Source organism: Ursus maritimus, unplaced genomic scaffold (genome assembly GCF_017311325.1).
Source record: "Ursus maritimus isolate PB19 unplaced genomic scaffold, ASM1731132v1 scaffold_15, whole genome shotgun sequence".
Lineage (NCBI taxonomy): Eukaryota > Metazoa > Chordata > Mammalia > Carnivora > Ursidae > Ursus > Ursus maritimus.
In genome coordinates this window covers 13,316,523-13,586,341 of record NW_024423897.1, presented here as the reverse complement: position 1 = coordinate 13,586,341, position 269,819 = coordinate 13,316,523, and the positions used below count along the sequence as shown (strand labels likewise).

Here is a 269,819-nt window from a genome sequence, read left to right as displayed (position 1 = left end):
AAAAAAAAAAAAAAAAGACGAACTAAGTCCAAAATTAATAGAAGGAAGAAATTAACAAAGATTAGAGCAGGAATGAATGAAATAGAGACTAAAAAGACAATAGAGAATATCAATGAAACTAAGTGCTTGTTGTTTGAGAAGATAAAAAAAAAAATAGACAAACTGTTAGCTAGATTCACCTAGAAAAAATGAGTGAGGACAAGTAAATAAAGTTATAAATCAAAGAAGAGCCATGACAGTTGATAGCACATATGTACAAAGGATAATAAGAGACTACTATGAACAATTATATACCAACAAATTGGATGATCTAGAAGAAATGGATGAATTTCTAGAAACACCCAACCTACCAACACTGAATTATGAGGAAAACAAAGTCTGAACAGACCAATTACTAGTAAGGACATTAAATTAGTAATCAAATCCTCCCAACGAAGAAAAGTCCAGGACCAGATGGCTTCACTAATGAATGCTACCAAACATTTAAAAAGACCTACTATCAATACTTTTCAACCTCTTCCAAAAAATGGAAGAGGAAGGAAACACTTCCAAACTAATTTATGAGATCAGTATTCCCTTGATACCAAAGCCAGACAAGGACAATACAGGGAAAAAAATTTACATGCCAATATCCCTGATGAACATGGTTACAAAAACACTCAACAAAATATTAACAAACCAAATTCAACAATACATTAAAAATATCGTCTAGCATGATCAAGTTGGATATATTCCAGGCATAAAAGGGTAGTTCAAAATCCACACATCAAGTAATGTGATATACTACGATGACAAAATAAAGGATAAAAATTATACGATCATCTCAATAGATGCAGGAAAAGCATTTGAAAAAACTTAACATTCTTTCATGATAAAAACCCTGAACAAACTAAATGTAGTGGGAGCATACTTCAACATAATAAAGGCCATGTATGAAAATGTCACAGTAAACATCTACCCAATGGTAAAATGGATGAAAGTTTTTCCTCTAAGAGCAGGAACAATACAATAATGCCAACTCTCACCACTATTAAACATAGTACTGGAAGTCATTAGGCAAGAAAAAGAATAAAAGGCACCCAAATGGAAAAGGAAGAAGTAAAATTGTCTCTATTTGCAGAAGACATGATATTATACAGAAAATTGAGACTCCATCAAAAAACTGTTAGAACAATAAACACTTTCTGCAAAGTAGCAGTATACAAAATCAGTATGCAAAAGTCAGTTTCCTACACACCAACAACAAACTATTGGAAAGAGAAAACAACCCCATTATAATAGAATAAAAAAGAATAAAATATTTAGGAATAAATTTAACCAAGAAGGGGAAAGATCTGTACACTGAAAACTATAAGACATTGATAAAAGAAATTGAAGAGAATATAAATAAACAGAAACACACTTTTTGCTCATGGATTGGAAGGATTAATATTGTAAAATGTCCACACATCCCAAAATGATCTACAGATTCTTTGCAATCCTCTTCAATATTTCAATGGCATTTTTCAAAGAAATACAAAAAATCCTTAAATTTATATGGAACCACGAAAGACCCTAAATAGCCAAAGCAATCTTGAGAAAGAAGAGCAGAGATGGAGGCATCATACTTCCTGACTTTAAACTATGTTGCAAAGCTATAATAATCAAAACAGTCTTGTATTGGCATAAAACCACATAGATCAATGGAACAGAATAGAGAGCCCAGAAATAAAGCCTCTCATTTATGGTAAATTAACTTTTGACAAAGGAGATAAGCGTGTACAATGGGGAGAGGATAGTCTTTTTATTAAATGGTGTTGGGAAACTAGTTAGCCATATGCAAAAGAATGAAACTGAACTCCTATCTTAGAAAATACATGAAAATCAACTGAAAATGAATTAAAGACTTGAATGTAAGAACTGAAACCAAAAAATTCCTAGAAGAAAACATAGGGGGTAAACTCTCTGACATTCGTCTTGGCAATCATTTTTTTGATGACATCAAAAGCAAAGACAACAAAGGCAAAAATAAACAAGGAGGACTACATCACACTAAAAAGTTTTGGTGCAGCAAAGGAAACCATCAAAAACATTAAAATACAACCTGTGAAATGGTAGAAATATTTACAAACAACATATTTAATAAGGGGCCCAAATCCAAAATATATAAAGAACTCATACAACTCAATTGCAAAAAATCAGATAACACAATTTAAAAATGTGCAAAGAATCTAAATAGACATTTTTTCACAAAGAAGGCATACAAATGGTAATAGGCACATGAAGAAGTCCTCTACATCACTAATTACCGGGGAAATAGAAGTCAAAACCAGATACCACCTCACACCTGTTAAAATGGCTGTTATCAAAAAGACAAGAGATAACAAATAGTGGTGAGAATGTGTAGAAAAGGGAACCCTTGTACTCTTGTAAACTGGCAAAACCACTATGGAAAACAGCATGAGGCTTCTTCAAGAAATTAAAAATAGAACTACCAAAGATCCAGCAATTCCACTTCTGGGTATACAGCCAAAGGAAATGAGATATCAAGGCGATATATGTATTTCCATGTTCATAGCAGCATTATTCACAAAACCATAGTATGGAAACAATCCAAATATTCATTGACATATGAACTGATAGAGAAAAATGTGCTTTAAAAAAGAAAGAAATCCTGTCATTTGTGACAACATGGATGAACCCAGAGGATATTATAAGATAAATAATGCCAGTCAGAGAAAGACAAATAGTGAATATTGCATGATATCACTTAAACATAGAATAAGAAAGAAAGAAAGAAAAAAAGAAGAAAGAAAAGTCAAACTCCTAGAAACAGAGAATATAAAAGTGGTTGACAGGGACAGGAAGTTGGGGGAAATAGGTGAAGGCTGATAAAGGTGTACAAACTTTCAATTATAAACTGAGTAAATATAATAATATAAACCGAGGATATCATGTATAACATGGTGTCCATAGATAACACTATTTATATAATTTAAATTTGTTAAGAGACTCGAACTTTAGCATGCTCACAAAAAAAGGTACAGAAATAAGTAAAATAAAAGGTGCTTTTTGAAAAAAAATGATGTTGCCAAATGTCTCCTGGGGGGTGGGGGGGAGAGGGTGAGAACCGCCCCAAATCAAGAACCACTGCTTTCAGTTTGCAAAGAATGCTTTAAATGTTTGAGGTCTCGCTCTCTCTCTCTTTAAAATAACTTGCACAATTCTTGCATAGCCCTATGAGGAGGTAGGGTGAATATGACTGTCACCATTTTATAGAAGAGGCTCTGTGAGACTAAGAGCAGATGAAGTCCAGTGACATAGGTTCATAGTTTTTCCTCAATTCAGCTTTTCCTACCACAAAGTAAAACACATAGGATGTTCTGGATCATATTAACTAACTTTAATAATCTTTAAGACATGTCTTTTTTTTTTTTTAAAGATTTTATTTATTTATTTGACAGAGATAGAGACAGCCAGCGAGAGAGGGAACACAAGCAGGGGGAGTGGGAGAGGAAGAAGCAGGCTCATAGCAGAGGAGCCTGATGTGGGGCTCGATCCCGTAACGCCGGGATCACGCCCTGAGCCGAAGGCAGGCGCTTAACCGCTGTGCCACCCAGGCGCCCCTAAGACATGTCTTTTTTCACTCCTGGATCATCCATCCAGCTCTCAAGATCTCCCATACCAGAAGTCTTCTGTAGTTATGCAAGGTAGGCATTTTATATCCACGTTACAGATGAGGAAAATGAGGCTAAATCAGAGCAAATGACTTGGCTCAAATAGGAAGTTACTTAAGGTGTTTACTCATTGAATGAGCCTCTGAATTTTAAGAAAGCAAAGACAAAAAATTTTTTTTAGTTCATCCCTATCAGTATCTAATAGGGTCTGGCATATAATAGGTACTCTATAAATAAGGAAGGAAGGAAAAGAGAGAGGGAAGGAGGACAATTGAGAGTGAAACCAAGGTCAGTCTGATTTCAAAAGTTGCTCTCTCATTCTTCATTCTGTCTTGCAATGTAAACCTCCCTGAGGATTATTGGCTAGATCTCAGTGACCTAGGAGGTCATTTCTGATTGAATGAGGTTCAAGAATGGAGGGGATGAAGGCAGGAGGAAAGAAGCTACCTGGAAGCCCTCCACTTGGCCTAGTAGCCAAGGACGTTGCACAGCCTGTTCAATGGAGGAGGTCCAACTACAGAGTGAATCATCATTTTGGTTTAGAATAAGATAAATTCCATTCAAATTGTAAATGAGATTTACGACAAATTACTGACTTCATTCCGTTGGATGGGTAGATTAAGACTTCTTTCTGGAGGACTCCATTTTAAATGCAGTGAGATACATGTAAAGGCTATGCCTTCTAGACCCTCCAACTGTTGCTTGCAAACGTATTTCTCCATCTTCTTTTCTGGTAGATTCTCACTGCTGCTGAGGCCAGCTGCTCACACAATATGCTTGTAGCAGCTTTTCTGGCAGGCTCTTTCTCAGAAAGCTGGTCTTGTTTATGGGCTTTCCAGCTGACTGCATGCTCTAAAGCTCACCCAGGCTTCAGAATTAGAGGGGTACATATGCCTGCAGGTATGCATCTTCCAGGGTCAAGTCAAAATTAGTGGGATAAAAAGCAGAGTTATGACATTCATAGTTTCGTGTTAACACAGGAATGACAACAGAAGCAGCAGCAATAATAACATCTTGGTAAATTTACTTAAAATGTTTAAAAACTGCAAACCATTGCTGAAGACCACAGAGTTAGTTGGCAGAATCAAGGGGTGTTGCAAGACACAGTAGATTCCAGGTTATTTGTAGCCCAACCTCTCTGACCAATGAAATTAGACTCCTAATTGATCAAGTCCAATCAGCTCCAGCACGGAAAAGGAATTTATTGACTCATGTAACTGAGAAGTCCTGGGCTTATGTAATAGCTAGATGTAGGTATTAACAATCTCATCAGAATTCTTTCTCTTTTTCTTTTCTCTGTTCGAAAAAGGAAAGCACTCTTTCTCAAATTGTGTATCAGTCTCCCCACAAGGACTCCACATGGCCTGTGGGTGACCTGCCTACTCTGGTACAAATCATTGAGTTTAGGGGGATTGGTTAATTGCTTCAAAAAGTCCATTCTGGAGATGGGGAATGTGGGGTGCGTTGATTGACAGTATCACCTGGACACATGAAGTAGAGCTTCTGATGGGCCCCTTCACTTGTTTATTCAAAGGAAGGAAGTGAGGAGGTTGAGTTGGATTTCATTCCTTCCTATGAATAGGATGTGCACTACAAGGCTTCCATTCAGAACCAGGGCTCCGTCTTCTTTAATTATTTTCTTCTACTTCTGTCATGCAAAGCAAGATATTTCCCTGCCCTCCCCTGTCCTTGTTACATCAAAGGTAGAAGCTTATTTCCTATTGGTTTGTATATTCCTAGAGCACACTTACTAGGGATAGAGGCTTCCTTTTATTGGAGCAACTGGCCTTATGTTCCCCAGTGAAATAAAATTTTAGTAACACAAAAATTAAGATAATTTGAGACTAAGAGCTTGTTTCTTCTCTTATCGTATTATCTGACAGAAGGAAAAATAATTGAGCTATGTTCTTGTGTGTGTGTGTGTGTGTGTGTGTGTGTGTTTAATCTCTCAGGTCAATCAAGCCATGAACAGAGCATTGAGATAGTCTCACATTAAACAAATAAAAGCTACCTGTTACAAGGCCCAGAAACTTCATGTAATGCCACATTCTTTGGCATTGGTCATAGTCAACATTTTGATAAATCATTTCCTGTCTTGGTCCTGACTAAGTGTCTACTTAATGCTAGGAACAGTTAAGTGAAGGCCCTCTTAAATAAGGGATTGTCTTTTTGTGTGTGTGTGAGACTGGGGAATACTATTCATCCAAACCTTTGGGATCATTAATAGTTAATTTGTTTCAGCATCCTGAATCTCTTACATCATTTTTCTTTTCTTTTCTCTCACTCTGCTCAAATTAATAAGTGAATTAAAATGATCAGTGCATAAAATACCACAACAAAATCTATGAGCAGCTGAAGTTGAATTTAAGTCCATCCTAATGCCTTCCACCAAAAGAAAGAGAGGCAATAATTAATTATCTTAGAGAGCAGTATGCAACAGAATAACCCCTGGGTGCTTGTTAAAAAAGGAAGATTTTTAAGGTCCCAATCACAGAGATCATGCTTTGTAGATCTGAAAGGGGATCAGCCCAGGTGATTTAGAGACAAGTGGTTTTCCAGCAGGCAACATTTTAGAAAACCTTGGTCTAGCAACTCAAAAATTAACTTGATTTCCAATGCCTCATTTCTAGACTGAAGTTTGATAATTATAATCTGTAATTGATAGGTCATATTGTAAAGGCCACAATGATAGCAGACTGGATAAAGTGCTGGGAGACCTGTGTTTTGAACCTCTCCTTGTTTTAGTTTTCTGTATTTATAAAGATTCCATGCGAACATTTTGAAAAGTTAAGACACTGTGCAAATTCAGAGATTTTCCTGAGGAGTATCAGAGATGGTGGTGTCTAGAACTGTACAGCTGCCAAAGAGGCTCTGAGCATAACTTTTATTCAACGTTGACAACAACTATGAAACTTGCAACTTTTTTCCCTCAAGGAATGATGGAATTCCGAAGCTTATATGCATTTCTTCTGAAAGAATTTTGACTGTAATTTGGTCCTGTTTCCCTACCTTTTTCCATTATTCAGAAACTCGAGAATTTTAATATCTTGAAATATATACCTGTAATATATACATAATATCATTAGAAAAAAATAAAGGACAACACTGATGGAGATAGGCTTACTGTACTCTTGGTCATTCGTTAGTAGAGAAGAAACGCAAAGGACTTATTCATAAGTAATTAATAACGAGACAAATTTTCTTACATCCTTCAGAAAAGATCATTTGGAAGTATTGGTTTCATTGTAACCTGCTTACTATTTCTCTGAGTTTAACTCTATTTAACCTGATAGCCCAGAAGTATGTCTATTTTCAAACTTGCCATTTCTAGGCAGCTCACAAAAGAAGAAAAATGGCCAATAAACATATGAAGATATTTGATCTTATTAACCATGTATGAAATGCAAAAGAAAATGGTATCTGATGGGTATTAAGGAGGGCACATATTGCATGGAGCACTGGGTGTTATATGCAAATAATGAATCATGGAACACTACATCAAAAACAAAGGATGTACTGTATGGTGACTAACATAACATAATAAAAAATTATTAATAAATAAATAAAAAGAAAACTACAAAAATAAATAAAATGTTTTAAGTTAAGCAAAATTATAACAATGTTGGAGAGAATTGGGAAAACCCTGATGATAAGAAATACGACGATGTGTATAGTTTTTGCAAATATATTCATATAGTTTCACTTAGCAGTTTCCTTTATAGAAAGCTATTGCAAATGAGGATAAGCATTAACTTGTCCAAGACTAATCTTCCAAAGGCTAAAGTGCTACCAGTTAAGGAGTTTGTCATCATGGAAAGCTCCACGGAAAGCAGTCTGTCTCAGTAGTTAAAGTAATTAGTCCTGGACAACCTCAGGCTGAACCTCAGGCCCGTGATTATTTCAAAAGGGAGAAGGAATTTCCCCAATCACAAACACTGTTGTAGCAAATTCTGTCACATCAGTTGCTGCGTTACACAGCTGCAAAATATGAAATGCTGTGATTCAACAGAAGAGGGCCTTTGATAAGAATATTATTAGTAATAATCTCCCTCTAGATGACAAGTTCCTCAAGGGCAGGGAAAAGAACTGAAGTTGTTCACTTTGCAACTTGTGGATCCTAGCAGATTATTGTTGGCAAACAATATTGGTGATGAGAATGATGATAGCATTAGTTAACATCTATTGATTATTTACCAGTGTCAGAAATTCCACATTTACTTGTTGCAGTAAAACTCTGAGACTGTTTTTTCAGTATGTTACTTTATATTTTTTTCAGAAAAATAAATTATAATGGATATAAGTCCACCCTTTCTTCTTATCCATTCCTTACTGATATCAAATCCATGCAAGGTGCTTTTAATAACATCATGACTATGGAAATAAAGTTATTCTTAAAATCAAAATTTATATTCCATAATTTCTCACCAAATCTATAAACATTTTATACTAAATCCTATTTTTGAACTGTAATATTATAGTAAGAATCAACAATATTGATGCTGAATAATGTCATTTCATTTGAACATAATCACTGAAGTTATACAATTATATTAAACATTTAAGTAAAAAAAATCTCAATTTCATTCTTTGTCTAAAGACAATTAAACTACAAATGCTCTACAGAAGATTCCACGTTCTTTCATCTACCTCTGTCTAGTTTTTTTTTAAGCTTTTATTTAAATTCCAGTTAGTTAACATACAGTGCAATTGCAGTTTCAGAGGTACAATTTAGTGATCAACACTTCCATGCAACACTGGGTGCTCATCACAGGTACAATTCTTAATCCCCATCACCTATCTATTTAACCCATCCCCCACCCACCTCCCCTCTGGTTACCATCAGTTTGTTCTCTATAGTGAAGAATCTGTTTCTTGGTTTGCTTCTCTCTCTTTTTTCCTTACCCTTGCTCATTTATTTTGTTTCTTAAATTCCACATATAACTGAGACTTTTTTAAAGGCAAAAAGTGGGCTAGTCTGTTTTAATTGAATTCTTTTTTGTTTTCACTTTAATTTGATGGCATTTATTTTGGTCTCTGTAGAGTTAGCAAATAATTGGGTAACATCCTTCTAGCGATAAACTACATCCCATAAAAAGTTAACTATGAAATTGAGCCCAAACGTTACTTCTCCAAACCAGACTACCTCACTTGATTGCTTATGACGTGATTTACACGGCTTCATCTTTTTCTTCTGGTCTTCCTTTACCATTTCCACTCCTTCCACACAATTCACAACATGCTGAATCCAACATATAACTCTTACAACAAATACAGGTCCCATTGTATATGAAACAGCCATATAGAGAGTGTTACTGCATAGTAATTTTGCACATCATTAAACATAGCCCTTTACTACATCACAATTTGAGTGATTATTTTAGCACCATGTCTCTCATGAGTAAAGGGAGGATGAACTAAAGTCAAGTTGGATACTGGGTCAAAGGGGCGAAAAGAATCTCTCCCTATTATCTATAGAAAGCACATGAATTTTCTTTCTTCTTTCTTTCTTTCTTTCTTTCTTTCTTTTTTTTGAGGCACAAAGTGGTTTATTAAAATGAACGTACACCCTCAAGGTGGGAGAGTGGGCAGGTCCAGAGGTGGCAACTGCTGAATTATCTTTTTTGACTCATGATAATTTTGGTTGGGTTTGTGTTACTCACACCTTGAAGAGTCCTAACAAATAGCGATTCTTAAAACTTTACGAAGGATGAGTAAGAAAGCAGACGGTTGGAAGAATGCGCTGTCATCGAGAGTATGTTCATGGGATTAAAAGAGAAGAGGAATGTGATCTGAACTGTAATGAAACGGTAAATAACCACGACAGTGATGGAAGTGCTAGCATGTACTTAGTGCCCATTTTGGGTGCTGAATATTCTACAGTAATTAAATCATGTGATCTTCACAAAGAAACTCATGAGATTGGTAATGTTATTTATCATTCCCTGTTTGCAGAAGGAAAAAAAAAGTGAGGAGTGATTAGGAAACTTACCAAGAAACTCATATAATCGGAGCTAGAGGCAGGCTTCCATTCTAGGGCCTGTGACACTTAACGCCCTCACTTTTAACTATGAAACTTTATTTCCATTGAGAATATTTTATATCCCTTGTCTGCCTTTGCCACTGGAGATGTGGCAATTCCACAGAGTTCCTCCAATTCCATTTGAATAGTCAAACTTTCCAAGCGTTTTAATTTTTTTTTCATTTATCTTCTAAGATGGACACCTTAAATATTTTCATGTATCTTCTGCCTTAAAATAAAAGCAAAAACAAACTTGTTCTCTCGTTCATATATTTCTCTGTTGCATACTGGCTGAGCTCTTGCACGATATAAGGCACAGTATTAGGCGCTGAGGACACACAGAGAACCAGGACCTTCTTTATTACTGCTGTAGTTACTTCTGTCAAAGGCCTTACTCTTTGGGAGAAATACATTTTCCATGAGAAAAAAAATGAAACTTGTGGGAAATTATCTCATGAGGCATGTTGGCATACCGCTTCAGGAAAAATTCTTTTCGTTCTTAATGTCTGGAAGTGAGAGATTATGAACTATTTAAGTATCTATAATAGGATGTTGAATCATTAGGTAAAAAGAAGTTGGCTAGCAGATAAAACTGCTTCTTCTGGGAAGGTCAGAGAAAACTGAAAATAGACAATGCGGGTGGGAAAAGGAGTTAAAAAGCAAGGGAAAATACTAGGACGGTGTTATAGTTTTTGTTGTTGTTGTTGGTGGTGGTGTTTTTAATGCAATAATGCAAGATGGCGAACAACTCCTAAATCTCAGTGGCAACCCTTTGTTGTTTGCTTATGGGTCTGCCTGTCTGCTTAGGTAACTCTGCAGTGATGAGTTGATTTCAGACCTACCCTTTTTTGTTCTTTTGGAGGGATCGGTGACTTCCAGGGACATCCCTTTCTCATGATGGATGGCAGGGCCACGTTCCCTCTGCAGGCTTTAGGAGAGGATCCTTCCTTTCTTCCTATCTTCTAGTGGTTACCAGTAATCCTTGGCATTCCTTAGCTTGCAGCATTATAACTCCAATCTCTGCCTCCATTTTAGCATAGCCATCTTCCTTGGTGTCTTTGTGTCTAAATTTCTTCTTATAAGGACACTGATCATTGGATCAGGGCCCATCCTAACCCAGTATGACCTCGTCTTCACTTGATTGCATTTCCAAACACAATCTTTCATTTTCTATTCACCAGACTTAATAGTTATCCAGGCTATTCCTCTTGCATGAAATACACTTCCCTTTCTCAGCTAGTCACATGCTGTCTCATACATCTGCATCCTCCATTACATTCTAAATGTATTGTGGATAGTTTTGAAGACTTGCTCACTTCCATATTTTTCTATACTACTTGGCATTTGGTGGGTTGTCAAAACAGCTTGTTGAATTTATTTTAAGTGAGAAAAACATGTTCAGTGATTTATCTGGTGTAAGATCAGATATGCTGAATCCCAATTATAAGAATTTTTCCCTCTGCCATAATGTGCAGGAAACCATGCCCTTCCCTAGGAAAACAGATTAAAGGGAGATGACATTGAAACAAAGATCTCCTATTTAGAATTCTAATAAATGATGCTATTAGGTGTGATTTTCTGAAGATATCTCTAATTGGAGTCATGCCTTATTCAGAAGTGATTAAAGGTGTCATTTAGGCAAAAAATCAACCTCTCTTTTTGATTACATCTGTAATTATAATGCATTAACAGAATAACTGTAAATACAGAAGTCTCATGGGCTTTTGACATCAAAATACAATGGTGAAAGCAATAAAAATGATTGAGATGGTGTGGCAGCCAAAGTCATGGTAATTACCTCAGAGTGTCCATACCATCAATCCAGTGTCATAATGTGTTGTAGAAATAATGTCTTATATGCTTTGTGGATGTTTTGGCAGGTGATTCAGTCCTTCTACTTTCAAATCTGGATCAGTTTCCAAAATTTCTATCGTGTACCAAGGTATGCCTGAGCTATGCTTAGAAACTCCTGGTGTTAAGAGTTTGAATTATCCAGAAATCATCTCTCCACCTTTCCCTCTTTCACTTTGTAGGAGGTGAAGCTGAGACTCAGGAATGAGTTGGCACTAGAACCCAGGATTCTTTCATTGACTGGGCCACACTATACACTTTACTTCTGACGTGAGCTAACACTCCACTCATATGCCTCCGAATGTAAATCAAACTCATTTTAATAAACACTTTTTCCTTAGTGATCTTCAGAATGTAAATGATAAAACCTCAAATCAAACTAGCATGGGCCTATCTGATTGTAGAGAGTACAGGCACAAATGATTCCACATGATCCAATGATGCCATCTAGACTTGGTCTCACTCTTTCCTTATCTTGTCTCTGTTTTCAGTTATATTGGCTCAGTTTCCAGGCAGACTCTCTTTGTGCTGGCAGGAGGGCTGCCAGCCATGCCACATGTGTGCCCCATCCTATTTTCAACTCCAGCTGAAATAAAGAGATATCCCACCTGCCACACCCAGTGTCCTAGGGTTGCACGCCATTGATTAGACCAACCTGGTAACTTATTCATCTTCCAAAAATCACTGTGGCCAAGTTGGATAGAATAAAATAACTGGTCAGGCCTGAGTCATGTGCCCACACTGGAGTCCACAGGGAATGAGCCCTAGTAAATCACAGGGATTATGAGTGGGAGAAGGTAGCTTTTCAAGTAGAGTCAGGGGTGCCTGGGTAGTGCAGTCGTTAAGCGTCTGCCTTAGGCTCAGGGCGTGATCCCGGCGTTCAGGGATTGAGTCCCACATCGGGCTCCTCCTCTGGGAGCCTGCTTCTTCCTCTCCCTCTCCCCTGCTGTGTTCCCTCTCTCTCTGGCTGTCTCTCTGTCACATAAATGACTAAAATCTTAAAAAATAATAATAATAATAAAGTAGAGTCAGAGCAACGGAAGGAGTCTGAAGGGAGGGTAGCATTTTATCTCCAACATTTTTAGTATTGTGGGCTTATGATGACGATGAAAAAAAACCAGAGTAAATTTCTGTCGATTTTATTATTATTTCAAACTCTTTTCAGACAATGTATCTCCTTATTGCCTACACCCAGGAAGAATTGCCATCATGGCTAACCCTCCCAAATTTTTGGTAAGTCACGGTCTCTAATAACATAGAGATAGGAAAATATAACAAGTTTCCATTATAAATGTAGATCAAAACATGAACGTGACTCCTTAGTAATACTCACAGTATCTGAGCACATACAGTACTTTACACTTTATAGACTGCTTTCACATTGCTATTAAAAGATTTTTCCCTTTGTGTCATAGATGGGAAAACTGAAATTTAGAGAGTTGAAATGGAGTTCCTAAGGTCACATAGCAAGTTAAGGGCTGTTTATCCAGTTTTTCTGTCTAAGTTGTGGGCTTTCCTACTTATACCCTAGATCAAACATCACAGTCTCCTTTTCATTGCTTCTAATAGGTGTCAGGGTCACGGGAAGAGAAAATCATGAGTAAAAAATAAATATGATACATGGAAAGATGAGCCTTGGGTTCAACAAGTATCAGGATAAAAGTTCCCATAATGAAAAAATCTCTATTTTCAGAGAGAAATTAGGAGAATCTATATTCTGCTAAATGCAAAAATATTTTCCCCTTAAGCCCTGCACATTCCCAAACATAACTATTATTATTATTATTATTATTATTATTATTATTTATAAAGATCAAGAACTCTTTTTTTTCTTCTGTCAGAACATTATTTAGACATGCTGAAACAAAATCTTTAGCCAGAGCCCTAATGTGGCAACTCAGAACATTTTCAGGGGCACTGACACTGTCAAACCAAACCATGACCCTGAGAATTTTTCAGCAGTATTCAAAAACTTTAGTGGTCATGATAATACCTATGTTTCTTACGAAAAATACAGGGTCACTAAGTTCTACTCCTAAATTTACTGAATTAGAATCTTTGGTTATGACCAAGGCAATATTCTTTCAATAAACTCCCCAATACTGGGCTTCATGACTGGAAAGGTATTTGGTTATTAAAGTAATTCATTTTTTCCTTTAATAAATATAAAATACATACTATGGATACTTCCCTACATTGGAATATATCAGTGAAAAATTAAAGACAGGACCCATATCCTTAAGGATATACATTCTAGCAGGAGAGACAGATGGAAAACAGCATAATAGGTAATTCAGCCATATAATATCATGGATGGAGAAAAAGTAGAGCAAGGGATGGGTTTAAGAATACCTGAGTGGGTGTAGTTAGGAGTAGAGGTCAAGTAACTACTAAAATAAATAAATTAGTAAGTATAGAACTCACTGAAAGACTTGAAGGGGGTGAGGGAATTAATCAAGTGTATTCTGAGGAGGATGGTTCTAGGCAGAGTGAATAGAGTAAAACCCTGGGAGATAGAGCAAGGAGGTAAGGGTGTTGGGAGCTCAGAGAGTCAGGGGAAGAGTAATAAGATTCAGCCTCAATTAGGCAAGTTCAGAGAACCAGGCTATGTACGAACATTCAGGACATTTTTAAAAGTTGGCTCTGATTGAATTGAGGAAGCATGCAGCATTTTGAGCAGAGGAATTCCATGATCTGACTTACCTTTCAAAGAGGTCACTCTGGGTGTGGTGTTGAATACAGTCTGTAGATTGGGAAGGGCCGCGGCAAGAAGACCAGCTGGAGGCTGTTGAAACAGGCCAGGCTGAAGACTGTGGTAGCTCAGAGAAGGGTGGTAACAGGTAGAGAGAGTGAAAAGTGACCAGCTTCTGGATATATTTTGAGGCTGTAGCCACCACAATCTTCTGATGAATTGTATGTAAGGTGAGAGAAGAAGAGGAACAAAAAAACCACTACAGGTGTCTTGGCCACAGTAGCTGAAGTTGCCAGCAATTTTGGGAGAAAGAGCAGTTTTGACTATTTTGGGTTTGAGAGGTCCATTAGACATTCAAAATATGATGCCAAGCAAGTGCCTGAGGTTTAAGAAAGAGGATAGGATGAGGATGTATATATGAGGCCTTTCAACAGGAAGATGTTGGGGTCTGATGAGAAATCAGCAAATGACTCCAAGAAGAGGCAGTCACTGAAGTAGAAGCAAAACCCAGAGAGTGCCAAGAAGGTTGGTTCCATGAGAAAAATGTCCATTATGAAATAGTTTATGCTGTCACCTAACACTACACTTAACCATTTTCAGGATTACTCTTGATTTTGCAGAACATGTGGACTTTATTCAGCTATTTAACAAATAGCTACTAAGCATATGCTATGTGCTAGGCAGGCTGCTGGGAATTAATCATCAAGCTCTCTCAGATGAAGTGATGTCTGAATTTTTACATGGAAAAGATGAATAGAAATTAATGAGGGAGAGATTTTGAGGATGAGGGAAAATGTTTCAGAAAGAAGAAACACTACGTTTCTAGAGGCAACTACTATCTCCCTGAAATTGAAAGTAATTCAGGCTGGTGAGATCCCAGATTCAAGCACTGGATGGAAGAAGCGAGGTCTAGACATGAGCAATAGACAGACCACAAAGGACCTTGAGAACCAAGATTAATTGAGGCTTTTCCTAAGGATAGAGTAGAAACTTTAAAGGTTTTAAGGAAGGGAAGTGACATGATTAATTTGTATTCTGACATTACCTTGGCTGCTTTATAGCATATGGGCTGGTGTGATGGCTAATTGTCTGTGTCAAGTAGGCCAGACCATCATACCAAATACATGGTCAATACTATTCTGGGTATTTCTGTGAGGGCTTTTAGATGAGATTGACATTTAAATCAGTGGCCTTTCCAGATTGTGAGTGGGCCTCATCCAATCAGTTGAAGGCCTGAGTAGAACAAAAGATTGACCTCCCCTGAGCAAGAAGAAATTCTGCAAGCAGATGGCCTTTGGACTTGAATCACAACTTTGGATCTTTTCGGGCCTCTAGGCTGAGGGCCCTTGGACTTGAATTGTAACATCAGCCCTTCCCTGGGAGTCCAGCCGGCTGGTCCACCCTGCAGATTTTGGACATGCTAGACTCCATACTCTCATGAGCAAATTCCTTAAAATAAATCCCTCTCTCTACATATAAACACACATCTTCTTGGCCCTGTTTCTCTGGGGAGCCCTGACTAACACAGCTGGGAAGGGGAGATTGAAAACAGGGGCCCCCCAAGTTCTGCATATGCTGTGTGATCTTGGGAAGCTCCCTGAACACTTACTTTTCCTGGCCCACTCCAGACCAAGGATTCTAAAGAGCCTGTCCCAAGTGCTTCAAGACTGGTCCTGGAACAAGAACCAGAGTCAGGAGCCAGTGTCCTTATTATCTGCCAAAGCTGAAATGGGAAAAGCTCATTTCAAGCTGGCAAGATCACCCCTGTAATTTAATTTTAAATCAAACTTCTAAAACATTTAAAAGTTTTTATTTATTAATCATCTTGTACTTTGTATGCATCAATAGTTTTGTCTTATACATACAAAAATATTCTCTAAATGTTCAAATGAATTCCTGGCAAGTGGAATGAGAAATAAGAATGAATAAATAAGGATTTGGCAAAAGCCACTTTGAAACGCTGCCAACTCGAATGGTTCTTCGATCCCTCCAAGGGGGTTTTTAAGCAAGTAAAGAAAACTAGGTGAAGAAAGGATCTTTCCATTTTTTTTCAGTCAGGCTTAGTCCATTCAGAAATGGAAGCTCTACCCAGGGCCACTTCTCTATTAATGTTCCAAGAACCCTGATGGTCCTCTGCCACAAATCTCATTCAACTTTCAGGAGCATTTCTTAGCCTGCACATCCAGAAAGTCTCTCGATCTCTTGGAAAACCAGGCTCCTCACCAGCTTTCCTCATGTCCAGTTGACCAGTTAACCGCAGAGGTGTGCTTTCTCTCTCTGTATTGCCCTAGCTATAAAGAAAGGTTCAACCATTACTTTGGGGACTTAAAAATATAACAACATCTTCCATGTTGAGAAGTATTGCTTTTACAATTCAAAATTGTTCTAAATGATGACAGAAAAAAGATAACCCTATTTAAAGAGAAAGCAAGAAAGTGGATTTTCAGAATCCTTTGGAAGATGTTACTCATTTGATTTATTTAAACAACTTTCTGTTCTCACCCAAATAAATAAAGTAAAGCATCAAAATATCTAGCATTTGACAATTCTCAGCTTCAAAAAAAAAAAAACATTGAAAAAGTGTAAAACTATAAACATAAAATAGAAGTTTAGGAGTAAACATTCCTCCCTTTTTTCTCCCCCTGAAGATTTTGGCCTTGTTTCTAACTTCACTCTTAAAAATACTGCGTCTCCAGCAGCTAACCAAAGCTATGCAGTATATTTTGTAGCAGGAAAATAAAGGGATTGGAGTTAGCTAGCTCTGGTTGCAATACCGATTGTTGCCATGTTATGACGGTCCTCTTTAACATAGGCATGGCAATGGTTTATACCTCACGCTGTTGTTTTGAGAATTAAATTCACATCACATACCAGATGGGGATGGTGTCAGGTACTGAAAACATTTTTAAAAGACTTTCCTTCCTCTCTTCATTTTTCCCTTTCCCCTCCTTCTGTCCTTCCCCAGCGGTATTATGGGTGGAACCAGGTTCTTCAACCCACCACTATGGAACTAGTGATTTTCAAACTGTTCCTTTCCATGTACAGTTCCCTTCTTTTACTACTGCTGCTTCACCTCAGAAGTTTCCAGATTAGTTCTTCACTTCAGGTTCATTTACTAAGCTCCATTCTACACAGGGTCTTTGGGGAGATGGAATTTGTAAATAGCTTCTATTGCCCATTTAATGTGTCCCAGGCCTTATCTCTGAAGTTGTTGCCATTGTCAAGAATCTAAATCCATGGCACACTCTGTAGCGATGGAGCTCCCTTGAGCTTCCACCTTTGCCCTTCCCTTTTCTCTCTCCATCTCTCTCCCCAAAGTTCCTTGCTCCTTCATAACTCTTTGGTCCTCACCAAAAGCCCTCCTTGGGTGGTTTTGTGTACTGTTCTCAGTGAAGTTCTCATCCCCTGTTGGGGGATGTAAGGGGCTTCTGAGTCAGAGAATAGGGAAAAGAGACAATGACCTTCAAAATGAATGACTTAAAAGTAGGCAATCACATGCTCTAATTGTAAAAACTTCTGTTGCAATTTTCTATACTTGTTTATACTGCAAAAACATTTCTATATCTTTTTTATTTGGAGAGAGTACAAAAAAAATCTCATTTTACCTCATTTATAAGGTGACCCTGCAGGAGAGGGAAGAAAAGTGATCTTGCCACAATTATAATGGCATAGAAGCTTGATCAATCTGCAAACACTCTCATGGAGCTTGTAACATGTTTTTTCCTGGGATTACAGATATAGAACATCAGCACGGGATTTTCGGCATAGACAAGATGAAAGTTTTGGTGTCTCTCTGACCATAACGCACCTGTCCAGAAATTAAAAGATTCAGGGTGCCTAATCAGTTATGCATCTGCCTTCAGCTCAGGGCATGATCCCAGGGTCCTGGGATTGAGTCCAGCATCAGGCTCCATACTCTGCAAGGAGCCTGCTTCTCCCTCTGCCTCTGCCTCTCTCTCTGTCTCTGCCTCTCATGAGTAAATAAAATCTTTAAAAAAAAAAAAAGAAATTAAAAGATTCAGTGCTTTGGAGGTTTCTTGCATTCTAAGATTAATCTGGCAACATTGGGCTTGCAATTTCTCAAGGTGACAATTGGATGGGACTTAATAGTGGCTGCCTTTAGATACAGCTTGTCCTCCCCAGTTACCCACAGTCCCCACCACTCCCTATTGTATTATGCCAGGTCTATATTATTTTTTTTACAATTCCTATAAAGCCCTGTATATACATTTGTGTTTCTAAAACATAGAATGTGAGATATATTCATCGTCTAGCCACATTTTGTATCTCTTGTTAGCCTTTTAACTTTCAGAACTGAAACCTATTATGCCCACTTCTTTTGTACCATCTAGTCCTAGAAATAGTATATTGCTGATCTAGCATCAAATTCATCCTGTTGTTTCTCATACCACTTTTTGGGGTTTGAGGGTGACCAAGGGCACAGTAGGTCCCAAATGGGAATGTCGTAATGAATCTAACTTCCTATATGAAGCTATTTAGGAAAAACCACATTTCTTTTCTACTGAGATGTTGCAACCTGTTTGATGTTTTCACTGTGATCACAAGACTCTGTCACTTTATAGACATGTCTGGGTCAGTGCCGGAGGCTGGCTTCCCAAGGTTCATTACACCGTTTGCCCTGAGGTCTTCCATTTCCTCAGGTCACCACCACCGAATCGTGTGCCAACCTCTACTTCCGTGTTACCAACTACCCTTCCGTCCAATATGAGAGAAATTCCCTTTCTCTCTCTTTACCCTCAAAGACACTCATTTTCCTCAGTATTTGTGGAACTCTAAGAATTGTCTCAGAGTATGTTCTTCTGTTCTTTCTAATAAAAATCTAATAAAAGTGAAAAAGTAAATATATAAATGACTGCTAATGTCCTAGCTAGCCACTTGAAACAAGATAAAGGACCAGAACATACACAAATCAATACATCGATAAGGAGACCCACCTTTCTCTGTTACCCTACTGACCATTAGCCCCAGCCTAATCATTCTGGGGTTGTCTGGAACTTATCATCCTATGATTATTCTTTGCTTCTAGAACCATGTAGTGGTTCTAGTACCATGGTGGGTAAGGTGGAAGAGAGCTGTACATTTGGCTAATGCTCTGTCACATTACACATTACATCACATGGGAATAAGAATGATTTTACATTATTTTGCTGCTGTCTGCTTGAAAAAATCAAGGATTATGGACTGATTATACCTGTTGATATCCCTGAGAAGTTTTCCTACTAACCTGGTATTATTCTAGAGGGCAGGTTTCATGGTTTAGAGGGATATTCTGCATGAAAAATGATACGTGATATTTCAGAATTAGAACAAGTCTCAGAAGACAGCCAGGATATCTGAAGGGTCTTTAGAAGAAATCGTAGTAGTTGGAATATGAGTAGGGGAATTTACCCATCATGAATGGATAAGCACTTCTGAGGGGAGATGTCTGGGGATTTTCCCTTCCCAAGGTAAGTCATAAACCATGAGCTGCACCTATAGTATCATTTCCTATTGGCTCTCTCACCATCCCCTACCTACAAGAGTTTATGTGTGTGTGCACACAACACACACACACACACCACCAGTTATTTGAACATGTTCGTGTATTTGAGCACACTTGTGTTCTCTCTGCTGGACAGAATGCTGAAACTTTGCATAAGGGGTGTCAACCGCAAATGCACATATTTTGCATTTCTAGATTTACATAATTTGCAACTTACAGCTCAAGCGGAGAAGAACTGGTTCTTCACTCATCCCATAATTGGGTCTTTTCGGTGGTGTTCATTCTTTGGTAGCAATAGCTCCTTTTAATCCTGACTTTCTTGGACAATTGTGTCCTGACAGGCTGCCTCCCTTACAGATAGTGTCTTTGGGGTGCTGCTTGGACATTCTAAAGTCACGAGAGGTGAAGATCACTAAGTTTGTCACCAAATGATTTGCTGGGTTTGGGAGAGCTCTCACACGTTTGAGAGGTGCCACATAATCTAACTGAGAGAGGGCTCTGTGTGCTCAGCCTCTATTTTTCCAGTACTAGTGCGAGATCTGCAGATGGCAGGCTCGGAGCAAACGTTTCTTGAGAAATGACCACGATGAATGAGAAGTGAATAAGCCTGGTTGCCCGTGTTTAACGATGAAGTAGAAAGAACTTACAAGGATTTGGGGATGAGGCCAGCCTGGGTAGGAATCCAAGTACTTCCACCCTCACAGGCAAGGAACTTACTCTTTCCGATCTTGACTTTCTTTTACTTGAGGAATATGTAAGGATTAAATGAGTATTAAATTTGTACAGAGCATAGCATAATGTCTCCAGCAGATATATAGTGAATGTTAAATGAATGAGCACATAACGTTTATCATGTTTCATGATTAAGGCCAATTTTTAAGTTAATTATCCTTCATATAAAATACCTAACCTAAGAGAACATTTAATAATTACTGTCAAGTTTTATATATAATAGAATTTGTGATAGATAGATATGTTGACTATTCTAGTGATGATGGTAATTAACAGAAGCGAAAACAATAGTATCTTCTGTTTGCATACCACTTACCATGTATCTCGTATGGTGCAAAGGACTTCTCGTGGGTTATTACATTTCATCTTTACAACAGCCCTATGAGGGAGGTGCAATTGTATCTTTGCTTTACAGATAAGAAAACAGAGTTAGATGGGTTAAGTAGTTCCATGGTCATATACCTAATATGGGACAAGTTTGAGCTCAAACTCAAATCTGCCCAACAGCACATCCTAAGTTCTGAAGCTTTCCATTGCTTTTCGCATACGCGAAGATTCTACAAACTAACTCATACTAATAGATTATATACGTATGTATGTATATGTATATATACATATATATATTATGAACCCAATGAAACTACACACACACATTCTTTAAAGTTTTATTTATATTTCTTAGTTCAAGAATTACACACTAGCCAACATTATTATATATTTACATGCTGAAACTGGCTGTAATAAGTTTAAATTCAAGAAAATAACTCTTATGTGCTACTCATTTATAATCCTCATTTGTTACTATCTCATGTATCCCAGAGATTTTAGTAGTCCTGTTTTTAGAAAGACATGAAAATAGATGCAATGGTATTCACTCGTGTTTTGCATTTTCTAGCCGTTGGAAAATGTGCATTATGTGCATATTAAGAAAGGCTACAAGGTAATTAGTAAGGCTGATAATCACTACATTGTGAAGAAACTAGAATATCACTTTTTATAAAAGGACAATTCAGACTGTGCAGGGACAATATTCATAACAGAACTCTTTAAACACCCATGCAAATAAAATTTTAAAAATGTTATGGAACTTGAATCATTTGCAACTATGTTTGAAATAATTATGCTTAAAATGACCATGGCTGAACTCAAATTACTGAACTGAAAAGGAAGAGATACAAGCTGATGGAACTGTCAACTTGCTCCAGGTGGTACAAGGACACACACATGGGTATCAGATTAGCAGACATTTGACAGGAGAGAGACAGTTGGTTTTGAAACTTAAAAAACATAAAGTTTTTGTTTGTCATTATTTTGGATCCTATTTGTCTTTATCACAAAAGAACTTTTCAAAGCAGATTAAAATCTGATGTTAGAATTTTGCATGTATCCACAGAAATGTTTTCTATTAATTTTCAAATAACTAACAGATTATTTTAGGGTGTTGCTGCTTTTCTTTTTCTTAAATGATTTCTTTAGGGCAGTATCTTAATTCGCGTTCTGTTGGCTCCTTACTAGTTTTTACAATGTTCCTAGTGTATTTGGAAAATATTTTTTAAACCTTTGGTGTAAAGCAGTCTTTTTTTTTTTTTATTTTCTCCCATTTTTCCTTTTTTCTTTCCTTTTTTGTTTTTTAATAATTCTGGAGTCTTTGGTTAAAAGGAATAATACTATCTAAGGACAAAATGCTATTATTTAAAAAAAAGTCTTGTGTGTATTATGTGTAATAAATTTCTGGAACAGGTATGAATAATAAGCACTTTTATTTTCTGTAGTGCCATCAGTATAAACTTTTACTCTTTTAAAATTGAGATTTAAGTTACAACCTTTGGTTTCTTGAACTCTGACATATAAAAAAACTCTACCAAATTATCAGTGATCATTTCTGCTTTTCCCATTTCCATTTCTAAGGCTATCTCTTGGTTGTTACATTTATTACATAAACACTACAGCATTTCCCATAAAGGGGATGAGAGTAGGAGCGAGTGAGAAGAAAGTGAAAGTATGTGTGTTTGAATGTGTGTGTGTGTGTGTACATGTATGTATGTGTACATGTGTGTGACTGTGTGTGTGATAGCAAATTGAAACCCTTCTGTCTGGGATCCCAAACCATTTATGCAAAAGGGTGTTTAAATTACTCTGCTGGGGCACTGCAGTAACTGTACTTAGTAAAAAATAAATAAAAATTAAGAAAAAAATTTAACAATTATTTGTATCTATTGACTATTCATTTACAGCATGTTGAATTATTTACATAATATTATAACACATGAACTTAAGCCATAAACAGAATTAGCACGTTGCCTTACCATAAAATACAAATTAGAAGTTAAAAATATTTAAGAAATCTGTTTTAATATTTACACACGCTCAGTGAAAGTTATGGTGGCTCACATTACATGGACTGTACACTTAGCAAAATGGCATGATGGCTACAGTTGAGAGTATTTGCCCTAACCAACATGGTGGGGTTTAGTTATTTTTTTTTTTTCCTCCTTCAAGGAGGAATTTTTTTTTATCGTTTTCTGTTTTCTTAAGACTTTGTTTTTAAATCACCAATAGACAATGTTATTTGTTTCCTCGAAAAAGAGAGCAAGTAGATAAGCAATGTGAGAACTAGGTAATTCCCGATGTTCTGAGGTACAGTACTATTGTCGTGTCAAACTGTGCGATGGTTCATAAGAACTGTAGGCATTGATCTGCTGATAGAGAAATGCTCAGTACCCTGTATTACTAGTTTCAATACATTGATTTGTTGGTTGCCAATTAAAAATACTCAGACACTGGTTTAACGAAGGAAATAAAACATATTAGCTTATTCCTTCTGTTTTCCAACATATGAATGCATATATATGTATGTATGTTTATACGGATCTATATATACACATATACACATGTAGATATGTTGTAAGACCTGTCGTTTGTTGATTGTTTTGCTGCTTTTGTTGTTGAGTATGAATTTAATCATAAAACTGGAACACAGTTACCTATGGAAAATGGAAATTGTTAGTTGCCAATTTAATGCAGGTCTTGCTTAAAATGAACATGATTCATTTTCCCACTGCATTCCACTGAACTTTCTCTATGTGTTGTGCTTTTTTATAAGCTGACAGACTTTTTGTGTTCCTAATGCTAGAATGTAAAGTCTTTTGGTTCATAAACCATTTTTATTATTATTATTATTTTTACTTAGCACTGCTTTTGAAGACATGGAAGAGAAAAGGTCTAGATGGCACTGCTTAAGTATTTTCCCCTGTTATTAAATTGCAGTAGAAAGAATTGTAACATTCCTTATGCAAACACATGATTATGTTGCATGAGTTTTCAATTCTGAAAATGCATTTCATACCTACTAGCAGTCATGTACAATATATATATATACAGATTGAGATCAAAGGTTTCATTTAGACTGTGCATTTTAGAGTCAGAATTTGCCTATGAATTTCACAAAGATGAAAAACACCTTAATTGCTGGCTATCTGGCTGTTTCATAATCAAAAGAAAACTATATATATAGATATATATAGATATATATATGTATAAAGTGATAGTAATACCATATCAGAATTGCCAAAACACATTTTTGTGGTCCTTAAATTTAACCACTGGATATCAAGCTGACTGGTCTTCAAAGACTTAGGAGATCTAGCACCCTCCCCGACCCACCCCCAATTTGGTGCCTATAATCCAACTCGAGTACAGTAAAAATAGAGTTAAAAATAAATTCTACATCTACTGGCAGCTCTGGGCAGGATGAGTCAGTCGTTTCTACCTACGTGGTTATCGAATCCCAATATGTGGATTTCACTCTAGGGCATCTGTTTCAAGCTCCCATGTTTCTCCTTTTTCCGGTTTCTTCGTGTCACTGTGAGCAGAAATGAATCCCTGGTCATATGCTTTTGAGGCTCATGCTGCAAAGTTTCCTTTCTCACTTTGGTCTAGATTACTATATTGACTTCCCTGGACGTCGAAATTTTGTTGTAACCATAGATGACAATATCAAGGATTTTTATGGCTTTTATGATAATTGCAAATTAGAGCCCACTTCTAGACTTGGGCTCTGAGTTGTCTCTAGAAAAACCTTCCCAGAATGGCATTTTGGAGTTGTGCACCTGAGTTATCGATATGCTCCTTCCTGATATATGCTACTCAAACTTTAGCCCCCGGCGACAAGGGACAGGCACTTTTATTAGAGTGATGCCCCAAAATGATTGCCTAGGAGAAAGTGTGTCCCTGGAGAAACTTGAGGAATTTCTACTCTGAGCCCATGGGCAGAAACTTGATTGGATTCTGCCCAAGACCATACTCAGAGGTGTTCAAGTGTATAATCAAAAAATAAAGGCCAGAGTTCCCTTTGCTGGTGAAGGAAAAAAAAAATACGTCCCATCTTAGAGCAAATTTAGAAAGCTGAATGCTAAACCCTTTCCCCCCCTCTCTGAAAGCTGGAATAGGAGGGCAGTAGGACTCCATCATATTCCAGGATGCTGAATTATCAGGGGGAAAAAACCATACATTTAATCCACAGGCAAATACTGGCCTTGGCTACTATGCACAATTAGGGATGTTACTTTGAAAAATAAGGTGTTTTTTTTTGTTTTGTTTTGTTTTTAAAATAGAAATAGCAAAGTCATCCTCCAAGAAAACATTCAATCAAATCAAACTTTAAGGAGAAATTAGCAATTCACTATTTTCTCCAAGAAAAGCAAAATATGAACCTCACATTGATAGAAATAAAATATATTAGCTTATTCTCTTTCCTGTCTCACATATGAATGCATATGTCCAATTAGTATAGAAAGAAGCACACTGACATAATTCAAAAATTGAATAAAAACAATACATCATGCCTGCCTATCAGTTATATATTTTTCATGTAATATCAACTGAGGCTCATAAAATTCATCATGTTAATGTGGCTTTGTTGTTATCCTATGATACACTACTTTTCATATTTCCTTTCATTAGGCCAATTGCAACATACACAATGAAAGCACCCTTAAAAAGTCAAACCCAACAAACCCACAAACTAACTCCGCTTGTGCACATAATCCTTTAAGTATTGTTTGCTATGAAAAATACAAAGGTGAATTTCACTGCACATAAGGAAATGTAGTTCAATCAATCTCTTCAAAGCCTTACTTTGTCTCCTAAGAATATAATCAGGATTTCAGAAACAAGAAAAGCTGGAAAGGACCATTAATCCTTTAAAGAAATGAACAAATCCTTCTTTTGAAATACCCTATTAAATTCAGAAATAAACGTACAGGGAAATGTTGTAGAGACCGCTGACATTGTCTGAGAAGATCAACCTGTTTGCTGGCTTTGTCTGTGCTCTCTGTTAGTATATTTGAATGAATCCCAATCTAACCTACATCGAAGATACTTCTAATTTTGCTAACTTTTCTATTTTGTGGTTGTCTTTTGATTAGATAAACTTAAAAACTTCTTTAGGTCTGCTATCAAAAGCTTGTGAAGTTGGGGAAAAAAAATCTCTCTCACTGGACCTTTTGCCATTCTACAAAATATGTATAAACTAGATGCTGTGTGGGGCTGATAAGGGTCATGCTGCTTTGTGTAATTTTGTTACAACAGTAACTTCTGGATTTTCCCCTCTGCTCTGGATTATTAACCCTTATTTTAACCACCTAGGAAATAGCTTTTTAGAAACATCTCTTGGCCACCATACATGATAATGTTCCGCAGTCCCCAGTTTCTAAATGTCAAAATGGAAGATGTCAGTGTTGACTTCCTATGCTCAAGCAGAGACTGGCCAAATTGGTTACCGAGCCTCTGTCTTCATTCTCCCTATCCTGTTTGAACCACATGAGAACCTTCTAGAATCCAGTGGGAATTACCTTCCCATGACACCATTATCACCTTCAAAAGACAGGCATAGACCATCTTCAGTAAGCATGTTTGCATGGCATTAGAGATAATGTTTCATAAGCACAGTGCCATCTCAACAGCATGCCAACGTTAGAAATGAAGATGGGGAGTATCTGGATATGACCACTTCTCAGCGAAATGAGTGGCAATACTACTGAGCCCTCTAAGAATATAATTCCCCTCTATATACCCCGCACACTAAGCAGGTAAAGTGGAACACTGAGACACAGTCTTACCAACACATGTACAAATCACTTGCATTTTAACTGGAAAACCACAAGGACCTTAGTGTATTCATTACTTAGCAGAAGCAACCCAAATGGTATGAAATGGACCACAGGATAGGCCAGCAACTAAGGTATTTTAGCATCCCTTTTGTCCTGGATTGATGTGTTTTCCAAGTCCTACGTCAGGCTGTACAACTGGTTTGCGGAGGAATCTAGTCCTTGCTTCCCGTGGGAGGCTATGTTTTAGTTCACATAATAAAGCCAATAGACGATGTTGAAGAAGGAAAAAACCACTGGGAAGAATATGCGGGACCACCGATCTATGGCGTTCACATCAGTCAAGTCGGGGATGGTGATTTTCAGTTGGGAGGCGCGTCTCCGCAGGCGGCTTTTCTTTTGTGCCACATGTCGTTCCAGGGCATTTCGGCCGAAACTATGCCTGGGCAAGCCGGCTTTCCGGTACTGGATGCTGGTGGCGTCGTAGGCCAGCATTGTGCTCCTGGGGTCTCCAAGTCCCATTACAGCCTCAGATGTGGCCATTTCGTTTTTTATCTCAAGAGTGCTCAGTAAGATGTTTTCATGTGGGTCCATCTGCAAGGGAGAAGAATCAGAAAAGATGATCACAACGGGAAGCCTTTGTTGGTGCTAATTATGCAAGGCACGGTGATACGTGGTTTAGGTGGTATTTATCAGAGTCGCTGAGAGTACTGGCTTTGAAGCTACATGATCTAAGAGGGATTACAAACAGATATGGCTCATCATTTGACAACCAGCATGGCCCCCAAATCAGCGTATCATTTAGAGCCGTTTGAGATCACGGAAGGTCATCAAGCTGTGCTCTGAGATGAGAATATGGTTTGGTCAAGGCTAGAGTATCACAGTTTAACTATCTCATAAATATCTTGTAATGGGTGTATTTTTTTTCCTAATGGGTATAATTTTGATGCTCAAAAATCAGAGGCACTCTCACATTCACCATTCTAATGATCTTTCAGAAAACCTAGCAATTACCAAGTTGTTTCAAAGTGGCCATTCAAGAGATGAAGAAGGAAGCGGAGCATACTGGCTGGGTGTGTGGCTTTGGGAGCCAGGTGCCTGGGTGTAAATCCTGGTTATACCACTTCCTAGCTAAATGACATTGGGTGAAGTCCTAATCTGAATGGTGACTCCATCACTATAAGCTACACAAGTTTCAGTTTCTCCATCTATTAAATGGTACGACGATGCAACCCTAGAAGATTTCTGTAATGACATCATGATATAACAGACTGTTGCTAGTACCATTTTCATTGTTTCTACTTAGGGGCATACAGAGAAATAGAAGGCATGGCACTCTATAAAGAATTTACAGTTCTGATATGAATACATACAAAATTAAGCTGTGCTAGGTATGAAATAGTATTAAGGGATTCATTACTGGACTGTGGTCACAATAACAGCCTAATAACAGATGAGTTCATGATAAAACTAGAACTAAAAACAGTAGATAACATTTGTTTAGCACTTGCTATATATGCCAGAAACATTTTCATGTAACTTCATTTGATTATGCTTCTTAACACCCACAGTTACACCACCTTAAATTTGCTATGTCAATATAAAGAAGGTAAAAGAAGAGTTTTGAACAATAGAAATTCAGGCATCATGTGACATGCCAAAAAGCAGTAACACTCAGAACAACATGAAACTTGAAAATTAACAGATGGACAAACTGTGCCTGGTAGAGGGGTGAGTGGGGTGAGGGATTGACTTGAGAGGGGAGGGAAGGAGGCAGGATTCAAGAAGAGAACCAGTCCAAAGCTGGCTATACTAAGTGGAATTCTGGGCCCAGAGAGTACAATTAAGGTGGCCTGTAGTCAGGGTGACCCTTTCCTCTCTTGGATGATTTTTTCTTGGCAAAGCTAAAAGTAAAGAATGAATACTGACATTGTGATACCTAAATATTAAATGACCATGTAATGTTTTTGTTTTGTTTTGTTTTGTTAAGAAGGAGAGACTTGTCTGTTTTATTTTTAAGAGCCCTCAATTGCTACAGATAATAAAACCTAGATGCAACACATTATTAATAACAGTACATTTATTTTGGTGGAGAATCAGGATATGCCAATTGCCAGTAAAATCTCTGAAATACAAAATAAAGAAAAAATGGTCAATAGTAGATACTGGTGATATATGGAAGCAAGGGATATAACCAAACACTTAATTGGAAGATAAAATGGTCTGAGCTTCATGAATTATGCAGAAGGCGAAAAGAAGGCTGCTAAGATTATATACTAACAATTAGCTTTCAAATGTGATTTGATGACCCTGTATTATAAATTCAAATCTCAAATCTTTTGAGAAATAGAAGCTATAAAATATGCTAGAACCTAGTAATTGACCAATTAATCTCTGCCCACTGATTAGACGTTTTGTATGTTTGGTTTATGGCAGTATTTTGCTTAGTGGACATATTAAACAAATATATTCTTAAGAATAATTTTTAAAGTTTATAAGACTTGGAAATAAGACCCACTTCTGTCAAGGAAGGGCCAGGTAATGGCTTTAGTAATGGATCCAATGGCCCCAGGGAAGAAAGCAAATATTCAAAGGCATGTACCATGCACTAGGGCTTTGTGGAAACTGTCTCGCTGAAGGCTCACAACCATCTTTTGAAAAGCAATTCTTTCCTAGGTTATCAGTGAAGGTGTTCACTCAATTTCACAAACTCACACATTTACTAGATGGTAGAGGTGGAATTCAACCCTGCTCATCAGAGTACACAGCTTGGGGGAGAGAAGTGTGACTTTACAACATTCAAGGAAAGTGAAGCTGATAGACGAGGGGAAAAGAGCACCCCTCATTATTTCAGGCTGGGTGCTTATTTTCTGTTCCACTATGTTCTGTTCTGCTCTAGGTTAATTTTTATTTTAACTACCTATAAAACAACTGATTAGCAACATTTCTTTGGCCACTATGCATGACAATAGTCAGGAGTCTCCCCCTCTCTAAGCACCGGGACATTTCCTTTTCTACTGAGCGACTGTATTGAGAACAGTTATGAATATCTATCAGACTTGGCTGAGGTAAAAATACAGGTCAATAATAACAAGCATTATAAAAATAACAGGAGCATGGCAACCCTCTTGGATCCCCTCCCTCTTCAGGAGCTTTGTACTGTCACTTTACTATCACTCAATAAAACTTGCTTTGCTGCCCACCTAAACAAACAACAAACAAACAAACAAACAAACAAGAGTAGTGGACTCTTATTACGGAAACTTGTTCTAAGTTGGATAATCCGTCTGATTTTAGTGGGCTTCTGTTTTGTTATCTATGAAATTCAAGATTTATTAGAGTATTCGTAAAGCTTTATTATTTTTTAATCAAAACTTTAAAAAATATATCTATTGAACATGAGTCTGTGTCTGGCACTGTGCCAAGTACCATAGCCATGGTGGTGAGGAAGATGGCGTTGCTGCTGGTCCCTGTGGCCATCACAGTCTCCAGAAAGAATACTGGACTTGGAGTCAAAAGATTCGAGTTCTGGCTGCTCTGTTTGTTATTTTTGACCTTGGAAAAGTCATTCATTCATTCATTCATTCATTCATTCATTCATTCATATTTTACTTATTTATTTGAGAGAGAGAGAGTCGGGGAGGAGCTGAGGGTAAGAGGGAGGGGACAAGCAGAGCCAGGCTGAGGGTGGAGCCCAGTGCGGGGCTGGATTCCAAGACCCCGAGATCACCATTTGAGTCTAAACCAAGAGTCAGATGCTTTACTGACTGGGCCACCTAGGTGGCCCAGAAAAGTGATTTAATCCCTTGGAAGCCAGTTTTCTTCAACTGTAGGAGTAGAGTTTTGAGAGATTAACTGAGACAGGTAGGTGGGAAGGACTTGGGAAACGCAAATGCTACGCAGGCTGAGTGTCATGACAGGTTACGAATGCAGGGGGATACACACGGGTGCTAGTGGGCTGGGAAAACACAGTAAATAGCTATGCCTAAAAAAAAGTATGTTGCTCTTGCAGTGTATGTGGAATAGACACAGGTGATGAGCTTTCTGTAGGTAAGCCTAATCATCTCAGCACTGCCGGAGCTCGAAGTGGGGAGTGACGGTGGTGGGTGAGGTGCACTGAACATACGCACCAGTTTCTAAGGTGCTGCTCCTCAGTGTTGTGCTACCTCAGGATACTTCAACCTCAAAATCTGACTGCCTGTATAGTCTGAAGTAAGGTCATTAACAGTCTAGGAATAAATGAACTTGAATTAAAAAACAAAACAATGCTTTTCCAGAAAACCCTTCCCCTTTACCATGGAGCTGTAAGGTGGAAAGGTATAAAGTATAACCACCTTCATTTCTAATTTATTTCCTAATTAACAGCGACATGGAGGAGTCGGCTCAAGCAGGTTGTAGTTTACCAGGCTGCACCTCAGCCTTAAGCCCTGAGACACTGCTCTGATCACCCCACCTTGTCCTTCTTTGAAAGACCAATGTTCTCACCATATTCTCATGTCCTATCTAAAGTCTTCCAGATAATGCCCACCTTTTTACTCGCCTCCTCAGAAATGAGCTGCATCCTTCCCCTGCCACCACACCATAGAATCCGTTTCCCCAACTTGCTTTGGAATCACCAGTTCTGAGGAGTTTTTTGTTTTTGTTTTGAGGTGTGCAGTCATGGCCTAATTATCACCTGGAACTGTGTCAGTTTTCTGTTAGAAGGGGGGGTTACAGTGCAGTGCTTCCAAGTTCTAATTCTGAACTCATGATCAAGGTTTTGATTCTGGAATGAGCCATTCACCAGCTTTGAGACTACCAGTCTCCTCCTGTTGTTTGAGAGGCTTAAATACGACAGCACATGCAAACCACTTAGCCCAGCTTTGTACATAGTAAGCACTCAAAAAATCATAAATGATCTTGCTTTTAAAAAGCAATAAATATTCATTAAATGAATATATTTGATCTTCCATTGCCATTTTTTTTTCAAATGCCATGGACTGTATGAACAAACCAGAGCTTTGAATTCATCACATTATTTAACTTTGCTTTGATTGGTGGCTTGTGTAAAGTGCTGAGAACAATGCTTAGTACAAAGTAAACACTAAATATGTTTTTGTTATAATACATAATACATTTATTAAATATAAGTCTAGACTGAGTTACTTCTGAACGTTGAAGTGAGATGAGCAGCAGCTGCCTTTCATTTCATAGGTAGAGAGGGAGTACAGTGTTTGTGGGTTCACGATCCACCAGCATCCTCCTGACCACCATGGAAAACAGCCCCGAGGCCAGCGTCGAAGAGGGAGAGGTCTCCATTGCTGGTGTGGCAGAGCAGGGAAAGGGCATGGCTTGTCTTCCTCACGGCCCTTCAACATTCCACCATAATGCTCACCATTATGATCATCGGTTTAATATTGGTCTGCCCCGCCAGACTACACTTCTTGGCAAAGGCAGAAACAAGGTCTGTCCTTTCACTGTCGTATCCCCAGCACTTGACATGGTGCCTGGTACATAGTATGCTCAATAAATACTGCTGCCTGGATGGAATTAATTTTGTGACCCTTCGTAACTCAATCCCTTTGTGAGTCACCAATAAGGTGGATTTTGGGGTACTCAGGTGGCTCAGTTGGTTAAGTGTCCGACTCTTGGTTTCAGCGCAGGTCATGGTCTCAGGGTCCTGAGATCAAGCCCCACCGTGGTGCTCAGCACCGATCTGCTTGAGATTCTTTCTCCCTCCTTCTCCCCACCCTTTCCCCCTGCCTCTGCTCTTCCCCCTGTTCCTGTGCATGCACGCTTTCTCTCTCATTGGCTAGGTCTTAAATAAGTAAGTAAATACACACACACACACACACACATACATACATAAATATAATCCTTTTTAAAAAGTGGACTTAATTTTGCAACACCAGTCTGAAGATTGGAAGTGCACAGAACTACCTCTTGAGTCCCTTTCCTGCTCTATAGCTTCTCCCTCTATTTATATAGGTCTCTTGCTGGGGCATCATGTTCAGGTGCCTGAAATCTGGAAGCAGATTTCCCATAGTGCCCTGGTCATTTACACGATGGATGCTTCATTCTTACCCCAGAGAAGGGAGCTTAGTGAGTAGCCACTAGAAGCCGGACTAATCATTTTACATATTGACCTCTTTCAGTTATTCCTGTGGCCCTAAGGCCCTAAGGCCAGGTACTGATCTCATGCTCAGAAAACAAAGCACAGAGAAGTTAAGAAACCTAACACATGTTTGCACGGTGAATTAGAGGAAGAATTAGAATCTGGTCTTTGTCACTGTGTCATGCTGAGGCACAGCAGAAGCCCCCAAACCCATGTGTACTCTATAGCTCATAAAAGAGGACCGGCCCTCTCAGTGCATGGTAGGGGTAAGTCATCCGAAGGCTTGCAAAATTTTCCTTAATGAGGAATGAACAAGAGTGCCTGCATTTAAATATGTCACAAAGATGACAGCTGATGTAAAAATCTTGTTAACTGCAATGCTTTCACCGAGGTAGAGTAGACATCTGTGGTTTGACTATTCACCAGCCCTACCAGGGACAATTTCTGTCTGGGAATCACCAATCGCAGTATCTCTTTGGTTTGGTGGATGGTATAGTCTGTTTCAGTGGTTTCCAGACTTGAATGTACATCAGAATTCCTCGGAAAGCCCATTAAAACATAGAGGTCTCTGGGCCCACTCCCAGAGTTCCTGAGTCAGTACGTCTGGAATAAGGCTCGACAATCTGCATTTCTAACAAGCTCGCAGGTGATGCCAGGCTGTTGGGCTGAATTCACAGTTGGAAAGCTATCAGTCTGTTGGAAGTAGCAGAAGGGCATGACTTTAAATGAAGAAGAAGCAGAGGCCTTGAGAAATGAAGAAAAAGCTGAAGTTCTGACCACAGTACACACCACTATGTTGAAAAGCAGCTTTTATATAGAGAGAACATATGTGACTTCCATTTATTATTTTCTGGAGGTAGGCATTGTATTAAAGGCTTTACACAATTGTAATATTTCACCTTGGACAATATCCCTATGAGAAAGTTATTTCTAATATTCTCATTTTGAAAATGAGGAGGTTGAGATTTTTGGATAATTAGTGATCTGACCAGAGTTGCACAGCTGGTATGGAATGTACTAGCACTTCATCTATTTGTTCCAAGGTTCCTATTTCTTTTTTTTTTTTTTTAAAGATTTTATTTATTTATTCGACAGAGATAGAGACAGCCAGCAAGAGAGGGAACACAAGCAGGGGGAGTGGGAGAGGAAGAAGCAGGCTCATAGCAGAAGAGCCTGATGTGGGGCTCCATCCCACAACGCCGGGATCACGCCCTGAGCTGAAGGCAGAAGCTTAACCGCTGTGCCACCCAGGCGCCCCTCAAGGTTCCTATTTCTAATGATCAAACAATACAATACATATCTTGAGACTTCTTCAATTAGGAGTTCTGTCTTGAAATGCCATCTCTGTATCAGGGTGTATTAGGTGCAGACATTCCAGAAAATGGAACAAATAGCAACTGTCACGTGATTTAGCTAATCTTTGAATTTGGGTCTCCACACCAACCTTTCCAGGCTTGCCCAGGTGGATTTCCTAATAGCCTTTTTCTTCACTTCAGCAGTGAGACCCAGGAGAAAACACTAAACTGTCCTTTTTCTGATTAGGAAATTAACAAGAACTAGCGTCCCTTTAACCAGAAAGATCATGTAGCAATCTCTATTGCTCTGGAAAACATAACAAAATATTTATCAAATTTTCATGTCTTGGCATTTTTACTTACTCAAGCTGTGAGAAATTTGTAGGTAGTAGTTAAAACAAGAGAGAGAAGGAAGCAAAAGCAAATGAAGGGGAAGAAAGACCAGTGAACAGACTGTTATTCTCTGCAGATAAATTGCCTTTGCAAGAGCTATGCCGAGGCCTTGCTCTAGTCCAAGCATTTACACTATTTGCTTTCTCATCTTGAACTTTAACTCCCAAGTGTCCCTTCCTGACAACAAGGGTTTTTGGAGAGGCCCTAGTAAGCAAACCAGTGTGAATAAAGTCTCTTGTTTCCCATTCAACAACCCATCTGAAAATTGTGCTTTACTGGGAGTTATTTTGCTTATCAATCAAGAAGGAAGTGCTGAAATTTTGGGAAACAGACTATTTACTCCAGCATTCCAGAGCTTCCTATGAATGATCCTCTGTGAACAAGGCAGTTTGCATACTGATTGAATCAGCCATTCTATTGGATAGAAGGTTGGACTTCTCTGCTGACTTATTTCCCAGACTGACCGGTGCGCTGATGGTTCAAACAAGGGTAAATTCATGTTAAACGTTTGGATTCAGAGGTTTTCTCTTCCTTCTTTCCGTTCCTCATCCCAACATTTTTTTTCCCCATCAAGTAACAGAACATGCTTTGGTTAACAGAGTTCCATTTTGCTTAAAATATACCACATTAAAAAATGACGAGTGGAACTTATTTTTATATAATTTGTTAATTCCAGGTCTAGTTTCACGTTTCTTGCTCCCTTTTCTGCACCTTTCCCAATGACAGGTGTGTCCGCTGGAAGAATGTCCTTGTCCCATAATCTTATACAGAAAAACAAATCACATCCCTCAGCAGCCCAGCAGCATTGCATGCTTATCTTGGGAAGTGAGAATGGGGCTATTTTAAATCTCAGTTCACCACTCATATCATCAAGAGAAGAGTGAGAAATTGCAGAACTCCAAGAAATCCTAGCTCTGCAATTTCCAATTGCTGTGACTAGTTGGGTAGGAGATCTTGTTTTATCTTCCATGAAATGACACTGTGACCTGAGTAACTTGAAATGCTAAGGCAATGAACGGTTAACCCTCTGGGAATATCCAAAGCACTCTTTCCACAGGAAAAACACTCAGAAACCACCTAACACACATTTGGTATTCTAAGAGGTGAAAGAAAGTTCACCCAACTAGAATATGAAGTGGAGATTCTAAGAAAGCAAGAAAAGGCTAATATCTTTGTCGAATCCCTCCACCAAAGTAAATGGGGAAATAGTAACCAAATATGGAGTTCAGATCTGGAACATAAATACAGGAAAATACTGCTGAACTACCCAGGAAGTTGCAGGAGGGTGGTCGTTTTAAAAAAAAAAAACTGTAGGAAAAAAAAAAAGGACTGAGATTTCTACTCTTTTTTTATTCTGTTATGCTATAGTGAAGTGTTTGAAATCTCACAACCACATTACGAGGGTAGAGTTAGTCCTATCAGCATTTTGTAAACAACCCTTCCCATCAAAATCCAGAAGTTCATAGGTAGCTTAAAGTTTATTAAATATTTAAGCAATCATTTAAATTTATGTTAGCAGATTCAAATCTTGTGCTTTCTCTACTAAATAGTTTCACATGAGGAGAAGTATTTATGGAAAGGATATGGGTAGGTCTAGTTATTCCTGTTTAGTTTTTCAATTCTTAATTTTTCATAGGTAGATCACATGAGCACATATCTCAAGGTTTGCTTAGTCAACTGATTCCCTGTTAAGGAAATCCTACTCTATAGTCATCACAAAGTGGAAAGTTTCTGCTCCAGACACACACACACACAAATCCATTGGGCCAAATGGGTGAATCAAGTGAGCTCAGTGAGGTTTTAAGCTATTACTTCAAATGATACTGCAGTTTTTAGAAGAAATAAGAAGTATACCTCGGGAACAGAAAGAGAAGAATATGATGTTTTTCTGTAAAGGACCCCAGAAGATAAGGCTTTTCTAAAAATTGTGATTAATACAGGATCACGAGTGAGAAGACCTTCAGCAAGCATGAGCTGCCAAGAGGCTTCTACTCTTTTTGGTGCTTCTCATATGCCCCTTTCATCACCCACAAGCAGACTGGAAAGAACACTGACTTCAGCAATGAGAGCCAGTTCTAATCCTGGCTTGTTCTGGGCCTCAGTGTTCTTTCTTGCTCTAGGAAGTCTAGGTGGACCTAGGATAGCCTTTGCTAACCCTCTCCACCAGGTTAAATCCTCTATTACCAACAGAGCCCTCGTTTCACCCATGATAGCAAACACGTAAGCAGAGATTGTATCTTATTGCTTATATATTCCTAATGCTGACCACTAGAGTCAATACAAAGTAAGTATTCAAAATAAAACTTGCTAGGGGCACCTGGGTGGCTCAGTCGTTAAGCGTCTGCCTTCCGCTATGGGCGTGATCCCGACGTTACGGGATCGAGCCCCACATCAGGCTCCTCTGCTAGGAGCCTGCTTCTTCCTCTCCCACTTCCCCTGCTTGTGTTCCCTCTCACTGGCGTCTCTCTCTGTCAAATAAATAAATAAAATCTTTAAAACAAAACAAAATAAAACTTGCTAAATGGAATTACTAGAGGGTTAGACTAAGTCTAGGATCACACATTCAAATCTGGCTAGGGAGATCATATAAGAATGTGAAGCAGGTGTAATGGTTGCCTTTGTAGTGAACTAGACTAAAAAATACAGGCCTGCCTGAAGGACATTTAAATCCAAATTTTTAAACATCACCATAGTGATCAAAATCACATCTAGGGGCTCAGCCCATGGGCTGCTACATCAGTCATTGTAGGTATAATTTATAAAAACTTTGCCTTTCAGTTCCATTTAATCTATAATTATGAACTGCTTTATTGCTTTTTAAAAAAATTCATAGCATAACATAGGAATAATGCATAGGGAAAATCTATCTAGCAAAAATTCTATAGTCCTGGAGCTTCCTTCAAAACTGTAGGAAATACAGTTGAACATAATTTAAAAAAAAAAAAAAGAAAAAGAAAAAGAAAAAATATATGGAAAAAACAAAACAGAACAAAAACTGTGATCTATATCCAGTGCTAATATTATATTTGTTTTCCTAACCATGTAGGATGCTGCTGTGAAAAATTCTGCAGTATCTCTCTGTTCTTGAACATTCTAAGTAGCCTCCTTAATTTTTTGTGGCTTAATCTCTTCGATGCCTTTTACTTTCACAGAATCAAATTTATCTCTCTTGGAAAATGATTCTTTTCTATATATTGTTAATTTATGTGGAATTCATTAAGAATGATATGTAAATGACAGATCATGTATTTTTAAAAATAGTATTTGGTTTGAGATTGAAGGATGCATGCTATGTTTAGGGGAAATGAGACTACATTCAAATTGCTACATTTAATAATAAAGTAAAATTAATAAAAAATATGATGAATTGACTTATTTCTTTTGGAAGGTTGACAATTCTCTCTGGGTTCCTCTTCTTAATTTAAAAGATAAAGCTACTAGTTTCAGCTAAAGCTGAAAATGAGGAGTCATTTTTATTGTATGGAAAAAATATAAAAGATAGGAATCATATTAAAATTCTCTGAAGCTGGAAAAAGTGAAGGAAACTGTATTTTCAATCTATTAATTTTAATTTACTTTGGTTCCATCCAAAGGAGGGACTTGCCTTGAATTACTATAGGTCCTCAGGATGTGTGGAATGGAGCCAAGTTTGAAATGACCTTACATAAGCCCAGAGTCTTATTTTGATAAATTTCAGAGGTAGATGTGAGAACTTGCCCACCCAATCCTGATAATTCAAAGACGTTTTACCACCTGGAAACTCATGAGGGTCCTGAGAGGTAAAGGTTTGTTCCGGTTCAATTTCCACCTGAATAATTGACTCAAGTCCCGAGCTGGAGAGAAAAAATGGATCTAATCTTTTTATTAGCTGGTTCATACAACTCAAAGCATTATGGGTGATGACTTGCTCAAGATTTTTAGACACACCATGTAACTAGTAATTCACAATTTCCCAATCCATTTTTAACTAATATCATAGAGGGCATTTGTTTTGGTTTCTTTCTGCAACGCTGGAAAAACACGAGTCAAGTGTTTCTAATGCACAGGGAGAGGGAGAGGGAGAGGGAGAAAAATGGATAAACTTCAGCAAAAGAGGAGCTACATTTTCCCTCTGGGGCTTACACATGTTGTCAAGGGTGATACCAGTGCATGTTCCTCAGGGGGAAAAGGGGTGGCTTTTCTAGCTTCCAAAGCCCAGAACAGTGAATAAAAATGTGGCAATTAATCAGGTCAAATTTCAAGACTTACTGGTAGGTTATATTTGCTTAAAGGTTGTGAGCCATGATTATCCCAGGTCATTGGGACACCCATGGTTTTCTCTTGTTACTGGGTTTTGAAACACAACCTTGTCCCATAAGCTATGAGGAGGAGTTTGGTCATACAGAGCCACCCATTGCTATTTCTTCATTTCTGTGTCAGAGGGAAATTACCATCTGCTTCTATCTGTCATCTAGAAGCAAAGAAGTCAAGTTTTAGTTTCTGTCCTCCTTAGTCAAGGCACCAATGTTTTAATGCAGTTAAAAATCTGATAGTTCCCTCCCCCTGTAAGATATTGACTCAAAAAAAGAGAATTAGTCTACTCTAACCAAACAAAAACAAACCAGCTAGCCTATAATCTGCTCCACTCTTATGTATTAGAGACACTTTCTCCTTCTACAGAACATTACCCCCTGCCTCCTATTGTTTTTCATTTCATTTGGCTAAGACGCCAGAAAGCTGATCTAATGCAGACCAGATAGGCAGGATTCCAGTGAACATGTAGCAAAAGGGTAACAGAAAGAAACATTCAGCTCCACAGAGATGCCGGGAACACAGCCAGTGACCTTTGCTTCTATGCATTTAGAGTTTAGTTTGGTTCTTAAATGGCAGGGGGCATGAAAGTGGCGCTGAAATGGGTCTCTAGAACAGAGGTGGGCTGGATGGGGAGGGTACATGGATTCATACTGGTTACCAAATCCTATGAGTAGGAGTTGAGACACATATTTAGCACTAAAGAGCAATGGATCTAGTAACTGCTTAAAAAAAATGCACTAGTGAACAGTGACTCAGCAGTAATTAAAAAGTGATGTAGTCCAAATAACTCAAAGTGTGTACTTGTAAGCGTGCACCCACTGTATACAACAAAAGCAAAATAACTGATAAGAGCAGTATGATTACAGAAAAATGTATTCATAACAAATATGAATGGCAAATATCTAATTACAACAAAAGTATTTATAAACTCCACACAGCTTCTTAGGACCATGGAATTTCTAACCTTTGTGTCATTAGATAATAGGGAGTAGGGGATCCATATTCAGCCTTCCTTACTCCTACATATTTGCATCTTTCACAGCTCAGTTCGAAATGTTCCTTCTACTGGGGAGTGTTCCTGGGTCATACCGCACTCCGTCAGGTTCTCATAGCAATGAAGACATTTCCCTCACTGCCTTTATTTTTGCTTATGTATTATTTCCATAGACATTTGTTGAAAGTGTATCCTCCCTTTAAGATGTGGTCCCTGTGAGGGCAAGGAGCACGTTGGATAGGGACTCAAGAAGTATCAATTAAATTAGCAGGTAATACTTGCAGTCAACATTTAGTGGGCTTACATGCTATATTCCAGGGAGTTATGAGCACGCTCTGTGGATTATGGCACGCATTCTTCACCACACTCCTTTATGGTAGGTTCTCTTATGAACAACTCTCATTTCTGAGATAAGCCTGCTGAGACTAAAAATTTAAGTCACTTGCAGAAAGTAACGGAGTGAGTAAATAAGGGATCTGGAATGTGAACCCAGACAGTCCCATTCAGAGTCATCACACTGAAGATCGATGGTATGCCAGGAGTTACATGTTCCCTTGAGACAGTAAAATTCCCTCTTGTTTTGAGGGGGAGACATTTAGGAATATGAGCATGCACCGTGCAGCTGAAGGAACGGTGACAAGAATGGGGCAGGGCAGTGGGCAAGTAAGAGATTATGGCCTGAGCTCGGAGCTGCCGGGGGTGGGGGTGGGGTAAATGTGGCACTGGGCCTTTATAAAGAGAGAGTCAGGCTTATCAGGCGGGAAGAGAGAGAAAGTGGGAAGGTAGGGGGACTTTGTCTACACATTATATTCAGTAAGTACCACGTTAGACAGCTTGAGGGATCTCTTTTACCTCTGGACCTTTCCTGCTAACTTTGATTTGACTTCATTTTAGGAAGAGCCACTTTGTGAAGTGAGAGGGACTCACGTTAGATTTTAAAATAAGCTAGTACAAATATCCAAACTCTTCACCTGTAGACTGTAGGCACTCTCAGGGTAAACCTATAAGCATTCACTTTCTCTTGGGTTGAGGCATCAATGGGCTCTGAAGCCACACTGCTTGGGTTAGAAGCAGACTGGGTTAAAGGAAAGGTCACAAAGCTCTGGGATCTTCGGCAGGATATTGAACCTTTCTGAGCCTCAGTTTTCTCAACTGTAAAATAGGTAGAACGGTGTCTGCCTTACTGGGTGGTCATGAGGATTAAATGAGAGAATTCATATAAAGTACCTAAAAGAGTGCCCTATATGATAAACTCACGGAACGGTAACTTTAATTAGAGAAGAGAAAGTTCTAAGTCAGGGACGGGTGAGGGAGGCAGAGGCACTGGAGAGCACATAATAAAGATAATGTGGAAGACGTCGTGAGACATTAGATAGAAATAAAGGAATTGAACTGGCGTCACATCATGGACAGGAGAGGCTGGGGACGGTAAACCAGTTTTTGAATTAAAACAGCCGTGGAAGTAGTGGCAGAGGACCACACACAGCACTTGCTCAATTACTCTTTAAAAAATGAATGAACACAGCAAGACACCTGTGCCACTCTCTGCGGCAGCCCTTGGGCAGGGAGCTTCCTGTTGGTTCGGGCTGTGCGAATCTTCTCGTTTCAGTCGTCTGGAAAGTGTCTAATGCTGAGACCTCATTATTCACAGGCCTACTAAAAGTAACTGCAAATAATATTTCTTCCTAATGCTTAATTTTGTTTAGTTCTTCATCCTTATAGTGGGCAGAGGCAAGGGGTGACTCAAAGTGTTCCATTTTGTTGTTTGCCAACAGGATCAGTAAAATTTGGGGAAGGGAGAGCTTGCACCCATCAGCAAAGCTAAAGTTTTTGGATTAATTTCTGTCTTCTCTTACTTCCCCAATTAAATGCATTTATAATGAGAGCTTCATTACAATGTAGAGATGATATGAAATTACATTTTGGAGATCATCTTTCTGCAGCACTATCTTAAATTTAAATTGTAGATAAGAACATATATATAGTTAGTTAAGGCTTGAAGGGATGAGTTTTGAAATCAGCTTTGTATTCTAGCTTCTATTCTGTGCCCTTGGTCAAGTTCCATAGCTTAGCTGAGTCTCAGGTTGCTCATCTTTAAAATAAGTTATATCACCTCATCTTTAAAATGAAAGCACACTATGTGATGGTTTGTTTTAAGCTGGGGACAAGAGACTTAAGGAACCTACCATCATGTCTGGCACACAATTAGGTGTGTAACAAAAGGTAACACTCCTACAATACTTACAACTTTAACATTGCTCAACTGGGAAAGAAAATGTAAATTCGCTGGTTTACATAGGTAGGTAAAACTAATTCTTTGTATTTCCCCATTAGCCTGTGCAGCGGATTGTGGTTGAATCTATCCCACCCGTTGTAACAATGGGAAAGAGTGATTCTCTGTGCCAGATGTGGGCCTGATTGCTATAAACCAGTCTCAGTATTCCCCCCTCCCCTTACCAGGGATTGGTTCAGGAATCGGAAGGCATACGGCAACTGAATCAATGAAAAGAAAGGGAAGGTTTATTGGAGGCTTTGGGGTTAAAAAAAAAAAAGTCCTCATCTTTCCTTCTGGATGTGAATAAAGAAACATGGAGTCTTGTTGCTGCTGGCAGCCCAGAACAAGATATCACTGACAAGATTTAAGCTGGCTTGCTTCATCTCTCTCTCTCTCTTTCTCACTTCCCATGTCTCTACGCATGCTTTGCACAGACCAGATGCATTAAAGGTGGGTAGAAAATCAAAAAGGTATCATTAGTAAAATTCAAAATAGTAATTTCAATAATTTCAGATAAAATTCAACCCATGATAATAGGAAGGTCATGTATTATTCATATATATTTTATATATGTAAGTATACATATATATATGTTTATATCTATATAAAATATAGATATATAGAAATATAGAGGCAGTTTTCCAAAAACAATAATCCTGTAAGAATAAAGTGATCCTACAGTAATTTTAATAAAATCCCCTAGATTTATTTAAGTTACTTATGTTTTATCAGATGGCTCTCATGTCTTCTATTTCATTGCCTCTACAACGTCAGAAGGAATTCGAAAGGCCTGAGAAGGCCTCATCTCACAGATTAACAAAACTAAGATACAGAGAAATTCTTTTCCCAAAGTTGCAGAACTTTTCAAAGGCTGAATTCGACTCAGTGTCTTGGCTTCTTGACTCCGAATTGCACTCTGTGGCTTGCTCTGCCAATGACAGAGCTGAGGAAAGATATTTTAAAACAGCTTCACATGCAATCTGCGATTAAATTGTGCAACTCAGAGAGAGAAGCCTAGGTTTCAGTTCCAGCTTCAGTTAGTCCCAGCTCCACCACTAACTAGCTTATATGATCCTGAGGAATTTACTGACATTTTTGGGTTTCCGTGTCTGCATATAAAAATGAGACATCACAAGAATAAAAATGTACCATGATGGATGTTAACTGAACTTATCATGACAATCATTTTGATACACACACACACACACACACACACACACACAGATATACACACACAAATAATCATGTTGCAAACCTAAAACTAATATAATGTTAGGTCAATTATACCTCAATATTTAAAAAAGGAAATAAAAAATGAAACTATAGGTAAAAGGAAGTATTAATTAAAAACAACAAAAATTTATGTTGAGGTGAAGTTTCCTATCCTTACACCTGAGAGAGGCACAAACCAGGCAAATGGACCAGCCGGTCCCCGAGTCAACTACAGAACCTTCAGTCTAGTTCTGAAGGCAGCAACCACTACTCCTTCAGGGTTGGAACTCATTTGCATTCCCTGGGCTAGCTCTTTGCTCTTGAGTGTGGTCCAGAGACCAACAGCTTTGGCATCACCAGGAAGTTTGTTAGAAGTGCAGAATCTCAGGCCCCACCCTACACCTGCAGAATAGCAACCCGCACTTGAGCAAGATATGTAGCCAGCTTTTATGCACACTAAAGATTGAGAAGTACCAGGCGACATCATCTCTTAGACCCCTTCAAGTTCTCAAAGTCACTGACTGTAGAACTAAAAAAAACAAAAGGAATTTTTTAAGGATCTAGGGTAGATCTCCAAGTCTGCTAAACCAGGTCTTCAACATCTATACGGTAAAGGGGTAGAGGAGTTCGTTGGTAATTTTTTGTTCTCCCTTTTCAGAATGCTGAATTAATCACAATCAAGGCACCAACTAAACCCCAGGGGGAGAGTGAACTGGAGAGGGAGCGATTAAATCCACTTCAATCAGGGAACCCTGTACAACGGTGGCCGACAGTCCTGTACATTTAGTCAATTACATGGTGAATTACTACTGCAGTGAGAATTTGCCAAATGCACCATCCACTCTCACAATACAACGCTTGTTGGGAGACTGCTATTAATCTGACACAGCCTTATCAAACTTCTCTCTGTTCCATTTTAACACCAAATGACCCTTGGCTCTGAGATCTGCAGATGATGGTAAACTTTACAAAATGCAGGCTATAGGTTGAATTAAGAAATGAAGAAAATTATGAATTTAGGGAGATAAGAAAGAACATCAAATCTAAGCTGATGCTTTGCCAAAGAACAAAATATCAGCTAGACTCTGTGTTAAATATTGAAAGCCCTCAGATGATGACGATGATGATAATAATCATAATCATAATAATAAAAGACCTGAGTTATAATAATAATAAAAGACCTGAATAATAATAATAATAATAATAATAATAATAATAATAATAAAAGACCTGAGTTCAAATCCCAGGTTTGCAACTTACTAAGCTGTGTGACTTAATATGTTATTTCTCTCTGGACCTCAGTTTTTGTCATCAGTAAAATTTTAGAGGACTGTAAGGGTATCTAGTAACTCAACAAGCTTCAAGCTTTCATGAGCATTAGAATCACCTGGAGAATGTGCTAAAATTTAAATTTTTGGGTCATCAGAAATTCTGATTCAGTAAATCCAGGAATGGGCTGGGGTTCTGCATTTTTTAAAGTATTGGTGATTCTGATGTTGTGGTCTGAGGATGGCCTCCTATAAAATGCTACTATGGGGCAGGGCAGTGGATGGTAAAAATTCAAATAAAGCTCTTGTAAACTCTTGGTAAATGTTAGTTTTTTAGAAATATTACTAGTAGTTCAGAAGTATTTTGTTCAATGTTACATAGGGTAGGAGCCAGGATGGAACAATTTCCAATGCACCAGAATGGTTTCCTGTTTACTAATATTTGTTAGAGTACTTTGTTGAAAAAAGCAAGGGATTGAGGAAAGGTGCAGATCAAATTATTATGTATTGTCAAGTCAAGAAGTGAAAAGCAGTGCTGCACAATGGGCAGGTTACACAGGTTATTCCGTGTAACACAGGTTACACAGAATTAGGGTCTTTGTTATTTAATTGCTGTGTGTCCGCAGACTAGTCAATCTACCTCTCTGGGTATCAGTTTCTTCATTTATAAAATGAGAAGATCAATTCACATTCTTTCAAGGGTTAAAATACCGTTGTTCTGTCATAGCCATGTATATCGGCAGGGCAGAAGGGCACTTTGCTCTTTTTTTTGCCCCTGAGACAGACTGTCCTTTTTACTCTGTGAAGCTTTTCCAGAACACGCATTTAAAGTTAACACCTCAGTAGCAAGAAACTCAGTAGCATGCATCATGTGTACTATGTACTATTCATTCTGATTCTGTCATACAATTTGAAAGAATATTATAGAGGCAGTGGACTGTTTCATCCCACTGACAGAGACAGTGCTTCATTTAGAAACAAATCTTGAGAAATGGGGAAAGTCAAGAGTTCTGCCCTTGCAATCCTTTTCATGATAGACATCAATTTTGAGGTTAGTGCTTAAGAAATGCTGGCTTTCCAAGTACTTCCTCAAATTACCTCCTGCAATCCTTAAAACTATCTTTTAAGGGTACAACAGTCATCCCCATCTTACAAACTCGGAAACTGAGGCTCAGAGAGCTTTCTCAGGCTGACATATCTAACAAGTGAGAATGACAGGGCTTAAACTCAGGACGCTCTCAAATTCGGAATCCAGTTGGTTTGATGAAGCTAGGTGTGCCTGTGCTCTGAACAGCTGTGGTACTCTCCAAGAGCAATAATTTGATAAACCTGCTGAATGATCAGCACATCTGTGATGTTTCTTCTAAATCTTGTCCCTTGTGAGAAAAGTTTAATGCTATCCTACAGCTGGCTGCCGCGACGGGAGCAAGGCGTATCCGAAAGACTCTCACAGGAATGGGGCCCATGTTGTTGGCGTCAGGGGACCAACGCTCTCAGCTGCTGAAGTGAACAACCCTGACGTGGTGAAGAAATGTGAAATGCCCCGGAAAGCAGTATTCACTGTGGAGGACTCTTACTGCAGTGCGCTCTCAGGGTGGCACCTGGGCTAGCAGGCTTGAGCTCCAGGATTCAGAGATGCTTACCCCGCTGTAGGGAGTCAGAGCAGTACCTGGGACTCAGTGGAAGAAACTGGCTATGGGGTCTTTGAAGCTGGTCCAGCTTCCAGGAATTTTCTGCAGCAGAAGCTAGCAGTAGTATTGAGAGGCAAAGAGACAGCTTGTTTATTGCTGAGGGAGACTTCAAAATTATGTCAGGTTCCATTTTCGTTATGTCTCTCTTGGTGCTCTTTGCCAAAATCAAAGAAGCATCCAGCAATTCTGTAAACCTCTTCTCAGCAGAGGCCATAAAAAATTCCTAATTTCTTTAGGAACACAAGACTTGCTGGAGGTACTTTACTTGTTTTGTTTTGCTTTTTAACAATTTAATATTAATAGAAAGATGGTTAATAAAAATTTAATGCCAGTCCTTAATTCCCAAAGCTGCCCAAGGAACACACAGTTTTCTATTTTTCAACAATTCATCTTTCCAGAGTTTTCTCAGAAATAATTGTACTCATGATACTACGACTGTTACCACATTTCCTAAAATCTGATTTTAGGAAATTTAGTAACTGCAAAATACACCATTAATTTATTGGCGGGTTTTTATAATGGACAATAGGAAAGAAATTACATGTTTTCAGTATAGGTAAGTATCATACTAACTTAAGGAGCTCTTCAGAAGTGAAGCTTTGTCTTAAAATTGAAAACCATTGCATGTCTTTCCTTAAAGACTATGTTAATATTCCACAAGGTGGGCTTGACTTCCAGTACTGATCTAACAACATGGTAGTAGCATATTAGCGGTATTGTATTTCGAATTCTAGAATGGAATGGAGCACCTGAAGAGGCAACGTATTACGAGTGCTTTGGAAAACCACAAAGTGTTACATATATACCTTTTCTGTCGTTTGCTAAATTTTGTTTACTGGCAACATGGGCCCTCTGACAGAACAAATATGTTCTCAAAATTTAACTCTTTGGTTGCGGTTCTCATTCTAGGAAAAAACCTAATTGAAGGGAAATGAATCATAGTTGGTAAATGTTGGCCTCCTTGTAGGACAGGAGATAACCAGGTTCTCTGATTAAGAAGGGATTCAACAGAGAAGCTGACCAGACAATGGATAAGAACATGGTAGTAAGATTCAAGGGGCTTTGGTCCTGGAAATGTGTTTCCATAATGAATGCCTAGGTGTCTGTTCCATTTACTCATTTATAAAATGGGGTTTATATTTACCCTCTACGGATCTGGTTATTTTTGAGATCATTGAAGCACATTGAGAAAGTATAAATACTACACCAGGGCACAATATTATCATAGTCTAATGGACCTGCCTGCTTGGCTACTTACTACCTTCTTTACAGCTTACTATTCAATTTATCCAAGTCTAATTTTTCCCATGTAAGAACTGTACCTTATTTAGATGAGTTAATTTTAGAAAAGGAGTTGGATTCATAGTACCTTCAGTTGTTCCTACCCCAGGAATTGTTTTACAATATTTCTCTCTATAGACATTTTTCCACATTTTTCCAATAGGAAAGTTATTAAATGATTTTTAACCACACAGTATGATATTAACTCTGTACACCTGTTTGTAAATTTTAAATTAATAAACAACTGCTTGTAGTAGAAATAAGTTATAGGTGGTTTAATCAAAAGGAGGCTATGGAACTAATGAATTTCGGGCAGGAAGGCTCAGTAAACATTCTAGAACCATGTAATTTTTAAGGTGGATGAGATCTTAGAGATCACATCCTTATTTTGCAGGACAGGTGGACCTCTTGGATATTACAAATATGGCTTAAGTGTCAGAATTAAAACTTAAATCTTGAGTCATCTGAATTTCAGTTTGCTGTACCAAGTTAGAAGATTAATTTTTTCATGGGGAACTATATCTGCAGGGATCCATGGGCAGTGTTGCTATAGGTATGTCCAAACTTAAAAAAAAAAACAGTAAAGGTCTCTTTGTCTAACTGTATCACTGGTGACAACATTGACAAGAAAGTCAGACAGCAAGGGCTTGACTATTCCCAAGGCAGACCAGTTACTGTTCAGCCCACACCATTCTCTCCCTCTTTCCGTCTTCTTTCCTCCCTCTCCCTACTCCCTTCTTCCTTCCTTCCTTTTCTTTCTGATAGCAATAATTATTAGAATATACACAATAATTATTAGAAATGAGCGTGTGTTATTTATATGTAATAGGGTTATTCTGGTTAAGTGATCTATGAAGCATTGGGAAAACTAGGAATTGTGTCCGTGTGTGGTTTGTGTCTGTATGGGTGTGGTAGGTATGGTGAATAAGCGTGTGTGTCTCTGTGTATAAGAGAGGATGTAATAACTGCATCCCAGGATCATACTGGCAAATTGAGTGGGAATATGTATATATACAGACTCACACACTGTCTTAAGTTTTAAAAGTAATATATGCTCATTGTAACAGTTCAAACACTACAGAAAGACATAAAATGAAAAATGGAAGTGTTTTATCATCCCATCCCACTCTCCAAATGTAACCATTGGGAAAATGGATTTTTAAAATACAATAATTCAATAATGCTTGTGCTATTGGTTTTACACCTAGAAAAATATAAAGTTGACCATTATCTTGCACTAACAATAATATATTATTTAAGATGGATTAAATGTAAAACATGAAATAATCAATTAAGTATGAAAAGGAAAAAAAAAACTTTTAGAAAAATTCATTAGACCATATGCCTAACCTAGAGTTTCAAGAGGAATTTTTATCCATTCCAGGAAACCCAGAAATTACAAAAGTATTAATAATTAGACAATATAAAAATTGAAAACTTGTTATGGAATGAGTGAGAGCTTGGGAAAAATATCTGCAATGCTCATACTAATAAATGGTTAGTATATTTATTATACTTGGACCTCTCGAAACTGAAAAAAGAGAAATGGATAAGAGTAACCATAGGCAAGGGGTTTCTGGGTGGCTCAGTCGGTTAAGCGTCTGTCTTGAGCTTAGGTCATGATCTCAGGGTCCTAGGATCAAGCTCTGTGTTGGGCTCCTTGCTCAGTGGGGAGTCTGCTAGTCCCTCTGCCCCTCCCCCCCATGCTCTCTCTCGCTCTCAAATAAATAAATAAAATCTTAAAAAAAAAAAAACAGTAACCATAGGCAATTCACAGGGAAGCTGATTCCACCACATAAATATATGAAAAGTTATTACATTGCTTAAGAAATGTGGGAAATACAAATTAAAATAAGACTATACCCATAATAAATTGTGAAGAGCAATCAATAATCAATATTGTTGAAGGGAAAATGAGAAAGAGAATCTGCTCATATAAAAGTATAAACAGATGTAACAGATTCATGAAAAAAAAAGATTATAGAGACACCTGGGTGGCTCAGTCAGCTAAGCATCTGCCTTTCCTCAGGTCATGTTCCTGGTGTTCTTGGAGGTCCTGGGATCCAGCCCCATGCTGGGCTCCCTGCTCAGCAGGGAGTCTGCTTGCCCCTCTGCTCCTCCCCCCTGCTGGTGCGCTCTCTCTCTCAAAAAAAAAAAAAAAAAAAAAAAAAAAACTTAAAAAGATAATTATAAAACATTTTGATTGTTTTTACCCTCAAAAAGTGGGCTTTAAAAGTGGGATTATTAAATGAAAATAACCATGTGCTTTAAAAAGCAATTAGTAATTAGAAAGAAGACAAAAAATTATGCTCCTTGTGGAAAGAAAAGCTTTACCTGATAAGAATGGTAAGAGAAAAAGAAAAATACAGAAATCAAACATTTTTAAAGCTCAAATATATTATTCTTTCCCAAATTCTAGATTTCCTGTCTTGTTTTACCAAATTTATGTTAACTAAAATATTTATACATGGTTTTCTGCTTTTTATGTATCCATTTGTCTTTAAAAAATATCTAGCACTTTAATTTATCTAGAATTTAATCTGGAGGAAGGGGTGGGTTAGATGTATGGTATTACATTTAAATATTCCCAAATGGTCAGACCATCTAATTACTCGCCATTGTTTATTAAATAACTTACATGTTCCCAATGTTATTAAATGATACTTTTATTAATAATTTAATTTTCTAATGTTTCTAAGACAATTCCTGTGCTCTTTATTTAGATAGCACTGATTCAGTACTATACTGCATTAATCACTCTGGTTTTACAATTCATTTAAACTTCTGGTAGAGCTAGTCTTTTCTTTCTTTTTTCTTTTTTTTTCACTTTCCTGATTCTTCACATATATTTTTTTCTTCCAAAACTTTAAAATTACTATGTCAGACTTCTAAAACCAACCACTAAAGATCAAAATTCCAAAGGAAGCCATTGGTCATCCAATGAAATTACACTAAACTCATAAAATAATTCAGAAAAAAACTGATTCTCTTAACATGTTACCTTTAAAAAAAATAAGTTTTTTTTTTTTTTTAAAGATTTTATTTATTTATTTGACAGAGAGAGACAGCCAGCGAGAGAGGGAACACAAGCAGGGGGAGTGGGAGAAGAAGAAGCAGGCTCCCAGCAGAGGAGCCTGATGCGGGGCTCGATCCCAGAACGCCGGAATCATGCCCTGGGTTGAAGGCTTAATGACTGAGCCACCCACGCACCTCAAAATAAGTTTTTTTTAACAAAGTTTTCTTTCGTCAAAAACCTATTATTAGTAGTAAAAGGGCTCTTTTCTTTCCTTCAAATATTTTAATTATTATTTATATACTCTTTATATAGAAAAGCTGTGAAAACTTCCCTTTCTCCTTTCTCATAGGGTTTCTAAAAGTTTCTCCCAGAATTTTTGTTTTGTTTTGCTAAGAGTGAAATCCTTTTCCCTCCTTTTCTAACATTCCTTATTTTCTCTCATGTAATTTCAATGGCTAATAATTTTTACAAAATTAAATAATAGTGTGATAGTCAGCACCATTTCTTGTCCCTGCCTGTACTTTCCCACCTAAGACAAAATGTAAGAGAGAGCTTTTGGTTAGATGAAGAGAAGTAAAGAAACAGCAGGAAAAATATCCATCATTTCCCAATTCCCTAAGGGATTTTAAATTTACAACCAAAAATGAATACTGAATTCAACAGATACCTTTGAATAACTCTTGGTAATCTACTGGAAGGATGAAAAAATTTTCACCTTTTCAATGTATTAATATGGTAAATAATATTATAATCATGTTTTGAAATGACAGTATGTGCTTATGTTGCAGTTTGCTTTTAATATTTTCTGGATTAAACTTGATATTTAAAGATTTTTTTCCTCCACTGAAATATTCATTAATAAAGCGGATCCATAGCTTTTTTTCATATACTTTTGTTTTTTTCATTTATGGTTTTGGCACCGGAAGTATTTGCTTATAATGTTTGATAAGACTTACTGCTGAAGACTTCTGGGCTGGAGTGTGGTTACATCGTTTTGTCAGTTTTCTTCGTTTTATCTTTGGTAATTGCTCTGTTTCTGTTTTCTCTTTCTTCTAGGTTCAGTTTGCTAATTTATATCTTCTAAGAATGTCATATATTTTATCCACATTTTCTGAGATCTTTGCATAATTTTCTTTTAATTTCACCTTTTAGAAAAGCAATTATTATGCTTTTAAAAAATTTCTACTTTGGCTCCCTCTTTGCTTCTTTAGTAAGTTTTTCCTTGATCAATTATTTCCCTATTTTACTTATTTTTTAAAAAGAACTGATTTATTTTAAATGTTATTTATTTGTCAGAGAGAGAGAGAGAGCACAAGCAGGGGGAGCAGCAGGCAGAGGGAGAAGCAGGCTCCCTGCTGAGCAAGAAGCCTGACATGGTACTTGATCCCAACCATGACCTGAGCTGAAGGCAGATGCTTAACTGACTGAGCCATCCCGGCATCCCTTAAAGAACTGATTTATTTGTACATAATTTTATTTTGATTTTCTATTTTTAAAAAACTTTTAATTGATCTTTTTAAAAAAAAATATTTTATTTATTTGAGAGAGAGAGAGTACAAGCAGAGGGAGAAGCAGGCTCCCCACTGAGCAAGGAGCCCAACTCGGAACTCGATCCCAGAACGCTGGGATCATGACCTGAGCCAAAGGCAGATGCTTAACTGACTGAGCCACCCAGGTGTACCAACTTTTCTTAATTACCTTCTGCTTCTTTTAGATATATTGTTGATCTATTTTTTAATTTTTCGAATTGTACATTTGATTCATTTTTTAAAATTATTTGCTAGGAAATGTGTTTGAAACTACAACTTTCCCACTGTTATTTTAACCACATTCCTTGGAATTAATTATATAGTATTTTAAATTGACATTATTTTCTAGATGTTCTTCAAATTAAATTTATTGTATCTTTGACCCATGAGTTCTATAAAAATGGGGCTATACAACTTATCAACTTCATTAAATACATTACTCAGGTAATGTTTCTGTCATTTTCTCTTTTCATTTCCTATCATTTTATTTGGATGCTATTTCAATTTTAATTTTATGAATTACATAAAAATTATTAATCAATGATAACACCTTTATTTTGTATTACAATTATTATAAAATATTTCTCAGTATTTTTTACCTTCAATTCATCCTTATAATGTAGTAATAGTCATGATATTAATACTATTAAAATGTAATAATATCCAATCCTCAGCTATCCTCAGACTTTTATTTGCCTCATTGCTTTTGCCTGTGACTTTACAAAGAATATTTCTCAATACCTTTACTTTAGAGGGGTCTCTAATAAATAACATTCTGTTGGGTTTAGTTGCTTGATTTAATCTAAGAATCTTCTTCTTCTGACAGGTAAATTGATTAGGTGCTCTAGTTACAGCAGTTAAAACAAGTTTGGTCTTAATTCTATCATCCTAATTTACGCTCTAAATTTGCTTTTAAATTGTCCTTATCCTTTTTTCTGACATCTGGCTTTAGCTGTCTTTTCTGCATCTTTCTCTACTGCCTTCTTATTATTGATGTTTTGTATACGATGAATTGTCAGTTCATCATACCAATCCTGATCCTTGAACTTTCATGTTTCAGTGGATACGACAGATCTGGGAGATAAAATGCAGATTCCTCAGCTGTCCCACCAAAAACTGTGATTTACGATTTCTCAGGTGGAATCTACTTTTTAAGCGAGAACTCCAGATGACCCTAATGTAGGCAGTTTGGGTACACTCCTCAAGAGACAAAGTCGTAGTAATCTATGGTAATTTTTAAACATATCCTTAATCTTCAACTTCTTGATTCATAAACTCTAAAGATAAAGAGTAAATGTCAAGTCCCTGCTAAGAATTAGGAAACAACACTTTCTCCCTCTTCAACAATACACATCCTGATTTATTCTTTTTACATAGTATTTAGTATTTAAAAATAATTGAAATGTCTTTTATCCTATAACTTTAATTTCTGGAACTGTATAGTTTTAGATTGACATGCTGTCTTTAGTTCTGAATGCTAGCACACTGGCTTTTCCTATTCTAAAATTCCTTACTTTGACTACCTTTAATTGGGGCTAGACTTTTTTATGAAGCTTTTTAAATAAGATTTCATGGATGCTCTATTCATTAAACCTTGGATACTGAGGATAGTTTACTTTCTTTTGCCTTTGTCTATCAACAATAATATTTTTAGATTACATTTTTTCCCCCTCAGAGTCCTGTAACATTTTTCCATTATTTTACAAAATTTAATATTGCTATGGAATACTTTGAGTCCTAACTTTTTTTTTCCTTCCTTGTAGATCATTCACTATTTCTGACTGGAAGTTTGGTAAAGTCACAAGGATATAATAAGGTGGTAATGAGATTATATTAATTTTTACCTTGGAACCCAGTATATTCTTTTGGCTTACTGATTAATTTCATCACAGGTATGTATAAATATATAATGTCTAGCATATTAGTTAAGAGTGTAGCCTGTAGTCATATTTTCTGTTCAACCATTTCTTAGCTGTCTAACCTTAAGCAAGTTTATTATACTCTCTGGGTCTCAGTTCATCATCTGTAAAATTATAATTACTACCACAAAGGATAATAATAAGAGCTATGTCATGTCATAATATATGTAAAGTGTCTAAAAACAGAAAAGGGATTCAGTAAGTATTCATTACTATTATAATTATTGACATCAGATTTTTTCTATTCCATTTTGTTCCATTCTATACTAACACAATTCTGCATGTTTAATCTCCTGTACCTGTTTTACATATTTATTATGTTTTTTTCTAAGTGGTGTTTCTTTCTGCATCTCTCTTCTCTCCATTTGGCACGATTTCCTACAATCTGATCTCTGTGTTACTGCACTGATTCTCTGCCACGCTTGCTCTCTTGCTGTTTCAGATCCAGTTCCTAGGTTCTACAGAGATTGCTTTGTCTTCATTTTTGTCTTCTTAATCACCTCCTAGCACCTTGTTTATCATCCCATCCTTGACCTTTTGTTTCATATTCTCTTTCAATTTTTGGTGAGAAAAAGCTTTTATTAGGGAAATTTTAATTTATCCTGAAGTTTTTTTTTTCCCCAGTAAGAGTTGTTACCTGTGTTTAGCCTCCTGAGTTCCTTTCTCTCTCTACCTGAGAAAACAGACAGAGACAGAGTCATTTATAGTTTTCTTACAGAGCTGCCATGCTGTTTCTTTGCTTAGATGCTTCTAATGGGTCTCCCCATTTGCTCAAATACAGCTTAGCTGGATTTGTCTGGGTTCTGCTTGCATGAATGTTGGCCCTGCTTATGCGTCTCTGTCTCTCTGTAGAGCTTCCGTTTGAGTTGAGTGTTGATTGTTTTTTTGTTTTTTTGTTTTTCTATTGTTTTATGCTCTATGGCTTTTGAATGGAGAGGACACAGGTTTTGGGTTCTTCTACCTTCACTTCTCTGACACTTTTTCAGTTGGACACAGGCATCAGTTTTCTGTCTCTCTTTTAAAGGCTGGGTGACATTGTGTGTGTGTGTGTGTGTGTGTGTGTGTGTGTACACCGCCATGCTCTCATATGGTGCTAGTATGTAAACTATAGCAGAACCTTACTAAGGAACAACTTAGCAATCACCATTTTAAAGGCATGTACTTTTTTACCCAGAAATTCCATTTTAATCAATATATCAGGAATCAATATTGTACAAACATGTCAGCAATGGAATGCTTAATGTTGTTTATAATGGAAAACCACCTGGAAACAATGTAAATATCTAACATTAGGTATTCATTGCATAAATTATGATACATATATCAATAAAATATCTTGTAGCTACTGGAAATGATGTATATTTATACTCAAAGGTAGAAAAAGGGAAGTGGAAAATAGCAGTATACACAATTGCAGAGCATAATTCTTTAAATAAAAGCATGTCATGTGAATAAAAGGCAATATTAACAATGATTATACCTGAGTGTGGAGAAACAGACAGTTTTCATGCCTTTTACACATTAAAAAAATCATGACTTAGTTTTATAATTAGAAATATGGTAACAGAACTAAGAAAAAAAGAAAAAAAATGAGAAAGCTATACATTCTCTGCTACCATCTCCAGAATAATGGCAACTAAATTATTGAGCACTCTTTGTCAGGTACCATATAAGGCCCTTAACATAATTATCTCATTTAAACCCCTCAACAGCTCCATGAGGCAGAAATTAATGTTTTAGTTTTCAGTTGAGGAAACTGAAGCGTGGAAAGGTGAAACATATCTAATGTCACCTAGCTCCTAAAAGACCATGCCTGAATGTAAACCCAGTTCAGTCTGATTCTAAAAGCCACCATTTTCCCAGTGGACCCTATTGCCTCTAAGGACTGTCACATTCATCTTGGTGTTCACAGGTTATATATTTAATAGCTCATTATTCAAACTTTTGGACACCAGTCCTTATTTCATACACTAAATTTGAACTTAAAAGAGAACTCAAAGGACAGAATAAAGACGTACCCAACAACAACAGCAAAAAGCATAAAAGCAGAAGACATTAAGATTCATATTTCAATGTAAATTATTGAACATTCTCTTTAACATAATGTTTAATGAAATAGGGAAAGAGTTCTTAACAAATTAGGATCTTTAGAGAGTATCGTTAACTCTTTCAAGCCATTAGTTGAAAAATCTAATGTACCAAAGGGGCAAATTGTCTTTGAAATATTCTCACAATCTGGGGATTTTCTGAATTTTCATGTAACTTTACCCAGTCACTAGAACAATCATGCAGTATACTTTGGTTTTGGTTTTGGAAAATACAAGATTCTTCTATCGTTTTCATCATAAACCCAAATTCCAGCTGTCAAACATGTTTTCTTCTAAATGATCAACATTCTACCCAGGATACTACCCAACCAAATCAGTCCACTTCAATTTCAACAAGAGTACCTAGAGTTAAAAACGAGAACAGCAGCAACAACAACACAAATGAGATAGCCTAAAAGAACAGACACAGTAGGGGCTGGATGTTTAGGGGACTAGGAGTAAATTAGTGATGGCAAAATTTCAACCATCTCTTCTGGAATCTACCTAATACCATTTATCAGACTCTGTTACTATGCATATCACAGCAGGTAATAAAGTTAATAGGCAGCTTAAAACACCAAAACAGAGTAGTAATTTAATAGATAAACCATACCTTTCTCCCACCCCAAAGGCAATAAAAATTTGGAATTAAGGAACCCTGGGTCAGAACAGTAAAATTAGAGAAGAACATGGTACTCAGAGGATACAATAACAGCTTATCAAGCATCAAGTCCTCATAGGAAAGATTCACAAGCATTCACTATCATTCACTGCCTCACCAAGAAATAGAAATTTTAAAAAATGTAGTTGGATAAGTAGTGGATGATAAGGTAGAATGGTGATAATTCTCCTCCTCCAATGGGAGGGCGATATGAATGACAATTTGCCAATTAAGAATTGCAAACACATGAGGATTCAGAAACTAAACTGTAAGTATTAGTAAAAAGAAAAAAAAAGGGTTGTCTTTGGAATTCATTTAAGTCAAGAGCTGTAACAAGGAACAATCTCAATTATCTCCTTTTACCTGTCATTACAATAGTGCCGAGTCCACCAAGGTAACAGTTATTTGTAAAATATATAACAATAAAGCAACAAGGACTTGATGCAAACATAACATTCCTAGACATAAATTAATAATCTAGGACAGAAAGTTTAGGTCCTTAAATTCTGAGCCAACCAATAGAAAGGATGTATAATTCTCTACCTATTCCACTAACCAAAAGAAACACAAGAAAACTAAGAAATGCCACAATATATAATGACATTCTATTCCCTCAATACAAATGAAAAGGAATCTCAAAATATGATACACTTGGTTTCTTTCTCTAGCACAATAATAATGACTGAATGGAACAGTGAAGCTTAGGCTCATTATAGCTACATTAAAAAAAAAAAAAACAACAGGAAAATCCCATTTGGGTCTCATGAAAACATTCAAGTTATTTCCAAGTTTCTGTGGATATAAGTCCACAGGTTATCTGCAAAGACCCCATACATTATTTTACAGGGAACAGCTAAACAAATTGGCTCCAACAGAAATACAAATAAATGGATTAAAAACTGGCTATCTAACCGTATACAGAGAGAAATTGTAATTGGTAGTCCGTCTAGTTGGGGAGAGGTTTCCAGTTGGGTCCCACAAGGATCGATATTGGGTCCCATTTTGTTTAATATCTTTATAAAAAATCTGGAAGACAAAGTAGAGAATGTGCTAATTAAGTCGACTGATGCCAGTAGATTAGGATTTGTGGTTAAAGTAAATTGGATATAGATAAATGCTACTGGTCTTTAGAAAGACTGATGCTAACAGAGAGAAGGCTTTTGAATTAGCTGTATTTTTTTAATGTATCATTTGAAAAAATCTAATTCCAAACACTAAAAATAAATAGATTTAAAAGGTTTTAGTGGCTTTGCATAACAAAAAAATTAGGCACAATGGGTAAAGGCAATACAGAGACTCACAACACCTACGAATACAGAATAAAGAATGCTCCCCAAATGGAGACTTTTTGGCACAGCTTTATTTGGAAAACTGGTGGTTATGGGTCCCTCAATGCAATTAAGGTATTGGAGGCTTTTCAGATATGTAGGAGTCAGGGTGGTGAACGGCAGGAGTAACTAAATTCTCAAATACACATATACTTAGTTATTGGCAGCAAAATAAACAATGAACGACATAAAGCTTAAAAGACAGAAAGGAGAGTTGAAAACTTGAAGGCATAAGCAGGAAGTGAAATTAATCAAGAGCAAATTCTATAAGGACGCGCACAGAAGACACGTGGAAAAAATATTCAGTAGACCTCTTTTTGGTTTGAGGTTTATTTAAAATTCTCAATATTTTAGAACTTAATTTGTTACATGAAGACATGTGATACTATTTGTTAGCCATGGACTCTCATGTGTCAGATGGATTTTTTTTTTTCAGGTGAAGTCAACTGAATTGAATATATGGATTAATGCGGAATCAGCTTTTAAATTTTATGTTATTTTTGTACTTGCTGGCATAGCAGAATGTATACCAGATACAGACTGGAAAATCCAGATCAAGTCTCAGAAATTTCATTAATTTTGTTATACCACCTTGGATATTTTACTTTCCTTAAGAGCCTTAGTTTTGGCATCAATTAAATGGCAAGATAAGAATTGTTTTAAGAGCTGCATACACTCTTGTTAAATTAAAAATTTACAGGAAACCAATACAGAGAAGAGATTGGAAAAATGTGGAAGTATGCCCTTGAAGCAACAATTGGCTCCCACCTGGCTAGGCTTCCCGTATTCATCCCTCCCTGACCTCAGGACAGAGCACAGTTTAAAAATCACTTTAGATGACATGACGTGCTGCTTGCGTCTCTAGGAAACCATCAAGGGAAACTGAAAAGGCCAATCCTCCTAGTGACTGATTTTTCCAGAGCATCCAACAATACTTAGCTGATTATATGTGCCCCAGCTTTAGGGGGGGAAAAAGACAAAAATTAGAATTACAGTTGAAAAGAAGGGACATTCTTGATAAGAAATAGAGTGGCATTATTCGCAATGCCAACACAAAAGAAGGGGATATGCAATCAGAGCCCTATGTAGATCTCTAATCCTTCATGCTGGGTTAAAAAAGAAACCATAGGAGTATGGAATGTGAGATGGTCACCTTTTTGTTTTAATCAAATCAAGATAGCTCTAAGTATCCTGGCCTCAGAAATGATAAAGTTTGTAGTTGGTTTGCTATAGATTTTATAGCTAATACCTGTTGAAAAATGATTTTCTTGCACTGACTTTAAAACTTCTAACGTGAAACATTCCTCTATAGATAGTATTCTCTTTTAGGAATGGGATTGCACCCTATATGCTATATATTTACTGCGTAAAATACACAAGCATTGGCAATATGTCTAGAGATCGTAAATTTTACAAAAAGTAAAATTCCTATCATTATAATATTTTAATACATTATGAGTATTTACCACTTACAGAGTGTTTACCATATAGTGAGGACTATGTTATCCTCTCTACACATCACCACAAATAATCTCATAATAACTTATGAGAGAGGAATTCACTGTTTTTACAGAGGAGGAAACGGCAGGGTCAGAGAGGCTCGCCTGCTTGCTTATTTGTTTACTGCATATTGTCACGCAACTGTAAATGGATGGTAAATGCTGGAACTGACTACAAAATGCTTGTTTAGAACTGTCGTGCTAATTACAACTTCTGATGTCTTGATATTATACATCTTGATTGAAGAAAGTGGAGAAACCACTGTATTTAAGAGATTTAAGAACAGGACAAGCACCTTCTATTTTCCTGGGCCTCAGTTTCCTATGTTTGAAACTAGAGGATTAGATTCCTGCAGGGTTTTTTAACCTCAGCATTATCGACATTTGGGGCTGGATGGTTATTTGTTACGAGGAGGCCATTCAATGCACAGATGGGTGTTTGCAGCACCCTTGGCCTCTGTTCACTAGATATGGGTAGCAGTTCCCTCTTCCTGGTTTTGACAACCCAGAATATCTACAGACATTGCCAAAGATCCTCTGGGGGAAAGATCTCCTGTGTTTTGGGAACCACTGTATGAGAAGAACTCTGATATCTGTTTTGTTCTCTCATATTCTATGCTCTGACTTGTGGGTCCAACTTCAGCCAAGAGGATGGGCTTTTCACCACTGTGGGGTATTCGCACGGTGAACCATTCTCTATCTCCATCTCAGTATATTGAAGTTAAACTCTGAAGCTCTCCAGGCTCAGTGTGCTATAAAACTGCCACTCTCTGGCTCTTAAATTTATCATTTAAGTGCAAATTGGTGTGAAAAAAAAATAGGGTAGATGAAAGTGAAAAGAGATCAGGTGTTATCTTATTAAGTCAGCATTTCATTAGGCAATTGATTTAGACTCATTTCAAACTGCAGTCCTCTGAGATAGTTTTATTTATTTATTTATTTATTTATTTATTTATTTATTTATTTAACTAACACCACTATATCAGAAAAATCATAGAATGGATTTAAAAAGCATGCTTTCGCTTGACAGCCTGAGAGAGCCATAATGCTAGGTTGGAACCTAGCAACAGATTTTAATAAGCGAAACCTCAGGTACTGTAAAGAAATGGACAATTTCCTAGACTCGGGGTTCATTAGCTTTCAAGGGTCATATTTAAAATTTGCATCATTACAAATATCATCTCTCAGGAAGCGAGTGCCTTTTCTTAGAGAATAGTTCAAAAAAGAAAAATGAGACCTATAGATATGTGAAAACATTAGTGAGTTAGAAGCTTTCATTGGGTTTGCTCCAAATAAAATTCAACTATAGAGATCATTTATGGTGTGCTATCCTTGGAAATCACATGAAGATAGAAATATTAAAATGTCAATTAAATAATGATTGATATGGTTAATAATTCCAGATGGTTTAAAAGTATTACTGTTTTCCTAGTTTCATCGCAGTGAACTATTTATTAAATTTAACACTATGTGCTACTTTATAAGCACTATTTATGGCAGATATTAAAATAAGACCTTGTTTTTTTGTCTATTTTGAAGGATTTAAATTTGGACTATGGGAAAATACATACATAAATATTCTGTTTAGTGCAGAAAGTTTGATAGAGGAAGCCAGGTGAAGTCACATTTGGGTAGTAAAAAGGGATGGATCCATTGGGACTGCTGTCAAAAACCTCAAACGGAGATTCTAAATCTTGGCTGCAAATTAGAATAGCATTTGAAGAATTTTTAAAAATTATGATACGCAGGCATACTCTAGTACATTCAAATAAGAATTTCTGGGGAAGGAATCAGGCTTCAGTATTTGTTAATGCTCTCCCAGTCAGTCAATGGGGCACCCAAGATTGAGAACCACTGCCTTAAAGACTCAACAGGGTTTACAACCGCATGGAAATTGTTCTTTGACTATGTGTAACTTAAGCAAGATGGCAGTCTCTTATAGTCATGTGCTCTAGCGATTTTAAGTGGTACTGTACGCAAGGCATTACGTGATTATTTGTCACTGAAGGAGAAAATTACTCTCTTTCCCATCCACTTATCTTTCTATCCTTCTGATGACTTCAAAGAGAAAGACTTTATTCATTGCTGGTGGCTCTTTAATACATCTTTGTACTTGTTTATCTCCCTTTTAAATCAGACAATGGACTCAGGCCCAGAGCCTTCATCTAGGATAGCCGAGAATTTAATAACATAGTTTCATATTTCTCACTTAAGATTAACTTCCAGCAAGTAGTACTGATTTAAGTGTTTTAAAATTTCCTTTGTTAATTATTTAAAGTGAGTAAATGTAAATAAATATAAAGTAAATAATAGTACACATTATACTCATATATGGAAAAACTCACAAGGGTAGTTCTCAGATGACCATGGTTTGGGCAACCCTAGTGTTAAGGTAAGGGATGCCAAATGTTGTATGATGAGTTTTGGCCCTAATTGTGCCTCCATCACTAAATAACTTTATGATTTTGGAAAAACTACCCATTCTCTTCCCTGGGCCTTGGTTTCCTCATTTGATAATCAAGGTCATTAACCTATATTGCTGGCATTCTTCTATGAGTTAAGGAAGCAAGGAGGGCTTGCCCTCTGAATTTACCTTGTTGACATCCAGGCGCATCTTCTCATTGTTGGCACTAGCAGCTTTCTCAGCTGCTTTCTTTTGGCGTTGGGGTCCCCTCCCAAAAAAGATGTAGTTGACCAAAGCATATTCCAGAAGGGCCATGAAAACAAAGACAAAGCACCCCATCAGGTACATGTCAATGGCCTTCACATAGGGAATTTTAGGGAGAGTCTCCCGCAGGTGGGTATTGATCGTGGTCATTGTAAGGACAGTTGTAATTCCTGAAAAAAATGACAGAGTTAGAATAATAATGTCCCTGTGTCCTTGCTGACTTCATCATAGTTGGAAAGGTTAATTGTACTCTTTCACTCATTCATATATGCCACAAAATACTTATTGGGTACTGATTATGTATCTGTGCTGTGATAGGCCCTGGAGACACATATAAATCATTAATTTACAGTAAAACTAATCATTTGGAAACTTTTCCTTTATTTATATTTTTATATTTATAGTTATATATCTAGTGAGGGGCTAGAGGTGTGAATTAAATGCTAAGGCAGACATCTCTATAGGGTGAGCGTTAAGTCGTGATGTGGCAGGAGAGAAGTCACGAAATGGAGACTCTGGAGCTGAGTTCTAAAGGATGAGTGGGAGATACCCAAGCAACCAAGAACTGGAGCTCAAGGTGTGGTAGAGAGAGCTTTTATAAAGGTGTGTTTTGTGTGTGGGGGAAAAAGAACATGGCCCATCAAAAGCATCTCAAGAAAGTGAATGGGGTACGTTATAGGATATGACAGGAAGCACAGTGAGAAGAGTGAACATTAAGTAAGGCTCATAATGGAGAGCATATATACAGAGCCTAAAGGGGAATCTGAACTTAAAGCTAAAGTTGAGGTGAGGCCATTGACCAGCTTTGAGCAGGGAAGCATAGGGACAAATTACGTTTACGACAATCACTCTGGTACTAGTGTGGAGGATAGAAGGAAAGCATACAAGACAGGAAGAAAGAATACCAGCTAATAGTTTTTCAGAATCATCTAAGTGATAAAGAGAAAATAAATTAAAATACTCACAATAGTATTGAAATCAGTGAATGCATTATATAGATATTAGAGACAAATGACTATAAAAACTTGGAAGCTGGATATGATGGGTAACAGAGAGGCAGGTGTCTAGCCTGCATGTGTCTGGATTGGGCAAGTAGGCATGTAATGCACAGATAAATAATATAGAAACATTATAAGGTTATGGGAAATGGCATACTGGGTCAGGTTATAATTGTTCATCCCTCTGAGTGGTCATCTCCAACAGTGAAGAGACAGAGATGTGCCGGGTAAAAGCACTAGGAGTCCAGAGTCCTTGAGTATGCCAAGGTTCAGTTTTGTAGCAAAATAGTGATGTAAAAATAGAGCCCAGAGATCAAGATCACACAGATGGGAAATTGTATAACCAACATTTGAATGGGGGTCTCTCTGAGTTAAGTTTCATTTCTATGATTTTTTGGAAGTGTAAATTTTCTGATTTAATTTTATCTCTCTAAAAAGATAATTTTTGTCTTGTTTTTCTACACGCTCATAAAACAGCTATAGAAAAAATAAATTTGCACATCTGATTCTGAGCAGGGCCAGAAAAAAGCTTTACGTGTCTTAGAGTTTTTTGTATCTTTTCTATAATATCATTCATTTTGAAACATTTCCCAGTTTCATTTATCTTTTCATTATTTCAACTGTATATTACCCTGTTCAATGTGTATATTATAAAACTGACAATGCTGATTTTGCTTTTTATCTCAATCTCATTTTAAGATATTTCTGACCAAGTAATAAATTATTCACATCAAAAGACATTTTACAATTTTCTTTTAAAAACTAAATTATTTATTTATTATTCCTGTAATAGACATAAAATTGACAGTAGATTTTCACTTTGGAATAAGAGGATATTTACAAATTCCATTCATTACTTTATTCAGCAAATATTTACTGAACACCATTCATTGTGTGAGATATTACAGATATAATGGAAGAAAATTAGATATGGACCTTTCTTTAATGTATCTTTCAGTACCTTGAAGAAAAAGAACATCACAAACCAAATAAATATAAATTATTAACTGCAATTTGTTTACAAAGGGCAGTTCTCTAGTTTTTTAAGAGAATCTATCACAGGGGACTGGACTTTTAGTCCAGGAGGTTATTACTTCTCCTTTCCATTCTTGAACTGCTAACAATCTAATCTTAACACAGCAGCCAGAGTTATCCCTTTCAATCTGAAATCAAATCATGCCACGTCTTCACTCAGTGACTCCCTAATTTCACTCAGAATAAAAGCAAAGCCTTTACTGTGGCCCCAGAACTGCTTCATAATCTTGTAGTCCCCTCTCCCCAACCTTATCTTCACCCCTGAACTCCCTCTTGCATTCACCTCGTTGGCCACCTTGCTGACAGCCGTGGCACCTTCCTACCTCAGGGCATTTGTAGTACGCTGGAATATTCCCATCCAGACATTTAAGTGAGTCTGTCTTCTTGACATCTTTGTTCCATTGATAATTTCTGAATGGAGTTTACAATGATTATTCTAAACGGTACCTCCGGCATACCCAACTGCCCTCGCCTTGCTTATTTCCCTCTATAGACTTTACCGTATCACACAGCTCACATGTCACAAGCAAAATAAATTTATTGTCTTTTTACTGCTAGTATATCTTCCAGAAGGGCACTGCTTTATCTCTAGTGCCTAGTGTGTTTGGCACATAGTAGGTGTTCAACAAACATTTGTGGAATGAATAAATGAATGACTTCTCCAAGGAAGTGATGATTGAATTGAGATATCACAGTGGAGGAGTTAACAGCCCAACATTTTAAAGGGCTTAGTCAGAAATAAAAATAATAAAAATTGTGTAAAAGATCATAATTTACTCTATCTGGAGTTAGTAACATGAAAATGTTCATGAAATATAATTTATTCTCTTCCTCTGGTGTTATAGTAGAAAAAAAATCAAGCATAAAAGAAGTGATGCTATCGATGATTTCCCAGCAATCTTACTTTGTTGTCTTCTGCCCTCTACCCATGCTACTCCAAAATCTTAATAAGACTTTAGAAGTCTTTCTGCTTATCTGCTAGTTACATAATACATTTCCTTGTTTTCCGCTCAGAAGAACAAAAAAAAAAAGACGGAAGGGAGCTCTTTCCAGGTAAGGAAGCACCGATGCAAATTGAACAATTATCAAGTGATATTACATGAACTGTGCTTCAATAAAACTATCAAATTGATGGGATTAATTTCATTACCAACTGCTATATGGTTAACTAATTTTGACATAAAAGAGTTTTAATTTGTATTTAATTGATTTAACGCTGAATCAGATAACCCAAAGTCCCACAGCCAAATTCTTGTAATGTGCATAGTCCAGGCTCGTCACGCATCATCAATACCAGGGTAAAGGAAGTATGTGAACGGACGTGCATGGGGCCTACACACACACACATGCACACACACGTGCACACACAGAGTCAAGCTCCATAAGCAGTTAGAAAATGGCCTACCTAATGCCACTCTTGCAGCTGATGCATCATAATTAATCCAGAAGGAGACCCAGGAGAGGATAGTGATCAGGATGGAAGGCATGTATGTTTGCAGAATAAAGTAACCAATGTTTCTCTTAAGCTTAAAGCTGAGGGACAACCTGGGATAGGAACCTAGAAAGGCAATTTTAGAACATCATCATTATCAATCAGTATTTACAGGATACTTTCCTTTTAAGGCCCATAAGTAGTTTGTATATCTTTCTTAAATTCATTTTTAACTCCTGGTGAAGGGCATTTTCTCCTGCAAAATAGTCTGAGACCATCGGGCTTTTAATTAGCAAGAGTCACTGAGTGTTGAGTACACCCATACTCCTGAGTAATTAAAAGAATTCCAGCTCTTCCCTGCTCAGCCTCCGGCACTGGATCAAAGCTACTCATTCTCTACAACTATGAAGACAAGGTAGTTTTGTACAGCCCCTCTGTTCCCCCTCAGCCGTTTCTCAACAAGACTATCCTGTAAGATTGTTTTGTTTTTGTATATAAGAAGAAGGCTGCAAAGTCTGATCATATTTTAGAAATCTCTCCACAGGCCCCAGAATTCATTGTAACTCTGGAATCAATGACAAGCCTTCAGGTATACAGCAATTCCCTAAAGTTCTGTGAAGGTTTTCCAATGTATGGACCACATTTTTTTTTTTTTCTAATTCCACTGATTCCATCAAAGTTCTAAAGGGATTCCTGGCTCATCAAACAGTGGAGAATCACTGGCTTCAAAGAATATTTGTGGGAGACAAAACTAAAGGATCAGATTCCTGTAGCAAGGTCCTTGGATTGTGATGGTCTGGGGAATTACTCTTTAAACAAGATATGTAACTGAACAGTCTTAGAACATAAAAAAGTCACATTGATAAACAGTGTGTGTTAGGGTGATATTCTTACTAATATTGAAAGAAAGCCTGTCTAGCCATCTAGGGCTCTACTAAGTATCATAATACTGAACTAAGAATATTTTAAGCATGAACTCATTTCTATAGCCTCAGGGATTCAGAGGACCTCAAATTTAGGAAAGGTTTCTATTGTTTGTTTTTTAAAGCTGGAGACTTCGTATTCTTACGAAGTCATACAACTCTTACTTGAGGTAGTTTGCCGGGAAAGAAAGTGCCTGAGTCCTTCGCAGAAGGGCAATTAAAAATGTATAGTTACAGTACTAGCTATTTCTGTGCCTGGGGAATTCATTCCAATAAGAAAAACATAAAAAGAAATATTCCTGTGGGCTTCCTGCTTTTTTTCCCCTTAATGATTATGTAGCAAAGCATTACTTTCTTGAGCTCTTTTGTTAAATTTTGTGCTGATGAAACCAAATTTGACAACCTAAAACTTCAACGCTGGAAGAGGAACAATGGAGAAAGCATCAGGATAATCTCAACAACCGGAAGGGCTTTTAGCTCTAAAACAGAAGGTAAGGCTACATAAAGAAATTCTTAACCTTTGTGGAAAATGTGGAATTCTCCTACCCTACTGTCTCCAGAGAATTTCATCATGGTCAGACTTGAGTGAACTGTGACTTGGCTCTCCCCAGTATTTTTCAAAGGATTATGAGGAATTCTGTAAGATGCATAAAATTGGGGAAACAACTCTGAGCCAGGTCTTCCTTTCTCCTTCTGTATTCTGTCTCTAACCATTAGTCCATGCTTGGTAGATGACAGGCGTAGAACTAACCCTCTCAGCTTTGTTGGGGTGCCTCCTGGGAAATAAGTGCATGGGTCCCAAATGCGCAGTGAGCTCGATGGGGAATTGAAGGCTTTCAGCAGATCTACATCTTCATCATCTTTCCCTGGGACCCAATAGTGATATAAATGAACCCTTTGCAAAACATGCGGAAGCCCCTTTTCCCGTAACCCTCTTCCCTGACACAAACCTGTGGAAAAAACAACCTTCTTGGTGATGAGTTTGTAATCCACGATAGAGAACTGTGGAAGTTCAATCTTTGTCACTCCTGTTACCGCGTTATCATCCCCACGCCAGTAGAACTCAATGTCATCAGTGGTATAGCCATCTGCGAAAGGAAGCACACACACATACACACACATGCAGACACACAAAACAAACAAACAAAACAGAACAGAAAAAAATGCTTGTTTAAAAGACGAACGATGTTCATGATAACGGCCACAGCTAAAGGCTACTATGTGTTAGGTATCCCACTAAGCACCTGAAGTATATCACCCCATTTAGAGTTCCTAACAGTCTCATGAGGAGCATAATTAGGCCCACAGGAGGCTGCAAAGGTTTAGTGAAATTAACAACTTGCAAGTAGGAAGTAGTATATAGTCCGGACTTGCACCTCACTTCATCTGATTATGAATCTCATTTTCTCAAACATTATCATATTATTACATGACCCTGGGCGGTACTCTAAGGGAAGACAACAGCAAAGAAAAATATCATTTATCAGTGCAGTATTGGATGCTATCAACCCCCCCGTATTAAAATTTTTGAATTACAATATATTTGGTTTCAAGTCAGAAGAGTAGTGATTATGAAGAAGTGAGTCATTTTTTAAATATTCATAGACATGATGTCCAAACTTGATTTTGCAGATCTAAATTCCAAAAAATAATGCCCACAAATAACCCAAAACAGCAGTAAGTTTAATTGTTTGAAGGAATAAATACAAATGCATTGTGTGTACTATACATGCACACTGCATTTAGGAGGCATGTTTCCACGTATTCGACAATTACTTATTGAACATCTACTATGTTCATCAGTGTAGTTGCTGGGGATAGAACTCGGCATAATAAAAGCATGCCCTCTGTTATAATGATACTGTCGATCCATGAGACAGAGTAGAATAAGCACACATATCTTAATGACTGAGCATACATATAAATGCAATGAATAAGCACATATTAGATAATAATTATCATAAGGTTTCACTCATTTGTGGAACGTAAGGAATAGCAGGGAGATTGATAGAAGGAAGAGAAAAATGAAGGGGGGGTAAACAGAGGGGGAAATGAACCATGAGAGACTATGGACTCTGGGAAACAAACTGAGGGTTTTAGAGGGGAGGGGGGTAGGGGGATGGGCTAGCCCAGTGATGGGTGTTAGGGAGGGTATGTATTGCATGGAGCAGTGGGTGTTATACGCAAACAATGAATCATGGAACACTACATCAAAAACTAATGATGTACTGTATGGTGACTAACATATCATAACTAAAAAAAAAAGATTATAAACAGAACTATACAGGGAAGCACGCAATGAAATCCAGTGAACATTGATATTTCTAACAGTACACCTACCCCAAAGTCCCCCCTGCAAAGCATAAATTATAGTTGTATATCATAGTTATCTCTTCAAAGGACTTTTGCATTTTTACAAGTCTAGGAGGTAGGCAGGACAGATACTGCTCCCCAGTTCAAAGCAAAACAAGACTGCTTAAGTTCTTTGCCTTTTGACATGTGACGAGTTAGTGTAATACAGGACTAGACTATCAATCCTTTCACTCTTAACTCTTATAATTTTCATTAAATCACATTTCTTCCAAAGAGAGCAAGTCAAATCTTCAAAAACGTAGAAATGGATTATTTTTCAAAGAATTACAGTGCTCTTGATTTGAGAATCTACATCAACCATAGCACAGCTAGACAATGTCTTCACTTTTCTAGAAATCTGCATTCCTCTTTACTCATAAGGGCAACCATCTTTATCTGATGCAGAAATACAGATTTTTGGAAGAGTAAATGAGAACTCGAATTTCTGGTTCCATAACTCTAGTCTTTTAGATAATAGCTAGTGATTTTTAAAAGGACTTGTTTACTTGCAAACATCATAAATTATGTTATAATCAAAATTGTGGGGATTTAATAGATTATATACCACCACCATTTTTATTAGCATGATCTCATTTGGAGTCATTCATTTTGTTAGAGAATGTCTTTCTTCATATGAAACTTTGATTTAAAAGCAAATTATTCATAATTTTAAAGGGAAGTCAGGTATAAAGTGAATGGCACAGTAAACAGATTCTTCTCATTCTCCATTAGTCTGTCCCATTAATATTGTCTCTCTAATCCTAAGAACTAAGGGATCTGTCCCAAAGAATAACTGTTGTTTTCTGTGACTGCAACTTTCTTAATATGGCCGTGGGAATCTCTACCATCCAGGACTTCATCTCAAACATTACCCATTTCTCATTTTTTTTTGCACACATTTCTCAGTTATGAAATTATTTAGTCAATGACAATCCCACCTTTGATAAAACAGTTTAAAATAATAAAAGAAGGGCAATTCGCTCTTGAATCAAGCTAGCTAGCTAGAAATGCATTGTAAAATTGGATTTGTGGTATATAAACATGAAAGAAAGTATTTATGAAACAAGGAGTCCATAGTTTTCTAGGAAAAAAAAAAGTGTTGAATGCTGCCATCTTCAAAAGACAATGAGAATGAGTCACCTCTTACATTTTCAATAGAGAACTAAGTCTAAATTAGTGAAGAATGTGTTTCTGGTCCTCCAGCTTCCTTAACTCAGTTTTTACCTCACTTGTCCATCGCTACAAACCCTATCACAGAAGCTCTCTCTAGGCAGAGGCATGGGAATATATGGCGCTTCAATACAGTTGTATGGGAGATGCCTAATAATTGTTTAATAGGTAAGAATATTATTATTGAATACAGACTTTCGTCAAAATGCTACCTATTTGACACAGTGTTTGCTAGGTAATACCTAGCAGAGGGGAGGCATTTGGGATATACAGTTGAATTAATACAATAATTATTTAATACATGTGTGGATTTGGGTGATGGTTGCTTATCCACATGCTTGGCATTGTGGAGGTATTCATCATGTTTATACTTCTGTCTCTTGCTCCTACTACAGTACCTGGCACATACTTGTATTAAATAAATATCTTCTGAGTGAATAAAAAAAAGTCACCCAATAATAACATAACCCTTAAGAAAAATCCGAAGGTTCTTTATTATGTATTTATGTGTATGTAGTAGTTCAGCAAGTTGCTTAACCTCTCTCTGGCCTCCATTTTATTCATCTGTAAATTGTAACAACGACAACAGCAACAATAATAAAAGATACTTCAGAGCTGTTTTGCAGGAAAAATGAGTTGTTACTTATAAAATGCTTAGAACACTACCTGGTAGAAAATGCTCAAAAAGGTTAGCTGATACTTTCTTTTCAAATAAAAATTGTTTAAAATGAATTAAAAACTCATATTTAGTTGCATGTCACATTGCTTCTATTTCATGAACACATGAATGCATTTACACAATGAGAAACTTGGGTGTTCAATGACACAGAACCCTCCAATGTGTTTGGAAGTCGAAAGTGAAACATTTGAAGTTTATTTTGATGTCTAGGATTTTGGAATCTGACATAATGGAGCAGCACATTGTAATACTTCCTGGTTACTCCTGATCTTAAAAATCTCAATCTTCTTGACTTCATTTTGGGTTAACCAAGTGTAGAATGTTGCCAATGGAAAGCAAATGTATGCTCTGGCATCACTGATTTCTGAAGATGAAGGACCAGTGATCCATGATAGTGTCAGGGTGGTCAAGTTCACAGGCCAGCTCAATATACTGTGTAGGAGAAACTGAAAGCAGACCTAGTTTTTCTTCTTCTTCCTCTTCCTCCTCCTCTTCCTCTCCCCTTCCTCCTCCTCTTTTGCTGCTTCTTCTTCATCTTCATCTTCTCAGAAGAAATATTTGTCTCTCAAAGTGATTAAAAAAATAAAACATATGCAAATATATATGACCTGACTTTTACAGTTTTCATAATACTAATGAGTGAAAAATAATTAGATATCTTTTCAAAGATATCAGAAGGAAGAGATGCACTGAAGCTTCTTATTAATGTCTTGCAAATTAAATTCATCTTTTATATTTTATTCATGGGATTCCAGAAACTGTCATTAAATTATATTGTATTGTTATCATTAAAAACATAACCCACATAAATTCAGATGGCCTATGAATAAACCAAAATATAAATTCACTGGAATTTACCTGAAGGAATTAAAACTGTATAAAATGTTAAAGTTTTTGATCAGGATGGATAAATATGTAAATTTAAAAATCTATATAAGATATGAATGATAGATATGCTTTCTTTTAAATATTGATAAAAATATATACTATATGAGATCTAAGAAGCAGAAATACCATTTTAAAAACATTCACATAATAACTGAACATGTTCTTACAATTGTGACATTATCTTATTACATAACATGGCAGTTCAGTGTCAGTCTACTTGTCTATTTTGTTATCCACTAAGTAAATACTTCATTTTAGAAGGATTTTACTGTGTAGGGAATATGAACCTACACTAAGATATTAAACAGTGGGGCCTGGTGAGAACATTTAGAGGAAATGAATGATCAATGCCATCATTTTTTTTTCCTAGTGAGAAATTAAAGTGACTTATTGTTCTCTTATTATTTATTTAAACTTTCTCAATTGGACTGTTAAACATTCTAGGGTAATTATCTATTTTCTGTCTCCCATTGTAGCCAAGTAGCAATAGTAACATTGTAGTTGCTTTATAGATTTTATTTATTTACTTGAGAGAGAGAGACAGCGTGAGTGAGGGTGTGAAGACGCACCCACGCACGGGGGTGGAGGGGGCACGGGGAGGGGCAAAGGGAGAGGAATTCTCAAGCAGCCTTGGCTCTGAGCATGGAGTGGAAGGTGGGTCTAGATCTCATGACCCTGAGATCATGACTCTGAGATCATAACCTGAGCCAAAATGGAGAGTAGGAGGCTTAACCCACTGAGTCTCCCAGGCGCCCCAGTAGTTGCTTTAAACTTAATTCTCGATCATCATAACCAATTGGTGATGTTTGAGAATTATGGGCTAGTATTACTGGGACAAACCACTCTAGTCATGGATGGTTTTGACTTTTTAAGAACTATCTTATTTCAAATTTTCTGCCCTTTTATGTATCTATCACAGCACTTTTTTTAAAAAAAAGTTTTTATTCATCCATTTGAGATACAGCAAGAGTGAGAGCAAGAGCGAGCGAGTGAGAGAGAGCATGAGTGGGGGGGGGGTGGCAGAGGGAGAGGGAGAAGCAGACTCCCCGCTGAGCACAGAGCTCGATCCAGGGCTTGGTCCCAGGACCCCGGGATCACGAACTGAGCAGAAGGCAGACACTCAACTGACTGAGCCACCAAGGTGCCCACTATCACAACACTCTAAAAGCTTCTCTGAATTGGACACCTCATTGTATAAATTTTAGCATGTCACTCTCCTATTAGTATTTAAAATTTTATGTGGTTACTGTTATCAGTATATAAGTAACTATAATTTAAAAATTTACATTCTGGGGAACACTAATCCTGTAATGTGCTTCATGCAAAAGAGTTCTACAGTAAATGTATTTAGGAGTCCCTGCATATTTTGGGAAGCCTCTCATAATCACAAACATTAGCACAGTACAGTTTAGGATATTCCTCAATAAAGAATTTGCTTAATATTACTTACCCCTGGCATTTCCCACACCTATTTGACCAGACACATTGATTTTTCAGGATATAAAAAATATTCACACAGTGTAATGATTCCATAAAATGCTGGAACTATTCACACATTTTAGGGTGCTTTAGTTACGTATCTCCCAAAAACCAGGTAAGTAGTTGAGAAGGCATATAGTCCCTTGGAGTCATATCTTATTGTTTGGTGGATTACTTTTTTTTTTCCCTCCAGAAGTTTCCAGAAGAGAAGAAAAACATTTGCAATAACAACAAAGATCAAATTGCCTTTTAAAGCAAACAAATATTTCAGTGAAGTAGCATGACCAAATGGGCAACAAGAAGGCAGGCTTTTGTCTCATGACTAACTCAGTGACCAAGATTAGAAATCCATCAGTCCGGAGTCAGAATGGACTGAGCCCCTCCACAGGCTCCTGCATGTCGTGCAAAGGTGCAACACTGAATATGGTCAATGCCAATTAGTTATGGGGATTTTTCAAAAGGGAAAGAGAGAGAAACTCACTTGTCAGCTACAACTCTTTAAATTCAGCAAAGAAAGTCTTCCAAAGACACTCTGAGTGATTGCTCTGACTCCTTAATTGCATTTTATTCTTTACTCTCTTCTTTACATGGACTGCTAGACACAAATGTTCTGCTATCAAATCATTTCTCAGCTGTGAAGCTCAAAATAATCGGCCTAGAGTAGGTCAGACTTGATTACCAAGTGGCATCTTAGTAAGGAACACCAAGTCATGGCCTGGCGTTCAATCCCTACATCAAAGATAACCTATTTTTTTATGTTATTAGCGTTTTCAAATTCAAATCTTTTGTAGAGGATACGAAATCGATCATAATCAAGTAAAATGTCAGATTTTGTGCTCTAAAGATAATTCCCTTTTTTTGGATTTCATTGCAAAACTCAGTATTTGTTGTCTTCGTATGGAAGCAGAGTGCTCTGGTGCACTGCTCTTATAAGTTTAACTCCATGATGTGTTTCTTAAGCTTTCTTATGTTTGCAGAGCTCAAGCAATTAAGCTGATGCTCGAGGTAAGAGAAACCATTAATAATAATAAATAATAAATAATAATAATATTATTATTATTATAACAGAAATAGTCACAACAACAGTAGCAACTGCCATTACAGAGCCCTTACGTATTGGGCACTGCCTTAAACTCTCTACATGGTTCTGTCTAGAACCACATAAACTAGACTGGGTTATGGTTACCAGGATTCTTCCCCTCTACTCAACCCTGTTTCTTCCTTACGCATGAGCCCTAAGTCCTGAAGTAACATAGAAGAGGCAGAGAACTTTTGGCTGAAAGGACGGGCCAGTACTTCTCCAATGTAACATGCACAGAAATGATATGGAAATCTTATTAAAATGCAAGCGAACTAGGATGAAGTGGGTGGAGCCTGGCATTCTGTAGTTCTCATAAACTTCCAGGCAAGGCAGATGGTATTTACCAAATGCACTCACCTCTGCAGAGCAAGTGATTAGGAGAATGCTGCAGAGTGGATGGCATTTACCTTGCCATGGGAATCAGGCAAGGGATGTCTGGTACCTAGCTTGACCAAGAGACGAACCATGTTTCTTCTGAACCAAGGTCTTATAAACTCCAAGATTAAAATATTTTCTCCCAGCTCTGTCTCTCTTGTAAGAGACAAGAGGAGATGTTTCTGATGGTGTCTCTATCTAGTTCTAGGTATCTATCTAGTTCTCTTCAATAATCTATGGCCTACAATCACCAATAGCATAGAACAGAGAGATGGAGCCAGGTCTGAACGGTTTCCGCACGTCTGTACTCACATCAGTTTTATTTGAATATTTAGGATGAAGTATAGTCCACTGTGGCATCAGACCTCTGCGTCTTTTGTTTATATTCTTCAGTAGACTGGTCAACAGCCTTCAGGCTTCCCCCCTTCTTTTAGCCTGTGCTACACATGCTGCTGTTATACTTCACTCACAAACAGGCTGATGTGCCATTTCTATGCCTTAAAAAACATAACAAAATGAAAACAAAAATGTGGGAAAATGTCTTTATGGCCTTCTCAATAGGTCCAGATTTAAAAGCAAATTCTTCATTCAGGCATTCATAACTCTATATCTACCTCGCGTCTTCCTCTTCCAAAGCTCCTATCTTCCACCCACACTTTTTTGTAATCCTTTGGCTTCCAGGACTTGGTCCAAGCTATTTTAGCTAACTGAAATATTTTCCCCACTCATATCAAATTTATGTACAATTTCAGGGCCCATCTCAACTTCCACCTTTCCCAAGATCCTTCTGTCTTTCCTTCCTCATGTTTCACAGCACTCTGCTTGTATTTCTACTCATAGAGTTGTCACAGCCAGTTTGGCATCAGAAGGTTTGTGGATGTGTTGGTCTCAGCCACTAGACGACCCTGGAGGGTGGAGAACCAAGTCTGATAATTCTCTGTGGCCTGTGTCCTCTTAATAAGGGTCTTAACTAAGGGAAGCACTCACACAAGATTGCTGCACTGAACTGTCAACATACTAACCCTTTGGCTATGGTTCACCAGATCCCACTCCTGAGAATGGAGTGATGAACAGATGCTACTTGCTGAACTGCAAGGTGGTGGAACTGCAAACCTGAGCATCATTAGTGACTTGGGATGGGAATTCCCATGCACCAGCCTTAGGGTCCCTAAAAGAATGGCAATGCCATTGGTGCCAGTCACTAAGTTGAAACAAAGGCCATGTGTCAGAAGAAACTTCCTGGTGTTGCTGACTTCCAATATATATTATCATTCTTAGGTGAACAACAGTTTCTTGGAGTGGCCATGGGCCCCTGGTAATGACTTTCTCTGGACTGATAGATTTTGAAAACCAAACTGCCACAATAGCCTCAAGGACAGCCAATACCTACAGCACAAATGGAATAGTGCTCCCTGGTGACAAGGGGCTTTAGTCACATGGAAGAGTTTGTTAGCTCAAGAGAATTAACAAGGCCAATTGAATGGCCTAGGAGATATGCACAGCTGTGCAATAAAACGCTATCAAGTGTTACACCAACCCATCTGCTTTCTCGTAAGGGGCGACAGAGAAAGAGAAGGCCAGCTTGCTGATGGTGGAAGTGGTCTGAGCCTCTCCGTCTTCACCCCTTCTCTCACACACCTTCACTGTAACAGGCCTCAGCTGGGGACTCACACATTCAAGGATATCAGGCGGGAGGTTCTTGCAGAGGAATTTTTAGTCTGAATGGCTGGTCTGTGAAACAGACTGTTAGCACGTGTCTTGTCTAATAAGAAAAAATTTTCATACTGCTTTTATTTTTTTTAAGATTTTATTTATTTATTTGAGAGAGAGAGATAGCAAGAGAGAACATGAGGTGGAGTGGAGGGGAGCTGGACAGAGAGAAATAATCTCCCCGCTGAGCAGGGAGCCCAATGAGGAGGGGCTCCATAGATCAGGACCCGAGCAGCTCAACTGACTGAGCCACCCAGGCGCTCCTTCGTACTGCTTTTTAAACTCCAGATGTGAGCCCCCTTCTTCTATGCTTGCATAATATCCTACAGTAGCACTAAATAAATTTAAATTATCTGGTAAGGGAATCCATACACCATACTCAATTATGAGTTCTCATTTAAACAGTGAGCATATATTTTTCAAATTTGTATCCATAGCTTGGAATGGAAAGGTACTAAATACCAGATTATTAGTACATTTGCCAAAGATGGACCCGAATTGTGTTTGGTGAAGGGCTTATGTGAACAGCAGGAGGGAGGCCTTTGGGGCTCCTGCCTGCCAGCTGCTCTTGCAAACATGGCATTGCTGTTTCATTTGGGGGAGTCAGAAAGAATTCAATGAGGTGATCTAATGCAAGGGAGTTTTAAAGTTGCAACTAGCTAACATTTTAAAATCGTTTCCTGTGAGATGCCATGTGCTTCACAAGCATGATCTCATTTAATCCTTCTGATGCAAAAACTGTTATCCCCAGTTTACAGCTGAAGGAATTACAATTTAAAGAGGTTAAGGGACTTGTTCAAATGTCGGAAATGGGAATTGAACTAAATCCCCTTCAACACCAGGGTCCAATTTCTCAGTAACTCTATGTACTACCTCACACTGCTATTCCAAGCCCTGTTTTCAAACTATTCTGTCATATCGCAGAAATACGTCTGTAATCATCCCTCTCACTGTATCAATGCCTTTCTGCAGTGTGATTCTGCAGCTCCTCCCAAGAAGAGGTAGAGTGATTTCCCTACCCCCTGAATCTGAGCTGCCCTTGACACTTATTTTAGTCAAAGAGGTAACATCCAGTCGGTTCTAAGCTGGGGCTAGTGAAGGTTTGGCAGCTCCTCCACCCTCTCTTTTGGAATCTGCTGCCACTCTGTGAAAGGCCTTGCATAGGCCTGTGGAGGAGGAGGGACATGTGGCTACTCGCCCCCCTCACAGCTGTCAGCCAGCTCCAAGCCTGTCGGCATGAGAACCACACATGCATATGTAAGCCTGGCTCAGAGCCTCCCAGCTTACCTGTAGCTTCCTAAACAATAATAAATGGTTTCTGTTTGAATCCACCAGGTTTAGGGGTAGACTGTAAATTAGTAAAAGCTAATAGAGGACATTCGGTTCTGTAGAAAACAAAAACAAACGTTTTTCTTCATAGAATGGTATATACACCTTCATTTCCATGATAAAATTCATACTCACAAATACTCACATACACTTACATTTCCAATATAAAATTGCAGGATAAAATTCATTCTACAGCATTGCTTCAGAGAATCACCAACTAGTTTTATAAATACGACGGGCTCAGCCATATGGCATAACCCAAATCAGGAAACCTACCTAGGTTCCTATCCCAGTGCTGCTACATACAGGCTGTAGAATTTGGGGCAAATCATAGAACTCAGTTTCTATACCTAAGAAATAAAGTTGATCTAAATAACAATCCTCAAATTTTTGGTCTTAGAACCCCTTTATATTCAAAAAATTATTGCAAACTCCCAAAAGCTTTTGTTGATGTGGATTATACCTATTGATATATACTATGTTAGAAATTAAAACAGATATTTAAAACTATTTATTCATTAATTCATTTAAAGTAATAATAATGATCCTATTTACATGCTAATATAAATGCATTTTTATGAATAGTAGCTATATTTTACAAAAACACACAAAAAAAGACTGGCACTGTTTTGTATTTTTGTAAATTTCTTTAATGGCTGGCTTAACAAAAGACAGCCGGATTCTCATATTTGCTTCTGCATTCAGTGGTTGTGATAATTTGTTTCACGGAGCCTTCGGAAAACATGACTACATTTTGAAATTATGAAAGTGAAAAAAGCAAATAAAGGCTTAGTATTACTATGAAAGGAGCTTTAACCTTGAGGACACTCTGAAAGGGTCTCAGCAACCCCCCAGTGGCCTTGTAGCTCACACTCCGAGTCAATATTTTAGAGGATCTCTAATCCGAAATTTGGTTACATTTAAGGAAAACTGTAAATAATTCATTTTAATTTAAATTGTTAAGATGACCAAAAACTAGTAATTTTGTTTCCTTTATAGTAGGAATAAAAATAAGGGACCTCGAAAAATCATTTTTATTTCTTAGACTGTGTGTGTGTGTGTGTGTATGAAATTCTTCTTTTTTTTTTTTCAAGATTTTATTTATTTATTTGTCAGAGAGAGAGAGCATAAGCAGGGGGAGCAGCAAACAAAGGGAGAAGCAGACTCCCTGCTGAACAAGGAGCCCGATGTGGGACTTGATCCCAGGACCCTGGGATCATGACCTGAGCCAAAGGCAGATACTTAACTGACTGAGTCCCCCAGGCACCCCTGAAATTCTTGAAATTAAATATAAATCACTTGGTTCTTCAGTGCAGTGAAATACTTGCATTATTATTTTTTTTTAAAGGAAGTTAAATGTATTTTTATACAATTGAAGCTGTTGTCCATCCCTATCAGACTACTGGTTTGGTGGAAGTTGTACATATGTGAATGCAGTGAACTGACAATTCTCTTTGTTTGGCCTCTAAATACCTATGCAAATTAATTCATATAAACAAGACCCTGAAAGTGAAATCATTAGTGCAGGCCAAGCAGTTAACATTTGGAGCTTCTAACATGGAATAAACATTTTCATCTTAAAAAATAAAGTTATGATGAAAACAGCTAAAGTAAAGCCTAAAGCCTTGATCAATGTTGATGCAAATCTGCACTTTTTTAAACTATTGATTATATTTCTGGCTTGAGAATAAAATTATTCCTTAAACATAATTTTTTAAATGCTGACACCAAAGATGAAATATAGGACATGAGGAAGGTGCTTAAAACTAAATAATTATCAAGCTATGACCCAAATTCAGCCAAGCTAAGTGCAGCATCCTTACCTCTCTATAGTTTTGGTTTTCTAATCTGAATAGAAAACTAGCTTGCTATGGTGATTTTAATAAAATGTCCACAAATTTTTTGCTATGACCCACAAATGGTGAAGCTTAATTTCAGTTTCCTGGAGCGTGGGCTATGACCCACAAATGATGAAGCTTAATTTCAGTTTCCTGGAGTGTGGGCTGGATTTAGTGATACAGAATACAGCAGAAGTGATGAGATGTCACTTCTGAGCGTAGGTTTTAAAAAGACTGAGGCTTCTTTTGAATGTACTCCCTTTGTCTCTCTCTCTCTCCTTCACTTCTTCAAGTTCCACTACATTGTAAGCTCCTCTGTGGAGAGACCCACATGGTGAGGAACAAAGCTAGGCCTCCAGGTGACTGAGAAACTGAGGCCCTCAGTCTAACAGGAACACTGTGAGGAACCGAGACCTGCCACAACTCAGTGAGTGAGCTTAAAAAAAATGGGTCCTGGGGTGCCTGTGTAGTGCAGTCATTAAGCATCTGCCTTCGGCTCAGGGCGTGATCCCGGCGTTCTGGGATTGAGTCCCACATCGGGCTCCTCTGCTGGGAGCCTGCTTCTTCCTCTCCCATTCCCCTGCTGTGTTCCCTCTCTTGCTGGCTGTCTCTCTGTCACATAAATAAATAAAATCTTTAAAAAAAAAAAGAGGGTCCTTGCCCAGCTGAGCCTTCAGATGAGACCACAGCCCTGACCAACATGTTTGACCCACCTCATGAGAAATCCTGGACCAGAATCACCTAGCTAACTGACTTGTGATTTCTGACCCTCAGAAACTATGAGATAATAAATGTCTACTCTTTTAAGGTATTAAGCTTTAGGGTAGTTTGTTACCCAACAATAAATAATATCAGGTAAATCATTTTAATGTCTATTTTCAGTAAATTATGGGCATGATCTTTAGTATGTGATAGAGTAATATTCCTTCTCTTGGAGAGTCTGAATAGAGTAGCAAAGGAAGGGAGCTGATTTATTGGCTGTCTCATCCTACCAGTACCTGGTTTAAAACATTCAGCAGTCAAATAAGGGCTAAGATTCTCAAATGCTTCAGGGGTCAAACAAAATGGGTAATGTATAAGTCCTGAGAACAGTGCTGAGCTGGAGGATGTGCTCCTGTACCTAAAATAATTCAAGTATTAATGCCAGAAACAGTGACATTGTGCTGGCAAACAAACAAACAAAGTATATTCTGAATAAAGCTGTCACCTGAATCTATGAGTTTCCATCCTAAAAAATCACAGAAGCACATTTCCATGCTTGTACAGTGACCCAGTGGTCACCTCTGCTACCAGTTTGCTTTCTAAATTGGGTTAAACCAATTTGTTTGGAAATGTGGAAGCCCCTTTCTTCCACCATTGGTTATTAACAGACTCGGGAGCTGTGTGCCTCTCCTAACATAACAGTAATTAGGTCAGTGATTTCAAACCAATAAACACCAAAAGCAAACATAATTTTCAAGATGGTGAGGTGTTTAGGTGATTTGTGCAAGCTGTTTCCAGCCTCCAGAATTGCAGCTCGAGCATTTGTACTTTGAATATTTGCAACCCAGCTTGTTTAAGGCAAGTTGCCCAAATGTCTAAACACAACTAAGGTAATATCTTTGATTTGGCAGCAGGTAAGTCCAGTGTACATGATACCTTGTACTAATCCTACCAATCCAAATCAACTTTTTTATTAGTACTTTTTCTATATAGAACTTGGATATTTTTTAGCATGTGACATTAAAGCAAACTATCCAAAAAGATTTCATAAAGCAAAACAAAAAGAAACCAAACTACTAAAATCTATTTCCTTAGTTCCTAAGGATTGTGCAATTGAAGATAATAGGGCAATTTTCTGACTGGAGGAAAAACTCAATTGATTTTCAAATTCAAGGGGCACTTTTCTCCAAACCACATTATCTTTATAGAACTATGGTTTTACAGTACAAATGGTTTCCTTGATGAGGGAGAAAATAAAGAACAAATATTACCAACATAGCAAATTGGCATTTAATATAACAGTGCTAGGACTTAAAGAGTGATTCACCTCAGCAGTATCCTCAAATTTTAGTGAGCTAACAATCACCTCCAGGACCTGTTAAACATGCCTATTCCTGGGCCATACCTATAGAGTCTAATTGTGTAGGCTAACTGTATAAGTACATTAATAAATGTACCAGCAGATTCTGATGCATGAACTATAGGGTTTGAAAAATTCCTTAAACATTCAGGAATGTTCTAAGACATAATATGTTTATGTGTTCTTAGATGTAGGATATCCTGGAAGCTAGGGACTCTGTAATCTTGGAGTCTATGTATGAGATAATGAAACTCTCCTCTGGCTTACAGGGGATATATCTGCAAATCTGTTATTTCCATATGTCTAAAATAAAACTCTAGCTGTGGGCTCTACCTGCAAAATATATTCACTGAATTCTCTCCATCTCCCAGTACTGGTGTCATAGACTATGACTACATCATCTCATGCCTGCAAAACTGCTATCACCACCTAACTGGTTTCCCAGGTTCCATCTGTATTCCCCTACAATATATAGTAGGCAGCGAGCTTTAAAAGAATAACCTGATGATGTCAGTCTGCTCAAAATCTTCTAGGGTACTTCTCATTTTACCTTATAAATAAAACAACAACCCCCCCTCACATGATCGGACTCTAGTCTTGCCTATCTCTTTGAAGTCAACTTCTACTTTTACCTTGGTCTTTCAGCTAGACTATACTGGACTACTCTGCTCTTTAAACACAGGAAGCTTCTTCCTGGTCTTGAGGCCTTAGCACTTGCCTTGCACGCCCTTTAGGTAGCTTTTCACGGGGATGTTTCTTATTCCTCATTCAGATTTCAGCTTCAATGACCTCCAAATGAAGGTTGGCCTCTCTATCTTATTCTGAGCCATCACCTTGATTCCCCAAAATAGTTGTTCTCTACATTTTTACCTTGTTTAATTTTTTTATACTTGATCGTCGAGGAATGAGTCTCTATTGTCTGTCTCTCTGTACTATGATGTGCATTCCTATAGGGCAGGAATGTATCTATTTTGTTCACTGCGGTATAAAAACATCTAAGATATTGCTTGGTATATGGTAGGTGCTAAATAAATGTTTTTGAACAAATAAGTAAACTCTGTTGATTAACTTCTATATAACAGATAACATTGGTCTCATCATCTGCATATATTAAAAATAAACCAAAAAGAACTTCAGTAGGTATATAGTTTAAGATCTAACAGATTAAGAACTGGCTTTTAAAAAGAAGTATTGGGCTGAAATCACAACAAACATATATAAATACACAGGTTGGAAGATATCTATTTACATGGAAGCTTTGCCATTTTTTTAATATGCACAAGAGCATTTGAAATCTTATTTATTACTCATATTACAAAGGAATTAGGTCTTCTTGGTTCCTGCTTTATGGAATGATGATACTTTTATAAAGTGTCTTATTGATATCATAAAAGTATGTTCCTCAAAATAGACTTCTGTTATTAATTTGTTGACATGCTACTTTAGTTCCTATTCCTTATTCTGTTGTCAACTCAGTTTCTCCAAAATACAAGGCCCACTGGTGGATATATGGTTTTAACGAATACAAGGGGCAAGAATGAAGTAAGTAAAATTTAAAACCAGAGTTTAGAGCCAAACACACACACAAAAATAGGATCAGGTGAAGACAAAGGAAGACTGATGGTTTGCTACACTTTTTCAAATTTGCAAGCCTACCTAAATTTAAGCAAATAGATGGCTGAAGAGACCAAATGGACATCGTATTTTAAGATTTGTCATAACAAAAAACCTCCAGGGAATTTTACGACTTTCTAAAAATTGTAATGTGATCTAGAAGAGCTTATATAATCTGAATCCGGCTCATATCTATCTTCACAATTTATGCTAGAGATATGGCACATTAAAGAGAATAACTATAGTATATAAATTAAGGGTTCGCTGCCCACCAAAAGCCAAACATCAGTTGACACTTCTCCTCTCCACAGCTCCTGCTGAACCTCGACTGTACCCTCACTGTAGCCATGGCTGATTATACCTGAAGGATGTCTACTTTATGCTGGCTTAAGCATATTCCATTGCTAAGAATATGGAATCCAAATATTGAGAGATTGAATCAGTATATTTACCAGTGAAATATGAAAAGGTAATGATTTAGAAAGGGAGGGGAGGATAGGAACAAAGGAGTCATAACCGGCTATAAGAAAGTAGAGGAAGTCAGTATGCAGAGAATGAACAATGAGGCACAGATACCATGGGATAAGGGACGTGGGGATCCTGAGAAAATCAGAGAGAGGCAGAGAGACACATGGACACAGAGGTATTCTAGTTCTCAAAGCCTAAACAATATCTTGAAGTTCTGGATATTCCCAAGTAATCTTGAACATTCTTTTCTGAGATGTCTCTGAGATTGCTTGTTGTATTCTTATTCAATACATATTTATTGAATGCCAACTATGTGTAAGCATGGTTCTCAGCACTTATGGCACATTGGTAGAAGAAAAAATTTAAAAACCCAGCTGCCCTTACTGAGAATGTATTCAAGCAGGGGGAGATGGATGATAGTGGGCATAATGAACAGGTGAATTATACAGTATATTAGAAAGTGATATGATTTATGTTGACTATGGACAAATAAAAAAGTAGAACAAGGTAGAGTCTTGGGAGGGCACTTAGGTTGCAATTTTAAAGAGGGTAGTTAGTGCAGGTCTCACTGGAAAGCTGAAGATAAGCAAAGACTTAGCCATAGGCCTATTGGTGGAAGAGTATTTCAGATAGAGAAAACAGATAGCTCAAAGGCCCAAAGCTGGGATGATACATGATGCACCGGAAGGACAGTAAGAAATCCAGTGCAGGTAGAACAGAATGAGCAAGGTGAATGAACAGGAGATGAGGTCAGAGAGGCACTGGGGAAGGGGGTCTTATAATATAGAATCATGTGAGCTACTATTTGGAGTTTGGTTTCAAACTCTGAGTGAGGGCTTCAAGCAAGAACATGACAAGATCTGGCATATGTATTAAAAAGATTATCCTAGCTTCTATGTAGAGAATGATCGATATGGAGTTACATAAAGTTTGAAGAAGGGAAACCAGTCAGAAGACTCTTGTAGTAATCCAAGTAAGAGATAATGAATGGTACCTTATGGCACAGTAGAAGCAAAAGAAGTGGTGAGAAGTGCTGAAATTTTAGAAATATTTTGTAGTCCCAGCTAATAGGATTTTATGTAAGATGTGAAAAAAAGAGAGTGGACAGTTATACCCCCAAGGTTTCTGTCCTGAGCAAATGGAAAGATGGAGTTGACATTAAATGAGATAAGAAGGGCTGCACATATTACAGATTTTGAAGAGAAGAAAAGGAGTTCCATTTTGGGCATACAATTGAATATATAAAGTCTGGGAACGAGGTTTGTTTGGGAGAGAAGTCTGAATTAGAGACAAATATTTGGGTGCAATCAGCATATTGATGATAAGTAAAGGAATGCAACCTTATGAGACAGCCCAAAGAAGTGAACGTAGATTAGAAAGAACTCCAAGAAGTGAATCTTGGTGTACTCTTGTATTAAGAACCCAGGATGAAGAGAAAGAAACCACAAAGAGATTGAGAAAAAAAGATCAGAAGTAAAAAGATAGCCTAGTGAGAGTACAGTCAATGAAATCAGGGGAGGAAAATATATTAAGTAGAAGGGAGTAATCAACAGTGTCAAACAATCCCGGTGTAACAGGTTGTGGAAACTGTACAAGATGAAAGCTGAGGAATGTCCATTTGAGGCTAACAATGTGAAGAGCATTGTCAACCATGACAAATGCAGTTTTTTTTTTTTTTTAAAGATTTTATTTATTTATTTATTCGACAGAGATAGAGACAGCCAGTGAGAGAGGGAACACAAACAGGGGGAGTGGGAGAGGAAGAAGCAGGCTCACAGCAGAGGAGCCTGATGTGGGGCTCGATCCCATAACGCTAGGATCACTCCCTGAGCCGAAGGCAGACGCTTAACCGCTGTGCCACCCAGGCGCCCCGACAAATGCAGTTTTGGTGGCATGGTGGAAGAGAAAGGCATACTGAAATGGTTTCATGATAACATGAGAAAATATACTACTAAAGGAATTTTGCTACAAAAGGGAAAAAAGAAGTGGCATGGTAGCTAGCAGGGTTTGTTGGGAAGAAGGAAGATGAAATTTTTTAAAGTTGGAAGAAATAACAACAGCATATTTATAATACTGATGGGAGTGATCAATAGAGAACTAAATATTAATGATACAGGAAAGAGAGGGTAGATTGCTAGAATCATCTTCTTAAGTGGGCAAGATGAAATTATATTTAGGTGGAAGCATGATAACCACAGGGGCAAGGCAGATGTGTGGGCATGGATGCTGGTAGGTGGATCATGTAGTGGTGGGGATATTCTGAGTTCTTTTATAATGATTCAGTTTCATAGTGAGGTAGGAAGCAAAGTCATTAGCTGAGAGTAAGAATGCGGCAGGAGGTGTCAAGAAAGTAAGAAGAGAGGAAAGAAGACATGAAGCAGTCATTTAGGAGAGGAGAAGAATGAATGGACCAGAACAGTATATTATTAAAGTTTGAAGTCTGTGGTCATGAATTTAAAGGTCCTTTACCCGAGCTAGTGTAAGTGGACTTTTTCTTTGTATCCAAAAAGCCTTGACCAGAATATAGAATTACATTGAAGCAGTTTTGCCTCCTGGGAAATCTGTGGGTGGCAGTTTTTTTATTTTGATGTTTTAGTAATGAAAATCTAGGGCATCATTATGCATTTTTTTTTTTTTTTGCACTGGAAAGGGAAAAAAGCCTAACTCATCTAAGCATCTTAGCATCTAAAAATACTTAGTCCAAACTGTTAAGGACTCACAAGTTAGATGTATTAGAAAAAAAAATACATGTATTCAATATTCAATAACAATTTTTGAAATATTTGCTACTTTGTCTCCCCAATGTAATTTTCTAGTCTTTCGCTATTAGGCAGTGCTGACAATATAGTGCATAGTTTTAGGATCTCTGCATAACAACACTGATAAGCTTTTATAAACATCAAATTTGTTTCATTGTTTTAAATAGCGCTGTAGTTTGGTTTGAAATAAAATACTCTTCTAGAGTTCAAGGTTGCTTATTGTTTTCCCCAAATTTGTATGTTGAAACCTAATCTCTAATGTGATGGTGTTTGGAGGTGGGGCCTTTGGGAGGTGATTAGCTCATGGAGGCAGAGCCCTCATGACTGAGATTCATGCCCTCTTAAGAGACCAGAGAGCTCCCTTGCCTCTTCTACCATGTGAGAACACAGTGAGACTACTATGAACTATATATGAACCAGAAAGTGGGCTGTCACCAGACACTAAATCTGCTGGTGCCTCCAACTTGGACTTCTAGCCTCCAGAGCCATGAAAAATAGAAGTCTGTTGTTTACAAGGCACACAATCTGTAGTATTCTGTTATAGCAGCCTGAAAGGACTAAGACACATGCTACACACACACACACACACACACACACACACACACACACAGAGCATTTCCAAAGACACATGATTTCTCTCAGGGTATAAGGGTGGCAACAGGATAGATATGCCTCTACTAAAATTTTGATGACGACAGTGGTAACTGATAGCAGTGTATTTATTGACATATTACCATCTGCCAAACACTATGGAATACTTTCAATTACCTCTTAATACTTATGATAATCCTATGAATGGGTTATTTTTGCTCCCATTTTGGTTTATAATCAATCAGAAATGTTGAGAATAGGGATTTTCATTATGGTAGAAAAGAGGTACAGATGAAAGAACACTGACCTGAATCTGTAGGGATTCATGCTGTATTTTATCTTTAAGAAAGTTTAAAAAAAAAAAAAGAATATTTATTTCTTAGATTTGTTAACAGTGAAGGCCTCAGAAATGACCCACCCTGCAGCACTGAGCACCTCTGTTGCCCAGACTGTAGCTTCTAACTATCGTTTCTCATGAAGAAACCACAGCTATTCAGAGGAATAGCTGATTCCCAATGGCACGAAATGTATAAGATGAGCCTAGACAATCTTGTCATATTAGAAAGCAAGGAAGGAACCAATGAAGGACCCAAACAAACCAAACTAGAGTATATCAAAAAGGCTCAAGTGTCAATTTAAAGAGGCTCCCATTGGCAAAAAGAATGAGATGATTTGAACGTCAACTAAGAGGGTATCTGCAACGGATCAAAATACTTGTAATATGTTAAATCTCTGAGTTGTTCACACACAGACACACACACACACACACACACACACACAAGCCCTTCAAGTAGTCAACACTGGAGGTTATTAGGGAGTCAACTCATCTTGAAAACTAGTAAATAAAGAGGAAAAACAGCATTTATTCTGCCTTTTCAATTCTCAAGGTAACCAAATAGTTAAAGGGATTATTTTTCTATAGAAATATTCCAGCTAATAAGTTAAAATAAAACAATGGTAGAAGAATATGACCGTTCTTCTAGTTTTAACGAAGTATAATTTAGGCTGCTAACATCACAAATAGTCACCCAAATGTTATATATCTCCTGACAGACAATTTTCACTATGAAGTATTTTGCCAAAAAACACAATACACTGAATTTGATTAAGCCTTAGATCTAATTAAAACAAACTATGGGAAACAGAAAAAAGATAATAGATAAGAATATGTTAAGACACTATAATAATGCAATCAGCAATCTTAGACTATGGGAAACTCTGAAGGAAATATAACTGTTTTTTCAATAAAAATTATAAGCAAAAAAAAAAGAAGAAGGTGGCAAGAAATTATAGGTTAAAAGTTAAGAGACTGAAACAATGAAAACTGTATGGGCCTCATATGGATCTAGACTGGAACAAATCGTTTAAAAAAGAAATAAATATATTTGAATACTGAATTTTTGACATGAAGAAATTGTTGTAAATTGTTAGGTATAACAAATAATGGTATTCATTTATGTTTTAAAAATAGTCCTTATCTTTGGTGTTACCACCGAAACATGTATTGTTTCTATAGCATATAAAGCTTTGAACTATTAGGTAATCTTTCCTCCTTTCTATGGAAAGCGACAAACTATATTTCCAAATAAGACAAGATGGAATATAAGTAAAAGCTAGGTTCTTGGAATCGTCTTGCCTTATTTATAAATGGTCTATGACTTGTTTATTTGTTCTTTTTGTTTTGTTTTGTTTTAGTAAGTTGAAGGAGAATAATGTTATACTATTTTAGTAATACTCATTTTTCTCTGCTTCACATTTTATTCAGGTTAATTCAATTGATAAAAATCACATACTTAAAAATATATACAATGCATTAAACATTCATTTTGTATGTAATCGTGGGATAACATTTATCCAGTTACATTATTTATAGTGCACACCACTTCAGTTTTCATGTATGTATACTAGTAGGAAATACACAAAAACAATGATTCTTTTATGATTATCTGCATACATATAAATCTAAATAGGAAAATCCATGTGTATATATAAAAATATATATACATGTATTATTGACAATTTTATTTTTAAGTATCTGTAAGGCTTTTCTCAAAACTTATGTGCTGAAGTAAAATAATTGGGACATTATGATAGCTAAATATGAGACTTTGTATGACATAAGTTTCGGTTTATTTTCTTCTTTGTTTTGTTCATCATATTATCCCAATTGCTGGAATGGTACCTGGGACATAATAGGTACTCAATAAAAACAGAATGAATGGCACTGAATTCTCTATGCTGAATTTAGAAATGGTGACATTCCAAAATATTTATATACAGAGTGAATGTTTAAATATAAAATTTTGGATATAAAAGGACCTTGAAATTTATCTTCTCCATCTACCTGCTTCACATTTGGTTATACTTTCCTATGTATAGATACACTTAAAGAATACCTTAAGATGAGTGAAAATTAATTTTTGACACACATTTGCCTTAAATATTTATATTAGATCCTGCTGGCTAGACTGATAATAAGGCACTTAACTTCTTACCCTACAGGAAAAAAAAAAAAAAAAGCTATGTTTTATGTGTTTCTTCCTTTAATACAATTCCCAAGTTTGATAGTAAAAGTGTAGTAAATCTATTAAGAAATACCATTCTGCTTAATGTTTAAAATCCTATAAAGAACATTTATTCTATAGGATAAAGTGACTTAACCAGAACAATTTAATAACTATTTTTTAAAGATGCTTTGATCACAAAACCTTCTTTATCGGAAGATGGTTTCACAATCCACTGTTATTCCCATGGATTTCTTCAGGTCTGTAGTAGTTATCACAAATGTATACTTTTTCAGATCAAGAAGGGTTTAGACATGTTAAGACAAATTACTGATACTAAGTAAAGCTCAGAGCGATAGCTAAAGGGAAGCTATGTGTTAAGGAGAGTTAGTAGGAAGTACAAGCCAATGCTCTTGACCACAGATGTAGGATTAGAAAGCCAAGGTTCATTTCATATCCCCAGCATTGCCCGGTTCTAAAATACACATTACTTCTATGGGGAAAAAATGGCAGAGTCAACAAGTGTTTTTCTCACATATTAAGCTTTTCAGGACCTGATTAAATGGCTTCTACAGGAAGACTTGATCTCTCTAGCCCATATTAAATTCCCCTATCCCAAATAACTTGAAAATAAAATCTGACATTTTTATAAAGTATTTTAATTTGTTTGACAATCGCTTCATGCCCTGTTTGGCTTATTTTCTGAAATACATTTTAATATGGTAGTGTTATGTGACTGATTCACTCATAATACAGGTAATATGACCTCGTTAATCCAATACTTCACTGTTGCGGCTGCTACCATCATGTTTTAATAACCCAGAGGCATTTTTAATAACCAGGCATTTTTATGCACATTAAAAATGCCCAATTTTACAGCTGAAGAATTAGGGATACAGAGAGGTTAAGATATCTGCTCTAATCAACTAGTAAGTAGTAGAACCAGGATTCTATCCTTTGCTTGTCCATCTCCAAAGTGTTTTCTTTTTCATTGTGCTTTGGGGCTTCTCTTTTTCCTCTTGTTTAAGTAATATGCACATGAGCCTCTGAGATAGCAAAGTAATGAAGATATTGAAGATTAATGATATTGTTTTATTTTTATTCTTGTGGCAAGGTAGGATTTGTGAATGACTCTTCTTTCTGTCTCTGAAATCTGACCATGTTACAAAACTTGGGACTCTCCTTAGAGCTGGAGTTATGCTTAGGGGGGCCTTTTGCCTGCACCTGGCAGATATCAGGTGCTTCAGGTGTCCAATGAGTTGGCCTTAAAAGTTCTCAATTTATCTAGAATGAATTCTGTAAAGCCAGCTAAGCTGGCACTTTTATGTCAGGGAGTGTTTTGTTCTGCCCAATTCCCCAGAGACTCAATGTTATAAAAAGTAACCTAGATTCTAAAGAATACAATAAACCATTTTGGAAGGAAATGACAGTCATAGAAAGGGAACCTCTTTCAAAACTGCATTTAAAATGAAAAATATGACTGGCACAGTTAGCTCCAAGGCAGAATGCTGCTGATGAAGCAATGACCAAAGAATATCTATTATCTCTCCATCATCCAAGGGTTTCTATGTTTCCATTGCTCTTAGCTATGAAATAGGCAAGTGATTGTTCTCCACATTTGGATTCTTGAATCTCATTCAAGTAAATGTGCACAAAGGACTATAAATTTAGAACCAATCATTTGACATTATCTGAGCAAAATCAGCAGAGATCTAATTTAACCAAAGAAAAATTTCTATTCAAACGCCAGTCATTTGGGTACCTTCAGAGCAGGAACAACATTCATTATTGTCCTACTTAGCCCATGGTAAGTGATCAGTTAATTCTTAACTGAAAGAATGTATGCATACATAGATGAATGAATGGTGCCCCACTTTTAATAGAAAAATCGGGGCATGGTTACTAGGACAAAATGGTCATTATCCACTCTGCTGTTGATAAAGATTACCAAAATATTGTTTGAAGTACCCTCTTCGAAATTCAGACATTGCTCTAAGATATGTTCAACTGATCAGGGGAAAAAAAATCTATGAAAAATGATAAACACATTTTCTAATGCATTAATCTTTCAAGAATCTGATTAGGAATCTCTTGATAGCAGTAGTCCATATTAAGTTCTCTATTCTTGAATTTTTTAACCTCATGATGTAGGATATTTATAAATTTCAAATTGTAAGCATGAGTGAAATTTTCTGTAGATGAATTTAAAAACAGACTTAACCGCTATAACTGAATTCACACACATGGGGTTGTTGTGAAGACATAATGAGATCATCCATATGAAGACGATCGGCATGAGGTCTGGCACGTGTTAAGAGCTTAATCAATGTTAGATACTATTTTTGTTGTTGAAAATTCAACCAAAATGTTAAAAATAACCAACCACATATTTAGAGTTTGCTGAAATACTATGAGCTAACTTTTTTTTTTTCTTTCCGAAAGCAGTGACTAGGAATTATCATCTTATTGCAGTCTTCTCCAATTAATACATTGGAATTTCTGGTTTATTTGTTGCATTTAATTCAATCCCACCCCTGCCCCAGTTCCTACTTACAGCACAATTCATATGTACAGAAGAATTTATGATAGGTGGCATCTTTCTCAGATGCATTATTTAAAGCCTAATTATCCCCTATCTTCAAAACATCCCAAGAAATGTCATTTGAGTGTCAGAAAATGTTACAGCATGTTTCAAAGTTCAGTGGGATTCACATATACATTCAAAGACCAAGTTTAGCTTCAAAACATTAACACCAGGAAATAACAGAATTTCACAGGATTAAATGTCTCCACCAAGGATAAGGAGGCATTTTAATGGGAAATTTTCAAGATTCATCTGGAATGAAACTTCATAGTCCATCTGTAGTCAGGCAACTCAGCAGAGACTCATTCCACTGCACACAGTGTACCTGAGGCAGAAATCCCAAATCCACTGTCTAATGTGCATGGGGAAGTCTAAGCTCCCTGTCTCCAAATTGTGTTTTAATTTTGTGACCTCATTTCATACAAATATCCTGTTTAATTTATGACCTGATTTTCACATGCACAAGCTTCCCCACACGTATTTCATCTCCTAAAATATTTAAAAGACAAAATACAGAGGAAAAGAAAATAATATTTGGAAAGGGAGAAAAATTAGGCCAACTTTTCCACAAAGTACTAATACTTTCATGGAATGAACTGCAGGAAAGTCAGTTAAAGTGACAGCGAATGGCTACTTATAGGCCAGTGATTTGGTTAGAGACCTCTGTGCCACTGTTTTGAGCATTACTGGTTAGGGGATGGGATGACAAATGCAGTATATGCCTACGGTGCCCAAAGCATCTGCCCTTATAGAATTGGGGAAGTAATTTCTTTATTTGACTCAGATTTGGGAAACAGGTATATCACCTCACGTCCAACTGCTGATGAAACCTGTGGCTTTAGACAAGCCACAGTCTCTCTTAGATAGCCCTTCCTCGTAAATGAAACGGGGATCATACTACTCTCCTCACTTCACAAGGCTACTACAAATCTTAGATGAGAAGATGCAAGTGAAATAGAAAAGCATTAGTATCACCATGGCTTGCATGAAGTAAGTGAAATGAGTTGTCTTTTGAATGAATAAACTGCCAGACTGCAGAGAAAGCAGACCGCTCCACAGTCTCCGAAACCGTTCTCCAGTACTAATACTTCTGCTAACTAAACTGCGTTTATTTCTTAAAGTTTACGGATACTTTTCTAACTGTGTTTTATTTTCTACTCCTCCTGAACTTCCTAATCTACCAGTTCAATTTTTTCTTGCCTGCATCAGAGTTGCCTTGACTGTGCTGATAAAGTTAATTCTCAATCCTGTGTTATAACCAGTGTCTAAAAGCCATCCCGCACAGCTCATACGTAAATTACCCACATGCAATAATGACCTTGTCACTTCCTATTTGAAAGCCTTTGATGGGTTGTCCATCCCTTATTGGACAAATCTCAAGTTATTTTATTTTATTTTTTAGAGAGGAGGGGCAGAGGGAGAAAGAAAGAGAGAATCTTAGGCAGGCTCCACACCCAGCACAGGGCCCGATGCAGGGCTCCATCTCATAACCTTCAGATCGTGACCTGAGCCGAAATCAAGAGTTGGATGCTTAACTGACTGAGCCACCCAGGCACCCTCAAATAATTTTTTAATCAAAATTGGACACTTAAGATCTTGAGTGCTGGAAGAGCAATTCTCTTTTGATATTGTTGGCCATGGAAATTATCTTATGTTCTTGAGCAGCAAGGTATAAAGGAAAGCATGATTTTAGAAAGATCTAACAATATGTTAGAAATGACGGTGGAAAACAGAAAAACCTAAAAGCAGGGAGCTGTCATGTCAGAAACGGCCAACCATGGATCTTCAGATCCAGCTTGGCCTGCAGATATTACTTATGGCTAACACTTAAGAAATGGGAGATTTCTAATTTCTCTTGGGGGGATAAAAAAAAAACCCTCTCTGGCAATGTTCTGAAGTTGAGTAGAAGCTGCCATTACAGATGTTGCATACTTTTCCCACCTGGTCTGACTGACTTATTTATACATTCAACCTTGTTTTAGGGGAGGCATTTCACATTTCGGTGTCTGTATAAGCAGCTCTAGTGATCCAAAAGAGACATGATAAAGGGTTAGACTAGAGAAGTATCTGTGGAGAGGGGCAAGAGAAGAAGCTAAGACACATTTCGATGGAGGACTTGTAGAACCTATTAGAGACTAAGTGGAAAGAGNGAGTGAGGCATCATTTTGGTTATGTCTTTCAAGTTCCAGAATGGATAGAGGGTTGCTTATTCCATCTCTTCTTGTGGTAAAATTTTCATGTTTAGAAATGTGTTTGAAAGTAAAATGTAGGGCCTGTATAGCCACTTTTATTTTTAATGACAGAATCAGTGTCCTCAGATCTCTTTTCTAGAAAACGCAGAAATCACCCCAATTATAAACATTAACAACTAAATAATGCCTATGGGGCCTGGTGCACCAGCAGGTCTACATTGGACAGCTTCTAACCCTGGGGATGCCTGCCTTCAGATTTCTTTAGGTTTTATTATTAGAAGAACTTGCCTAAGAAAATCTGATAAAATTCCCAGTTTCTCTTGTGTAGCTGTGAACATATTAGCATACCCAAATCTATGCTGCGAAATAGATACCCTGCAGGGAAACTGGCAGCTCCTGCTGAGAGACCATTGAATTGTTCTCAACTAAGGTGTTTTAAGAGCAACATTTTTTTCCTAAAAATAATATCTTAAATAGCAATTCTATTTTTAAACAATGCAGATAAGAATATGCATTGAAATACGCATGGATAGTGCAGATTTCTGATACACATGAGTGAAAACCTCCCCTTCTCTTATAAAGATAACATTTATATGAGACTGATTTGAACTTTTCCTTTAAACTGGAAAGAATAAATGATTGAGTCTGATCACTGAAATAACATGCAGTAAAAACCTAATTTATGATGGGGAAAATGAGATTTCTCTCTGCCTCTATCTCTGAGAGAAAGAAATTGAGAGAGAGAATGCAATAAAAGAGCATAAGTTCATACTAGAAGAGAAAGACAAATACTGTATGATCTCACTTATATGTGGAATCTAAAAAATCTAAAGTCAGGGAACAGAGTGATGAACAGAGAACAGGTTGGTGGTTGCCAGGGACGTGGTGGCTGGGAGTGGGGAAATGGGTTAAGGGGGCCAAAAGGTACAAACTTTCAGCTACGAGATGAATAACTTGGAGATGTAATGTACAGCGTGATGACCATAGTTAACAAAACTGTGTTATATATTTGAAAGTTGCTAAGGCAGTGGATCCTAAAAGTTCTTATCACAAGAAAAAATATAACTATATGAGATGGTGGATGTTAACTAAAATTATTATGCTAATCATTTTGAGATATATATATATATCTATATATATCTCAAATCATTGTGTTGTACACCTTAAAGTGATACTTTAAGTAATGCTTGTCTTCTTATTTGTCTTTCCTCAGCGTTTAATCTTAAATGGTGGCTTTCTTTAAGTGCACGTAACTTGAGAAGGTAATTAGTGATGTCAAGTAAGTTTCTCTGACTGGTGTCTTCAGATTTCTTCTTTTGTAATAAATTAAACTGTTTCTGCTTGCCACCTTATGTCTGGAATCAGTAAGTTTTTAGCCTATCAACTCAGCGATAGCTAAAGCTCCATGTAATGAAGTACTCAGCAGCACTAACACTCTTAAGGCTAATAATTAAGAAGAAGAAATAAAGATGAGACTTATTTTAGTAGTGCATGGCACTGGAATCCATTCTCATAACGAAGATTTTTCCTTTTGAAAAACGAAGAGGAAAAATAAAATACCAGATGGCATACAGGATCATATGTACTTTTATGGCTCTGTGTACGAATGATTTACTATAAAGGGGAAATACAGTGTTAGAGCGAGTATTTGGTGTCTTGTCCTTTTGTTAAACAGTAGGTAGGCTTAGCTCAATCTGTCAATCACAGGGCTGATAAATCTGAACTTAGCTTCGGTTTTGAGAGACCTAGCTGCGTGGAAGCAGAGTTGAAAATAATTTTAGAAGAATGCATGACTTGGGATAGCCTATCTAGAAAGAGGAATGTGAACAGATCTACCATCCCCATTTGTCAAAATGTGCCAGAAACCTTGCAGCCAAACTCTGTAAATCTGTCATTGTGCCTAGAGGGAATTGTGTTATATAACTTCCCATCGGCTGTGGATCATCCAAAAAAAATCTGCTTTCCTTTTTCTCCTTCAGCATTCAATTTGGTGTTTTGGCAAGATTAAGTAATCAGAGTCTTCTAGCCAGAGAATTAAATCTTTTGCTACTTGTAAATAAAGTAATGATTTAGTAGTCCACACACTTTAAGAATCTTCAGGACAGGGAGGTAACAATGAAACTGAAATCAAGGGGCAGCAGCCACCTTTATTAATCACTGGAAAATCTGGCTTAGAAGAATAGCCACACGGTCATTAAAGATGTCACCTTGATGACCAGGTTGGTGGAAGACCCACTGATGTGAATAAGAAAGAACGGCCTTCAGCTTTTGGGAAAGTCAGTATCTATTGTGCTATGGATTTCTAAGAGCAGGAAATAATGTTTGTAACCTTGTTTTCAGAAAAATGATGTAGCAGTATGGTGTTATTATTTAATAGCTCTGAGCTGGGTAGTCCTACACTTCTTCTCACCTCTTCCTCCTTTTAGCTCTAAGTGCTGGTCAGACTGGGTACCAGAGCTGTGTTAAGCCATATTCTTGTCTCCATAGCTCTCTCTGACAAGAATCAACCTTCAGAACGTAAAAGACAGGATATTCTTATTATTACAGAATTCTTCATTTCTTAGTCATGACCTGGGCAGAAACTTTCTTGGAAGCACACTTTAAGAATGACCTCAAAGTTAAAAACAAAAAACAAACAAACAAAAAACGGTAAAATTAATGACCATTTATTTAAATACGTGAATGGTCTTAAAATAACAATATCTATTATCTATCTGTCTATCTTGGGCCACATCTAAATTTCTAAAATAAGTATCTAAAGAGAAGACAAGGCACAATCTAGTCTCTTTTAATAGCCTTTAATGCATCCTGCAGACTAGAAATTTAAAATGCCCATTGGTTTATTTCTGTGAAAAGAAAGCGCTGATGGGATGATGTGCACAGAAGCACAATCAGCCTACGCAGCAGAGCCTTCTTCCAGAGCTGGCTGTCAAGGACAAGGGTACGACCAAGCAACAGTTTTTAAATGGGATTCTGAAGGAACTTTATCTATCAATGCTGAGTCTAAGATGGGAAAGGTTTCCAAAATTCCTATTGTTTGACCCAAATGAGAGCCAAATACACAGTGCATAAAAATATTTTGCACTTAGATGAATTCAATCATTAGCTAATTGATTAAATTATTTCTATCTGTTGGACATGTGTTATTGCCATTTTACCCAGAAGTGACAGGCAGACAGATCAAACCTGATCTGCACATGTACTGTTTTGGATCACCCTCAGTGTTTTACAGTTTTTTAAAGAATTACTTGCCAAACATTTTATGTCTTAATGTCACACAAATGAATCTGGAAATTCTTTGGAAAAATCAGAGAATGTGGCCCCACTGGGACTGCACGTCTGCACAGGACAGCCTTGCGTGGCCACAACCATCTGTGGCTGATGCTGCCTGCCCTCTCCTGGGGAAATGCCCGCTTCTAATTCTCCAGAGTCTCCATCCTCCTTTGTGGTATGCATGGTCATCTTCCCTTATTTTCTTTACCTTCATACTTTCCACGGGCATTTGAGATTGTATTCCTATTTTGGGTCATTTCTAAAATATGTCCTTAAGTATGGGAAACATACTCATTTACATGTGCCCTTAGAGTGAGAATAACTTAACATCCACTGAAGTATAATAATCTTCATGGCTCCCTCTTTTCAGATATTTCTCTTCATTGCAAGGAAAACATTCGTGTACCTGCCTTCCCTCCATCAACAAAATGTAGATAGTATTCATAATTATAGATATGCTTAATATTTATTGAATGCTTACTCTGTTCCAGATACTGTCCTAACCTTTTTGCATGAATCATTCACTCATTTAAAGTCTATGTCAATTCCTATTCGGTATTGTAATCTCCCATTTATAGATGAGACAATTAAAGGACTATACAAGCAGTGGTAGAGGTGAGATCTATACATGGTCAGTGTGGTTCCCAGACCCTATGTTCCATTCTGCTGTGCTGCACACGCTAAGTTATACTACATTAAAATCATTGGAACAGGGTTCCCGCCACTCAGGGAATGAGCAGCCCCGGCCTCTTTAGAAAGAAAGCACTAACCCAGAACACTTATTTATGGGGAAAATCAAAACTGTGAAGTGCCAGGGGCATCAATATTCCAAACTAACACACTTCTTTAGGCAAATGTCTATATTCTTTTTTTCTTCTTGGAAGTGCCAATGTAAATTGGAATTCCATATGCAAATATGTGTTACATAAGGACATCCCTTGGGCATCCAAGTGCAATAACTATGGGTAAATTATCAAAAAAAAGACCCAAGTAACAGTCCCTTCTCAGCTCATATACCAGAGAGACATCAGTCACAGACAAACAAGTTCTGCCTTTCTGGGCTAAATGTCCCCACAGATTCCCACCGATTCTGTGACTTACAAAAGCATTTCAATAGACAATACATTTCAAGAGAATCAACCTCAGCACACTCATAAAATAAAGAAAAATATAGTACAAATGGTATACCTAACAGCACTGGTCCCTATGTTAATTTGGGAACTGTGCTTCTTTTGGGGCTCACACTCAATGAGAACATCATTTAAAAAATGTACCTTTCACCCATTGTTCCACTGCCGGAACACATTTTAACAGCCATTGTGTACTAAATTTTTCTACTTTCATAATGTGGCATCTCTCTCTTTCTCTTTCCCTCTCTCTATCTCTCCCTCCAATAGATCACCTTTGAAATTGAATCCTAATGTGTCAAAAGTTTCATAACTGTCCTGGGCAAAGAAGTTACGATACTTGAGTGTTGTGACTCTCATTCATTCTCATCTTTAGCCTCCACGCTTGCCAGAGCTTTGCTTCCTCAAGCTACATTTATTTTACAGCTTCTCTTCCAGATCCATCTCTTTACTAAGCAGTTTGCAGATTTTTCAGATCACAAGTCCTTCGTTCTCTGAACACCCATGGTACTTCAAGTCTGTGCCACTTGCTTGAGTGTTTTTTTCTATCTCTCTTTTTTTTTTATGTTGCCATCTCTAGCTCATTCTTCCCTCTGAGCCAAATGCCTTCTGGACATTTCGTCCAGACTTGAATGTACAGAGGTATCTCAAATTTAACATCTTCAAAACAGAAATCTTGATTTCTACAACAAACCTGTTCCTCATAAATCTCCATCTCAGTAAATGAAACCTGATTCTTCTAATTGCTAAGTCATCCTTGACTTCTCCTTCTCTCGCTGAACAGCCGTCAGCATATACTACTGGCATGTCCTTCTAAGTATATCTAAGATTAATCATTTCTCATAAATTCCACCCTGTCCAAGCTATCAAATCTCTTCTCTGGGCTATCAGCAAGAACCTTCAAACTGGCTTCCCCAGGGCCTTTGCACTTACTTTACTTTCTTCCTAGGGATAATCTTTCTTCAATATACAAATGGCCCAATCCCTAACTTAATTCAGGTCTCTGCTCAAATCTCACTTTATTGGAATGCCTTCCATGATCACCATATATAAATTAGTACTTACTATACAGTGATTCCTCACTTCCCTCTAACTTCTCTACCTCACGTTATGATCTTCATGGCACATACTGCTTCCCACATTATATATTTATTGGTTTGTTATATGTCCCCTTCAGTAGAATTTAATCTCTGCAAAGGCATGACTTATTTTTTTTAACTTCTTAACTCCAGTGCTAAGGCGAGTGCTTAGTACATAGTGAACACTTAAAAGATTTGTTGAATAGATAAAGGAATGAATACTCCTGGTAGACAAAATGCCATGTTTTATGTCTTACTATCCCTTATGGTATCTAGCTCAGTATGAAACACAAAAAGGAGATTTAGAAGCTGATTATTTGCTTCTCACATCCTTCATTATTCAGGAAACTACTTGAATGCGTGAGCTGAACTGGTTCTCAGACGCTAGCATAAATCTTTGTCCATAGTCAGTATCTGACAATTACTTATCAAGCAAACGACTTCAAAACACCAAGAAGGAAGAGATCAAGTTTAAATCTTTAGGAGAGAGGTTATAAATTGTTGGCCAGGGGACTAAAATTGTAATAAACAAATACTGCTTTAAAGATATTTTATATAAAAATTAGGTATGTAGTTTCTCTTGAAAAGTCAGAAGATCAGCAATAGTGGCTTGCTGTTCTCTCCTCAAGCCCTCAGCTGGAGTTGAAGTGAGGTGGCAGTGGTTCCTGGCTTTAGAAAGGGCACGTGAGATAGCTCCTGCATTGCCTGCTTCACTCATGGACACTGTCCGCTTAACTCCATAGCAATTTGTCTTTGCGATTCTGCCTTTGCGCAGATGACAATCCCTGTGATTCCATAACTAAAAATGGTTCCTGAAAAAACAATATTATAGCAAGGACAAAAGTGAGGGGTTTTGAATCAAACAGACTTGGCTTCCAATGTTAGCCCCACCATTTCTTGCTGTGGGGCTAGGAAAACTTCTACTTAAATTCTTTAAATCTCAGTTTTCTCATATGTAAAACAGGAGCAATACAAGGGCATTTTGAAGATTAAATAAGATAATGTCCTTAAATATTCTGGCATTTAAAAATACTCAATGAGTTAGCGATGATACCAATAATGATTAGAATGATAATTCTGTCTAACCAAAAAAAAAAAAAAATCCTACTATTTTTGGCTTATCAATGGAAAATATAATCAATCATTGTTTAAGGTTCTATCATTAACCATATCATTGGGTATTGTAATCTTTTGTGGAAGTTTCTACTTAATACATAGTCAAGATGAAATATCCCCTCAGATAAAAAGATGCATCTTTTTTTCCCCTCCATCCCATTTATAGGAGTTAGTCATTAGGCAGGCCTACATTCATAATTTTTTTAAAAATTAATAAATTTAAATATCTAAAATAATTTATTGGGTATCACAAAGACATATCTTCAAACATCTTCACAGCAGTAATAGAAAATAAAAGTGAGGAGGAAGACTCCTTCAGATACAAGTGATGAACTCATAAAGCAATTAGTAACCTTAGTTTATGTTAATAACAGAGAAGATGGTGGTGTAGCCAACTTGCCATATATGCAGATAATTGGACTTGAACCAGCCACAGTGTCAAGAGAATTCTAGGATATAGATGAGTTTAAACTCTGTAAGTACTTGACATGGGTAATAAGGTCCAATATACATAAATGTGGGAAATCAAGTCCAGATGTAAAAAGATGAGAAAGAATGACTCTTTCCTAAGTTGTAAGTTGTTTAGAACCAGAATAAAAGAAGATATTCAAAAAGGTTATCTGGGGGGAGAATTTGCAGAAGTCCTTAAACTTTTGGTCTCATCTGCTGTTTATGTAAGAATACTTACGGTATTGTTAGATTTTTATAGGGAATTAACCAAGGGGTTAATTAAATATAAATTTATAACTAAATGTAACATATCTGTGGTAAAACATAATACTTATTGCCGTAACATTTGTCAATAAGAAGGATATTATCAATATCTTGAATGTTCTTAAAATATATATATATAAACTGCTATATATCCCATTTCCGGCAATGCATTTTACTTGCTGCTATAACCATGGTCAATTTCATTGCAGGTGACAGGGCAAGTGGGTCATGTGATATATGTGAGGGAACATATTTACTGCACATTTTAAAATGTTTAAAAAGGTAGCCTTGGTATATATAGTAAGGAGAGTTTATGTAATTTGAGAAAATTATAAATGAGGAGGGAGGAAGGAGAAAAAAACAGAGATAAAGCAATAAAAAGCAGGGGTGGAAACTAGGGCAACTACGTCAGGTTGTGCTGTTGCTAACATTTAAAGCTTTACCTAAAATAATGGATATTTTATTTGACTATTTCTCTTCCCTATCTAAAATACCTTTTTTTCCTCATTTTTAGTCATAACTGTCAAGCTTTGACGTTTTGGTAAATAATCTTTAAAATATGTATATAGGCATAGACATCATTTTTTGAGTTTTGAGTGTCTGAAGGGTCGAGCGTGTGTGTGGGTTGACACACGGAAAAAGCCTTGGTAGCCCACCAGCCTTATGGAAGACCCCAGCAGAAGAATGGGGCCTCCATATCTCATATCCTTTGTTCTCTAAGGATATAAATCGCGGCGCCTCTTCAGGAATTAGTGATAAGTCTCTGAAGTAAACTTTTCATTTTTACAGAGAATGTTTACTGAGGGAGAAATATAATACATGATATCATTACTCAATGATTAAACCTACATTACTAAGAAAAATGTATTCTCAGCAATAAATGCAGTTGAAATCCTTCTGACTGACAAGAATTTTTCTGCTATTAGCTATTTGAAGTCTATAAAAAACAAAACTAAACTAAACTAAATGGAGTTGTCGATGCTTCCTAAAAAAAAAAAAAAAAGGAACAATAATTGTTCTGAATGCAAAGGCTACTTTAAGGTAGAAAATAATTTACACAATGTCTTAAGATAAACGTTCAATGTGTTATTAAATAACTAGTTTTAGCTAAGTTATGAGTTGTCTAGGCACCCAACAAGTTCAACACTTATTTTTCTCATAACAGAAAACCCTTATTAATTTAGAAACCAGTTACTTGGTAGCAGGACTTACTTTCCTATATAAAGACTGGCTACATTTGCTGATCAGCTCACAAAATTTCTTTGAACTCATAACTTGTCTGATTATAGTATTAGACTTAATACTAAGTATTTAACCACCATATATAATGCTATTTAGACAGGAAATCCAGTTAGAATTTCCCTCTTGAGACCATGAACTAGTCTCGTCCCATGGATACAACTAGGTAATATGCACTTTGAAGCAAATAGCCCAGAAACGGACCTAAGGACTGGCCGAGTGGATTGCACAACTAAATGTAGAGAAGAGGCTGTACTGAAACGGGTAGGAGGGTGAGGACTCTGTGGGAACCCAGACTCCAAAGGTCTGACCACTGGAGGGAGGGGCAGGAGGCAGACTAGCACACTGGGGAGCCTGCAAGGGGAAAACAATCTCCAGGCATTTTGGCCTTGAAAATTAGAGGGGCTGAATTTCATGAGTGCTTATAGATGAGGAGAACCAAGGCAAGAGAAATGTAGCTAAAATTAAATCTCCTTACAATGTGCGGCCCCCTGATAAATACCTTAGACGTGCAAGTGTGACATTCCTCAAAGAACTCAGGGCTGCCTTAATGATACGTTTTGCTAGAGACTAAAAGCAACCTTATCTTGACAATAGCCAGACATCCAGGATCCTATAACTCTTCTTTTTTTTTTTTTTCTATAACTCTTCTTTAACATGCAAAAATCTCTTAGAGACTTACATTATCCCTACCTGAAACTCCCCCCCCCAAAAAAAAAAATTAAAGTATATAATCAGTCCTTCCTCACAATCACAAATGCAGCTCTTTCTGCCCAGGGATCCTGTCCCAGTGCTATAAGAAAAGCACCTTTTTGCAGACATTAAAAAGAGAGAGAGAGAGAATTTCTCTCTGAGGATTTTGATTTCAATTTTTCTACTCTATTTCTTTGAGATTGAAAACTTTGAAAACTGTGGAACTAAGTATTTAAGAAAACTGGTTTACTAGCTTCATGCCTTTGCAAAATTTATTTAATCTTTTGGAAGCTGTGTTTCCTCATCTGTAAAATGGAGGAATAATCACAGTTAATTAAAGGTTGTTGTGTGTCTTAAGTAAGGTAACACATAGCGAATGTTCAATAACAGTTGTTATTGATAAACATGAAAGTAAAAATATTCAATCTTCATCATACTGAAATATGAACTTCATGAGGGAAGAAGCCATTATTTCTACATTAACCTTAATTTCCTACAATACCTGTAATTAAATATATTCCCAATGAACTGACTCCAGCCCTTAAAACAAGCTAATGGCTAGTGGATTGAGGTCATGAGATATTTTTACAGTTCTGGAGGCAAACACATGTTTTCACCAACTGGTACCATTTCTGGCTTTACACTAATAGCAATGGTGCAAATGGAAAGGCAGTTATGAGAATTTCTGAGACTGAGTAAAAGGAATTTCCCTAAGCTAGTCCTATTCTGCTAAAAATAAAACTTGATATAAATTGATTATAATGGCTCTGAAAGGTACAGCCAATAATGATAAAATACCTCAAACTTATAAATCTCAAAAACAGGTAGTGCATTTGAAAAGCACATATTTAAAATTTGAAGCAAAACTGAGAACTATTAAACAGAATCAGCTATAGTTTAATTCAAGCCAGAGTGTCTGATGGAATTTTGAACATAAGATGCAGAGGGGTCCACTGACACAGGTCACAGGAGAACTACTTGAATGGTCTCATTTTGAAGATAAAACAATCTAGAGAAGTGGCTTTCTAAAATCATTCAGCTAGACTAGAAATTTAATCTCCTCATTGTCATTACTCATCACTAAACCATACTCCCTTACTTTCTGATTTAAACCACAGTAGGAATGACATTAGCTATCATTTTAAATTAAACATATAAAATATATTTTCAGCCTTTCATGAAACATGTACCTGGTCATCTTTATGTGCTTACCCTGAGTAGTTGCTGGGCATACAGAGAATGATAAAACAAACAGGTGAGGTCTCCAGGAGCCGGTGCTCAGTGAAAGACAGTTATTTAAAACATAAATCCATTACAGTTGTCTAAGTAATATAATAACACATATTGAGTGAAGCTAAACACCCGCAGAAACAAAAGCAAAAACAAAACGATGTACAACAGAGGTCCTGACACTCCTTTTGGTGCTGTGAGACTTATAAGGAGCTTCAAACATGTGTCCTTACTGTCCCCAGAATAATACTTCAGGATTTGTGGGGTGTGTGTGTGTGTGTGTGTGTGTGTGTTTGAATTTTCTGAGTTTTAAAGATTTTTCCCTTTTTGCCCCCTGAGACATGTGCTTGTATTTGTAAATACTGAAATATTTAAGCCAAAAAGAAAAATATTCATACGTCAGTCAAAGAGCAATACACCTACAAGATGATCTCTATTAAAATATTTCAAGTAACACATTCTCGAATTTCATTCCATTCCTATTGCATTGGTTCTCACCTTCCCGGTGCTTAAGTATTTTGGATGATGAGTCCACACTCTCTGACCGTAGAGCATATTTTTATACATTATTTCTAGTATCCATTAAAATAAGACTTCACTGCCCACCACTTCCAATTATCTCCTCTCCCTGACTCACCTCAAACTCTACTCTTAGCATTTCACTCCTTTGTTTGAAATGAAGCTTAGGGTTTAATATATGTTAAATTGCATATGCTTCTCCTAAGAGGGATAACTCTTGAAAGCATTGTCAGTTGTTTATGCCACAGTGTAAAAGTGCTGAATGCATTCTTTCTAGAGAGCAAATATGAAAAAATACTGAAAGAAGCCTGAAGGAGGAAAGGTACAAGATGCAAACAAGAGGCAAAGGATGCAATTAACTACAGTAATAGATAAAAAATACTGAGAACTCAATACCTGCTAATCTATGGAGCTGATCTTATTCAATCACCTTATAAATGGCATTTCTGTCAAATGTTTTGGTTGGGGCTCTATGTCTATAGAATCTGAATCTAGAAGTCTATTTTTATTTATTTATTACTGAAGAATAATTGACATGCAACGCTATATTAGTTTCAAGCATACAACATATTCTGCATATTACTCAATGCTCCCCAAGGTAAGTATCAGAAGTCCACATTTTAAGCAGACATCCCAAGTCAGTTTGATGCAAGTGTTCTGATAACCACACATTATCAAATATACCCTCTGAAATAGAGTCTATTATTATTGGAATCTGATCTGCCTTATTCTGCAACTCTATAAAAAAAAAAACAGACAAAAAAATAAACAAAACTCCCAAACTTCTTCCCACAAAATAATACCTCTTCAGTAACTTATTTTACCAGTGAGGGTATAAATTATCACCTGGGCAATGGAAAGCAACTTTATTATTTTATGAAAGGCCAGATCACTTTCACTGTAGTTTATCAAAACTCTGGACTTTAAAGATTCCTTTCTCTTTCTTTTCCTTAATGATATGCTCAAATGTTCTTCAAATTCTATTTAGAACCCAAGTGTACCAGCTTTTTACCCATTGCATTTGCAAATAACAACTTCTGACTTTGGGAGTTAAGAACTGAGCCGCATTGCGACTGTCGGGGGGAATTAGCTTCCTGTGCAAAGTTTCAAGAGCAATGCTGAGTCAGTAACCTTTCTGTTCAGGACATGCAATGCTCTTGTGAAAAACGATTCTGACTTTTGAAAATTAGAAAACAGAGTGGCTAGACCTGAATTAAATCAAGCTTTAGGGAATGCAGAGACTTGACAACACAATGCTATAAACCTGAGGGGGAACACATAGTTATCGCATGGAACCAGAATGACAGACCGTAATGAGGTGGAAACAAAATGACTGTGTATTGATACAACACGATGTGACAAGAGATCAATTGTTTTCATGACTTTACAAGGGGAAAAAGAAATGGGCTTTATTGAGTCTAAGGGTGAGTTAAGAGGGGGGTCAGAGGGAAGATATAAAAATTCCATGTGTTCTAAAATAAACAGATCTTTACCTGACTTCAAAGGCCCTACCACAAAACTTCAGAACAAGAGAAGATGTTGAAAGACAAGTGTTGGTACCCAAGTGGCAGATTTAGGGGACCTTCAACCCTCCCCACAGATATTCTTATTTCCCTTAAAGCTTTTTCAGTAAAAGAAATGTGGGCATTGGAACCAGGCAATGCTGAATTCAAATCCTAGCATTTGCATTTATCAGTTTGAGTGACCTTGGGTGGTCACTTAAATTATTAGAGCCTCAGTTTCTACAACTGTAAAGTGGAGATCACATTATCTCCTATTGGATCTGCTGTCAATGTGTCAAGCACCAAGTCTAGCTCCTTGGGTATCTGAGATACTCAATAAATGGAAGCCGCCACCACCAACAGTACTACCACAGTAGTATTATCATCATAAAGAATGAGGATGAAGAAAAGGATTTGAAGTGAACTTGTGATCTCCTTTGGACATAAGGCAAGAGAGGTACACAGGGTCTGGGACTAGAGAGGACAGGGAGTCGACAGGAGATCTGGATGATCCATTTATTACATGAAGAGATGGTTGACTGGTTGAGGTCTTAGGATGAAGATGAGACTCATCCCTGTGGGAGAGGATGGGCTTTATTCTGAAGGGGGCGAGCAGTTATTCAGTGTGCTCTTTACAAAAAGAAAACAAAGCAAAACAAAACATGTCCCCTGACACTTGGAGGCAGGTCAGGAAACAGGTTAGGCAATGCCCTCTAGGAGTTTCCAAGCTGAATGTGAAATAAGAAAATATCCTAAAGTGGTTAAGGGCATGAACTTTGGAGAATCACACTCCGATTCAAGTCCAGTCTGATCTGAATAGCTTTAGCTTTGCAAGTTAGACCAAAAATTACTTCAGTTTTCTTTTCTATTAAATGAGAATAATATCTATTTCATATATCTGGTGCATGGATCAACTAATATTATAAACAAACAGTACCGTATTGGATATGCGGTATATTTTCAACACACTTTAATCTCTTTAATATTACTAATAAAATACATTATCTGGCTGCCTGTTGGGCTTCTTCTTCATTTCCCTTTTGATATTGCCATGCTATAGAGTGAAGTGCTGCTTTGTCAATCTAATGTAAGCCTTGCCATGCAGATTTTAAAAACTATTTCTTTTGTCTATTCTTGACCCAAGACATTGAAAAGATGGGACAGAGAAGAAGGGGGAGGGTGAAAAAATTTCCAGTGGCAGATGACAGCCAATGTCAGGGCCACTAGCTCAGTCCCCTCCACTGCCAGAAAGAGCTCTGTCCTCTGTAGCGGGCCTGAAAAAGCTGGATAGTAGGTTCTTAATGGCATAAGGAAGTATTTCATCAGAGACTTCGCCCAAATAACTTACTCAGACTGAAGGTGTATAAAATTGAAGGTCCCTATCTCCTAGCACAGCACAAATCCATTTATCTCTATTGTGTCTACTGATCATAGTTTGCACTTTCACAATCCTCTATCTGGGTCATAGTCTTTAGTCTTGTAAGTGACTGATTAGCAATTATACTTTCTGCTAATTCTCAGCTGCTCTCTTTCTTTGCTGGGCAAATGGATATTATCCTTCTTCACCTTTCACTCTGGTGTTGCTCCTTCTCAGAGTTATTGTCACATGACTTGTCTCCCAAGGACCTAAATTCTACTCATTGGTTCAGAATCTTCTGGCTTCTATGACATGCTATGTTTCTGTCTCTTACACATAACAGGAGTGGTAGCCCCACGGCTCAATTCTAAATCACTGGTTCATCTCACCCTACGACCTAGTCATAAAGGCCTGTTCTTCACTTTGACAAGCCAAGGCTCCATTTTCCACTCAAGCAGCTCTGTGAATGCCCAGAGCCTTCTAGTCCTGCCATGCATTCCCTTGTGCCAGTCTCTTGGCAACCTCTCCTGAGGAAAGGCTGCCAAGATCCAACAACGAAAACTTCATCCTTCAAAGAAAACTCCGGATGGACAGCAAAAGAATGAGGTTTTAAAGACTTAATTTTTTCTTCTTCCTTTGTCTATTCAAGTGTTGCTTTTTTCCCCTAATTTTTATTTTTTTTAATTTTAGAAAATTCATACTGTTTTTTATGTCTTTATAGTACTAAGACTGTTTAACATGAGATCTACCCTTCCAAGACATTTTTAAGTATACCATACAGTACTGTTAATTATAGGCACAGTGTTGCACAGCAGAACTCTAGAGCTTATTCATCTCGTAAAACTGAAAAATTTTACCTGTTGAACATCAACTCCCCATTTTCCCCAATCCATGGCCTCTGGCAACCACCATTCTACTCTCTGCTTATATGACTTCGACTATTTCAGATATGCTGTCTAAGTGGAATCATACAGTACTTGTCCTTCTGTAACTGCCTTATTATGGACCATTCCAAATATATAATTAAGAAAATGGTTTAAATAACAGTCATATTCCCATTACTCAACTTCAAGCACCATCACTAGATGTCCAGCTATGTTGGTCTCTTCCTGTACTATTCAGTACAATAACACCTGCACTTGCTAATTCATTAAAGTTAAAAAACACACGGAAGTTCAGACCCCCATGTACACGAGCCTCATTTCAAGGGATCAATGGCCACATGTAGCAAGTGACTATCATTGCATACTGCAACTCTATAAAACGGTTGAACACTTCCCTCTTCATAGAACTTTTTATTGGACAGTGCTAATCTATCCAACCCTCACCACAGAGTATTTTGTAGCAAATACCATGTCATCTAAACATAACATCAATATATTAGCAATATGTTATAATATTATAAATATATATATTATAATAATATATAACAACAATAATATGTAATAACATCAAATACGGAGTCAGTGTTAAAATTTCAACCTTATAATAAAGTTCCTTAACCTGGGGTACATAGGAGCCTTCAAGGGCTTAGCAGAAGTTCTTAGGTTATAAGCAAAAATTTGTTAACGAATATACATGCCTTTTTCTGAGGAGATGATTTATGGCAGTAGCTCTAAAATTCTGATAAGGGTCAGTTTTTCCAAATTCAAGAAACACTCCCTTAGAAAAACATGTGGTCAGCTAAATTACAGAGATGAAATAGTTTAATTGTGAATACAACTGTAAAGCTGACCTTATAAATGTGAGATAAAGAATGCATTCTTAGAGACATCTTTATTTTTCTATACATTTCATCATTTTTTTTTAAAGATTTTATTTATTTATTTGACAGAGAGAGACAGCAAGGGAGGGAACACAAGCAAGGGGAGTGTGAGAGGGAGAAGCAGCCTTCCCGCTGAGCAGGGAGCCCGAGGCAGGGCTCAATCCCAGGGCCCTAGGATCATGATCTGATCCGAAGGCAGACGCTTGATGGCTGAGTCACCCAGGCGCCCCTATACATTTCATTATTTTTAACTATAAAATATAGATGGGTGTCTGGAGTTTTCATCTGTTATATAGTAATGTATAATTGGGTATGGAGAAGAGGGGAACATGCTTCTCAGTTTGTTTTTTATATAATTAGGTTAAGACTTCTTAGAAAAGTGGAGTTTGCCCTAGGCTTTTGTTGTGGTAACTACAGTGTTCACCTTCATTCATTTATCCCCCGTCCATCCACTCAATACCTATTTACTAATAGCACCAGCCACGTGCCAGTAATGGAAGTTCATGGTTTACTATGGTTAAGAGCTGATCTCAGCTCTAGGGGCGCCTGGGGGTCTCAGTCATTAAGCAGCTGCCTTCGGCTCTAGTCATGATCCCAGGGCCCTGGGATTGAGCCCCGCATCAGGCTCCCCGCTCAGTGAGGAGCCGCTTCTCCCTCTCCCTCTGCCTGCTGCTCCCCCTATTTGTGCTCGCTCCCTGTCAAATAAACAAACAAATAAAATCTTAAAAAAAAGGGGGGGGAGAGATGATCACAGCTCTAAATAAACCCCTAGCTGGAGTGCAACTTTGGTTCTCTGGACAGGTAGCGTTACTGAGGATAATTGTGCCAAAGTCCAGGGACAGGTGAAAGAAGAGAGTTTTCTCAATTCCACTCCAAATATTTATCCAATATTTAATATAAGGCAGGCCTTGTAGTGGGTAAGCCAGACAGATGCAGTCTTTTCCTCACAGAGATTATATTTTCCATTTGCATTCCACCAAACATCTCCATTCTGAGAGTTGGGTAGAGGACTGTCTCTCGATATATACTGTTTGAGGCAGTAAGTAAGAGAAGGTGGGATTATATAATTTTACATTTGCTGTGACTTCCCTTCTTTCATCCTCTAAATTGTGTTTCTGCTTTTGTACTCTCAGAATGGTAGTTAACCTGTTGCCGCTTTGCACGATCTTCCTCCAAGGACCACAGTCTAGACACCCAGTAAGTTAACTAGAGAATGAGCGATCCCCAGCCGCAGCTGGAGTCTTCCCGTGGAGCATCTGTGATCTTTTCCAGAAAGTTCCAAGTCTCTGATTTCCTCTAGTCTTTCTCGAGCTAAGAGTCCCCATCAGAAAAGCTCTGATGGGGGCGCCTGGGTGGCACAGCGGTTAAGCGTCTGCCTTCGGCTCAGGGCGTGATCCTAGTGTTATGGGATTGAGCCCCACATCAGGCTCTTCCGCTATGAGCCTGCTTCTTCCTCTCCCACTCCCCCTGCTTGTGTTCCCTCTCTCGCTGGCTGTCTCTATTTCTGTCGAATAAATAAATAAAAAATCTTAAAAAAAAAAAAAAAGCTCTGATGAATATCCTCTTCCACTCCAGATGCAAATATCTACCAACAGTATCTATCTCGACACACTCTGCACACACTCCCAACTGAATTCTAGTACATCAGTCCTTGCTCAAGTCTTTAGTACAAAATCGTTCATGAACATTTCTCTGTAAATACTTTTTCCAGCAAACTTGTCTCTCCTCATTTCTTTCTCAGTAGTGATGAATTGAGGTCCTCTCATTTGGAAAATTCTTTATAAAACAAACAGAAACAGTCTTGGTTATTGATGCTTGAAATAGTCATTTTACATTTTCCTTAGTACTTCAAGGTTGTTTTCTTTTTAGGTGGGGAGAAAAAAATTTTTGGTGCCAAAATAGGAGATAGGGAAATTCATGTTAGCTTGTTAGTATCCAGTAGTTTAAGAATCCCTACACTCACAAGATCTGAAAATAAAATTATTTTAATAAGTCAATAAATATCACCTGATTGTTTGCTCTGTGGCATGCTCTGTGCTAACCGCTACATATTGAATATTGAGTGACATAAACATGGCCCCTTCCCTAGTGGAGAATAATGGGGAAACAGACACTGAACAAATAAGCACCAGAGTAAATACGTAACTATGTATTGTAGGAAGAACTATGTAGTAGGAAAAAGTATTAAGTACTAAAAGCCTTAATAAATAAGGGGGCTTAGTTGATTCGATTGCTGAGGGAAACCTTCTCCCAAAAAAAGTGGGAAGGAATTAGTCAGGTGAAGCTGAGAGAGTTGGCTATGGACGTATACCCCAGGAGGAGGGGGAAAAAAATAACATTTGAAGAAACAATAAGGAAGAAAGGAGTTAGCCAGTTTGAAGAGCAGCAGAGGGAGAATGGAAGAATATGTGGCAATTAGAGGGGCCTCTATTTTTCAATATGAAGTGTTCTTTCTGTCAAATCTGGGATAAGCTGGAAGCACATTCCGTTTTATGCATTTTTTTCAAATAAAGTAAGTTTTGACTCCTGTATATATTTAATTCTTCAATATTAGCTTCCAATAAAAGGCAGAGGAATTACTAAGATAACAGGTGAGTCTAAAGACACTGTAGAAAACCCACTTTAAAGTATAAGTCTGGGGGAGCCTGGGTGGCTCAGTTGTTAAGCGTCTGCCTTTGGCTCAGGGCGTGATCCCAGGGTCCTGGGATCGAGCCCCACATCAGGCTCCTCTGCTGGGAGCGTGCTTCTTCCTCTCCACTCCCCCTGCTTATGTTCCCTCTCTCGCTAGCTGTCTCTCTCTCTGTCAAATAAATAAATAAAATCTTTAAAAAAAAAATGTATAAGTCCATTGTTGCACTGACGCTTCTATTGGTACATTTTAAAAGTCTTGGTATGTTTTAAACATGATATTCCAATGTGCTCTTTGATGTTATCAGGAGGGAGAGTAGAATTATCACCCTCGAAAGATCCAAACCTGTGTGTTTTGTTCTGCGTTTCCTGAGGTCTGGAATTAACGTTTGTATGGCCTTTGACAACTTGTTTAAAAATTCCGTGCCTCAGTTCCCCTGTCTATATAACCAAGATAATAAAGTTAGCCTTGGAGAATTTAGCAGATGGCTGGGATAATTAAATGTGTTAAGAATGTAAAATTACCTTGCAAGATATGATGTGTTACACAAATGTTCCCTGTGTCATTTTTATTTATTTATTTTTTTCTTTCTGGAGTGGAGTTGCGAGCAGACACATGACAGCCTGTGCAGTGGCTGTGCTCTCAGGCTGAAGAATCAGAACGCCAGTGTCCGAACTGCCTCCCTCACTTCTACACTTCTACCTGCGCCGGTTTACATAAGTGATTTACTTTGTCTCCACGCCCATTTCCTTACCCAGAAAGCAAGGAAAAGCACAGCCCCTAGTTCCTACACTTATTCTCAGGATCACGGGAGATAATCAAGTACAGCACCTAGAACAGCGCCTGTCACATAATTAACTTTTAATGGCTGTTACCTGGTGTGTGTGTGTGTGTGTGTGTGCGCGCGCGCGTGCGTGTGTGTGTGTGTGCGCGCGCGTGCACGTGCGTGTGTGTGTGTGTGTGTGTGTTGGGATGTAATACGCAGACATACATATTCAGAAGTTGAGTGGATCCCTGGATTTCACTGGATATTTATTTCTTGAACACTCCCAGATCAAACTGTTCTCCCTTCATGTCCAAATTATTCTTCTAAAATAACCACTAGGAAAAAAAGAACCTGTGGTTTGATGTTACGGATCTACCCAATCATTATTTTCACCCATCTGAGGTTTATCCTTCACCTAAGTGACCCTCATAGATTTAGTTAAACTTGTGATCTCCACTAACATTTTAGATAGCGACATGATTTCCCCCCCCAAAATCTCCCAGCCTAAAGGACCTTATTCTGATCTAATGCCACAGGAAAAACTTTAATAATTTTTAATATTATGTAATCTACAATGCCACAGGAAAACCTTTAATAATTTTTTTTAAGATTTTATTTATTTATTCGACAGAGATAGAGACAGCCAGCGAGAGAGGGAACACAAGCAGGGGGAGTGGGAGAGGAAGAAACAGGCTCATAGTGGAGGAGCCTGATGCGGGGCTCGATCCCATAACGCCAGGATCACGCCCTGAGCCGAAGGCAGACGCTTAACCGCTGTGCCACCCAGGCGCCCCAAAACTTTAATAATTTTTAATATTATGTAATCTATAATAAAGACAGTCAAGAAACTAAAATATGAAGTTTGACACCCCAATACAGTACACTTTTGCAAAATTTGGACTGCCAACTCCTTCCATTCCTCTGACTGAGAATACATAGGCCTATTCTTTTTTTTTTTTTTAAGATTTTATTTATTTGAGAGAGACAGAGACAGAGACAGAGATAGTGACAGAGAGCACAAGTGGGGAGGAGAGGGAGAAGCAGGCTCCCCACTGAGCAGGGAGCCAGACGCAGGGCTCCATCTCAGGACCCTGGGATCACGACCTGAACCGAACTGGACTTAGGTCCAGACGCTTAACGGACCGAGCCACCCAGGTGCCCCTGACCTATTCTTTATACATCTTAGGAAGCTGACCAGCATTTATAATTCTGCCGAAGAATTTAAGGAGCTCAATTTGTGATGGAGATACAGGGTTATATCAATATATTGAAAGAATATATAAGATTATATAAGAACACGTTTATTATTCTGGGGTAGCAAAATATTATAAGAAGAAAACAACACCCAAGGCAAGAAAACAAAAGACCAGTTGATTAGACCACATAAAAAATTCAACTTCTCTCTGATGAAATTCATCATAAACCAAATGAAAAGACAAATGGTGAACTGAGAGAGTCTTTATAAATGTAAAACAAAGGGTCACCCTTTTCCAAATACAAGAATAAAACATTTTGAAAAGAAAAATTAGCATAATATTAGCCAAAAATTGATAGAAGAAATACATCAATGTCTGATAAATATTTAAAGAGATGCACAAATTGACTAGTGGTCACAGAAAAATGCAGGTTAATTAGAGAAAAGTCTTTATCAATCAGACTGCAAAAGAAAATGTCAAATATTGATAAAATATACTGTTTGCAATTTATTTATACATATTTTAAATGGAAATTTCCCTTTCAACCAACACTTCCAGTCCTATCAATCTAGTATCCTATGGAATACAAGAGAACAAAGACAGCGCTTTGTATTGCTTTCATTGTATATCATAGTTGAAAACTCACAGAAGACCTAAAGTTTCAATAGGGTAATGATTAAACAATTTATGGCACATATAGGGGCACCTCAGTGGCTCAGTCAGTTAAACATCTGCCTTCAGCTCAGGTCATGATCCCAGGGTCCTGGGATGGAGCCCCCACATCAGGCTCCCTGCTCAGCATGGGGCCTGCTTCTCTCTCTGCCTGCTGCTTCCCCTGCTTGTGTGCTCTCTCTCTCTTTCTGACAAATAAAAAAATCTTAAAAAAAAAGAAAGTGAAAAGACAATCTACAGAAGAGGAGAAAATATAAATCATATACAGAATAACAGTTTAATAACCAGAATATATAAAGAATGCCTATAATTCAACAACAGAAAGACAAACAATCTAATTTAAAAATGGTTAAAGGACTTTATTATTTCTCCAAAGAATATATACATCTCCCTGTCCTCCCCTCTCTCACTACCTCTGTTGCTATCTCTGTCTCTCTCTCAAATAAATCTTAAAAAATACAACAAAAAACAATTTATGGCACATCTATATACTAGGCAAGTGTTGAAAAAAACTCAGTGATATCTATTAGTATTGACACTGAAGCATACAGTACTGGGGGGGTGGTTACAAAACAGCATTCATAGAAAAAAAGTTCTGGCTATACAAACTATTAATGCTGGTTATCTCTGGAGAGTACAAGGCATGACAAAGAAATTTTATACTTTGTATGTTTATATTTATATATCATAATCAAATTCAAATGTAATATGTGTAATTAAAATAAATGAAATGTCCAATTTCTAATCCTGTGGCATTCACAACCTGAGCCTGCCATGCTCCCCCAGTCCTTAGCTTTGTGAATTACTGACTGCACATAATTGCAGACCAGTACTTCTAGCAGTGTATGTTCATCAAGGTTGAAATTCTTGGTATAACAGCTGCGTTCATCCCAACATGGGGCTCCTGTGTCCTGACAGTCTCTCACCAAAGACAGGTGAAGTACTAATACCACCAAATCTCCTGGAGACCCAAGAGGCTGCACTCACTCAAAGCTTCCCCAGCCTGATGTGTTCTAGTCACTCTGCTGAGAATGTATCCTTTGAGGTTATCAGAGGAAACTGGAACTTTCCTAAGAGTATGTAAAATATTAATTTTTTGTCAAACCAGTCATCTGAGAGATTTCATAGAATCAAAGAACATATATTAAAATCATTTGTACAAATTAGCTGTGAGGAGAATGTAGAGTACCTATACCACACAGAACCCATATATTACCTAATGTTAATAACCTCATATTTTTCTATTTTCATGCTGAAATAGGTAATAAATCCCATGTGATAGATGTGAACAACCTCATCTTTCATGTCAACTATTTTTCTTTAGGAAGGAACTATATAATTTAAAATACTTAAACCTACAAAGTGTAAAATCAAATGAAACACTATATAAGAAACTATTAGTTTAAGTAAATATTTAAACTACTAAAGATTTAACACATATAGAGATTTTCAAATGCAATGTTTTTTTAAAAAAATGAACCATACATAATTAAATCTAGGGAGATATTAATACACAAATCCTAACAGCTTTAGGGATTTAAATTCAGCTAAATCTCAGAAAATTGGCACAGAAAGCCAATAGCAGGTTTTGAAAGACAAAGTTCAAAATGTAGGCTTGTCAGCACACAGACAACTGAACTATGATTTGGGATCACAAACTAAATATATACATCTTTCAATTTAAAGTTGCTCTTATTCCACCAGGAGGACACATGTTGGCCCTAATTCTAAGAATCTGTGAAAGGATTTAAAATAGTGGGAAATTCTGTTTCAAAACATATTCCTCTAAAGTGATTTTATGAGGTGTTCAAAGTATCTATAGATGTCACATAGATGAGCTGCCTTCCCTTTAATTCCAACTTGTAAAAAAGCATTTCAGAAAGATCAGTAGAAAAGATTTTCAGGATATCATTCATCAAAGATGTCAATAGAGGAAAGCTATAAAAATTAGTCCATTGATATATTAAAAATAACTTTAAAAATTCATTATTCCACAAATTTATTATCTATAGTCTATCAGCATTTTTCAAATTGAGAGGTATAATTTACTTGTGATTGCTGGCTTTTTATTATACAAACCACATTTTTATTGGCACGTATTTTTTTTATTAATTTTAACTCTAGAAGATAGATAACATGAGATATATTGGCCATTATGCATTTAATCATTCTTAGGCTAAGCAACATCCTCCGTAAAATCAGATAGTGGTTAGGTTTTTAAAAATATTTTTATTACTGGTTAATGTATCACCAAATCTTTTTAGCCATCCTTAAATTCCAATCTGTCTTCAATGGCAACACAATGATTAATTACTCTAAGAAAGAATATATAGTTTTGCTTTAATTTTGGTAAAAATGGAAATAAAATCACACATAATACCCACAAAGCATACTATAGATCTTGGACAATTCCTCTCTTATAATCACATGTGCAAAATAAATATAATTAGAAAACTATTTTAATCAATCCTTAGGTCAGTTTGTTTTCTCAGAATCACAGAATATCAAGGAGGAAGGAACTTATAACCTAGACATTCTAGCCATGATTCTGTCATTAGTCAGATTAATGACCTTAAAAATATTGATTACTTATCTGTAAAATTGAATTGTTGAACTAGACAATACGTAACTCTCAATACAGTGCACTCTGTCATAACAATAGGCAATGGGAACAATGCCAGAATGTGACGCATCCAAATTAAAACACAAACCATTAATGGTTTTAGTTTAATAGTTTGTAACCATCCAGATCATCCAATTTAGTAGGAGGCAACGTGTCAAAATTGTAGATAATTAAACTTCTAAAATATACTCCTAAAATTCCTTATTTCTACTGACTTGTGTTAAAAGTGTGAAAAAAGTGGACTTTGACTAGTATCATCTTGGCACTGAAGCATAAGAAATTTCACCAATTAATTATATTTGTTTTGAAAGCATGATTTTTCATACATCTCATATTCAGTATTACATTTGCAGACAGATTATAGATAAAAGCTTATACACACACACATATCTATAATGTGCCTGTATGTGCATGTATGTGTTATATGTAGAAAGAGAAACAGAGATGGGAGAAACAGAGAAACACAGGAAGAGAGACAGAGGAAGACAGAGGATTAAGGAATTGTTTTAGAGTATGGTTTGACCAATATCTACGTAAGCAATAGGGTCATAGAAATTTCCACCAATATAGTATCAAAGCTGGAATAATTCAATTAAAAACCTCTGGAATACACCTTTATTATAAATTTTACACAGGCTTCTCCCAGAGAAGGAGCAACAAATTACAGAAGACCCACATTTTTATTGCTTAATGAATAAGTATGGACTTTGGAATCAGAGAGACATAGGCTTAAGGATGCACTCCAGAGACAGTATGAGTTGTGCTACTGGGAACTTAACTTTTCACGAGGTTACATTTCCTTAACTCCAAGATGATGATGATGATGACGATGATTGTAATAGCAGTAATAATAATACTAACTTAAATCATAGGTTGTTTTGACAGTAAAATTAGGCAATGTATGTAAAGCACAATGCCTGGGACATATTATTGGTATTATTTTCTTCTGTGAAATAAATTTCCATACAGTAAACTTTCAACCAATGTTTAAACTAAGAGACTATTATTAGTCCAGTTGATCATGTTGGCCTTTACATGGTCAAACATGATCTGGGTAGCCCCGCTCTTTCCTGCTTTCAAGTCAGCTCTGCTGGATTTCATACAGTTTCTTAAGGAAGTAGATTAAATATTTGTGCGGACCAGTTTAATCATGAGAAATATGAGATGAACCCAAGTGGAGGGACATTCTAAAGATATTTGATGAGTTTTCTTCAAAGTGCTGTGACTATGGAACAAAAAGGAAAGCTGGAAACTCTCACAAGAAGAGACTAACAAGGCATGATGACTAAATACATCTGGATTAGATTCTTGAACAGAAAAAGGTCCTCCATGAAAAAAATGATGAAATCTTACTGAAGACTTGTTTATTCAATAGGATTTTACCAATGTTAATTTCTTAGTTTTGAGAAACGCATCATGGTATGCAAAATGGTAACATTACAGGAAGCTAGGTAAGAAACCCTGAGGGACTCGCCTTACTGTCTCTGCAACTTTTTCTGTGAACCCAAAGTTACTTCAAAAAAAATTTTTTTTTAAAAACTAAGGTTTGGCTGGAGTCTGAGGACTAATACTTCCCAAAAATGATCAGGCTTTCATATTAGTCTGTATTTCCTTTCTCCCAATCCTTTACACCTCAGCTTCTCCCAAAACAGGAGGCTCACAGCACTGCCCCTAACTCACCTATGTTCTTGGATCCACACCAGTGCTCCAAGAAAAATGGTTAAGAATAGTATCTTCTCAGGTTTCAAATAAGCATCAAAAATAGAAAATTTATGGTTCAGGGGCCATCAGCGTTGTTGGACAGAACTCATTCCCGCTAAGTTCTAAGAGCACAACATCTTTTTATTACTCTAATAAATTAATGAGCAATGACAGTTTTGTGGCAATTAGGTTATATAAACTTCTTACCATAAAGGCACATCATTAGGTTATATTTTTAAACTTCCATGTGTCACCCAAAGTTAGGCAGAAAGAAACATGCAATGCAATCTTTATGACAGATTTTCTTAAATTCACTAGTTTTCCCATTTCTCCTGACATTTTGTTGAATTTTTCATACTCTACACTTCGGCATTTGACAGATTTGCTTCAACTAACTTTGTAAAGCAGGAGCATATGTTAAAAATGGCAAACCATGCCCCCTTGTGTGTGTGTGTGCATGTGTATGAGAGAGAGAGACTGGCGGGTCACTTTAACAAGACAGATTTTTAAAAATCTGTGATATCAAAGCAGCATTAGTAGGCTATATTCTGTGCAAAATAACTTTCATTTAGTTTCTTTAATCATTGAGATATTCTCCTGGGGTAGAGTGGTGGGAGTAAGTTGAACGTGAAGTAGTTTCACAGGATAGAATAAAACCTCGTTCTATTTAAAATATAAATTTTGAATTCTCATATGGCATAGGAAACTTAACATCATAGCCAACAGAGAATGAATAATATTAGCATTAGGAATCATGCTTAGAGAGAAAACCAGGAATACACATTGAGAAATATCTCTTTCTCTCTCTTTGTGTATGTGAGATCTATGTAAATATGTTTCATTATCTCTCCAATTAGAAAGATAACTGATACTGACCCACAGAGCTGCAGATGTTAACAAGATGTAATGAAAAATTCTTCTCTTCCAGAATCCAAAAGGCAAGAAACAATAGAGACCATCAAACCAAGAGACTCAGCATTCACTGATGAGTTATTAGTTGTCTCTAAGAAGGGCTGGATCACAGACAATGTTCCCATATTAGGGAGCATCCCCTAACCCTGATCCCCATGCCAAGTGAACTTCTGCTATCCGAGCAGCAGCTCGAGACTACTGCAGATGGATTGAAAGCAGGACTGGTGACATAATATTGTGGGGTGCAAAATTAAAACGAGAAGTCTCTTGCTGACAAATTATCATGAATTTCAGGACTATATCAGAGAACTACACCAAGCATGAGAACGCTGTAATGATGGGGCCCTGTTTGCCTGCCCAGGTCTTGTGCCCATGAAGCCGACTCTGATGAGTATTAAACTCTGGATGCAGACAGAGCTGTGCTCAAACTTAAGTTCTGTCATGTACTCAGACACGAGAATATTCATCTAGGACCTTGATAAAAGGCCCATGTGATAATATTTATGATTATCCTTGCCTCTTCTTTATATGGAAATGATCAGGCATTCAAGTAAATAAGAATAATCATACTATTTTGAACTAAAAGAACACCTAGTGACAATCTGATCTAACTCCTCCACTCTCTGAGAACTTACTTGATGTCTGGCACTAGTCCATGGCTCTGACTTGGGTCTTCTGACCCCAAATGCAATGTTCTTTCAATAACACTGTGAGGCAAGAGTGGTTGTTAATGGCTCAGGCTCTGGAACCAAATAGTCTGGACCCAAATTCTGGTTCCACTACTCTGTGAAACCTTGGACAAGTTGCTTAACTTCTCTGTGCCTCAGTTCCCTTATCAGAAAATGGGCATTCTAAGAGTACTTCACAGGATTAAATTCAATGTTTCTTTTTTTTTTTTTTAAGATTTTTATTTATTTACTTGAAAGAGAGCAAGAGAGAGCGAGTGGCAGGGGGAAAGGTAGAAGGAGAGGGAAAGCAGACTCCTGGATAAGCAGGGAGCCTGATGTGGGGCTCAATCCCAGGACCCTGGGATCATGAACTAAGCTGAAGGCAGATGCTTAACTGACCGAGCCACCCAGGTACGCCAAATTCAATGTTTCTCATAAGTAATTCAAAACACTGGTTATTGTATAGAGCGTTAAACAAATGTTAGCTATTAATATTTCATGCTTCACCTCTAAAAACACCATCATATGTATATGGCAGAGCTACTGTTGTATATTATTCAAACTTTCTACTAACGGTTTAGATAAAAATGTATGTGATGTGATTTTAAATTTGTTAATGGAACAATTCTGGGAAGGATTTTTTTTTTTTTTTTAAGTATTGGGATAAGAAATGACTGACAGGAGGAACAAAAGTAAACAAGATGGTATTTCACAGGGAGACCTGGGTTCATTTTTATGAAAAAAGGTATCTTTAAAGTTGACCAGAAGCTCTACATGAAATCACAAGATAATGTGACTTCCCAGAAAGCAAGTATAATTCTAAGCTGTATGGATAGGGTATCCAGTGAAGGAAAGGGCAAAAAGAGGTCAGATTTTAATGTCAATCAATAGTGCAACCACAAGTAAGCACCCAGGCCTAAGGTTGCTCAGTATATTCCTTTTCAGACCTCTTTAAAAATATAAAAAACAATTTGCCATACAAAAAAGGACATAGGCTAGATTTGGCCCATGGGTCACAGTTTGCCAAACTGTGGTCTAAACATATTCATCCAATTGAAAAACAGAGATTATCAAAGTGTATAAAAAGTAAGACCCTACTATATGAGACCTATAAGAGTCCTACTTTAAATATAAAGGCATAGATACACTGATAATAAATGGATAAAAAAGATTAATCATGCAAACAGCAAGCATAATAATGCCAGATGGCCCTTTTAATATAAAATAAAATATGTTTTGAATATTACTAGAGATAAAGAATATTACTAGAGATAAAGAATGGCAATTCATAATAATAAAAGGGAAAATTCATCAGGAAGACATAACAACTATCGACATGTATGTCACAAATAACAGTCTTAAGATGCATGAGGCAAATATTACAGAATAAAACAAAGAAAAATTACACAAATATAGCAGGAATTTTTTTACACCCCCTCCCAGGATTTGATAGGGCTACAAAATAAATTGGTAAAGAACATACAAATAATACTATTAACCATCTTGATCTAATTGTCATGTATAGAACAATATATGCATCAGGTACAGAATACCTGTTCTTTTTAAGTGCATACAGCATATTTACCCACGACAGATAGCCCTCCATAAATTTTAAAATGATAGAAACTATAAAGAAAGTATTCTCTGACCACAACAGGACTGAATAGAAATTACTAGTAATACTGGTGTGCCTGGGTGACTCAGTTGGTTAAGCATCCGATTTTTTATTTCAGCTGAGGTCATGATCTCAGAGTTGTGAGATGGAGCCTTCGTTGGGCTCCACGCTCAGTGGGGAGTCTGCTTGAGATTCTCTTTCCCTCTGCCCTTCCCCCCAACTCACCCATACTCTCTCTCTCTCTAAAGTAAATAAATAAATCTTCAAAAAAAAGAAATTACTAATAATACTATATCTAGAAAAACTCTAATGGGAAGTAAAACAACACAATTTCAAATAATTATTAAGACAGAGGAAATCACAAGAGAAATTAGAAAATATTTTAAAAAGAATGATCATGAAAATACATTAAAATTTTGGGAAAGCAAATAAATCAGGGCTCAGAGAGAAACTTGCATCTTTGAATCCTCATATTAGAGTGGGTAAAAGATTTGGAATCAGTAGCCCCAGGTTTTATCTAAAAAAAGTCTAGAGAAAAGAGTAAAGTAAATATAAAAGAAGCAAAAGAAGAAGATAATAAAGAACAGAAATCAATAAAGTACAAAATAGATACTAGAGAAAACTAGCAGAGCCAATACATGATTTTTGGAAAATGCTATCAAAATTGACTTACCAAAATTGATTATCACTACAGATGTTATAGGCATTAAAAGAATTATGAGACTACTATGAACAACCTTAGGCCAAAATTCAACATCATAGAAGATATAGAAACATTTATGGAGAAATAGAATTACCAAAAATGACACAAGAAGAAAGAAAATCTGACCAAATCTGTATTTATTGAAGATATCCGTTCATCAGACCCTCCCACCAAACAAACATAAATAAATAAACAAAAAACCTCTAGGCCCAGATAGCTTCACTTGTGATTTCTATCAACATTCAAGAAAGAAAAACAAACAAAAACACCAAGCTTACATACATTTTCAGAAAATAGAGGAGGCCCACTGTGCTTAGTCATTTTTAAGGCCTCATAACTCTAATGCGAAATCCTAAGAAAGGCACTGCCAAAATGAAAATTTATAGTTCACTACCTCTCATGATGCAAAAATCCTTAACAAAATCTTAGAATATCATACTCAACACCATGTAACAGTGACAATGCACCATGACCCAGTAAGATTTATGCCAAGAATTTAAGATTGGTTTATCCTTCAAAATCCATTAATATAATCCACCAAAGTACCATAATGACAAAGAAAAACCACGTGATCAAACACTGAGGCGCTATTTATTCTCCATTTTTAGTAAGGTTGAGGAGGCAGCTGATAGCTAGATATCCTTTATGTTCTGAGAGTTCGCTTAATAAAAACACAGTAGTCTCATGTTCCCTTCTTGTTATTTTTCTCCTTAATTTGAGGAGGCAGTGATAGTCTGAGTTTGATGGTAAAACTGAAAAGAGCTCCTTAAATATAGCAAATGGTAAACAAAAATGGGTTGGGATGGCTATTCCTTATTCATCCAACCATCCATTCATCTATTTATTATTCAACAAATACTTCTGAATTTTATAATGCTTTGCATTCAGCACTGCGGATGGAATGATGAAAAATAGCCATTGTACTTATCTTGTAGAGTTTACAGTCAAGAAAGAAAGGCAGACATTAATTATATGAGAATAAAACCCACAAATATTACAATTGTAACAACTGCTATGAAGAAATGGTACAGGTGCTTTGAGAGGGGGAATTAGGAGAGGCAATGCTAAGAAATTAATTCTAGCTTTAGATTTGAAGGATGAGTAGGAGTAAGCTAGGCAAAGAGAGGAAAAAGTATTGTAGGCAAAGAGAACAGCAAGGTAGAAATCCCTGAGGCTACTGGAAAATTTTTTTTTTCCTGATACAGGTGCAGTGACTTGTTTCTCTGGATTTTAGGTAAAGAATAAGGTTAGGCTGAAGAGCCAAGACTGCTCACCCTGCTTCACACACCTTCTGCCTCTCAGTGATCAAGAGGCAGTTCACCAACTCAAGGCTATGTACAAGAATATAATAATCCTTAATACATCTTCTTTGGGGAACTTGTGAAAGTCCAGGAAAGAAGCCTCTAATCTCTGATTCTCTCTTTCTGCTTTCCATAGCCAAAACAAAAGAGGAAAATTTACTCTCTTTGTTTGAGTAAAAATTTTAGATAATAGTTTTCTATATGCTATATTGTGCTTCAGAAATTATTCTCATGTATTTTTGGTCTTCTTTTTGAGTTACAGATGCACATAATGGTTAACTAAGAAGCTTAAAACGTCAGACACTAATTCTTGAAAAGTAACATTTTAGACTAGCCCTGTAAGGATGCAGAGGACCACACTGAGTCTAAATGTATTCCATCCATTCCTCCAGGTGCCGGAGTGGCATTATGGCCCACTGCGACAGTAAAATGTTACAACAGAGTGATTAGAGGGACTGAGGATTTCTCATGGCTCCAGGAATGTCACTCATCTCCTACTTGGCAATGGAGAATAGGGCAGATTATCTGTTTTCTTCTTTCTGGAAAACCTGATAAAGCATTCTCATTGTCTCAGATTTCCCAGAGGAGAGAGATGGTTAAAATGAGAATCCCAAACCCCTTTGGCTTATATAATACATTCTTCTGTTGGCTCTTGAATGAATCTTTTTTACATAATTTCTCCCAATTCCTTTGATGGTTTCCTAAACCCAGTAAGGTACCAGTAAGTATGTGTTTAATTGACTATGAGCTACAGTTTCAAGTTCTGTTCTTAAGCCTGTATTGTTTTTATTAACTCAATGAATAAGCATCACCAACATGGTTAAATTATCATTCTGTAATTAGACTTTGGGGATTAAATAAATTCTATTCTCACCACTTCCAAATGTGTGTTTTAAATTACTTAACCCTCATTTTCCCCCTCTGTAAAATAGTGATGACATTGTACTTACCCAAGGGGCTGTTAGTGAAGATTAAATGATTCTCAATGTAAAGGGCTCACCACAAAATTGGCATTCCAAATGGTAACTATTGTTAGTACTGCATTGAATATACTTCTTCAAATCCTAAAAGGGTCTTTTAGTTAAACTTTAAGGAACACTCGGCTAATAATGTATCTTCACAACTAGAAAATTGTAGCCAATTAGCATGACCTTTATTTACATAAGCTCTAAGAAGAGAAGGTAGAATTGTAACTTTTTTGGGCTTATTAAAGTAATTTATAATACTCGGTCTTCTGCTTATACATTATTTTGATACAATTGTAATCAGAACAGCCACAATTATTGACCTTAAGGCCAGATCATCCTTAATGTATTTTTTCCATATCTGTCCACCAAGGCTTACTTTGGGCAGTAAATTTGATTAAATTTAGACTCAAGTAGTACTTTATGTCGGGGGTTAAGTACAAAAATGCTTCAGAATATATAACCATACTAAACATTTATTTCTAAAGGTGATAAAAAGGGGCATTTGAAATCAGTTAATCTATCAATGAATGGCTTTCTTTTAGTGAAAAATAAATCTTTATTTATTTTATTTTTTTTTCTGGGGATGTCTGGGTGGCTCCGTGGTTAAGTGTCTGCCTTCAGCTTAGATCATGATCCCAGAGTCCTGGGAATGAGCCCCGCATCTGCTTCTCCCTCAGCAACCCCCCCCCATCTGCTTATGTTCTCTCTCTCAAATAAAAATCTTTAAAAAAATATTTGTTTTCTGTTTATCAGAAAGAGAGAAAAAGTGATTGACTAGCAATGGTTTAAGAAATTCTTGACACATTTATGGATATTATGATTACTATGCATATACCAACAGTATAAACACTCCTTTAATTATGGGGACTAAATGGGAGTAGAGCAATTTCCTACCTTAAAATAGCTTAAAAACTTAATGCCTAGTTTCACCATTACTCTTTATTTGACTTCAGCATCATCTTTCCTTGTATACTTTTTTTAAAAAGAACTTAATTAATCAATTTAGAGAAAGAAAGAGTGCACGCACTGAGACTCAGCCCCATGTGGGGCTTGATCTCATGACCCTGAGATAAGTATCTGAGCTGAAAACAGGAGTCACCCAGGCTCTCCAATTTCCTTATATACTTTCAAAGTAGGTAGTATACTGACTGAGAACAAGGTCCCTGAGGATGACTGGCTGGGACTGAATCCTGAGCGCGCCTCAGTGTAGGACCTTTATTTAATCTCCTATTCTCATGGGGTTGATAGAATAAAATGAGACAATGAATATAAGGCACTTAGCACTTAGTAAGTGCTCAATAAATTCTATGTAACTACCTAACATGGCCACAGAAAAATTAACAGTAAGCCTCTAGTATTTTCATGCAAATAGCCTGAAATCACTTGCCAGATAGCTTGGGGTCAGGGAGGGTGATAAATTCCAACGGAGGGGCTTACATTTAGGGAACTCCTAATTGTACTATTTTGTTTGAGGAAGACCTGGTTCTAGTCTGAACTTTGATGAAATAAATCAATTAAATTGGTGAAGAATTTCTTCACTACCTACCTGTCATTTGCAAAGCAATATAGGAGATAAAGGATAATATAAGACATAACCCTTCCCTCAAGAAACATAGCAATCAGGGTACTTAGCTGCATACAATAGAAAGTGACTTGGGTTAAACTAAATAGAACAGGCATTTATTAAATTGATATTGAACAGCTTACAATAGGGCAGAGATCCAGATGTGGAAGCTATGAAGTCAGGAACAATGTCCACAATCATAGAGCAGAACTGGTGTGGTGAAGTTATCAAGGCACCTCCATTGGGTCGAGGTATTTACAGTTCTTACAGCAACTTGTGCCCCTGAACACTTCCACTGATCCACTGCTGTGGCTCCTACCTTTCTTAGGCTGCATTTTCCCACAGTCGCTGGTTCTCACAGCACAGATTTCCAATTCAAAGTTACAGGATTGGTAGTGCCTTGGTCTTGCACGCACCTCCTAGTTGCACGTAAGGCTGAGAGAATGAGTGTGAGGTTTTTTCAGCTTCTGTTATGGGAGGTTGGCTCTGTTTCATAAAGTAGGGGATTCTTCAAATCTAGTGTTCAGATATGGGCAGGCAAAAAAAATAACAAAGTCCCCTGAAAGCATACAATTCAGCAGGTAGAATTTAACAAATACAGAATGCTTAGAAATAAACTATTTATAATAGTAACAGGAATATATTAACTTTATGTTCAGGATAGAAACAAAGAAACAATATGTATACCAGTTAGACATGGGCTCTAAAATCAGACTGATCTGGGTTCATTCACATCTCAGCTTGGCCACTCTGCTCAATGATGAAACTGACTACATTCCTCACTTTTGCCTATAGTTCTAAATGTGATCCAGGCTCTGACAATCAGATACGCTTGTTGGAGCCCTGAATTCAGAACTTGGGAGTCGGGTACAGTACAAAACACCTCTTTCATTAGTACAGACTACCTGAAAAGCAGTGTGGTTTTGGTCTAGCAACTAGAACAGTGACCCTTTTTTTCAGCAGGCAGTCATAATACTCTGGCAGGAACAATGACTGCCTTGCCAATACAGGCCTCAGCTGTGATTGTAGGAATTATATATAAAAGCTCAGCCTAGAGTGTGTTTCTTCAGTCTTCCCTAGAATTCAGTAAGCCAAAAAAGTCTTTCTTTTTAAACTAGCTGCACTGGATTCTCCTTTCTTCAACTAGACATTCACCTGCTAACCTGTGTGTCCTTTTGTAAGTTACACAACCCCTCTAAGGCACCACATCCTCATTTGTAAAGAAGAAATAATATTAGTAGCTGCCATACGAGGTATTTAGATGAGATTATGTGCATATATACACAGCACCATGTCTCAAACAAAGTAAACATTTAATAAATGGTAGTTACTATTATTGATGCTGTTGATCATGCTCACAATAAATATAATAATCATGGTACTGGCTACAGGGGAGGTGGGAGCAGGGATAGAAGGTAGACCCTGGAAGCTAACATGAAGAAAAAGGGATGAGATTTGCAAAAACAAATCAACATTATTGAAAACCTACTGAAAGGAAAATATCTTCAAGTGGTAACACAGGGAGCTAGATTTAGGATCTGAGAAAAGTCAGAGTTATAATTCACTGGGCTGCAACTATCTCACAAAACATGAGTCTTCTGGAAATACTTCAGGGAAGGTCTGTGGGTGTATTTATGCCTCTGGCTTATGATGCTCACATCAGGTTTCATGAAGTGCTCTCCAGCTTTCACTAAAAATGCTAAGAAAGCCACAAATGTGGCATTTTCACTTAATTAGGATCAAGTATAAAATGAAGCCCAGCCAAAGAGACAATTTTTGCTGACAGCACTGTTGGCACCTTTCCTGAGCCTAAAGGAGAACCAAGTAAACAAGTTTGTAACCTACCACCCTTCCCCCAGGAGATCTGCCATGAAAAAATTTATAATATACAAAACAATGAGCACCTAAACTGCTTTTTCAGTTTTAATGAGAAGTTTCAAAGTAAGAAGAAAAAAAAAAAAAGCATTAGAAACACAAAAGAAAGTAGCCATCACTTTCAGAAAGGTAAATACCCACAAGGCAGGGTTTTGACCAGAGCCTCATCCAACACTCTGTCCTGAGAGATTTAGGAATTCATTTAGCCTTTAAGAAAACACTCCACCTTTAAGAACCCAAAATGGAAATCAGTTTCCTTGTAATTGCTCCTTGCTGTTCTTTGAGTTGCAAGCTGAGCCTTGAGTTGCAAGCTGATGTTGCATGTTCTTTGAGTTGCAAGCTGATGCCAACACATCCTAAACTTTACACCTGTGCTTACCACATGGTCAGATGGATGAGTAGCTCTTAAGCTCTGGACTCATGGAGTTACCAAGTCAGTTTAATACAGGTGAGGGGTGGAAGCCTTTGTGTTTAATTTACCTGGGTTTGGCATAGTATTTATCTTGATGTACACAGGGCAAAAATTTGATAAGGGACTGAGTCTAATACTAAAAAATTTCTCCCCAAATTCTCTGTATCTAAAACTCTAGATTCCAAAGTTACCTGTTAATTCATGAGGAAATCTTGATCACTACCAAGATAATATGGTCTATCCACATTGTACCTTTCGGGCTAGCATTTACAAAGGTATACATGCACACTTCAGAAACGGCTTCACTTTGCACACCATCAGAGACAGCCTAATGGTGCCTTAAGGGAAATGAACAAAACAGGCAGATTTTCACCTGTGAGATTGGGAGATGCTAATTTGGTAACACTGTGAATTGTGCTTCCTTTCAGTTTGCCCACTTAGGAACGTAAAATAATGGTTTCCTTTTCAATTAAGAAAATAAACTTCACTTCTAATGCCCTTTGGCTTCCTTTTACATCAAGTATTTTCGAAATCAGGATATATGTAAAACCATATCAAAAGACTTTAAATTTCATATTTTCTATAATATAGTTATTCAACTATGAATTTGCCTTTTAAATTATTGTTACTCAGACTTTTTGAAATGATGAAAATGTTCTATAGACTTGCACTGTCCAATATGGCAGGAACTAGTCACCCGTGGCTGCGGAGCACATGAAATATGCCTAGTGAGACTGAGGAACTGAATTTTTAGTCTTTTTAAAATTTTAGTTAATTTAAATTTAACATTACATATTACATTGTACAAAAGAGCCATATATATACATACATATATAAAATCATGATTGTATTTAATGATAAATAGCTTCAATCAAACACAAATTATAACATTATTAAAAATAACAACATAGTAGAATTATTTTGTGTTCTACAATTGGGGACTGGTTAAATAAATTATGATTCATCCACGTGTGGAATACTAGACAGATGAGAAATTATGAAAGGATTTCAGAAAATAAGATACTTGTGATATGCTATTACATTTTTAAAATGAGGTTGAAAATTGTATATGTAGTTAAAAATTGAATATGTGTATGAAAAGGGAGAATTCCAGTTTAAGATGACGTATTTACTTTCCAGCCTTACTTGAATCTCATAGAAATAACTGTAAGATGAAGGAACGGTAAAAAGCCATAATAGCACTATAAATTACAGAAAAGTATTACATCAATGGGCTAGTAATTTTGAAAACTGTACAAGTTAGAATGTAGCTGAGGTTATGTGGACAGAGAAAACCAAAGAAACAAGTTTTCCATGACAAGTGCAAAGGAGAGGGCCAATCTTTCCACTAACTTCTGAGACTAGTGTTGTCTTTACTCCTGCAGCATTAGTATCACCAGCAAATGCGAAAAATGCAGTCTTGGGCCTCCCTTCAGACCCATTTTAGTTAGAAACCTCAGGGACGGGACCCAGCAATCTGGTTTAGCAAGCTCTCCAGGACAATCTCAGGCTCACTCAAGTGTGAGAACCATGCCCTGGAGGACTGTCTTCTAACTGTGTTCATTGTCATCACCTGCAGAGCTTTTAAAATGACTGATTCAATAGGTCCATAGTGTGGCCTGTTCATTTGGATTTTTAAAAACTCCCCAGGGGATCTGATGTGCATCAACGTTGAGAACCTATGCCTTAGAGAATTTGCAGACTCAGGAAGTTCACAGGTAGGAGCCACCCTGCCACCACCAGACCAGTCCCCTTGCTTCTCTTCCATCTGGCTGTGGCGACTGTCCCTGAGATAATGCTGCAAAAAGGCTCCTTAAACAAAGTGGGGGTTGCCTGGGTTCCTAGTTTAGATATTGGGCTGAAGAGAGATTCAGTACAGAGTCCCCGATAGCACTGGGTACTGCTACACATGGAGGGAAAAAAAAAAGATAAGTTGTTGTTCCATCACATCCTTCTAGGAATGAAAGGTGCTTAAGCCTCAGATGAGCCTTGGTTCTCTGTGAAAAATCTTAGCCCACTCTCCTAAAGGGGGAGGCTGCCTGCTCAGCATGCACTGTTCTCCTCTTGCCTCCATTCTCCTTATTTAGGGAAAAGGCTGACTTTGAAAACAGCCATGTAAAAGTGCTAAGGAAACCCACATCAGTTCAGAAAACCTCTATCAGTACCTTGTTGGTCAAACTAGCCCTTTACTTACAAATATGAATGGACTACCAAGATTGGACTTACAAGGAAAACCATCAGCATGAAAAAGACCGCAATAAAAGAACATACATCTTCACAAAAGGACATGGAAAGATGAAGAGAGAAGAAAACTTGTAAAATAATTTAAAATGATATCCTTAAAATAAAAAGGACATTCCACAACAAAACAAGCACCTATGGAAAATGGGTAATCAAAGAATAAGAAAGAATTCTTAGAAATTGAAAACAGGATGGCCAAAATAGCATACTTACTAGAAATAATTTCTTTAGAATAAAATTAATATTACCAATCTGAAAGATAAAAATCTACAGATTTTATTTCAGAGCCATGGCAGATAAATGTGAGAGCCCAAGGTCTATCTGTGGGAATTCCAGAAGGAGAAAACAGAGACTAGAGAAAGAAAATTAAAGATGTGAATAAAAAATAAGATTTCTCTTTGGGGGAAACAAAAAGCTTTATTTAGATGGAAAGAGTTCAATATTCTCATTTTTCATACTCAATATTAGAGTGTACCCTTTATATCTAAGTCACTGCTTCACTTTCCCATAATGGCAGAATTGAAAGAACAGAATTCCCTAAGTCCAGATACACAAGATGACAAATATTATCTTCACAAGGTGCCAGAGTCTCTAAATACACATCCTGGCACTTGTTTATTGTGAAAAAGGAATTATAATGGTTAAGCAGTGGTCACATTCCAACCAAGTATCACACAGCAAGGAGGGGAAGACAAATCCTCCACCTCCACACTGCTAGACACAATTCAATAAGATACCAAAATGGGACAGCGATGCAAACTAAATTTGTATGCAGTAACACCACAGAGCATTTGCAATGCCCTTTGATTTTCTCTAGATAAATAATTATGACTAAGTCCCACTGGAATGTCCCAGGAATATTTTTCTAACTTGAATAATTCTAGGATCACCTAAAATACTTGGTAGCTTCATGATTTAACATTACCACCCCCCCACACACACACACAGACACATGCCCACATACATTCTCTTCTGCTGAGATGATTCTTAAAGCCTTAATGAGATCAAAACCCTTAAGGGGGTTCTAAATTTTTTAGAAAGGCAGGAAAATGTGGGGTCTTAGTCTTAATCTTCACACACCTAATGGTAAGAGGTATTCCTGTGAGGAAATCTGAGAAAACAAAGATTGCTAGCTAAATAACAGACCATCAGCAAAACACACATAGCATCTACTTAAAATCTTAGCCAGCATGCGATTTCCATCTTTTCCTAAATAGCACTGCTCCCAGATGTATATGCATATGGGATCTCTACCTTCACAGGAACCAGTGTTTGCCTAATTGTCCTTTAACTAAAGTCCTACATATTTTTGCTGGTGCCAAGTAACCATCAACCCAGAGCTCCTTAGAAATCATATAATCCCATCACTTACCCAATGCAAGAATTCCCTTTTTCCCAGAAAATGGTCTTACAGCATTCAACAATCTGCTGAGGTTTTCTTTTTTAAAATATTTTAGTCCAAAATTGGCTTTGGCATCTTTTGTCATTAGCCTAGTTTTGCCCTTAGAGCAGACACAGTGCATCTCTTAATAGGAAATGCTGTAGTTTTTTGAAAACAGCTATCCCATTCAAATACTGCCACTCTCCCTGGGTTTCTGTTCCTCAAGGTAAATGTACAGGTAAATTTCTTCTATTGGTTCATCATGCTCCGCGATTTACCTATCATTCATATTTTGTTTGTTCTGACTGCTAAATATCCCTCTTAAAATGTTGTGACTCTAATTGAGCACAATAATCCAGGTGAAATTGATAATGATAACAATAATGGTATAAAGATAACAGCTGCTACCTATGGAAATATCAGTACCAAGCACAGCACAAAGATCTCTGTCCTTATTATCTCGTTATTTTTACAGTATTGCAATATTGTAGAGATGAGAAACCATCGCTTGAAGAAGCTAAGTGACCTGTCTGGTTAGCTTGAGAAATCAATCCCAGAAAGCTACCTGTATTCAATAAATGTCCTCTCATCCATTATACACATTAATTCAGAAACCTATCCAATCACTACTTCCTCTGTGATGGGTATTTTGAGTCTAACAACATACTCTAAGGTGCGATCAATTTTCACTTTAGGAGTGGAAGAATACTTCTCTCCTCTAAGTTTTTAAAAATTCTATATGTATATTTACTAAAATATTGACCAGGATATAGCATAAACTATATCCAAAATATATTAACCTATGCTATAGGAAATATGGATTCAATACCTTAATCTGTTTAAATGTATCAATCTATATTGACCTCTTTAATAAGGATTATTTTAAATAAAGTTGTTGAAAGAAAACAGAGCCTTTATCCCATTAATAACCTAATAGCAAGTTGTTTTATATAATATCCAAATTGGAAATCAATAAGACAACAAGAGGCACATTTCTATTTCCTCCTTTCCTAAAGCATGGTAAATATCTCTAGGAAGAAGAAAGACCTGTGCCAACTCACACACTCACAGGCACATTTGCTACATTGATTGCAGAGACTTTAAATGGTCAGCAGGCGATGACTTTCTTCTCCGGTCAGTTTAAAATATTAGCAAAATCACAAATGAATTATATTTTTAAATGGACTGTACTTTCATTTCATCTAAGTACAGATGTCAAAGAGTTTTTAAATCTCCCTCTTTGGATTTCGAAACTAGCTATTAATTCTTTTCCCTGTGACAGAAGTAGAAGAAATTAATTTGCATTTTATACTGTAGGCCCAGCTGGCTGAGACATTCTATGAGTAAGTAGACAGCCCTACAGATAATGAGACTTACTTAGAATGTAAAAGCAAGAGCCGAAATAAGATCTGCAAAAGTTGAGAGGGGCAATGTTTTGAGTCACTCTTTGGCTGGATTTGCTAGATCTCATAATTAGGTCAAATCTGTGGTAGTATGGGAATCTTTAAATATAACATAATCAGTGCTATAATAATAATAATTAATTACCAAAGTTACCGCTCATTAGATGTCTACCATGCACCAAGCAAAGTGCTATATTCTTTATCTTCATTAGATCATTTAATCCTCAAACAACCTGATGTGGTAGGTGTTATTATTCCCATTCTATCTATGAGGAAACTGAGGCTCAGATAAATTGGGTGACTTCCCTGATATAATGTAGGAAATCAGTGACTGTGAGAGGCCAGCAACAACTGGTTTCTGATGCTGCCGCAAGGGCACTGTTAGGACTTTTTTTTTTTTAGATCCTAAAAGACGATGCCTGACTGGCTATCCCAGTGAACACTTAGCATAGCCCTGTGAAATTGTCTATGAAAGAGCTGCTGGGAAAGTTCTACACTCTCTAATTCACTGTTGATTGCACAAAGGCTGAGACTGATGGAAAAACCAACAATATTGAAAATAAGAGGATTAACCTTGCTCTCTGAGACACTGAGCCTGTCCAGTCCAAGTCACCCAGAGATGGGCTCAGATAAAAGCACACAAACAAATGAGGAAAAAAAGAGAAACTTTAGGGTTTTTAGTAATTTGAGCAGCCTGTCAATGGATCTAGTTCAGAGAATTCAACACTCCCTTTCACATGAGTGGTTCACATGCCCTAAGTGGGGAACCTAGAAATGGGTGTTTAAGAGTGTATATGGCAATCTTACCCTTCTAAGGAGGGGAGAGACGTCATGTAGCTGATATTGATATGGGCAGCTAATCTGGCTCAGAATATAAGGGATTAGCCTCCTAACAATTCCCATTTCAAAGATCTATAGTACTCCCCTTGCCCCCTATGCCCTATTTTTCATTTCTGGATGGAACATATTAAATAGCCTTGCTATAAGTTCAATCCTAACATTCCCCCACTCAGAATCAAGTTATATTATTTTCTCTGAAATTAAATACTAATTGCTGACATAGAGACAAGGTAATAATGACTTAGTAATGCCACTACTAAGGCCATTTGCATTTGAGAAAGGTAGGGAGGAAGGGCAGTAAGGAGGGGAAAGAGAGAGAGAAGAAAAGTAAGGAGAAAGAAGTCAGAGGCAAAGAGGGAGGGGAAGGGTGAGGGAGGGGGAGAAGGAAAATAAATGAATGTCTAAAGTTTGCTTAACAGAAAGAAATAGTTAAATAAGGTCGAATGTCAGACATCAACTTCAGAGCTACTTGTTTAAAGAATAGGATCTTAAATTCATTTTAATAGGTTTAGTTAGTTAACTACCTACTTATTATAGCAAGACCTGCATATCATATATATTATTAATATAATACCATATTTCATAACCATTCATATTCATTCATATAGCAATGATTTGCTGTCTGGCTAAATATGAATAAGTTCCAATTTTTGTAAGTAAGGATATTTTCTTGATTTCTGCAATAGGGATATTCCTATTAATCTGGTCCCTACAAAATCAGTGACTTTAAAAGTTAAGCCAGCTATCAATTACCACATCAGCACAGAGCCATTATTCCACTCAGTGGCTGCATGATCTTGGGCAAATCACTTTATCTCTTTGAGTCTGTTTCTTTTAGATGTAAAGACAGGAATATTAATATCTACCTATAAATTTTTAGCTAAAAGTGTTCACAAAAGACAAAGAAGGTCATTACATAATGATAAAGGGGTAAATTCATCAAAAAGATATAAAAAACATAAACATTTATGCAACATTGGAGCACCTTAATATATAAAGAAACTACTAATGGAACTAAAGGAAAAGATAAACAGGAATACAATAATAGTTGGGGACTTTAATAACCCACTCTCAGCAATGGCTAGATCATCCAGACAGACAATCAATAAGGAAACAGCATATTTGAACAACACTACAGACCAAATGGATCAAACAGACATGCAGAACATTCTATCCAACAGCAACAGGATAAATATTCTCCTCAAGCATGCACAGAACATTTTCTAGGATGGATCATATGTTAGACCACAAAATAAGTCTCAAAAAATTAAAAAAGACAGAAATTATATCAAGGGTATTTTCTGACCACAAAGGTATGAAACTAAAAATCAATAACAGTAAGAAAGCTGGAAAATGCACAAATACATGGAAATAAAACAATCCTGAACCACCAATGATTAAAAAAAGAAATAAAAGGGAAATAAGACAAATGAAATAGAAACAATATATCAAAACTCATGGGATGCAGCAAAAGCAGTTCTGAGAGGAAAGTTTATAGTTACAAACACATGTATCAAGATAAAAGAAAGATCTCAGATAAACAACCTAACAGATCTCAAGGAAATAAGAAAAGAACAAACTAAGCCCAAAGTTAGCAGAAAGAATGAAACAATAAATATTAGAGCAGCAGAAATAAAAGAAATAGAAACAAATCAATGAAAAGAAAAAAGCATAAAAGAAAAAAACTGAAGTTCAGAGTTCATTCTCTAAAAAGATAAACTAAGATTGATAAATCTTTAGGTAGACTAACCAAGAAAAAAAAGTGAACTCAAATAAATAAAATTATAAACAAAAGAGGAGACATTACAACTGATACCACAGAAATATACAGGATCAAAGTGATTACCATGAAGAATCATATGCCAATAAATTCGACAACCTAGAAGAAATCAGTAAATTCCTAGGAGCATACAATCTATGAAGACTGATTCATGAAGAACTAGAAAATATGAATAGACCAATAACAAGTAAGGAGATTGAATCAGTTCTCAAAAACTTCCCAACAAAGAAAAGCCCAGAACCAAGTGTTCTCACTGATGAATTTTACCAAACATTTATTTATTTCCAAACATTTAAATAAAAATTAATGTCAATCCTTCTCAAGCTCATTTAAAAAGTTTAAGAGAAAGGAATGTTCTCAAACTCACTTTACAAGGTCAGTATCACCCAGACACCAAAGTCAGATAAGAATACTGCAAGAAAATTACAGGCTAATATCCCTAATACATATAGATACAAAAAGTCTCAACAGACTACTAGCAAAACAAATTCAACAACACATTAAAAAAAAATCATATACCATGAGGAAGTGGGATTTGTCCCTGGGATGTAGGAATGGTTCACTATATGCAGATCAATAAATGTGATACATTAAATTAATAAAATGAAAGATAAAAATCATCTCAATAGATGTAGAAAAAGCATTTGACAAAATCTAACATCCTTTCATGATAGAAACTCGACAAATTTGGTATAGAAGGACTGTACCTCAACATAATCATAGCTAACATCATACTCAATGGGGAATGACTGAAAGGGTTTCCCCTAAGATCAGAAACAAGATAAGGGTACCCACTCTCAGCACTCCTGTTCAGCATAGTACTGAAAATCCTACCCAGAAAAATCAGGCAAGAAAAAGAAATAAAAGATATCTAAATTGGTAAGGAAGAAGTAAAATTATTTCTGCTTGCAGATGACATCATCTTACATATAGAAAACCCTAAAGACTGCCAAAAAACTGTTAGAACTAATAAACAAATTCAGTAAAGTTGCAGGATACAAAATAAACATACAAAAATCAGTTGCATTTCTCTACATAAACAATGAACTCTAAAAACAAAATAAAGAAAACAATTCCATTTACAATAGCATCAAAAGCAATAAAATAGTAAGGAATAAATTTAACCGAGGAGGTAAAAGATCTATACAATGGAAAGTATAAGACATTGATGAAAGAAACTGAAGACATAAATCAATGGAAAGATAACGTATGTTCACAGATCAGAAGAGTTAATATTATTTACATGTCTATATTACCCAAAGCCACCCATAGATTTAATGCATTCCCTATCTAAATTCTAATGTATTTTTTATAGATATAAAACAACAAACAATCCTAAAATTTGTATGGAATCACAAAAGACCTCGAATAGCTAACGCAATCTTTTTTTTTTTTTATGATTTTATTTATTTGTTTGAGAGAGAGAGTACAAGCTGGGGAGAGAGGCAGAGGGAGATGGAGAAGCAGACTCCCCAATGTTGGGCTCAATCCCAGGACTGCGGGATCATGACCTGAGCCAAACGCAGATGCTTAACCGACTGAGCCACCTGGGTGCCCCAATAGCTAAAGCTATCTTGAACAAGAATAACAAAGCTGGAGGCATCGCACTTCCTGATTTCAAACTACACTGCAAAGCTATAGTGATCAAAACAGTATAGTACTGGTATAAAAACAGACACGTTGACCAATGGAACAGAATCAAGCACCCAGAAATAAACTCTCACACATATGGTCAACTCAAACTTGACAAGGAAGCCAAGAATACTCAACGGGAAAAAAATAGTTTCTTCAGCAAATGGTGTTGGGGAAACTGGATATATACTTGCAAAAGAATTTGTATCAGGGAAATACAAATCAAAACTATAATGAGATATTGCTTCACACTTGTTAGAATGGCTATTATCAAAAAGACAAAAGAACAAGGGCTAGCGAGGATGTGAAGAAAAGGGAAACTTGTGCACTGATGGTGAGGATGTAAATTGGTACAGACCCCATGGAAAACAGCATGAAAATTTCTCAAAAAAATTAAAAGTAGAACTAGCTATCATCCAGCAATCCTTCTTCTGAGTAAATATGTGACAGAAATGAAATCTCTATCTCAAAGAGATACCTGCTCTTCCATGTTCATTGCAGAATTATTTACAATAGCCAAGACATAGAGACAACTTAAGGGTCCACTGATGGATGAATAGGCAAAAAAATAAATAAAAATGTGATATATGTATACAATGGAATATTCAGTCATAAAAAAAGGAAATCCTGTCATTTTTGACAACATAGATAAAACTTGAGGGAATTTTTTAAAAGATTTATTTATTTGAGAGAGCGAGCGTGGGCGTGGGGGGTGGGAAGGGCAGAGGAAGAAGGAGAGGGAGAATCTCAAGCAGACTCTGTGCTGAGCATGAAGCCTGATGTGGGGCTTGATCCCAAGACCCTGACGTCATGATCTAAGCCAAAATCAAGAGTTGGCTGCTCAAATGACTGAGCCACCCAGGCACCTCAAAACTCAAGGTAATTATACTAAGTGAAATAAATCAGACAGAGAAAAACCAATAGTGTATGATCTTATTTATTTATGGAATCTAAAAATAAATACTGAAGTCATAGAAACAAAGAGTAACTTGGTGGATGCCAGGGGTGGGTGTATGAGGGAGATGGCTGAAGGTGGCTAAAGGGTTACAGATGTTCAGTTAAAAGATGAATAAGATCTGGGTATCTACAGAATGGTGACTATAGTTAACGACTCTGTATTGTATACTTGAAAGTTGCTAAGAGAGTAGATCATTTCTCAACACACACACACACACACACACACACACATACACACAAGGTCACTTGTGGTAATGGATGTGTTCACTAACATTACTGTGGTAATCATTTCACCAAATATATATTAAGATGGCATTGTACATCTTAAACATACACAATGTTATATATCAATTATATCTCAGTAAAGCTGGGGGAAAAAGTCTACCCCGTTTAACAGGGTATTATGAATTGAGGTAAGAGATGTAAAAGGCCTTTTATTAAAACTTAAACTTTCTAGGGGTGCCTGGGCGGCGTAGTCGTTAAGCGTCTGCCTTCGGGTCAGGGCGTGATCCCAGCGTTCTGGGATCGAGCCCCACATCAGGCTCCTCCGCTAGAAGCCTGCTTCTTCCTCTCCCACTCCCCCTGCTTGTGTTCCCTCTCTCGCTGGCTGTCTCTGTCAAATAAATAAATAAAATCTTTAAAAAAAAAAAAAGGGGGGGGGCGCCTGGGTGGCACAGCGGTTAAGTGTCTGCCTTTGGCTCAGGGCGTGATCCCAGCATTGTGGGATCGAGCCCCACATCAGGCTCCTCTGCTATGAGCCTGCTTCTTCCTCTCCCACTCCCCCTGCCTGTGTTCCTTCTCTCGCTGGCTATCTCTATCTCTGTCAAATAAATAAATAAAATCTTTAAAAAAAAAAATTAAAAAACTTAAATTCTAAAAGTCTGAAGAATTGTCATGTTAATTTTAAAATATTCATGTCAGAATTATATTAATTACATTAAACACCTGGGTGTTGCCTGTGTCCTTAAGCATCAGTTCTTTAAAATAAAAAGGCCTTGTTTACTTACCTGAGGGGGTTGTGAACAGCTCAAGTGAAATAACATCAGTGCAAGTGCTTTAACTATGTGCACAATTATGTTATTCAAAATTCCACTCAAATTTCATCATGAAAAATTCTCTTACCATAAAAATTCATTATTAGTACATGACAACCTACTTAAAAAAAGACACACACACACACACATACTTACACCAACAATTTGAAACAACCAAAGAATTTGGACTTTGAAGAACATTCTATATTTAAATTCTGTCCTAGGCTATGAAAATGCAAAGTTATCCCAAAAATACTTACATAAAAATAATCATCAAAATGCTATAGAACAATTTCATTAAATAGTTCTTTATTGCAAAGATCAAATGTGAAAATAATGATGATTTGGGAACATAAATATGAAATCAATTTCTTAAAAAAATGCATGTAAATTTAATTATCCCTGGAAGCTTTTTTTTTTTTTTAAATGGGCAAACTATCAGCAATACACCATAAATGCTTGTATTTCCGCTCAGAGCAGTGACTTAGAGTTGGACTGCTTTTCACAGCTAGAGTTCCTCATAACAGCTGAGAGTACCCTATCTGCACAGCAGTCAAGTTACTCATTATCTAGAATGCTGGATATAAAATCGTCAGCTTCCAATTGTTTGGTAGGATGAGGTACGAAAACATTGCAAAGAACTGACAAAGAAAAGAGATTCAAAATCCTATTCCATCTCAAATGACCTCTGTGTGTGACCTCCAAAAAGGAGACAGGTTATGAAATCAACGTTTTTGCCCACCCAACAGGGTATGTGATTGAATCATGAAGAAGGACGCTGAAACTGTGCCCCAGAAAAGCAAAAACACTGCAGAACACGTCAGCATAGGAAGGAAAATAAACATGCACATATACACCAATCTTGCTCATCATATGGCCTTCAGCAAGAACATAAAATAAATTTTAGACACTGAAAATAGTCCCTCGAAACAAAAAGCATTCCACCAATCCACAGTCTGTGAATGTTTTAACTGATCTAAAGGCCACACTGATTTTGCAATTGCAAAGAGATAATGTTTATGAGAGGCAAAGACAATTGGGATTTCCTGTGTCACCCTGCCATCACCACCTATTTTCCCAATCTCATTGCAGCTCTATGCACCAATTCCATACTTTAAATGCCTGGAATAGTGCTTGGTCTCCTTCCAGGCTCTTAGGGTCTTCCTTTTATTGCTAGATTATGTCTTCCCTCCCTTATACATCTCTCCCAAGGATTTAGAGATGAGATAAAGAGGTTGGCAGCATCACTGAGGAAAGATACTGTATCTCCCTCCACCAGATTTACTGTGGTAGCAGGACCTTTGCAGGACCTGTGGTCTGAACATGAAGCAGAATAACCTTAAAGCAGAATTCAGTCTAGCAGCATTCTTAGAAAAACTTACAGCTTTCAATTTCCAAAGTGCAGTTTTGTTCATCCAGTGGGTACCGCCTTAGGTCCATCATGCAAGCAGCTGTGGTTGTGATTCTAGAAGAGAAATAGCGACGATATATACTGTTAGCTGGTCCATGGCTGGAGTTGGAAAAATTAAATGCAAGTTTCAAAGATGGCAGAACTGGGCCTCTAGGAGACTGATTTAGCCAAAGTTCTAGCAAAAAAGGGTGTTACAGCTTTGGATAACCATTTTCCTTTATAAGCCTCAGGCTGATTTATTTAAAAAAAAAAAAAAAAGAACTAAATCAGTTTTTCCGAAAGTGTGGTCCATTACCTACTTATACCCAAATCACCTGGGAGCGTTTGTTAAACAGGCAGTTTCCATGCTTCAGAATGTCTTGGTGTAAGGAGGGATGGTCCCAAGGCTCTTTATAAGCATCACAGGTGATTAAGAATATCAGCATAGATAATTCCTCTTCCACTCACATTTGTTTCCTCCCCCTCAAATCTAATCTTCATTAAATCTTGGCTTTGAGTCATCATTTTTGACATTTCTATGCATAGTGTAGTACTTCGCAACTGCTTTAATACAACACACAATCAGCCTTTCATCTATTGCCTGATTTGCTCTATGCTGAGTAATCTGATACTTTCATGACCTATTAGAAAGCATTCTCCTATGGGCTGGCAGAGTTATTTAGAACACCTGGTACCTTTTTTATTTTATCAGAGAGATGTGAATATGTCCCTTTAATGTCTTTATATAAAATTTCTCTATCATCATTTTTCAGTAATCTCTTATTGAGGACCTACTAAAAGGAGTCAAAAAGCAGATAGTACTAAATGATTTGTTAATATATATTTTCTGATCAATAAGGCAGCATAATGGCATAAAAAACACAAGTTTTAGAATACAACGGACATAGGTATAAATTCTATGTCTCACTAACTGACATCAACACAGTTAATATCTCTTAACCTACCTTAGTTTCTTTACCTCTAAGGGGATATTATTAACAATAATAATTACATAACTAGGTTTCTATAAGAATTAATAATTTATATAAAGAATATAAAAGAGTACTTATATATAGCAGGTCCTTTCCATCTGCTGAAAAAAACTAAGAGAAGAAATTGATATTGAATTTGACCAACTTTGGCTCCCTCTACTCTGAAGGGCACTTCACTATGAGCTGGGAATACAGAAAGAAGATACGGCCCCAACTTGGGAGAAAGAGTCCCCAGCTGGACATTTTACACTGGAAGGTTGGTCAGAGTTTACAAGTAATCTAAGCAGACAGAGTTTCTGAAATTCCTCAGTTAGGTGTGAGAGTCCCACTCCTCAGTTGTACAATGGAAGTAAGTGATTAGCTTAATGTAAGTAGTTCATGCCTCTTTAGTTTGATTACTGCTTCATTAAGGTTTGTGCTCTGTTAACTTTTGTTTTTCTTTTTCACAATAAGTGAGTATCCAAGGGTAATGTTCATCCCTGATTCCTTCCTTTCCTTCACCGGAGTTAGCTACTCTGCCTCGGCTCCTGGCTCCTTTTCCTCTCCAGTGCCTCCCTTAAAATCTACTGCCCCACTGCCTCACCTCATATTATTCCAGTAGATTGGTCTCCGGGCTTCTCCATCTCCCTCCGACTATCCATTATCCACACAGCTATCAGATCTTTAAAAACATAGATCTTATCCCTCCTCTGCTTAAAAGTTTTAGTGGTTCTTCCAACAAAATCCAAAGTCTTGGCTGAATAATCTGCCTCTTCCTTCCCAATATTATCTCATACCAAGTCCTTACTCACTATCTTCCAGTCTGTACATTTTTTCTTTCTGCCTAGAATATGTGTCTCCCTGACCTTCACAAGGCCTTCTCTTCTGATCCTCAGGTCAAAAATCACCTCCTTTGAGAGGCTTTTCCCAAGCAGCCTACCCAAAGTGGCTGCCTTAACTAATGCTGCATCTTACCTGTTCATTTCCTTCAGGCAAGTATCACAATCTGAAATTATCTTGCCTTTTTTTTCCCTTTTAAAAATTTAAATTAGTTTCAGGTATATAACAATGATTTAACAATTACTCAACAGTAAGAAAAGAATGAAATCTTGTCATTCATGACAATGCAGATATTATGCTAAGTGAAGTAAGCTAGACAGATAAAGACAAATACCATATGATTTCACTTCTATGTGGAATATAATAAAGCAAATGAACAAACAAACAACAACAAAGAGAGAGAAACAAGCTGGTGATTGCTAAAGGGCAGGGTTTAGGGGGATGGGTGAAGGGGATTAAGAAATAAAAACTTCTGCTTCTTTCTTTTTTTTTTTTAAGTACTCTTTCTCTCAATAAAATGTAAGCTGTTTAGAGGCACAGGCTTTGTTCTATTTATTGTAAGACAACCAATAAGCATCTGTTGGACAAACAAAAACATGAATTATAAAGAAGGAAGCAGTTCGTTTTGCTGATTATAAATCTTTTATTTGGAGGACCATCTTACTGTATTATTTCTCTTCTCTTTTTCAACTTTACAATGTCCTTTAAGTTTTAGGGATTCTTCTTATATTTTTAACAGTAAATAAATTTGAATCCATTTAATTAACGTTGTGTATATAGTACTAGAGTTTATCATATCATCAAACTGATTGTTTATGCTTTCAGTGGGACTTGCCAAATATTTTTATTTTATAAATTCTAAAATTATATAAAAATTAACACTAACATTTAATTATTTACTCGGGGCTTAAAAATGACAACTTATTTTGGCTCTGCAAATACTTGACTGAATTTCTCACTGGTCTTTCTCTTTTTTTTTCCTTTTCTTTTCTTTTCTTCTCTTTTCTTTTGTTTTCTTTCCTTTCTGCTTTTTTTCTTTTATAACATGTAGTTACAACCTGAATTGCTACTAACATACAGAAGCCTGTATTATGTAGAAGAGAAATTTTCAACGAAAATGAAATAGGTATATGATGGGCTTAACAAAACTTCCACGTTACTTTTGTAAAATAGCAGAAATAATCCCCATCTTCAGAAACTAGAGAAAATTAACTTCATCTGACAGAATGAACACAAAGGACATTAAAGGTACAAGTGCACACAAATGATTAAAAAAAAAAGCCATAAACAGATGCTCAACTATGTAAGTGAGGTGAAGCTTACGATAGCTACTATAAAGGTTGTGGTTCGCTTTCTGCGGATACATATTCATGGCAACTAACATCTGTGAACTAATGCTGTAAACACGAGCACTGTGAACAAGAAAAATAAACTGACTAATGCTATTGCAGAAGAAATGAGTTTCTACCCATATTTAAAACATAAAATAGATGAAAATGTTTTGTCACATCAACATTTGTATTTACACCAGTGTTTTACTTTTTTAATGCTATACTTCATAAAATAAATATGTATAAATATTTTCTAGACAATGTTTACAAGACATTTGTGTCTCCTACTGGGTGAAAGCAGAAACTCTGTAGACAAAATAATCCACGTGGAGTCCTGTTCATACAGACCAGAATGAGTGAGCTGGGATGAATCACTTAGATCCCGTAATACCTGGATGCTTCTGAACACTTGAATTAAAAACTTGTCATCCTAATTGGTTGTGAGATGATAAAAGCAACAAGAGACCTGTCTCATAAAATGTTCTGTAACTTTTGTTATGACCACCTGCTAATGAGCAGATACAGTGATAACTCATTTGACAAGTGGTTGGTATTTGGAAATATGCATATGTATATGTTTGTATACATGAAGAAATGTAGAATACTCATACACCTATATTAAAAGCAAACACATCCAAACACATTAATGTGCAAAAACTTGTTCCATATTTGTATATAGAACTATATCTAATAGATTTTAATACAAGGTACAGACATGTATAACAAACTTGCATCTTTCCCACATGATGTGTCAAATTAGGAACTACATCTGTTTTTGTCTTATTTGTATCTCAAGCACTTTGGCAGGTCCTTGTCACATATCACTAATTCAAGATTAAAACAGTAATATTGATAAAATAAAGAGAAGAAAAAAGAAAGCAATCGTCATAAGCATTCTCAAACTGAGAATTTTGAAACAGTTCTCTATATTAAGTGCCTCATTTAATTTACGTAAAAAGTTCTAAAAGAATAGATTTATAGAAGAAGCTACTCAGAAATGAATCTTATTCAGAAAAGTCTAATGATCAACATCAAAATCTATTCTTTGGAATATTATGATTTATAGCAGTGCTAGGTTTCTCTAGGAATATGTCAATACACAAATATATTTAATGGGGTTTTCATGAACATGCCTCCCTCAATCCTGAGAAACATCCTTAATGGGCCTTAAATTACTCAACACTAGTACTAACAGTCTTTGAAGTGAAGCTAGTAACTCATTATGCAGGTATCCTGATTAAATTTTAAGACCACTGTGAAATATATAGAGATAGCTTTGTCTTCAATCACAGGAAACAGTCCATGATGCTTTCAGAATGTACCTCATTTACATGTCACAAATTTTCTCCAGTTACAAGTGGAAATATGACTTTTTGGAGTTGAATACTATTGCAAGATGAAAGCCAGCTTTGGGGAATGTCAATATTCTGACTGGGCTAAAAGATCTTTGGAGAAATCTTTTATTCCTTAGCCATTGGGCCTTGTCAACCATAAAATTCTGACACAGTACAAGAAAACTATATATGTAACATACATTAAAACAGTCACTAAAGGCACCTATAAAATCAGAACATACAAGAGTCATGCCAGCATTTTGCAACAAAGCCATAACAAATATTTTACAGTGTCATTACCTCAGATTTAATGATGCTACCATATCATTCTGAGATTGAATATGATCAAAGGTAGTTATTAAGTAATAATAAATGTCTTTGCCTCTCAGCCGGTAGGCAATAACTCAAAATCATAATCAATGTGACATGTTTTGGCCCTTTCAACAGACTATTTTTTTTAAAGATTTATTTATTTATTTGAGAAGGAGAGGGGGAGAGGTACAGGGAGAAGGAGAGTGAGTCCTTTTTTTTTTTTTAAAGATTTTGTTTATTTATTTGACAGAGACAGCCAGCGAGAGAGGGAACACAAGCAGGGGAGTGGGAGAGGAAGAAGCAGGCTTCCAGGGGAGGAGCCTGATGTGGGGCTCAATCCCATAACGCTGGGATCATGCCCTGAGCTGAAGGCAGACGCTTAACCGCTGTGCCACCCAGGAGCCCGAGAGAGTGAGTCTTAAGCAGACTCCATGCTGAACGTGGAGCCCAAAGCAGGGCTCGATCTCATGACCCTGAGATCACGAGCTGAGCTCCAACCAAGAGTCCCATACTTAACCAACTCAACACTCAGATGCCCTCAACAGAGTCCTCAGGATGGCTTCAGAGACTTGGATATATGGTCAAACAAGTACCTTAACAGGTGAGAAGCTTGTTAGGATTTCAATCAGAGATGATAAGAAAGTGACTGTGGACTTCTACTTTGATTTCTTTATCTAGATAACCACCCAATTATTCTATGCACACAAAATTCTTTTTTTCAATATCTTTGTATTTTTTTAAGAAAATCAGATGCCTATCTCCAACTATATTCAAAACATGGTGTTCTAATTCACAGCATGCTTTCATTTTGTTTGAAATGTACATTTACTTAAAAGCACAACTTCCTCTAATTACAAAGGATAAAGGAATCCTATAGCATGAGTGGGCATCCTTACTAGAGAAAAATTAGGATGTTAAAAACAATTATCAAAAAATATATTGATATATATTTTTTCTGGCTGTTGAACTAATTAAAGACTTCAGGTGGTGGTGTGGGAATATTAATACACTGAATTTTTAAGCATGAGAGTACAAACTGAAATTTTGAAAAGTTCTAAAGAGCTCATCTGAGTCACTTCCCCAAAAGGTACTTTAAAAGATTTGCCTCTGTATCTTAAAGCAGGCTTGATATTACTTTGTGTTTCACAACCACTTTGTTGGGAAACTAATTTCTGACATCTATCCCTCTTGTGATACGCTCTTACATTTTGTAGAGTAGGCAGAGCATTGATACAAGACTTAAATGACTTCAGCTTTGCATTCTTGCTGGTAATAAACATACTTCATATTAACTGATCACTTACTGAGTTCCAGACGTCACCTAGTATTGCTTAAATGTATCATCTCATTTAATATCAGTGTCCTATTATTCCCCTTTTATAGATAAGAAAACTGAGGCACAGAAAGGTAGAGTGTTTTTCTCCAAGTCACAGTGTGAGTAGTGGAGTTCAGATTTAAATCTAGGATATTTGACTCCAGAGCCCACACTTCACTACTATGTTATAACTAACTAGCTAGTTGACCTTGATAAAGTCATTTAGCTTCTCTGGGGAACTGGCCGATTTCTGAAATCCCAAATGAGCTTGGGAATTCTGTAATCCTATGAAAATACATTACATGTTCTGTGACCCTGTATATTTTGTAATTGTGTTTTACCCACACATTCAAATGCTGTATTTCACAGCTGTTCACTCTGTTTTAGTCAATTATGCAGATTAGCCTACCCCAGACAAGCAAATACAGGCCTCTCCCCAAGGAGTCCCACTTAATATTCTCCCCTGATTGAAGGTCTCCCTCAGCATTTTTCTCCCAGCCTATGCTCTTGATTTACCTCCACAGAGTCCTGTTTAAATTAAAATCTCCAACACTCATGCATAATTGTTTTTAAAAGCTCTTTACAAGTCCTCATATAGAGTCACATGCACTAGTATGCTCAACTTCGTAATCACCAAAAAAAGTAAGATTGCTAGCAATCATGTTCCCATTTCATAAATCGTGCATTTGAGATTAGAGCTATTTGTACTCTTCTGCAGCTGTTTGGCCTTCTGTGACTCTTTGCTTTTCTGGAATCTTATCCTCTGTGAAGATAACTGTGACCATGTAAGGGCTACATGGTTTCTGCTACAAATCCAGGTGCTATTATCAAAGACATTTTCTTAAATAACATGCCTGTAGCATCCAAACAGCAGTATTGAACAAAATCTCACTTACCAGTATATAAATCCCACTCAATCAAAAATATTAATCGATATGGACATACAGTCTAAGCCTTTATTCTTCTGCAGTCACTCCCTTGTTTACCAAGATTTCCCACATTACATTCCTGATGGTCTCTCCTATGCAAACTGTGTGCTTATCTCAGGAATGAGAATATGCTCACTTCTCTCTACGTTGTGTCTTTTTTTTTTAAAAGATTTTATTTATTTATTCGACAGAGGTAGAGACAGCCAGCGAGAGAGGGAACACAAGCAGGGGGAGTGGGAGAGGAAGAAGCAGGCTCCCAGAGGAGGAGCCTGATGTGGGGCTCGATCCCAGAACACCAGGATCACGCCCTGAGCCGAAGGCAGACGCTTAACAACTGCGCCACCCAGGTGCCCCTAAGTTATGTCTTAAAGGAAGTCTGAGTCCCTGAGAAAAAGTAATCATTCTATTTTTTGACTCATAATCTAACAACTGAAATTTGATTTCAGATCAATGTAAGGAATTTATCTGAACCAGAGCCACTTACCAACTGGAAAGACATATAGCTGGTACTCAGATTATCTCAACAATGATTTTTGTTTTGTTTTGTCTTTGAAATTTAAAACAATGTCCAAGTATGCCAGAAACTTTTTTTGCATTCATAAAATATGCTTAAAACATTTAATTTTGATTTTTAACACATTAGAGTCATACCATTTCAGAATAAGTTGATCAGTTTTACTAGCCATTTTTTTTTAAATTTATTTTAACAAAGTAAGTAGTTCATAGATGTTGATTTATAGCTACCCAGTGACAGGCTGAGGTTACAACCTCACCTGGGTCTGTTGCCACTTCTTCCAAATCCCATCCAGTATTATTTTAAAATATAAACTACACATGCTAGATGTCTTCCATCATCTCTCCAGCTCTACCCTCCAGCCTTATTCACCATGTTCAGTGGTCTTACAGACTACACAGACTTCATAAACTGTCTCCCTGATTCTCGGGCTTCAGATTGGATTTGGCCAATGTGGAGCAGACCAGGAGTTTAGAGGAGGGAGGAGAGCTGAGACCAGGGGAACTGTTTCCTAGGCTCCATTCCTGCGGAACTTGTGTGCAGGTTCCCCCAACCACGCCTTGTTCTCCCTCTTCAAGTCTGGCACACCAGGGAGTGGATGGGCAATCCCCTGATCCTATCTCTGGGAGGGAGGAAGTGCTGTTCTCTTTGTAAACTTCCCTTTTAATACATTGTCCGCAAATTATCCCATTTTCAGTATGCCATCTGTTTCCCGTGGGGCCCTTGACTGATAAAATGTATTGTAGAAATGCATTTAAAACCTGAGGTTTTTAAAATTAGGCTGTCAAAAAATTAGAAGCATTCCATTCCTGGGTCCTTTGTCTTGGGATTGTAGGGATAAGCGGATAAAGGTTCCCTCTACCTTAAATGAACTTCCTCCTTCTACGACAGCAGTCTCAGTTCATCCCAGCCCACCTAGGTAGCCCTCCACCTTAGCTAAAGTAGCCCTACTGGTCACTGTCATATCTCATTTTACTTCTTTCATTATACTTGTTACTATCTGAAATTATCCTGTGTATGCATTTGCTTGTTCATTATTTTCTGTGCCCCTAGGAGACGCAGGGTCTATCTGAAGTAGGGTTTTCCAGTAGACCTTGAAGGATGCTCACCAAGTATCATCACCTATGAAAGAAAGGGAGAAGAAGCAGGTTTGGACACACAAAATGTCAGCGCAGGATTCAGGCCCAATGACGTGGAAGTTCTGGAGGGAATATTGCCATCAGAGTACCAACATGAGCCTGAAATGGCCTTTAAACCACCTCTGCCCCCTCCACCATTGCTACACGCACACACACACACACACACACACACACACTCCTTCTTTGAGCAACTGGCATCCAACATCTGAGGAAAAGACATACTCTATGAAAAGCTCAGAGCAACACTGTTTTTTGTAGTAGATTCAGCCTTTAACATAACCTCACAACATATTTTCTCTGCAGGACGTGGTTGCAGCTGTGATAACCTTAACCAGTAAAGGGAAATAGGCTTTACTGCAGTAACAGTAACAGTTATAACTGCTGTTGTGTTTTAAACATGAAAAAGGAATTACAAAAAGCTGCCTCCTATCACCTACTGGCAACTCACCTTGCACTTCCACTCCAACAAAATCCACAAACATCGCAGTCTCTGGCCTTTCCGCCACTCTGATGTCTGATGGTAAAGATTTCCAACTAAATGGCAGTTTTGCTATTTAAGAGTTAAGTCTTTTACATAAAATAGGCACCAGATATTTGGAAAAAATGCTTAACACCATTAGAAACCACAAATTTGTAGAAATACAAATTAAGCCATGATTATTATTGCTTATCTAATCAGCAAAAATGTAAAGGAATTGTAATATTCAGTACTACAGATTCTGCAGGGAAACACACCCTCTTACGCTGGTCGTAGATCTGTATGTCAACCAGTACAAACCTTCGGGATGGTAATTCAACAACACTAATCAAAACCCACCAAATGACCAAACTCTGTTCCTGAAATTCCACTTTAAGAAATTAATGTGAAAATAAAATTATGTAAAACTATATACAAAGATGTTAAGTACAACTTTAAACTGGGAAGAAATGGAAACATTTTATACTTATAAAAGATAACTTATAAGGATAGTTAAATGCATTTTGATTTAGTAACATGATGCAATAAAAAGCACTTTGAGAAGAGTGTGAACATAGAAAAGTGCTCTTAATTTTTTTCAGAGGAAAAAACATTAGAAAGAAGTGTAGTGCAATTTCATATTTATTTAAAGAGGTATGTTGGTGCACAATTAAATGACCAAAAGTATACTAAAATAAACAGTGGAAATGTAGTTGGTATTTGTTTTCTCATATTTTCTGTAGTTTCACCATTTTTCTGATGAATGTATATTGCTTTTCTCTCTGAAAAATGTTATTAAGGTAATTTTTTCTGTCTGCTTTAGTCTTGACCAAGACTATTCATTATTACTCACTTATTCTATTTGCAGCAGCATTTGTTCTGTATTGAGAATGTTAGACAATGCCCAGGATACTTAGATACCACTGGTTGGAAATATTGGTCACATGCTAATTGAGTCAAATGTAGGTGCTTCAATAAATTTCCTATGCTATTAAAATGTTGGCAGAAATGTCAACATTTGATGATGGATTCTCAAGGTACAAAGGATGATTAAATGATGTACAGATATACAGACATACAAATCACCTGATGAGTGAATTCCTTTCATAAGACCTCTACAATTATTGTTCTAACGCGAACCTCTCCAGTGACTTGGAACTCACTCTTTGTGAAAGGACTCTATTCCATCTTTGAAAAGCTATGATTACCAGAAAGTTCTTCTATATTTACCAGAAGTTTCAGTTTCTTTAACTGTAAATTGTTTATCCATATACTTCACAGTTTTTTTGTCTAGGGAGTGTTTTTATTTTACTTAATGATTAATTAGGGTTTTGATGTTATTTTGTCATCAAAGCTGTAACTCATTTACATTTTTGTTTCTTAAATTGCTTTATGTCAAGACAGTCCCTGTCCATCCTAAGATGAGATAAAGTTTTTACTATATTTCTGTTTCATGGTTTCAAATTTTATAGTAATTCTTAAATCCGTCTGGAATTGATATTGATATACTGTGTACACTGAGGACATACCTAACATTTTTCATGGAAACAATGGGCTATGATTTTTTGACAGGCAAATTATCATTTTTAATGTAATAAATGGTGAGAATATGCATAAACTGGGATTCTCATAATTGTTGGTAAAAATATAAATTGATTCAACCTTTATAAAGGGTAGTTTGGTTATCAGAACCTTTCACATACTGGCCAGTAGTTTTACTTTTGGAAATTTATTGGGGGAAACAGAGAAGAGGACAAAGAAACATGTACAAGGATACTCATCCTTGCATGACACATAGTCGTGAGGAGCGGAGAACACAGTGTTTGGTAAACTGATAGTATAAGACTCACACACATGAACACAGAAATCAAGAATAGGTGCCTTGGAAATGAGCAGTCTGGAACTCAGGTCTTGATTCTGCCTCTTGCTGTGTGACCTTGAGCCAACATATGAAGAGGAACTGCTACAATGCAAAAGGTCCTTCTGAACTCTGGACAATTATTTAGTCAGAATTCTATGGAAGCATGACCCTGAGAATCTCACCAAAAAGCAATTAAGACGAACTTTCTTTTGACTTGTGGAAATCATTTTATTTATCCAGAGGTGTTTAGTTACTTAGGATGGAGTTTTGAAGTGAGTGTGGGGGGTGACGAATATAGGTCACAGCAACTAAAAACTGAAATTCCGAGAGCCCCATACAACGAAAGATTGATTGAAACAAAACAAAGACGGGTGCCTCAGTGGCTCAGCCAGTTAAGCATCTGACTTCAGCTCAGGTCATGATCTCAGAGTCTTGGGATCCAGCCCCGCATCAGGTTCCCTGCTCAGCGGGGAGTCTGCTTGTCTCTCTCCCTCTGCCCCTCCCCCTGCTGGTGTGCTCCCACGTACTCTTTTTCTCTCTCTCTCTCTCAAATAAATTAATAAAATCTTTAAATAAAAAAATTAGAGGCTAAATTGGAAAAAAAAGTGTATTTGAAAAATTCCTACTAAAACACATCTATAATGCGGGGTTGTTTGAAAACACAAGAGGAAAAGAAAAAAAATATTATCTTATACCCAAATAATGGCACACTTTCTTAACAAGTTTAGCTGACAAAATAAACAGTTAAAGCAGAATAAAGTGGTTCATAATTTTAAAAATGGGGCCACTTTAAAGGAGGCTTTCAAAGAAACAGAAAAGTCTCACAAGAAAGCATAAATGCATTAAAAATGACAATTTACAATAAAAATTACTCAAATATTATTACAGCACATTGCAAAAAGACGAGAATGAAAACAAGCACATCCAATTCTGGGATGAAAAATGAAAGTTGATAACAAGTTATCAGAAGGGAAAAGGTGTGTAGCACTATTTTTATATGGACAATTTCATTTCATCAAAGCCGGGAGAGGGAAAGAGCTGGAAGAATGAGGGAATGGACAACTAAGTTAAAGAATGCCCACAGTGTTACTATTTTGCCTAAACTGCTGTACTGGTCTCTCTGTCTCTCTATCTGTTCTCTTTCTAGGAAAAAAAAAAAAAAAAAGAATATGACAAAATGGCTTCATAATCCAGTGAAATGTTACGGGGTATTAAAACCTGAAAATTAATTGTTTAGCAAATGGTTGGATGAGCTCTGCTGTTCCAGCTGGAGAAGAGAGAGTGGACTGATAGATATAATAACAGCCTCTATTTATATGGATGGCTCAAGGGAGTGATGATGTGCTGTTCCCATTTGACCAAATGGAAGCTATGGTCATAAATTCTATCATGAAGGACGTGGAAGATTTAGGTTAAATAGAAAGATGACTTGGCTGGTCATGAGGGCTGTAAAATAATGAAATGGCTCCCCAGGGTAGATGGTAGATTTCCCTTTCTGAAGATGATGTGTAAAGGACAGGCTCATCTGTCAGCGTGATGAAGGCGGGGGCTAACCATGGCACAAGGAGAGTCTTAGTGACAGGCTGTACTTTCTGGTTCACGAAAGTGGCGTTTGTCTTTAATTTTTAGCTACCGAAGCAAATGCCCAAATCCTTTGCAGTCTCAGCACACCTTTGCTAATTTGGCTTGTAATGGATTTTAGCTTAAAACAGACAATAACTTGAGGACTCGCTAAATGTAATTAAATAACTAAAGAGTTGTACTACAGCCTATAAACGTTAAGTATTTCAATGCATGCTTAATGACAACAAGAGCTAGGTAAAGATATATTTCTGTCAAGTAATTATTAACAAAACCATTCAAGACTATCCTACAGCACTGAGATGCAACATTATATGTTGGTCATAATTTTTGTGCTCAGTGTTCACATTAGTTAATGCATTTGTGGTGGTGTAATAACTACAATGTTGCTAATGAGTAATTATGTCTAAAGCAATTATTTTTAATTGATTAAGATGTATTATATCACTGTGATACAACCAATTTTATATTTGCTTTCTCATTAGACTTCTTGTCTTCTGCAAACCCCACCCCCACCCTCACCCCAAAGCATATTCAACTGTCTTTTCTTGACAGGAAAAAAAAAATAGACTAATATTAGCCAAATGCACACCATCCCTGAGAGAAATACAATGAAACAAACTAATATCTATTAATTCTTAACTGATCATTAGGGAGTTAAAGAGAGTATAAGGACTTTGAGTTGGGTACGTATCAATTTAAAAAGCTAAAATTTGCAAGTTTATTATAATTTGGTAAATGAGTTTGAGAAAGATTTAAGCTCCTGAATTATAATAGACCTTAGTGCCAATAAAGAATTGATCAATATTAATCTATCTATAGTGAGTCTACATTTTGCATGGTGCTTCTAAGAACTGGAGAAAATACTTTATAAAATTATTAAGATGTGATCTTTGGCCTTAAGGCCTTGAAATCAAAGCCCAGATACAAGATCCAGGAAGGAACTGATCTAGGAGAATATTAACTATATAACTTTGGATTAATTATATCTTTGAGTCTCAATAATAATAATAATAATAGCATGGCAACAATAAGGGCATCACCTCTTAGTATGGATGTAAAAACTGAAACAATACATAGAAATTGTTTAGCCTGGAATAAGCATTCCTACACACTTTAGGTATAAATATAAAATAATTATATTTATTTTTACTTATATTTATTATTATTAGGCATATGTGTTAATTATGAATAAATTGTATTATAAGATCTCCAATAAGGAAGATGACTGGAAGCTGAAACATCCATTGCAGAGAAAACGAGCTATCAGCTAGGTGATGGAGAACAGATAAGATTTTGCTAGACAGAATGTAGCTAGGAAGATTTTCTCAGCAGCATGGCACAGTGTGAGCACATGCTCAGAGCCAGGACATAAGGGTAAAATGGATAGAGAAACTTGCATGGTAAGCAAATTTGTTGAGGTTCATACCTGTTTGAGAGGCTGTATGTAGTGGCTGACCTCACTGGGGGCTAGGCTTTATTCTAGTCAGTGTGAACCATGTGGGCACATGCCCAGGGCCAGGACATCTCTGAAGTTTCAGTGCAATGTCCATTGAACTCATACATGTCTTTAAGTTCTAGATTATTTTTCATTACAGTCTCAAAGTAAGCAATGTAGCAGATGAACACAGGTCAAAAGCAAGTAAAAAAGCAAGTGTAAGCATTGGTTCTCTTTTCTTGGTATTAGTGTAATAGAGAGGAAAGAGATGTCCGGGGGGATCATTTGGTCCTGTGTTTATCATTTCCTAGTCGTGTCGCTAGAGGAGGTTAGTTTGCTTGTTTTTAAAATGGAAATAATGATTCCTAGTGTGTAGGTTGCTGGAGGATAACACGGAAGTCGATAACTTGATGGGATGTTATCACAGTATTTGATTGACAATGTCATGCAACTTGGTTTTCAAACATTGATTTAAGAAAGTCAAGGAAAGAATGAATGATTTAAGAATCAGGAAAGCATGTTCTGATGTGAGCACTTACAGTCAAGTTCCCTAGGAAATGTAATTTAAAACTCAGCAATGGTAACAACCAATTAAACTACTAATAAACTGCTCTACCATTCATATAATCTAGATCGGTGAAAAATTCAGACACTGGTAAAGCAGAAATAAGGATGGGTTACACATGGCATTGTTATTAAGATTAATTGCTTTTTTAATGTATTACAAGATAGAAGAATTGTGAGTTAAAGCCAATTTTCACAGTTAAAGAAATGAGCTGAGTTACCGTAAATCTTGAAGAAAATTGATGAGCTGGGGAAATAAGCAAGCTTTCTAATAGAACAGAACTCTCCTGCATTTACAATTGTGACTCCAAAAGACACAGAATTAGCATTTTTGGAAAAGAGGTGGGATAATATTTGGAATCAGTCTTGGATTTCAATCTGGACCTGGCATTTCCACCTCTGTGACACTGGGGATATTATTAATCCCTCTCACAATTTGCTTTTCTGTAATGTGTGGATAAAAATGTCTATTTTATAGCAGTGCTATGAGAAATCAAGCAAATAATGTCTATGAAGCACTTTAAGCAATTACTTGCAAATCCTCGGTGTTAGGTAGATGGCAACTGCTTTTATCATCATTATTATAATCTATTTTAAGACTCTGAGTGAGGTCAAAGGGGAAATATAATATATTTTTTTAAGATTTTATTTATTTTTTTGAGAGACAGAGAGTGGTGGGGGGAGAGGGTGAGGGAGAGGAAGAGAATCCCAAGCAGATTCCATGATGAGTGCAGAGCCCAATGCCAGGCTTGATCTCACAATCCTGAGATCATGACCTGAGCTGAAACCAAGAGCTGGAGGCTTAACTGACTGAACCCCCCAAGCATCCCTAGAATATTTTTTTAAAAAGAGAAAGAAAGGAGTAATTAAAACTACTATTGCAAAAAATATTATAATTAATGCTTTGAACATATAGATAACAAGATGAATTTTTATATTAAAAGTAATGTGAATTATCTCACATCTAGAATGGCATATTCATATTTATGCCTTTGTTTTACATAATTGACAGGAATGCTCTGTCAAACAGCAGCTTCTGTGACAGCAGGAAACACATTATATATACCTTTTATGTTTGTCCTAACAATCAGTAAAATATCCCACAAAAACTATGTAGGAAAAGCACTTGATAAAGAGTAGTTTCTAGATTTCCTCTGCATAATTTTTATACTTCTTTCTCTAATAATGGCTTTTTTAAAACAATTTTTAAAAGATTTTATTTATTTACCTTAGAGATAGAGAAAGCCCACGCAAGAAAGCAGAGAGAGAAGCAGAGGAGGAGGGTGAGTGTGAGAGACACAATCTCCAGCTGACTCCATGCTGAGAACAGAGCCTGACACGGGGCTTGATCCCACAACCCTGAGATCAGGACCTGAGCCAAAACCAAAAGTCACATGTCCGATCAACTGAGCAACCTAGGCACCCCTCTAATAATGGCTTTTTTAAAGAAGAAACACAAAGCAGTAAGAAATACAGCACTTCCATCCTTAGGTTCATTTAAAAATAAATATCTAAGATTAGTACTTTCTTGAGGTGATTGTTCAATCAATTTTCTCATTCTGGAAAATATTATTTTATATTTAAAGCATAATTAATGTAATCTTTGATTTCCATAGATATTGAACCGGTACCATTTATAGGACTAGTGTTCATTAAATACAAAATGTTAACTAAAGATTTTGGCAGTGTTTTATCTATCTGAGGAACTGGGCCAGGTTCTCTGATAAGGGAACAAGTTATATATAGAATAATATCCTGTAGGGACCAAGCTATCGGACCACATGCTGAATTTGACCAACCAGTTATTTCTTTTTTTTTAATTAAATTAAATTGAATTAAATTTTAATTCCAGTACAGTTAACATACAGTGTTAAATTAGTTTCAGATATACACTGACTCAACAATTCTATATATTTCTCAGTGCTCATCAAGATAAGCATACTTTTAATCCCCTTCACCTATTTCACTCATCCCCCACCCACCTCCCTTCTGGTAACCATCTGTTTGTTCTCTATACTTAATAACCTGTTTCCTGGTTTGTCTCTCTCTCTCTCTCTTTTTTTCCCCCTTTGCTCATTTCTTTGTTTCTTAAATTCCACCTATGAATGAAATCCTATGGTATTTGTCTTTTTCTAACTGACTTATTTCACTTGGCATTATACTCTCTAGCTCCATCCATGTCACTGCAAACGGCAAGATTTTTTTCTTTTTTTATGGCTGAATAATGCTTTTTTATATATATTCCAATATATACATATATATACACATATATATATATGTGTATATATATATACACACACACATATATATATACACACATATATATACACACATATATATATATATATATACACACTATATATATATATATATAGTGCCAGATCACCACTTGTTTCAATTGGTTAGCATATAGCTTTAAAATGTGAGTTTAAAGGCCTTTAATGAAGACATACATTTTCCAGATTCTCTAAGGGCCCATCTTTCCAGATTCTCTTCACCTAGTAATCCACCCAGGCCCAGTGGATGTTTGACTTTGTGACACTGGCTTCAAGATACAGGCATACCTCAGAGATACTGCAGGTTTGGTTCCAGACCACCACTTAAAGCAAAAATCACAGTAAAGTGATTAAATAAAGTAAAATTTATGACTGCTAAAAAATGCTAACCATTATCTGAGCTTTCAGCAGTTTATAATTCTTTTGCTGGTGAAAGGTCTTTCCTCTATGTTGATGGCTGCTGACTGATCAGGGAGATAGTTGCAGAACGATGGGGGTGGCTGTGTCAATTTCTTATTGACTCTTCCCTTCACAAATGATTTCTTTGTGGGGCACCTGGGTGTCTCAGTCAGTTAGACATCTGCCTTCAGCTCAGGTCATGATCCCACGGTCCTGGGATTGAATCCCACATTAGACTCCCTGCTCAGCAGGGAGCCTGCTTCTCCCTCTGCCTGCTGCTTCCCCTGCTTGTGCGTGCACTCTCTCTCTCTGTCAAATAAATAAATAAAATCTTTAAACAACAACAACAACAGAAAGCACCCCACAAATGATTTCTCCGTAGTATGTAATGCTGTTTGATAGCTTTTTACCCACAGTAGAGTTTCTTTCAAAATTGGTGTCAGTCCTTTCAATCCCTTCCACTGCTTTATCAATTCAGTTGATGTAATGTTCTAAATCCTTTGTTGTTACTTTAAGAATATTCACAGCATCTTCATCAAGAGTAGATTCCATCTCAAGAAGCGCTTCCTTTGCTCATCTATAAGAAGCAACTCCTCATCCACTCAAGTTTTATCATGAGATTGTAGCAATTCAGTCACATCCTCAGGCTCCACTTCTCATTCTAGTTCTCTTACTCTCTCCACCACCTCAGCAGTTACTTCCTCCACGGATGTCTTGAATCCATTAAAATCATCCATGCGGGTTGGAATCAACTTCTTCCAAACTCCTGTTCATGGTGATAGTTTGACCTCTTTCCATGAATCACAAGTGTTTTTAATGGCATCTAGAATGGTGAATCCTTGCCAGAGGTTTTCAATTTACTTTGCTCAGATCCATCAGAGGAATAACTATGTATGGCAACTATGAAATCTATGAGAACTATGAAATTTATGACCTTATGAAATGTATTTCTTAAATAATAAAACTTGAAAGTCACACTCACTCCTCGATCCATGGGTTGCAGAATGGATGCTGTGTTAGCAGGCACTCAAAAACCATTGATCATGTTGTACGTCTCCATCAGAGCTCTTGGGTGATCAGGTGCAGTATCAGTGAGCAGTGATATTTTGAAAGGGATGTTCTTTTCCAAGCAGTGGGTCTCAACAGTGGACTGTAAACAGATGTGCCGTCATCCAGGCTTTGTTGTTCCATTTATAGAACACAGGCAGAACAGATTTAGCACAATTCTTAAAGGCCCTTGGATTTTCAGAAAGGTAAATGAGCATTGGCTTCCACTTAAAGTCACCAGCCATATTAGCCCCTAACAGGAGAGTCAGCCTACCTTTTGAAGCTTTGAAGCCAGGCAGTGGCTTCTCCTCTCTAGCTATGAAAGTCTTAAAAGGTATTTTCTTTCAACAGAAGTCTGTTTTGTCTACATTGAATATCTGTTGTCTAGTGTAGTCACCTTTATTAGTTATCTTAGCGAGACCTTCTAAACAACTTGCAGCAGCTTCTACGTCGGCACCTGCTGCTTCACCTTGCACTTTTCTGTTACAGAAATGACTTCTTTCTTAAATCTCATGAACCAACCTCTACTAGTTTCAAACTTTTCTTCTGCAGCTTCCTCACTCTCTGAACCTTCATCTATTGAAGAGAGTTAGGGCCCTGCCCTGAGGTAGACTTTGGCTGAAGGGAGTGTTGTGGCTGATGCGATCTTCTATTCAGTCCACTAAAATTCTCTCCATGTGAGCAAGAAGGCTGTTTTCTTTCTTATCATTCATGTGTTCACCAGAGTAGCACTTTCAATTTCCTTCAAGAACTGTTCCTTTGCTTTCACGACTTGGGCAGCTGGCATAAGAGGCTGAGTTTCCCTCCTATCTCGGCTTTTGACATGCCTTCTCACTGCACTAAATCATGTCTAGCTTTTGATTTAAAGTGAGAGGCAGATGTGTGAGTCTTCCTTTCACTTGAACACTAAGAGGTCATTGTAGGATTATTAACTGGCCTAATTTTAAAAATGATGTGTCTCAAGAAACATGGGGGCTTGAGGAAAGGGAGAGAGATGAGAGGAATGGTCACTTGGAGCCGTCAGAACACACGCAACATTTATCAGTTAAGTTTGCCATTTTATGGGGTGCAGTTTATGATGACCCAAAACAATTAAAATAGTAGCAATAAAGATCACTGAACACAGATCACCGTAACAAATATAATAATAATGAAAAAGTTGAGGTATTGTGAGAATTACCAAAGTGTGACACAGAGACATGAGGTAAGCAAATGCTGTGGGGAAAATGGTGCTGATAGACTTGCTTGGTGCAGGGTTGCTACCAACCTCTAATCTGTATCTGTGAAGTACAATAAAACAAGATATGACTGTAGTTAAAAGTTGAAAACCACTTAAATATTCTAAAGTACAGGGTTGGCAATGTGCAGCACTACCCACAAATATGCTTCAAAAATCATACTGCAGAAAAACGAAGTAACAATATTAAGTGAATAAAGAAAATTATCAAATGAACATAAAACATAATCATGATTTTATGTGAAAAAAATATTCAAAGAATACAGAACGGAACTCTACCTGACCTGACAATGATAGATACCATGAAGGTATTTTTTTCTTCAAAATTTGATATTTTTTAAAATACTGGGTGTGCCTGTGTGGCTCAGTTGGTTAAGCATCTGTCTTTGGCTCAGGTCATGATCCAGGGGTCCTGGGATGGAGCCTCACTTCAGGCTCCCTGCTCGGCAGGGAGTCTGCTTCTTCCTCTGCCCCTTGCCCCACTCGTGCTCACTCTCTCTCTCTCACTTTGTCTCGCTCTCAAATAAATAAATAAGATCTAAAATAAAATAAAATAAAATAAAATAAAATAAAATAAAATACTTTCCAAATTTTCTATGACCAACATTTATTATTTAGGTAACTGGAAAACTAACTCTTAGTCTTACTGAAAAAGGAAGGGAGAAAGAAAGAAAGAAATGACATTTCTTGAATAACTCCATGTAAGATGGTAGGCAGAGGACTCAATAATTTTTCAAACCTCCAGTGGCTCATCATTTTACAGATACATGACTTTACAACAATGCCAACAATTATGCTGCAAATCCTATCAGCTGATATAGTCTATAGACGTGCAGTTATGGAATGATATATAGATAGATAGATAGAGATATAGATAGAGATACAGCTATGGATATGGATATAGATATGGATATAGATATAGAATGATGTTTTAAATTGAATAATCTATGAACAAAATCTCTTACCTACAAAATATGTGGTTGGAATTTAAATTTATAAGATTTGTTCCTCTATAATGTAGGAGCTATAGCTAAGAAAGCAGATCATTCACAATTTATGTATCTTTAAATACGAAGACTAACTTTTGTCAGTTATAATAACCTATGTGTTCACAGAAAGGTAAAAGGGGCAGTACAGAGTAACTGTTACAATTTCAGAAGTCAGACAGACTCGGATCCAATATTCAGCTCTGCACTCACCAGATGTGTGATGTTAGGTACTTATTTAACTTTTTTGGAATTTCACTTTCCTCTTGTGTAAAATACCTACTTCTTGGAGTTAAAGTATATAAAGCATTTAGTATGGTGTGCCTGGCCCAAAATAACTACTAATAAATGTGAATTAAAATGAATGTTTGAATAAGCAATAAATGAATAGAAAAAATAAGGAAACATGGAAATAAGTAAAACATCATGAGAAAAAAGTATATGTTTTGTGTCAATTTGGGGAATGTATTTAAACGATATATCTACTCTTGTGCGGAATCTTCAACTAGCACATGGAGGTAGCCACTTTGCTGGCCAGTGGCCCCATGGAAAACTTCATGGAAACTAAACCTTGCTATCCGCTATGGAGAATTTTAACTAAGAGTACCAGAGCTCTCCTCCTGTCACCACAGAGAAATGGATGTGTGTGTGCTCCTTCCCAGTGCTGAGCAACCTGCCTACAGCACATGCATAGCGTCACTGTTCTGGGGACTTTTGGATTCTGTGGGTAGCAGCTACTCAGTGACCATTACCCGGGTCAGATGGCAAAGAATTCCCAGCCACTGGCAATCGTCTGCTCTACCTTGCCATTGCATTTCTTTTTCATTGCTCTCCTCTTTTTTTGATCTTGGAGTCCCCCTCTAGCCCTGTGACATGTCTCCCCATCTGTTTGTGCAGATGGTGCTATCCAGAGAAGTAAAAAAGTCTGGTGTCCCCAAATCCCTCCTGATTCAGTTGGTTCTCTTCAACACAGAGCAGTGGAGAAAATAAATGAGGAATTGGAAGGCACATTTTATTTTATTTGTTTCTTTAAAAGATTTTATTTATTTATCAGAGAGAGAGAAAGAGCAGGGGATCAGGGAGAGGAGCAGAGGAGAGGAAGAGGGAGACGAGCTCTAGCAGACTTCGTGCTGAGCACAGAGCCCAACATGTGGCTCAGTCCCACAGCCCTGAGATCATGACCTGAGCCAAAACCAAGAGTTGGACACTTGACCAACTGAGCCACCCAGGTGCCCCTGAAACCATATTTTAAAGCATGGAAAGGTAATGGCTCATATAAGGAATACATTCATGTCCAGTGTCTGGTTTGCAATGAATGCTGTCTGCATAGGTAAACACTTACCCTGACATTCTCCTGAATAAAACTGTGTTTTCAATAGCTGACAGCACCTGAAATATAGAATAAAACCTCCCACTGCCCCCTAACCCCCACCAGATCTTATCAGTCAGCAACTACACTAATGATCAATGGAAATTTGCTCCATGTATATTTTATGCTTTTTTTCTATTCATGCCTATGAAAACTGAAAACTTGCAAGGACAAAATAGCTTTTTGAAATGAAGGAAGGTTGTCACTAAACAACAGTAATTTGATTTTGCACAATTTTAAAATACTGCAAGAGATGAAATTGAGCCAAGCATCTCACTCATGATGAAGAAAACAAAAGCCTGAGCCTCAACTGAAATGAACAAAATCACAAATAAAGGAAAAGTAACCCTGGGATATAGTCTCTTCTTTGTCTAAGATGTCTAAGATTTTCATAATAAAATAAACACTAAAACTAAAACCTATCCAATGACACAGACTAAAGTCAGCCCCTAAGGCAATTTCAGAATCTTAAGTGTTCTCAAATTAGAAAGTCTGATAATTCATATTATTTGGAACTTGGCCTCTCAGAGTAAAACACTGTTTTTCTTATGCCTAGAATTTAGCAATGCATTTTCACTCCTGTCTTGATTTCCCCCTCTGTCTTTTCAGCATTCAACTCCACCCAGCCCCTGGCCACGCATGCAGTGGACAGACTTTTCCTCCTTCCGAGTAAGTCCACCTTCCACAAATAAGGATCAGACCTATGGTTTGTCTCATCCCCTCATCACTGGGTGATGACTGATTGGGCAGAGATTAAGTAACTTAACAAGGATCCATGAACTAACCCTTAGTGAGTAAGGTTAGTGAAGCAGTGAAATGTACAATTTTGTCACATACTAAATGGGCTAAGAATGAGCCAGGTGGGAGTGGGGAGCAAAATTTCTCATTATCACACCACAGACCTCTTTTACATGGGCAGAAGACCGGCCCTTGTGTCCCTTATATATAACTTCCAAAAGGAAAAATCAACTCATGATTCCAGCCAAATGGACTAAAATACTTACAATCTGCAAAAAATATTGTTCTGAGCAAATGTAAATGCTTCTTTTCTCCACACAGTAGTCAGCCCTCACTCCCCCCACTTCCTGCCTTGCTTCCTATCACACAAACACAGAAGCCATACAAGTGTGCACGTAAGTGCACACGCAAACACACACAGTTGAAATATAGACAAGATAGTTCAAATAACATAAAGATATACTCTATGCTAAGGAAAAAATATGATTTTCTGCTCTGCAATCAATGAGAAACTATACACCTTTTTAATCATAGAAGCCTTTATTATCATAAATAAAAGAAGAACATCTCCCTTGAACTCAGCCATAATAAATTTTTTGAGGTGTGTGTGTCTGAAAAGCACTAGCTCTCATTAGAAAGTGTTTTCTCACTGACTCATTCTGTGATAGAAAGCTAATATGGGTCACCTAAATTCCACATTCATACAATTCTCTTCACCTTCACATCTCTGTATATCTTTTAAAATACCACATGCACAGCAAATAATAACATAAGAAAACACCACACCAACGGAAGTTTCTACACAGTCAACTCATATTTGCATTTAAGTCACAACTTGAAAAGCTGAATTGATGACAAATGCTTATTCTGTCTTTGTTTTCAGAATGCTTTCTTATCATCCGCTTATATAAATATCACCTCAAGCACCATCTCACTGCTAATGTAGTCGTCCCCACTAATAGAAATGCACACAGTGTCTACTAGGTAGGACAATCAGATTTTTTCACCTTACTAAAACATAATAATCTTTGATAATTGGGTTCTCCATGATATTGATTTGATTTTATGCTTCTCTTTTTCTCCTCTTTATTTACCTCAATATGCAAATCCATTGTTTAAAAACATTAGATGCCATTTTGCCCGCGTTGCTTGCATTGAGACAGAATGATAAATCAATTTGAGATAAGCCCTGCAGAGACCACAGATCCCTTCCAACTGATAAACAGAGTCAGGTAGTTACACTGATAAAGTAGGAAGTGCTGTGGACAAATTGCTATTACTTATTCATTCATGCAGACATTTACTCAACAAGTAGTTTTTCATTGCCTCTTCTGAGACAGGCACTGTTCAAGATGCTGGGATATAGCAGGGAAAAAAAGAACAGAGGGCCCTGCTCTGATGGACCTTATTGTTCAGTGGAGCGAGGCCAGTAAGAATAGTAAACAAATGAATAAAGCACTTAGTTATAAAGAACATAACATGCAGTAATGTGAAAGAGAGGAAACAGAAAGTCTGGGTAAAGCAGCATTACTTAACTTTCCTCCTGTGAGCACAGGAGTGTGTTCTGTTTAGGACCACGGTGCTTTTGTTCTTTCTAACTGGAACACTAACGCCTCAGATCTCTGCTTATTGATCTTCATAAATAACATCTTGGTTCAGATGTCATTCCTAAGGTAGGACTCCACCCCTCTTCTCCAGTCACTCTTCATTAGATCATTCATGCTGTTTAATTCTCCTCATGGACTTCATCACAATGTGCAAGCCTCATGTTTATCATTAAATACCTTTTTTTTTTTGCTGGTGGTTTATATGTTTCCTTTACCAAGTACAAGCCTCTGGAGTTAGGGACAATGTCTGGCTTATTCACTCTTGCACCCCCATCCTCCACCTAGAGCAACAAGAAGTGCTCCCTCGGCAGTTGATTGGGTGGCTTGAGGCATAAATGAACTAAAGGTTCAGAAACTGACTTGACTACAATGGCCATGTTTCATTAAACATAAATTAAAACACTAGCATTTTCTCATGCTTGCTTTGGGTGCACTACACGGACATTCCTAACATTAGGTAGTTGAATGAATAACGGCATTCAGCTATCAGTCTAATGAAATTCCTCGGTATGTCTGTGTCTGCTCTGCTACATTCCAGCCCATGCACTGGGTCATTGCTCTGCATTAAAATCTGTTACAACATGAAGACACGGGCTTCAGAGTCAAACAGACTTGAATTCTATTCCCTGCCTTGACATTTGAAGTTGTGCTGCTTTGAACAAGTTACTAGATTTGTCTAGGCCTCAGTTTCCTCTTCTGTAAAAATGGAATGATATTAATATCTGCCAGATGGGGTTATTTGGAGATCAGAAGATACGACACATGCACAGCATATGACACACGGCATGTACCTACTTGATTTGGATGGTTATAGTTACCTGCGTAACTACAACAATACATAAAGCCATCACAATTATTTACCGGGCACCTACTGTATGATGGCTACTTTACATAAGTTACATTGTTTAATTTGATCATATTCCTGTAAGTTAAATGATATCATTATTTTCAGTTTAAAGTAGTTAGGTAACTTTTTTAAAAACCACAAAACCTATAAAAACAAACTCTAGAACCTGGCCCTCTCCTACTATCCTATCCTATTTCTTTTCATCTTACTATTACATATTTTCTCATCCCACTAACCTCCAAGTTTTGAGTCTCAATTTTTGGTTGCCTCATTCATCTTCATGCATCCCCAGCACCTGGCACAGTGTTGATACATAATAAGGGTTTAACACTCTCATTTCCTCTTGCCAAATATCACCCAGTACTAATCATGATAGAAACAGCAGGAGAGGTCAAAGTTAGACACATGTAGTCATCGTACAATAGCAAGTAATCTATACAAAGAACTGAGTGTGTGCCGAGCACTTTACTAAGTGCTTTACAAGTATTTGTTCACTTCATCTCCCCAGTAATCCTATGAAGTGGTTACTATAACACCCTATGTCACTGATAAGGGAATTGAACCTCAGAAAGATGGAGCACAGCAAGTTTGTGACAGAGGAAGTCCTTGAAACAAGGCAGTCAGATCCCAAACCCATGCTCTCAATACTCAGCAACACTGCTTCTCGGGTGGTTTTGTGCTCTGTGGCCTCACTCTACAGTGGTGTAAAAAGTACAGATGCCTCCTGCTACGCTGATGCCAGAAGCAGCTCTGGTCTTTATCCTGATCTTTTTAGTAGTTTCCCTTAGTTGTCAGACTGTTACAGCTGCTAAAATAAAAGTCCTAATTATTTCCTCTATTATGGCTAGTGAGAACAATCCAACACGGAATTAATCTCTTCCTCCAAGGATTTATGGCCAGTTAGCAATTTTGTTGCCTTTTATTCTGTCCATAAGAGTGCAGATAATGAGCTGCTTCTGAGAAATGAAAAAGCTTGATCATTTCATAATGTGGTGACTGTGATTTGAGTCATTAAGCTATTATACTGGCATGGTTTCCAAAAGGAAGGTTTGCTTTATTTGTGACCTCCAGAATAAAAAAGGTAGCGATGGGTTAGAAATCCTCTCTTACTAACCATTTAGCAAATCAAGGCATTAAAACTTTTACCAAAAGTCCTTTAACAAAAAAATTTGATATCCTTAGATTGGATAGCTTTTTATCTCCTTTATTATTTTTTTTTCTCTCCATGGGGAATAAGGCTGAAAAATACCTCGGTGAAATAATTTTTTCTTTTAACTTATGCCACAAAACAAATAACAGATTTTCTTCAGTGTACTCTGGATCTTCCCTAATAGCCTTGTAGACAAAGGTACTTTTCTAGTCATCTGAGAGTCAGAGGTACAACTAATGGCTCAGTACTTTCTCTGTTTTCCCTTTCAGGATGAGTGTTAATGGTAGAGTTAGGGTCAAGGATCTTAGTGAAAGAATACCTATGAATCCTTGACATGAAAGTGTACAGGTTACTTGGGTAATCATTTCCCAGATCATGAAGAATTTAGCTTCTTCAATCCAGCAGAAAAGCCTATGGACACAGTAAGTCTAGGGTGGCTTTCAGTCTCTGGGAACCATAGAAGCTAGGTGGCCTCCTCACTTCCATTAAGGTATTACATCTTTGGCTAACTGACAATCTAATCCTACAGTGGTTGTCTTTTTTCCTAGTCTGCAACCAAACTCCACAATATGGCAATATAATCTTGAAAAAGAAGAGAATTTAAAAATCCCTATACCCCAAATTATAAACTACAGTGCATATTGCTTTTCTTTGAAATTGGGGTTTCAAAAACATGAAACAAAAATAACTTTCTGCATCTAAATTGTAAAGTAGAAAATCCTTGAAGGATAAATGATGAAAATAGAGGTGATGATATTAATTTAAACCTGAAGGCTACACTACATGTGCTGTATGTATAGAAATGTCTACAGGCTAGCCAAAAACTGCATAAATCCCCATTGTGGAGCTTGTTTAAGACTGAGAAAGTCATATTCATTTATTTATGAACAGCAACCATGCAGTTTCTCTAGGGGGAAAGAAATGACTATTCGAAGTTCCTTTTAGGAGCCTTGGAAATTTGGGCTCTCCATTCTTCTTCCATCTAGATTTCCAGTACTTGCTTTCCCTAAGGGTCTTCTACATCCATCTACCTGGGCGAATACTGCATTTCCTCAGACTCTGGAGAGGTGACTGAGATCACGGGCTTTGAGTTCAACTCCAAGCCCAAAACCAACTAGCAAGTTATCTACTTCCCCAAAGCTTCAGTATTCTCAATTTTAAAATGGAAATAACAGTAGCTTGCTTCACAGGGTTATTGAATCCAGGTAATTCAGGATGTGATGTATAGAAAGCACTCGATACATATTACTACTCCTACTGCTACCATACTACAACTCTCTCAATTAAACAACTGCTCATTTATATTTGCTTTGAAAAGGTCGTTGTTTAATTAAAACTCTGCCATGAGTTAACTCCTTACAAAGACTATCTAACCAAACTGCGTTTTGCCTATTTGCCAAACAAGTTATCAGCAAAAGCTGCCAAAAAAATTCACTGATCTCATGAAATCGGAATGTTACAAAAGTTACTCCAAATGTAATTGGAAAAAAACTTTATCTTTAAATCGATGCTGAGGACAATCTACACGGTTTGAAGGTTAGATTTATGGAAGTCCCTTCTGTTTTCTTTAGTTTTAACATAAGACAAACAGAAAAAAAATGTTGCTGAAATATGTATGTCCAAATATATACACATATACATATATGTACACACACATATATATATCTCTAAACTGATACATATGCATATTTATACCTATAAATGGAGATATACACCTATATACAAACATATATGCAACAGCTATAATTTTAATTATCCACTAGGAAATACTTTGCTTCAAATAAAATAAAATAGGATAATTTAATTTAAATTAATCAAAAAGTGAAGATCTGGCTTCTTTCCACGATGATAGTATTCTTGTGACCCAGAGAGTTCACTCCCAATGGCGTCAGGAATACGCAAAAGGCACCTCCAGATGTGCTATGTATAACAGTGCTGTACATAGCTACGTTCATGAGCCTACGAATAATGTGTCTTCAATGAGTTTTAATGCTTCTTCCCTTTGCAGACAAGGCCCACTTCAATGGCACCATTGTACTCATTCTTGGGGCCTGCGATACAAGACCCATGTCTTTACTAGGAGTAGAGCTGGTTTCTTCCCTGCTTTGAAACGCCTGGAGCCTCTGACCATTCATCTTTTCCCCAGCAGTCCTTTGACATCCTTGGTTTCAGTTCGGCCACTTCCAGCTATCATTTGACTGAAATCAAAGAACATGAGGACAACTAGGAACCCATCTAGCTGGCATTGAAAGAAACTCACTGACTACTGGAATATTATGAGTCAGTAATGATTAATAAAAAGAAGTTGGTCAGACTTTCTTTTCCTCTTTAAATGTTTTTCATCTAGGGGTACATGGGTGGCTTAGTCAGTTGAGTGTCTGACTTGGCTCAGGTCATGACTTCAGGGTCCTGGGATGGAGCCCCTCAACAAGCTCCATACTCATCGGGGAGTCTGCTTGAGGAGTCTCTCCCTCTCCTTTTGCCCCTCCCCATGCTCTCTTTTTCTCTCTCTCAAATAAATAAATATTAAAAAATATGTTTTTCATCTAAAAGTTCAGCAAAACATGGCAACAGAAAGAGCCCTGGATTATTTCCTAGGGCTGCTAAATACATATTGCCTCCATTTCTCAAGTCCAAAGGATGGCGTGATCCTAATTCTACTGTTTTACATTTGGATTTGACTTACTTGCTGATGTCAGTCAGACAATGATTTCCAAATAACCAAATCACTGCAGCAGCAGCAGCAATAATAGCAAGCCCTGGATTAGCAGTTAGGAGTCTGGGGTTCTACTCCGTGCTTTTCTGTTAACTGTGTGATGTTAGACACAATCCCTTTCTTCTCTGAGCCTCCCTCTTCTCATCCATTAAAAAAGGAGGTAAACTTGGAGGTGTCAGAAATTATTTCTAAATATTTTTAATCTAAATAATTTTCTCTAATGGGGAAAAATAATGAGCAAGAAATTTTTTTGAAGATTTTATTTATTTGAGAGAGAGAGAGAGAGCGCATGCGCGCGTGTGCATGAGTTGGGGGGAGGGGCAGAGGGAGAAGCAGACTCCCTCCTGAGCAGGGAGCCTCATGTGGGACTTGATCTCAGTACCCTGGGATCATGACCTGAGACGAAGGCAGATGCTTAACTGACTGAGGTGCCCCAAGAAATTTATTTAAAAATTATTTACAGCTCTTTACAGAGGATATATTCTATAAAACAGTATCATTATATGCATTTTTTCCCCCACAACAGAGGTAGGTGAAGGTGATTTTTCCTTCTTAGAAGACTGAGAAAATCTAGAGAGCAGGGTCTCATACTCTGGCCATGACGACTGATAATAAAATTTCTGTTTTTCTGTTTGACAAAATGCAATCACTATCTATGAAAATGCATTAAATCAATTAGGAAATCTGAGTAAAAATTGATATTTTATTATTTGATAGACTACATTTCAGTGAGAGATAGCTACTTGATTATTTACTTGTTTAATATCCTGTGGTAAAACTTTAGGAACAGAAGAAGGCGGCAAAATTAATAAAACCCTTCCTGTCGAAATTCATTACAAGCTAACATTATCCTTTGCCATTTTCCCAATGACAGAACATACATAGCAGGAGGTGGTTGAATTGCCTTCTGCTTNCTGCTGAATTTTTCTTTAAGAATGTGAACCCTTAATCAGAAGTGACATGTTTCTGATCTAATGTTACATATGGGAGGTGTTCGGGCATATAAAGTCAAGGCCTCCCCCTCACATCAAAAGACAAACAGCTATTTTTAGATGGGTCAGCTATTATGGAAAGACTAAGCCATTCTTTCCATAAGAACTGGCCTAATAAAACCAGCACCAATATATCTCCAGAGCCATTTATTTAACCAATGAGACTCCGAATTACAACAGCACAACTATAAGGTTATCAATTGTGCCACAAATAGCTTTGCCTGTCACTAAAATATTAAGTAAATTTTAAATGGTAGTCCTGTATTTGATAGCAACAACCACATATTTCTCACCTTATATCAAAACTATAAACCACATCCTATATTGGATAAAGAAATATATCCCAAATATGTCTCATAATGGCCAAAGAATGATGGGGAGGAGGGTTTTGTTGACATGCAAACATGTTTATGATATATCCATTGTTATAGAAAAAAATTCAAATCACAAAATAGCATTTATAATGTAAATCTATTTTTATAAAAAAACTTCCAATATGCTTTTTTATGAGAAAAGTATCTGAAAGACTATAAAGCAAGGTACAGGTAGTGGTTATCTTTGGGTAGTAGAATTAAGAGTAGTTTTATTTTCAGAACTACATTTTCTAAATTTTTAAAAATAAATGTGTATCACCTCCTGATAGGAAAAGTTTTTTGTCTTAATGATGTTTGTTGAAGTTTTTAATATGTGATAAAATGCTTATGATATAAATAATATGCAGTCCAACTTGGATTCAGATTCTAAATGTTAACAAAATGTACATTGTTATATTCAAAAAAGATGTCATCATTTGATAATTCAGGTTTTCTTGTATACCAAAATGTAATTATTTTGTTTTTCTTTTCTTAATCAGATTTTTTCAAGGAGATAAATTCAATTGCTAAATAACTGAAATATCATGTTAAATACTGTTGTATGCATAATGAGATGGGACTATATATGCTTAAAAATACATGTGCCATACATTAGCAAAATCATAGGACTATGGGATTTGGGGAGAGAGAAAAAAATTTAGAAATCACTTAAATGAGTAATTATAGGACTTATTAATTGTAAGACAAGGTCTTCTAATTTTCTGCAAACTGTAATTATTAATTTACTTTTGAAATCTAACAAACGTCTCCTATTTCAAGTAAATAAAGGTCTAAATTCTATGTAACATTCTTTATAATGTCAATATCAGATTAAACCTGATTTTTACCTGCTAGGGTTTTAGATGGATTCATTAACAAAAATCTTACATTTTCTATATCATTTTCCCTTGAAGTGTTCTGAAAATGATTTGATTGGCCCTATCTTATTTGTGAATAATATATAGTTAATCTGTTTGAAATATTTCCTTTGTAAATTGCTAGGAATTCTTCTGCCTCGTCAACTGGAAAGTCGTTTGTCACCAATTATCCAGCTGGGTTACTCCTGAGAAAATATTCTTCCTCCTCCAGCTATATCTCCTGACAGAAATCCCTAAATAGCACTGTTAAAGACAAGAGATATTTGATTTTATGATCAAACTGGTGTAACTGAGCTATCAACCAGTCAACAGTGAAGGTGATAATCTATATTCAAAGATTTCATTATTCTTTAGCCATAAACTATAAATTTAAGTTTCAAAAAGTTATTATTCATAACTTTGGTTAATTATTCCTGTATCCCATGGATTTTTTAAAAGATTTTATTTGTTTATTTGCCAGAGAGAGAGTGAGAGAGAGGAGGGAGCGAGTGAGAGTATAAGCAGGGGCAGCGGCAGCTTGAGGGAGAAGCAGGCTCCCTCCCAATGTGGAGCTCGATCCCAGGACCCTGGGATCTGAACCAAAGGCAGACACTTAACTGACTGAGCCACCCAGGCATCCCTGTATCCCATAGATCTTATGAATAAGTTGAGAAACTAGATACACGATGAAACATGATGAGGAAAAGGAAAGTCTTTTTAAGAAAATGCACAATACTGGATTAAATAATTACTTCATGCATACTACAAGCAAGGCTGTGGGCTGGGCTACAGGGCAGCTTTTACAGGCGGTCATGCCACTTGGGTCTGAAGCCAGGCATTCATTTTCCTTGCTCCAGATTGTGTGCTGCCAAATGCAGAGGCTAGAGTTAACTGACTCCAGTATACATTTTTTTTTAGTGGTTCCCTTTTTCACTCAAGATATGCCTGGGCTAGACGTTTCCCATTCTCTTCAATCCACTTGCTCACTCTTCTGTTTCTACACAATGGACCTAGTGTCTTACTTGGCTGAATTGTGAAAAGATAACTGAAGTAAAATTCTGCAATATAAAATGGCTACCTTGATATGTGAAGCTTTCCCTTTGCCAGACTTCAAATATCCTCACATTCATTCATTCATTAAATAGTAATACTGAACACTTATTATCTACCAATTACTATGCTACTCCAAATATATAATTTCATTTTCTAGTCTGATGTTAGATTACATATTCTTTTAGATTCATTAATTATTGATCCAGAGGATGACTGGGTTGTAAAAACATTGGTATCATCTAATTTACCCCTCTGTTTTATAAACAAGGAAATTAAAAACCTGGATAAGACACTCAAGGTTATAAAAGTCCAAACTAAAACCTGAGTTTCATTATCATTATGCTTTGTTAAGGAAGTTGGTTGCATTACCTACTTGTGTCCATTTATGTATCTGAACAACATTAAAACTTTGTTCTCTAAACCTCTAATATAATTATCAACCAGAAGAACACTGGGATAACAGAGAGTGAGCTGCTAATCTGTGCTTTCCGTGATGGGGAAACATAAATCCAATCAGAATGAAAACCGGTAAAACGTAGCCTATAACAGTAACACCTAAAATATTTTCCATATATCTAAATGTCAATCTCCAACCTCCATTTTCTGAGCTCCTCAAAGCCACTGTACCTTATGCAAGCTTGCTGAGTGGCCGTTATGCCATCCTCAAACCTCCTGCTATCCACACAATATATCAGCATGAGTGTACTCAGAGCTCCTGCTGTGTACAATCAGACATGAAGGGCCACTCATGCAGGAGGACAACTGATTTCATAAGGAGGTTATCAAGGTTTTAACTGAAGGGCTTTGACCACTCGTTTCTGGGTTATGGCTTAGCCTGGTTGTCTATGGTCATGGATCCCACCCTCTAAGCCACACATCCTTTGAGATGAGGTGATATCATTTTCAGACACAGCTCCTGAAAGGAGATGTCATGTATAGAAGATTCTCTACCTCCAAGAGATCAGAAATATCATTTCTTGGCTACAGACTTTTAAATCCTGAATGATATTTCCAGGGATATTAAAATCAGATATTCCTAGGTCTCTGAAACATAACAGTTTTCCTTTTCTAAATTTTATCATAAAAATTTTCAAATTTACAGACAAATTGAAAGAACAGTACATGAATACCTATATACCAATGACAAAATTAAACAAACATTGGGGTGCCTGGGTGGCTCAGTAGGTTAAGGGTCTGACTCTTGATTTCATCTCAGGTCATGATCTCAAAGTTGTGAGATCGAGCCCTGCGTCGGGCTCTGCACTGGGTGTAGAGCCTGCTTAAGATTCTCTCTCTCCCTCTCGCTCTGCCCATCCCCCCCTTCTGTCTTTCTAAAACAAAAAGAAAAATTAAATAGGCATTAATATTTTGCATACGACTTTCTCCCTCTCCTTTAATACCTGAACATTTCACTAAAGTAAACCCTACAAAAGAAGCTTACTTAGATCCTCTGAATGTTCTCTTCTCTGTTCCCCTTGTCCCTGCCAATGTGTGTGGATCTCAATGGGAGAGGAGTTGAAGGGTAAGTAGGGAAAAAAATTCTGTGGAATCAATCCTAGCAATGGTAATTTTAATTGAATTCCTTTTACTTACACATTACAAATGAACCTTCTGTAGTTGATAAGAGAGTATGTGGTCTGTATTCAATTTCTAGCCATGAAACAAATCATTCTACAGTTTATCAGTAAAAAACTAGAATAAGATACTTCTAAATTTCCTGTAAAACCTTGTTATCAAAGTCAGAATTAACAATACAACTGACAGTATGATTACAATTCATGTGCCTTCTCTGTCTAGTAGTGTTAATTTCCTACATGTCAGATGTGTTCAAACCCTTTGTTGAAAGAGGGGATGGGAGAGTGATGATTTCCTATTGTTGTATGAGTTACAGCAGTGTCATATAGTGGGTCTTAATGATAAGAAGAAGCAGTCATTGATGTTTTCGTCTGATTATATAATGATAAAACAAGCCATATTTATCATCTATATTGGTCCTCTCTTTTCCTTCTCAATTCCAAAGACATCCTGATCATTGATTTTCCCATCCATTCAACTTTGCATCTATAAATTCAAAATCGACAAACTTTGTTGAACGTATTTATGGTGTAGATGCTTTGTCATTGCTGGGTATACCAAGGAGAATACAACTTGTTCTCTGCTTCCAAGGTGGGTGTTCCACAGAAATGGGAAGAGCTCAGGGTAATTTCTGCATGACTGCTGTGCAGATTAAGTGATTTGCTGAGCAAATGCCTCCAGCACTGGGTCTGGTGTTTAGCCAAAACTTGACACTTGCCAGTCCTCCCCCTCATTCACCACCAAGTAGGTGTTATTTCTATGCTTCCTTCTGCTTTCTTCAGGATTCTGACCACTCTCTGTGCTTAACTCTTCAAAAGTGTGAACTACAGCCTCCTTTGAACCCCGATCTCCCCCACAGCCTGCATGGTCACACTCTCAGCAAGGTCTTTGTGATTCTAAATGTTTCATTCCAGGTGGTAAATTTAGCACAATGTATCCATTAACACAATTCTTTCCATTAGTGCTTCAAAGTCCATACCTTTGGTGGAATCTTTGCCAACATTGTCAATTTCTCTCTCTGCTGTTTCTCTATTTTCTAAGACATCTAAGACATCTAAGGATGTGAGCCCTGCCCATATCCAAGTCATCTCCTCACCTCCGGTAGCTGACAGTACACACATGCTTTTTCTGTGCCTCACCCTCACCCACTCTCCCTTGGCAGCCAAATGCCACTCTCTCTGAAAATATGATTAACAAAGAAGCTGGTTCATAAGCACTAAGACAATGTGCCAGTCAGACACACTGACTATATCAGATAATGAAAACAAGACATGGCAGATAAGAAAAAATGTGGTAGTGAGAAGCATCCTAGTGTAGTGGTTAAGAGCTGTGGGCTCTAAACTTGGATCTGAGTTCAAATCTCATCTTTGTTGCTAACATCCTTTGTGATTTTAGATGTCAGTCTCAGTTTCCTCATTTGAAAATAAAGATCATAACAGTTTCTAACATATGAAGTTGTTATAAGGATTAACTATAACAATGCATGGAAAGCATTGAGTTAAAAACTCAATATCTGACCCCATAATAAACGAATAATACTATTGTTACTACCATCATTATTATGATAAAGTAACCACACGTGTGTAAAACAGAATTGATCAGAGACATTTGAATGTTTCAGAATTTAGAGTTTCTTCCTGATAACACAGAGGAATCCTTTATATTGTAATAACGTAATTTTTCAGAGTAAGATAGATATCTTTTTTCCTCCATTTTCTTTCAGGAAACCATCTATTGCTTCTAATACAAAATAAACTTTAAAAGAAGAAGCAGTCTTATTTTACAATTCATCCTCACCTTAACAGCAGAGTATCACAATTACTTTCCGACATAAAAGTACATTGAATAGTGTAAATTTATTAGTAATAAACGTGGGATAACAACTTTATTTATTTGCAAGTCTGATTGCTCCTTGGAGGATAAGAAGGCACAAAAAGCCTTCCTGTCATCAGAGGACCAGACCCAATTCATGCAGCTTAGGAGCAATTTATGAAACCAAGCATCTGCCATGCTCAAACAAGTATCCAGCATTCAACATTTTTTCCATTTTAAGGAAGCCCTATATCTCAGCTATTTTGATTGTTTATCCTTACTTCTTAAAGAAAGCAGCTTTAGGATCAGCAGCTGATATTAGAAGACAATTCAGAAAAACTTATTCTTAGCTAGGGCTAAGTCCCTTGGTAAACATGCTCCCCTAAGCTCTCAGATATCTACTGTATAGAGGATTTACCTGCCTTTGACAGAATTGAAGAAGGAATAAGGAAAACAGCAAATATTCCCCTCCAATAAAAATCAATAACTATTTCGTTCAGGAAAAGTTCAAGTTTGAAATGGACACTACAAACCTGAGGCCGTAAAGAACCGTCCCATCTGGATGCAGGCGGATCATGCGGTTCTTGACGGTCACTCCATGTACAAATGACTTCTTATCATTCAGGAAGTAGGTATCAGGCACCCAGAGCTGGTCTGCCACTCTGTTGTCCAGAGTCAAGTTTAAAGGTATTACATTATAGGACAGTCTCTTATCTCTCCAGGCTTGCTGGAAGTACATTGTCAAGGTATAATCCTGTGAATGTGAAAAGAAAATGGTTATTTTGTACCCAAACAGACTTGGGAGATAGGCAAACACTTTAGTATTCATAAGAAAAGAAAATATATACGACCACACACTAGAAACACATACTATTCACATATAGGCAAATATTAATTTATTAAACCCTTTCTTGCTGAATACCCACTATGTGTCTGTCAGGCACCATGGCAGGCACTGTAAATATGGAAACGAGGAGAGCATATTCTGGTGAAATTTATTATGTGTTACCCAGGAAGAAAGATGGTAAGGAATAATTAGTGAATTAACTCGTCCCTCCCAAAGTGGGGTACATAAAAGTGTTTTAGATGGGATACAAATACAATTGCAAAAAAGTGGTTAATTTGTTACAGTAGTAATTGTAAGAGTTTGTCAATGAGAATCCTAAACAATCTAATCAAGGTGGATTTCCCAAGAGAGATGACATTTACACTGAGACTTAACGTGGCTTCTTGGCTAAACAATATTAGCTCAGTCAGTATTTCACGAGAATTTTAATCTCAGGATTCTGAATCATTAGGAGGCTCTTAGCTTTTGAGAAGCAATGGGTTGTTATAAAGTGAGCACTGACCTTGGAGTCCCAGATCCAGCATTTCTCAATTGTTTATGGCATGTATTTTATAAAACTTATTTTGCTTAAGTTCCATTAACTATAAATGGGACTTTCAATACGTACCTGATCTAAGCAGAAGATTGTTATGACAAATGTATAACTCAAATGCAATTTGTAAACTACAAAAAGCTATATACTATATATATATATATTTACATATATACTGTGAAATATATATATATATATATATATATATATTTACATATATACTGTGACATGTTTTATCCATTAGAGGCCTATGGGTACAATGCAATTGCTCTCTCACCCGCATTTGAATAACTTAATGAAAGACCAAATATTCATTTCAAAAGATAATTACCATTTTATTTTAAAATCAATTTGCAATGCTCTACTTAAGGGCTTTTGAAAAAACTGGAATCATATATTAATCACCTCTGCAACCTGAGAGCCAGCATAGTCCTAGGGCACAAATAGTGAATGAATGAATGAATGAATGAATGAATATCCAATAAGGTACACCTACTGGATTTCTGCACATATCGGCATACTTTTGTAGATAAGATACACAACTCAATCTCTGTGAAGTCCTTAAGTGTTTCCAACCCTTATTGAGATTTATACATCCTAATTTGGTTATATAATTTTAAAATGTAACTTATAATATATTACCTGCTAAAAACATTGAACAGTTTTAATAGGAAAAATATAATCCTTCTGCAAAAAAAATTAAATATTTTCACTTGTTTCATAAATATACAAATTTTGATCTCATTCAGAAGTCAGGGTAGAGCTGACTTCTGAATGAGAAGTATAGAATCAAAGTTCTATTCTAAGATTCATTAGATTCATTAATATCCTCAAGTTATATCAAATAATTGTAGGTGAAATTTCCTTTAGTGGATCAGTTTAGTCAGTGTTCTGAAGTGCTCTGCAATACTCAGTTTTCATAAAAAAAAAAACAGGATGAGGATCTCTAGAATAGCATCTTGATTTATAGTAAAAACAACCTTGTAGACTTATGAATTACGGAACTAGAAAACAGGAAAAGGACCAGATACATTTTTTGCACGCGTCTATGTTATAGCCTAAAAAGTAAGACATAAACAAAATAGGCAATTTATATGGTACTTAAGAGAACACATTTTGTAATTTCTAATTCTTGGAGATAAAACTGAAAATTTGATTATTATCTCTATTAGAAGATAAAGCTACTTATGCTTCTTTGATCATAAACCCTGTTAAGATTTAGGGGAGATAATACTGCTTGGAAGGTGCTGGAGTTTATCAGCCAGCTGAGACGTGTTTGGACACAGAAACTGTATTCTCTTCAGGGCTAAATAAATGGTACCACTGTGATAACCAGTGCCATATGCTACTTCCTGTTATTTGTCAGCAAGGCAAAGCCTGCTAAGAAATGCACCCAGACAGACCCTAGTCAGGCTGCTGTCACATTAATTTTCATTTCATTTATTTTTAAACAATACATCAAATGACACAGTCAAGAGTAGAAGAAACTCCTGAACCTAAATAAACGTTATTGGACTTAAGAAGAGTGGTTCTGTGTTCCATCCTCTCTCCCAAGCCTCTATCCACCCAAGATAAATCCCTTGAACATTCACATAAAAAAGTATATCCTTTACTTTAACAACCCCACCTTTTGGAAGTTGTCTCACAATTGGTTTATTCAAACTGAAAACAACAACAACAACAACAACAACAACAACACCAAATAAACCACTTCTGGCTGCTTCTCAATCCATGGCATCACCGTGCAAGAACTTAGATAATCATAACTAAACCAATTGACTTTGAATGGTGAATAAGATGCAGTAAGCCCACTACAGGCTGTCTCTCTCACTAATTACAACTAAATATCCTGGAAATAATTTAAAAAAAAAAAAAAAAGGAAAAAAAACCTACCTAAGGACTATGCAAAGTAGGAACAGTATGTAGACTGCAGAAGGAATCAAAATGTGAAGACAGACCATTCCATGGGTGAGTTTATTGTTTGTTTTATGTTTTCTCCCTCTTTTAATCTCATTAAACAGAAACACACACAAAGCCCAAAGCAAATAAATGGAGAACTCTACCATGTTCCTGGTCTTGAAAAGTACTGTTAAGATGTCGATTTCCCCAAACTGATCTATAGATAAAATTCAATCCCAATCAATACACAAGCGGGACTTTTTATAGATATGCACAAGCTGATTCTAAAATTTATATAGAAAGCAAAAAAAAAAAAAAATGAGAGAATAGACCAAACAACTTTGAAAGGAAAGAGCAAAGTTGGAGGACTCACTATCTCATTTCAAGACTTACTATTAAGCTACACCTAAGACAGGGTGGTACTGCGGTACTGATAGAAACACAGATCAATAGAAGAATCTAAAAACAAACCCACACAAATATGCTCAATGATTTCTCACAAGGATACAAAGGCAATAGATTGGAGAAAGCACAATCTTTTAAACAAATAGTCTGGATCAACAGGAACATCCATATGTAAATAAATAAATAAGAACCTCACCCATACTTTATACCTTACACAAAAAATTAACTCAATTACACAGACTTAAATGTAAAGCTATAAAACTATGAGAAGAAAACATAAGAGAAATTGTGACTTTGAGTTAGGCAAAGACTTTGAAAAAAGCCCACAAGCACAAGCAATAAAACAAAATACTGATAAATTGGACCTCAACAAAATTTAAAACTTCTGCTCCATGAAAACACTATGAGGAGAGTAAAAAGACAAACCACAGACTGGGAGAAAATATTTGCAAATCATGTATCTGACAATGGACAGGTATCCAGAGTATATAAATGTATAAAGAATTCTCAAAATTCAACAAACAACCCCATAAAAAATAGGCAAATTATATGAAAATTAAACCAATGAAGAAACACAAATGATAAATAAGCACAGGAAGTGATGCAAAACATCATTAGTCATCATGGAAAATCAAATTAAAAACTAAAATGAGATGCTACTACACACCCATTAGAAAAGCTAAAATAAGGGGTGCCTGCGTGGCTCAGTCAGTTAAGCATTCAACTCTTGATTTCAGCTCAGGTCATGATCTCAGGGCTGTGAATTGAGCCTGGCATCAGTCTCTTCCCTGGGCATAGAGCCCGCTTAAGATTCTTTTTCCCCTCTCCCTTTACCCCCTCCCTCCCCCAAAAAAAACAAAAAACAAAAAACAACAAAAAACAAACAAACAAAACCATCTAAAAACAAATGACAATTCCAAGTGCTGGTGAGGCTGCAGAGCAACTGAAAATCTTATCTACTGCAGGTAGGAATATAAATTATCAGCCATTTAGAAAAGAGTTGGACGGTTTCTTATAAAGTTAACATACATCTGACAAATGACCCAGTAATCTTACTCCAGTGTGCAAATATTTACAGCAGCTCTCTATTAATTGCCAAAACAAGAAGCCATCTGGATGAATGATCTTCAGCAGATGAAGAGATAACAAATGGGTGCATCCATGAAATAGAATACTACTCAGCAACAAGATAGAACAAAACCGTGACATATGCAACATCATCAATGTTTTTCAAATACAGAATATTAAGTAAAAGAAGCCAGATTCAAAAGGATACATATTATATGACTCCATTTATACCACATTCTGCAAAAGGTAAAACTATAGGATTAGTAGTTCCCTGGGATTCAAGATAGGGAAAAGGCTGACTACAAAAGACCAGCATAAGGGAATGATTTGGGGTAATAGAATTGTCCTGAATCCTAATTGCAGTGGCAGTTACATGATTAGGCGTTTGTCAAAACTCATGGAACTGTACACCAGAATGAATGCATTTTTAAAATAAAATTTAAAACTGCTTTAAAAAATACAGTCTGTAGGGTCAGACACACCCAGGTTCATATCCTAGAACTTTTCATGTTCCTCTGTTGTGACCTTGGGTGAATCCTCTCATATTTCTGCACTTGTTTTCAACTCAGAAGAACAACTTAAGTTAATTAACTTAGAAATTGGGTTAAACAAAACTGCTTTGACATCTGTGGGGGAAAAAGCAGACTGATGCTACAAAATAAGTCTCTTCTGCGTATACTGGGGGACAAACAGCCCCATCAGGATGGGCTGAAAAGACTCCCACTAAACGGTGATAAACGCACAATGCCTCATCGGTACGACGAGCCAGCTGAACTAGGCAGCCCTTAAGGCTGCTTCTAGGAATAAAATAATTCCATTCTGAGAAACGTTCTATTGACTGTGTTCAAATGCATGCTGTCACTTTAAAATCTTCTAAATGTCTAAAATATTTCTTATATTTGTTTTTTGCTATCTTTGTAATTTGTTTTCTAATACCAAGATTCAAACTTTTCCTGTTCTTTGGCTTAGTCTTCTAGAAAATGTATACCTGAAATAATTTCTGTGTGTATTTCTTAACTGTTTTAAGTTTATTACTTTGCAAATTGCCTATTCATGTTCTTTGAACATTTTTCTGCTTGAGTGTTTACCGCCTGCTATTGGGTATTTCAAGATAGATAGATATAGATATAGGTAAATGATACAGGCGTAGATACAGATAAAACGTTCTTACTTTGCTATTTTCTTTTAAATTTCTTTTTATATTTATCTTAACCTTATATTTTGAACACATTAGTACAGAGTTGCACACAGCTTCCTCTAAAATTAACATTTTGCAAAACCACAGAACAATATCAAACCAGGATAGTAACATTAATGCAATACTATTAACTACACTATAGACATTATTAGAACACCACCCATTTGTTCACTAAGGTCCTTTTACTGTTGCAGGATCCAATCCAAGATACCACCTTGCACTTAGTTTTTGATTAAGGTTGTATCTGCCAGGCTTCTTCGCTGGGAAGTTAATATTTTCCTTTGTAATAAATAAACATCTTGGGGTTGACACTTTAGAACTGTGAAAGCAGTAAGATTATTAAGCTGACTTCTATAATCACTATAATCATTTGCATGCTTTCCAAATTTCTATTTCTCTTCATTCATCTCAACCTGAATTGATGCATTCAATCCATTGACAATGCTTAACTATTAATAAGACAAACCAAAAGAAGTAAATACAAACATAAGCCATTTCGTGTGTTTTATTATTAAATAATGAGAACTATCTTTTTGAGGAGCATTCTGTCTACCTTCTCTTTTCACAAATAAGTGGATCCTGCTCTCAGCTATAGACTTTCCCTCTGGATGTATGGCGCAGCATCTTATCCTATCTCAAGCCTGCAGATTGCACTTTGTGGTCTATATTCATACATGAGCCTGATTTGCTGCTCAACCACAAAGCTTCAGCCTTCTCTCTATCTCATTTATCTCCACGGTCTTTCATATGCTTTTTTGTTCTCTGCAGACCTCACCCTTTCTAATCAATGGAGCTTTCCCTTTCTTCTTTCAGAGCATGGCTATGTATGTGAGAAAAATTATAAATGTAATTACATCATTGTCCATCCCTTTATGTCATTTCTCTTAGATTTTTGTTTGGGGAAACAGATAGTGGGGCAGGGGCCTGATTTCACATGTGTTTACTCTGCCATCTGAATGAAAGACAATGCACAGACATTTATCTCCCCCAAATACTTACTGCTATATTAGCAAAAAAAAAAAAAAAATTAATAAAGACCATCAGCATGGAACTGAGTAAATACAATATAGTACAAATACATAATGGAATACATGCTGGAATTAAAAATAACATTGTAAAGATATTTACTGACATGAATATATGTTCTCGACATATTGTTATATATTATTGTTTTTTAAGGAATACTACAAAACAATATGCACAATATGATTCTGTTTAGAGTTATATAAATACATATTGGGAAAAAATGTCTAAAATAAAATATAAACAGTGGTATCTCTGTATGGTGAGATGACAGGAGATTTTTAATTCTTTTTGTAACCTATGATATATATATCATTATATATACATTATGTATATACCAATATAGATACATTATATTATATATACACCTATATATAATACCTACAACAAAAACTATATAAATAAATAATTCCTTGTTGAATTAAATTATAAAAATAGAATCTAATATTAAAAATGTCTTTACTTTCTGCATATTTTAGAGCTCAGCATAAAGGAAAAGGAAATATAGTCATAAATGAAAAATTCTCAGCCTTTTGGCTTGTTAACAAAACACACATCTCCTTTGTATTGATCAAGGGATTTTATCTAAAATCACACAAGAAGTAAGACCTTTAAGTGGTAACCATTTTTCCATCCCAGGGAAATTCATAGTTAAGCCATTATTAAGAAGTGAAAATCCATCCCTAATTTTCCTCCTAAATATCAAAAGAGGAGATCCCAGACTCTTCCTCTGACACTAACTTCAATCTTCCTCATAGTAACCATTAGGAAACTTCATTTTATTACTAATGTAAAGGCTTCATATCTGTTCCTTGTTTAATACTCAGAGGAAATGAACACACACACACACACACACACACACACACACACACACACCACACCACCCTCTATACTGCAATGGAAGTTTGAGTCAATGGATTCTTCCAAAAAGCTTTCAGAGAGACTCCATTGTTTGTAAATTCCACTCTTCTTTAAAGTCTGCTCTACTCGCTTCATCTCTCTGAATCTCTGTTTCCTCATCCAAAGTGAGAAATTAAGAGCTTCAGGATTTTCAGAGTTTGAGTTTCAGATGTTCTAGGATTCTGTGTCACTCCATTTTTCTTCAACTAATCCTTCTCCTAAATTTTTTGTTTCAACTAAACTTTTCCACTTCCCCTACCCACCTTTACCTTCCACTTTGTTATTCTTTTCCTCATACAATTCTTTGTCTGCCTTCCGCAACCCGACCCATTCTCTAAGCATTTATGAGGACTCTCCCACTTCTTCCTCTGTCACCATCCATGTTCATCCTTGGAATCCTTTAATGCAGTGGTTTGTAGCATCCTAAGCATCGTTGTATTGAACTGTTACCTAATGTGATGTTAATTAGAGGAGAGGGATAACCTCCCCAGGTAACTGTCCTGTGTTCCTCAGGGCCTGAGCATCTTGTCTTTAACATAATTGATGCCTTATAAATATTTATCCATGGACACATTAAAATAAGGCTTGTTCTCACTTCTTCACTTGTCCTAACGGGTTTCAAATTTTGATTCTTTAACCCCCCCTTACTAATCATTACTCCTAAACCCACTAAGGAATTCGTTCTTCTCACCCACTAGCATTTGAGAGTGAGTTTTCATTCTATTCCTTTCCCACATGTCTCCAATACCCTTAGAGCTACTGGGTTTTTTTGTTTTTTTTTTTTTTTCAGTTTTTTATAGCTCCTCTAATTCTACTAGCAAAGTCCCCAGGGCTGAGAATGAGGATTTCTGAAGGGCACAATTATCTACCCAAAGCAGAAAGAACTCAGAGAGAAGTACAAAAATTCCCACAAAGCCTTTTCCGCATTCCTAGCTCTTTAAAATGCTCTCCGTCTTCCACATCTGAGCCCACAAATTGGTGATCCAATTATAGGTCATGGCAATATTTCCACATTCGCAACCTCCTAAACTAGAATGTAATGGAGTAAAACTCAGCCCCCACTTAATAGAAGCCATCACACCAGATGTTCAATTGCAGCATTTCAGAAGAAGCACATGGCTGCAGCTCTGACTAATTGCTAGAGACAAATTCGGGACATGAGAGCCGCACCTAAGATCACCCATAAGGGAAATCTAAGTTCAGAAGTGACTGATTATCTTCTTGTATGTGAAACTAAAATGCACATGGTCAAGACAATGAGCTTTTGCACTATTCTGCTTAGTTCACTTTGCATTTTATTACAGACTAACCTTCGCAGTGATGATGGGACTAATTCCAAGGATGGCTAAAAAACTGAGCCAGTATAACTGGTTATCTCTGTCCCTATCTTAATATATAATGCACTCTCGGTAGGGGACTCAGTTCACCCTGAGATAATCAATGTCAAAATCACACTTTGTATGTATGATTTGTTGCCTATCATTTGGTGCTTTTTTCTTACCCAGTAAGTTTATCTCAAATTGCTTTAAATTCTTTCCCCAAATTTAATACCGAACATTGACCCCAGGCTAACATTTTTTTACATGCATTATCTCATTAATCATCATAACAGCCCTATAAGGTATGTATTGGATGGATTCACCATTTATTAGCTGCTGTGAGATTTTGGGCATGCTACCTAACTTCCCTGAGACATCATGCTCTGTAAAACAAAGTAAATCACAGTCACTATTAGCAAATAAGTTCACCCAAGGAAAGTGATTAGTAGAATGCCTGGCTCAGATTATGTGTTCTATAAACGTTTGCTGTTATTATCATCATTGTTTTCATTATCTCCACTTTCCAGGTGACACATCTGAAACATGGAGATGTGAGGGGTGCCTGGGTGGCTCAGTCGGTTGGTTAAGTGTCTGCTCTCGGCCTAGGTCATGATCCCAGGGTCCTAGGATGGAGCCCCGCATTGGGCTCCCTGCTCATGCACTCTCTCACTCTAATAAATAATTTTAAAATCTTAGAAAAGATAAAATGACACATGGAGATGTGAGTCACTTTTCCAATGCCACTCAGTCAATAATTTTCTAAGTCATGATTTGGTTAGGGAAATCTCTGACCATGGAGCCCATGTTTTTTAGTACTATTATGAGCTGCCTCTAGAACACTGATCTTACTGCCAGTTTTGATTTTGAGTCATCACTTCCCAACATTGCTTCTATTCTACTCCACCCCCTCCAAAAAGTGAGGGAGGAAATTATATTTCTATCTATCTATGTAGCTAGCTACAAAGTTACATAGAAGAACAAAGAAACTAGAACAATCATGGGCATACATAAGTTATTTCTCGAGAGGAAAAGGTAAATGTTGATCCCTGAGAATTCTCTGGGATTTGAATACTAAAGTTGTGTATATATGCACGTCTTCCTGAATAAACATACGGAGACTCAATTTTACACCACATATGATTGCATCAACTCCCTTTGACCATGCAGAATGATTAAAATAGCTTTGGTTTTGGCAGAGTATATACCTTACTACTGAGAAGCCCAAGGTAATCATCAGAGGGACTGTAGGGTACTACCTGTAGTAATGCACTTACTCACAAATAATTCAATTGGAAAACTATTTTCAGCAAACTAAAGCATGTTCAGCTTAGATAAGAAAGGAAGAAAGGGAGGGAATATAGTAAGTACTGTCAAGGATGCGGAGAATTAGAACCCTTGTACACTCTTGGTGGAGATGTCAAGTGATACAGTTGTTGTAGAAAACAGTATGGTAGTTCTTCAAAATATTAAAAATAGAATTACTGTATGATTCAGCAATCCCACTTCTGGGTATATATCCAAAAAGAATTGAAAGCAGGATCTTAAAGAGATATTTGCACACGCATGTTCATAGCAGCATTATTCACAATCTCCAAGAGGTGAAAGCAACGCAAATATCGTTAATGGATGAATAGTTAAACAAAATGTAGCATATACAATAGATTATTTTTTCCACCTTTTAAAGGAAGAAAATTCTGTCACATGCTACAAAATGGGTGAAACAAAGATATTATGCTAAGTGAAACAAGGCAGTCACAAAGAGACAGATAATATATATGGCTCTGTTCTTATAAGATATCTAAAGTGGTCAAATTTACAGAAACAGAAAATATAATGGTATTTTCCAGGCACTCGGAGGAGAAAGAAAGGTAGAGTTGTTTAATGATATATTTTTAGTTTTGCAAGATGGAAAGAGTTATGGAGACCGGTGACACAACAATATAAATATACTTGATACTACTGAACTGTTCACTTACCCAAAATATATTAGCTAAGTTATCATGTGTGAAAAATAAAGAATCATTTTATAAAGCAATCACTTGCTTTATAATTTTGGATTTATATAGTTATTTAGTAAACCTTCTACTTTTTACATGATTATTTTGTAAAAATATAAGAAAAGCTAGAACTATTCTTTCTCCCTCCTTTTGCACAAATGCATTGAGTAAAAAAGTAATGTTACAAAGTCTTTGTTGCTATAGGATACAGAAAGATTGGTTTGATCAAGTTAATAAGAAAAATTTTACTTGGGATATATAGATATATTTAAAATCTCCAAGGAAAATTGCATTTATGGCTACTTGACATGACATTCTTAAGTTATTTTTTTAAAACTCACCTTGAGTAACAGAAGTTACATACATATTGCCATTCTTTTTTCAAATCAAACAAATTCATTCAGTTCTCATTGATGTAAATTACTACTTTCACCAGATATGATACATCTGAAGGTTGGTCTCAAAAGTGATCTTTGAAATCATCAAGTTTTAAGAATTCATTTTCAGCCTACAGCACACTGGCCAGTGGTGCATATTAGTATTAAGTACATCAAAATGAAATTATTTACAAGTTCTAGTGTTTTTTGATCTCCCGTGGAGTTTCCTACAATGGTGCATTAATCTGTCAGTTACAAAAGAATAAATTTGCAAGAGATTTTAGGGAGAAGGGAATAGGCAAGCAAATATCCCACACAGATTTCCAAGGGCATTTGTCATGACTACCTATAATGTATACTGTATCATATTATGTGTCCTTTCAAATAAATTTGTCTTACCTTATTTATGCATACTTGCAATGGGTAGAGCTCATCCTGTCTTACTTGGCTATTTTAGTTTTTCCTTCATTCTAAGCAGTTGATTTTATAGGAAAAGAGTAAACTCTAAGGAAATGACAGAGACAGGAAGTGCTATGTAGACCCTTTTCAATATTTTAGATGCTTATTTTTGTTCTGCTTGGCATGAGATAGGCTCATTCTTTCTGAAGCAGTAGCCTCTGAAGAGATCTGACAGTATTAAAAAGAAAGGACATTTTAAAATAAGTACACATCACTGCTTTCATACTTTTGACAAGCCTGTAGAAGCTGAGAAGGCCAATCTGCAGACCCAGGATGGAACAAAGAGAATATGCTTAGTCAATGCTTCCAAGAGAATACCTGATGTGCTAAGATGAAACAGAAATGCATATGATCACTTTTGGAGGCAAAGCCAATTTTTTAAAAACAAATTTTTGAGACGAAAGTGGCATTAAGCACAGAGCTTTGCCACTGCCCTGTCTGCATCAGATATTCTTAATATCCACTGAGTGCATCAACGGCCCAGGATTTCTGACGTCGAAGTGGCATCCCCTTCTTTCTTGTGAGTGTGACTACCCCCTACGTATGTGCCTTCTGCAAGTATAGAGTCAGAACTTGACAATTCTTTTTAAATTGTGCATCCTAACACCCCACTCTAGTCCTGGCCCTGCATGTTGTACAAGCATGTTTCTCAGATTTTTTTAAAAAATATGCTTATTGGCTTTTTTTTATCATAAACCTTATATAGAAGATTTGAATACTATGCAAATATTAGGATGAAAAGAATTTAAACAGCTCAAAATACCACTATCCAGAGTAACCACAAACACATTGGACTTTTTCTTCAGGTACTCTTCTCAATGCAGTCCTCCAAGTATTACAAATTTATGGTCTTATCCTACACACACACACACACACACACACACACTTCACAGTCCTTACAATTTATCAAGCTAAGCCTGGGACTATTTTTCCCAGTCCTCCCACCTCCTCTCTCCTCATTGTCTTTTTGAGGCTATCATATGCAAGCCTGTACAATGTGTCATTTCCTGAACATAGTGTCCCTTTTTCATCCCTCCATGACCCTGGGGAATGACAGAGCCCCCAGATGGAAAGAACCAGAGTGCCTGGTTCACGGCAAAAAGGAAAGCTGCCTGTTCAAAAAAGGAACCCTTGCACTCATCTGTTCAATAAGTGAGAAATAAACTTCTATTATGTTAAGTCAGCTACAAAACCTGGTTTTAGCCTAATGCTGCAGAGAGCATAGATGTTCATCTATTAAGTTCATGGATCATGATAGAACTGAAGTTTCAATGATTAGATTACCTACTTTCTCTGCAGCCTCCAACAAGAGAAGTCCTTTAGTCCCCTCTGCATATTAGAGAGAATGGTGCCTATCTTGCAAGATTCTTGTAAGAACTGAAGAGTACATGTGTTTCTGTGCCTGATGCAAAGTAAGTGGTCAGTATTGGCAGTTACTATGGAAGAAAGCAAATCAAACAAATAATAACTGTTCTTAATAGGATAGCTATTGGGTTTTTTGTCATTTCTTTATCATTTTGTATATTGTAACGTATGTACTTCTTAAGAAGATTTGAGTGGACTTCAACATGTTTGTCAGGAACCAGTGTTGAAGCAAATCAGATATACTGCAAGTATAAACTTGGTCAACTTAGGGCTTTGGGGGCACTTTATAAAATTCAAAAAGTGCTATTTTCATCCATTAAGAAATGCATGAAAGTTTACAGTTTGATGATGAATATAATAATGCTTCTCATTTTAGCATACTTAAGATGATGAAAAAAACATTCTATCAACTAAATATAAAGGATTATCAATTTGGGTTTTCAACAGTAAAGATATACTTCTATTCTTGCCCACCAGGAGATATAAGGCGTGAAAAACAAATATTAAAGAGATGAAAAGCAAACATTAAACAGTTTATACATATTAACATAAATATGCATCTAGTTAAGCAACAAATGCATTTAACCAAATATTTGGCTACCTATCATGTATTAAGTACAATGCCAAGTGTAATATACAGGTCCAGTTTTCAAGTACAGTAGTTTATATACTAAACCTAGTTTTCCCTGAAAACAAATTAAAGGCAACTGGGTGAACAAAATCACATATTAAATATGGCCATACAGGTGAAGAAGCCTACTGGCAGAATCATAGGGGGAATTAATGTTAATATACAGAAAGGACTTGGCACAGCACAGGAACTCAATATGTGATCATTATAGTCATTTTTAGCACCTTCTCTTCAATATGTCTCTTTCTAATAATCACACTTACTTATTTCTGAAGAGGAAAAAGTTGTCATTGATGCTCCAGCCCCCTATGATAAACGGAGCTGTTGTACATCAAAATAAATTTCTGACTTCCCTCAAAGTGAAAATATAAATGCCGATCTAAAAATATGTTGCACACTCCTATATATGACACATATATCACTTAGAATAGGCCTGTTTTCTGAACCCTTTTTCCACAGAGAGGAATAGTATCTTACCTTAACCAAAAGCAGAAGCATGTTAACAATTTATTCCATCCCCAAATCTGGTATTACATGGTTAATTTTAATCCATTCGAGGAACTTTAATAATAAAACTATGGCAAGAGTCTTATAAAAAGTTCATGTACATTCTGACTCCAGGAGTTTTGAGGGCAAAGTTGACGATGTCCTTTTAATACTTAATACCAAACTGAAAATTCATATTCAGGAACATTTGGCCATTCATCTTTCCCATGCTCCAGTGCAAATGATCCAGGAGGCAGCCAATGGTCCTAAATACCCAAATTATCAAAGACAGTCCAATTCCTAGAGCTGGGAGACCCTTATTCAGTTTGGAGTCCAGTCCTCTCAATTTACAGAAGAGGAAACTGAAACCCTGAAACTTAAAAACCTGCCTGCAATCATAAATGCGGGGGTAAGGGGAGAGAGACACCAGGGTGTCACACCATGCCATCTTGTGCATTCTCCCCATTCTCAGCTTTACCATGAACAGTAAGCTTTGCTGCTTTCAAACTTTCTCATTAATTATTAAAATACCTTCCAAAGGTGTGGGTGGGAAGACAGCAGGAAAACAAGTCCTTCACGACGTGTGCATTTGTGCCTTGATTTCAGAGATTTAGAAAATGAAACTATACACTTTCTACAAAAGGAGACCTGCTGAAACTATTCTAAGTCCAACCAGCTAGGGTCCCTGTCTTCCTTTGGTTCCTTCCATGAGGTAGAGTTGGTTCCTGATTGAAAGAGTTTACATGACTTTATAGCAATATGGTTACTGTGACAGTTTTCCAAGTCCAGCATCGTTCCTTCTCACTTGAATGCTCCTTAAGAATCCCAAGAATCTCAAGACTTTCTCAGACACTGTCTCATGGCAGAAAGGAGCATCTTTAATGTGCATTAATACTGATGCTGCCTTCTCTATACTAGTTAAGCTAATCTTTGAGCCACTGTCAAATCTATTTATAGCACAGTAACTTTCCCTACATAATGTGGAACCTACAATCCCAGTCTTAAAAAGGTGGTACCCCATCAAGATGAGAAGTACAACAAAGAGAATATAGTAAATAATACTATAACAAAGTTGTTTGGTGACAGATATTGTGGTGGTGAGAACTGAGTAATGTATAGAATTGTTTTTATCAATGTGTTGTACACCTGAAACTAATATAGCACTGGATGTTAATTATATTTCAATTCTTTAAAAAGTGGTACCTCAGAGGCATGAGCATGATCATATCAATTCCTTCACAACATACTTTGTAGATCAGTGACAAATATTCAATGATACCTCTTGGCACAAAAGTCCATGGATCCAATGTGTCTTATTAAACACAGAAGTTTGAGAAGATTATTTTATTTTGAGTTGAGGATTTTGTTCCACGTTTTAATTGCCACCTATGAAGAATTTTGAAAGGTAGACAAGTATTCTTTTTGACTTCAGAATCTCTAGATTTCATTGTATTTCCTACTTGATTGTGCTATGAATTTTCATATACACCATCAGTCTGGTCAAAATGTGATCTACACAACAATAATTCCACTAAGATGTTTCTCAAGGGAAGTGTGCTATGGTCAATTGTGTTAGGAAAACCACATGCATTCTATTTTTTTGTTAGGGATTTGCTTGTTACTGAGAAGTTCTATAGTAAAGAAACTTATTATCCTAATTCATTACAGAATTTCTCAAACTCATTGACCATGTAGTAAATAGGAACTAGCAGAATTCCCATTTACATGTGATATTTCTGTGCTATTTAGGAAGGACATCTTGACTTTTCTTTCTTTCTTAGCCTGTAAGCCATACCAAGAAAAAGCTACCCTATATCTTGTTTACTGCTGTATTCCAGGGATGAATAGAGAATCAAACACATGGTTATGTCTCAAAAATAATTCTGAATGAATGGGTGGAAGGGTTCCATTATATAAAAATTGGATACAACCAAGAAAACAAAACCAAAAAAACAGATAAGTTAAGTATTCTACAAAACTATTATCTCATCTCATTATTGAATCAGTATTATTTAAAAAAATGGGATTGAAGTAGATTAAAATAGATTTAAGATGAATAACTTTCAGATACATGTTGTAATCCTGGATTCAGAATTCTGCTTCAGAAAAGCTCACTGAGAAGGAAAACATGAAAAAAAAATCAATACAGTATGTTATAGGAGCAGACATATTAACATAGAAAGATAGAAGTTGTTGCTATTATAAAATGTGGCATAAAATAGTATAAATGTATATATTTATGATTTAGACTACAGAAATCTGGATGAAAATACAGTAAGGTGTTAAAAGTGATGGGATTATTGTGATTTTGTTATCTGATCCCAACCTTCCTCTTTAATGAAAGAATCCATTCTCCCAAATCCCTGACAGATGGTAACCCAAATTCTGCTTGGATATGTCCAGTAACAAAAATCTCTACCTGGCAAGGCTGGTATTGCACTCTTAGATGATGACAATTATAAGAAATGTGCTTCCCTATGACTTTCACCCATAGAGTATACTAAAACTGATTCTATCTTTAAAAATGTAACTGATACATAGCTTGAGAAATGGTCATAAACTATGGCTAAAAGACAGAGGGAATGACAAAAAAAAAAAAGCATAGTTTTATTTCATTTAAGCATGTTCCATATTCACTTGGTTATCACTGTGCCCATCTTATTTGATTCAGTCTTCAATTTTTTGCATGGATGGTTTCTTTTTCTTTTAAGATTCATTTATTTATTTGAGAGTGAGAGAGAGAGCATGCATGAGCGAGTGGGGGAGGGGCAGAGGGAGAGAAAGAAAGAGACTTTTTTTTTTTAAGATTTTATTTATTTATTTGACCCAGAGAGAGAGCCAGAGAACACAGCAGGGGGAACAGCAGAGGGAGAGGGAGAAGCAGGCTCCCTGCTGAAAAGGCAGAGCCTGGAATCATGACCAAAGCCAAAGGCAGACACTTAACCGACTGAGCCACTCAGGTGCCCCAGGAAGAGTCTTAAGCAGACTCTGTGCTGAGTGCAGAGCCAACACAGAGCTTGATCTCACAACACTGAGATCATAACCTGAGCCAAAATCAAGTCAGAGGCTTAACCAACTGTGCTACTCAGGCACCCCTGAATGGATAGTTCTTTACAACTATTCCTGGATTGAAAACATCAGCCCAACGTGTGTAGAGAGATATATTTATTTCCCAGAGACATCCTCATGTAGTGACCATCCACTCTTGAGTAAAAAGAAGTCATCAACTTGTGTTCAGTTCTTTTTCATGAACTCTTTTACTATGCCCTACACAGTAAGAGATGTACTATGCTATTTTTTCTGCCTATATTATTCTTCCTTTTCCTTCCTACCTAGCCATTTCTTCTTCATTCAATCAATTCCTATGAACTCTTTAGGTCCTAAAATATACACAATTTCTTTTCTAATGATCGATTCTCCACATCTATGCAGTCCTCTACCCCTGTATGCCCTACCTCTCCCACCATGTGATTAACTGGATACTTCTCCATTTCTCAAAGTACAACAGAGAAGCAGAGATGAGGCAATCACACAGAAAAGAAGTGTCAGCCTGGGAAGAAGGACCTCCAAACAAATCAGCTCCTGGTCCATGAATTCCCTCTTCCACCCCATTTCTACCCAAAGGAAACCAAAAGTAATGCTCACTGTTTCTATTGTTCGCGTTACAAAACACTATACTACGTATAAAACTAAATACCTAAAAAAACCATCCAGGGGCACCTGAGTAGCTCAGTCAGTAAGCGTCTGCCTTGAGCTCTGGTCATGATCTCAGGGTCCTGGGATCAAGCCGTGTGTCAGGTTCCCTGCTCAGTGGGAAGTCTCTTTCTCCCTCTCCCTCTGCCCCTCTCCCGAGCTCGTGCTCTCACTCTCTCTCAAATACATTTTTTTTAAAATCCAAATTCCATAGCAAGGAGTTTATGTAAACACAGTGTACATAATGTATCCACTTATCTCCATCCCACAACTCCCGACTATATTTAAGCTACCACTGTCCCAACTTTTTACTAAAACTAGTCTCTCCGCATCCAATCTCATTCCTTCTAACTTGTGTTCTCCGCATTTTGCTAGAGAGAGCTTCTGAAAATGCAATCCTGATCTTGTCATTACCCTGCTTATAGTTTTTTCAGTAGTGATCTGTAGTCCTCAATATACAGTTCAGACTTCTCAGTGTAGCATATAAGGACCTGCATTTTTTTTCCAGCCTCATCTCCAGTAATGTCCAAGCTCAGAAGTTACTCTTCAGAACGTTGAACTTATTTAATATCCTGTGTCTGCTAGGCTACCCAACAGCCAGACCTTTGTATAAGCTGTTTCTTCTGCCTATATTACTTTTCCTTTTCCCTCCTACCTAGCCATTTCCTCTTCATTTGAGCAATTCCCATGAATCCTTCAGGTCCTAAAATATATACCACTTCTTTTCTAATGATTTATTCTCCACCTCTACTGCAGTCCTCTACCCCTGTACACATAAAACCCTGAACTTGTCACTGTCCTGGTCATTATACTTATTTTTATAGCCTTAGCACTATTGATGACTAGCACAGAGAAGGAATTCAAAAACATTTGTTGAACGCATGGATGGATGGATAAAGCACTTCCAAATACAACAAGTTAAAGGAGATAGTTGAAGATATCTGGGGGAAAGGGAGTAATGTTCACATGGCTTCATTTGGTCATATGATAACAAAGTTATTACCTAGAAGGAAAAGAGACCACTTATGTATAACTCTGGAGCTAGAAATCATGGCTGATAGGTAGAAATTTAAAGAGACTTAACAAAAGATATAATTATCTAAAAATTACAGCTATCAAGATGTATATGTCTGCTATGAAACAAAAGGAATAGCTTGCCATGCGTGAGTACAATGCAGACATAAGATTTAAAAAAATCACTTGTCAGAGGGTCATTGTAGATATCAATGATGTAGAGAAGACAGAAATATCAGATGAAGACTTTAAATAGATAGCTCATTATAATTACAGTTAGAGTGAGGAATCACTACTACTATACTACTACTACTACCAGTACTACTGCTGCTACCAGCACCACTCAGTATTAAGGGCCTAATACGCGCAAAACACACTGTTTTATGTTTTATATAAATTTCTTATAATCTTCACAGTAACTTTAAAGTATAATTCTCATTTTTTTAAAAATTAGGAAATTGAGAATATAGTTACTTATTTAAGGAATACAGTTAGATGACAGAGCAAGATTCAAACTCAGGACTATCTATTTCCAGAGCCACCATAACTACGACCTAAAGTCCAGAGACTAGAATGCCCAATACTGGGGCTTAAAATGAGAGTAGCTGCCATTTGTTGCCTCTGCCTGCCCAAATTCCATTTCTTCAACTTCTGGTTATAGCAACCTAAACCTCTTCTTTGAGGAAAAAAATCCTCTCCCCACTGTGTCCATGTAATTTGGATAAAATTGACCTCCCACTCTTGAGATGAGATATGCCTGGCTAAATTATTTCATTCTGTTGGTTCATAGATGGTCATATGACTACAGCTGAATCAGTGAGACTCAATCCATGACTTCTGTTTCAGCAATTTGAAAAAAAGAAGCCACTTGTCTTTGTGCCCTGGAACTTTGATGATCACCATTTGGAAAGCACTTGCTTGGGAATAAAGAAAAGTACAACCAAGAGATGGAAAAAGGTTACTTCCTGATCATATTATACGAGCACCTAGACTCAGCCATGTCTAAAACTAGAACAATCCCTCATCATTGTTATTATGGAGATAATACATTCCCTCTTTGTTTAAGCCTGTTTGTGCTTTGTCTCTGTCATTGGCCATTTAAGTGAACCATACCTAATATATGGTACTCATGGTTAGGGTAATTACGGACAAATGGGTTCACGCTGAACTTTGAGGAAGTTCTTTGAAGAAAAGAGAAGAGGAAAGGTCTGCCTCTTTAGTTACACAAATAATTATCAAATGGCCACCCTGTACCAGACCACCTGCTTAGAAACAGGAATTATAAAACTTATAAAACTGTTCTTGCCCTCAAGGTTCTCAGAGTTTGGTCTGTACATTTCATCTACCTCAACTAAATAATCTCCAGAACTAAATATATTGCCCACTGAGTCTAACTTCCAGTAAAATGCAGACATGAAAACACTTTGTCAACAGTGATGAATAATATTATAATCTCCTTCACATATCACTGAAAGATTTTGATCCATCTCTGATTTGCTCCAGCCTGGCTTATGTGGGCACCATGATGTCTCAAGCTGAGCACACAACTGGTTAGGCTGGAAGGATGGTACATAAATTTTAAGTTCATTAGTTCGTGACATGTTAAGTCAGCTGTGTAACATATAAATTTATATATTAACTTGGTGGCTTTCTTTATGCCACCCTGAAAAAGACTGATAAGCTTTTTCCTCCCATGCAGTCTTATCTTTCTAAGTCTCCTCCTCCGCAGCTGGAGATAATAAATATTCATTTCAGAAAGGCATCAGCTGAATACTGGCCGTCTACTGTCTTCCGGATGCTGGAGAGTCACTGTGATGAGCTGCCTCATATAAATAACTTTGGACATCATGGAACATAACCCATGTATCCTAGCTTTTCTATATGCTCTGGTTACCAATAGACAAGGAATCTTTGCCAAATATACCAAGAAGAAAGAATAAATTTAGTTTTTGACTAATTCAAGATTACAAGTACCTCATTCTATAGCTGTTCTCATGCTGTCTAAAAGCCAGGGGATTGAGATTTTTTTCCAGGTCTGCCTGACTCAGTAGCAACACAGATTCTGAAAATGTTCCTCCCCCAATTTTCCTGGTGAGAACCATTACCCCTTTGCCCATGGTTTTCTTCTAAGTGACAAGCTAATATGAAAAATTAACTCAAGGTTTGGTGTTTTTAACTCATTATAGAAAAATAATGTTGCTTTCCCAGATAAGTAATCACAGAGCTATCCCATATGTTTTTTCCCAAAAGTGGTAGAAAATGATAAAAATTAGACAGGCTGGTAATGTGAGAGACCTGTGGAGAGAGTCTCAGTTTAAAAAAAAAAGGGGGGGGGGGCGCCTGGGTGGCACAGCGGTTGAGCGTCTGCCTTCGGCTCAGGGCGTGATCTTGGCACTCTGGGATCGAGCCCCATGTCGGGCTCCTCCACTGGGAGCCTGCTTCTTCCTCTCCCACTCCCCCTGCTTGTGTTCCCCCTCCCGCTGGCTGTCTCTATCTCTGTTGAATAAATAAATAAAATCTTTTAAAAAAAAAAAAAGCCATGCATGTGAAATTGTAAATGCATTACTATTTGGGTTGAAAGCTGTTAGACTTGAATTTTTGAATTCAAAAATTTGGACTTAAAGAGGAAAAATTCCAAATAAATTTTTGGCTTATGAGGACAAAGCGAAAGATTTGGAAAAGACCTTAAATGCAAGGAAAATGTTTCTATCCGTTGACCACAGACCATTGTTGAAAGCGCCATAGCAAGAGATACAGCACATCCATGTGTTTGAAACTCAGGCCTGGCTCTGCTCCTTCTCAGCTGTGTGAATTTGGCTGGTCATCTATCCTTTTGTCAGTTTCCTTACCTGTAAGATGAATGCCCAATTCAGAGTGGCCACAAAGGCTAAACAAAATAACATGTGAAAAACATGTAAACTAGTGCCTGCTATATGACAAGCACTGAATAAATGGTAGCTATAGTGATGGGCATTACGAATAAGTAAAGAGAATTTTCTCACGGTTTACTCCTAATTAGATTCCTATGTTTTGTTGTTTCTAACACCAAAATTTGAAAGGAAAGTTTGACTACACCTAACCCTATAAAACTATTGGCTGAAACCAGATGATCTAGTGGCATGGGATTAAAAATCCTTAGAAACTAGAAGAAAAAAAAAAAAAGTAAAAACATGGAAAAAAAAAAAAGAACTAGAAGAGCACAGAGTATGCCCACCTCCATTAAAATGCATATGAAATATTCTCCATATACCTTCATGCACAAGAATAACTGAGTGGTTTAGTAGGAGGAACAAATTAATCATTGTTCCTCCTCCATGGCTTTTTCTATTAATATAAATAATGGTTCAAGGGTCAATATGGTTTGGATGAAAAGTGGAGAGCCCTGAGAGAGCGAAACAGAAAAAACTGGCTCGGCACAAATGGCTTAGATTTTTTTTTTCTCGTTTTTTTTCTGAAGACTTTAAGACTTTAAGATTCCAATAGTTTCAAGATACTCTTCAAGTCACATGTTGACTGCTGTTCAGTCATAGGACAAGATTTTAGGCCCAGGGAGCTTTGTCTCTCAGCCTCTCTTGAGGAAGCATGTACTCCTTATCTTATTCTGGTCTTTATTCTTCTTTACTTAGGGCTCATTATCTTACTTTATGCAGTTTTGGTGAGAAATGACTGTATAAATATGGTTTTATGGCTAAAGAAATATTTATGAAACCCTTAGGTGGGGAAAAAAAGTTATTGCCTTTTACTATTTTATGGTTATTGGCTTTTGATTACAGAATGTTTTAAGGAAAATCTGTTGTTAAAATAGCTGATTTTTTCACATTACAGTTATCTTTTTATTATCCCCAAGTGATGAAATTAATTTCTCTTCTAAATTCTTGTCTAATCCATTCAGTACCCATAGCGCCAAAAAAGCGTTTCTCTGGCCTAAGGCAAAACGTGCTTACCTGTTGCTTCATTACAAATTTTGCATAGTATCTCTTCAGAAGAAAATATTTACAAAAGGTATAGATTGATATCATGGCTGTACAGTAAGCCAGAGATATTATTCCCAGCTAGGAAAAAGCACTTAGCAAACTCATGAATCAGAAATCTGTTCATGGTTGTGTTGCAAAGGATAATTATGTTTTACATTTTGTTAAGTGCCTATACTTCGATTATGTGTCAAGAGGTTAACGTATGATTACAGAGCAGATATGCCTTGTAAAGAAATGCAAGACATACTGAAATTCAGACTAATCATCACTTGATAGCTGGAACCCTGGACTCTAATGAAACAACCATCATTCTTCAAATGAACAGATGACTGTGTTGAAGGTAGATGGCTGATGAGTAACAAGGTTGAAAATAAGGCTTTCTAATCTGTTTCTTCCCTGCAGAAACGGTCAGCCTAGTTTTGTAGTAAGCTATATCTCAGAATATTAATATAGAAGATAGAATGATCCTCAAAATTATGTACAAATATGTTTTAGAAACCCATGGGAAAGACAACATAAATGAGGCAGATAACAACAGGTAACACTTAGGAAGCACAAATTCCGGGCCAGCCAATTTGCATAGTTATCTCAGTTAATTAAACAACAACCCTATGAGGTAGGTATTACCCCCATCTTCATTCTTACGTATGAGGAAACCCAAGAGAGGACAGGGTAAGTAAATGTGTCACCGTCACACAGATAGTAAATGAGGGAACCTGAACTCAAATCCAGGCAGTCTGACTACTGGGCTGAAGTTTTCACCAATACAGCATCTTAGTGAAATTGCTGACAGAAACAACACTGAGAAAAATATATCAGGCCACATGATTGGGAAATACTGAAGTTTCCATACAAGGTTTTTTTCTTCATACCAAGTTAGACAAGCTGTACTGAAGGATTTATGCAATCAAGGAGCAGCCTTTTGAAAAGCTAATAATAATAATAATAATAATAATAATAATAATAATAATAGTAATAATATAATACTATCTCAAAATGTTTCACCTGAAGCTTATTAAAAGCTCTTTACATTATGACTATAAGACTGCAAGCACCTTCTCCTTATGACATTGAACCGTTTTTATAGATTTAAATTTTAAACTCAATCAAATATTTCCCTTAAGCATTCCATGGGTCTCAAATTATGGATCATGGGGCAGTGGATAAGAACATGTCTTCATAGGAGGTCAGAAAATCCAATGTTTGTGCGTTAAGTATGAAAGGTGATTGCTAGACTTCAGGGAAAAAAAATTCACCCCACAAATAAATGCTTTCAGTGGTTTTGGGAGGAGGGATATGACTGTCTAAGCTGCAATATGTTCACTTGTATAACCATTTAGGCCACTTAGCTTTGCTGACTCTCTCTGGCTAGGAGTCTTTCTATTTCACAAATAAATTTTCTAAGATTGTCTTGGATTCTACATGCCATGGATGAAAGCAATTGTAAAAAGTATAAACAGTATGTGCATTCAGCACTAAGCTAAGCATTTTGGGAGACAGATTAGACACAGATCTTCAAAATAAAAAGTCTGGAGAAATCATCTGTGGAAACATTTTGGTGTAGTGGTTGAGAACTCTGGTTTAGAGACAGACAAACACGGCTCGCAAAAGTGGCTTACAGTTTATTAATAATGTGAACTTGGGTAAGTTATATGAGCACCTCCTAAACCCTTTCAATGGATTATAAAATGAGGATGATCAATTCTACGTGTAGAACCACTGTGAGGCTTACCTGACATATTATTTATTAAGCTTTCAAGATATTACTCAGCATACAGTAAGTGTTCAATAAGCATCTAGAAATTATTACTGTCTGCCTAATCCCCAAGCTTTGGGCTATTAAAATTTATCTCAGTTTTACAGAAGACGCAACATGAGTCTAAAATTAATGAGTAAACTGATAGAGATACCATGGCCTTATACTGAATTTCTCACATAATAAGTTCACAACAAATTTTGATAAATAGCTAATAAAACCTAAAGCACACATCTGCCTCCCAGTATATTACTTTTTCTTTAACATATTCTCATACTATGCCTCTAGAGGCAAGAGAAAACATCCTTCCTCACATGCTTATGGTTCTTAAGTTATTTTTTAAATTTATTTAGAGAGAGAGAGAGAGATGGAGAGAGAATGTGGGGGGGGGGAGCAGAGGGAGAGGGAAATCAAGAAACTCCAAGCAGACTCCCTGCGGAGCATGAAGCCCGAAATGAGGGCTCAATCCCAGGACCCTGAGATCATGACCTGAGCTGAAATCAACAGTCGGCCATTCAACCAACTGAGCCACCCAGGCATCCTGGTTTCTAAGTTATTTCTAAAATATCATTTCTTCTAGGTCTGTCTCCAAATAGCAGCGAGAATAACTTGATTTAGAACTTCTTTTCCCCCATAAGCTAGAATTTCATTGCAGTTTTGAAAGAGTTCTTAATGCTATCACAAGCCACGAACTCCTTCCCCATTAGTAAATCTTTTTTTTCAAAAAAGAGAAATCTTTTACTGGGGTAAAGCCAGTAGTACAAAATGAAAGTAATACATACCAAAATTACTCATGACAACAAAATCGATTTTAAAAAAGATAAAGTTGCTGGCCTTGTAATTCACAGGAAAAGGTCAGGAAAATAATAATGTAGTAGTGGTAGTAATAGTTATAAAGAAAATGGGGAGAAAAAGTTTCTCAAGTAGGATTACCCCAGCAAATTATTTACAAGTAGAAAATCATTACTATGTACAATAAAAATGAAAAATGAAAAATGAATAATAGTTGGAAGACTAAAATTCTTTCCCATGAAATTTAAGTCAATGACTCATGACTTGTCATTAATTAGTGTTCCTTCAAAAATGAATGATTTTATTTACAAATCATGTCCTCAATGCAAAACTTGTTGGATGCAAATGTAATTCACAGGAACTATGTGAATGAGACTAGTGAAGTAATTAAATAAAAGCAATTATTCCCTTGATCTTCTGATAAGATTAGTTCTGGTTCCAGATCAGAAGAAAGACATCTTTTTTGCCCAAAGGTGTAGTGGGCAGCATCCCTTTTAAAATCTTCAAAACCAAGGAAAGTGATTAGTCCTCCAGAAGTTTATTTTAAAGGTAAAAGATGTTTGCCTAGAAAATTCTTGACTTGATGAATCTATTCCATATATTACTGAAGATTAAGTCTTTTTTTTAATTTATTTTTTAATTTAAATTTGTCTTATTTTCTTTTTCCCTCCCTTCCCCTATGATCCTCTCTTTTATTTCTTAAATTCCACATGTGAGTGAGATTAAGTCTTGGAGCAAATTAAGTAAACTGACATTCTGATTGCATACGTATTGCATTCCTTCTAATACAGAGCAGCTATCTGACCTTTTGGTGTACGTTCAGCATCATCAACAGGACCAGGAGTATCACGAAGCAGTGACATATCAAGTTTTGATGATGTAGTAGCATCATGTGAAAAGGCCAATAAAAAAAGTGGTATGTTAGGGAGGGTGACTCCCTGTAGCTTAGATACGAAAACAGATTAAATGAAATTTATGTTCTCAATAGGAAAAAACGTATCTGATTATAGGCCCATATTTCAATCTTGCTTATTAACAACCTGTGTCTTCAGTACAAGACCTCAGAAAATACAAGTCGCTAATATTTTAGAACTTTAAAAAAGAGAAATTTGATTATTCTTAATTTTAACATCAGGTAGCTGGACTCCACAAATATCTTTCATCGTACCTATAATCCAGGCAAAGTGTCTTAATTTATTAATTAAAAACATTAGCGTCAAGGTGTTATCATTAGATGTTACTGTTTGCATTTCTCTCTCTCTTCCTCTCTGTAACCAACCATGTTGATCCTACCTTGTAAATGTCTACAGAACCCAGTTCCCTCTCTTCATTTTAGTCTCTATCCCTAAATGTTTGTCCACTCCTTGGATTAATGCAAGGAGCAACTAAAACGTATTCCTGCTACTCATCCCATTTCCCTGCAATTCATGCATGTTCCACATGGCTACCAAGATCTATAATTTCACACTTATTTCCTTTCTTTTTCCTATTTTAGAGTTTGTTCATTTTTAAATTAAGAAGTAACAAACACGTGTAATACATTCAAACAAAATACAAATGTGAAAAGTAAATGTTCTTTCATCATTTTACACCCACATCCTAAAGGTAGCCACTGCAAACAGCTTGGTATAGGTCTAATGAGCTCACACAAGACATGTTTATCTCCAACAGGTATTTGTACTTCATGATACATCCCATTTTTCAAATAAGTATAAATGAACTTACTTTAATATTTTTATTTCTATCTAGTGCTTTGTTGTAGAGGTTTATAAAAATTGATACATTCATTTCCTCATTCAGATACTTTTATGTTGCTTTCAATGTTTGTTTTTTCTGTTACAAAAGTGCTGAAAGAAATATGACTGCAAACATAGATTTTTCAACTAATGCAAATATTTCTCAATTATAGATTCTTAAAAGAAAGCTGCCTCCAGTAACATATACCAAGTAAAAGAAAGTTGCTTCAAGATGCATTTTTAATTTTGATATATATTGTCAAATAGCCAGCAACAATGTCTTGAATGGTTGAGAGTACTAATAATATTTTAGCACCTGTCAAAAATAAAGTGGTATCTCTTTATTACTTTGTCATTTTTTCAATTATTACTGAGGCTGAGAGATAGTTTACATAGTAATCTGTCATTAATGTCTCTTCTCATTTTTCTTTTTGTCTCTTATTGATATAAATGAGATGCTTACATATTATAGATAATAACACTTTGTCCTAAGTGGTTTTTCCTCTCTTGATTCTCGAAAAGAGTAGAGAAAAAAATCTCCTATTTTTTAATGCCATATTTTATCACATAGCCATTAATCATTCTAGGTATTTCACCCTTTTCTCACTGATTTAGAATGTCACCTTTTCATATACTAACTTCCATTGATTTATTTAATCCACAAATTTACTCTTTGAGATGAAAGACTCCCATTCTCTCTTTAAAAAATTGAGATTTTGATGAAAATTCTATTGCATTTTCAGATCAATTTCAGAAAACTGAGGTTTTTATAACACTGAATATGTGTGTTTGTAAAATTATTCAAATTCAGGTTTGTTCTTCCTTTTATAAACAGCTATGCATATTTCAACGTGTATTTCCATCACATTTTAATGGATGATTGCTGAAAGAAAGGAAAATCACCAGTTTTTGTATATTTATATGGTATCTGACCATCTTAGCATCCATGGAGATGATAATATATTACTATAGTTTATTACACCAATATATTTGTTAATGTTGAAGGATTCTTGTGTCATCAAATACTACTTAATATGGTAAATAGTTCTGTAAACATATTGTTGAATATACATCTATAGTCACAACAAGTAATGCTCTCTAATAAAATCTCAAACTCAAATGACTGTAAGAGCCCAGCAGGCGGTGTAAACTAACAAAGAATTAGGCTGTTATGAACTAAAAATAGATGTGTTGTGCTTAAAAACCCACACATTACATGTATTTCAAATTAAAAAAATGAATTAATAAATAAGTGATAACAGTATCTCTTGGTATGTGTTCTTTTGTGCACAAGTTATCTGTTCTCTGTTTTTCATTCATTCAGTAATCATATATTGACCACTGGTTTATTATGTGTATAAAACATCACTTTAGATACTATGGTGGTGACAGAATTGAATAAAACATGATCTCTTCCCTCTAGGAGCTTATAATCTAATCATCAACACATAATAAAAAGATTATATAAATCACCAGATTGTTACATGCTACGCTAGGACTTTCCACATTTGATGATGAAAAAATAAGAATTTGGGAATTGCCTACTGGATTACATAATAGATGAGGAGAGATTGTGAGAGTTGATTTACTTTCTCCTCTTCTTCCCTAGTTCCAATATGGAATGCAAATTATGGTGTCTTACAATATATTATCCAAATGAATTGACCCATCACTAGACATACAAATTCACCTTAACAATCCAAAAAGGGTGGGGATATATTTATTGATATGTATGTTTGTTTGTGTATGTGTGTGCTTGTGTATATGTGTGTGCAAATGTGTATACAGGATGATTGAAGACTGAAAGCATTTTCCAGTATCTCCTGAAATATATAGAGTAAGTTTACTTTTCTGTGTGGAGAAGCATTAAATGTAAAGTAAAATTTTGCACCCCATAATCTACTTGGTATTTCTCCAGATAACATATAATGTCCAGTTACTGGGATATTGTGCATTTTCAAATCTGAAATGACCCTTGGTGTCTTGGTTTCTTTTAAAATCCTATTTAAAGAAAAATTCAAATCTGTAAACAAAAATCTCAGTTATTTATCATAATGCTTTCTCATAGACAGAGTATATTTCATTACTCAGCAACCCTATATGTATACGAATAGTAGAAATTTAGACAACTAGTCTATACAAAGTCCTTATAGATTCTAGCTTCCTAACTCTATCATTCCCAGTAGTTTGACCTTTACAATCTTAATTGGCTTACAAAATATACTGTTTAAAGTGGTTGTTGTTGTTATTACTGTTGTTATTGTTTTTACAGTAAAGCCCAAAATCACATATTAAGTCATAAATTAATATCCCCCTAATCCTAAAGTTATAATCCTCATGTTTTGAATACTTCAAAATTGAATTCACAAGTATTACTGTTTTGTGTGATTAAGTGTTAAATTGATTAAACACTGTTAACATAGAGAAAATTTTCTTAAATAAACTCTTCCTTAAATGCTCCTGACAGTTATCTATTACAAATGATACTCATAGTTGTTTGACTCCTAGAAGTTTGATTAAAAATCAAAATAATATGGAAAGAAATATAAATTATTATCCATAACAAAATACTATAGGATAAGGGCAAGCTGATTTATACAAAATCATTTAAAGCAAGTAAGTAGTTTAATGCCATCAGACTTTTTTTCCTTTTGAGTTTCTGTTTTATTCATTTCAAAGAATTTTTTTCAGTTTATTCTCCTGTAGAAAAATCTGAAGATGGTTTCCCTGAATCACCCTGAATTTCCACTCTATCAAGGTACCCTTGAGAAATTAAATGTCAACATCTCAAAATAGTGGATTCTATACTCCAGAGGCGGAATGGTATTCAAGGCTCAATGATTAACACTGTGGCCATAAATGGAAGATTTCCCTGCTATTATTAGTGGGGTTTCAACCATGCTATTAGCTGAACCAGAAATAAAGTTAGGGACACACTCCACAAGGAAATATGCCACTCTGAAACAGAGGACAGAGTGAGACCTCCTCATGAGTAGGGAGCACATGAGAAAGGGATTTCATAGGTCTATCCCCTATGTCTTCCGCAATAAGTTGGAAAAATTAAGTTGAAGCAGATAAACTATGTGTGCCTCCTTCGATCCACTACTATAAATCTTCGCATTAGACTTTCTGTAACCAAACAGCTCTTCATATTTCCATTCCTAACTGAATACTGTAAATGTTGCTTCAACCCACACTGGAAAGCAGAGGTGATAAGTTGGACTATTAGCAGTGATGACAAACACATACCACTCTTCCCTTTCCCTTTCCAAAACTGATAGGTCTTTGACAACATGCCACCAAACTGCCGTTAGTACAGCAACGTGGGCACAGCAGAAAGATTTAGAGAAACCTGGTAATGATCCCTGATTCTATTCCTTACTAGCTACGTAATTTGACATTGGACAAGTTATGTAACTTCTCTGATTCTTTTTTCCTGCCTATAAAATAGTGACCGTAATACCTCTAGTAGAGGATTTATGGAAGGGTTAAATAATCATTTAAAATTCCCGAAGAAGTAGAAAGTATGTAGTTAACTACTCATTACATATTAATTTTTCAATTTATTTTGTATCCAGATAAGATTATTTTCCTCAAACTGGGAAGAGATTTGTTTTTTCTTATAAAAACAATCTATAGTAATTAAAGAAAAAATAGAAGTCACAATAAGGAATAAAGGAGAAAATAATCAAGCATAACCTACCACCTAAAAATAACCTCTGTTAAGACTGTCATATAAACCTCCAGAAAACAAATATAAATATGAACTTATATGACCATATTATAGATGCTATTTTGTTACTCACTTTTAAGTATCTATCTCTCTCTCTCTCTCTTAGATATCTTCTACATCATCACTTCAACGTCTGCAGAGGAGTCTCCTCAATTTTAGATACCACCAATACTCTCTTATTGATTAATGTGGGTTTTTTAATCTGTACATTTTTTCTACTGAAATTGATAAATTTGTAAGGAGTATTCTTAAATATTTCGTTTTTATACACTTGGCAAAATATCTTTTTAGGGAATAGTTCATATCTATTATTATTATCATTATTATTATTTGATATAACTAGTACATAATAAATGCTGTATTTTCCATAAGACACACGCTTTCTTGGGTTGCCATTAGGCCCTTTTGCCATTCAAAAAGTAAATAACCCAATAATGTCCAACATTCAAGGGGACATACCCCTCAGATAGAAGTTAGTAATCTTATATATGGAATGCTTAGAAACTGAGCTCAAAGTTATTGAAACTCTCAAGATGAGTTCTAATTCAATGAGCCTCTGTATAATGCTTTAGATAAAAAAAAATTGCTTCAAGCTCAAAAATGATTTTCAATATGATTACTTCTTTAAAAACAGAAGGCAACAGAGAATCTTTGCAATAATTCACTTAGCATCTGGCAAACCTCTCCCAATCCTTGATCTTGAGTCTTCCTAGAGGACTAAACCTAAGGACACAGCCCCAGGTGAGGTGATGGTGACTGGCATTGCCCAGGTAGAAAGCACCACTGAGTCCTGAGGCATTAAGATTGCTGAAGTGTTATATCTAAAAGGCAGAAACTAATCTGAACTCAGCAGCACATAATCATGTGATCTCATAGGAAGTCAAGTTTAAATGTACTGCCTTCTTCTATTTTGAACAATAACTAGAATTTCCCAGTGAACCTGGGTGGAAGACAGCCAGTCTGTGATGGGTAAGAGGACCTGGGAAGCCTGCAGTATGCAATACCATAATCACGACAATAATACAGCACAGCATTCTCTACAAAACCTCTTTGTTCCCTGACAGCTCAATTTCTTCTACACATCACATAAGCTGACTTTTGTAACTACCTTTCAAGTTACTTGACGAAGATCACGTATTTTATTCGCTCTCCAGCTGAACTGCTAGCCTGTCCTCACACTGATCCTGAGTCAGGAAGCCCCCAGTGATTCTGCCTCTGTCTTGGAGTGTAGCTATCTCCTGCCTATATCACTTTGGGAGAAAATTTCCTTTACGTGGGTCTCTTGGTCAAATTCAAGATTATTTAAAGATTCCCTATTTGCAATATGAGATATTGGGATGTTTATTTTGGGGATGTTTAGAGATGTTTCTTAGAGAAACATTTGGAAATAATAATCAACTTTTGGAAATAAAGAGGGTAAACATAGCTTCACCCCTAATTTTCTTTGAAAAGCTACTGCAAAGTAGTGCAGTCATGAAAATACTACTTTATTGCATATGGGGAACACTAATTTAACTATGAAATTTAGAATGCTTTGCATGGATCTTTGAGCATGTTTTCACCATGAGTCAGACCCAAAGGATACAAATATAGAAGTCTGACTGAAATGGATGCCTTAAAATACATCATAATTGATCCTCTTAAGTATTCACATAGCAAAGTCTGTGCATTACATAAGCATATTAAGTTAACTCTCCTTGGTATCAGGGACTCTCCTTGGGATCTTTGAGGAATCACTGTCCTTCCTTTCATAAAGAGTTAGAGGACAGGTTAAAATTATTTAGTTTTACATCATTTCTCTTAATCATACTTAAATAGCACCAATGCCACTGAATTAAAATAAAAATAAAGAACCAAAAATATCATGTTCCTGTGTTTCTATTCGCTCTGACTCTGGAGCTACAGTAACCTTGAATTTTGGTTAAAAAATTATTAAATTCTATTCACCAAATCAAGGACCGTAATCTATTAGATTCTTCTTGCAGGTACCCTTTTTCAAAGTTTATGCGTTAATCTTTCTCCATTAATACCCTATCAATCACTATATTTCAAAAATAATTCTACTATTATTCAAAAATTATTCAAATTATTCAAAAATGATATTCAAAAATAATTTCAAAAATAAGAAGTATCAGTTCTCTTATTTGAGAGAGAAAGCATGTACCACTTCCTGAAGCCTACTTTACCAGCAATAAAAGGTGGCCAAACATGAGGAGAACAGAACCTCATATTAAAATATTTAAAAAATTAATTTTTTTCTTACTGAAATTGAATTATGTTAGGAGCCTACAAAGTATGCAGCATTTCTTCATCTGTAATATAAGGGGAATAAATTAATTACTTAATCTTGTATGGGCCCTTATAAGCTTTGAAACTTCATCGCCTTCCTTCCAAATATTTAAGAGTTCATGATTTCACTGGGTAGTTGAAATTAGTAAAATAAACAGATTGCAACTATCTCTAAATAATGAAATTATCAGCCCCTCTTCAGGCATTGCCAATACCATGTCTTTTGATGACTATGTAGCATTTTGAAAATAATTAACTAGGTAAATATGAAATATAACAAAAATATTTTTTTTTACTGATATGAGAACTATCTGGGGGATATTTTCAATCTTGTAACCACAATGACCACTGGATAGGTGGGATAAAAGAGAAGCATGAACAGGCCAAGTATTTTATCTTCCTTCTGGGGTGGGAGAGAGGGAAGGAGTACAAACCGCAATGAACATGAAAGCTTACTAAATTGCTTTGCTTATCTCTATTAAACATTTTTTAATAAAGTACTATATCCTGTAGTTCTTCATACTCTATGATGAGGAAAATTGATTTCATGGTTCAAATCCTAAGCCTTCTAGCTAGGACAGCAATGAAAAAAATAAGTCGTTCCAAACAATGTAACAAGGCAAGTGGTGCAAATCCACAAACTGAAAGACGGGAATCTTGTGGATGCAAAATGGCAGATTTTTGAAAATATAAATATATAGGTTCTCCTAGGATTCACTTCCTAAGATGCGTTTTCTCACTCTGAGGATAATATTGTTGAGTCGGCTACAGACACAAGCACTGGGAAGACTTGGGACTGAATATCCATGCTACTACTTGCTGTCTGTCTTTAATTAAGTAAACTAAGTATCTTTCTGGGGCTCAGTTTCTGTTGTCTGTCTGGTTGGTTGGTTGTTTCCTTTTCTTCCCCCTCCATATATAAAACAAAGGGGCTGGAATAAATGACCTTGAAGTCAGTGTGAAGTAATGGAAAGAACATGGGTGTAGGGATCTGGTAAATGGAACTCCATTTGTAAAATGGATATATTAGGACTGTTGTGGGGATTAACTGGTAAATGTATATAAAATGACTATAATTTGGGGTAATCCTTAATTGGCAGGTGGTGAATGGACTTTTTGCTTTGCTTGTTTTTTTGTTGCTATTGTTGTCCTTGATTTGTTTTTCCTTCCCTTCTCTGACTTCATAACTCTTTTTGAATGATATCAAACTATTAGCATGGATCTCCTTTAAGCCTTCAATAATTATAGACTCATCTTGTGAAAGTAAAAATCTGATTTAATTCAAAGGAAATTACTAATCAATGATTTCTACTTCAGGCTTTATGTCATTTAAAAATGTTTCCAAACATATCAAGCAAGGTAATATAATTTCTCCAAATCTTTTCATCTAAAATTATTATGTTTAATAAAAATTTTCCTGATATATTTATTTTAAAATGAGCATGTATCATCCAGTACATGGAAAGTTTTAAATAATAAATGAATTTTCAGTGCTTGGTGAAACCCCTTAAAAGTTCTTGAATAGTGATCCTGTGAAAAAAAATATATATTGAAAGCTCATTGACAAAAATTATAAAACAATCTTGAAATCAAGAAGGAAACACAAAAAGCTATGCATGTGTATGAGATTTACTCTCCCAAAGAAATCTAAACTTCTTATAAAAAATCTTTTTTGTGCCAAGTCTTTGTCACAAAAAGAAAGAGAAAAAAAGGAAGAAAGAGAGAAAAAAAGGAAAGAAAAAGAAAAAAATTGCCATGAGTGGTAGTAAAAGAATGAGAAAATAATGTGCCTCTAGCAAGGTGGAATTAATTACCTTTCAACCACAAAACTTTAAATGGACAGGTTTTTCCATTATCCATTTTAAATCACAGTAGCCTTTTGAGTGTTTTATTTTAGAAAATGTTCATTCCACTTTCCCTTTTGACAGTTTAAAAGATAGTGACCTAATATAATTTTATTTTTCAATGTTAATAGCTCAGTTTTAGAGACATACCAAACTGAAGTATTTAGTGTTAAGTTACTGCTATAGTTTTCCAATATTACAATATCTAGTGTATTTTCCAAGAATAATCAAGTTTATTTATTTGATATTGATCCTGATTTTCTTGTAGGTGGTCTATGCACATATCTGTATTCAAATCTGGATATTTATCTGTTTCTTCTTCTCTACAACTAAAAAAAAAATGCTGGAGTGTGGTGCGTGAGTGGCTCGGTCCCTGGTTAAGTGTCCGACTCTTGGTTTCAGCTAAGATCCTGATCTCAACAGTTATGAAAGCCAGCCCCATATGGGACTCCGTGCTCAGCAGGAGTGTCTTTGGATATTCTCTTGCTCTCTGCCCCTCCCCCATTTGTGCTCAAGCTTTCTCTCAAATAAATAAATCTTTAAAAAAAAAGAAAAAGAAAGCTGGAGTGACATGTTAAATAATTAACATATATAAAACACCTTAATTAAATATACTATTGTTAAACTTATTTTATATACATGCATAAAATACATCTATAATATATAATAAATGATTATATATAAATAATCACAATTAGTTATTTTATATTTATATTTTGTTATTTTATTCTTATACATAAACATGTATGCATACTTAATAAAATATATTTTATATAATGTGCAATATTATTTATATTTCCATTGTGTTATGGAAACCTCAGTATAATTTCATTATACTGATGGAGAAAATATGATCTAAATAAGAATATAAAACAGACTAAAAAATAAAGTATTTTTGGTATAATAAACTTTACTACACTAAAGACGTATATATATTCCAATGCAAATGATGATAAACAAAAGTATTTAGATTGTTTAAAATATCAGTATTTTCATTATTTAATAAAGTCATCATGAAAGAGACAAGTTGTTTATTACAATAGACATGAAATGCATACATGTATATCGAAATGAATGAACCAAACAATCTAAAAATCAAAAACTATCTTGATAAGCAACATAAGATCAGAAGGGGGAATGAAGCATGAGAGACTATGGACTCTGGAAAATAAACTGAGGGCTTCAGAGGGGAGGGGGGTGGGGAAATGGGATAGGCTGGTGATGGGCATTAAGGAGGGCACGTATTGCATGGAGCACTGGGTGTTATACGCAAGTAATGAATCATGTAACTTTACATCAAAAACTAGGGACGTACTGTATGGTGACATAATATAATAAAAAATATTATTAAAAACAATAAATAAAAAAATAAAACCTATTTCTAACTTTTGGTTCTAGCTATGAAGACTGATAGATATTAGACTTACATTTCCATAACTCATGTCCTTCCTCCCTTTAGAGCCTTCTGCAAATAATTCTAAAACCAGGTAAAATATATAAATCAACCATGTCAACTGTGTTCAAATACTGAACATAATACAGCAGAGGGCTGTGACCCTTGGAAGAAAGGAAACACAGGTAGTGAGGTTCACAAGCACCACAACCCCCTGCCTGGAAGCACTGTTCAAAGCACAGCAGAAGGATGTATATCTTAAATAGGGAGCAATAGTCTGGTAAGTAGAAGAAATGGATATCAAGATTTGGGGCTGGTAAAGCAGCTGGAATTTGTGGGGCAAAGTACTAAGCAGAGTACTGGAGAGGAGAGAGTTACACAGAGAAGAAACTCGAACAATCTCCACAGGAGTTTTCCAGTGAGAGTTGGCCAAATGCTAAGCAGTGTAAGAATAGGGCAAAACTCTGTAAGGCCCTGAAAAAAATAATTTATGGGGATCTGTGAGCTGGGAATCTGGGAATTTTACAGGTCATACAGTGATTGCAGACACTGGACTTCCAACAAGCGAGAGAACAGACTTCAGAGAAACACTCCAGTTATTCAGTTGAGACTCAAAAAGGCCATTTCTTAGGAGTCAGGCTACTGTACCAAGGGGGAAAATAAAGCCTAAAAGTCTTTTTTTTTTTTTTTTAAGATTTTATTTATTGATTTGGGAGAGACAGCATGAGCAGGGGTAATGGGGGGGGGGGCAGTGGGAGAGGGAGAAGCAGGCTCTCCGCTGAGAAGGGAGCTCAATGCATGGCTCCATCCCAGGACTCCAGGATCATGACCTGAGCTGAAGGCAGACACTTAACTGATTGAGCCACCCAGGAGCCCCCTAAAAGCAAGTCTTAACAAGATCAAATTAATCCACTAGTAAATTAACTACCCATCACAACACTCAACAAATTTTAAACAAAGAAAACAATAAACTTGATAATGTGGCATTAAAAAAAAAGTTCACCATATGTTCAAAAATTACTAAACTAAAAGAAAAAAGAAAATGTGACTAATAAACAAGAGAGAAACTAGTCAATAAAAGAAGAGCAAGGGTTGTTTTTATTTGCTATTGTTTGTTTGTTTGTGGGGGGAGTGTTTTGGTTTTCTTAGACAGGGACATTAAAAATAAACTTTTATAAATATTTTCATGGATTCAAAGGAAAAGCTGCCTACAATAAGGAAACATAGGAAATGTCAGCAGAGGTATAGAAGTTATTTTTTTAAAAATCAAATAAAGATCCTAGAATTGAAAAAGAGAAGAAAAAAATTTAACTAAAAAATCTTCAATAAATCCAAAATGTGGCAGGAAAGAATAAAAAAAATGAACAACAACAACAAAAAAAATGGGACAAATGGAATGGAAACAGCAATATGGTTTATTTAACCTCCCAAATATTTCAATAGGTATATTAAATGAAGATATAAATGGAGTAGACAATCATATAAACTTAATCATATGAAAACTAGAGTGGAAACATTAAAAACAGACAAGACTTCTAGACAAGGAGCATGACTATCAAGAGGGAATGTCATAATAAAAGCATAAATTCATCAAAAGACATAACACAAAATGCACATACATCTCATTACAAAGCTTTGAAAACATGAAGCAAAAACTGACAGACCTAATGGGAGAAACAGACTATCCCTCTCTCGCTAGCTATTCCCTCTCTTGCTGGCTGTCTCTCTGTCAAAATAAATAAATAAAATAAAAAAAATAAAAAGAAACAGACTAAATCCACAACTATGGTTGGAAATTTTAATAACCCTCTTACACAAGTTGATGGATAAAGTAGACCAAGAAATCAAGAAGGACATTGAAGATGTGATTGACTCTACATACCAAATAACCTGGTTAATATTTATAGAACACTACATACAGACAGAAGAATACACATAATTTTCTAGGGTACGGGGAATGTTCACTGAGATAAACCATATGCCAGGACAGTCAATAGGTAAAAATTTATAAGGACTGAGGTCATATCTATAGTATGTTCTCTGACAACACTAGAATCGATCTAGATTTCAGTAACAATCACAACAAAGAAAACCATGGAAACCACACAATATTTAGAAATTAAACAAAATAATTTTAAGTAACTCATGAATGACTTAAGCAATCATAAGGAATATTTACATATTTTGAATTAAATAACAAAAACAAAGCATTTCAAAATTTGTGTGATGTAGCCAAAATAGTGTTTATAGAGAAAGCCATAGCTCTTTATATGCTTATATTTAAAAAGAAGAAAAGTTAAATTTAATAATGTAAGGTTTACTATAAGGAATTATAAAAACAAGTATGAATCAAGCACAAAATAGAAGGAAGGAATTAATAAATATAACAGAAAAAGTAATTAGACCAAAAGCAGATTCTTTGAAAACATCAACTGAATTGATAAACTTTTAGCCACATTAACGAGGGGAAGAGAGGGAGAAAAAAGATACAAAGAGAACACAAACCAATATATAAAATACAAAAGGGAATATCAGTACACAGCCTCAAGGCATTAAAAAGAAAAAAAAATGAAATATGATGAACAACTTTATGTGCACACGTTATCCAAATTAGATTGCAAATTCATTAATGGAGACAATTCACAAAAATGACACAAGAAGAAATAGTAACTATAAATTGCCCAGTAACTATAAAATAAAACCAATTCATAATGAAATTTTTTGCATATGAAAAAGCCCTATAACCCCTGATGGCTTCACTAGTGAGTACTATCAAATTTAAGAAGAAATGTCACTAATTTTACACAAACAACTAAAAAAATGATAAGATCAATATTCCCAAGTCTTGTCCTGAAGCCAACATAACCTTGATACCAAAACAAAAGGATATTATGAGAAAAGAAAATTATATACCTATTTTCTACTCCACATGAACATAGACACCAAAATCCTTAAAAAAAAAAAAAGCAAATAAACCTAGTAATAAATTAAAAAGATAATACAGAATGATCAAGTGGAGTTTATCTTAGGCATGTCAACTATGTGTTAATATTTTTAAATAAATTAATATATTTCTCCTATTCATTGACATAATATAAAAGAAAAATAATTTGATCATATTATTAGGTTCAGAAAAAGTATATGACAAAATTCAATACTCATACGTGATTTTTTAAAAGCCCACAGCAATTAGAAATAGAAGGGAACATCCTACTCCAATAAAAGACATCTCTGAAGAATTTGCAAATAATATCATACTTAATATTGAGAAATTTATTTCCTCCTGAGATCAGAAAGCTAGATTCCCTGCTATCATCACGTCTACCTTCATTCAATAATTTATTGGAAACCAAAGCCATTATAATAAATAAGTAAGCAGAATCACAAAGATTAGAAAGGAAGACATATAACTGTGTTTATCCGCAGATGAGATGATTATATAGATAGAAAATTTTAAGGAAACTACAAACAAAAGTACTAGGATTACTAAGGAATTTAGGAAGCTCACAGAATGCAAAGTTAACAATAGTGAAACTGCAAAATTAATTAATTCATTCCATTTATAAAAACATCAAAACCACAAAATACTTAGGAAACATTTTAACAAATCACATACAATATCTCTACACAAACATTTATGAGATGAATTAGAGAAGACCAAAATAAATGAAAAAAAAATATGTCATGCTCATGAACTAGAAGACAAAATATTGTTAAGATGCCACTTCTCAGGGTGCCTGGCTGCCTCAGTCAGTTAAACATCTGCCTTCAGTTCAGTTCATGATCCCAGTGTCCTGGGATGGAGTCCTGCATGGCTACTTCTCCCTCTCCTTCTGCACCCCCACCCCCCCACCAACCTGGTGCTCTTGCTCTCAAATAAATTTTTAAAAAGATATCAATTCTGCCTAAATTGATCTATAAACTCAATGTAATCAAAATAAGTACTTCAGCAGGTAATGTTTTCAAAATTAATTGCTTATTTCACAATTTACATAAACCTACAAGGGTCCAGAATGACCACAACAATTAAGGTACAGAAAAACCAAGTTGGAAGGACTTACATTACCTGATTTCGAGCCTTACTCTGAAATAGGCATCAACAAACTACTGACCATAGGCTGGCTTCTTTTTATAAATAAAATTTTAGTGAAACATAGCCACAGCAATTTATTTGCATATTATCAAAGCTACAACAGAGCTGAGTAATTTTAAGAAAGATATTAATTATGCCCTGCAAATCTAAAACACTACTTGCCCCTTTAAGGAAAAGTTTATCTGCCCCTGATCTAAAGCTACAGTATTGGCATAAGAGACAAATAGAGCAATGAAACAGAATAGAATCCAGCAATAGAACCATACCTGCATACTTTAACTTTTGACAATGGCATCAAAGTAATACAATGAAAAAGGGTCAAACTTTTAAATAGGCAATGCTGGAAAACTAATTATTCATTAAAAAAATGAACTTTGATTTCAATCTGTAGAGAAAAATTAAGTTGGATCATAGACCTAAACACAAAAGCAACAACTATAAAACTTCTAAGAAAACATAGAATATCTTTGTAAACTTGGATACTCAGATTTTTTGAATAGGATAAAGAAAGCATAAATTAGGTAAGAAAACACTGATACACATTGAACGCCATAGAAAATTTTAAACATTCTGCTCATCAAAAAACTGTTAAACCCAAACTGAGGCATATTCTAAAAAATAAATGACTGGACTTTTCAAGATTTTCAAGGTCATAAAGACAGGACCAGTCCACAAAACTGTCCAGATTGGAGGAGAAATGAAAACTAAATGTATATGGTATCCTGGATTGGATTCTGAACCAGAAAAAGGACATTAGTGGAAAAACTAGGAAAATCTGTTGTCTGTAGGTTATTTAATAGTATCTTACCAATGTTAATTTCTTAGTTTTGATAAATGTTATATAAGATGTTAACAATAGAGAAAGCTAGGGGGAGGGTATTTGGGAACTCTCTGTACTATCTTTGCAACTCCTCTGTAAATCTAAAATTATTTTGAAATAAAATTACTGAGGGGGAAAAAAAAAGGTTGTTATGAAAATGAATAGGCAAACTACAGGCCAGGAGGAAAAACTATATATAGAGATAGGCAGAGATAGAGATAGAGATAGGGATAGAGATAGAGATAGAGACAAAGATAGAGATAATCTTGTAAGGGACTGTACCCAGAATGTGTACATAAGTGCTACAATTCAATAATAAAATGACAAACAACCCAACTAAAAATGAACAAGACTAAAACAGACATTTTACAAAAGAAGATATGCAAACTGGCCAATAAGCCTATGAAAAATTGCTCAACAGCATTAGTCATCAAAGAAAATGCAAATTAAAGCCACAATGAGATACCACTACACCCCCACTAGAATGGCTAAATTTATAAAGAACAACACCAACGACTGGCAAGGATATAGAGCAACCCAAATTTTCGTACACTGATGGTGGAAGTGCAAAATAAAATAACCACTTTGGAAAAGAGTTGGGCAGTTTCCTAATTCCACTAATCCCACTTAGTATTTGGTATTTATACAAGAAAAATGGAAACACACATATACAAAAAGATTTGAACAACAATGTTCAAATACTGTTTTAAGATAAGCACTGTTTTAATATTTGCTATTAAGTAAAAAAAAAATATATGTTCTAAGTGCCTATTCTGTGACAGGTACTATGCTAAAAACTTTATAGATTCAAACTTATTTAACCTTCACAAAAACCTTTTATAGCCACATATGTTGTCTATTAATACATATTATTCCACAAACATTCATTAAGAATCTATATTGTACAAAGCAGTGTTCTAGGCACTGGAGACATACAAACTTTGTTCTCTCTCTCTCTTTTTTTTTAAATTTACTTATTTTTAGAGAGTGAGAGAGAGAGAGCATGCAAGCAGGGGGAGGGGCAGAGGGAGAGGGAGAGGGAGAGGGAGAGAACCTCAAGTAGACTCCCCGCTGAGTGCGGAGCCCCACACAGGGCTTAATCCCACAACCCCGAGATCATGACCTGAGCCAAAACCAAGAATCAGTCACTCAACTGGCTGAGCCACCTCAAGTTCTTCGTTCTCTTAAAGCTTACACTCTACAAGGGGGAGACAGTTGATAATTAAAGGCTGTATTAAGATGGGTAACGATATTGTTCCCACTTTATAGATGAGGCTTGAGAGATGGTGGCTGGGATCTGAATCCAATTTCTCTGACCCAAAATGCAGACTCCCTGACTACTACACTATCATACCAAATAACACACCATACTCCCTGTTTCTTAAGACATCGCCCCTCCTTTCAAGTTGTTGTCACTTTAGCAAGTAGAGGGACATTAAAACGAACTATGATAGGTAATGTTTAATTAAATTTATAATAAGGAAAATAGACTGCCCAGGTTTCTAAAGAGAAAATAAGACTAGACCTATGGTTTCTAGAAGGAGGCAATTATGCAGAAACCCGAAGGATGTCCTTAGTAGGTAAAATGGTAAGTGCACATATCTTGCCCTGACACTGATTCCTAATAGTGTAGGCCAAATTATCCTACCTCTTATTCTTAATTGGCTTCCCACATCATATTTATGATCATCTTTGTACCTGACCACGGTATCATCACGTTTTCTGCTAATATCATAAAAATAAGGCAGGGACATCTGTAAACCACCATCGTATAAGTAAGGTAGAATTAATTTGCCAGAACAACCTAATTTCCTCTAAGCTATTCTCTTTGGAGAGGATTTTGTGGTTCCTTTTCGAACTAGCAAATACTTAACCCCATTACAGATAGCTATATAGCAAAATGAGGCAACACTACATAAATGAGGTACTAGATCTCTATTTGCTTTGCTTTGCATTAGTCTCAAAATAACAGATGTAAAACACAGCATGGACAATTCACTCTTTGATTAAAGTGCCCCAACAACCAGTACAATATCAGATACAAAGCATATATTAAATATGACTTGCTGAGTGAACTTCCATGATTTCCATCCATTCCAATCAATGTCTTGCAGGATAAAATAGCTTTCCAGTAATATCTCTACCATGCCTTCTCATTTTGTGTACTACAGTCTAGCGATATCAATCCATGTATATGTCCCTGAATATCACATTCAGTTTTACAATTTTGCAAATTTGGCGTATGCTGTTTCTTTTGCCTGAAAAGCCTTTATCCCATTCTTTTGCATGAGGAAATCAGCTCAGCATCACATTCTCTATAGTCTTCTCTGACATCCTCAGAGAGTGAATCACTCTCTCCTTAGCATCAGCTCCATCTTATATATACCCATGTCGATTACTGCTCTCATAGCACTGGATTGCATTATTTGTTTACATGTCTATCCTTTTCACGCTGACTCCTCTTTCTCAATCCTCACTTCATATCACCTCCACCCACGCATCACAGTTAAGATATTATACCCAGTGTGGTATGTAAGCTAAGCAATCAGAAGAAATACTGACATTACCCAACCAGAACAGCTCTAGTGGGTGAATGTAAACCCCTCCTCTATACCCCACTGCCACTGTCCTAAAGAAGCCTGCCATCACCTCTGCTTCGCCTTCTGCATTACTTCCTAAAGACCTTCCAGCCTCTAGTTTCATTCCCTTTAATCTTCTCTTCACATTTTGACCAGCATGATCTTTTTTTATAAAGCTAATTTATTTTTACTCAAGATCTAGCTTGACTTTCACCTCAGAAAATTCTTTTTTAACTTAAATGAAAAGAATAAAATTCTCTCACTAAACTCTTTAAAAAGTTATTTTGTCACATAGTATTTGTGAATTTTAATTATTTTAGCCTAGATTTCTACTCTAGTCTACAGGATAACGTGGTTTTTTTTTCTTGCATATCTGTCAATGTACCAAATAACGCCATGTTAAGTCTACCACTTAGACTTCATTAAAAAAGAAAAGGAAAAAAAAAAAACCATTATGGAAAGAAGGCAAGGAGAAGAAAAATACATTTTTTATGATGATTTGAATATATACAAGTTTTCTTTTTCATCTTTTATTATGCTTCTTTGGTCTTTTAAGGACATATCCATAACTGCTAGAAGCTCACATATTCTTTCCACACCGCAGTAGTCAGGATAATGATAATCAGATTAAGGTAACAATCATGATGCTATCAGTATTTTGACTATGTTATTTTACCATACCATAGTTAGTTTCATAGTAAGACAAAAGGGCTACTCCACAATGACTGAGAAAGTACCAACCTCACATACATACTAAATACGTGATTATAGAGCTATTTCTCCTGAATAGAGCTGGTCTGACGGCAGAGGTTCCTGTACTAATCTACCTCAAAACCGAAGGTATAGAGAACTTAGAAAGACAAATCAATACATTTGGAAAATCTTGCTTTTTTTTATGAAAAAAGAATTATATATTGTATGAAACTATTTTATTTTACATCCCAAAGAATATCCTTTTCAGACTGTAGAATGCACAGTCTTTGGAAAAAAACTTTAAAAATATGGAGAAATATACAAAATTGAAACATTCACAGAAATGCTCACTACCCAGGTACATATTACACAAGCTATTCTTACTAAGTTACTAATTAAAACAAAACAAACAAATTTGCTGTCACTTCAGTTAAAAAAAAAAGTGATAGATTCAAACAAAGCGACAAATGCAAAGTAATAATATTTTAGCATAAGAAATAACCCAAACACTATTTTAGCTTAAGTTTTTTTACATATTTATTTTGAAAAACTGATGATTAATATCACCAAACCAAACAAATTAAATTTCAAGCACGATTTTATAGTAACATACTAGGGTTTAGATAAATCTCTACTACACTCATCTGTAACATGTATCAACTAAAACTGACTATCAATGGAAAGAAATTGCTACAAAAAAATCACACTGGAAATCCTAACTACAATGAAGCTGGAGATGACCTATATAGATTACCAAATTCTGGTTTCTTCATCATTTGATTGCTTTTTTAAAGACAAATTCATTTTAAAGTCACACAATTTTGGCTCCATTTCATCTGGAGCAAGAAAGCAAATATTTTTCATATAGTTATACTCTTTCCATGCCAAAAATATTAGCCAAGTGTGATTTCATTCTAGAGATTTATAATCACAGCTCCCCACAGCACAGTGATGTGCTCATCACCTGACACTTCTGCTTAAACAGTTGCAAATGTGTTTGCTGATTATCCAACCAGAGTTTTGCATACTCTTCCCAAGGGTGGCTTCCTCTCATCCTTCATCACAAGCTTAAATGCAACCTCTTTTAAAAATCCAACCACTTATTCTAAAAGAGTCCTTCTACCCCTAAGCTACTCTCTCATCATACCCTTCATTTCCATATTCTGTTTATTTCCTGCACAGAATATGTAATATTCTTATATTCATGTTCACTTGATTATTGTTTGTCTCTTGTAGAAGAAGCACATCAGATGAAAGATCTGGTCTGTTTCATTCATCTTTTTATCTCCTTAATATGAAACATATAGAAGAGTGTCTATCCTACAGTGAATACTTAATATTTGTTGAATAAATGAAAACAAGAAAGAGAAAGTAAATTCTCTTGCCTTCTTTTTATCATTAAAGTATATACAACTTTTTAGATTTTATTTATTTATTTGAGAGAGAGGGAGAGAGCATGTACAAGTAGGAATGAGGGACAGAGGGGGAGGGAGAAGCAGACTCTCTGATGAGCAAGGAGTCAGGCAGAGGAGGGGCTCAATCCCAGGACCCTGAGATCATGATCTGAGCTGAAGGCAGACACCTAACAGACTGAACCAGCAGGTGCCCCATAAAGTATATACATTTTTAATCGAGTCATTCTTATAAGCTATAACTGCCCCAAATTGGTCCTCAGTGGGCATGAGAAACGATGTGCACTGATTATGAACGTTATGCACAGTGGATCCAGTCACAGTAGAATAATGGCCCTTGGGACAATCCTATAGTGCTAAGGTCTCCCAGATTCCCCAGCCAAGACTGACGTCCACATACCGCTCTGCATTCCAGTCATCTCAAACCTTAGCTTGAATTTTGAGTCAAACTGGTTTTCTTCATTTATGACATGTGTGAGTTTAGAAGATTGCTTATTCTTTCTAATCTCTACTTGCTTCACATTAAATATACCTTATCTCATAATCATTAATTACTTTTTATTAAGAAAATATATGTTAACCAAAAGCCTTACCAGAGCAAGTGCTCATTAAGGAGTAGTTATAATACCTGTATTAGTCAGGGTCAAGTTGACACATAAAATTAACCATTACAATATTATTGATCTTTATTTGTTGATGCTGCTGTATGTAATAATAGTCTATTCATTTAGATCAGTTAATTTTAACAGCTACTGAGTTCACTTGACATACGGTTTAGATAAGGAAAAGGACCATGTTAGGCAAAATAAACTTAGTCTATAAAGTCAACCTCTTCTTTGAGTGTCATCATTTTTTTTCATTAAAAATATCCCTAAATCAGTTCTACACTAAAATCTTCAACATATTTCTCTGAAACTGTATTTAACATTTTGACTAAATGTAAATGGAAAGGAAATTAAAATGCAAAAAAAAATCAAAAGTAAAAGAAATTTTTGTTTTCAGCAATATGAGTCTATTATTGGAAAATATGTACCGCTCTACCCAGGAGACAATTTGCAAAACAAATCTTTTAATTTGGAAAATGAATGAACTGCATACAAGTATAGCTGTGAGAAACTCAATTTTACAAGAGATTTTCCTGTTTTTATTTTTTTTAAGCAGTTTAATTACCCAAACAAAATATTTAAGTTCTGGTATGCTTCACCTATCCCATTAATTCCACACTAGGTTTAAGTTCCTTTAAACGTCACTGATTTTTAATTAACATGCAAATGCATTAACTAAGCTTCTTAGAGTTAAAGGTTAGAAGCACATGCTAGAGAGCTGATAAAAGAATTTCCCCCTTTCTTGTTAATAACAATAACAACAAAATTGTGAATTCCTACTCTGTAGCTGTAATTCTTTAAGATTATTTCCAATATACTAAAAATGTAATTTTCAATTAACTTCGGACAACCCATCAGCATATTTGTTTTATAGGCAAGAAAACACGTTTAGCTTCAGTTTATGGACTAATCAACAGGTATCAAAAACAGACGTTATAATTTAGGTAGAACATAAGTACAAACAGCATGCCACACTGGAAAGGTATAAGTCAGCTGTATAACTAACCTGGCATTGGCCCGATACTATGGTAACTTTTCTGCCTGCTACTTCATGGTTTGTCAAGAGGCAGCTGCTATAGAAAACAAGCACAGACTATGGACTGCCATTTGCAAGATTTTGACTCTCCATGCTAGCATTTGCTAGTTGAGTGTGTTGTATTCTATCTTTCATTCTTACTTTCCTCATCTGCAAAAAAGTACTTATTAGCATTACTTGTGTATAATAAGACTTAAATAAATAAAAAAAGCTTTTATTGTTGTTGACTAATCTTATCTCCTTTTGCCATTTATATTGCTTAATACTTTAGCTAATATTTATTGAGTGTTTAGTATATGCCTGAAACTGTATTAAGGGCTTTATATAGTCTTTCATTTAATCCTCACAACGTTGTGAAGTAAATATTATTATCCTTGCTTTGCATAACTTCCAAAGCCCCCCATTTAACCACTATGGATACCATGGTTTCTGCGAAAGACATACATGATTTCATCATAGCAACCAGAGGTAATTATTTCTGTGTCCATATTATGGAAGAGGAAAGTGAAGAAATACAATGAAGCCTCCCCATATGTACATATAATTAATAAGGGACCAACTAAACTTGAACCTAGCTATTTTATTTCTATTTAAGAGCAATGATGTTTCTGATATACCACAGTCTTCTATTATATGTGCTTCAGGATTTGCAAAGTAAGAGAAAACTTGATTCTTGTCTTTGAGGAAGATTTAAACACAATGGATTTTATATAATGTCCAGCACATTTTATGGAATATTCTTACTAAGAAATTACAAACTTCCAAAAATTGTTTTTGCTTAATCATGTTCAAATAATCAAAACAAAAAGGCACAAGGGACTGCCACCAATAACCCAGGTAACAAAAATAAAAATAAAGCTCTGACCCAAGGAACTGAAAAACATTTCACTCAGCTGTTAGTTCCCAGTCTTTGACATGTCTCTACTCTTTTTTTCTAGCAATAAGGTACACTTGACTTCAGGGAACATTTCACTTCATCTCACTTAGACTTTTGTCTCACCTTTTTTTATGTATAAAGCAGCACCATTTTTTTTTTTTTTTTTTTTTTTTTTTTTAGATATCTTGCTAGGCTCTTGTCTGCTCTGTAACTGAATTTGAGGGGTTGGACAATTCCTGATACAAATATATAAATTAACAGGACAGAAATTGGCATGTTGGGGGATATCACATGAAATGTTATTAGATGTTTGTGCCCAAACTTTTCACAAAGACAGCTGGGATGTAGGTGGAATTTGGACAAGATAAACAGTATCAGGTATATGCAGTTATCATTATAGTGTACTTGAGAGGAATAAAAGTTTCCTTCTTCCATCACTCCTGAGGTTAGATTATTGACCCTGACGAAAGATCTCACGTCATTCTGGGAGAAGTAATATGGTCATGTCTGCCAAAGGCAACACAAAGGCCTGAATCTGATAGGATATATAACACTGGATCCTTGTGGCTGGGATTAACTCAGATTTGAGTTTCTGAGATAAATTTGTGCAGCAAATGGTGATGTCATTAAAGAAATAACCCACAGATGATAAAATAAAACTGAAAGGTTCTGATTTGTTCATAAGAGAACAGTGAGGTACATTTGAAGTAAAGAGTTTAGCCAACCGTCCCTTCTGCACCACATGGGAAAGGCTTATTATTTTCTAACTATACCATATAAAATAAAAATGTATGAACAGAAAGAATTCCTTTGAAAAAACAAGTTCTTGATCTAGATAAATTCCAATGATGTAAACAATGAGCTAAAAGGAAAATGAAGACCAAGTCTTAATCTATTCTAGAAAGGGGGTCTCATACAGACATCTGCGGCTATAGACATTACCATCCCATTGCTGTAACTTAGCCAAAGGACAGGTAGTCGGGATAGAATACAAATATCTTTAATGGTCAGTTAAAGTCCTATGCGGTTCCCTAACGTTTGCAATACTTTATACTAAAAAGTACATTTGATTATAAACAGTGAAAATATATTTAATGCTATCTATGATCCTACCATAAGACAGTCTTTTATAGGTGATGCTACTTGACTATAAAATTCTTCTTGATTATTGAGAGCACAACATTCATAAACATTGCATCCCACAGAAGCCAAAGATTTCTAAAACTTGCTTGAAATACAATCCACATAACAGAGAGATACTCTGATTATTGCAAGGTATTGATAAAAAGGACACGGATAAAGTCACGGGGTATTTTGAGAAGACATCTTAAAGCATACACATTATTTTCAAATGTAAAAAAAAAAGACATATTACAAACTACAATTTATAAATGAAATCAGAATTCTTTGTACAACCTATAACACAAGCTCTTGACCTAAATTCCATGATCAAATTTTAGTTTGTAAAGGAATTTACTAACTCTTGAAACAAATCACTGTGGAAAGCAGTAGTGGCAGTTTCTTAGGCACCAACCTAAAAACAACTACCTTTGAATTTTATAAGGTTAACAAAGAACCGTATGTAGCTTCAGGGCAGAATTTATGAAGTCATAATGAACATGTTCAGACGGCCATTCAAAGTCTCTAAAGAAAGGTTAAGTTTGGATGTTAAGTTATTTTGAAAACCACTATGCCCTTTAACACATACCAGAAAAGAGATGAATAGGCAGGTCAGAGGTTCCCTTCTGGAGACCATGAGCCACAGCAGAACTGGTAACACTTCGAAAAGAGACTAGAAATTGATCCATGCACACATATAGACTCAGAGCGGGCTCACCATATGTTCATTTCAATTATCTTGCAATTCAAAACTGTTTTGCTTCAGATACAGCGATTATATTTGGCCTACACTAAGGCATCACCCCTTGTTTGAACAGGAGTAGTTTTTCCAGAAACACACTCATTAATTTATACAGGAGGCTTATGGAGCTCTCCTCTAGATACCTACCCTTTTGAGAATCATTCTACCACTAAAGGTGGCCACTCAATCTCTACTGATGGAGGGAAAAATCAATGAAGCCTCACGATGAAACCTTTAGGATTCAACAAATATAGTTACAATAAAAACGTTTTCGTGTTAGAGAAATTGACTATTTTTAAAGACTCTTTTACATGTAAGTCTCATCAAAGATTGAGGCGTTAATGAAATAAAGCAAAAGACTATCAAGAGAAGGTTTGAAATTACTAAAGAAAACGCAGAAAGAAACTAAACTAAAAAATAATATCCCAATTTTATGAGACAAAAATAATAAAGTGAACGAAGGTGAAGAAAGATGAAATTCTGCAAGTCATTCTGCAGTTTTTGTTTTAAAATCTATAAATCTTGGCATATAAAAGTTATGTCTAAGAAATCTTTTCAATAAGCAAAGCAAGGTCAAGGTATAATAGAAAATACATTTGATTATTTAAATAGCATCTAATACCATGATCATATTTTCTTTAATAGCTCTCATTTCCAATGTTGTTTTTCCCTCTTTAGCCAATGTTGATATTAGATTTTGCATTAAAATGGAGCATAAAATGAACCATAGCTACTTGCTTTTAGGATAATTTACCACCAAGTGAATTATAAGAGCATTAAAGGTAAAAGTTCTTAGCAACTTCTTAAAAAATAACCTGGCCATGAGGTTATGTGAGTTGTATAATTAGGAAATATTTCTGTGGCTGCCTCTAGTATGTAGGAAGGAGTGGCTTATAAAAGCTAGATGGTGGGTACCTGGGTGGCTCAGTTGTTTAAGCAACTGCCTTCAGCTCAGGTCATGATCCTGGAGTCCCAGGATGGAGTTCCACATTGGGCTCTCTGCTCAGCAGGGAGTCTGCTTCTCCCTGTGACCTTTCCCCCTCTCATGCTCTCTCTCTTATTCTCTTTCTCTCAAATAAATAAATAAAATCTTTAAAAATAAATAAAAATTAAGATAAAAGCTAAATGTCAGAATGGTTATCTTAAGTCATCTATAACCTTGAATACTGACCTGATACTCAGCTCTTTCATCATAAAATAGATTTGGATTTGATGAGTTGCAAAATGTCTTTCTGCTTTGCTAATTTTTATTTTTAGACTTTATCAAAGAACAAATCTTCATGAAACTATATGGTTACAAAATGAAAAAATTCTTCTATTATTTTAACCTAGTAAAATTCTTAATATTCAGTTCCCAGCTGCCAACTATTTCAACTCTTACATAGCTTCTTTGGGAATAATATCCCTTTATACATAATGTGATAGCCAACATTCATATGCAACAAAGCTGATTTTTTTTTTTAAGATTTGTTTCTTTATTAGAGAGAGAACATTAGTGGGAGGGGCAGAGGGAAAGGGAGAGAGAATCTTAAGTGGACTCCATGCTGAGCGTGGAGCCTGATGTGGGGCTTGATCTTATGACACTGAGATCAGGACCTGAGCCAAAATCAAGAGTTGGATGCTTAACCAGCTACACCACTCAGGCACTCCTCAAAGCTAATTTCTAATGAATGCTTTCTTTGCACAGGAAATATCCTAAAAACATTAAAGAAAGTATCATATTTAATCTTCGATAATCTCTAACAGATTTACTTCATTGGACAGATGAAGAAATTGAGGCTTAGAAATTCAGTAACCTGCCTAATTCATACGTGCTTGAGATGTTAATGCAGTCTGTCTGTGTCCAGACCAGGTACTGTGAAACCTGTTCACAAGAATATATACCCTTTGACAGTTGGTACCCTGGCCATCCAGAGGAGAAGCTCTGTTGCTTTGGTATGGGCCATAGGCCCACAGAAAAGCATACTTGCCTTTCTAAAATGAACAAAAAAGGAGCATGGCTAAACTTCCCATCACAGCCCACCACATTAGATCTCAATGATCACTATAACTTTCCAAACAATCAATTGCTGCTATAAGACACTGCCTCAGAAAACAGGTATTACAAATTGTATTTACTGATTTGGGGAGGTTTTCTGCAGGAGGTCTACTTTGTTGGCTGTGACTTGGAACATCTATAATTTATGATGCTTGATTAAGTGTGCCAATCTTTCAAATGTAGACAAATCTCATGGGGACAGGCAAGCTGAAGGAACATTGGTTTTAGTGGTTTCTTGAGATTACCCAAGGCATTAAAATGAAATGATGCTTAGCAAATCCAAGCTGCTCCTTTTGGATTAACTATTAGGTTTATTGACTCTTTAAAGGAATGTATTTGGTGCTTGTTCCAAGTACTTTATCCATGGTCACTAAAACCTCTATCACACTTTCTTGAGATTTTTAAAAATCTCTTCCTCGATCATACTTCCAATAGCTTGCTTCCTGAATTAGTAAATAGAACCAGATTTGAATTTGTAAAACCAGGATTCTAGTTCAAATTCTACTATTTAGTTAATAATATGACTGATATTAATAAGTCACTTAATGTTGCTGAATTTTATTTTTGAAAAAGACAGAGAAGAGGAGGGAAGGCAGGGAAGAAGAGAGGAAGACAAGAAGGGAGGAAGGGAAGCAAGAAGGGAGGAAAAAAATACACACAACTCGTATTTATCTCCCAGGAACGGTGGCAAGATCAAATGAAGTAGATTATACTAAAGCACAATCCTAAAATATGATAAAAATGTTAGTACTGGTATTATCATCATTGTAAGTATTCACACTCAACTAGGAAATAGCCTTGGTAGCACATAATAAAATTCAAAAAAATAATGGGCCATGATGCACTGTTGAAAGACCGTATCTAAACCAAACTATGGAGGTTGCGATTTGAGCACGTGTATGATGACAAATCACAGTTTTCTGTCTTGGCAAAGCAGGTAAATCAAACTTTGCAGGTAGGAAGGGACTTATATTCTGAACATCTGCATTTTATTTTAAGACTTTTCACTCTCTGAGAATGACTCTGGCAATGACTTCCAAATGAATCGGAGAAGACAGAGTTGTCTTTCTAGCATTACTAAACTGTACAATCATTTCTTTAGTTTCTTCCATCACAGAAGGCAAATAGTACCTATAAAGCCATGGTGAAGGGCATCTGCATTTCCCAAGGTGAAATCCCATGCTATATCCAATAAGAAGGGTGTCATTTTCTATATATGAACCTTGAATCTTTTTCCATTGAACATAAAGCTCTTGTTACATTCATACAATTAATAGCCCCCTAGTTGTTATCACACATTTAAGATTAGACACATCTGACTCAGAAAGAAAACTACCTTTGGAAAGAGAGTAGAGTTGTGTCTTACTTCCATTTTAGCTTCTCAATAAAATTCTTTTCAGAAATATGAACAGATATTAGCATCCAGAAGTATTAGCATCTAACAACTTCATAGCAGACTCCTGCAGACAGAACACCTTGAGAGGATTATACCCCTAAAGCTCTAAAGAATTAGCAAAGTGCTTATTCTGCAAAACAACTGCAAAATATTCCATTGGAAAGAAGCACAGTTTCTGATAAACACAACTACCATTTGCCAGCTTTTTTCCTGGCCTAATAAGCAACAATGTCTTTTTTTATTTTTTCCTAGTTCTTTCCAAATTTGATTGCAAATTTAACAATTTAGAAAAAAAACTTTTAAAAATTGCTACTTTTTTAACTCGAAGATTTTCAGGATTTCAGAACTAGAAGATTGTATCAATCCAGTCATTGCCCTCATCCCCACTCCTATCCCCATACCACATACAGAAATGTAACTATGGTCCAGAGAGGGGGGAAAATGACATACTTGAGATCACACACTAGTGTGTAAGTGAATTGGAGTTAGAATTTAGGTCTCCTGAATACTAGCCTAATGTCTTAAGATTCTTTTCTAGCACAAAGCTTCTTCGACCATCACATGATCATGTTCTTTTCAGTATATCATTACCGTTGATCTGGTGTCCATTCTGCATAAACTGAGATCATGAATGTGTCAGAGGTCTTGTAACACCATACAAGGTTAATTTTGTATGTGTGTAATGTTATTAATAGATATAATTTATTGAGATTTATTATGTGCAAAGAACATTACTAAGCCCTCTAGGTATATTAAATCATTTAATTTTTAGAATTATATTTTGAGGCTGGATACCATTATTCCTATTCTATAGATGAGAAAAGTGATGATTTATGAAATTAGGTTATTTGGACATTACACAGCTAGTAAGAAGAGTTTCTAATCAAGCATAAAAAGCAGATTGTTTAATTCTGTTCTTTAAATACATTTCAACCAATTCCAAAGACATTCAGCATTAATAAACAGTTTCAAGGACTGAGATTAAAGCTTTATTTATCTGGTAGGCTAAATTAGTTCATTGTTGAAATCCCTGCTCTTCTTACATCTGAAATATGATGGCATATTTATTAGCTGTTAAGTCACAACAATTATACCTCTTTTTATGTACAATCTGGTACTCCTGTTTAGCTCTGCTCTTTAGATTTAGTTTTAATCCTATCCGTAATTCTAGCACACAAACTTCAGAAAGGAATGGAACTGCCTAAAGATGTCAAGTTGGGAACCATTTGAATTCTGTGGATTCTACTGTCACCGTTATTGATATGCAGATCCTTACATAACTGTAGGACTACTGTGATAGCTCTGTACAATGACTTCCAGAACAAATTCTGAAAATCAACCAAAACATTCATGAATAAAAATTGCAAATTGAAAGTGAGCAATGATAAAAACTTCTGAACAAAACTAAGATTTTGTGGTGCTATAACCTCTTAAGAGCAAGAAACACTAATAAGAGAGATTATATGTTATTCTACCACCAATTTAACTCACTTCTTACGTAATTTCCATGAGTCAGACGGTTTTGAGCTAGATCTGGCAGTAGTTAAAATAGTAAAAAAAAAAAAACAGAAATGGTCCCGACTTCATGAAGCATAGTTTAATGGGCTATGGGATTATTTCTCAGTAGAGAGAAACTGTTAAGGACTATGAGTAGAAAAGATCTTCTTGATTCTAATTCTTATATTAATACGTTAATCTTCGAAGAAGCATCCATACATTTTAGGTTATATAAATTCACAATTACTATAGAGCAAACCTGAACGTAAGTTGCTATCTTTTTTTAAAACTATCTATGATATTAAGGAGCAAATCTAAGAATAATTAATATGAGACAAAGAGCTTCACAATATTTTCTATAATTCTCCCAATTTTAATACTAAAGATATTTTCCTTTTTATGTTTTCCGTACTTTTAATTAACAAAAATGTTCTTCTGCATGAAATCACATTTTCAATACATTCTTATTTAATTTGAACCATCTCTCATTCAAGTGAAGTCCAAGCAGATACATAAAGAAGAACAATGATATGCAATTTCACATGCTTCCTCTTCTATTGGTTTATATATCCAAAGTACTTTATATTCATTCCATACTTAATGCTCTAAAACACAGGTCAGAAACCTTTCTTCTGTAATGACCACAGAGTAAATACTTTGGACTTTGTAGGCTATATGGTCTTTAATGCAAGTGCTCAATTCTACCTTTGAAGTGCAAAAACAGATATGGATAATATGTAACCAAATGGACTGGAGTGCATTCCAATAAAAGTTTACTTATAATAATAGGCAAATATTGGCCATATTTGGTTGACCCTTGCTCTAAAATATCAACAATCTTTTGGCCAACACTAGCTGAATAAAGATGAGCATGACTGTCAAAAGCACGTCTCACTAAAATACAGTTTAAAAAATAAAATATTCTACAATATATCTTTGAAAATAAATTTTGTAATTATCTTTTAGAAGGGAGGATAAATCTATAAAGATTAAGAATCAAATTCCCTTTTTTTCAAATCCCTTTTGTGTTAGGATTCTATTTATGATAGTACTGTAACTGTATTTTTTATGAAAATAAACAAATTGTCAAAAGATCAAGCCTTCCTTGATACATCAGTCAGAAGTCTAAATTCATTAATGTGTAGCACATTAATACTTTAATATTAAAAAACATTCATCCAGTATAGACATTTTGCAAGTAAAAATATGTATTTAAACTCATGCAAAATAGCATGGGATTCTACTCTCAGTTTGCTATTTAATTACAAGGAACACATTTTCCTGTCCAAGGATATACCGTCTTTTCCAAATTATGCATGTGGCATTATTATTTCATAATATATCCCCATCTACTAATGCATCTAATTTAAGTTTACCAATATTAAATAATTCAAGAAAGTAGTAACTTTTTACTGATATATATATAATATTATATATATATATATATATAATATTATATATATATATATATATAATATTATATATATATATATATATAATATTATATATATATATATATATAATATTATATATATATATATATATAATATTATATATATATATATATATAATATTATATATATATATATATATAATATTATATATATATATATATATAATATTATATATATATGTCTATGTGTATGATGGCCAAATACTATATGCTACTGACAATGCTGGACTAGTTTATAGAAAGCCTTTTCTCCAACATCTGAGCTTTTGCTTTTAAGGCACTTCTGATTTAACCAAAACAAAAGTTACAATTCAAATAAGGAGTCACTAAATCCCCTAAAATGTATATGGTATGCTATGCTTTCCCTAAACTTTTGTAACATCTATCGGGATATTTTCTAGAAATCTCTAACTTCATGCAAAACTAAACCATTCTTAGCTGAAGGATTCATCATGAAAACTAAAACTGTTCAGTAAACTACTCAGTAAATACATTCACAAGTCAATGTATTTAAACTGGTCAAATAACTTATGAATTTAGGCTACCATAATGGGGGAGCCTTTATGGTTCCCAATTTTTGGTGATCAAGTCTGTGGATAAAGGTCATGATTAGGTTTAGTATTAAATCCAGACAAGTCTTCACTCTGAAACAGGTATTTGTAGCAATATTCACACACTGTGTCAATTACATTGCTTTGTTCTCTGGTTATAACTGTTCTGGTTATAAAATATACCCTCTTCAACTACTTGAAATTAAATCATCCATACTTCAAGTGATGGATACCAGAGTTTAAATGTAGCATATGATGATGATTTGGCTTACTACATCAAAAAAAAGCTTTCTTACTTCCATATGGTTCATAATGTGCAAGATAAAAATGTGATATATTAAGCAGAACATTTTACTTTAAATCGAAATTTTACTCAATAAGGTTAAAGGAATAGAAGGAATCTTTAAGACTATGCCTTCAGTGGTAATTCATCTTGGTTTTATGGTGCCAAGTAAGTGAATCCTATGTTGGAGATTGAAATTGAAATAAAACAATCATTTTAAGTGTTTAAGTTGGTTAGGAGTAATAAACAGCAAAAAAAGTGCATAATGTTTCTCTCTCCTTCCCCCTCCTACTCCCTCCCCCCCATATATATATGAAATATATACATATATTTCAAACAGGGTAGTGACACTTAAGGCACCTCATGTATAAATTGAAATAGAAATGGTACTCTGAGTTGTAAAGCTAAAATACACCCTTCTCAGATGGTTATATGGCATTTATTCCTTTGGCCAATGATCAAAAATAATCATTGGATATAAAAATCCTATTCACAATAACCATAAAAACTGTAAAGTATTGAAGAATTAATTTAACAAGAATTATGGAAGGCCTATGGAAATAAATTTAACAAGAAATGTTCAAGACTTACATGTAGAAAACTATAACACTTTACTGAAGGACAAAATGGAATATGTATAAATGGTGAAACATAGTATGTTTTTCAATAGAAAGAACCAATATTGTTGAGAAGTAAATTTTCTTCCAAATTGCAAAGCAATTACAACCAAAATACTAGTTGCATTTTTTTTAACTTGCCAAAATATAAAGATTGTACAAAAGTATAACTATCTCGGTGTTTAAGTATAAATAAACAGAAATACAATTAGGGGAGATTTGCCTTGATATTTAAGATTAGAATAATGAAAACCACATAATGCTGGCACAAAAATAGAAAGAGGAAAATATTAATGAGGCAAATTACCAAATAAAAACATAGACCTAAGGACACGTGATATATGATAAAGACAACATTTCAAATTATAGGGCAAGAACAGGTTATTTCATTAGATCTTACTGTCACAACTATGTATCCAGCTATCTACCTATCTATCCTATGGATAGTACCATTTCAGAACTTACCCGAAAACACATTTCTAATGGAGTCAATATTGACATAAAATATTGAAGTGAAAGATCACATAAAATACTGAAAGATCATTGGAACATTCTTTTCAAATCTTGGGGTAAACAAGACTTTTCAAAGTCTGAAAACCAAGATAAAAAACCATAACATACTTAGTAAATACGAATATAAATCTTCTGGATACTAAAATATATTATTCACAAAGTTATTACATGAGGAAATATGTTTATAATGTATACTAAAGGGTTAATACCCTTAATACATAAGAAGTTCCAACAAATCAATATGAAAAAATGAATTCTCTAAATAGAAAAAAAGATATCAATAAATGACAGGAAAAGCCAATTCAGAGAGAAGAAATACAAATGTCCTATAAACAAAAACAGCATTTGAGATAGTTATCTTGCAATAAAAAAGTTTAATCAATCGAGGAAATTACCAGTGTCACCTATTGGGTTGGCAAAGGTAGAAAGAATGAACACACTGAGGGAGATACCCAGGAATGGTCTAAGTATGTGCACATGGAACTCTTCATACACTGGTGGTGTGAACATAAATTAGCACCCAAAGGAAGCACAGTTTTGTTATATGTATCAATACCTAATATCTACATGCTCTGGCTTCCAGTGATCTCATTTCTAAGAATTTACCAGGGAGATACTTCTACAATTGCATCAAATATGACCACACATGATGGTTTAATATAGTATCATTTATGATAGTAAAAACCCCCAAAATAATCATAATGTCTATCAACAGGATTGATTTAATAAAGTCAATAAAATTCTGCAACCCTTGGGTACTATGTGGTAGAAAAATTTTAGATGTCATCAAAAGATGTTCACAAAATATTAAGAGCAGAAATCATAAAACATGTCTGATACTACCTGATTCTATTTCATATACATCTCAAGAAGTCTGGAGATTTACTGACAATTTGCTAACAGTATTTATATCTGGGTGATGACATTAATAGGCATCTTCACTTTTAATTATAGTTTACTAATTGTTCTATAATGGACACAAACAAGTAATAAAAACAATTCAAGTTAAAAAATGGAAATTTTTTAAAATGGGAGAATGTTAAGAAAATTATTTAACATAAATTAACCCACTTTACAAAATAAAATAAAAACCAAATAGCTGGAAGTTACCTTATATCTTTCATTTAATTTCCTTGATTTCCAAATATAGAGAACTCTGAACAAGAATTCTGTAGGAGGTTTTATCATCAGTGACAAATCCAGGACTTATCAGTCCCTGCTTTTGATATAAGTACTGAGTTTTTCACAATAACTATAGAAATAATTTCTAAAAAAAAATGCAATAGCATACTTTAGCCCAAGGATTGCTTATGTTCAAAAGAAATCTAGAACTTAATAATTACACATATATGTATATGTGTATAAAATTAGATATATAAAATATATGTACTCTAATTTTATTCTTAATTTTTATCAACCCAGGCGTATATTTGATAAAGTAGAAAAAAAGAAATTAGAAACATTTTAAGCCACGTGTTTTTCTCAACCTTGAAGAGCACATGTATTCAAACTGAAGTCTTTTAGATTGACCTTGAAATACATCACAATTATTATTTCACACAAATGTTAATCATCATTTCACTGAATATTCTGAGATGCTCAGATACTGAGATAGGTACCACATCATTAAAATAACAAGTAAGATATGAAGGGCTGATATTTTCTTGGTTCTAAAAGTCATAAAATTTAATCAAAATCAAATTTTGTTCTTAATTCTCAAGATTACCATATCCTTTTTTCAGAGTAGATTTTTGTTTCAAGCAAGAATTGAATTCATTCTCCTGTGATGAAAGATGATTTATAATAGCCAAGAAAAAAGTAAATAATAATCTTCAATTTACCCACAAACTCTAATGATGCTGACATAGTGAAAATTACTAATTTAATTGATCTCTCAATGAATTAGACTGCCTACTTTTGTGTACTACAGATTTTATTCCTTCTGTTCTATTTATTTTATTTTTGTAGGCTTCCCAAAAGTCATCTGGGAATCTGGAATGTGGACTATTAATGATCACCCTGCGAGATTATGATAGATGCAGGTCCACTCAATTTTTTCAAGTTCCTTTTCCTTTAACTTCAGAAAAACACAAAATAAATGGGATAGGGAACAAATCAGGCTCAAATTCCAGTTCCAGCGTTTTCCCGCTGTAACATAAGGAGGGCTGTATTGTCATGGTTCTAATAGGTTCTAACTCACAAAAATCTTCTAACCCACAGTTTATCCATCTGTAAAATGTGATTATCCTTCTTATTTCATAGAAATTTTGAAAATTAAGGTTTCTCAAAAAATGGTAGTGACTTTCCGTGTCATTAATCAAAATAAATATATCCCAGTTATACATCAAAGGTATACTGCAATTTTTCAACTCCTGTTTTTCATTGACCTTTTTAAAAATATTTATTAGCTATCAAATGCGTAAAAGAACAGTGAATCCACATGCACTTTGATATCGTTGATTTCATATCGCGTAAATTCAAAAAGACAGTCCTTAGTTATACATACATTCTTACATGGTAAATCTTTGCTGCATACTTTACATACATAAATATTCATTTATACTAAATAGGACCCAGCAACTGTGTAAGAAAGACCGTGTGCTATTTCTCAACCACTGAAAACACATTACACACTCCTCAAGAAGGGAAGCACATGTATCTCTCCCTTTTTCCCTCTCCCTCTCTGGGTCTCTCTTTGTCTCTCCCTCTCTCTTTAAAGCTCAAAGACCTAAGTAGCATTTGATTTAATCAGGTTTTATTCCTGCCATGATTGCAGTAGACACAACAACAGCAACAACAAAATGGGAAACCCAGAGCTCCGGGATTGTGGCTATTTTTTAATTAAGAGGTATTTTGTCCAAAGCTGGGAATTTTAAAACTAGGACACATCTATAGCATTGCCACTTGGACTTAAGTAACCTAAGTAAAGAAAGTTCCATTAAAAACAAATTTCCGCCTAAGTGGTGATGATGATGATCCGCGTCAGTTCGGTAAATTAATAAGATAAAGCATTTTAATATGTGGCTCTCAAAGCTGGTTCATTAAATAGATAGGAAGAATTTTCTGGTCTGTTAGAAAATATGCAATTAAGATATGAAAATGAGAGCTGATCTTTCTGAGTAATCAGAAAATAATATATTTGTCAGGAAATATTACCTTTTTAGTGTTAAAAAAAGCAATTGGCAAAATGCTTTTATTCAGATTTGTTATAGAACAGAACTTTGCCTCCAACATCTAAAGTTTAACATAAAGCATCCAAAAAATCTGAAGGAAATGAGAAAAGTTGTGTTTTTCATATGCTCTGTAATTCTACAGATATTTCACCTGTAAATTTGGCAAGTACTTAAAATATTATGACTTTTAGAGGAACAAAGGTATCATTCGCTAATGAGTTCAGTTAGGAAAATGGTTTGCCACACAGGCATGCTAATGTGATTCAAGTAAACACTTAAAAGCATTCTTCCAACACATAAGCCAGATGCAAATTTACACAGCCTAGCAGATGAGCCCCACCAGTGTCAAAAGAGAGTGTTGGCTTAACAGTGCTTGAAAGAGCAATGGTTTACACAACTGACTGATGGGAGAATGCTTCAAGAGATCTTCAGTCTATTAACTCAAACATTCACTTGGAAAAAGAAAAAGAAATATGTATTTACAAAATAAGCCTTGAAGTTTCTCTGTAGGTCAAAGAATGCAAACAGAAAAAGTACTTAAATTTTATTTCTTGGAGCACAATATGTTCAACAGTGGTCAAGTTTACAGATTGGCGATTAGACTTTACAACCCAATAATTGGCACCTACTCACTTGTATTTAAAACTCTTGACATCTCTGCTTATTTTGTGATATTCCTTAAAATGGCCTACAAATCATTTCTTTAAAGATTAACGTTAAAAGTATTTCTTGAGAAATCTACAGTTGATGAAATGTTAACACCCTCACAAAACCAGACAATTTTTAAAGATTACCTTTGCAGAATTGTTTAAAAGCTGGCTATGTGACTATACTGTCCTTTGTGAAATCCAACTTATAAGAAGCAGGAAGATTCAATAATTATTTGAAAACAAAGGCTCCATCTTGGAAGGGATGAACAGCACACTCTCTAAAATACTACTTGCCCGATGTTGATGCTTTAGAAATTGGGAGGTAGGAATAAATGGGACTGTTTCCACAGAAAACAGTCACCTTTGAATTATCTATATCACAAGCCATACTATCCAGTATTTTCCTTTAGCAGAATAATAATGCAGAATAAAACAGCCCTTAATTTCCATTATTATTCACTCTATTTTCATGGAAAATGCAAAACCTAACCCAGTGTTAGATGAGCATGAGATAAAAATATATCAAATCCTCTTTAAATCTCTATTTTGAGGAGCATGTGTGGCTAAGTGGGTTAAGCGTCCAACTCTGTGGTTTCGGCTCAGGTTGTGATCTCTAGGTGGTGGATGGATGGAGCTCTGCTTCAGGCTTTCCATGCTCAGCACAGAGTCTGCTTGAGATTCTTTCCCCTTCCCTCTCCCTTTCCCTTTGCTCTCTCTCTAAAATAAATAAATAAATAAATAAATAAATAAATAAATAAATAAATATCTCTATTTCAAGTATGTTTGATAATGTACGTTATATATTAGTGCATAGATAAATACACATCAATTGAGCAAATCAAGTAGATGGATTAAATTCTCATGATGCAACTATCATTTCTATCTAAAATAAAAAATAAAATAGCTGAATGAAGCATGGCTTTTAAAAACTACCTATTTAATTTTAAAAAACTTCATGGAAAAGTCTGCAGATAAACATTTTAAAAAATGTTTTTGATTCGATGGTCTTGTACCAATTAGGCACTGAATTATTATTGATCTTTAGAGGAGCAATCTTAAGATGCTTAATCACTAAAGCCTTACTTTTTAAGCATATACTTCCGGAATTATAATTAGGCAGCCACAAATAATTTATAGGAAGCTATTCTGTGGCATTGTCTCTATATGTAAATGTGTGATACTATTATTACTAACCACCAATTAAATAGCTACCTTTCTAAATAAGGAATAGCCAAATCATATTAACCTGAAATGTATATTAAAATATCAGTATTTCTGATTTTTTCCTGACAACTTAAAACTAAATAATTGATTTGGCTATTATTAATTTATCCATAGTATCAAACACTGTGCTAGGTGCTCATTCCTCCCCCATTTCACAGTCTGTTTCAACTTTTGGTCTTTCTAAATATTTTCATCATCTGTGTCAATAAAACTGGTGTGAAGACGCCAAAGCACATTTTATAAAAATAAAAATCAGAGCTGGAAAATGTTTTTCAACTTCCTCATACTTCCTCTAGCGTGGCCTGCCTTCTACTCTCTGTGAAGATGCTTCAGGTCCTCTCATCATGTCAGAGCATCCACTCAAGAATTTCCAAAGTCTCTTCTGCACAGCTGTCAAGGTCCTATGCAATTAAGCTTCACCCTACGTATTCATACCCTGCATATTCATACCCTATATAGGCACCCTACCATTCCAATCCACTCACATTAGCTGTAAAATCTTAGAAATTATATAATCCATCTAGTTCTTAGTTGCTGCATTTGTAAAAGAAAGTGATAATACTATTATCTAGTTCATAGGGTTTTTGTGAATATTAAGTGAGATATACACACTGTAAATTTATATTTTTGCAATATTATTATTGCTAACGTGCAATGATTTTCTTCATGTTGTCTATACCCTACTGCCCTTTCCCACAGAACTGTTATTTCCCACCTATTCAAATCGCACTGGTCCTGTTTGTTCAGCTCAACTCTCTCTTTCATGAAGTCTTCTACAAATTCCACCCACTCTGACCGCTTAGCTTGTTATTGTTGCAAAAATCCACATTTTAACTAGAGGCCAGTCAGTTGCATAGTGCCCGTGTCAGTTATGCAGAAAGCTTTTAAACATGCAGATTCCTGAACCCAATTCCAGACCTACTGAGTCAGACTCTGGATATGGACCTTAAAAATATGAATATTAAGACTAGACTCAGGTGGTTCTACCGTAAAGGGAAGTCTGAGAATCACTGTAAAAATTTGGTTCTCAACTTTTTATTTTGATTTTTCTAGCTGAAAGACACACCACTCTCCTCTCCCACCATCTGAAATATTCTTCTCTCCATCTACCCTCACCTCCCTCTTCAGCAGTAAAATTAAGCTTTCTTGATTCTAGACTCAGCCCCTGTGTAAGAACCATTTCACATCCTTCCACAATCTAGCTTAATTGGCATAGTGCTGCTTAAGTTAGCACTTGACAAATATTTCCTTGTAGCTTGATGTCCTGGAGTCCTTCAACTACCCATTCAACAAATTCATCCATTCCATACCTGTCGAGCATCTATTAATTGTCAGGCATTGTGGTAGGTACTGTCCATGCATCTCTGATCTTCTCCTATCACTTACTTTTCTGTATCACTTTTCTCAGATATATGTAGATTCACCTTTAAAACTTCATTAATTGTTGCTATTGTGTTAGGAGAGAAGTTATTTTATCTTCAATTGCCAATTACTTCTAAGTTAAGACCTCTTGGCAAGTAAGTGGGCAGTAAGTGCCAAATTATACAACAAGGAAAAATGAGACTTGGCATAAAAAAGCAGATAGAATGCTAACAAAACGAGCACCAGCAAGAGCCAATGGGCTAAAGACATTTCTATATTTTTCCATATAAATAGGGACAGGATAATATAAACCCATTTCTCTCCTTGTTTAATAAAATACGCATTTTGTAAATAAAATGTACAACTGGAAGCAACATATAAACCTTGCGTTTGTGGGCACCTGGGTGGCTCAATCGGTTAAGCCTCTGCCTTCAGCTCGGGTCATGATCCTGTGATCCTGGGATCGGGTCCCACATGGACTCCTTGCTCATCAGGGAGCCTGCTTCTCCCTCTCCCTCTGCTGCTCCCCCTGGTTCATGCTCGTTCTTTCTCTCTCCCTCTTTCTCTCTCACAAAAATAAATAAATACTAAAAAAAATCTTCTGTTTGTGTCTTTTAAAAACTCATAACCATCCTTCCTCTTATTCCTCTTTTAACTGTTTCTAAGTATTTTTGTCATCTGAAAAATATAAGTTGATTTTGGAAAAACTGAGTAATATCAGAATAGAAACAGAGTAAAGAGTAGCTGTGTAAACATAAGTCAAGTTGATTTATAATTTTTTTAAATTTCCACTTATATGCTATTTAAATCCAGTTCTCTATTTTGTATATGATTTGTATATTATTGTTAATGATGCATAAGTAAAAGTAAATATGTTTATTTTCAAATAATTGATAGCTAGAATTAAGACTAGCAATCTATAAAATGTATTTTTAAATTGTTTTTGAAAAAATACAGAGTGAATAAAAAATAAAATGTCAGTACATTCATGTGTATGTTTGTAAGATCAGAGAAAAACACACATCGGTTCACATTAGTGGTAGTAGAGATGTGTATTTTTTTTTAAGAAAGCATAATTCTGGAAAAATATTCATGGTGCATTAAGTGAAAATGTAGACTATAAAATTCTCTCTACAAAATAAGTGCAATGTGTCAAATATGAATAAACAAATAGATGAGAACTAGAAGGTAATATAGACCAATTAAAGTACAGTTTTAATGAAGTGATGGGGGTGTGGATAATTTTTGCTTTTGATGTTTGTTGGCATTTTAAAATTGTTTTGTCACAAAGTACCACCAAACATAAATGAAAATCGTGATTATGCAAAAGATCATTGAGAAAAATCTCAAAAACAAATCTCCTCTTTTCTCTTTGGTTGGAGATAAAACCACAACACCATTCTTTACACCAATGGTTCTCAACCAAGGACAATCCCCTCACCCTACATGACACATTTAACAATTTCTGGAGACATTTTTCGTCTTCACAACAGCAGGAGTACTTCTGGCAGCTAGTTGGTAGAGGCGAGGATGCTGTTAAACATCTTACAACACACATGACAGCCCCCTTACAACAAAGAAGTTTCTGGTCCAAAGTGACGATAATGCTGAGGGTAAGAAATCTTGCTATAGAATGACCAGAAAACAAATCAGTGCCCTTTCTGAAAAATTAACATATACACATGCCCCTCCCATACGGCTAAGGAAAATACTTTATCTGACTTCCATTCTTAAAGGAATTCCCACAACCATTTAATTATTTGAGTGGGGGTTGAGAGGAGTGCACAGAAGTACCCATGATACGCTACAATATGAAACCTGAGATATTTCCTTAACCTGCTTTCTCTTGCAGAGTAAGCCCATAGTCATGTATTTATTTCATGCCATAGTTAAGCAAGAGCATTGTTCAGGGTACCCATAAAGAAACAGCAAAAAAAATTGTTCTAAGAGTTAACCAAGAAAAAAAATAGATTTATAAACTGTAATATCAAGTGGCATAGATGTTTAAAAGTAGGTAAGTCTTCTAGACATGTAATCTTTATAATGAGTCTCATTTACACTACGTGGGATGGAGGAAGGAAAGATCCGGGAAGAAAAGAAAAAAAATTCAACCACCTTTAAGAGAATTATTTGCAAGAGCAATTTATCAGAAATCAGACAAATGTGTTCTCAATGGAAAGAAGTTCAACTGAAAACGAAGTCTTCATAATAAAAAAAATAAGGAAAAGAGTGTGGTCTTTTAACATAGTGGCCACCCACAGCCCATAACCACTGAGCTTATGGTTCTTAAACATATACCAGCCAGTATTTTCTGGCAATTATTGGCCTTAATGGTTATCTGACAGATTCTTCTGGAGCAACAAGAAAATTATTCTCAGTACCCATTCATAATGAAAGAAATTATGACACAAGAAATATCCTGAATTCTTCAAGGTCTTATGTAAATCTTCCTTTATTACACGGTTTAAATTATGCTCAATAGATGTAATTTAACATATTAGTTTCTCAAGGATGGGGACCATTTCTTACATTTAATATGCACTGAATAAAGTACCTACCTGGAATCAGTTTAATAAAATTAAGATTTTTTTTAAGGTGGAAAGAGTGAGGAATATCATCTTATGAAGGATTAGTTTATCTGGTCTATCCACTATTTCAAAAAAATAGAATAAAAACAAACACTACAACAAAACAGGGTCCTCAAGGAATGAAAATGATTTTTCTTTTTTAAATGAGGCCTTGCTACTTTTAAAACTGCAGTATAATCATATGGCTAAGATTAAGGGATGTGAAATCAGTCATTTGCTAGCTGTGTGACCTTGAGCAAGTCACTTAACCTCTCTGGGCTTCAGGTTCCTCTTTTGCAAGTAGGTTGATACTAGCCATCTCACTGTTTTTATAGGAAGATTGGATGAGATAATGTAAATCAACAGGATACTTACATGAGTTAAAAATTCAATAAGCATTAACTGCAATTATTTTATTATATAGTGTTATGATGACAATGAAAAATGTTGGGTACCATACAAGAGGAGGAAAGGGGTAAGAGAGTGGGAAGGAGAAGAAGAAAAAGGAGAGAATATGACAGCTTGCTAAAAGTTGGGGAGGAGGCCTCCTTCTAAGCATAATTTATTTAGAATTAAGTGTGCCTGTGGCCAGTGAGTGTTCTCATACCCTTCACTATGCTTCATGCTTCCTAGCTATCCTTCTAAGTGTCCCAGGTAACCTCACTTACCCACTCTCCACAGAAGCCAATTTTAACCTCCTCTATTCTCGACAGAAAGGGTCTCCCATGTCAGAGACAATAGAAGGTCTTCCATCAAGCAAGCCTTTAGCTTCCTGTCCTGCCACCCTACCTATCCCTTGCATTGTATCTGCAACCTCCTCCCTTTTAAAGGAAATTTCTCCAAATTATATATCATCCCTTTTAGCAATTACTCCTTCCCTACTGCCCTTCAGATTCAAATTTTTCAAAAGTATAGTTTCGAACTACTAGAACACTCTAGGTTTACCAGAGAGCTCCTGTTACTACTATACTTGGAAGCTAAGTCTGAGAGCTTATTTCAGTTGATCATTGTGGCATGCGACACTGCTAACCACCCTCTTCTTTCTGTTTTTTTTTTTTTTTTAAGATTTATTTATTTTTGTGAGAGAAAGACAGAGAGCATGAGCAGAGGGAGGGGCAGAGGGAGAAGGAGACAGAGAATCTCAAGCAGACTCCCAGTCAAACAAGCAAATGAGGTGGTCATATCCCACAACCCTGAGACAGTGACCTGAGCCGAAACCAAGAGTCAGAGGCTTAACTGACTGAGCCACCCAGGTGTTCCACTTCCTTTTTTTTTTTTTTTTTTTTTTTTAAGATTTTACTTATTTATTTGACAGAGAGAGACAGCGAGAGAGGAAACACAAGCAAGGGGAGAGGGAGAAGTAGGCTTCCTCCTGGGCAGGGAGCCAGATGCAGGGCTCGATCCCAGCACCCTGGGATCATGACCTAAGTCGAAGGCATACGCTTAATGGCTGAGCCACCCAGGCGCTCCTCCACTTTCTTCTTTTTGAAACTCTCTTGTACCTCAGCTTCCAAAACATTCTAATCTGCAGGCTCTCTTTCTAACCATCTGCTGCTTAGCTATTTATTAATCTTTGTGACTCGTTTTCACTATTCCTCCGCTTAAATTACAGTGCTCACCAGATCTCCACTTGTAGTTGTCTTGTCACTTTCCCTATTCAATTGTACCCATTCATACTGTTGTAAGTACTACTTACATGCTGACAATGTCCAAGTTCATCTCTCTAGTCATTACTTTTTACATAGCTCTAGACCTATATTTTCCAATCTCCAATGGGAGATTTCATGTCTGTAGAAAAGTCAACATATCCCAAACTGAGCTCACTGTCTGTCCATACGCCTAACCCCCCACCCCGCCTCCAACTTGGCTGCCCTTTTTGTGTCCTCCATGTCAATAAATGGTGCCATCAGAAATCTGGGATTCACCAAGTCCTTTTATTTCTACCTTGTAAATGTCCCAGTTTTACATCTTCTCTTTTACATCCCTGCCTCAATTCATCACTCTTCCTGGATTTTTGCAATGAGTTTTCATCTTATCTCCCACCCTTAGGTTTTGCTTAACTCTGTATTTCAGAAACATCTTCCTGAAGTGTGAATTTGTTCATGCAATTCTCCTAGTCACATCCTTCTGTGGGTCTCTACAGTCTTCAAAACAAAATTTAAACTCTTCAGCAAGCTGCAAAAATGATCTTTATAGGTTAATCACTGCCTATGATCTCAATACCAGCTCTTACCACCTCCTTACTCCCACTCCCAACCCCAGCCATTTAATGCTACTTGCAAATCCTTAACCCCATTTATCTTTCCTGGTTTTTTTCTTCTATGTGCCATTATTTCTGCTTGGAACATCTATCCATAGCCCTCTAACCCCATCTTCACCTAGTAATTTCTATGTAATATCTCAGTATTCTGTATTCCCAATATACCCTGTTTATTTCTTCCTTCAAAGCATTTATAAACCTGCATTGTGCATTGTGATTCTTTCTACATTGGTTAAACAGTGAATGCCTTGAATTTGAGGCCTATGAGTCTATGCTCTGTTTCTCCCCATATATGGTACAGTATCTAGTGAATAACAACAAATTGCTGCAATGAAACAAATAGTTCACCCAATATTTGCAGCATTCACAAGGAGTCAAACATCCAGCCAACCATTGTGTATAGAGCAAAATCACATGGGGGGATATACTATAATTCTGCCTACATGCAGTTTATAAACAGGATCAGGAAGCTAGAATGAATATGTAACATATATAGCAATTTGAAGCGGCAAATACCAAATGAATGGTGAAACCAACAAGTGACAAAGGAACCCATGGGAGATACAGACCACTAGGTACTCAATTGGCTGCTCATAAAAAAAGTTTTAGAGAAAAGAGAAGTATAAGTATAGTAAGAGACTACAGAAGAATTAAGAATAGTGAACACCTAGATGCTAAGTTCCATGAGGTCGGGGGACAAATCAGTCTTGTTCATCGTTCTGTCTCTAAGGCCTAACAACATGGCTGGATCATAGTAGCCGCTAACTAAGCATTTGTGTTGAATTGAATTTTAACTTTGCATCTGGTGATGCAAGAAAACATCTGTTAAAAAAAAAAAAGAAAGAAAAGCAGCACTTTTTCTCTTTCGCCATTCCATAAAAAGGTAATTTGTGTGTGTGTTTACTAGAACTATTTCCTCAAAAGTGAAATATTGCTTCCCTCTTTGGTTGGCAAATGTGTTGTTTCAAGATGGAGAAGTATCTGCTTTAAATGAAGAGAAAGCTATTTCGGTCCATAATTCTCAGAGCCAATTTTGGATCTTAAAATGCACTTTTCATCAAAGAGTGTTAACAAAAAGATTCCTGCCAATGTAACCAAGACATCTAAAAATATTTCATTCTAAAGCCAAGCTTTCCGCTCAGGAACATTCTAATTGAAATCGCATTCTTCCAAAGATCTAGCATTGGGCTAGTCGTCACCTGAATAAGCTACCATCCTCACCCTCCTGAGTCAGACTCACAACTGCAGGATATTTAGGAATTCTGCATTTTCCTGACATTTATGCTGGATTTCCAAGTTTTCCTGGAACTTCTTTGTACTCAACAGAGCTACTGTAATAAACCAAACCAGCAACACATATAACTGAGTTGGAAATCAATTTAACATGTCCCCTCTCATTTCAAACATAAAAATACCCTGAGACCTGGTAATATCAGTTATTGACCCAAGTACATTTAGGGCACAGCTGGACTAGATAGAGTCTCTTGAGTGATAGCCTTTACTCAGTCTTCCACATAAGCTATGTTCATGGAACATCAATAGTTTCACATATATTGTTTTATTAATTCTAGTAGTCACCTGAGATAGGTAAAAAGAGACTGTGCTTGCCCTTTAACAGGTGAGGATTCTGAGCCTCATCTGTCTGTGAATTCCCTCAGGATGACCGAGCAGCAGAAGCAGAACTAGTATTCAAGACTCTTGACTTGGTTTAGAATTTCTATTATTGTCATTTACCAGGAGCATCAAATTGACAAAGGTCTCTTCCTTCAGTACAAATGAGTCACTGACAATCTAAATGGGCTGATGTCTACCATCCCTTAAAGGAAGATTTGCTATAGTAAAAGAAAGTTACAATTACCAGAGGTCGCTGGTCACAAAAGATAATGAGACAAAAACATGTATGTTAATTAATTTTGAGGTTTCATTTAAATAATCATTCTTTCAGAACTAAAAATAATCAAAAGATACTAATACTTTAAGACCTGTATACAGGGGGCAATATGCCATGAACACCTTTTTTTTTTTTTTTACACACACCAGTGATGAAATTTCCCATCTGTTGCTTCAAATCAAATAAGCATACTTAAAAATAACATACATTGCAAAATTTTTCTTTGAAGGATTAATTTAAAGTCACTCTGTTAGCTGAAATAAGTGTTAATTTTTCAACAAGTAAAAATGTGTCTGGACAAGTCCACATGTGTTAGCAGTAGGCTAAGAAAGGAAGCTGGCATGGGATTTTTAACACTTGGTTCTAATCATTAATGCTGCAGTACTGGCCTATTTACAACCTGACATTTGTCTTTGCACTTTCAACATCCCATGATTTTTAAGCAACAGTAAACAGCGTTAAGACATGACACCTCGCCTTAGCTGGTGTCTATATTTTGACTAGCAGGTTTTGGCATTGTGTCCAGCTCAGGTGCCTCCCCAAAATGCTGCATGCATTTCAGGGAAAAAAACAAAACAAAACACTACTCTAAACAACTGGGGGATATAACACATCTAAGTTCTTAGCTTAGCAACCTTCACAGCAAACTCTAACCCTCTCATCGTCTGTCTGGACTCTATTTCCTAATTTTTCCATAGAATACCATTTTGTGATGTTGTTATGTAAAAACAACATAAATAAATCAAAAGGCAAGAGAATCTAATTTAACCACACGTAGGACACACAGAACCACACCTGATTTCTATACAACTTTGTTTCTAGCAACACAATTTAGATTCATATGTTTGGGACTTGGGAGATACCCACATTAGGACATTTTTAAATTGTTATGGTAAAATTCCAAATTTAAATTGATGAAAGACCTCCATAATCCCACAAAAGTGAATATCTGTGTATCTGAGAAATTAGTTTCCCAAGGAAGACGTATTCTCTAGACTACGGGGGATTTTCATAATATGTGGGAAATCTGTGGTTCTGAATCACCTAATATTGTCTCAGTCTGTGTATCCTATATATCAAAAACCTCCCCAATAATTAGAATATAAGAAGATACACATGGCATTAAAACATTGCTGAAACTGTTGAATATTCCCTGGAGTAGTCGTGAGATATTTTATAACCTTGTGATGCCTCAGGACTATCAACTGTCTTTGGAGAGTGTATAGGGAGAAGGCTGGTCTTGAGCTTGGTCTCTATTTGAATTCAGAGAATATGAAAATTTGCATAATGTTGAGAGCATATCCACTGCCTAGTACTTTGGCTCTCTTGAGTTACTTAATAAGTGTCCTAACTTTCAAGTCCCCATGGCTGGCTTAGAAGTGTTTTGTATAAAACTTTACACACGACATCCTCTTATTTAAATAGTTCATTTCATTTCTAGGAAGAACCATGCCACGACACGATCTTCTGAAATGTGTTGTGTGCTTTCAGGATTGAAAGTAACACTTACATTCAAATGTGGCCTTTCTAGAGAGACTTTTCCAAAGGAGAAAACTTCAAAAACAGAGTAGAAAAGTCACTGGAGAAACAGGTAAGCAGCCCAAGTAATCAGGGGTATCTGGGACATTTAATGTTTTGTATGTCTGCAGTGCCCCAACATGGGCAGCAGGGGGCGCTCCTGCATGAAGCAAACCCCCCACAAGTGTCCCTGGTCGGGAACACCGAGGCTTTTCCTCTTAGCATTTGCCCCAAGTCCAACAAGGTAGCCAATAAGGAGTGCTGTTATCCATAAACTGTACAAGCTTAGAAGATGAGGTGAATAACACTGCAGAAGTGACTGGCTAGGGCACATGGTCTGAGCTTGCCTTTAGAAAAGAGGGTGACCAAGTTTTGTTATTTATTTTGGTGGGCAGCCCACGTTAAAAGAGCTGGTGAACAATTGTGGGAGCAGGTGATTGCCATCAGCTGTAAAGAGGCCATCTCTGAAAGCAACAAGTGGACATCAGTATCCCAGGGTCATTTATTCAGCCTCTTTGTGACAGTTTAGTTTGTAGTTATATTCCCTGTGAAATATCAAATCAAAACGTTTCCCTCTTTTCCTGACCCCACCCCAAACTCAGAAAATCCTTGATGAATCTGGTTTCCCACTAAGCCTTAAGACATGTGGCTTCTGCAGGGGATCTTCTGCATGTTGCTGTGTTTTGCACCTGAATTATGATGCATTTTACTTTCTCTGTACCAATTCCCAAGTATCCAAACCAGGTCGGAAAAATCGTTAGGGACCAAAAGCAAAGGCTTTGAAACCTCAAACACAGTGGGCTCCAAAGCAAAATCCCAGCCCTCAGCCCCACTTCATACACATACTTATGCATACACCACCCCCACGAACCGGCTCCTTTCTACTTCCTGTCCCCAAATGAAGGTCTGAGGAGACACAACTATAAATCTCAGTACTCACCATATTGACTTCGGAAACCATATCAATGCTGGCGATGTCAATGTTCATTCCCACGGCCACAGGGGGACCTGAGAACCAAGATAGCCAGCCATGTGATTTCTCAGAACTTCATTCATTCTCAGCAAGAGTTGTCCCCGGGGCATGGGGTATTCTGCCTCAAATCCCTCCCCCGCTGCTCACCCTTACATTCTTCACTTCTCTGCTCCTTTTTAAAAGGAGTGCCCGGCACTCCTCTAGGAAATGCTCTATGGAACGTGTACACACGTGCCCTCGTGGAAGAGGAATTCCAATTCTATCTACATATGTAGATGTCTCAGTATGCGAAAACACACAACTCACAGAAGCCCCGACAAGCCCAGTCTAGCCCGAGGGAATTTTTATATATTGCACTAAAACCCCCTCCTCCTTCTTTCCACCCCCTTCCGTAAAGCAGGTTTTAACTCCTTGAGCTTCCTAATAAGAGTCTAAACCAAAATTAAATGGGCACATCAGTGTATCTAAGGCTGCAGCAAGAGGTCCCTAGCCCTTCTCCCACTTACCCTCCCCATCTTCTAGCCCTCCCCAACCCCTTCCCTCCCACCGCCTCAAGCAGTGGGGCTTTCAGGACTGGATAACATCCAGATACCAGCCACTTTAAACCATTGCCAGAACTCTTCCAAAGTAGGCGGGCACAGGGGATTAATGTCACTTTTCAACCAATTGCCTGCACATTTTGTTCTCAAAAATGTTCACGATGGCCTCCAGTAAGCCAGGTTCTCTGGGCACACCATTAACTAAACTTAAGAGGTTTGTATCTCAATGAATCAAAGAAAGTGAAGCCAAGGATTTCAGCAGTGGAGCTAAAGAACAGCAGTCACCTATACACTCTAAGAGGGTCTCATTGAGAGACCCTCTAAGTGCTGGATAGCAACAAATCGGCTTAAGTTTGGATCACTTGCTCAATATGGTAACACAGAGACACATTCGATATACTACGTGCAGCCAACAATGAGGGAAAGGGAAGACACAGCGCGCACAAAGCTCACAAGGCAGCTTAGGCTATAGCTGGGCTGTTTCTTATTTCCAAGGCAACCCCATTACCTCCAAAATCTGGTCTCAGACGAATGTCATAGCCTTTCAAGAGTCTATCCACTGTCTCTTTAACCAGCGACATATTACTAGGGTCATTGACACTAAGGAAAGAAAAGACAATAAACAGGCATCAATAAGGCAGCAGGCACAGCGTCTTCAGCATCTATCTGATCCTCACTACAGATCCCTGATCACAGAGGTATGCAGACAGAGCCCTTCAAAGTGAAATGAAAACGAGAAATGCTGGGCACACTTACCTCTGCGCACAGACAGCGGCGATTATTAAGGGGAATGACCAAATCCCAAAGTAGCCCTTTTTCCGGACTCTCCACATCCCTTTAGTTTTTGATGGGATTGAGGGTTTCACTGAAGAGAGGAGATCCAACTTAGTCTGCCCAGTGCAGTAATTCTAATGTGAAGCGCATGCGCACGGTGTACCAAAACATCAAAGGGGCAGCGGCGGCTGCCTGGGACCGAGCAGATTTTCTTGCTAAGAAAAAAAAAAAAAAAATTAAAGGGGAAAAAGGAAAAACATATATATGTATAACATATACATATTCTAATAATATAGGAAAGTTACCCCCCAGGAGAACCCAGAGTAAAATCTTTGTTTTCCTTTCGTTAAGACAAAAACAACTAGAGCGTCTGGTAAGTTTTGGTAGTTCCTGGAGGCAGTTTTGCACCTCACGGGTTTTTGGGGCGTGTATGTGTGTTTCCTCTTAAATACGCAAAACCAGATAGGGAATTTAAAAGATACCAGGTGTGGAGTGCTAGTGGAAAAGGGGTGGCTGGGAGCCCACTTCTGGTATCAGCAAGCCTAGGAGGAGAGGAGTTTGAACTTTATTTCCTGGCGAATAGCATTCCCCCCTGCGTGGGGCGAGATGTGTGCTGGAGATGGGGGTTGTGCGGTGGGGGATGGGGGAAGGGACGGTGGGTGCAGTAGTCAAAGGGGGAGGGAAGAAAGAAACCAATGGGAGAAGTGCTGAGCAATCCGTCGGATTTGGGGCGGGGGGGTGTAGGGGAGTAAAGAATAAAAAAGAAACGGAAAAATAAAAAAAGAAAGAAGAAGAAAGGAAGAATAAAATGATGCCTGGTCTCTTCTAGGAGTCAAGGAGCAAGCTTTTCTTCACTACTCACGAGCGATTCCTTTCTCCTCCTTCTCACCCTTTGCCCCCTATTCCCAGAGAAGAAAACCTCGGGGTCCCGGTTTCTTGCCGTGTGACGTGCCTGACCCGCTAGTCCTGATTATTTATAGAAGGTGGAGGGGGGGCGAGGGGAGCAGAAAGGCAACGCTGTCTCTCCAGGTTTCGGTCTGATTCTGCATTGGGAAATTATTAGTGGGGAGGGTGGGGTTTGGATGAGGGGGGTGATGGGACAGCAAGCCTGGGGAACGCGGGTGGCTAGCGCCTGACCCCGGGTGCCGGGGGCAAGAGGGCTGGAGCGGCGATACCGTGCAGCAGGGACAGGTAGCCCTGGGGGGGCGCCCCAGGCGGACACCCCCCCACACACGCCCCCTCGGAGCACGCGCACAGGCGCGCGCACGTGCAGGCACTCTCCCAATCCGCCTCCCGCCCCTCCTTACCTCCCGGGCCTGCGCCCGCCGCCCACTCTTGCCGCGGGCGGAGCAGGCCCCCCGGAGCTCTGTCCCAGCTGGAGAGGGCCAGTGGCGGGTAGGGACTCCTGGCTGTTCAGGGATTGAGTGTGGCTCGGGGTGGGAAAAACCAGAGCGGTCCCCAGAAGGTGGGAAAATGAGGAAGGGGCCTAGGGGCGTCTGGGGGCCCGGCGTTCTCCCTCTGTCTCCGCTCCACCTCGTCCTCGCTCCCCTTCCCAGGGCAGAGAGACACTCAGACCCCGAGGCTGCCTCTTCCCTCCCGCCTGAGGCTTTGCCCGGCTCCCCTCGGCCGCCGGGACCCGGAGAAGGCAGCGAGCGAGCTCGGAGGTTGGAGAGGGAGGGAGATACTTAATTCACGCCCGAAATGTTTCCTCAGCTCGAGGGAGAGAGACGTGCCACGGGTGCCGGGAGCTGCTTCAAGGCTGGGGTGTCTGGGTGTGTGAAGGAGCCGGAGCCCGAGGCCAGGACGAATGACTCTCCCAGTACTCCCGAGTTATCTTGGAGCGGGGGAGGAAGGAGGAGGGGATGTAGGGCAGGTGCTCTCGCTGCCCCTTCCCCCTCTCCTCGGTGAAGAACGGGAAAAGCAAAGCCCAAACCTACATTCTGGACCGAGAGCAGTTTTCGCTTCTAACTCCTATCGCTGATCATCGTTAACCATTAACTGAACGCCTACTACTTGCTAGGAGTGCTTTATTTATTAATTCTTACAACAGCCCTAGGATGTAGCCATCACCTCAGTTCCTTCATGGATTTAGAAACAGGCGCACTGAAGCGAAGGAACTTGCCCAAGGTCACCTAGGAGGCTAGAGGTGGAACCCGAATTGGACTCCAAAGCCAGTGTCCCTAACCATTAGACTAGACACCCTTGGCCCCCCAGTCCGTGACCATGACGGCTGCTGGCCCTCAACTGCAGCAGAGCTCCCCGGGCCCGCGGAGCCCTCGGCGGCTGCGGGAGGAGCGGCAGCGCGCGGTCCCACGCTTGCATGGCCCGAGTCTGAACAGAGGAGAGGCGCCCGCCGCGCGCAGCAGCGGTAGTGGGCCGGCGGTGCTCCGCAGACTAGCAGTCTCCGCCGCACCCGGGACTCCTCAGGGTCCTGGTCCCAGCCAAGCTCCTGACCCATTTACCTCTTGACCACCTCCCTCCTTCCCCCTCACCCCGCGTAGGTCAGAGGGTCATCCTGGGGCGGCTCGGGAAATGACTCCTAGGGGAGGGTGGAGGCGGGAGGGCTTCGAGGCGGGAATCCGACAGCTCCCCTAGGAGGGAACGCGAGCGGGAAGGGAGAGCTGTGTGCCTTCACTAGGGGAGTTTCTGAATTTGAGACAGGTAAAACAACGCCATAAACCATGCAGTTCTACAGCCCGGCGTTCTGCGGGGCTCCAGGCTCGTAGGAGTCCGTTGAGAGACAGACGGACGGGGAGAGAGAAGGAGAGAGAGAAAGATGATATCTGTAACTCTCCCATCTGTAAGTATTCCGGTTGAGAGTTCCAAAGATAAAATACAGATCCATGGCAGAGGAAAATTGCCAGTTTTCCTCTCTTTTTACACTTATATACAGTGGGAATTCTTCACACAAGCTAACATATTGAAGGGAAAACAAAGTTTAGGTTACTAGCATTATATCCATAGGATTCCTTAATCAGTTTGAACCCCAGCTAACTAACTGGTGAAAACTCAGGAAACTTGTCTTTTTCTTGAAAACACCCCAAAACAGGATTTTCCTTTTGACCATTAGTTATCCATGTTGCACTTTCTGCACTGTTAGCTTCTCCTACTTAAGACTCCCTTCAGTTTGGGTTGAAAGAAAAGTACTCAGTAAACAGAACAATACCACAAATACTGTCATCCAGCGGTAATAAAAATAACCCAGTGAACAGTTAAACAAGTACTTATGGAAGCCTTGCCTTATACAGAAAATTAAGGGCAAGGAGGGCAAAGAGTTAAAATAAAGGTAACTTGCATCTGAGCAAGTAAAACAATAGCACAGTGCAAACTGTGAGTTTCAAAGGAACTGGAGGCAGAACTTTGGGTTCAAATTCCAGTTTGAATACTTAGTACCTTTGTAACTTGGATAGGTCAGTAAACAAGTCTAAGCCACAGCTCACTCTTCTGTAAAAATGAGAATGGTACTTGTACCTTCTCCGTTTGATTATAGAATGATATAAATATATGTGTAGCATTTGGTATGAAATTAACAAATACTAACAATTTTTCATGAATAAAGCATAATGAGTGGACAGGAAAACAAGGTTTAATAACGTTAATATATAAAGACTGAGTGGACATAAATTTAATGCAATTATCACAGACTGACTTGAGAAGAGAGGAGCTGACATTTCAAGGGAATTAAGATAAGGTTAAGAAGCAATGTATTAAAGGCAATCAAAAAGAAATGATAAAAGAATATTTTCTTTGTGTGGTAACATCGCAGGGATATCTCTTACCAATAGATATTACTAACATAATCAAAGAGATATTTCTACTACTTATAACACCTGAGATCAACTTATATCTAAAATGAGTCTTATTGTACAGCAGAATCAACACTAGAACTTCTCTCTGGAAGACTGATAACACTGCCTGGGCATGTGAAAATTGGAACAATAATGTGCAAGGGAGGGCACTGCTGAAATCTGGAGAGGTATCAGTTGCTGGAGAGAATCTGCCATGATCCCAAATGTACAAGAAGGCAAAATGTAAGTATTATTAAGAGATCATGATTCAAAATCATCTCTGAGTATGAATTACATAAATTCCAGATAAAACCAGTCACCAACCATCTGCCCTTCCTTAGTCTTTATTATAATATTCCTTCATTTATTCAGTAAATATGTATTAGGCATCTACTCGATGTTAAACATTATTTGACAGACACTGGGGATGATGTGTTGAAAAGACAAACGAGGTCCTTATCCTTTTGGAGCTTACACTCCAGTGTGGGTAGAGCCATTATAGAAGTAATAATCAGCTTGAGGTTTTGGATAAAATTCGCTAGATAAATTAATGCTTCAATTGAGATTTGAAAGATGGGTTAGCCTGGTGAAGGGTTGGGGGAAGAGTATTCCGAGAAGAAGGAATAGTATGTGTAAATATCCTGGGGCAAGAGAGGATGGCATAAATGAAGAATGAAGGAAGAACTGTAAGCCTAGAGGAAAAGAGGGGTGCCTGGGTGGCTCTGGTCAGTTAAGCTTCTGCCTTCAGCTCAGGTCATAATTCTGGAGTCCTGGGATCAAGCCGTGACAGGGGGGCTCCCCGCTCAGTGGGGAGTCTGCCTCTCCTCTGACCCTCCCCCTTCTTGTACTCTCTCTTTCACTCTCTCTCTCTCTCAAATAAATAAAATCTTAAAAAGAAATTAAGACTAGAGGAAAAGAGTAAGAGTGTCCCACAGAGTGATGCAGTTGGAGAGCTTCACAGTAGCAGTTTGGGACCATTGATCTGGAGGTAGAGGAGAGACAAGATGAGTTTTAATGACACTGGAGGAAGATGGTAGTAGCTATAGGGAGATCTATTATTGCAGGAATCCAGATGTGAGTTGATGTTGACCTGAATTAGAATAGTGACAGTGAAGATGGAGAGGAGTGACCAGAGTTATGTGATAGAACTGACTGAACTTTGTGACAGGTAGAATATGGGGAATGAGAGAGAAGTATCCAAAGATAACTCATACATTTCTTGTTTGAGCAATTCAGTAGTGGTGGTAGAAAACAGTTGCTGGCGATAATATACTCAGTTTGGGTCATGATAAGTTTAATGTACCTGCTAGCCCTCCAAGGTGCACTGGATGTTTCGATCCATGCACTTCTGAGCTTCAGCTTCAGCTCAGAAGTGAGGGGTGAGGTAGGACCAAGATAAAATTTCCATGTCCCATTCTAATACTTTTATTTCTCTTTTCTGCTTTGATTTGTCTGTTTAGAACACATTACTATCATATTATATATTACCCATTTTATTTCTATCTTACTGCATTGAATAAAAGTTCAAAAAACCCAGAGATTTTTGTCTGCTTTATTCACCACTGTATTGCAGTACCTCGTGCCCATAGTAGACACTTAATACATCTGTTTTAATGAATGAGTGTATATGTGAAGATCCTGAGGGTGTAAATAACTTAAATCATAGGAGCATATGAGACTTTTCTCAAGAAGATGAACAGAATGAGAAGACTAGAAGATCTAGAAGATAATCTTCTGTGAAGGATTATTACAGTCATCAGAAGAGTCAAATTAGGACTGGTCCAAAAGGTAAGAGGAAAACTACTGTGGTGATAAAAGCCAAGGAAAGAGAATATTCTGATAAAGAAAGACTGCTTAACTGTATTAAATTCTTTATTAATTTTGAAATAGACTTTATGTGCCTATGGTATAAAATTCAAAAGGGAATTCACTCTGTCCTTCTGCCGCCCTGATTCCTTCCCTACAAACTAATACAATTCAGTTGGTAGGGGATAATGTGATATTCTATGTCATAGCCTTTTATCTGATGATGAACACGTATGAAATCTGCCCACAGGTGCAGGTCATTTTCACTGACCTGCTGCTGGTGGCAGAGCATCAGTGATGATGATTTTGGGGAAAGTCTTATGGAACATGGGTTACCTGTTTTGCCAAATCATTTAAATATTTGAATCTGTTATTTTTTTAAATGAATAATGGATCTCTTAGCTTTAAATATTGAGGTCTTTTAAAATAATATTTAGAAATTTCAGTAATGCTGAAGAGTAAGGAGAAAGTCAGAAATACTATGTAGGAAGAAAATATACATTTATTACTTTCAGTACAGACAACAGCACAAATTCATGCACTTACTAATAACATGTTGCCAAGCATATGGCTTCCTGGACCTACTGTAATATACAAATAAGAACCATTTTTAAATAACCTCTCCATATGTCTTACACATTAATGCACCTTTATTTATTTTTATATGTTAAAAGATCCTAGAAGGGTTTAAATTTTATCAATTTTTTTTTCCCTCATGCTAGTCAAAAATGCCCTTTATTTATTTGTCTGGCAAATCTTGCTTTCATAGACACTGGAAAATAAAATTTCTCCTAAATTCCAAATTATGGGCTTATGGCTCACTGTTGTCTTATTCTGAAGAATTAGAAATGTAAATTCTGTGTTCACTGAGCTCTGTCTGTTTCTCCTTCAGCAGTTTAACACTAACATTAAACCTGGTTTCCATATAATTCTTGGCCATAGTAAGCCTGATGACATAAAAATCAATTTAAATTATTTAACTAAAAATTAACATATAATAATAATAATGCATCAAATACTGTTTCAAATGCTCTGCATTTTTAATCCTTATAATATGCCTGTAAAATATTATTATAACCTTTTCTTATATGAGGAAATAGAAGCAAAATTTAAGTGCTATAAGATTATACAGATTATAAGAAAATATTGAAGGACTCAGACCTTCCTAATAACTATGTGACTTTGTAAATAAAACTTCTGTGGATTTGTCTACTTTGCAGTTAGTTCTCAGCTTGTCTCAGCTAGTGAGTTAATATAACAGAAATAAAATCTTAGCCTAAATGAAGGATCCCTGCATCTAAAGGAGATTTGATTTAACAATCAAATGACCAATAGGAAATTTTGGGTTTGAGTTACTGGATACTTTTTGAAAGTCCTTTTACCTTTAATATTCTTTAGTCCTTTATACCTTTAAGCACCACCTCAAATTAATCAATCTTCAAGAGTACAGAAAAAGTGTGCCTTAAAGTACAAAATGAAATTACCGATGCTCCAAATGGAGGTAAAATTGTTAGATGAGGAAATTATCTTAGCTCTGATGCCACTCGAGGAGACAAATTATATTCACAGTCTCAGTAGTAACAAAACACCACATCCCTTATCTTTTTACCAACTACTTCTCAAAACCTGAAGGAGGAGGAAAAGTGTGTCTCATCAATATAAGTAAAGGAGCAAAACTAATGTGTAAGCAGTGAGTGACACTGCAGATCCTAAGGAATAATTTTTCAAAATCTCTCTCAAGTTGGTTGGTTACTTAGGGATGAATTTGAGAGATGGCCAAAGAGAGGTAATCCAATGTGTAAAATTAAGCTTTCCAGAATGTGGGTCACACACTCTGAGGTCTCTCCTGATGCTCCTCTACCAGACTATTTATCCAGTAGATGCCTGAGAGAACCTAAAGTTTACAAGCCTTCTGAGGGCCTATAAAAAATGTCAGAATCTTGAAAAAAAAAAAAAAGTACATATTGGTTCCAAATTAGAAAAGCAAACTACAATGCTGAAATTAATTAATGTTTAATTAAATGTCTATAAAATGTAATATTATGACTATAATTACCAAATTTAAATTTCACATGGGAAATGTACATTTTAATATGTTTTATATTATATGTCCAGGGGCCTCCAAAAGTTAGAGGACTTAGGCATAAAAAAGTCTTAAAAATTTCCAGCTGTCACCAGCCTCAGGCAGGGTTAGTCTCTTCCTACTTCTGTGCATCTAAAGCCAGTTGTAGAGTCTTGCTTTTCTGTTTTGTTTTGTTTTTCTTTAAATTATCTCTGAAAACTTCTCCATTTGCTAATTCTACAAGGGACTCGTATTCTTATTTTATTATTCTCCATGCTCACTGCATTCACCTACCTTGCATGAGACGCTCAGTAATTGATAAATTACAATTCCAATGATTATTCATGGCAAATACTTATGAGTACTACTTGTTTACTATCTTGCTTATTCTGTGATGAACATTAATGATTACTCATTTAATTCTGTGAAATATATTATTCAGTGCTCTTGGGGTTGAAAGGGACAGAAACCAAACTCAAACTAGCTAATGTAAGTGAGGTTATGTAACTGAATGAGTCAAGGGTGTTCAACTCAGTACAGGTTAGATTCAGAAGGCTTGAAGCAGCTCATCTCACAGTTCTGTTTGATGAAAGTTGGCTTCAATCTCAGGCTGTCTTCCAAAGATAACCATCAACTGCTGTAGTTTAGCAACATTGAGAGGTATACCAATTTTGTAACTCCACCAAACTACATACTAGGACACTCTGTGGGGCTTGGACCCCACTCCTGTTTTCTACCTCTCACTCTGATTGCTGGGCCTGCGCTCACTCCTGGTCCTGAAGCTGGGATGAACCATATCCAAACTATGTGGACTATGAATGGTTGAGGAACAATGACCCAAAGTCAGATTATTAATGCGCTATTACCGGAAAGAGGAGGAATGGATGATGAACAGATGAAGTCACAGATGTCTACTATAGTGGAATAGGTGTTATTACTAACCATGTTTTTGATTCAGAAATTGTAACATGGGAACTTGAATATGGCTAGAAGAAGAACCCAAATTCACCACATCTATTTTACATGAATGTCCCTGTAACTGGCCAATAAGGATGAATGAATGAATACATCAGTCTAGGACATCTGATCTCTCAGATTCATGTCAAGGGTGAAGGATTACTACTTACATTTTAGCAGCTCCCATAGTCATGTGTGAAACAATCACCCTGAAAACTGTTTTAAAATAATCATGCTGTAACTGAATAAACATAAGTAAAGACATGCAGGAACTGATATAAAAATTTATTAAAATTATGAACAAGAATGACTAGGGACAAAAGGTCCTCAATAAATGAATATTTGAGTAACTGGGACCTAGTTTTATAAATATTATGGTATTAATGTCAAATAATTCAATTTGCTCCACTTATACATAATAAGACCTTATCAATATAAGTTGAATGGATGAATTCCACATTTTTGCTGTCTAAGCATTTAAATAGAAGACCTCCTGGGGTGCCTGGGTGGCTCCCCCCATGAAACCTTTGCCTTTAGCTCAGGTCACGATCCCAGGGTCCTGGAATCGAGCCCCACATCAGGCTCCCTGCTCAGCAGGGAGTCTGCTTCTCCCTATGCCCCTCCCCTCACTCACTCTTTCTCTCTCTCTCACTCAGATAAATAAATAAAATCTTTTTTTAGAAAGACCTCCCATATTAATAATCATACAATAGTTTAATTAGTGTTAATGTGCATTCTTTCTTAATAATAAAAATATACCTTTGTTTGGTATTTAACTATGACACATAAGTCATTGTGGAGACCAGGTGACCTTTTCTCACCTCTCTATACATCACTAATTTTCACAAAATACTATGAAGTGAGTTCTAATATTATCTCCATTTCACAATATTATGGACGTGTCAAAGGTTTTGTGATTAAGAAAGATTCTCTGCAGAAAAGGAGGAATGGAGACCTAGTCAAAGTCTGTCAGAGTGAAGATTTTTTTTAATTGGAAAACTTAAGAGCAGGTGATAACAACCAATGTTTCCTTCCATGTTTTAACATAATTCTCCCATATCGGCAACTGCATGAAGACATGTTTTGTTCCTAGTTCCTGAGAAAATGAATTTGCTTTTGGGCTCAAATAAATTATTAGGAGCTGTGAAGGAAGTGTTCCCACTGAGGGATGTGGTATGTAGTGGCCTAGAGCACGATTGCTCTATAAAATAAAGACAATTCCTTTCAGGCTGGAAAGCCCAACAGCCAATATCTACCAATGTTATTGTTTTGACTGTAATTTATCTTTTTTAAAAAATTCCAGTTTTCTTGAGATATAATTGTCATATAGGGCTGTATAGGTTTGAGGTGTATAACTTAATGACTTGACTTACATAGATTATGAGATAATTACCGCAGTAGGTTTAGTAACATCAATTATCTCATATAGATCAAAAAAAAAAAAAAGGTTTTTTCTTGTGATGAGAACTCTTAGCATTTACTTTATTTTTTTTAAGGTTTTATTTACTTGAGAGAGAGAGACAGAGACAGCACAAGAGAGAGAGCCAGCATGAGAAGGTGGGAAGGGCATAGGAAGAGGGAGAAGCAGACTCCCCGCTAAGCAGGGAGCCTGAATCAGGGCTCATTTCCAGGACCCAGGGATCATGACCTGAGCACAAGGGAGATGCTTAACTGACTGAGCCCCCTAGGCACCCTAGCATTTACTTCCTTAGCAATTTTCAAATATGCCATACAGCAGAGTTAACTAGAGTCATCATGTTGTACATTACATCCCTAGTACTTCTTCATCTTACAATTGGATGTTTGTACCTTTTGAGCACCTTCCTCAATTCTCCCCCACCCACCCTCCACCTCTGGTAACCCCAACTCTGATATCTTTTTTCTATGAGTTTATTTTTTTACTTTTTAGATTCCACATATAGGTGAGATCATTCAGTATTTGTCTTTGTCCGACTTAATTCACTTAACATTGAAGTTCCTCAGTTTCCGTCATGTTGTCACAAAAGGCAGGATTTCCTTGTTTTTTATTCCATTGTGTATAAGTACCATGACTTCTTGATCCATTCATCCATTAGCGTACACTTAGCTTCCATGTCTTGGCTATTGTAAATAATGCTGTTGTGAACATGGGGTACAGAGATCTCTTCAATGTAGTATTTTTGTCCCCTCTGCATTTATTCCCAGAAGTAGAATTGTTGCATGATATGATAATTGTATTTTTAGTTTTTTGAGGAAAATCCATACTGTTTTACAAAGTGGCTGTACCAGTTTATAATCCCATCAGCAGTACACAAAGATTTCCTTTTCTCCACATCCTTACCAGCATTTGTTATTTTTTGTATTTTTGATGCCATTCCAACAGATATGAGTTGTTGTCTCATTGTGGTTTTGATTTGCATTTTTCTAATGATTAGTAATGTCAACCACTTTTTAATGTACTTGGCCATTCATACATCTTCTTTTGAAAAATGTCTATTCAGGTCCTTTGCCTACTTTTTAAATCAGATTATTTTATTTTTTGTTAAACAGACTTTATTTTATGAGAGTTTAGTATTAAGCGATTTAGGTGTTAGAGCCAATGATGATTCAACAAGAAGCAATGAATACTTTGGGAGTTTGATATGCTTCAAACATGCACTTGATACAGAAGTTTGCATGTAGGCCTTTGATGGTTCAGGATAGTATATGGACAGAGGTTTAAACAGGATTATATCACAACATGTCTCAATTTCCTTTCCATCCTGATCAAGCTCCCAAGAAAGTCTCAGTTTGATGCCAGCATGCCATTAATCTTCCCTTACCAAATTTGTTCCTTCTCCATTTTAACTAAAATGTGTAAGCCTTCAGATGTAAATTATTGATCTTTCTTATTATGGTTATATTCCATTTATGGTCAATAATACTAAAATTCCTCAAAAGGTAGTGATATCACCTTTCTTTCAAATACATTTATGTAAGTTAAAGGTGAATAAATTCAAGGAAATTCCGATAAAAGTAACAGAGCAGGGGTACCTGCATTTGACAAAAATAATGTAGGTGGTATGCAAAGATTCTGATATGCAAGCATTTGGGAAACTCTGGCTAAACTATTTGGGCAGGAACAACCTGCCAAAGTTCTGTAAGATAAATTCTCATAGTTTAGGCTACAGTGAGGGCCTTCTAACTCTTAAGTATCTATAATTATCAGAAATCACAGTGTGAGTGATCAGTATTCAGGAGATGTGACGTGAGCCTGAACACCATCAGACAATGAGGTCTTCTCTATACATTGGGTGTCAAAATCTATTTCAGGTATATAGAATATACTGAGCATCTATGCATGTGGAAATGTGCTTGGTTCTGAGGTAAACAAAAGATGAATTAGTGCTCCTCCCCTCAAGGAGCTAAATTGTAGCAGCGTGAGGAGGATAGCAAAAATGATTAAGCAGTAGAATATTAATATCACAAGAAAGGCATAGACCAAGAAGAACCTAATCCAAGGAGACTGAAGGAAAAAGAGATCACAACTGGTTGGAATTAAATAGGAAAGACTTTACTGAAAAGATGCTATATGAAACGGACCTGGAAGGATGGGGAATGGGAAAGTTTGAGGTAAGTTTCTTTGTTGGCAAACCAGTGTCTGGCTAGAGATAAATGGCTGGCAAATTCAGCCACGATGCAGAGAATGTTAATATCAGGACAAGCATTTCAAATTATGGACATAGATGTAGAGTAGCCTGGAATCCAGTCACCCTTTGATCATTTATTAGCTATGGTATAGTTCCCACATCATTTCGATCAAAGATGAGCAAACTTTTTCTGATATTAAACATTTTTAGTTTTGCAAGCTACTTAACTATGGGGTAGTGGCACGAAAGCAGTCAGAGACAAACCTAAACAATACAGATCAGTCATGGATTAAGGAGCAATAGAGAAGGAAAAAACCAAAAACCAAAACCAAAACACTTCTGGGAAAATGTGGTAAGATCTTTACCAGGAAAGAAAGCAAACAAAGCAAACAGACAAACGCTTCTCATATTATATAAATGGCTCTAGTGATTTGAGAGGATCTTTTATGTCATTTCCGTGTACAAAGGGGCATGAGAGTATTTGAAAGGAATGGCATGGCATCATAGATCAATTTAATCTTAGTGTGAAGTTGAATTGACTTGGGGAAGAAACCTTATATCTCAGTCTCTTTTCAAATTATACTGAAAAAGCACTTGAGAATTTACCGCAAGAGACCAGACTAATAACATTAATGCTTACTAATTTTTTTTTCACCTGGGCAGTGGGGTTATGTGGTATATAAGGAGTTAGCTGCCCCCTTCCATCCTTCTATATGGAGATGGAAATATAAATGGAAATGAGAAAAGAAAACCATTAAGATGCTATTTTGACTAAAACTGATGTTTTACCAGGAAAGAAAGAAAGTAGAGGGGGAGAGTGGTGGTTAAAAAACAAACAAACACTAAAATTTAAAGTTAAAAAAGTCAGGTATCGGATAAAACAACTTTTGAAGATAGCAAATCAAAGTTGTAGTTTTGGAAAGACCCTCAAGTAATCATTGAGATGTTAAGGTAAAATACAAAATTCATATGAATTTTTACAGATAAAAACACTTCAAATAGATATCTAGCTTGCCGCAGAAATTTCTGGTCTATACCTTCACACAGGCTTATTTATTTATTTTCCTCTATTATTAAGGTCATGCAGAAGACACTGTTAGCGCTCTACCTAAATTCCCTCAGATAATTTTTTATCCTCCCAACCCCACACCCCCGCCAACACACACACACATACATTATTTTGAGTGATTTCTATGGCCAGTACTAGCATTCATCCTCTTCAGTATACCATCCTTAGGCTCCTGGGGCAGTTTTGTACCACTGGGATCACTGGAGAGTTTGCAGCTTTGCAGGTGCCCATTAACTGATAATTACGTGGTGGAGAATAGAGCAATCCTTAAGTGACTTACACTCCAGCATTTCCCCATAGAATCAGACTCAAACTTATCCTCTGAATGGCTTTTCTTTGAAATCTCACCCTTATTTGGTTTGCCCCTGCTTCCCTTTCTTATTTCCCCTACTTGCTTATCACTTGCCAAAAAGTTTTTCTTCCTTGGTCTGCTTCTGAGGAGCGGACCTAAGACCACTGGAAAGTATGAGATCCATTCTAGGGAAAACCTTTGTTTCCGGAAAATAAGACATCATTTTTGGAATGCTACAGATGAAAATGATATCATGAGTTATGTAAGAAAAACAGTTCTGTTGTTGTTTTCGTACTAGTTGTGTGATTTTTGGGGGGATGGGGGGAGGAGGACAAGGTACAGCCTCTTCCTGTCTCTTAGTTGTCTCATATGTAATATAAGACTGTCAGACTAAGTGATCTCTAAAGTTTCTTCCATATCTAAAATTCTATGAACTCGGGACGCCTGGGTGGCTCAGTCGTTAAGTGTCTGCCTTAGGCTCAGGGCATGATCCCAGCATTCTGGGATCGAGCCCCACATCAGGCTCCTCCGCAATGAGCCTGCTTCTTCCTCTCCCACTCCCCCTGCTTGTGTTCCCTCTCTCACTGGCTGTCTCTCTCTCTGTCAAATAAATAAATAAAATCTTAAAAAAAAATAAAAATAAATAAACTTCTATGAACTAAATTGGGGTTGACAAACTGTGGATCACTATCCAAATACAGCCTTGCCTCCTGTTTTATTGGAACATGGTAATTCATTGTTTTAGATACTATCTATGGTTGCTTTTATGCCACAGAATTGAGGCATACTACCTCATACTACCTCATACTATGAGGTAGGTCTATTATCATCCTCCACATTTTTTTAAGTGAGATGAGGAAATTAAGACAAAATAAGGTTAAACAACTTGCCCAAGTTCACAAGGCAAGTAATGGCAGAGTTAAGATTCACATTCAGCCAATCTGCCTCCAGAGTTGGTGTTTTTAACCACAGCGACAGTCCTGACTTCCCTAATTTAGGAAGGTCATAATGAAAACTAATGTTAAATCCCTCTGATTCATAGTAACTACACCATGTTTATTTTGTTTTTAGTAGCAGGGTTAACATTAACAGGAACACACGTGGAAGCATGAATGGAGGAGAGGAAGGGGGCTGGGTGTCTGCAGGTTCAACAAAGTTGTTAGGAAATAGCAAGAATAAAATAAAACGTACTTATTTTTTCACCATCACATGCAGTTTTAAATGTGGTTTCATGTTCTCTTCATTTTCCCTCATGGTGCAAATCACAGACATGTTCACAAACAAATTCACAACTAAGATGCTTGACTTGGTCCTTAGCACGCCAGCTCCTGTGTCTGTGGAGCGGAACTAATCATTTTAAGTCACTTCTCACTTCTCATCCCCTTCCCACTTCCTCTGAGATTGCAATTTTGCTTAGGCAATGTGACGGATGATAAGACAAAGGGTAGACGATTTTACTTCTGACAATCCGCAGTGTTATGTATACTGCATCAGCACAGTCTGTGTTATATTTTTTGTTTGTTTTAGAGCCCGTTGACATAAATTCCCTCAACATCCGTTTATGTATCCTTTTCTACTTGAATGGAACGAGTTCATATACTGATATAAGTTGAGGAAGAAGGAAATATCTCAAAGCGGGAAGGATGGAGAAGCATTTTTCAATTTATTTTCCTTAAATGAATGATAAGTAGGATTTAAATCATGGAGGAGTAGGGGTAGCTAATATGAATTTCTATTTCTTTTTTTAGGAAAGGGTATTATTTTCTGGTAAATATTTTGTCACTCACAATTGGACAATCACATCAAGTGAGCTTGGCTAAAATAATCTGGTTTTGGACATTGTAGCTGTAATTTAATGCCTTTCCTCATGTGGGAAAAGTGGGTGATCTATTCCTTATTCTGCCCAGGTCAGAATTTCCTTGTGTGATCATTTTTAGCAGTGTCTGGGTCTGCAATAAAATCAAACCAATTTTCTTCTCTCTTTGTGTGTGTTTGGGTACATGTGTGTATTTAACTTTGCCATTATTAAATGATTGCCTGAGTATGTAATTGTACTGACTACGGTGCTAAGTGCTTAATATGCTTTACTTCAGTCAATCTTCACATTAATCCCTGAAGTTGGGTTTGCTGTCTATAATTTTTAGATGAGGAAACTAAGATTGTTAGAAGTTAAGGGAGTGGCCCAAAGGCAGAAAACTGGTAAATAATGCACTCTAGATTCTTACTCAGGTCAATCTGCCTTTAGGTGGTTACCTTAAATCCTGTACAAGAACCCAAACAGGTAAAGTATAAAAATTCTCAAATAGTAATGTGAACCAAGAAAGATGCAGGTTGCCAAATGGGGATCAGATAGTAGTGATGAATCTAGATCGGCAGAGAAAAGGTTAAAAAATTGTATTACCAAGATCAAGAACAGATCAGTGATATCATTCACCAAGGTAGTTGGAGAAAGAAACATTTATCCTGGCCTGAAACTTGATAGAGATTAGGGTTTGGGGGACAGGTAGGTGACTGATGTTCAGAACAGCACCTGGACTCAGAACCAACATAGAAAGACCTACTAACACCAAAATCTTTCATTAACAAGAAAGATGTAAAGGGACCTGACTCTGAAGCAGAAATTTTCCAAATTAAGGAATGAATCAGCAT

General features: G+C 36.6%; 1 protein-coding gene across 3 annotated transcripts; it reads right to left on the bottom strand.

Annotated features, from left to right (window-relative positions):
• Positions 1-26,806: 26,806 nt before the first annotated feature.
• Positions 26,807-254,149, bottom strand: GABRB2 (gamma-aminobutyric acid type A receptor subunit beta2). 3 transcript variants are annotated; one of them, XM_008692411.2, is made up of 10 exons: positions 253,571-254,149; positions 253,323-253,414; positions 252,243-252,310; positions 178,137-178,357; positions 141,996-142,078; positions 67,402-67,539; positions 65,502-65,654; positions 61,989-62,233; positions 57,481-57,594; positions 26,807-27,154 (listed from the first exon to the last, which is right to left on the bottom strand). In XM_008692411.2, the coding sequence occupies exons 1-10, from the start codon at positions 253,645-253,647 to the stop codon at positions 26,807-26,809; spliced, it is 1,539 nt and encodes a 512-aa protein (XP_008690633.2). In that variant the 5' UTR covers positions 253,648-254,149. The 3 variants fall into 3 exon arrangements, with proteins under 3 accessions (XP_008690633.2, XP_008690636.1, XP_008690635.1); XM_008692414.1 differs by lacking the exon at positions 57,481-57,594 and adding an exon at positions 48,873-48,878; XM_008692413.1 differs by lacking the exon at positions 57,481-57,594.
• Between the last annotated feature and the right edge of the window lie 15,670 nt (positions 254,150-269,819).

What these genes read in the sequence shown, in the direction of transcription:
- GABRB2 (XM_008692411.2), bottom strand. Translation starts at nt 253,647, where the DNA reads ATGTGGAGAGTCCGGAAAAAGGGCTACTTTGGGATTTGGTCATTCCCC. An exon ending in GAAGGTTGTTTTTTCCACAG is followed by an intron (nt 65,655 to 67,401) that starts GTTTGTGTCAGG and finishes TTGCCTTTCTAG; the next exon opens with GTTCCTATCCCAGGTTGTCC. An exon ending in ACAATTTCTCTCTGTATACG is followed by an intron (nt 27,155 to 57,480) that starts GTTAGATAGCCA and finishes TCTCCCTTGCAG; the next exon opens with ATGGACCCACATGAAAACAT.